Raw genomic sequence first — 288,358 nt, 5'->3', positions numbered from 1 at the left:
GTATGTTTTTCACCTATTTTTTTTCTGTGTTGAAGGTGCTCCATTTTCACCCCACCCAGTAGGTGGTGGCAATACACCTGTTTGGATGTAGAAGAAGCAGCTAGCTAGCAACAATGACAAGAAGCTGCCATGTGGGGAATCATAGGTGGCTCATTTCAGCTTGTTGTTTCTTGTTATTGATACTATGTCTTGTTTTGAGGTGTTTTGACTGATGTCATGTCTATGCTTATTTGGCTAAAATGTGTTAGCAAGCTTACCAACAACTGTAACAATGTATTTGAGGGACAAAAAGTGCTCATTGTGCAAATGTAGGGGAGAATGTGGTACGTTGAGCCAACCCTTCTTTTTAGAAAACCATACACAAAATGTATAATTTGACCATTTCATAGAGTCTGTGAAGGAAGAAACCACGTGGAAAAAGTGGTAAGCAAGTTAGATAAAAAAAAATAAAAAAAATTCATAAAGTCAAATAAATTGATTGTGTTAGAGGTTTCATGATGCTTGTATCTAAACCAAAGTAGATAATTGTAATACTGTTAAGTTGGGGTCTCTATAAGCTTCAATATGAGGTCCTAACCCTTTAATGAAAGTGCAGACTTATAGCTGTGTGGGCTAATATAGTCAAAATGTTTGCCTAATCATCCCCAGCTTCCAATTGTCTCAATCATCCCCCCTCCTCTCCCCTGTAACTATTCCCCAGGTCATTGCTGTAAAGGAGAATGCCTTCTCAGTCAACTTACCTGCTAAAATAATGGTAAAATAACAAAAATAATGTTGAACCAATGGTTGAGCCATTGGCAAGTTGAGCAAATTGAAGTGTGTTCTACCCAGGCGTAATGCAAGGCATTATTGCTGGGATATGAGGTAACAACAGGGCCTGGCATATGTTAAAAGTGTTTTAAAAAAGTGTTTGTTAGGTGTTAAGCCTGTGTTAAAAGATGCTTAAAATTATTAAAAGACAAAAAAGCTAATTTCCTGCAATTCTACACATTTTGCTATCATATACTATCTGGTAAAGAGCAATAAACATGAACAATAAACAGATAGACAGATAAAAGACAACTGACCATATTTATACCCAGACCTTGTGAAAGAAGATCAGGCATATGGTGCTGCTCAGTACAAGCTTTCTCTCAGGCTGTCCATTATCTACAGGAATTGCTTCTCTCAGGAGACTTCTCCTGCCCTCCCTCCCTCTCACCTCCTCTCTTCTTTGTGGACGAAAGGTGTCTCCCATCCTGTGTGCCCTCCCTGGCGATGCTCCAAGGACGGATGGGGATGGAGTGACTAGGGTGGGGGGTGATGGGGGCAATCCGTGTGTGTGTGCTCTGCTCAGTGGCATGGACAGCTGTCACTTTGGCTGGCACTAATGCAGACGGGCTAACGTGTAATGATCAGGGACAGGCCCAGAGCTGGGGGCTCACTGCATCCCAGGACTCACCGCACTCACCGTGTCACTGACTGCCTCTCTCCTGCTTGAGAGGCCTGCGTCTCCCCTGCTGTGCCCTAATTAAAGGCATATGTGTGGGGAGTGGAGAAAATGGACTGGTACATGGTCAGGTACACTCTGGTAGTGAGATGCAGGGACAGTGTGGTCAGGTACACTCTGGTAGTGAGATGCAGGGACAGTGTGGTCAGGTACACTCTGGTAGTGAGATGCAGGGACAGTGTGGTCAGGTACACTCTGGTAGTGAGATGCAGGGACAGTGTGGTCAGGTACACTCTGGTAGTGAGATGCAGGGACAGTGTGAACCGGTACACTCTGGTAGTGAGATGCAGGGACAGTGTGAACCGGTACACTCTGGTAGTGAGGTGCAGGGACAGTGTGAACCGGTACACTCTGGTAGTGAGGTGCAGGGACAGTGTGAACCGGTACACTCTGGTAGTGAGATGCAGGGACAGTGTGAACCGGTACACTCTGGTAGTGAGATGCAGGGACAGTGTGAACCGGTACACTCTGGTAGTGAGGTGCAGGGACAGTGTGAACCGGTACACTCTGGTAGTGAGATGCAGGGACAGTGTGTAGTGTACTGTTTTACCTTTAGTACGCAGGAGTAAAGGAGGAGGAGGAAGGGAAAGCCAGAAAAGTGTGTGTGTGTGTCCCTGCTTGTGTGTGTGTGTCCCTGTGTGCAGGTGTGTGCGTGCGAGTGTGTATCCGTGTGTGTATCCATCCATGTGTGTGCTAGCTCTGAGGTGTGTGTGTGTGTGTGTGTGTGTGTGTGTAGAGCTCTGAGGAGCAGGGGTGGGTAGTGGGTAGGGAGAGATAAGGGAGTGGATATAAGAGGGGTCAGCCAGGTCACAGTGTGGTTAGCACAGACAGCAGGGGGAAGGAAAGTGATCCACCAGCCATCGCTACTAATACCAAGACAGAGCAGGAAAATAAGACCGGGAGGGAGGGAGGGGAATGGAGAATATAGTGACCAGGGGAGGGGAAGAGGAGAGGATAGAAGAGAGGAGGGGTAGAGGGGAGAAAAACATTTGAGTTGTTGTGTAAGAAGAAAAGGGATGGAGGGAGGGAGAAGGAGGGAGTTGTAGTGTTTGGCGGTTGCATCCCTCTAAAATGACTCCTGCTCATTATCATGCCTGCTGTCTGTCTGCTGTCTGTCTCTGTAGCTCCAGGAATATCAGGCGAGTACTCTCTAACAGGGAGACTGTGTATGTTTCCTCGTCTCTCTGCATACGGTACTCGTAGCCACTGTGTGTGTGCTGAATCAGCTTGTTATCTGGTGGAGACAGAATGGGTTTAAATATCAGCATCGCCGCAAGGCCCTCCACCACCCACTTCATCATCTGTTTGTTTTCTCCTCCCTTTCTCTCTCTCTTTCACACACATGCACGCACACACTTCCTTCCAGACCTTTGCCACTATGGATTATAAGACTTTCTCATCCCATGTTTCTTTCCGTCAAAATGAGCACCTAAAAAGTGTTAAATTAATACATCAGGAGAGAGGAAAGGATTGAGGAAGAGTTTTCATTTGGAGATTATCCCCCAACACAAATCTGTTAATTAATATCAACTGGTAGTTCCAGCGTTAATTCAGGCTCAGGGTCTGCTAGTATAATAATCAGGATAATCTGTCTATTACAGCTGGATTACAACAGGTTAGGAAGATAGGACCTGAAACTGGGTTTTGGGATTCACTAAAACTTTCATCCGTTATCATGGTTACCATCATCTAATACTAATTTAATGTTAGAGATGATATTATGGACAGACTTGTGCCATCATTTCATGTTCAGACGCATACTCGTATAGCTAAAGCTAAACATAGGCTCCATGGTCTGGTGTGTGTGTGTGTGTGTGTGTGTGTGTCTGCACCCAGAAGAAATGGTTGTTCAACATGCCCCTTCCACACTCACATTCATACACGTTCACACACATACTCATCACAGGAGGCTGGTGGGAGGAGCTGTAGGAGGGCGGGCTCATTGTTATGGCTGGAATGGAATAATTGGACCGAGTCAAGCATGTGGTTTCCATATGTTTGATACCGTTCCATTTATTCAATTCCAGCCATTACAATGATCCTGTCCTCCTATAGCTCCTCCCACCAACGTCCTCTGATACTCATACACAGTCACACACGCTCTCACACTGACACACCAGGTCTGTTCCACTGTTCTCACACTGACACACCAGGTCTGTTCCACTGCTCTCACACTGACACACCAGGTCTGTTCCACTGCTCTCACACTGACACACCAGGTCTGTTCCACTGTTCTCACACTGACACACCAGGTCTGTTCCACTGCTCTCACACTGACACACCAGGTCTGTTCCACTGTTCTCACACTGACACACCAGGTCTGTTCCACTGCTCTCACACTGACACACCAGGTCTGTTCCACTGCTCTCACACTGACACACCAGGTCTGTTCCACTGCTCTCACACTGACACACCAGGTCTGTTCCACTGTTCTCACACTGACACACCAGGTCTGTTCCACTGCTCTCACACTGACACACCAGGTCTGTTCCACTGTTCTCACACTGACACACCAGGTCTGTTCCACTGTTCTCACACTGACACACCAGGTCTGTACCACTGTGACTGCACTCCTCCCTCTTCACCATCCCCCCTCCTTCCCCCTGCCTTGTCCCTTCCGTTGGCCCACAAGTCCGGTGTTTAAATATTTCAGACAGTGCACCACTAGCTCAGCCACACACACACTCACATACACCCTGTCCCCAACATAGATCAGAGAGAGAGAGAGAGCATGAGCGAGAGAGCATGAGAGAGCGAGCATGAGAGAGAGAGCATGAGAGAAGGAGAGCGAGAGAAGGAGAGAGATAGAGAAGGAGAGTGAGAGAGAAGGAGAGTGAGTGAGAAGGAGGGCGAGAGAGAAGGAGAGCGAGAGAGAAGGAGAGCGAGAGAGAAGGAGAGCGAGAGAAGGAGAGTGAGAGAAGGAGAGTGAGAGAGAAGGAGAAGGAGAGCGAGAGAAGGAGAGTGTGAGAGAAGGAGAGTGTGAGAGAAGGAGAGTGTGAGAGAAGGAGAGCGTGAGAGAAAGAAAGCGAGAGAAGGAGAGCGTGAGAGAAGGAGAGCGAGAGAGAAGGAGAGCGAGAGAGAAGGAGAGCGAGAGAAGGAGAGCGAGAGGAGAGCGAGAGTAGGAGAGTGTGAGAGAAGGAGAGCGAGAGAAGGAGAGCGTGAGAAGGAGAACGTGAGAGAAGGAGAGCGAGAGAAGGGATCAGAAGAGGGAGAAAGACGCGTGGCGACGACAGCTTCATAAATAGTCCATGAGAAATGACCCCGCCTCACCACAACCTTTCAGACCAACAATGATTTATTGATTTCTTTATTCGTCACATAACTCTCTTTCCTTTCGTCTCTCTCTTTCCTTCCGTCTCTCTCTTTCCCTCCGTCTCGCTCTCTCTTTCCCTCCGTCTCGCTCTCTTTCCCTCCGTCTCGCTCTCTCTTTCCCTCCGTCTCGCTCTCTCTTTCCCTCCGTCTCGCTCTCTCTTTCCCTCCGTCTCGCTCTCTTTCCCTCCGTCTTGCTCTCTCTTTCCCTCCGTCTCTCTCTCTCTTTCCCTCTGTCTCGTTTCCTCTCTCTTTTCTTCTCTCTTTTCCCCTCTCTTTTCTTCCTCTCGTTCTCGGCCTCTCCTCTGACAAATAGCAGCAGAGGACAAATCGCCGCTTGACAGGCTGAAAAGAGTGGGTTCCCCCCGTGTGTGTGTGTGTGTGCGCGCAGTTGAGATGCGGCATATACTGTAGATTATATTACAATTTTCTTATTTTTGTCACTGGCATCTTTTTCGGTATTCTGAAAAACGGAAAAATCAAATTTATCTCAACTGACATTAATCTTATACTTGTTGCATTAACTGTACTGTCTGAAACACGTCAAGCCAATAACAAACTATTAACAAAATAACAAACATTCAGTCAATGTCTCAATCATAATTTATTACAGATTCTAATAATGATTACACTGCAGCAGCTAAAAACAATATGACTCTATGAAATGTATAAACTGTCACAGCGTGCAGTCACCCTAGTCTAGTGTAATGACCCTTAGGTCCCCATAGGTAATATATAGTTAGAGAGAGGTATAGGCCTCTGAGTGTTGTGAACAGTTCAGATTGACAGAACAATGAACATTAGAGTTGGTTGTTGTAATCCCAGATGAGTCTCCTCTCGTTCTTTCTCTCTAACCTTCAATCTGTTTCTCCTCCTATCCCCCTCCGCTCTTTTGCGTGTTTTCTTAATGTCATTCTTAGATATCATTTTTTCTCCTCTTTCTTCCTCCTCTGTCTAGCTGTCTCTCTCTCTCTATTTCTCTTCTATCTGTCCCTCTCTCTGTCCCCATCTCTCCCGTCCTGTGCCCCTCTGTCTCTCTCTCAGGGTGTGTTGGCAGACTGTCGATGCAAGCATCAGTGTGGGGCAGGACCGGTCAATGACCCTGACAGTGTGTGTGTGTGTGTGTGTGTGTGTGTGTGTGTGTGTGTGTGTGTGTGTGTGTGTGTGTGTGTGTGTGTGTGTGTGTGTGTGTGTGTGTGTGTGTGTATGTGTATGTGTGCTTGTGCATGCTTGCGTGCGTGCGTGCTGTGCAAGTCGTGTGTGTGCGTGTGTGTGTGGCAGGCCCAGTCGATGACCCTGACAGTGTGCAGTTATCATCCTAATTAAGATGCCACACTTGAGTTAAACCGCAGCATTAGGATTTGATGGGGAATTGATCAGAGTGTCAGAGGCGGGGCAGAGAGAGAGATGGAGGGAAGGAGGGAAGGAAAGGGAGGACATAAGACTGACATAAGAGGACAGGATATGTAAAAAGATGAGAGAAAATATTGTAGGTAAAAGGAAAGCAGCACAAGTTTGAATTTGAAAGGGAGACAGATCAACACGGGTTTCCTCTCTTTGTGTCGATAATGTCTGAGTTAGAAGGTCAAAGGATAAGATAATCCTTGAGTCCAGTTGATCACCTTACGTCTCCTCTCGATGGATTTCATGACTGGGTTACAGGAGCTGTGTGTGTGTGTGTGTGTGTGTGTGTGTGTGTGTGTGTGTGTTTGCCGTGGTTTGTTTAATAAAAACAGTTGTCAATTATATACAGTAAAGGCTACATTTAGTTTGTGATATGTCAAAGCACTTAATTAACCCCCAGCTCACTAATCATACGTACAGCTAATAATGTACACACATACTGTACGCTCATATGCATGTTATACCAGAGACTAAACACGCCAACAAATGCATGGTTCAAATTAGAAACAATTACCACATGGCTTCATGCACCTGAGCCTACACATTCTCTGTTGTAGGGTATTTACTGCAGATATAGGATCTTAATTTGAGCTAGTTTGCTACAGCAGGAATATAATCCTGCAGCAACAGGAAATTTGAGTTATTATGTGTATTGTAATTAATGGACATTTTTGTTGGGGTTGATACATTTTTCGTTAGGGCAAACCAAATCTAAATAAAATTGTGGAAATTACAAACTTTAGGAGCCTTTTTAAAACTCAAATACACTACAAGTTTGCATTTTCTACTGTGCAGGGAAATTCTCAGCAACAAAAAAGTGATCAAATTAAGATCCTACGTCTGTATTGTACAGCACCAGTATGTGCTGCATGTAGGTACATGCATTAGAGTGATGATGCATGTTCACACAGCTCACTGAACATATCTATAACACAACACTTCATACACGTATTATTCTCATGTAGGCCTACATAAACAGCACACACAGGACACAGTGAGCCGGTCCAATATTAGCTATGAATTTGCCATGTGCCATGCTCTTAATGGAGGAGATGAGAGGAGATGGGAGGAGAGGAGTGGAGAGGAGAGGAGAGGAGAGGAGAGGAGAGGAGAGGAGAGGAGAGGAGAGGAGAGGAGAGGAGAGGGAGAGGGAGAGGAGATGGGAGGAGATGGGAGGAGATGGGAGGAGAGGAGAGGAGAGGAGAGGAGAGGAGAGGAGAGGAGAGGGAGAGGAGAGGAGAGGAGAGGAGAGGAGAGGAGAGAGAGGAGAGGAGAGGAGAGGAGAGGGAGAGGAGAGGGAGAGGAGAGGGAGAGGAGAGGAGAGGAGAGGAGAGAAGAGAGAGGAGAGGAGAGGAGAGGAGAGGAGAGGAGATGAGATGAGATGAGATGAGATGAGATGAGATGAGATGAGATGAGATGAGAGGAGAGGAGAGGAGAGGAGAGGAGAGGAGAGGAGAGGAGAGGAGAGGAGAGGAGAGGAGAGGAGAGGAGAGGAGAGGAGAGGAGAGGAGAGGAGATGAGATGAGATGAGATGAGATGAGATGAGATGAGATGAGATGAACTAAGCTTATCCAACAACAACAACACTGCCTTCCACCAATGACAAACCCCTCTCTTCACCTGTGATTCTCCTCTCAATGGTTGACCGCAATTATCTCCAACAATTAATTGTAGACAGGCTTGGCAGGGCTCTTGCAGGGCTCGGACATCCCTGTTTGGACAGCTCTGTTACCTGGTCAATACTTCTGTGAATAGAGCGGCACCACCGCCCATCCACCATCCGCCACGCTATCGACCGACCACGGTCTCTCCTCTCATGCACTCAAACCAAACAGGATGCTTTTTTAACCTACCAGACATGTGTAACTATGTAGATTCTATGTAGATTTCTTAAATCTATAAGGGGTAATGTCGGGGCATTATCAATATTACATTATCAATACATTATCACTGGATTATCAATTATTTACTTACTATCAATATTACAGCTTCCTAATTATTTACTTATTATCGGACATGATGTCGTAGTTATGTAAATGAGAATATACCAAATCTCAGACAGCCACACTATCGTAGCCTACTACATGACTATGTTTGGCAGCTCTGAGAATGAAGTGGCGGCCGTCAACATACATTTCCCCTCCCTATTCTCCTCTGATGTGCTCCTGATGTTTACCATACAGTGCATTCGGAAAGTATTCAGACCCTTTCCTTTTTCCACATTTTGTTACGTTACAGCCTTATTCTAAAATTGATTAAATTATTTGTTTTCCTCATCAATCTACACACAATACCCCATAATAACAAAGTGAAAACAGGTTTTTTGAAATGTTTGCAAATGTAATGTATGTAAACAAACTGAAATACCTTATTTACATAAGTATTCAGACCCTTTGCTATGAGGCTCAACATTTAGCTCAGGTGCATCCTGTTTCCATTGATCATCCTTGAGATGATTCTACAACTTGAGTCCACCTGTGGTAAATTCAATTGATTGGACATGATTTGGAAAGGCACACACCTGTCTATGTAAGGTCCCACAGTTGACAGTGCATGTCAGAGCAAAAACCAAGCCATGAGGTCGAAGGAATTGTCTGTAGAGCTCCGAGACAGGATTGTGTCGAGGCACAGATCTGGGGAAAGGTACCAAAACATTTCTGCAGCACTGAAGGTCCCCAAGAACACAGTGGCCTCCATGATTCTTAAATGGAAAAAGTTTGGAACCACCAAGACTCTTCCTAGAGCTGGCTGCCCGGCCAAACTGAGGAGAAGGGCCTTGGTCAGGGAGGTGACCAAAAACCCAATGGTCACTCTGACAGAGCTCCAGAGCTCCTCTGTGTAGATGGGAGAACCTTTCAGAAGGACAACCATCTCTGCAGTCAGGCCTTTATGGTAGAATGGCCAGGCGGAAGCCACTCCTCAGTAAAAGGCACATGACAGCCCGCTTGGAGTTTGCCAAAAGGCACCTAAGGGCTCTCAGACCATGAGAAACAAGATTCTCTGGTCTGATGAAACCAAGATTTAACTCTTTGGACTGAATGCCAAGCGTCACGTCTGGAGGAAACCTGGCACCATTCCTACGGTGAAAATGGTGATGGCAGCATCATTCTGTGGGGATGTTTTTCAGCGGCAGGGACTGGGAGACTAAAAACCTGCTCCAGAGCGCTCAGGACCTCAGACTGGTCTGAAGGTTCACCTTCCAATAGGGCAGCGACCCTAAGCACACAGCCAAGACAACGCAGGAGTGGCTTCGGGACAAGTCTCTGAATGTCCTTGAGTGGCCCAGCCAGAGCCCGGACTTGAACCCGATCTAACATCTCTGGAGAGACCTGAAAATAGCTGTGCAGCAATGATCCCCATCCAACCTGACAGAGCTTGAGAGGATCTGCAGAGAAGAAGGGGAGAAACTCCCCAAATACAGGTGTGCCAAGCTTGTAGCGTCATACCCAAGAAGACTTGAGGCTGTAATCGCTGCCAAAGGTGCTTCAACAAATTACTGAGTAAAGGGTCTAAATACTTATGTAAATGTGATATTTCAGTTTTTGTTTTGTAATACATTTGCACAAATGTCTATAAAACTGTTTTTCCTTTTTCATTATGGGGTATTGTGTGTAGATTGATGAGGGGAAAAAAACGATTTAATACATTTTAGAATAAGGCTGTCAAGGGGTCTGAATAAGTTCCGAATGCACTGTGTGTCTTTCCTGATGACCCTGATCTCTACTGAGAGAAAAGACACATGGAGGGGCTGTCACAAACCACCTGAGTTGTGATTTCATTGACGTTGGCATGACGGTGTTTCAGTAAAACCACTCAGGGCACTTCGCCATGGCGACATGAATGACACCTGACATGCGGACAGACGGAATCCTGCCTGATGGGAGACAGACATGAGACCTGACACTAACAGGAGAGTAAAGAACACATCAGAACCTGAAGTAAGAATGGGATTCTAGAGGTGACCAACACAAGCTAAACATTAGCCTACTAACAGCCCACTAACATCAGATAAACAGATTCATCGCTCTGGATACGATAAGATTAAATGTAATGTAGATTATTGATAGGTGGTCATTGGAATTACGCAAAGCTGATTCTTTCACAGTAGTGGTATGACCCATGTAACGTCTACTGGAATGATCCTGATCTGAGTGATTCAAAATGAAAATTAATTCAATAACATTTAAATAATTTAGATCCTCATAACAGGGCATCCCAGTCATTGATGGGCACTGATAGCCACCATCATCCGTATAGGGATGTTCAAGGTTAGCGCATGCTGAAACGATTCTATAATACGTAAAACCATCACAGGTAATCTTCACAAAATAATGCATTTCCTTCATAATATCACGGTCCATATGCACCCATCTCCACAGTCCTTCTCCATGCTCTCTCTCTCTCTCTCTCTCTCTCTTTCTTTCTTTCTTTCTTTCTTTCTTTCTTTCTTTCTTTCTTTCTTTCTTTCTTTCTTTCTTTCTTTCTTTCTTTCTTTCTTTCTTTCTTTCTTTCTTTCTTTCTTTCTTTCTTTCTTTCTTTCTTTCTTTCTTTCTTTCTTTCTCTTTCTCTCTCTTTCTCTCTTTCTCTCTTTCTCTCTCCCATCTCTATACCCTCTCCCCCTCTCTCTCTCCCTCGTTCTCTCTCTAACACCCTCTCTCGTTCTCTCTCTTTCTCCATCTCTCCTCTCTCTCGGGGGGGGGGGAGCAGAGCGGTGGTATTGACTAACCATCAAATCTCCTATCTGCGCGGTCGGCCATTTCTCCCTGTCTCAGCAGTCCACACCTCCTCCATTATAGGCCATAATCTCATCTACACATGACCCTCAGAGACAGAGAGCCATAAAGAGAGAAAGGGCGGGGAAATGAGAGAAAGAAGAGAGGGACAGGGAAAGAGAGATATACCTTCTTAGGATTCAAAAGAGGAGTGGAATGAAAACAGGAGGGAATTCTTAAGAACATCAAATAAATATTATTCAACTTCTTCTTGCTTCTCTCCATCCCTCTCATTCTCTCTCCTCAACCTGTCTTTCTATCTCCCTCTGCTCTGCTCTCTCTCAGGGCTTGCTAACCTCCACTGACCCATGACAGTAATGTGTCTACTTCCTGTGTTGTCTCCATGTACCTCCTGTGTTGTCTCTTTCTGTCTCCCACCTGGGATCTCTACTGATCAGCACCTGCCGACAGTTATGGTTGTCGTTGGTTACAGCTAAATCTTATAGAGAGAGATAGATAGAGAGAGAGAGAGAGAGAGAGAGAGAGAGAGAGAGAGAGAGAGAGAGAGAGAGAGAGAGAGAGAGAGAGAGAGAGAGAGAGAAAGGGATAGAGGGAGCCTTAGAGAGAGAGAGAGAGAGAGAGAGAGAGAGAGAGAGAGAGAGAGAGAGAGAGATATACTGTAGATAGAGGGAGAGAGTACCCAGCCCAGAGAGGCTGAGTGCTGTAGGCTGGGGTCCATGTCGGCTTAGGAACTGTCTGTTGGCAGCCATAACTCCTGGCAAACGAGCCTTATGATCCCTCGCTTCCTACGCCCTTTATGGGTGCTTGGGGAGACAATGGGGCGATGCAGACCCCCTCCTCATCCCTCCTCCGCACACATACACGCACACACACACACACACACACAAACACACACACACAGCTGGAGCATAGTGGCATGGGAGTCCCCATAAAGCCAAGGTTAATACTTCTCTCTCTCCATCCATCACCGAGCAACAGAGAGGGAGGGGGATCACTCTCTTCTCTTATTGCAATGATAAACTGCTCTCAACCCTGTGTGTGTGCGTGTGTGTGTGTGTGTAACAGTGTGTGAAAAGGCCAAATGATGCATATTTTCCGATCGTTTCCAAACGAGGGGCGATCTGTCTTTCACTCAACGAGAAGTCATTTGTCAAACAGAGAGGTCAGTAGCCATGGTGACAATGACATGGTCAGAGATATGAATGACAGAGATGACTGACGTGTGTGTGTGTGTGTGTGTGTGTGTGTGTGTGTGTGTGTGTGTGTGTGTGTGAGAACAAATTCGGATCCTGTCAGAATCACATTGCCATCCATATTCAGATTAATTATGTCTCATCAACACAGTCTCATGTATTCGACTATGATTACTACAAGTTTAGATAGCTGGCTAGACTTACTTACCAATCTAAAACATTTTAGCTGACATGGGCTAATTGAGTGACACTCAATGACTGACATAACAAGAGAAAAACTGCTGATGCGCAACCAAATTTCTAAATTGCACCTTGTGTATTCTACTATTCTAACTCCCAACAGTAAGTTGAGACCCCGACTGAATTCCAAAAAATAAATTTAAAAAATCCACAAGCAATTCATTGATCCGCGGGCCTACAAAAAGGGGGCCGCCAGTTGCCTGTCCCTGGTTTAGATACAAGCATCATGAAACCTCTAACACAATCAATTCATTTGACTTTATGAATTTTTTATTTTTTTTTAATCTAACTTGCTTACCACCGTTTTTTGGACATAACTTACTAACCACTTTTTCCATATTTGCCCATTGTAGAAGTGCCTAGAAAGGGACTTTTTGGACCTGAATGCCAAAACATTCAAGAGATAAAGGTGCTCAAAGTTGACCCATTTTGCCTACCCCACCATACCATGAGACATGCATGTCTTCATCACTGAAAAAGATAAATGGCTAAGATTGATATCATTTCAAAGCTTCAAACTATTTTATTATTTATAGAAAAAATAAACTGTTTTAAAAATAAAAATAATGTTTATTTGTTCTAAATAGAATAATGCTCTAAAATAATCTAAAAACGCATGAACTCACATATGTTGTAGCTTAGACCCTATTTTACATCAATATTTGTTTGTTATTAAAAATAAAATAAAAAAACTGCCACTGCTGCCGCTCATTAAAAAAAAAAAATATATATATATATATTTCACCTTTATTTAACCAGGTAAGCCTGTTGAGAACAAGTTTTCATTTACAACTGCGACCTGGCCAAGATAAAGCAAAGCAGTGCGATGAAAACAACAACACAGAGTTACATATGGGGTAAAACAAAGCATAAAGTCAAAAATACCACAGAAAATATATATACAGTGTGTGCAAATGTAGCAAGTTATGGAGGTAAGGCAATAAATAGGCCATAGTGCAAAATAATTACAATTGTATTAACACTGGAATGATAGATGTGCAAGAGATTATGTGCAAATAGAGATACTGGGGTGCAAATGAGCAAAATAAATAACAATATGGGGATGAGGTAGTTGAGTGGGCTAATTTCAGAAGGGCTGTGTACAGGTGCAGTGATCGGTAAGGTGCTCTGACAACTGATGCTTAAAGTTAGTGAGGGAGATAAGAGTCTCCAGCTTCAGAGATTTTTGCAGTTTGTTCCAGTCATTGGCAGCAGAGAACTGGAAGGAATGGCGGCCAAAGGAGGTGTTGGCTTTGGGGATGACCAGTGAGATATACCTGCTGGAGCGCATTCTACTGGTGGGTGTTGCTATGGTGACCAATGAGCTAAGATAAGGCGGAGATTTGCCTAGCAGTTCGTCGCCTTGGCGACGAATATGTAGTGAGGACCAGCCAACAAGAGCGTACAGGTCACAGTGGTGGGTAGTATATGGGTCTTTGGTGACAAAACGGATGGCACTGTGATAGACTCCTTCCAATTTGCTGAGTAGAGTGTTGGAGGCTATTTTGTAAATGACATCGCCGAAGTCAAGGATCGGTAGGATAGTCAGTTTTATGAGGGCATGTTTGGCAGCATGAGTGAAGGAGGCTTTGTTGTGAAATAGGAAGCCGATTCTAGATTTAACTTTGGATTGGAGATGCTTAATGTGAGTCTGGAAGGAGAGTTTACAGTCTAACCAGACACCTAGGTATTTGTAGTTGTCCACATACTCTAGGTCAGACCCGTCGAGAGTAGTGATTCTAGTCGGGTGGGCGGGTGCCAGCAGCGTTCGATTGAAGAGCATGCATTTAGTTTTACTAGTGTTTAAGAGCAGTTGGAGGCTACGGAATGAGTGTTGTATGGCATTGAAGCTTGTTTGGAGGTTTGTTAACACAGTGTTTAATGAAGGGCCAGATGTATACAAAATGGTGTCGTCTGCGTAGAGGTGGATCTGAGAGTCACCAGCAGCAAGAGCGACATCATTGATATACACGGAGAAAAGAGTCGGCCTAAGAATTGAACCCTGTGGCACCCCCATAGAGACTGCCATAGGTCCAGACAACAGGCCCTCCGAATTGACAAATTGAACTCTAACTGAGAAGTAGTTGGTGAACCAGGCGAGTTAGTCATTTGAGAAACCAAGGCTATTTAGTCTGCCAATAAGAATGCGGTGGTTGACAGAGTCGAAAGCCTTGGCCAGCTCGATGAAGACGGCTGCGCAGTACTGTCTATTATCGATGGCGGTTATAATATCGTTTAGGACCTTGAGCGTGGCTGAGGTGCACCCATGACCAGCTCGGAAACCGGATTGCATAGCGGAGAAGGTACGGTGGGATTCGAAATGATCGGTGATCTGTTTGTTAACTTGGCTTTCAAAAACTTTCGAAAGGCAGGGCAGGATGGATACTCCTGAGTGGCGCAGTGGTCTAAGGCACTGCATCGCAGTGCTAACTGTGCCACTAGAGATCCTGGTTCGAATCCAGGCTCTGTCGCAGCCGGCCGCGACCGGGAGACTCATGGGCGGCGCACAATTGGCCCAGGGTAGGGGAGGGAATGGCCGGCAGGGATGTAGCTCAGTTGATAGAGCATGGCGTTTGCAACGCCAGGGTTGTGGGTTCGATTCCCACGGGGGGCCAGTATAAAAAAATATATATATGTATTCACTAACTGTAAGTCGCTCTGGATAAGAGCGTCTGCTAAATGACTAAAATGTAATGTAAATGTAAATATAGGTCTGTAACAGTTTGGATCTAGAGTGTCACCCCCTTTGAAGAGGGGGATGACCGCGGCAGCTTTCCAATCTCTGGGGATCTCAGACGTTACGAAAGAGAGGTTGAACAGGCTAGTAATAGGGGTTGCGACAATTTCGGAGGCTATTTTTAGAAAGAAAGGGTCCAGATTGTCTAGCCCAGATGATTTGTAGGGGTCCAGATTTTGCAGCTCTCTCAGAACATCAGCTGTCTGAATTTGCGTGAAGGAGAAGGGTGGAAAGCATGGCCAGCCGTAGCAAAATGCTTGTTGAAATTCTCGATTATTGTAGATTTATCGGTGGTGATAGTGTTGCCTAGCTTCAGTGCAGTGGGGCAGCTGGGAGGAGGTGCTCTTATTCTCCATGGAGTTTACAGTGTCCCAAAACTTTTTGGAGTTAGTGCTACAGGATGCACATTTCTGTTTGAAAAAGCTAGCTTTTTGAATGGGGCATGCTTATTTAAGATTGAGAGGAAAGCACTTTTATAGAACAACCAGGCATCCTCTACTGACGGAATGAGATCGATATCCATCCAGGATACCTGGGCCAGGTCAATTAGGAAGGCCTGCTCGCTAAAGTGTTTTAGGGAGCGTTTGACAGTGATGAAGGGTGGTCGTTTGACCCGTTACGGACGCAGGCAATAAGGCAGTAATCGTTGAGATCCTGGTTGAAGACAGCGGAGGTGTATTTAGAGGGCAAGTTAGTCAGGATGATATCTATGAGGGTGCCCATGTTTACGGATTTAGGGTTGTACCTGGTAGGTTCCTTGATAATTTGTGTGAGATTGAGGGCATCTAGTTTGGATTGTAGGATGGCCGGGGTGTTAAACATATCCCAGTTTAGGTCACCAAGCAATACGAACTCTGAGGATAGATGGGGGGCAATCAATTCACATATGGTGTCCAGGGCACAGCTGGGGGTTGAGGGGGGTCTGTAGCAAGCGGCAACAATGAGAGACTTATTTCTGGAAAGGTGGATTTTTAGAAGTAGGAGCTCAAACTGTTTGGGCACAGACCTGGATATTATGATCGAGCTCTGCAGGCTATCTCTAGTACATTGCAACTCCACCCCCTTTGGCAGTTCTATCTAGATGGAAAATGTTGTAGTTGGGGATGGACATTTCTGCATTTCTGGTGGCCTTCCTAAGCCAGGATTCAGACACTGCTAGAACATCAGGGTTGGCGGAGTGTGCTAACGCAGTGAATAACTCAAACTTAGGAAGGAGGCTTCTGATGTTAACGTGCAGAAAACCAAGGCTTTTACGGTTACAGAAGTCAACAAATGATAGCTCCTGGGGAGTAGGAGTGATACTGGGGGCTGTAGGGCCTGGGTTAGCCTCTACATCACCAGAGGAACAGAGGAGGACTAGAATAAGGATACGGCTAAAGGCTTTATGAACTGGTCTTCTAGTGCGTTGGGTACAGAGAATAAAGGGGGCAGATTTCCGGCCGTTGTAGAATAGATTCAGGGCATTATGTACAGACACGGATATGGAAGGATATGAGTACAGTGGAGGTAAACCTAAGCATTGGGTAACAATGAAAGAGATAGCATCACTGGAGGCACTGATTGAGCCGGTCTCGGCGTGTATGGGGGGTGGAACAAAGGAGCTATTTGAGGCAGTTTGAGAATGACTTGGGGTTCTATATTGAAATTGTATAATAAGAACTAACTGGAACAGCAATAGGCAAGGCATATTGACATGGGAGAGAGGCATAAAGCAATCACAGGTGTTATTAGAGAGAGCTAAGACAACAACTGGTAATGGCGATGAAAGTTTGGGCTGAGGATAAACAGATAAACAGGACAGGGTACTGTGTAAAGGAACAGTCCAGCAGGCATCAGCTGTGCAGCTGAGTGATCAATAAGGTCCAGTGAACAGCAATATGTGAATCCGAGAGCAGTTCGAATTGGTGCTACAGCACAGCGAGCAGGAAGCACGGCTGTCGTTTGCGTGTGCTAGCGGGCCGGGGCTAGCAGATGGATCTTCGTGGTCGTCGCAACGGGAAGCCTGTTGAAACCACAGACGATTACGTCGGCAGACCAGTCGTGATGGATCGGCGTGGCTCCGTGTCGACTCTAGGAGGTCCCATCCGGTTGACAGAGAGGTAGATAGCCGGGAGATGTGCCTGACTCGAGGCTAGCTCAAGGCTGATTAGCCAACAACAACATCCATTTGGTTGCAGCTAGCTAGTTGCGATGATCCGGTGTTAAAGGTCCAGTGATTTAGTGATTCCGGCAGAAAATCCGATATGTTCTGGGTCGATAACACGCTGTGCAGACAGTGCAGACTGGCTGATAATAGTCCAGGCTAGAGCTGGCTGGTAGGTAGTGCAGGCCACGGACAATGGTGAAAAACCGCTAACGGTGGCTAATAGCAAGTAGCTAGTTAGCAGGTAGATAGCCGGGATATGGGACTGGCTCGAGGCTAGCTCAAGGGTAACTGGTGCTTGCTTCGGGGGCAGTGTTGATTAGCCTACAGCAACATCCATTCGGTTGCGGCTAGCTAGTTGCGATCCGGTGTTAGGGTCCAGTGGTTCAGTTATTCCGGCAGAAAATCCGATGTTCTGGGTGAAAACCGCTAACGGTGGCTAATAGCAAGTAGCTAGTTAGCTGGCTAGCTAGTTTCAACTGGAGATTCTAGATAAAGGTGAGTAAATAATAGAATCCGTTCCACATTGAGTGAGGCGGGTTGCAGGAAAGTATATATAGTAGAAGGATGAAAAGTGTGATAGGGAAATATGTACGAAAAATACAAAAAATTGGCTATTCACACAGACACACAACAAAGAACACGACCGCACTGCTACGCCATCTTGGAATCAATCAATCAATCAACTTGTATTTACATTTGAAGACGGAAGTTTACATACACTTAGGTTGGAGTCATTAAAACTCGTTTTTCAACCACTCCACAAATTTCTTGTTAACAAACTAATTTTTCCAACAATTGTTTACAGAGATTATTTCACTTATAATTCACTGTATCACAATTCCAGTGGGTCAGAAGTTTACATACACTAAGTTGACTGTGCCTTCAAACAGCTTGGAAAATTCCAGAAAATGATGTCATGGCTTAGAAGCTTCTGATAGTCTAATTGACATCATTTGAGTCAATTGGAGGTGTACCTGTGGATGTATTTCAAAGCCTACCTTCAAACTCAGTGCCTCTTTGCTTGACATGGAAAAATCCATAGAAATCAGCCAAGACCTCAGAAAAAAGATTCTAGACCTCCACAAGTCTGGATCATCCTTGGGTGCAATTTCCAAACGCCTGAAGGTACCACGTTCATCTGTACAAACAATAGTATGCAAATATAAACACCATGGGACCACGCAGCCATCATACCGCTCAGGAAGGAGACGCGTTCTGTCTCCTAGAGATGAACGTACTTTGGTGTGAAAAGTGCAAATCAATCCCAGAACAACAGCAAAGGACCTTGTGAAGATGCTGGAGGAAACAGGTACAAAAGTATCTATATCCACAGTAAAACGAGTCCTATATCGACATAACCTGAAAGGCCGCTCAGCAAGGAAGAAGCCACTGCTCCAAAACCGCCATAAAAAAGCCAGACTACAGATGGGGACAAAGATCGTACTTTTTGGAGAAATGTCCTCTGGTCTGAGGAAACAAAAATAGAACTGTTTGGCCATAATGAACATCGTTATGTTTGGAGGAAAAAGGGGGATGCTTGCAAGCCGAAGAACACCATCCCAACCGTGAAGCACTGGGGTGGCAGCATCATGCTGTGGGGGTACTTTGCTGCAGGAGGGACTGGTGCACTTCACAAAATAGATGGCATCATGAAGAAGGAAAATTATGTGGATATATTGAAGCAACATCTCAAGACATCAGTCAGGAAGTTAAAGCTTGGTCGCAAATGGGTCTTCCAAATGGAGAATGACCCCAAGCATACTTCCAAAGTTGTGGCAAAATGGCTTAAAGACAACAAAGTCAAGGTATTGGAGTGGCCATCACAAAGCCCTGACCTCAATCCTATAGAAAATGTGTGGGCAGAACTGAAAAACTGTGTGCGAGCAAGCTGGCCTACAAACCTGATTCAGTTACACCAGCTCTGTCAGGAGGAATGGGCCAAAATTCACCCAACTTATTGTGGGAAGCTAGTGGAAGGCTACCCGAAACGTTTGACCCAAGTTAAACAATTTAAAGGCAATGCTACCAAATACTAATTGAGTGTATGTAAACTTCTGACCCAATGGGAATGTGATGAAATAAATAAAAGCTGAAATAAATCATTCTCTCTACTATTATTCTGACATTTCACTTTCTTAAAATAAAGTGGTGATCCTAACTGACCTAAGACAGGGAATTTTTATTAGAATTAAATGTCAGGAATTGTGAAAAACTGAGTTTAAATGTATTTGGCTAAGGTGTATGTAAACTTCCGACTTCAACTGTATAAAGCCCTTTTTACCCAGCCTAAAACCCCAAACAGCTCATGATGATTTCTGTTTTTTTGTGGCCCCCACCCCCATCAAAGTTGCCCATCCCTGATCTAAGGTTTTTGGGGTTGTACCCTCCATCGGTTGAGACACAACATGCTCTTTAATACAGGCTGGGTGTCATGTTTTGGCTGATAAATGTACTAAGATGGTAATAAAATGAAAATTTCAACTTAGTACATTTCAACTTTCATAAGAGATGTAGACTTGAATGGGAATGTCTGTTTTAAATTATACTGCCAATCCTCCATAGGAAACCTATAGAAATCATAGAAATACAGATAATAAAATAGACACAACCATTTAAGTTGACATTCGACAGTGGTTTTACGTATTTTTATTGATGTTAAAGGTTAAATGACATTAAAAAAAATTTACAAGTAAAAAAAAAAAAAGAAGTAATAAAATAGTTTGACAACACTGTAAGCTTTTAAATTGTATCAGATTAAAACGTTTATCTTTTCCAGTGGTATGGTGGGGTATGCAAAATGGATTAACTTTGAGCACCTTTATTTCCTGAATTGTTTTGGCATTCAGGTCCAAAAAGTCACGTTCTGACCACTTCTTCCATGGGCAAACATAAATGGAAAGTTTTGTTTAAATCACAAGTGATGCTCTCAAAAAGAGATTGAATTCAAATGGATTCACCCATTAATGGCTAGCTGAGTGCATTGCTGTGTGGATGGCTGTATGGATGGATGTATCAATCTCATAAAATAGCTTTTTCTACCTAGTACCATCATGGCCCTGCATGCCATATACAGTGGGGAAAAAAAGTATTTAGTCAGCCACCAATTGTGCAAGTTCTCCCACTTAAAAAGATGAGAGAGGCCTGTAATTTTCATCATAGGTACACGTCAACTATGACAGACAAATTAAGAAAAAAAAATCCAGAAAATCACACTGTAGGATTTTTAATGAATTTATTTGCAAATTATGGTGGAAAATAAGTATTTGGTCACCTACAAACAAGCAAGATTTCTGGCTCTCACAGACCTGTAACTTCTTCTTTAAGAGGCTCCTCTGTCCTCCACTCGTTACCTGTATTAATAGCACCTGTTTGAACTTGTTATCAGTATAAAAGACACCTGTCCACAACCTCAAACAGTCACACTCCAAACTCCACTATGGCCAAGACCAAAGAGCTGTCAAAGGACACCAAAAACTAAATTGTAGACCTGCACCAGGCTGGGAAGACTGAATCTGCAATAGGTGAGCAGCTTGGTTTGAAGAAATCAACTGTGGCAGCAATTATTAGGAAATGGAAGACATACAAGTCCACTGATAATCTCCCTCGATCTGGGGCTCCACGCAAGATCTCACCCCGTGGGGTCAAAATTATCACAAGAACGGTGAGCAAAAATCCCAGAACCACACAGGGGGACCTAGTGAATGACCTGCAGAGAGCTGGGACCAAAGTAACAAAGCCTACCATCAGTAACACACTACGCCGCCAGGGACTCAAATCCAGCAGTTCCAGACGTGTCCCCCTGCTTAAGCCAGTACATGTCCAGGCCCGTCTGAAGTTTGCTAGAGTGCATTTGGATGATCCAGAAGAGGATTGGGAGAATGTCATATGGTCAGATGAAACCAAAATATAACTTTTTGGTAAAAACTCAACTCGTCGTGTTTGGAGGACAAAGAATGCTGAGTTGCATCCAAAGAACACCATACCTACTGTGAAGCATGGGGGTGGAAACATCATGCTTTGGGGCTGTTTTTCTGCAAAGGGACCAGGACGACTGATCCGTGTAAAGGAAAGAATGAATGGGGCCATGTATCGTGAGATTTTGAGTGAAAACCTCCTTCCATCAGCAAGGGCATTGAAGATGAAACGTGGCTGGGTCTTTCAGCATGACAATGATCCCAAACACACTGCCCGGGCAACGAAGGAGTGGCTTCGTGAAGAAGCATTTCAAGGTCCTGGAGTGGCCTAGCCAGTCTCCAGATCTCAACCCCATAGAAAATATTTGAGGGAGTTGAAAGTCCGTGTTGCCCAGCGACAGCCCCAAAACATCACTGCTCTAGAGGAGATCTGCATGGAGGAATGGGCCAAAATAGTGTGTGAAAACCTTGTGAAGACTTACAGAAAACGTTTGACCTGTGTCATTGCCAACAAAGGGTATATAACAAAGTATTGAGAAACTTTTTGTTATTGACCAAATACTTATTTTCCACCATAATTTGCAATAAATTCATAAAAATCCTACAATGTGATTTTCTGGATTTTTTTTCTCATTTTGTCTGTCATAGTTGACGTGTACCTATGATAACAATTAAAGGCCTCTCTCATCTTTTTAAGTGGGAGAACTTGCACAATTGGTGGCTGACTAAATACTTTTTTTCCCCACTGTAAAACCTATATGTTGACGTCACATTTAGACAGGGATCACCCTCTTAACCACTCTCAACCCCTCCCCTCCCCTCCTCTCCTCTCCTCTCCTACTCCATCCCTCTCTAGCCCCCAGCCAATTTCAGCCAGTGATAGGGGAGTGGGGGTGTCCCGGGGACAGGGGGGCAGTGTGTGTGTGTGTGTGTGTGTGCGTGCATGCGTCCGTGTGTGTGTATGTATGTGTGTGTGTGTGTGTGTGTGTATGTGGGGGGTTGAGAGAGGTTAAATAGTCTGTCTCCCTTTAGTGCATGTTAAGGGCCCAGACAGTCTGTTAGAGCTTTAGCACCAGGTCAATCATACATGTCCCTTTCTATTAAAGACTAGAGGTGACAGACAGAGGGAGGGGGATAGGGTAGGAGGGAAAAAGGATGGGAGGAAGAGAGGGAGCGAGAGACAGAAGGGGAGGAGGGGGGAGGAGGGATAGAGTAGCCTCAAATGGTGGGTGAGGAGAGGGGGAGGAGAGGGGGAGAGAGTAAAATAGTAGTCTTCCACGGTCATGGCATGTGTCAGCTGGCTAGTGTTTGTGTGATGATGATGGTGAATCTCTCATGATGGTGAATCTATCCTGAACACCAGCAGTGTCTCTCTCTCTCTCTCTCGCTCACTCGCTCTCTGTCTCTCTCTGTCTCTCTCTGTCTCTCTGTCTCTCTCTCTCTCTCTCTCTCTCTCTCTCTCTTTCTCTTTCTCTCGACAAAAGATGGCTCCATCATGGCTGTGTCATGGCTCCATCATGGCTGTGTCATGTGTCACAGCTAAACCACAGACGCCATGCAGGGTGAGACCATTGTTGATCTCTGTCACCTGTCCCCTCCTCCACTCAGGAGCCATCACTCCCCAGGACTATCGAGCGTGTCTATCTAAATCACCTACACTGTGCGTGTGTGTGTGTGTGTACAACTGCTACTAAGGTAGAATATAGCAGAATATGGCAGGCTGCCAGGAGGTACAGGAGAAAATAGCATTATCGTACTGTATTGTACCTTCAACCATATTCCATTCCTCACAATCCCTGCATGTCAAACTGGAAGACACTTACCTTTAAACAACAGTAATCCAAAGGAATGTTTGAGTGTAACGCTTTGAGAACGTTGGAAGAGCTCCCTGTCTTATGTATTTGTGTGTGTGTGTGGCTTTTAGATGATCAGGTGTGACGGCTGGCCAGCCGTTGTCCCGTCAGCCTTTTACCGTGACGATTGGAGGTGATCCCTGTCCCCTCTTAGTGTCAGGCCGAGTGACAGGCATCTCTTGGCAACCACCAGAGTGGACAGGATGGAGAGGGTGTGTGTGTGTGGGTGTGTGTGTGTGTCTCAAGTGCAGGACCGTAGTAGGGGTCAGCAGGTCACATGGTTGTAGACTGATTCTAAGGGACACACTGCCACCGCCACTCAGCTGGCCCCACAATACACACACACACACGGTGTAGTCTAGCAGGCAAGTGTCTGTCTGTCTGTCAGACAGAAAGGAGAGGATGTGGTGGAGGGAGGAGGAGCCGGACTGCCAGTCCATTTCCTGTGTCTGAGGAAGAGCATTAGACCAACGACAATGTCACGGCCAATCACCTTCACTACTGTCACCTGACAGAGAGAGGAAAGAGAGAGAGAGAGAACGAGAGAGAGACAGAACCCTTACCTTTAGATTATTCTTCCCCTCTTTCTCCATCTGTGAGTCTGACAACTCTCTTTGAAGTATTTACACTGGCCTGTCCTCTGTCCCTCTTTATTTCTCTCCTCCCTCCCTCCCTCCCTCCCTCCCTCCCTCCCTCCCTCCCTCCCTCCCTCCCCTCCTCTCAGCCCCTCTCCTCTTTTCTCCTCTACTCTCCTCCCTCCCTCTCTCCTCTCCTCTCCTCTCCTCTCCTCTCCTCTCCTCTCCTCTCCTCTCCTCTCCTCTCCTCTCCTCTCCTCTCCTCTCAGCCCTTCTCCTCTCCTCTCCTCTCCTCCCTCTGTCCATGCCAGCTCATTGATCTCTGTCAGTATTGGATGTCAGAGACACGTTCAAAGATGCTTTCGCTTCCCATTAATAATTCACACTGGCTGAATCATCAATAATAATTCTCACAGAGCAATCATTCAGCTTTACCACTACTCTGTCCACCTCACCCATCTCTCTCTCTCTCTCTCTCTCTCTCTCTCTCTCTCTCTCTCTCTCTCTCTCTTCTCTCTCTCTCTCTCTTCCCCCCCCCCCCCCCCCCCCCCCCCCCCCCTCTCTCTCTCTCTCTCTCTCTCTCTCTCTCTCTCTCTCTCTCTCTCTCTCTCTCTCTCTCTCTCTCTCTCTCTCTCTCTCTCTCCATCCCTCCCTCAATTCCTCCTACAATTCCTCCTACATTCCTCTTTTTGTCTTCCCTCCTTTTACTTCTTATTTTTTCCTCTCCTGCATTCAAGTTTTGTCAAATCTGAGGCAGAAGTATCAGTATCACCCACTACTGTATGTTATTTTCGGTCATATTAGTAGGGGCCTTGACCAGTTACTGTACTGTGCTATTCTTCCTGTGAGGATTGGAGACAGTAGACTCCATTGACAAACAGAAGGCTCTGACATGTTTTTAAAGGCAATCCAAAAAGCCTCCTTCTTTTTATATGTAATCAATGACGAGCTCTTCTCTCTGAGATCCTAACTCAAGCCTTGTCAATCTCTCTTCAAAAATGAATGAGGTGGGAGCATGTCACCGTTCGGCCCATAGTTCAATTAATCTTTACCCTAATAGACAGGAAGAGAAAGAAGAGAATGATAGTTACTCTTAATGTACATGTAAAACTCTCCAGTGGGTCCATGCCAAGTGTAAGTGGTTGAGTGATATTGGCAAAGGGAGGGAAGAGGGGGCTGATGGGATGGAGAGAGGGAGGGATAGAAAGCGTCAGATTTAGGCATTTTCCTTAATGCTATAAGAGCTTATTGATATTTTGATTTTCGCTCTGGGCCGGCAGTTGCTGAGGCAGCTCCTTTTCCCTCCGTCTTTTACGGGTGAGAGATGTGGTTCTCATCCCATCCCATCCACACTCGGACAATCAGCTGTAAAACCGTCCCATGGGAACGCCATCCGAGGCAGTGTGTGGGCTGGGAGGTGTGAATGTGTGTGTGGGCTGTGAGCAATGAGAGACGGGTCATTTTGAGTCCATCAGTTTAAAGTCTCACACTATCTTATATCTGAGAGTATTTCTCCTCCAAAGGAAGCAGTCCCTCTCCTAGGGAAATATGTCTGTGAAGGTTCAGAATAAGAGATAATCTTATATCAGCAGCTTTAGAGTGATAGTGTGAACTGTGAAAGATGCCTGTGAGTGCTCGGTGAGATGGTCTGGAGTGGACAGCTATGAAGGAGTGGTTCCACCATCATACAAACCCTGGTCTGTCCCACTCACACACTCCTCTCTGTCTATGATAGAGTCTATTCATGGTATACTACCTACCAATCAGAGAGCTCTAACCCTCTTTAAAAAGGATAGACCGCCCAATATAACCTATACAGTCCTCTTACAGTATTCCAACTGTATTCATAATAAATAGACCATATAGCTAGGCTTGTATAGGAGAACAGAAGATAATAATACAGCATTGACTGTAATGTTGTGTCACCTGCCTTCCCTCCTGCTCCATTGTGTCCCTGAGGTAATTGATGGCCAGTTCAGGCAGGCCTCTTCTATATCTATCTATCTATCTATCTATCTATCTATCTATCTATCTATCTATCTATCTATCTATCTATCTATCTATCTATCTATCTATCTATCTATCTATCTATCTATCTATCTATCTATCTATCTCTCTCTCTCTCTCTCTCTCTCTCTCTCTCTCTCTCTCTCTCTCTCTCTCTCTCTCTCTCTCTCTCTCTCTCTCTCTCTCTCTCTCTCTCTCTCTCTCTCTCTCTCTCTCTCTCTCTCTCTCTCTCTCTCTCTCTCTCTCTCTCTCTCTCTCTCTCTCTCTCTCTTCTCTCTCTCTCTCCCCCTCCCCTTTTTTTCTTTTCTCTCTCTCTCTCTCTCTCTCTACTGTAAATAAATATTAGGACTCATATATCTCATTAACCACCGGACGCTAGTAATCAGCGCAGACCCTCTCTCCTCCTCTCCTCCACTCTCCCCTCTCCTCTCCCCTCCCTCTCCTCATCTCCCCCTCTCCACCCCCTCTCCTCCCACCTCTCCTCTCCCCCTCCCCTCCCCTCCCCTCCTCTCCTCTCCTTCCCCCTCTCTCCCATCCCATGATATATTTTATTGAAGCCACTCGTCGACAACCCTCTCAGGGATCAATCCCTGTTTTCCCAACGTCTCCCCAGAGGCGCTACAGAATATCAGGAAGTACATACTGCCGCCTCAGTTTTCCCATTCACATTGATCTATTATGATTTACTATAGGCAGACGTTTTATATAATATCGTCATCAAAGAGCACTTTAAAAAGGCTTAGGGTTCCCTTAAATGCCCCAGTATTGGTGAGGTTACAGAGAGACTAGTGAGGAAATAACCGTCTTCCCCTGACTGGTAAAGGGCTTAAGTAGGTAAAACGGTTTGTTCCTGTGCCAAGTCTCACAGTGTCACAGAGTTAGTTTTGACTTTTTAAGTGTGCCTTGAATGTCAAAGATACACAATTAATTATCATAAAAGAAAACAGAAAATATAAAATTATTTTGATTTGAGATGAGTTAAGGAGAAATGGTGTGTGACGCTGCGGGCTGAGCTAAAGCGGTCTCTTCTTCTCTGTCTGTGGCCACAGAGTGCTCACTGGAATCTCTGGAATGCTGATTTGCACATTTTAAAAAGGGTTATCTGAAACCACCCAAAGCAGGGACAGTGAAAGGGGCTTCTTTGATCCGCTCTGTTTAAGCTGAAATACGATAAATAGACGCAATACATCTATCTGTCTTTTGTTCACTTGTGTGATACAGTTTCTTAATACAGTATAACCCTTAGGGCTATGTGGAGATTGTTGCTTGTAGTACAATAGTAGTGTTCTGCTTCTGGGTGGCTGCTGTGGGCACTCAGCTGTGAAGGTCAAGCAAAGGTTATAGTCAGGTGCTGTCCATGGTGCTGATCCTTGACCACTCTATCCCTCTGGTGTTGTCCATGATAATGGTATCTCTGGCCCTCTGTTCCATGATAATGGTATCTCTGGCCCTCTGGTCCATGATAATGGTATCTCTAGCCCTCTGGTCCATGATAATGGTATCTCTGGCCCTCTGGTCCATGATAATGGTATCTCTAGCCCTCTGGTCCATGATAATGGTATCTCTGGCCCTCTGGTCCATGATAATGGTATCTCTAGCCTTCTGGTCCATGATAAAGGTATTTCTAGCCCTCTGGTCTATGATAATGGTATCTCTGGACATCTGGTCCATGATAATGGTATCTCTAGCCCTCTGGTCCATGATAATGGTATCTCTGGCCCTCTGGTCCATAATAAAGGTATCTCAAGCCCTCTGGTCCATGATAATGGTATCTCTGGCCCTCTGGTCCTTGATAATGGTATCTCTAGCCCTCTGTTCTATGATAATGGTATCTCTAGCTCTCTGGCCCATGATAATGGTATCTCTAGCCCTCTGGTGCTGTCTGTGATAATGGTCTCTCTAGCTCTCTGGTGGTGTAGATGATAATGGTATATCTAGCCCTCTGGTGGTGTCCATGATAATGGTATCTCGATCTCTGGTGCTGTCCGTGATAATGGTATCTCTAGCCCTCTGGTGGTGTCCATGATAATGGTATCTCTAGCCCTCTGGTGGTGTCCATGATAATGGTATCTCGATCTCTGTTGCTGTCCGTGATAATGGTATCTAGTGCTCTGGTGGTGTCCGTGATCATGGTATCTCTAGCCCTCTGGTGGTGTCCATGATAATGGTATCTCTAGTGCTCTGGTGGTGTCTGTGATAATGGTATCTCTAGCCCTGGGGCTGTCCGTGATAATGGTCTCTCTAGCTCTCTGGTGGTGTCCATGATAATGTTCTATGGTGGTGCTGAACGGATAGCGACACTGTCCATTCAATGGTCTGTCCCATTTCCAGGGCCAGCTCCAGGGCCAGTTCCAGGGCCTACACACTGCTACTTCTTCACTACTATGTTGCCAATATTTATCTGTTCGAGATTGATTGATCTAGTTACCATTTGACCTTACTAATTAAGCATATTATGATTAGATGCTAAAGACAAGTGAAATTAAATCTATTCCAAACACAGTCAAATTAAGCTATCGATGGCATAGATCCTCCAGCTCATTGATTAGAGCAGAGGCGTACTACAGTGCCCTTGTTCCACTGTATAGGTACTGAGCCTATAGCTATTCAAATACCTCCAGCTGTTGTACATGTGACAATATACTGTAAGGATTTCTTCTTATCGTGTAACGATTGACTACTATGGCGCTCCTTTTTTAAAAGCAGTCGTTAACCAATCAATATTCTTCATTTCATGTCAAAAGGTTGAGCAACGGTTTTGTGATTGATCACAGTAACTATGGTCGGGTACAAATCCTCTAAAGTAAATGTTCAATTGTAGAGTTATTGTTTAGTTCCCTATGAAGATGCTGCATTCTTAGCTGTCCCTGACTTCACCCCCTCAGTGTTGGTAGTAGGGCCTGCCATATTTCCATGACCCCTGGGGCTATCGATCGCCCCCCTCCACCCCTCGCCCTCCAGACAGTGGCATAGCATAGCCTGCCAGAGACCCACTGAAGCCCACAGGTAAGGGATATTCAACACCTAACCTAAGAGGACACACTCACCTGTGTGTCTATGTGTGTGTGGATGGGCTATGTGTCTTTGTTTGTGTGTATGGATGGGCTATGTGTCTTCATGTGTGTGTGTGTATGGATGGGCTATGTGTCTTTGTGTGTGTGTATGGATGGGCTATGTGTCTTCATGTGTGTGTGTGGATGGGCTATGTGTCTTTGTGTGTGTGTATGGATGGGCTATGTGTCTTTGTGTGTGTGTATGGATGGGCTATGTGTCTTTGTGTGTGTGTATGGATGGGCTATGTGTCTTGTGTGTGTGTGTATGGATGGGCTATGTGTCTTTGTGTGTGTGTATGGATGGGCTATGTGTCTTTGTGTGTGTGTATGGATGGGCTATGTGTCTTTGTGTGTGTGTATGGATGGGCTATGTGTCTTTGTGTGTGTGTATGGATGGGCTATGTGTCTTCTGTGTGTGTGTATGGATGGGCTATGTGTCTATTGTGTGTGTGTATGGATGGGCTATGTGTCTTTGTGTGTGTGTATGGATGGGCTATGTGTCTTTGTGTGTGTGTATGGATGGGCTATGTGTCTTTGTGTGTGTGTATGGATGGGCTATGTGTCTTTGTGTGTGTGTATGGATGGGCTATGTGTCTTTGTGTGTGTGTATGGATGGGCTATGTGTCTTTGTGTGTGTGTATGGATGGGCTATGTGTCTTTGTGTGTGTGTATGGATGGGCTATGTGTCTTTGTGTGTGTGTATGGATGGGCTATGTGTCTTTGTGTGTGTGTATGGATGGGCTATGTGTCTTTGTGTGTGTGTATGGATGGGCTATGTGTCTTTGTGTGTGTGTATGGATGGGCTATGTGTCTTCATGTGTGTGTGTGTATGGATGGGCTATGTGTCTTTGTGTGTGTGTATGGATGGGCTATGTGTCTTTGTGTGTGTGTGGATGGGCTATGTGTCTTTGTGTGTGTGTATGGATGGGCTATGTGTCTTTGTGTGTGTGTATGGATGGGCTATGTGTCTTTGTGTGTGTGTATGGATGGGCTATGTGTCTTCATGTGTGTGTATGGATGGGCTATGTGTCTTTGTGTTTGTGTATGGATGGGCTATGTGTCTTTGTGTGTGTGTATGGATGGGCTATGTGTCTTTGTGTGTGTGTATGGATGGGCTATGTGTCTTTGTGTGTGTGTATGGATGGGCTATGTGTCTTTGTGTGTGTGTATGGATGGGCTATGTGTCTTTGTGTGTGTGTATGGATGGGCTATGCGTCTTCATGTGTGTGTATGGATGGGCTATGTGTCTTTGTGTGTGTGTATGGATGGGCTATGTGTCTTTGTGTGTGTGTATGGATGGGCTATGTGTCTTCATGTGTGTGTATGGATGGGCTATGTGTCTTTGTGTGTGTGTATGGATGGGCTATGTGTCTTTGTGTGTGTGTGTATGGATGGGCTATGCGTCTTCATGTGTGTGTATGGATGGGCTATGTGTCTTCATGTGTGTGTATGGATGGATGGGCTATGTGTCTTTGTGTGTGTGTATGGATGGGCTATGCGTCTTCATGTGTGTGTATGGATGGGCTATGTGTCTTCATGTGTGTGTATGGATGGGCTATGTGTCTTTGTGTGTGTGTATGGATGGGCTATGTGTCTTTGTGTGTGTGTATGGATGGGCTATGCGTCTTCATGTGTGTGTATGGATGGGCTATGTGTCTTCATGTGTGTGTATGGATGGATGGGCTATGTGTCTTTGTGTGTGTGTATGGATGGGCTATGCGTCTTCATGTGTGTATTCATACCTTTGCCTTCTACTTGTAGCATATTAGACACCATGTGAAGGAGGATAAGGCGTAAGTGTGTGTGTGTGTGTGTGAATGGCATGTGTATATATATATATATATATATATATATATATATATATATATATATATATATATATACAGTGGGGTAAAAAAGTATTTAGTCAGCCACCAATTGTGCAAGTTCTCCCACTTAAAAAGATGAGAGAGGCCTGTAATTTTCATCATAGGTACACGTCAACTATGACAGACAAAATGAGAAAGAAAATCCAGAAAATCAAATTGTAGGATTTTTTATGAATTTATTGTAACGCCCTGGCTCCGGGACTCTGAATATTGAGCCAGGGTTGTTCATTCTTTTGGGTGTATTTCTATGTGTTTGGTCAAGTGACTCCCAATCGGAGGTAACGAGTGTCAGCTGTCGGCTCGTTATCTCTGATTGGGAGCCATATTTAATCTGTTTGTTTTCCGTTGGGGGTTGTGGGTTTTTGTTCTATGTTCAGTCGGTGTACTGAGGACGTTACGGATCGTGTTTTGTTTTGTCGTTATTTCAACATTAAAGTCATCATGTTCACTCCCAACGCTGCGCTTTGGTCCTACTTTATTGGCGATCGTGACATTTATTTGCAAATTATGGTGGAAAATAAGTATTTGGTCAATAACAAAAGTTTCTCAATACTTTGTTATATACCCTTTGTTGGCAATGACACAGGTGAAACGTTTTCTGTAAGTCTTCACAAGGTTTTCACACACTGTTGCTGGTATTTTGACCCATTCCTCCATGCAGATCTCCTCTAGAGCAGTGATGTTTTGGGGCTGTCGCTGGGCAACACGGACTTTCAACTCCCTCCAAAGATTTTCTATGGGGTTGAGATCTGGAGACTGGCTAGGCCACTCCAGGACCTTGAAATGCTTCTTACGAAGCCACTCCTTCATTGCCCGGGCGGTGTGTTTGGGATCATTGTCATGCTGAAAGACCCAGCCACGTTTCATCTTCAATGCCCTTGCTGATGGAAGGAGGTTTTCACTCAAAATCTCACGATACATGGCCCCATTCATTCTTTCCTTTACACGGATCAGTCGTCCTGGTCCCTTTGCAGAAAAACAGCCCCAAAGCATGATGTTTCCACCCCCATGCTTCACAGTAGGTATGGTGTTCTTTGGATGCAACTCAGCATTCTTTGTCCTCCAAACACGACGAGTTGAGTTTTTACCAAAAAGTTCTATTTTGGTTTCATCTGATCATATGACATTCTCCCAATCCTCTTCTGGATCATCCAAATGCACTCTAGCAAACTTCAGACGGGCCTGGACATGTACTGGCTTAAGCAGGGGGACACGTCTGGCACTGCAGGATTTGAGTCCCTGGCGGCGTAGTGTGTTACTGATGGTAGGCTTTGTTACTTTGGTCCCAGCTCTCTGCAGGTCATTCACTAGGTCCCCCTGTGTGGTTCTGGGATTTTTGCTCACCGTTCTTGTGATCATTTTGACCCCACAGGGTGAGATCTTGCGTGGAGCCCCAAATCGAGGGAGATTATCAGTGGTCTTGTATGTCTTCCATTTCCTATTAATTGCTCCCACAGTTGATTTCTTCAAACCAAGCTGCTTACCTATTGCAGATTCAGTCTTCCCAGCCTGGTGCAGGTCTACAATTATGTTTCTGGTGTCCTTTGACAGCTCTTTGGTCTTGGCCATAGTGGAGTTTGGAGTGTGACTGTTTGAGGTTGTGGACAGGTGTCTTTTATACTGATAACAAGTTCAAACAGGTGCCATTAATACAGGTAACGAGTGGAGGACAGAGGAGCCTCTTAAAGAAGAAGTTACAGGTCTGTGAGAGCCAGAAATCTTGCTTGTTTGTAGGTGACCAAATACTTATTTTCCACCATAATTTGCAAATCAATTCATTCAAAATCCTACAATGTGATTTTCTTGAATTTTCTTCTCATTTTGTCTGTCATAGTTGACATCTACCTATGATGAAAAGTACAGGCCTCTCTCATCTTTTTAAGTGGGAGAACTTGCACAATTGGTGGCTGACTAAATACTTTTTTTCCCCAGTGTATGTATATATATATATATATATATATATATATATATATATATGTGTGGGTGTGTGTATACAAACTGTATGGGGGGGTGTAATGAATATCCAACACCTAAGAGGACGGGCTCACCTGAGGAGGTTGGGGCTGACTTTCACTTCCTGTCCTTATCATCAGATCGCTGTTTTCTGTTCCAGGAGGAAGTGACCAATCAGAGTGTGCTGCTCGGCTGCTAAACCCAGGGTGAAACCAGAGAGTGTTTTCACTGCCACGCACAGGTTGTGTCGGCACAAAATCAGCCTCCGAATAAATTATTAATGAGGGAGGGAGGGAGGGAGAGAGGGCGAGAGAGAGGTACGACGTGATAGTGTTATCTCCTGTTTTATTGAAACAGCTGGAGAGCTGAAGGGAGAGAAGTGCTGTGGACACACACACTATAATGGTGTAAAAAAAACATGTCCTCACAGCTATGACACTGACACGACTGTAGCCTAATAGATATCTGACACATATATAGTGAGGGCAGGGAACGGGACAGGGACAGCGTGGAAACAGAAGGATGCCTGAGGCTGCTGGGCTCCATACTTCCATAGCAAACCAGGGCCCCATAAGCACGGGCTCCATAACTTAACATAGTAGGCGTTAAAAAAGTTCCCACATCCGGTTTTCAGTGGAAAAGGAAGCTAGGTTGAATGAGCTGTATCCCTAAAAACCGGACGCATACGGTGGTTGGCAACTCCGCTAAGCCTACGGCCTCCCAGAGTTGTTTGATTCGGGTGATTGTGGTTGTATGACAGGCTTCGTACCTCATTGTTATGACCCTGTAATACTGCCTTTCCTCTTCCCACACCAGAAGTAGGCCTATGGGATGGGAGGATATAGGGGTTCTGAGGCAATGAATTAAAGACTAGCGTTTATTTGATCCATAATTGATAGTCTTTATGTGAGCCAGTTTGTGAATCGAGAGGGGAGAAAGCGGGAGTCTGATCTCCCTGTTCTAGATAATAACAAACCCATCTATCTCCCCTGCATGCACACGATGACGGCTGTGTGACCGCAGGTTTGATAGAGGCAAGCGCACCAACTGCCTCGTTTCCTTCTCTTGATGTTTCTCCTCTTTTCCGTTTTAATGAGCGTCAGAAGTTTTTTTTAAAGAGGAAGAGAGAGAGGGAAAAGCAAAACAACAAGAAAGCAAAACCAAAAGAACAAGCATTTCTGATAAAGTGCTTACGGAGCGTTTATGCGGTGTTGTGCAGACGGCGGTTTAGCGCTGATGTAGGGCACCAGCGCACGAGGAGAAGCGCGAGAGGGTACCTCATTGATTAGGAGAGCGGGAAGAGATGGAGAGGGAAAGGCAGGGCGAGAGAACAGAGATGGGGTCGGGTGAGACAAGAACTTCATAGGCTACAAGGATTTTGATCCCCAATGCAGTTGTTATGTATTTTGCCTCAAATTAAATTACATACTTTTTTTTTTTAATAAGTAGGCTGGCAGCAATTAATTAATTAATAGTTAGGCTAACAACCTAACCATCTACACATTGCAATAGTCCATGGACTCTCTTATATGTTTGAAAATCAATGTTTTGTCGAAAGATAATAAGGTAGTATATCATGAAATGTTTTGATTCTCACCTTGCACTAATGGATTCTATGTTCTCCCCATCTTTGCCTGTCACTCTGATGCAGTCCTTATTTTGCTCTGCAGTGGTGTGGCACTTCGCGTTGGAGACTCTCTCTCTCTCCGGGGATAACGGGACATCTCACTGGCCTGTCGCTGTCGTTCAAGGTGCCGCGTGGCCTGTCACAACCGTGCTTGCGTGCAGCGGTTACGAGGCGCGGCGTTGTCTCTTCATTAAACTCCTGTCATTGTGGGAAAATAACTCCTCGAGTCTCCATCTTCAACGGTTACAAAGACGGCTGAAGGGTTTGTTTTTTTCCGTTGGTGAAGAAAGAGAAAAATAACAAAGCAGATAAAAACAAAAGAGTAGAGGCCTATTCTACAAACAGAGTCTTTTGTCTCCTTAAAAGAGATGATTTGGAGGGCTTGTCATGGTGCTCACTTATTTTACGACGGATATCGGTAAGTAGGCAGGCCTAGGCTCTATCTGGAAATATTTAGGCCTTTTAATGACTGGAGTAAACCTGTAAACAAATAAGGCCAGTGAAACTTCTCCTTTTAACAAATATGATATGAGAAACACTCACATCAATTGTCAAGTTGTGTTTGTGAGGGAGGTGAATCGTTTACAAAATGCCAATGAAAAGAATGGTAAAAACTATTAAAATATTTATTTCCATAAACAAAGGGATGTAACTCCATATCTCTTGTCATCCCCCTACCTGTCCCCTCCCATCTCCTCATCTCTTTCCCACCTTTCTTCTCTCTTCCACCTGTCTTTGACATTCAGACACAACCACTGGTGACAGTTGGAGATGGTAGTGTACCATCTGCTCTGACTAGTTCTCTCTGTGTTTGGGGACAGGGGGATGTTGGGCGATTGTGACAAGCGCTGTCCTGCCCCTGCCTCACCCTGTCTCCTTGGTTACAGCATGTCTATGCTGACTGTCCCCCCCATGTGTGTGTGTGTGTGTGTGTGTGTGTGTGTGTGTGTGTGTGTGTGTGTGTGTGTGTGTGTGTGTGTGTGTGTGTGTGTGTGTGGTGTGTGTCTCAGGCAGGACAGACAGGGCTCAGCCAAATGGGGCAGGTCCCAAACACCTGCCTTCTACGTGACAGACATTACTACACACCCTCCTGTCCTCTCACTGGCCATACATGTCACAGAGCAGGTACATGTCACAGTGGCAATATGAGCAGAGCAGGACAAATAGGGACATAGAGATGGTTTAGGATTATTCACGTACCACTACCCCCCCCTCAAGTATTTAGCTAGAGAGGCTCCCAGGAGAATAACTTAGAGGAGAGGAATATCATAAACCAGGGATAGTAAATGAACCACCAACCATCACCACCACAGCCTTATTAAATATAGAAAGAAAACCATCAGTGCCACCACATCCCCACCAGAGCACCATTAAATAAATAACAGAATAAAAACGTTAAGTGCCATAATCACCACGGGTCTATTAAATATGAAATGAAAATGTCAGTGCTATCATCACTAAGAAGGGCTATCTCCTCCCCTAGCTTGTGTGTGTGTGTGTGTGTGTCCTCTATCAGCATGGCCAGGCCAGGGCTGTATAGGACTTGTTTGTCTGCCCCTACTTTATTTTACTGGATGGTTTTTACTATCACAAACTCCTCAATCACAAACTGTATCTTAATGATAAAGGCTAATTAATTAGACTGTAAACCATCTGGGTAATGATATAGCTAAAGCAAAATTATGGAGAGACTGATGGGGAATGATAGAGGAAGACAAATGGATACAAGGAGAAAGAGAGAATGGGGGAGAGAGAGGGGGAGAGAAAAGGAGAAGGAGAGAGAGAGAGAGAGGGTGAGAGAGAGTGATGGGGAATGGTAGAGGAAGAGAAATGGATACAGGGAGGGAGGGAGGGAGGGGAACAGAGTGAGCTGGTGGATTGACCTGTAGGTCATAAACAGCTTGGGGTCAGAATCATAAGCCTCTCGTTTGGTTGGTTAATGCAATTAGTGTGGTTCTCCCCTCCCCTGGACTCATAATGTATAGAAACATACACCCCCCACTCTGTGCTGTTATTACACAGGAGGATGTCACTGTTAAACAAACTGTGTGTGTACAAGGGGGGAGAGGGGAATGATTAGATTTCCATTAATGAGAGAGGTAATGAAGGCTTTGTGTGTGTGTGTGTGTGTGTGTGTGTGTGTGTGTGTCCACCTCCACGTCCTCGACCATGTGTGTGTGTAGTAAGAGGGTGAATTAAAAGCGCATTGACTATGTGGCAGCACACACTATAAATTAGGGACAGGCATAGTCAGGCTGCCAGAGGCCTAAGCCAGAGGACCTATTCATCTTCTACAGAATGCCCCCCATTCCCCCACCCCTCTCCAATAAAACCCACCACCCCACCCCGCCTGCCTCCACCCAACTGACCACAGACCCCCATCCACACACATAATCAAATTAATTAACATTCCTAAGATCCTACTCTCGTTAATCTATCCATAGTGGTCAGCAAAAATGGCAGAGCGAGGATGGAGGGAAGCTTTCTCTCTGCTGGCCTGAATGGAGGAGAGAGGGAGTGGAGGAGATAAGTGGAGGAAGAGAGAGAAGGGTCATATGAAAGCTAGGAAACTAAAAACAAGACACATGTTTTCCGTACAGGCCTGCTTCTATTAATAACTCATAAATACACTATCAAAATGAAACATTATGTCTATAAAAAATAGCCTTAGTCTTTTCCCTGTCAACTTTGAAACAACATAGTAAGTGAAGAGTTTATATCCACACATTTTTCACGTTTTTTTGTTGTTGTTGAAATTATTGCTTATGGGTACCTTCATGTGTGTGTGTAAAATATTACTGTTCTCAGATATTTTATTCAAAATTATAATTTTGTTTTTTTGGCAAAACGCTATACACTGAGTATACCAAACATTAGGAACACCTTCCTAATATTGAGTTGCACCCGCCCCCCTTTGCCCTCAAAACTTGTCAGGGCAATTGCTTGCCCTCCAATTTGTCAGTGCATGGACTCTACAAGGTGTCGAAAGCGTTCCACAGGAATGCTGGCCCATCTAGACTCCAATGCTTCCCACGGTTGTGACAAATTGGCTGGATGTCCTTTGGGTGGTGGATCATTCTTCATACACAAGGGAAACTGTTGAGCGGGGAAAACCCAGCATTGTTGCAGTTCTTGACACAAACCTGTGCGTTTGGCACCTACTACCATACCCCGTTCAAAGGCACTTTCATTTTTTGTCTTTCCCATTCACCCTCTGAATGGCAAACATACACAATCCATGTCTCAATTGTCTTAAAAATCTTTCTTTAACCCGTCTCCTCTCCTTCATCTACACCAGGGATGGGCAACTTCGATGGGGGTGGGGGCCACAAAATGTTTTAACTCATCATGAGGGGCCGCAGTGGCTTGTGAGTCTGCGTACCCTCAAAATGTAGAAAAATTTGTCCGCTGCTGTACAAAAGGGGCTGCCAGTTGCCCATCCCTGATCTACACTGATTGAAGTAGATTTAACAAGTGTCATCAATAAGGGATCATTGATTTCACCTGGATTCACCTGGTCAGTCTATGTCATGGAAAGAGCAGGTGTTCTTAATGTTTTGTATACTCAGTGTACTGTAGTCTGTACATCCGGTAGATGGAATGGAATGTTCGTATCCTGTACATTTGACTGTGTTATGTGGTTGTCTCACCTAGCTGTCTTAAGATGAATGTAAGTCGCTCTGGATAAGAGCATCTGCTAAATGACTAAAATGTAAAATGTAAATGTTTTACATACAGATCTCATATTACTATATTGAATAATAATATTGATGTCACAAATGTATCATTTGTACAGTTCTTTATTAAAAATGTAGTTATTTGTTACATTTGACTGTGTAAAACCTAGCAGTATTACTTATTTCTCTGAGAGTGAGGCGGATATATTGTTTTGCAAAAAAACATGATTATTTGTCCCTCTGAAATGAAACCATCAAGTGATAGATTTTAAACAAATACATGTCTGTCATTGAACAACCCCATTGCCATGATTAAATGCTGAAAAAACACACCAATCTGTGTGTGTGTTTGTGTGTATGTGTGCATGGCTCTGGCTCACCTCCCTCCCTCCCTCCCTCCCTCGCTCTCCCTCCCCTTCCCTCCATCCCTCTTCTCCTTCCCTCCTTCCCTCTCCTTTTCCCTCTCTTCTCCCTTCATCTCTCCTCTCTCCTTCCTCCATCCCTCCTCTCCTCCCTCTCACCGTCCTTAGGGATGTCTTGCTCTGGAACAATAAGGAAACAGATGTATTCATTAGACGAGGACAACTTTTGAGAGCTAATTGCTTTATTAACACATGTTTCTCTCTCTTTCTTACTAACTTTATTTTCTCTCTTTCACTCCCATTCTATTGTTCTCATGTTGAAATGATTCTGCTGGATTGATTGTTAATGTTATTTTGGAATGAAGAAGGGAAGATGAAGAAAGATGGAGAGAGAGAAACAGAGAAAGAGAGAGAGACAGGGAGAGATAGCGAGAGACTTTTAAAGAGTGCGAGACAAAGACAGACAGAGAGAAAGCGAGTGAGACAGAGAGAAAACGACAGAGAGTGAAAGAGAGTGTGTTAGTATGTCTTCGATCTCCAGTAGAGTGGCGGCTCAGGCAAAAAGACACCTTGGCTTCCCAGAGCGGAAAGGTATTGATCCCCCTCTCCTCTAACAAGTGAAGATTTGGGCAGATTCCCCTTACGTTTCTGCAAGAAATATATCCCTTTCATCCCTCTCTCCTCTCCTGTTTATCTCTAAACTCTTCCGAAGAGCACCTCCAATCCCCCCATCCCTCTCCATCCCCCAAAGCCAGGCAGCGGGGGGAACCCTGTTTGTATAGCCTTCCGTAAGCCCCCCGATCCAAAGCGGCCTTGCAGACATAGACATACTAACACACAGACATAAACATGTAGACACACATTTCTACACACTTTACCACTCTTTTTCTCCCTCAATCTATCCTAAAGTGTGTGTAGCAGACAGAATAAAACTTTCTGCAGGTACTGTAGGTGGAAAGATTCTGAAACCCACCAAAACACCAAGAAGGCTTTGCTGCAACCAAATATTAGAACTAACACACCACTCACACACAGTAAATATGGTTTAGCTGGAGCCTGGTAGTATCCTCTTTGTATTTGTCCTTTCCATTAATGTGCTTTGCGGGAAGGAGTGTATGCAATCAATTTAGACCTATTTTCGCTGTGTCCAAGCGCTAGCCTGATGCTACCTGGTCACCACTGGCTCGATCTGGAGTGTGTGTGTGTGTGTGTGTGTGTGTGTGTGTGTGTGTGTGTGTGTGTGTGTGTGTGTGTGTGTGTGTGTGTGTGTACAGGCAGATCGCTCAAGAGTGGAAATGCCTTTAAAAAACCGGCCACTAGGGGCAACAGTGAGCGCTATTACCATCACGTAGGCTTGGGTTTTGCTATGGCATTGTGGAAAGGGGAGGCGGATGGGTATAATCCCGTAATCCCATGACCCTGGATTAGATAGTTGCGTGTTCAATCCCAGTGGTAGACACACATTTTTTTTTTTTTTTTTTAAATCTATTCCAAACCTTAACCATTACCTTCACCATTTGGAATGAGCGCCTAAATGTAATGTTTTAACCGTATCCAAAACTTTAACCCTTAACCTTATAAATTTGATGTTTGGAGAAACGGAACAACGCTGAGCTGGAGTCAACCCAGAGGTTCAAAAACACTTAGAAATTTGACATTTAGAGCATGATCGAAATTTGACGTTTGGATAAACGTGGATAAACATCTAATTCTGCAGTGAGACCGTGAGAGCTTGGTGGGGTGTGTGTGTGTACAGTAGTGCCTATTCATCGTTGTGGATGAGATGGAGCTCCCTACACCAGGGGACAGCTTTGTGTCTCCCCCTTCTCCCCCCCAGAGAGCCAGTGGAGTCATTTGCTGGGTCTTATGATGTCGTCATGGTGTGTTAGCGGAGATTGGTGAGGCCCCATGCCAATCCGGCCCTCCCGCTGGTCTCCCACTGGTCTCCGTCTGCCTCCCCCCCTGCCCCTCAGCCCTCTATTCCCTCTCCTTTCTACTCTCCTCCTGATCCCTCCATCCTCCAGTGGTCAGTGTGAGGGAGAAGAGCTGCTGACGCAGGCCGGCAGAGGTAACAAGCTTACCTGAGGATAATCTCCTAAAAGAAATTTCAAGGGAAGAAATAAGGGAACGAGAGAGAGAGATGGGGGGAAAGACGGTAGGAGAGGGAGGAAGAGGGAGAGGAAGGAAGGATGGATGGAGGGATAGAGAGAAACTTAGCGAAGTTTTTAGTCCCTGACTTGCTGTGCCAAGCAGTTCTTATTCTCCAGGCCAACTTCCCCTCCGTGGTCAAGCACTTACTGCTCCCACAATGCCCTGAGAGAGAAAGAGGGAGAGAGAGAGCAAGAGAGAGAGAGAAGAGCGAGGGAGAGGGAGAGGGAAATTAAGTCTGCATGCTCCCAGACCCAGAGTCACCCTCTCTCCTCCAATCCCAGCTCTAGTCAGGATTCAGATTCCTCTGTGTTGTCATCTCAGAGTGGACATAAACACAAACTGGACAACCAAGACATCTTCCTCTAAATACTTGTATCTAGGTATCTAGAGCTTCAACTGTAGTTGGGGAGAAGAGGATTGGGGCTTGGAGGAGGTGCAGGATGTGATGAAGGTGGAGGTGGGTGGAGGTACAGTAGGGTTAAAGGAGGTGGGGTATGGATGGAGAGGTCTCTCTCTGCCCCCCTGCCTCTCCTCCCCTCTCTCTCTTCTTTAATCAAGCCTAGCTTTAATGAACTGTCTCTGAGCATCACTTTCATTAGCACATTTACTCAATCAATACACTCTGTGTATTCAAGCACTTCCACGAATACTACAATGTGATGCTTGGAGTGGAAAAGGGCGGTGGGGGGTATATGTGTGTGTGTGCGCGTGTGTGTGAATTCGCACACATGAGTGTGTGTGCTAATGTGTGTGTTTATGCAGAGACTTGCTAAACTTTGAAGACCCTCCAAGATGCTGCCACTACAGAAATGAACTTTGTCATTCCCCTCTTCAATACAAATACCCTTCACTCATCTCTATCCACTCCACCTCCTCCTTCCCCCCATACAAAATGCACTGATTAGCCTTCTGACCATTTAATTAATTAGGCACAGCACTTAATTATGACAAACTGCATTACAGCCACAGTGTGTAGCGCTATGCCAGGTCATGTTGGGTAACAATCTGATCTGAGTGAGAAGAGGGGTGGGGATGAAGGAGGGGTCCGGATGGAGGGGGGGGTTATTGAGCGGAAAGAGACATATGATGAGATTAACAATAATCAGAGCAGCGGGAACTGGCCATGAACAGGCCAGAGGGGAGGAGGATGGGGGGGGCGAGGGGGTTGAGATGGATCAAATGAGTTTTTCTCTTCTCATTAGGATCTGAGGAATAAAGTGAAAGTAGAGGGGGGGGGGATACGAAGAAAGGGGGGCAGTGTGCGTAGGAATGTATGTGTGTGTGAGTGCATGCGTGCGTGCCTGCGTGTAGGGGAGAGTGGGGTAAGTTGAGCCAAAGGGGTATTTTGAGCCACCCTTATTTGCTAGGAAACCATACACAAAATGAATAATTTGACCAAATATTTAGGAAGAGGTCATCATTTCATGTGAAGGAAGAATTAATTGAATGTGTTAGCGGTTTCATGATGCTTATATCTAATCCAAAGTAGATACTTTTAAGACTGTTCTTTACACCAGTTGGGGTCTCTATAAGCTTCAATATGAGGTCCTAACCTTAGCATGAAAATGCATCTTTGTAGCTGTGTGGGCTAATATAGTCAAAATGTTTGCCTTGGGGTAAGTTGAGCCAATGGCAAGTTGAGCAAATGTAAGTGTTTTCTTCCCAGGTATAATACAAGGCATTATTGCTGGGATATGAGGTAACAACAGGACCTGTCCTATGTTAAAAAAGTGTTTTAAAAAAGCGTTTGTTAGGTATTAAGCCTGTGTAAAAAAAAAACGCGATTGTGATTGTGTTGAATTGTGTTTGGGAAATAAAGATAGACATGGTTTTAAAAAGGTACAAGTAATATTTCATTCAGTACAGACATTTGTACGCGGCTTAACCTACCCTATCTCGCGGCTTAACTTACCCCACTTACCTAATTTGTACCAATGTAACAGTATTGCTTCCGTCCCTCTCCTCGCCCCAACCTGGGCTTGAACCAGGGACCCTTTGCACACATCGACAACAGTCACCCTCAAAGCATCATTACCTATTGCTCCATAAAAGCCCCGGCCCTTGCAGAGCAAGGGAAACAACTACTTCAATGTCTCAGAGCAAGTGACACCACCGATTGAAACGCTACTAGCACGCACTGTTAACTAGCTAGCCATTTCACACTGGTTACACCGTTTTTTTGGACAAGCTATGTTTTCAAAACTGTAATGTTTACATGAATTCTGATTAATTCCAGGGATACGCAACATCCTGAAATATATGTAGATATCTTTTTTTTTAGAAATAATACTATATTTCCCTTGACGGAGTGATGCTGAATGTAAAAAATTGCTCAATTTACCCTACTCTCCCCTATGTGTGTTGCGTGGTGGTTTGGTGTGGAGACCAGTTGACTGTATAAGAAAGGACAGGATATTTTATTCCACTCAATGCTTTCCCACCCATCAGATAATCACCTAATCTAGTGTTTTGCTCTAGCACTTACAATAAAGGACACATCCTTTGTTCAACGGAGGTTTGAATTTCTACCCAGGTTCATATTCTGAAGTGTTGATAGTCTCAATTTCTTCCATTGTTCTCTTATGGTTAAGTGCCTTGCTCAAGGGCACATTGACAGATTTTTCACCTAGTCGGCTCTGGGATTGGAACCAGTGACTTTTCGGTTGCTGTCCCAACACTCTTAACCGCTAGGTTACCTGCCGCCCTAGGTGATCATCACCATCATCATCAAGGTCTGTTTTCTTTCCATTCACTCTTTATTCCCTTGGTTGAAATTTCTGCCATTGGTTGGTGCAGAGAGGAAGGGTATGATGTGGATTTTGTGTTGCATTAGTAGCTAGTTAAATTGCGGTAGTGTTTGGCAGTCAGAGAGGTGGTCTGGGTTGGGAGGCAATGAATGGTGGATATGAACCATGGGATAGATAGGGGGATAGATTGATTTGGTGGTGATTGGGATGGATAGGGGGATAGATTGATTTGGTGGTGATTGGGATGGATAGGGGGATAGATTGATTTGGTGGTGATTACCATAACGAATCCAGGAGTGTGTTTAATGTCTCTATTCTGTGCCACCTCACACTCCATGTGTTTTAATTACACTAGCTAGCTAGTCTACGGAAAACTCATTATTTTCTGTATTTGTTTGGTTGTTGGATGTATTTTTATCCAGCCTATGACCGCCTGAACATTTTGTTCCCAAAATAATACTGCCTCAACCGACAAGGCCAGTTTTACCCCCAACCACATCACTCACAAAAATATGACGTGAAAAGGTTGTGACAGTGTTGATGTGATGTTGTGTGGACGTTATCACACCCCGGCAGCATCAGGCTAATATTGTCCCAACGTATGTCATGAAGAGAGGATTAGACTGAGGGGTGTCAGAGGGGGGGTCAGGGGTGGCTGGGGGGGTTAATAAACATGTCTGTATCCCTTTCATCCTCCTCCCTCTTCAGTTCCCCCTCCAGACACACACACAACCCTCTCCATCCAATCTTCCTCCTTTTGTCATCTACCCCAGGCCCATGGTGCAAGGAGACTTGGTCCACCAGGAGAGGAGAGAAGGGTACTCTGCTCTGTGACTACTCAACACTCCACACCCCACGGTGCATTATAATGGTGATTCTGCCTCCTTCATGCCTATGCTATGGCCCTATTTATCATAATTCATCGTTTACACGATCCACTCCCCCAACACACACCATACTATTCACATTGGCAAGATCTTATTGGACTGTGGCCACAGGGTACAGTGAGGGGGAGATGTACTGTAAGTGTGTATGGATGAAGGATGATCTCCTTTAGCTATTCTGCCTAAACAGCTTTTAATAGTATTGAAACTAGAATCTCCCTTTGTAAAGGAAATGGAAATGATCTGCATGACTTATAGGGCCGGTTTCTCGGACACAGATTAAGCCTATTCCTGGACAAAGTAGCAATTTCAGCAGAGATTCTCCATTGAGCAACGTTTTTAGTCTAGGACTAGGCTTAATCTTTGTCCAGGAAACTGGCCCATGGAGTATAAAGTGTAGGCAACCGACAATACCACATATCGCTCTATGAAACTGTTGTGTACAACAACAAGTACTCCAACCAAACTGCAGAATGTTGTCAATTCTACACAGAATTTTTCTGAGCCACATAGTGCCAAACGCCTAAGGCCATTCCATGATTTCCTCGCCAACCAATTACTACTAAAATACTGTATTATTATTGTAATGAGACTCCAGGGCGGTAAAATAGGCAATAAATAAGCAGTTATTTCCACACTAGTTAATTTAAACCAATTTCTCAGTTTGAAGAAGCATCATTATAGTTCCGATTTCCTCATAGATAGATCATATATATATATATACTTCCCCGTAGAATGGAATGGAACAGGAACTTTATTGTAAAATATGCTCCTGAGGTTTATGTATTTTAAATAAGCCCCACTTCACCCACTGATAGCTGAAAGAGAATACACCACAGGGTTTTAAATGAGATATTATGTTACTTTATGATGATGCGCCTTCAGAGAGGGAAAGGTGTTCTAATGTAATTAACAGCTATATTTACTGGTATTCTCCAGATCCGTCTCTCTCTCTCTCTCTCTCTCTCTCATAGAATTTTAGTGAGAATCTTTTATCCCCTCACTCTTTTATTTTAATTATTTTATAGAAACATTGTATATCAAAACAAATGTTAATCTAAAGCCTCTCAGGGGTTTACCCTCTTAGTGGGGTCACCCTGCCCCCCTCCCCCTTCACCCCCCTCCTCCCTCCACGGCTGGTCAGGGGGCTGAGTGCTGAGGACAGCAGTTCAGAGTTTGTCCCGTGAGCGCATGGGTAAACCCAGCTCTATATATATGCAAATACCATTCATTCTCTCTCTGTCCTCAGCTCCACAATGTAATGGACAATCTATGAGGGGTATTGATCGACACGGAGATGTCTCTATCTGTGTGTGTGTTTGTGTATGCGTGCAGGGGTTGATGAAGGAATCATGTTAGGACATCTCTTTGTGTGTGCGTGTGTGTGTGTGTGTCTTCGTGTGTGTGTGTGTGTGTGTGTGTGTGTCTGTGTGTGTGTGTGTGCGTGTGTGCGCCAACGTTATGTGCATGTACGGTTCAAGGAGAATCGTCAAGGATAAGATATGGTAAAGATGGTCATCTTTGGATAAGATATGGTAAAGATGGTCATCTGTAGTGAGGATAAGATATGGTAAAGATGGTCATCTGTAGCAAGGATAAGATATGGTAAAGATGGTCATCTGTAGTGAGGATAAGATATGGTAAAGATGGTCATCTGTGGTGAGGATAAGATATGGTGAAGATGGTAATCTGTAGTGAGGATAAGATATGGTAAAGATGGTCATCTGTAGTGAGGATAAGATATGGTGAAGATGGTAATCTGTAGTGAGGATAAGATATGGTACAGATGGTCATCTGTAGTGAGGATAAGATATGGTAAAGATGGTCATCTGTAGTGAGGATAATATATGGTAAAGATGGTCATCTGTAGTGAGGATAAGTGATTGTGTACAGTGTTGGTAATTCTGTACATGGGAGAGGAAAACTTCAACTGATCATCTCATCTCTCCTCTACTCCACTATTTTACTCATCTTCTCTCCCATCTGTGTGTGTGTGTGTGTGTGTGTGTGTGTGTGTGTGTGTGTGTGTGTGTGTGTGTGTGTGTGTGTGTGTGTGTGTGTGTACACAGTGGTTGGTGAAGGAATCATGCTGATGATCAGAAAACCATTATTAGGAAATATCATTGTGTGTGTGTGTGTGTGAGTGTGAGTGTGAGTGTGTGTGTGTGCATTTACTGCTCATGTTGAGGACTTGCTTTCTCAGCAGGAGCCGTTTCCTCATGCAGAACTAGAAAACTAGATATGCAGGCAAACAAAACACTCTAGCGCATGCACTGCACAAACTACACACACACACAATCTGACTTTTCAGTGCTGGTTTGGTATGTGTATGTGTATGCGTGCATGTGTGTGTGCTTCCGTGTGTGTGTGTGTGTGTGTGATGATCTCACGCTGAGAGTCTGGGGATGGGTATTTACTGGAGGCTGACCGGTTACTGGCTGAGCTGAGCTGATGGAATGAGATTGGGATGCTTTCGGCGCGCGTTGAATATATGGCTGCTTTGACGCTGCTTCCCTCGTAAATTACCCCCCCTCCCCTTCTCTCCCCTCAGCAAGGAACAATGGGAAGACCTGGAAGTGGGCTATGGGCTGGGAATACGCTGGGGATGGGCTCTGATTCCCTGATCCCCCCTTGGGGTTAACGCCTCCAAACGAATGCCCCCCCACCCCTCCTCCTGACCATCAGCCTATAATAAGCCTAAAAACTCTCTGTAATGATCTACCAAACTGACTTATACAGCAGTTATGTGTTTTATCAATAAGAAACAAATCTTTGACAGTTAATTTAGATTTTAAAAAATCTGGTGTCTTGTATCACCCTTATTCTTTTGTCATTGCAAATTATCTTTATTTTGTATAATTAGCTAATACATTTATGAAAGAAGAGCAAAGTTATCTCTGTGCGTGGCTTTATCTGTCCATAACCAACAAAATTACACAGGTTAAAGCAAATATATAGAGAAAATAATTTCCATAAGAATTTCCATAATTGTCTCCACCTGCTTTTCAGGATATAATGCTTTTGAGGATATGAAATCCCCCCCCTCCCCTCTTTCTCTCTCTCTCTGAGACATGGTGGTATTTTAACTCCTGGTGCGGCCTGGAGATGGGGCAGGTAGATTGATTTCACACCCATAGAACCACAGAACAGACATGGAGGGAAGATACAGTACATGGACACACAAGACTGTGTAGTTAGGGGCCGAAGTGTGTGTGCGCACGTCTGTGCGCGTGTGTGTATGTGCGTAAACAGAGAAGCAGTACAGAAAATTTGCAGAGAGAAGAAGAAAGATGCAACCTGATTATGTCTGTAATACATGAAACGTGTTCTTCTAAATGATGGTCTCTTATGTAAAGCGTTTGCATATGGAGTGCAGACAAGCAGTAATTCATTGTTCAAAGGTTAAATTGTTATGGCCAATTATATAATTTCATTTACTTAAGTGCTATTAGCATATATATTTAGTTATATATTCAGTGCTTGGGACTCGTGAATAGACTATAATGTGACAAGGAATCAAGATCAATTTATTTACTATAGAGAATAAGAGAAAGAGAGAGTAGACAGCCAGACATAGACAGTAATTATGAGAGATAGAGAGAGGGACATCATTTGAGGGAGAGAAGTAAAGATAGAGAGATAGATGACTAGATAGATAGAGAGACAGAGGTAGAGAGAGAGAGAGAGGTAGACAGGGGTTGAGTGAGGTAGAGGTAGATAGATAGAGGTAGAGGTAGAGAGAGGTAGAGGTCGAGAGGTAGAGGTTGAGCAGTAGAGGTCGAGAGAGAGGTAGAGGTCGAGAGAGGTAGAGGTAGAGCTAGAGAGAGGTGTTGGTAGAGAGAGGTACAGGTAGAGGTAGATAGAGGTATATATAGGTAGATATAGGTAGAGAGAGGTAGAGAATGGTAGAGGAAGAGGAAGTAGAGGTAGAGAGAGGTAAAGGTAGAGAGAGGTAGAGAGAGGTGGAGGTAGAGAGAGGTAGAGAGAGGTAGAGAGAGGTGGAGGTAGAGAGAGGTAGAGAGAGGTAGAGAGAGGTGGAGGTAGAGAGAGGTAGAGAGAGGTAGAGAGAGGTAAAGGTAGAGAGAGGTAGAGGTAGAGAGAGGTAGAGGTAGAGAGAGGTAGAGATAGAGAGAGGTGGAGGTAGAGAGAGGTAGAGAGAGAGAGAGGTGGAGGTAGAGAGAGGTAGAGAGAGGTAGAGAGAGGTGGAGGTAGAGAGAGGTAGAGAGAGGTAAAGGTAGAGAGAGGTAGAGATAGAGAGAGGTAGAGGTAGAGAGAGGTAGAGAGAGAGAGAGGTGGAGGTAGAGAGAGGTAGAGAGAGGTAGAGAGAGGTGGAGGTAGAGAGAGGTAGAGAGAGGTAAAGGTAGAGAGAGGTAGAGATAGAGAGAGGTAGAGGTAGAGAGAGGTAGAGATAGAGAGAGGTGGAGGTAGAGAGAGGTAGAGAGAGAGAGAGGTAAAGGTAGAGAGAGGTAGAGGTAGAGAGAGGTAGAGAGGTATAAGTAAAGAGAGGTAGGGAGGTAGAGGTTGAGAGCGGTAGAGAGAGATAGAGGTAGATAGAAGTAGAGAGAGGTAGAGAGAGAGAGAGGTAGAGAGAGAGAGAGGTATAGAGAGAGGTGGAGGTAGAGAGAGGTAGAGAGAGAGAGAGGTAAAGGTAGAGAGAGGTAGAGGTAGAGAGAGGTAGATGTAGAGAGAGGTTGAGAGCGGTAGAGAGAGATAGAGGTAGATAGAAGTAGAGAGAGGTAGAGAGGTAGATGTAGAGAGAGGTAATAATAAGCCAATTAGCAGACGCTTTTATCCAAAGCGACTTACAGTCATGAGTGCATAATTATAATTTTTTTGTGTATGGGTGGTCCCGGGGATCGAACCCACTACCTTGGCATTACAAGTACCGTGCTCTACCAGCTGAGCTACAGAGGACCACATGATGGTAGAGAGAAGTAGAGGTAGAGAGCGGTAGAGAGCGAGGTAGAAAGGTATACATTCAGAGCAATGGTCCTTTAAAACAAATTTCACGTTTCAAACTTGTGAAACATTGTGAAAATTCTTCCGACACACGTTTACTGTGAACACTGAGGCTGTACCCGTTTTAAGTTACAGTTTTAACAGTGGCCAAGTAGGCTACTGTGGCTATTTGAGTGGCCTACCATCAAAAACCATGGAGAAAAATGCATCCCATAACATTTTAACATGGAAATAGCTGTTCTATCATTCAGCCTACAGTAGCAGCAAATATGTGGTGTTCAATGTAGGCCTACTTTTGATGAGACATTGAAAAGAACATGCAGGGCTTGCAGTCGAATAAAGTACTTAAGTAAAAATACTTTAAAGTACTACTTAAGTAGATTTTTGGGGTAACTCTACTTTACTATTTATATTTTTGACAACTTTTACATAATTACATTCCTAAAGAATATAATGTACTTTTTACTCCATACATTTTCCCAGACACCCAAAAGTACTCGTTACATTTTGAATGCTTAGCAGGATAGAACATTTTTCCAATTCACCCAGGTATCAAGAGAACATCCCTGGTCATCCCTGCTGCCTCTGATCTGATTAAACACACATGCTTCGTTTGTAAATTATGTCTGAGTGTTGGAGTGTGCCCCTGGCTATCCATACATTTTAAAAACAAGATAATGGTGTCGTCTGGTTCGCTTAATATAAGGAATTTGAAATGATTTATACTTTTACTTTTGATACTTAAGTATATCTTAGCAATTACATTTACTTTCGATACTTAAGTATATTTAAAACCAAATACTTTTAGCCTTTTACTGAAGTAGTATTTTACTGGGTGACTTTCACGTTTACTTGAGTCATTTTCTATTAAGGTATCTTTACTTTTACTCAAGTATGACAATTGGGTACTTTTCCACCAGGGAGGGCTTGACATGAACCTGTTTATCCACTTGTCCTTCAGACAAGGAGGTGACTGAAAATGTTGTGTTCTTTGATGTAAGAAACCACTTTACAAAATACAATTCATTATTATTCCATTTACATTTTTTTACATTTACGTCATTTAGCAGACGCTCTTATCCAGAGCGACTTACAGTTAGTGCATACATTATTCTTTTTTTTCATACTGGCCCCCCATGGGAATCGAACCCACAACCCTGGCGTTGCAAACGCCATGCTCTACCAACTGAGCTACCTCCCTGCCGGCCATTCCCTCCCCTACCCTGGACGACGCTGGGCCAATTGTGCGCCGCCCCATTGGTCTCCCGGTTGTGGCTGGCTACAGCAGAGCCTGGATTCGAACCAAGATCTCTAGTGGCACAGCTAGCACTGCGATGCAGTGCCTTAGACCACTGCGCCATACCATTATTACAGAGAATCAGACAAATTATGCTACCCTCTGCCTATTGGCTACTTAGCTTATTCAAGACCTTCTCAAAATATAACACTGCCCCTTTAAGACATAAAAAAAGCTCTTTACCTGGCTAACTTTCAAAGATGGCTAGAAATGCACACATTTTGTGCTCTTGCAGGAAGCAACAACTCCCCCATTGTTGACTAGAAATTAGCTATAACTGGGCAAATAACTCACTAAGTAGCGAAGAATATGAGCAAATGTGCACAATTGGCTACATGCAGTTTTCGCTTTGATCTCAAAACAAGCTTATCTACTCGCAACCGCTAATTCTGTAGATACAGTCCAGTTCAAAGTGAGTGGCACAGATCCATATATGGCAATAGCTATTTGCATATAGGCCTACTGCAGTGCTGATTGGTTATGGTGCACCGGTCTGTGTAGAGTATGGGCCTGAGTCGTGCCTGTCAATGCAATATAATCCTACTCCAATGCACTCTGCTTATAAGAAAATCTCTTGCACAGTTTGTTTTCCATACTAAGTCTTGCATAGTTCGTTTTGTTTCGGTATGTTACATTGAAAGTGGCTAATATTGGCACAATTCCCACAGTAGAGCGAAACGTTGATAGTGTTAACTAAAGGGGAAAACTCTAGAAAGTTCAGTGAAGCTCATTCTCGTGCTTCTCTGTGCAGGCTGATATTTCTTCTGTGCGGCAGTCCGAGGGGAGCTATGCGCAGCTTAGAGGGAACATTGGTTCAGAGGGCAGGGTCAGGTTGTTTAGAATGATCTTGTCACGTCCCGTCTCTCTGGGACAAGCAGGAGCTGGAGTTTTGAGGAGTTGCTGGGGAGACGGGCTGGTGTGTGTGTCTACACTACAGCGGGGCCATAGAAGGGACAGGTCCGTCAGACACATGCCATTACTCACTCCCTGCAACACAATTAGTGCAAATGGGACATTACAGGGAAATTATCATCAGTATGATATTAAGCTCCCTAAACCAATCAGGGAAAAACTGCTTATTCCTCTGTCTCTACAGATAACGAGTAGGACGCTGAAGAGTCGGGTGGGGGGTCGGACATGGAGAAGAAGAAGGGAGGGGTGGGGTGGATAAACAAGGAGGTTGCAGAGGGGTAGGAGAGGGAGAGAGAGAGAGTGTATATAGACATAATATGACATTTGAAATTTATTATTTTGGAACTTGTGTGAGTGTAATATTTACTGTTCACTTTTTATTGTTTATTTCACTTTTGTTTATCCATTTCACTTGCTTTGGTAATGTAAACATATGTTTCCCATGCCAATAAAGCCGTTTGAATTGATTTGAATTGAGAGAGTGAGAGACGGACAGACAAAATTGGACATCTATCTATGTCCTGAGGACGTTGAGACATGCCTTCAAAACCGGCCACTAGGGGCAACAGTGAGCTCTATTACCATCAAGTAGGCTTGGGTTTTGCTAGGGCGTTGTGGACGGGGGTGGTGGATGGGCGTAAATCCAATGACTCTGGATCAGAAGGTTGGGATAGGGTTAAACCCCCCAAAAAAAAAAAAATTATACAACTGGGATTGAACACACAACCTTCTGATCCAGAGTCATGGGATTATGGTTTAAACATTACATTTAGGCACTCAATCCAATGACTCCGGATCAGAAGGTTGTGTGTTCGATCTCAGTCGTGGACATTGGTTTTTCTTTTTGGTTTTAACCCTATCCCAAACCTTAACCCTTACCTAAACCATTCGGAATGAGTGACTAAACTTAACCCTTAAATTTTACATTTGACGTTTGGAGAAATGGAACTATACAGAGCAGCAGTCTCACTTCTGCAGTGAGACTGTGAGACCTTTACTAGTTTTATTTCACCACGTAGTGAAATTAAGCTATAGCTCTATACCGAAGACTAATATATTGACAAACACTGATTGTACAAAACATTAGGAACACCCCTTTGCCTTCAGAACAGCCTCAATTTGTTGGGGCATGGACTCTACAAGGTGTCGAAAGCGTTCCACAGGGATGCTGGCCCATGTTGACTCCAACGCTTCCCACAATTGTGTCAAGTTGGCTGGATGTCCTCTGGGTGGTGGACCGTTCTTGGTACACACAGGAAACTGTAGAGTGTGAAAAACCCAGCAGTGTTGCAGTTCTTGACACACTCAAACCGGTGTGCCTGGCACCTACATATCCCGTTCAAAGGCACTTAAATCTTATGTCTTGCCCATTCACCCTCTGAATGGCACACATACACAATCCATGTATCAATTGTCTCAAGGATTAAAAATCCTTATTTAACCTGTTTCCTCCCTTTCATCTACACTACATCAATAAGGGATCAAAGCTTTCATCTGGATTCACCTGGTCAGTCTATGTAATGGAAAGAGTGTTTTGTACACTCAGTGTATATTTCGAATAGCCTCATGTTAGTTCCATAGGAAAGAATACTAGAATAACTGTGAGACAGACAAAGTGTGGTCCATTTGGTTAATGGGAATAGGGCTATCTCAGCCAATAACACTAGCCGTATATCTCACTTCATTTGGCTAGTGCCGTGTCAGCAACATAACCAGGGGAAATAATAATAATGTGTGGCTATCTACATATTGAAAAGTAATGAACAAGAGAGGGATGGAGGGAGGAAGGGGGAGGGATGGAGGGATTGAGGAAGGGGGGAGGGAGGGATGGAGGGATGGAGGAAGGGGGAGGGAGGGAGGGATTGAGGAAGGGGGAGGGAGGGAGGGATTGAGGAAGGGGGAGGGAGGGATGGAGGGATGGAGGAAGGGGGAGGGAGGGAGGGAGGGATGGAGGAAGGGGGAGGGAGGGAGGGATTGAGGAAGGGGGAGGGAGGGATGGAGGGATGGAGGAAGGGGGAGGGAGGGAGGGAGGGATGGAGGAAGGGGGAGGGAGGGAGGGATGGAGGAAGGGGGAGGGAGTGGGAGGGAGGGAGGGAGGGAGGGAGGGAGGAATGGGGAGAGAGGAAGGGGGAGGGAGGTCGAAGGGGGGTGAAGAGGGAGGGAGGGAGGGAGGGAGGGAGGGTGTAATTGATATCATAATATTGTGGTATGTCTCCCATTCCTTCCTGTTTTTTATTCTTCCTTTTTTTGTAAAAATATTTTTTTCCTTTCTGATTTTATATGCACAGCATATTGAGGCAGTCTATCTGGTCAGTGTTTTTAGTTTTAGTTTGACGTGACTACCAGGCTGTAGTTGCTGTGTATTTCATCATATCAATTAGTGCGATTGCTATTGGACATTAGCTAGCTCTGTGTCACCATGGTGATTGACGGGAGAGATTGTCCTCAGGCTCAGGTTTTTGCTGATGTCTTTACTAATGTTGTTTTTCTGGTGTGAGAGAGTCTCTTTGAGAGAGAGAGAGAGAGAGAGTCTCTTTGAGAGAGCAAAAGAGAGAGAGAGTCTCTTTGATAGAGCGAGAGAGAGAGAGAGAGTCTCTTTGAGAGAGAGTCTCTTTGATAGAGAGAACGAGAGAGAGAGAGAGAGAGAGAGAGAGAGAGAGGTTTTGGAGTTAGACAGTAACACTGAATTGCAGCTCTATTTCATCAGACCTCAGTGAGTAATATGCAGGCCTAGGTGACCTCATCTCATCCAATAGTAGGCCTACTAACAGGAAACGTTCATTCAGAGGAAATGATGCGTTAACTCACAGGAAGTGATGCTTCGAGAAGACACACCTGAATGGCCTCCCAGTACCCCCAGGTTTGGGGGTTCAGTTGTGCCCATGTTGTTTAGGCTGTATTTGATCTATCATAATGATTGTCTTTAAAAGAGACCCCAAACAACAATCAACACATGCGGGTGAGCTGGATTACAATGATCAATGGGAAATGTTGTTAGGATCTGGTGTGTGTGTGTAGGTAGACCACTGTGTGTCTTGAAAGACCAATCGTGCTTGTGTTTAAGAGGCTGTACAGTAAGAGAGAGAATGTGTGTGTAGATCTGTGTGTGTGTGTGATGGTATAGGTGCGGTGGCCGGGCCTGCTGCCTGCCACTACAGCATCCGGCTCATTTCACAGCTGTGTAGGGATTAGACGGTGGGCTAAGCTGCCTCTTTTATCTCATTCAAACATGTTGCTAATTCAGCACTGGGCGGCTGCATGCCGCGGGAGTCTGCCTGGCTGCCTTACACACACACACACACACACACACACACACACACACACACACACACACACTGCTTTAGTAGCGCTAGCCGGCCGCTAAGCGCTGTATCATTCTCCCCGGTGTGAATAAACCACTAGTCCTAATCCCCAATCAGCCACCGTGACACGGATTATCACCCGCGACACGCGCTGCGACCTGGGAGAGAGGAGGGGGAGGGGGGGGGGGGCAGGGGGAGGGGAGGGGGAGGGGGCAGGGGGCGAAAGAGGTGTTTGAGAGAAAGGGGGAGAGGTAGAGAGAGGAGAGGGTGTCAGGGAGAGTAAAAATATGAATTCAGGCTGAACCACTCTGACTCATTGGCAATTAATTCAGGAGAAGTTGCCTCACAAAATAGATATTACAAGACTCTAAAAAAGGACTACACACAAAGTGTTTAATTGTATTAATGTATTCAGTCATTCAGTATTCTGAGTGTGTATTTAAGCGAGTGTGTTCCATATTGAATTCTTCCCCCAGAGGGGAACACACACACAGGGCCTTAGGGGCTCTTAGTCTCAAACATAACCCCAGAGATCAAACAGAACCCCAGAGATCACAAGCCTTTCTTCCTGTGTTAACCCCTCATACCTCTCCTACAGTACATGCCCCCTGGTACAGCCTGCAGCAAGAGGCAACCTCTCTCTCTGTCTCGGTCTCTCTCTCTCTCTCTCTCTCGCTCTCTCTCTCTCTCTCTCTCTCCATGTGTGTGTGTTTACTCCTGAGTTAATTGAGTACTAATTGGTATAACATGGTGTAAAGCTCAGGGAAATACATCTAACAGCCAAGTCCTCCCACAGGGCCTTGTTGGTAAAAATATGTCACAACCACTCAACCTCACCCGTGGCCTAAGCAAACAAACATATGTTATTATTAAACTGAAAAAAAGGAAGATCAGACATTTAATGTACATAGTTTTTTGTAAAACATTGTGGCTGTCTTCATGTGTTTGTGTAAAATCCTTACAAAATAGGATGAGTCCCAGCGTGTATTGTTTTATTAAACATTAATTCAATACCCAATTATATTAATCTCTAAGTCTACCTTTTGGTAGTGAAATAAGGTTGATTGCTAAATACGAATAGAAGACTACTCTGATGATGCTTGTTTTATGATAATAACATCTTCATGTCTCCTTAAAACAAACCAGCAGAAAATCTGATATTGAAATAAGCAGATCTTAAAGGTCCAATGCAGACATTTTTATCTCAATATCAAATCATTTATGGGTAACAATTTCTTCAAAAATAAGAAAAAAAAATGCTTCTTAGCAAAGAGCAATTTCTCAAGCAAGAATTTTGCTAGGACTGTCTGGGAGTGGTCTGAGTGGGGAGGGGGAAACTGACAACTAGCTGTTATTGGCAGAGAGGTTTGGAACTCTCTTTCTTATTGGTCTATGAAAGGAAGACTATACTGGGCCTTTAAGTACTTGGAATCTGCCTCTGAGGCTGATGTTACCACAGATCACCATCTATTGTCAATGGAAAGAACGTGATGAGATATTGATATAGCCATCAAAACCTGCCATTTCATCAGACTAGGATGAGATATTAAATATACTTCTCTATTCGCAATAAGTATACAATTACAGTTGAGAGAGAGAGAGAGAGAGAGAGAGCGAGAGAGCGAGAGAGCGAGAGAGCGAGAGAGAGAGCGAGAGAGAGAGAGAGAGAGAGCGAGCGAGCGAGGAGGGGGAATAAGGGGAGGAGTGGTTGAGAGAGACTGCAGGGAGGAGGTTTATTGACAGACTAAATGTAATCATTGTTATAGGTTCTAATCAATAAATCTGTGAAGAAAATATTTGATCACAATCTGTGGTTTCCCTTCAGACAGCAGGAGAGTGACAGGGACTGTGGTAATATGCAATAGTACACTATTTACTACTATACTTTGCACATACTGTATATGCAAAGTATATACACGAGTCACGACTTTGTAAAAAATATACAGGTAAGGACTATTTTCTAGTAAATCAACAGCATTTCACTGACATTATATTTATTATATTTTACTAGGTTAGTCTCATTGATATTAAAAATCTATTTTACAAGAGAAACCTGGGCAAAATAGCAGAACACTCATTCAAAGAGAGGAGCCCCTGCAATTTAATGTCCTGTTGTAGCTCGTTCCAAGTTGAAGGACCTGAGAACTGGAACTCTTTTTTACCCAGCTCTGTAAGGGCATTAAGATACAGTCATGGACGTTCAGAGGCGAAGTTGACTCAAGTATAGCTAAATTCATTATTATTGGAATGATGACAGCTATGAAGTAAATTATGATTGCGTAATAATGCATTTATAGGAAATATAATAATAATATATAGCTATCGAAAGATGTAACACCTGCTCCATCCATCCCCGCCCCCATTCATTGATCAATAAACCAGCTAATTATCTCTGTCAGAGCAGATAAATCAACCAATCACATGCATGGGTGTGTTTAATCACAACATTAGTCTTATGCACAGCTCCCGCTGTGTGTTAACGCTCTAATTTAGAGTGTTATAGGTCTGAGGAGGGACTGAAGAGGAGAGTATATTAGAGATCCCACTACACACAGCACAGCAGGAGGCTGCAGATGCTCCCCACAGCTCAGACACTACACTCAGACACTGGGACATATCTGTCTGCTAAACACTGTTAGGATTGTTGTACACGTACTGTTAGGATTGTTGTACACACACTGTTAGGATTGTTGTACACACACTGTTAGGATTGTTGTACACACACTGTTAGGATTGTTGTACACACACTGTTAGGATTGTTGTACACACACTGTTAGGATTGTTGTACACACACTGTTAGGATTGTTGTACACACACTGTTAGGATTGTTGTACACACACTGTTAGGATTGTTGTACACACACTGTTAGGATTGTTGTACACACACTGTTAGGATTGTTGTACACACACTGTTAGGATTGTTGTACACACACTGTTAGGATTGTTGTACACACACTGTTAGGATTGTTGTACACACACTGTTAGGATTGTTGTACACACACTGTTAGGATTGTTGTATTCATCATCATCATTTCCTATGCCTCACTCACACACTTGTTTGGAAAGCGAGGTATTGGCAGTGATCCCTTCCCTTTGCCCTTATGTACACACACACATCCCATGTGTCCTCTCTCCGTTTCTGTTCCCTCTTAAAGAACCACTGGGCATGCTTAAACCAGGGGATTCTCCTGAACCATTTCAATGAAATTGAACCCATGTGCTCCTATTTTCAGAATACTCAAAAATCTCTGGATATAAAATTAATGAGGAAAAAAATGAAATAATGGCAATAGGAAAAATAATAACTCATGATCTACAGCAATCCTTTAAGTGGACCACAAAAAATATGAAATACTTAGGATGCTTAATAAGTGACAACAAACAACACATATATGAAGATAACTTGATCCCATTACTCAACAACATAAAAGCAGATCTAATTAAAAAGAACAATCTTCCCATAAATCTTACAGGTAGAATAAACCTCTTCAGAATGGCATGGCTCCTCCCAAAGTTTTTATATTTATTCTTGGTAATACCAAATACCCCACTGAAGACATTCTTTAATAAAGTCTACTCGGCCATAACAGACTTTATATGGACAAATAAAACTCATAGAATAAATAGGAAAGTTTTAAATGTCCCTAAGTCTGAGGGTGGTTTTAACCTTCCAGACTTGGAATTGTATCAACTCGCCAACAAAGGCTTTTATTTGCGACATATTGTTAAATGCACTAAAGAGGAACATTGGGTACATATTGAAGACGCGAATGCTCATCCCCAGAATATTTTCACATGTCTGTTTTCAAAGGATAAAGCTAAGAACATGAACAACTTCATAGTTAAGAACACTATAACAATATGGAAGAAAATGAAACAAATTCTACAAGAACCAATATCACTCCTAAAAAACACATCCCTATCAACCTTTGGATAGCTTTTCAGAATTCACCGATAAACTGGTCCACATGGAAAACTAAAGGCATAGAAACGGTAAATGACTTGGTAATAGGAAATAAAATGATGGCCGTGACAGAATTAAAAATCAATTATGGATTGACCAATGTAGACACTTTCAAATACAGTGAGGGAAAAAAGTATTTGATCCCCTGCTGATTTTGTACGTTTGCCCACTGACAAAGAAATTATCAGTCTGTAATTTTAATGGTAGGTTTATTTGAACAGTGAGAGACAGAATAACAACAACAACAAAAATCCAGAAAAAGGCATGTCAAAAATGTTATAAATTGATTTGCATTTTAATGGGGGAAATAAGTATTTGACCCCCTCTCAATCAGAAAGATTTCTAGCTCCCAGGTGTCTTTTATACAGGTAACGAGCTGAGATTAGGAGCACACTCTTAAAGGGACTGCTCTTAATCTCAGCTTGTTACCTGTATAAAAGACACCTGTCCACAGAAGCAATCAATCAATCAGATTCCAAACTCTCCACTATGGCCAAGACCAAAGAGCTCTCCAAGGATGTCAGGGACAAGATTGTAGACCTACCATTAGCTGGAATGGGCTACAAGACCATCGCCAAGCAGCTTGGTGAGAAGGTGACAACAGTTGGTGCGATTATTCGCAAATGGAAGAAACACAAAATAACTGTCAATCTCCCTCGGCCTGGGGCTCCATGCAAGATCTCACCTCGTGGAGTTGCAATGATCATGAGAACGGTGAGAAATCAGCCCAGAACTACACGGGAGGATCTTGTCAATGATCTCAAGGCAGCTGGGACCATAGTCACCAAGAAAACTATTGGTAACACACTACGCTGTGAAGGACTGAAATCCTGCAGCGCCCGCAAGGTCCCCCTGCTCAAGAAAGCACAAATACAGGCCTGTCTGAAGTTTGCCAATGAACATCTGAATGATTTAGAGGAGAACTGGGTGAAAGTGTTGTGGTCAGATGAGACCAAAATGGAGCTCTTTGGCATCAACTCAACTCGCCGTGTTTGGAGGAGGAGGAATGCTGCCTATGACCCCAAGAACACCATCCCCACCGTCAAACATGGAGGTGGAAACATTGTGCTTTGGGGGTGTTTTTCTGCTAAGGGGACATGACAACTTCACCGCATCAAAGGGACGATGGACGGGGCCATGTACCGTCAAATCTTGGGTGAGAACCTCCTTCCCTCAGCCAGGGCATTGAAAATGGGTCGTGGATGGGTATTCCAGCATGACAATGACCCAAAACACACGGCCAAGGCAACAAATGAGTGGCTCAAGAAGAACCACATTAAGGTCCTGGAGTGGCCTAGCCAGTCTCCAGACCTTAATCCCATTGAAAATCTGTGGAGGGAGCTGAAGGTTTGAGTTGCCAAACGTCAGCCTCGAAACCTTAATGACTTGGAGAAGATCTGCAAAGAGGAGTGGGACAAAATCCCTCCTGAGATGTGTGCAAACCTGGGATTGCCAACAAGGGTTTTGCCACCAAGTACTAAGTCATGTTTTGCAGAGGGGTCAAATACTTATTTCCCTCATTAAAATGCAAATCAATTTATATATTTTTTTACATGCATTTGTTTTTGTTATTCTGTCTCTCACTGTTCAAATAAACCTACCATTAGAATTATAGACTGATCATGTCTTTGTCAGTGGGCAAACGTACAAAATCAGCAGGGGATCAAATACTTTTTTCCCTCACTGTACATTAAACTTAAAGGTTTTGTATCATGAAATTTTGATCTGAAATCTTTTGGACATCAGAGCAATGTTGAGGAATTCTATTTCAGTCAGAAAAGGATGTTCATATAATAGGTAAGATATACAAAACCTTGCAGAAAGTATATCCAACTGACAACCTCTTAGAGAACAAATATAAACTATTGGAACCAAGACTTAAAAATAACTGATATTGGCACAAGATGGAGGGGAAGTTGGAGCATAACTAACTAAAGGACAGTTAATGAAAATGTATGCATACCATGGGTATGACAAAACATTTATTTTTACTGCTCTAATTACGTTGGTAACCAGTTTATAATAGCAATAAGGCACCTCAGTGGTTTGTGGTATATGGCCAATATACCACGACTAAGGGCTGTAACCAGGCACTCCGCGTTGCGTCGTGCATTAGAACAGCCCTTAGCCGTGGTATATTGGCCATATACCACACCCCCTCGGGCCTTATTGCTTAAGTGACTCAATGATTCATGCCTTCTGGGAGTGCTATAAAGTCCGAAAGTTATGGGCGAAGTCCGAAAGTTGTCTGTCAGAAGTTTTACAATGCAGTATACGTTTACTTTTAATCCCTCTATCTGCATATTTCAAGAAGGCATATGAGGGTGCGGTGAGATACCCAATGGGTTGGACCGTACCTTTCTCCTCAATCATTTTTAGAAAACGTTTGCTTAAAAACTGGAAATCAAATGATGCTCCATTGTAAAGACAGTGGATGAATCAAATGTATTATTATCTAAATATTGAAATAAAATTGGGCTAGAGAGACAAACAAAATAGAACAATTTGAAGCCATATGACATAAAATATTACAAGCACTGGAGGAGATATTCAAAGGATGAGGAAAGAGAGAAAACCTTGTGAGATGGGGCAGGATGGGTGTGGATACGGTGGGAACATGTGGGTCTGAGCAGGGAATACTACAGTGCAGGATAGTATTCTCCTTTACTTCACATATTCCATCATTCTGAAAAAGTCTATTCACTTCTGTTTTGTGTGTTACAGTACATCAGAACTAGACAGTTTTTGTATTTTTTATGTATATATATGTTTTACACAATGGGGGTGAAAGGTTACCGTAGTTAAACTAGGAGTTGTTTGTAAACAGGCATGTTGTCACCTGTCTGAGGCAGAAGGGGGTTGAGAGAGACAGAGGTAACCAATGGAGATGAGACACTCAGATAGATAAAAGAGCGTGTGTTACAGTGAAGACGTCCAGGGCAGAGACAACAGCAGAGTCGGAGCACCAAAGCAGTCATGAAAATCTGTAGAAATCCCTCCCGAAATCCTCCCTTCCACAAGCAGATCCCTATGAAATGGAATCATCTTTCCTTTCTCTCCCTCTTTATCTCCCTCCATCCTTCTTATCAAACCCATCCTCATCCCTCTATCCTGCTCTCTCCTCTCCTCTAGCCTCCTTCCATCCTCTACCGAGAGTAACAGTGCCCATTCCTCTTTCTCTTTCATCCGTTTTCCTCCCCTTCCTTCAAATCTTTTCAGCTTTTCTTCATTCTTTCTTCATTCCTCGTTCTGATAATAAAACATGTGGAGGTGTGTGTAGAGAGAGGTAAACTAAGGCAAATAGAGAGCGGGGGTAGCGAGGGAAATGAGGATAGAAAAAGGAGGGAGAGAGAGAGAGAGAGAGAGAGAGAAGGAGAGCTAAATTTAGTGGTCAGCAACACTCCGGGCGTCATAAATCAGATTTCCCAGAATCCCCTGCGGACGGGCCCTCCGCTCGGCCCTGTGCGGACACGCTCAGCGGTGCGCGGAGCATCGATTGGCGTCGCCACGGCAGCCATGCTGAGTACGCTGCCGGGTTCGGAGGGCGAGAGGGCCGAGGGGAGGGGGAGAGAGAAGGGGAGGGGGAGGAGAAGGGGGGTATTCACTCATGAAGAAGTCTGCCTCAGCACCTGCCGAAAACAGCAAGCGAGACCTGAGAAGAGAGAATGTGTGTGTGTGTGTGCGTGTGTGTGCAGATTCAAGGGTAATTTCCTCCTTTCAGCACTCACCCCTAAACTTAGCCATACCTCACCCCCACCCCCCACCCTCTACCAACCGTACCCACCACCAGAAACTTCTGCCCACTCACTCCAGGGCAAACAGAGAACAGAGAAAACAACATCAAACAAGATTATCCCTTTCCCCCCTCTTCTCCTCTCCTCCTGCAGGGTTAGTGTTGAGAGGCCTGGCTACACTTGTCTGAGGAAAGTTGCACAGCTGGACACTCAGCAACTAACACAGAGTTTACACCTCACACAGCCTGAGGAAGGGTGCTCTCTTGGACACTCATCAGCTAACACAGAATTTACACCTCACACAGCCTGAAGAGGGGTGCTCTGCTCGACACTCAGCAACTACCACAGAGTTTACACCTCACACAGCCTGAGGAAGGGTGCTCTCTTGGACACTCAGCATCTAACACAGAGTAGAAGTCACGTCCAAACAGAGAAGAACAACATGTTAGATAGTCTTTGATATGCAACACAGGAAAAGTGTTTGGTGCCCAGCAGGAGAAGATACTAGCTGGCCAGCCATAGAAAATAGTCCTGAAGGGGACAGCAAAAGTTGCTTTGTTGACAGCAAATTGGGTGTACAATGTATGTTTTTCACTGCCATGGTTGCAGTTACACACAAAATCAGCATTGACAATCAACAGAAAAAGCCAATAAAGAAAACTGATGTCAACCATTTTTATGACAAAAAAAATGAAGGAGAAAACTATTGAGTTTGTATAAAACACACTTTTTTATCGCATGATAAATCACGATTCATTAAAAAAGGGTTTTATTCTGGTCAGCCTCTTCCGCTCCTAAGAGTTTTATTCAACTCCTCAGTAAGATGGTGTATTTGGCCAGCATTATTGGCTAGCTTCCTCTACTGCAGGGTTTCCCAAACTCTTTTTTGCCCTAGCACTACACAGCTGATTCAAATAAACAAAGTTTGATGATGAGTTGGTTATTTGAATCCGCTGTGTAGTGCTAGGGCAAAAACCAAAACATGCACCCAGGTGGGGCCCCAGGACAGAGTTTGGGAAACCCTGCTCTACAGTACGTCTCACTCTCTTCTTGGCAGGAAGCTAAGTGAAACACCCGCAGTGCACTCTCTACCACTCTTCACCCCTATCTATCCCTCTCTCCCTCCTACCTACCTCCCTCCCCCAATCTCCCTCTTTCATACATTTCATTAAGAGCAGAATCCCATTAGGTGTCTTTGCAGCCCTGCCTCCCAGGGTTAACCACTTTGCTTAGCCATGTAAATTCACAGTTTAGTCAGGTCCATTCTCCACACAGCCCCGCCAACCACCGTATGCAGAGTGGCTCACTTGCCACATTAAATTATATCTATGGATATGCAGGAGAGAGAGAGAGAGAGAGAGAGAGAGAGAGAGAGAGAGAGAGAGAGAGAGAGAGAGAGAGAGAGAGAGAGAGAGAGAGAGAGAGAGAGAGAGAGAGAGAGAGAGAGAGAGAGAGAGAGAGAGAGAGAGAGAGAGAGAGAGAGAGAGAGAGAGAGAGAGAGAGAGAGAGAGAGAGAGAGAGAGAGAGAGAGAGAGAGAGAGAGAGAGAGAGAGAGAGAGAGAGAGAGAGAGAGAGAGAGAGAGAGAGAGAGGTGGGCTAGGGTGGGTGGTTTGTAAACTCCTTGCGCCAGATTATCTGGAAGTTATGAAGATGTGTGGCCGCGGCATGAATGTGTGTGTATGCATCTACATATATACACACGTGTGAAATCTGTAAAATGTAAGCACCCACCTATTATTATTATTGTATTTACTGTATTTGCATACAGGCATGTATGTTCTCAAAGCATTATGTATCAGGTTAGAGATGTACACGTATCTCCTATGGGCAGGTTAAGGCTTCTTCTTTCCCCCAACTAGCCTTCCCTGGCACCTACCTACCTCACCTCTCTGTCTCAGACATCTTCCATTAAGCTTCTACAGGGCTGTGTATTGGGTCTAACCGTGTTGAGCCCGACCCTGAGCACACAAACCCAGGCAGTGGTCCTCTGTAGCTCAGCTGGTAGAGCACGGCGCTTGTAACGCTAAGGTAGTGGGTTCGATCCCCGGGACCACCCATACACAAAAAAAAATGTATGCACGCATGACTGTAAGTCGCTTTGGATAAAAGCGTCTGCTAAATGGCATATTATTATTACTATGAACTGGGCCTGTCTGTCTCAGGGTCCATGGAGAGGCTTTATTCAAACATCCTAAACAGGGCTTGCTTAGATAATTCTTACTTCTCACAAAATATTTGTCTGTCTCTGTGTATCTAAATATGTATCTAAATGTCTCTCTCCTTCACTTTCTCTTCCTCTCTCCATTTGTCTTTCTTTCTCTCTTTGCTTGCATGTTCATTACCTGCTCAGCACACATTGACAACACTGTCAAAAACAGTCATTTTGGGGTCATGTGTGGGTTCGTTGATCAAGGCAGGTGACCCTGTAGAGTTCAAGGGTCATGACCTGGTCGTCTGATGGGGTGTATCAGGGGTTCCATAGACACAGAGGGCTCATGTGACCCATAAGTCAGTAACACACAAGAAGGTCAAAGGTCAATTGAAACCAACCAATAGACTCCATTATGACTGGTCTTTACAGGTTGACATCAGGTTTGGTTCACAGTAATGTAGCCTCAGTTTGTTCCACTCCACACCGCCTGCCCTGGGGGCATAGAGTGGTGGATCTCCCCTTGGGCAGGCCACTGGAACACACGCACAAACACACCACACATACATATGCAGGCACTCATGGACACGCACACACAGCTCTATTTTTGGATCAGGTTGTTTTTTTTCCTCCAGACCTGCTCAAATTGTTTCCTGATTGATCGTGATCAATTGCTGGCACTCCGTGGAGTCCTGTTCCAATACTGGATCCATAACCCCTGTCCAACCCCCTACCTCTCCTCCTCATTCCTCCCTCCATACCTTCTCTGGGCCAATAAAAACCTGGAGTCGAGGAATATCAATGAAACTAAGCTCCCAGTCTTTGATTATCCCCTACCCCTTCCACTGTCTACACCACAGCCGCTTCAGCCACTTCCTGCCCCAGTCAATGTCCTGTCTACACCACAGCTGCTTCAGCCAGTTCCTGCCCCAGTCAACGTCCTGCCTACACCACAGCCGCTTCAGCCACTTCCTGCCCCAGGCTATGTCATGTCTATACCACAGCCGCTTCAGCCACTTCCTGCCCCAGTCAATGTCCTGTCTACACCACAGCCACTCCGGCGATTTCCTGCCCCAGTCAATGTCCTGTCTACACCACATTCACTTCAGCCACTTCCTGCCCCAGTCAATGTCCTGTCTACACCACAGCCGCTTCAGCTACTTCCTGCCCCAGTCAATGTCCTGTCTACACCACAGCCGCTCCAGCCACTTCCTGCCCCAGTCAATGTCCTGTCTACACCACAGCCACTTCAGACACTTCCTGCCCCAGTCAATGTCCTGTCTACACCACAGCCACTCCGGCCACTTCCTGCCCCAGTCAATGTCCTGTCTACACCACATTCGCTTCAGCCACTTCCTGCCCCAGTCAATGTCCTGTCTACACCACAGCCACTCCGGCCACTTCCTGCCCCAGTCAATGTCCTGTCTACACCACATTCGCTTCAGCCACATCCTGTCCCAGTCAATGTCCTGTCTACACCACAGCCGCTTCAGCCACATCCTGTCCCAGTCAATGTCCTGTCTACACCACAGCCGCTTCAAGCACTTCCTGCCCCAGGGTGAGAGGGGTGAAAGGGGCACTCACCTCGCTGTGAAAGCAGTTTGGACATTCCCAGGATGAGAGGAGGCGGCTGTCAAATCCCTCCTCATAGTATTCCTGTCCTCCTCTTCTCCTTTCTCCATCTCTTGAGGATCAGGCCTGGATGAGAGCCGACTGCACAGGGCCAAAGCCACCGGATTCAGGCCAGCCGTGTCAATAGAAACCTGGGCCAATAGAAACCTGGAGTCGAGGAATATCAATGAAACTAAGCTCCCAGTCTTTGATTATCCCCTACCCCTTCCACTGTCTACACCACAGCCGCTTCAGCCACTTCCTGCCCCAGTCAATGTCCTGTCTACACCACAGCTGCTTCAGCCAGTTCCTGCCCCAGTCAACGTCCTGCCTACACCACAGCCGCTTCAGCCACTTCCTGCCCCAGGCTATGTCATGTCTATACCACAGCCGCTTCAGCCACTTCCTGCCCCAGTCAATGTCCTGTCTACACCACAGCCACTCCAGCGACTTCCTGCCCCAGTCAATGTCCTGTCTACACCACATTCGCTTCAGCCACTTCCTGCCCCAGTCAATGTCCTGTCTACACCACAGCCGCTTCAGCCACTTCCTGCCCCAGTCAATGTCCTGTCTACACCACAGCCGCTCCAGCTACTTCCTGCCCCAGTAAATGTCCTGTCTACACCACAGCCATTTCAGACACTTCCTGCCCCAGTCAATGTCCTGTCTACACCACAGCCACTCCGGCGACTTCCTGCCCCAGTCAATGTCCTGTCTACACCACATTCGCTTCAGCCACTTCCTGCCCCAGTCAATGTCCTGTCTACACCACAGCCGCTTCAGCCACATCCTGTCCCAGTCAATGTCCTGTCTACACCACATTCGCTTCAGCCACTTCCTGCCCCAGTCAATGTCCTGTCTACACCACAGCCGCTTCAGCCACTTCCTGCCCCAGTCAATGTCCTGTCTACACCACAGCCGCTCCAGCCACTTCCTGCCCCAGTCAATGTCCTGTCTACACCACAGCCACTCCGACCAGTTCCTGCCCCAGTCAATGTCCTGTCTACACCACATTCGCTTCAGCCACTTCCTGCCCCAGTCAATGTCCTGTCTACACCACAGCCGCTTCAGCCACATCCTGTCCCAGTCAATGTCCTGTCTACACCACAGCCGCTTCATCCACATCCTGCCCCAGTCAATGTCCTGTCTACACCACAGCCGCTTCATCCACTTCCTGCCCCAGTCAATGTCCTGTCTACACCACAGCCGCTTCAGCCACTTCCTGCCCCAGTCAATGTCCTGTCTACACCACAGCCGCTTCAGCCACTTCCTGCCCCAGTCAATGTCCTGTCTACACCACAGCCGCTCCAGCCACTTCCTGCCCCAGTAAATGTCCTGTCTACACCACAGCCACTTCAGACACTTCCTGCCCCAGTCAATGTCCTGTCTACACCACAGCCACTCCGGCGACTTCCTGCCCCAGTCAATGTCCTGTCTACACCACATTCGCTTCAGCCACTTCCTGCCCCAGTCAATGTCCTGTCTACACCACAGCCGCTTCAGCCACATCCTGTTCCAGTCAATGTCCTGTCTACACCACATTCGCTTCAGCCACTTCCTGCCCCAGTCAATGTCCTGTCTACACCACAGCCGCTTCAGCCACTTCCCGCCCCAGTCAATGTCCTGTCTACACCACAGCCGCTCCAGCCACTTCCTGCCCCAGTCAATGTCCTGTCTACACCACAGCCACTTCAGACACTTCCTGCCCCAGTCAATGTCCTGTCTACACCACAGCCACTCCGGCTACTTCCTGCCCCAGTCAATGTCCTGTCTACACCACATTCGGCTTCAGCCACTTCCTGCCCCAGTCAATGTCCTGTCTACACCACAGCCGCTTCAGCCACATCCTGTCCCAGTCAATGTCCTGTCTACACCACATTCGCTTCAGCCACTTCCTGCCCCAGTCAATGTCCTGTCTACACCACAGCCGCTTCAGCCACTTCCTGCCCCAGTCAATGTCCTGTCTACACCACAGCCGCTCCAGCCACTTCCTGCCCCAGTCAATGTCCTGTCTACACCACAGCCACTTCAGACACTTCCTGCCCCAGTCAATGTCCTGTCTACACCACAGCCACTCCGGCTACTTCCTGCCCCAGTCAATGTCCTGTCTACACCACATTCGCTTCAGCCACTTCCTGCCCCAGTCAATGTCCTGTCTACACCACAGCCGCTTCAGCCACATCCTGTCCCAGTCAATGTCCTGTCTACACCACATTCGCTTCAGCCACTTCCTGCCCCAGTCAATGTCCTGTCTACACCACAGCCGCTTCAGCCACTTCCTGCCCCAGTCAATGTCCTGTCTACACCACAGCCACTCCGACCAGTTCCTGCCCCAGTCAATGTCCTGTCTACACCACATTCGCTTCAGCCACTTCCTGCCCCAGTCAATGTCCTGTCTACACCACAGCCGCTTCAGCCACATCCTGTCCCAGTCAATGTCCTGTCTACACCACAGCCGCTTCATCCACATCCTGCCCCAGTCAATGTCCTGTCTACACCACAGCCGCTTCATCCACTTCCTGCCCCAGTCAATGTCCTGTCTACACCACAGCCGCTTCAGCCACTTCCTGCCCCAGTCAATGTCCTGTCTACACCACAGCCGCTTCAGCCACTTCCTGCCCCAGTCAATGTCCTGTCTACACCACAGCCGCTCCAGCCACTTCCTGCCCCAGTAAATGTCCTGTCTACACCACAGCCACTTCAGACACTTCCTGCCCCAGTCAATGTCCTGTCTACACCACAGCCACTCCGGCGACTTCCTGCCCCAGTCAATGTCCTGTCTACACCACATTCGCTTCAGCCACTTCCTGCCCCAGTCAATGTCCTGTCTACACCACAGCCGCTTCAGCCACATCCTGTTCCAGTCAATGTCCTGTCTACACCACATTCGCTTCAGCCACTTCCTGCCCCAGTCAATGTCCTGTCTACACCACAGCCGCTTCAGCCACTTCCCGCCCCAGTCAATGTCCTGTCTACACCACAGCCGCTCCAGCCACTTCCTTCCCCAGTCAATGTCCTGTCTACACCACAGCCACTTCAGACACTTCCTGCCCCAGTCAATGTCCTGTCTACACCACAGCCACTCCGGCTACTTCCTGCCCCAGTCAATGTCCTGTCTACACCACATTCGCTTCAGCCACTTCCTGCCCCAGTCAATGTCCTGTCTACACCACAGCCGCTTCAGCCACATCCTGTCCCAGTCAATGTCCTGTCTACACCACATTCGCTTCAGCCACTTCCTGCCCCAGTCAATGTCCTGTCTACACCACAGCCGCTTCAGCCACTTCCTGCCCCAGTCAATGTCCTGTCTACACCACAGCCGCTCCAGCCACTTCCTGCCCCAGTCAATGTCCTGTCTACACCACAGCCACTTCAGACACTTCCTGCCCCAGTCAATGTCCTGTCTACACCACAGCCACTCCGGCTACTTCCTGCCCCAGTCAATGTCCTGTCTACACCACATTCGCTTCAGCCACTTCCTGCCCCAGTCAATGTCCTGTCTACACCACAGCCGCTTCAGCCACATCCTGTCCCAGTCAATGTCCTGTCTACACCACATTCGCTTCAGCCACTTCCTGCCCCAGTCAATGTCCTGTCTACACCACAGCCGCTTCAGCCACTTCCTGCCCCAGTCAATGTCCTGTCTACACCACAGCCGCTCCAGCCACTTCCTGCCCCAGTCAATGTCCTGTCTACACCACAGCCACTTCAGACACTTCCTGCCCCAGTCAATGTCCTGTCTACACCACAGCCACTCCGGCTACTTCCTGACCCAGTCAATGTCCTGTCTACACCACATTCGCTTCAGCCACTTCCTGCCCCAGTCAATGTCCTGTCTACACCACAGCCGCTTCAGCCACATCCTGTCCCAGTCAATGTCCTGTCTACACCACAGCCGCTTCATCCACTTCCTGCCCCAGTCAATGTCCTGTCTACACCACAGCCGCTTCAGATACTTCCTGCCCCAGTCAATGTCCTGTCTACACCACAGCCGCTTCAGATACTTCCTGCCCCAGGGTGAGAGGGGTGAAAGGGGCACTCACCTCGCTGTGAAAGCAGTTTGGACATTCCCAGGATGAGAGGAGGCGGCTGTCAAATCCCTCCTCATAGTATTCCTGTCCTCCTCTTCTCCTTTCTCCATCTCTTGAGGATCAGGCCTGGATGAGAGCCGACTGCACAGGGCCAAAGCCACCGGATTCAGGCCAGCCGTTTGGCAACAAAGACCACCTGTCAATCAAACACAGCAAGGGTGTGTGTCTGTGTCTCATTCAGGGACTAGGAACCTTCAAAGAGCTTCCAGAGGATCAAGCAGACCACTTTCACCAGCTTAGAAAGAATGAGAGAGACGAGAGTATGGAGGGAGACAGAGTGGGGATTTGAACTAGCAACCTTTCCATTACTGGCCCAACACTCTAAAGGCCCTTTTCAGACTTAGGAAATGTACACCTTTCCTACTCACTTCTAAGTAGTTGTTATTCAGACTTACCTTATGCAGGTGCATAACAGGCTTTGCAGGCCTGGTTCCCTTGCGCACGCTTACATTTTATTCAACCCCTGAAAACCCTCCCACTTGCTGTCCGGTCAGTGCTATCCGGGATCCTTGGGACATCCCTACCCTAAACCCTATCCTTAACCTTAGCCCTTACCCTAACCTAACCTTAACCCTTACCTTAACCATTTTAATGTCAACTTCAATGGGGTAGGGATGTCCCAAGGATCCCTGATAGCATGGACCCTTTCTGGCCAACAGATTTTCTCATGCAGTTTTCATTCAATAAGGTTTTCAGTACATTTATTTAAAGCCATCCCTTTAAATTTGGTGTACCTTTACATGGAGAGAACAGTTCAGAATATTAGGGATCAATGAAAGAAAGCCATGTTTATACAGGTATATTAGTCTCATTTTCAGCACCAATTGGTACAGTAGATTTAAAAATACTCTGATCTTATATTATTTAGGGTTAGGAAAGTATTTATGAATAATAAAAAATAAAGAAGGTTTGGAGAGCCTTTATGCACTAAATATATTGGTCAATCAAAAATACAGTGGTTTGATTCATTCTGAAAGTTGTCATATTCAGTTGTTCAAATCCATGAAATATTGGAAGGTGAGAAAAGTGTACGATAGGGATTGAACAGTAGTCATATAAATGTACCCTGATAATCCTCACTAATCATGGAACTGTGATGACAACGGTCAAGTCTTCATGAACCGTGTGCCAGGCTCCAGGTTTAAACTGCTACATATGGTCTCCATTCCATAATGATTCAAGTAGGCTACATCACCCACATTTTTGCAGAACTTGTAATACGTTACCCTAACATAATCCACTCTTGGTAGCGATCTTCAGGAACAACCTCACGAAAGTGACAGAGGACAGAAAGGTAAACTAATGATGTAATGGAATGATGCAAAATGTAAGGAAACTAACACTAGTGAAAGTTCTAAATGTAATGTGGCTATAACTTACAGTGTCTGCCGATAGCGGCTAATATTTAACATAATACACATTTTAAAAAATACTGTGAAAAGTCTGGGCATATAATTAAAACATTTTAGAAATCATAAATCAACTCGGTAGGTTTGGCGCTATACTGTCATTTGCGCATGGCTACAGAAGCCTATAGCTTGGGTTTCCAAATTGCATCCCTGCAAGTTATAAGGCCAGCATTTCATCAACTTCACTGTGGAAGAGGTGATATGTTGATATGCTTCAGTTTGCAGCCATATGACTGGTTTCACATTTGTCTCCAGCGATTATAAGGTAAAATAGATCTAAAACAATTTATATTTACAATCCCCTTATCCAAACAGCTTACTCATTTACCTAGCTTTTATCAATAGCTTTTATCAATTTGTAAATTACAGTGCATGGAGAATGGTGCTATTTCTGTTGGGAAAAGAAAGTAGATGTTGTTCCACTTGGAACCGACAGGTTTCTCGAGTTTATTCATCGTTTCATCACGCGTAAAGCTGGTGGATTTATGAGGGAATTAAGTCAAGGTCAGAATAAGGTGCCACACCTTCATTTCTTTTTTTGCTCCACCCCAAACGAATAGCGGGTGAATAGCACGCCATTCTCCTGCTTAAATTCATGGCAGAATGCGCGTAGAGAGAAAAGTGCATAAAAAGGGAATTGTGTTCCTTCCATTTATGTTCGCTTTACTCGGGTCGGAATTCCTCCCTAACTGCTCGGCTGCCTGTTGCCCTAGAAGAGACGGAGAAAGAGAGAGAGAGAGAACCTTCCTAACCTCCTGCCAAATGTATGACCATATTAGAGACACATATTTCCCTCAGATTACAGCGATCCACAAAGAATTCGAAAACATACCCAATTTTGATAAACTCCCTTATCTACTGGGTGAAAAAGCAAAGTGTGCCATCACAGCTGCAAGATATGTGACCTGTTGCCACAAGAAAAGGGCAACCAGTGAAGAACAAACGCCATTGTAAATACAACCCATATTTATGTTTATTTATTTTCCCATTTGTACTTTAATTGTTTGCACATTGTTACAACACTGTATATATACATAATATGACATTTGAAATGTCTTTATTCTTTTGAAACTTCTGAGTGTAATGTTTACTGTTAATATTTATTGTTTATTTCACTTTTGTTTACTATCTACTTCACTTGCTTTGGCAATGTTAACACACGTTTCCCATGCCAATAAAGCCCTTAAATTGAATTGAATTGAATTGAATTGAGAGAGAGAGAGAGAGAGAGAGAGAGAGAGAGAGAGAGAGAGAGAACAAGAAAGATAGGTAGGAGAAATTAGGAATGTTTAAGGTGAAAGAATATAAATCAATAGCCTTTAGAAGGAGATGGATGTGTGTATTGTGCATATTATATTGTGTAGGTGGGGAGTTAGTGTTTGTATGTGCGTGTGTGTGATAGGACAGGGACACACACAGACAGAGAAAGAGGAGGTACTGGTTTTTACATCTGTCTCTATTGGCTGATTGAGCTGGTCTTGATGGCCGTCGCCTCTTCACTTCCTCAAATCTTTAACAAGACTCTCAAGCCCCGTTTATACCTGCAGCTCACATGGGTCCTTCGCCCTGATCTCGCCCTTTTACAGATAGAAGATCTGATCAAAATCAGTTCACACTGCGTCTTTTAATAACCTACACCTGTCTAAAAATGTGGGCACAATCAGAATGTGGACAAGATCAAGACAAAGAACGCATGTTAGAACCAGGTATAAACGGTGCTTCAGACATCACTCCGCAGACACAAATACAGTGACTTCAGAAAGTATTCATGGCCCTTGACTTTTTCCACATTTTGTTGTGTTACAGTCCGAATTTAAAATAACTGTAAGTCGCTCTGGATAAGAGCGTCAGCTAAATGACTAAAATGTAAATATTTTTTGAGATGGGATAATTTTTTGTCACTGGCCTAAACACAATACCCCATAATGTCAAAGTGGAATTATGATTTTGGAAATGTTTACAAATTCATAGAAAATGTTGTGCAAAGCTCTTAGAGATTTACCCAGAAAGACTTACAGCTGTAATCGCTTCCAAAGGTGATCCTAACATGTATTGACTCAGGGGGTTGAATACTTCTCTAATCAACATATATTAGTGTTTTATTTTTCATAAATATTTTACAAACGTTAGAATTTTTCTTCCAATTTGACATTAGAGTATTTTGTGTAGATCGTTGACAAAAAAAAGGACAATTAAATCAATTTTAATCCCACTTTGTAACACAACAACATTTGTAAAAAGTCAAGGGGTGTGAATACTTTCTGAAGGCACTGTTTACACATACAGGAAGTGAGAGAGAAGAGAGAGAGAGAGAGAGAGAGAGAGAGAGAAAGAGACACATATTTCCCTCAGATTACACAGTCCCACAAAGAATTCAAAAAACAAATCAAATTTTAATAAATTCCCATATCTATTAGGTGAAATACGACAGTGTTCCATCACAGCAGCAATATTTGTGACCTGTTGCCACAAGAAAAGGGAAACCACTGAACCACTAACACCATTGTAAATACAAACTATATTCATCTGTCTATTTATTTTCCCCTTTCATACTTCAACTATTTGCTAATTGTTACAACATTGTACATAGCCATAATATACAGTGGGGGAAAAAAGTATTTAGTCAACCACCAATTGTGCAGGTTCTCCCACTTAAAAAGATGAGAGAGGCCTGTAATTTTCATCATAGGTACACGTCAACTATGACAAATTGAGGAAAAAAAATCCAGAAAATCACATTGTAGGATTTTTAATGAATTTATTTGCAAATTATGGTGGAAAATAAGTATTTGGTCACCTACAAACAAGCAAGATTTCTGGCTCTCACAGACCTGTAACTTCTTCTTTAAGAGGCTCCTCTGTCCTCCACTCGTTACCTGTAGTAATGGCACCTGTTTGAACTTGTTATCAGTATAAAAGACACCTGTCCACAACCTCAAACAGTCACACTCCAAACTCCACTATGGCCAAGACCAAAGAGCTGTCAAAGGACACCAGAAACAAAACTGTAGACCTGCACCAGGCTGGGAAGACTGAATCTGCAATAGGTAAGCAGCTTGGTTTGAAGAAATCAACTGTGGGAGCAATTATTAGGAAATGGAAGACATACAAGACCACTGATAATCTCCCTCGATCTGGGGCTCCACGCAAGATCTCACCCCGTGGGGTCAAAATCATCACAAGAACGGTGAGCAAAAATCCCAGAACCACACAGGGGGACCTAGTGAATGACCTGCAGAGAGCTGGGACCAAAGTAACAAAGCCTACCATCAGTAACACACTACGCTGCCAGGGACTCAAATCCTGCAGTGCCAGATGTGTCCCCCTGCTTAAGCCAGTACATGTCCAGGCCTGTCTGAAGTTTGCTAGAGTGCATTTGGATGATCCAGAAGAGGATTGGGAGAATGTCATATGGTCAGATGAAACCAAAATAGAACTTTTTGGTAAAAACTCAACTCGTCGTGTTTGGAGGACAAAGAATGCTGAGTTGCATCCAAAGAACACCATACCTACTGTGAAGCATGGGGGTGGAAACATCATGCTTTGGGGCTGTTTTTCTGCAAAGGGACCAGGACGACTGATCCGGGTAAAGGAAAGAATGAATGGGGCCATGTATCGTGAGATTTTGAGTGAAAACCTCCTTCCATCAGCAAGGGCATTGAAGATGAAACGTGGCTGGGTCTTTCAGCATGACAATGATCCCAAACACACCGCCCGGGCAACGAAGGAGTGGCTTCGTAAGAAGCATTTCAAGGTCCTGGAGTGGCCTAGCCAGTCTCCAGATCTCAACCCCATAGAAAATCTTTGGAGGGAGTTGAAAGTCTGTGTTGCCCAGCGACAGCCCCAAAACACCACTGCTCTAGAGGAGATCTGCATGGTGGAATGGGCCAAAATACCAGCAACAGTGTGTGAAAACCTTGTGAAGACTTACAGAAAACGTTTGGCCTGTGTCATTGACAACAAAGGGTATATAACAAAGTATTGAGAAACTTTTGTTATTGACCAAATACTTATTTTCCACCATAATTTGCAAATAAATTCATTAAAAATCCTACAATGTGATTTTCTGGATTTTTTTCCCTCATTTTGTCTGTCATAGTTGACGTGTACCTATGATGAAAATTACAGGCCTCTCTCATCTTTTTAAGTGGGAGAACTTTCACAATTGGTGGCTGACTAAATACTTTTTCCCCCACTGTAACATTTGAATGTCTCTATTGTTTTGAAACTTTTGTGAGTGTAATGTTTACTGTTAATTTCTGATTGTTTATTTCACTTTTGTTTATTATCTATTCCACTTGCATTGGCAATGTAAACATGTTTTCCATACCAATGAAGCCCTTTGAATTGAACTGAATTGAGAGCGAAAGAAAGAAAGAAAGAAAGAAAGAAAGAAAGAAAGAAAGAAAGAAAGAAAGAAAGAAAGAAAGAAAGAAAGAAAGAAAGAAAGAAAGAAAGAAAGAAAGAAAGAAAGAAAGAAAGAAAGAAAGAAAGAAAGAAAGAAAGAAAGAAAGAGAGAAAGAGAGAAAGAGAGACAGAAAGAGAAAGAGAGACAGAGAGACAGAAAGAGAAAGAGAGTGAGAGAAAGAGAGTGAGAGAAAGAGAAAGATAGCCACATAAAGTCTTACAGTCTTCCAGCAGGCATACAGTTCACATACTGTAGCACAGGTCAGTATCACAGATAGTAAATCACCTTCACACTTCACTCTGCTGCAGTCCCCCACTCCCCAACACTCACCCCCACCCCTGACACTCACACACAGATCAGTACCGCTCAAACTCCTTGTAGTGACAATAGGCTTAAGTGGGCTTGTGTGAGGGAGTAGAGATATGAATAAGTGATGTCAATAAAATCACAGAGCATGGAGAGCATCAAGGTGAGGCAACACACACACACACACACACACACAAAGAGAGCATGAAGAGCAGAGGTATGTGGAAAAATCAGTGTGGCTATGTGTGTGTTTGCGTGTGCTCATGCCTACGTGTTTGTGTGTGAGTGTATTTACTGTAAGGTAAGTAGGTGAAGGATGCATGTCATTTTCTCCTGAGATTTAGTCCCATCCACTGGTGGACTTACCATTAGGCAGAAGAGGCAATTATCTCAGGCCTCACATCATCAAGGGGCCTCGTGAGCTGGGCATAATAATACAAATAATATTAAAATAATTTCTCAGCTCGAGGCACCACCCTGCTCCCCTCGAGGCATAAAGAATAAATACAAAATACCCATAAAAATGTGTCTATTTAAGCTAGTGATATCTGTTTAAGCTGGGCTGCGTCTCAATCCGCCGCATTCGCTGATGTCGGCCTTCCGCATCTGCGGTGGAAGGTGCCAGAGCTAAAGCGCTGTTTTCAGACCAGGAGACATCACGAAAATTGGTCTTCTCACGAAAACGTCTGTAGCATCCGAACAGTTTGGGCTACACATTACTATGACACCCCTCTTTGAAAATATGAGACTCTCACAAACACTTTGCTCTACGAACCCCACAAGTGTCGAGACTTGTCTTAAGGTAACCCGGTACCGGGCCAAAAAATTTATGTGAGTGAAATAGGCATTTCCATGTCAGAGGTATACAGGTAATTCCACGGTAAATTATTATGTATTTTTTTCCTGAGCTTTCTTATATCTCTCAGATATAGGACAGACACTTCGAAACACACTTCCTTTTGATTACATTTTTGACTATCTGTTTTTCCATGTAGGAATCTGTTATTCAATGCGTTTCTATGGGTTAATAGCGGTTAGGCCAAATTCAATGTTTTTATTTTATTTTTTATTTTTATACCTACAGGGGTCCTAAAATTTAAAATCAAATAGCTAAATGATCCTTGTTATTACCATCTTAAAGCAATTTCATATGTTAGCTTAGTAGAAACCCAGCCCCGGGCCCTTAGACTGTACCGGTACCCCCTGTATATAGCCTCGCTACTGTTATTTTACTGCTGCTCTTTAATTTAGGGCGGCAGGTAGCTTAGTGGGTAAGAGCGTTGTGCCAGTAACCGAAAGGTCGCTGGTTCTAATCCCCGAGCCGACTAGGTGAAAAATCTGTCGATGTGCCCTTGAGCAAGGCACTTAACCCTAATTGCTCCTGTAAGTCGCTCTGGATAAGAGCGTCTGCTAAATGACTAAAATGTAAATGTAAATGTAATTATTTGTTATTTATTTTTCTTAAGAACTGTATTGTTGGTTAAGGGCTTGTAAGTAAGCATTTCACTGTACGGTCTACACCTGTTGTATTCGGCGCATGTGACAAATACAATTTGATTTGATTTGTAGCCCATGTAGCTGATGGTGTTTGGCATGTCATACTCTTTTTGGCCTGACAGTATCAGATACATGGGCTACATATAGTAAGACAGAGGGGCGCTGTTTCACTCGCTGGGATGCTTTCTCCAGGGAGATAGTTTCAGCCACTTGTGAATTGAAGGAAAGTTGGCTTGTGCACAGTGCACTGTTTGGATGCTGTAATTATTTTGAGTGAACGTTCAAAAGTAACCACATTTTTGAAGTGATTTGTTTGGCAATCAGATGAAAACATCATGACTGGTTGTCTTCATGGTACCTTAAAAGGTAATACATTTTTACATTTATATTACATGTCTTTACTATAAAACCCATTAAAACATTTGTGTGTACACACATAGGAGGAGTCCGCCCCTGGGTCCCATCCAGTCTCTCTCTCTCTACTGGCTGTCTGTCTGCCAGCTGCCTGTATACATTCACACCCACAGCATTACTGCACTAAAGCTAGGACCATAACAACACCGCTATTTAGAGGGCTTTCACACTTACTTTTCGCAAAAATACCCCTGGCTACACATACACTGGAATGCACAGGAGGTTGGTGGCACCTTAATTGTGGAGAACGGATTTGTAGTAATGGCTGGAGCGGAATTAGTGGAATGGTATCAAATACATCAAACACATGGTTTCCATGTGTTTGATGGCATTCCATTCGCTCCGTTCCAGCCATTATTATGAGCTGTCCTCCCTTCAGCAGCCTCCAGTGCTGGAATGTAAACTTGCTAACTTGTCACGTCTCGACCGCTACCTCCGTCCGACAATTTCCCCCGTCTAAGCAAGGCAGTGTAAACAGAATGGTCTCGTCGAGCCAACACTCTTACAGAAAAAATTGTAGGCTATTAGCATAGCAATGTTTTTGAAACAGCGGAAATGTACAGACATTTTCCTTATTTTTTGTTACTTGAAATTGTAGTAACAGCCTGTTACATTCAGAAAATGTCACCATAGCTTTAAATCTCAAGTGTTTTTTTGTTTTGTTGCTTGACTGCACTGAGCCACCACTGAGGTCCAGACAAGAAGCAACTCCCCAGGGAATAATCAATGTTTTCAGTCACAATTTTCTTTGACCTTCCATGATATTGATCAAATTAAGGCTGCCCACTGGACACACACTGGTTGGATTAACGTTGCTTCTACGTCATTTCAATGAAATGACGTTGAACCAACGTGGAATAGACGTTGAATTGACGTCTGTTCCCAGTGGGTGGTTTGTTCTAAGGTAACTTTAATACGGTAGCTAGTGTAAGCCTAATAGCTCCTATCTAGCTATGGTTCAGCTGAATGTCAGCTACAGTCAGCACATTTAGCTACAGTGGGGAAATAAAGTATTTAGTCAGCCACCAATTGTGCAAGTTCTCCCACTTAAAAAGATGAGAGAAGCCTGTAATTGTCATCATAGGTACACGTCAACTATGACAGACAAAATGAGAAAAAAAATCCAGAAAATCACATTGTAGGATTTTTAATGAATTTATTTGCAAATTATGGTGGAAAATAAGTATTTGGTCAATAACAAAAGTTTCTCAATACTTTGTTATATACCCTTTGTTGGCAATGACACAGGTGAAACGTTTTCTGTAAGTCTTCACAAGGTTTTCACACACTGTTGCTGGTATTTTGGCCCATTCCTCCATGCAGATCTCCTCTAGAGCAGTGATGTTTTGGGGCTGTCGCTGGGCAACACGGACTTTCAACTCCCTCCAAAGATTTTCTATGGGGTTGAGATCTGGAGACTGGCTAGGCCACTCCAGGACCTTGGAATGCTTCTTATGAAGCCACTCCTTCGTTGCCCGGGCAGTGTGTTTGGGATCATTGTCATGCTGAAAGACCCAGCCACGTTTCATCTTCAATGCCCTTGCTGATGGAAGGAGGTTTTCACTCAAAATCTCAAGATACATGGCCCCATTCATTCTTTCCTTTACACGGATCAGTCGTCCTGGTCCCTTTGCAGAAAAACAGCCCCAAAGCATGATGTTTCCACCCCCATGCTTCACAGTAGGTATGGTGTTCTTTGGATGCAACTAAGCATTCTTTGTCCTCCAAACACGACAAGTTGAGTTTTTACCAAAAAGTAATATTTTGGTTTCATCTGACCATATGACATTCTCCCAATCCTCTTCTGGATCATCCAAATGCACTCTAGCAAACTTCAGACGGGCCTGGACATGTACTGGCTTAAGTAGGGGGACACGTCTGAAACTGCAGAATTTGAGTCCCTGGCGGCGTAGTGTGTTACTGATGGTAGGCTTTGTTACTTTGGTCCCAGCTCTCTGCAGGTCATTCACTAGGTCCCCCCGTGTGGTTCTGGGATTTTTGCTCACCGTTCTTGTGATCATTTTGACCCCACGGGGTGAGATCTTGCGTGGAGCCCCAAATCGAGGGAGATTATCAGTGGTCTTGTATGTCTTCCATTTCCTAATAATTGCTCCCACAGTTGATTTCTTCAAACCAAGCTGCTTACCTATTGCAGATTCAGTCTTCCCAGCCTGGTGCAGGTCTACAATTTTGTTTCTGGTGTCCTTTGACAGCTCTTTGGTCTTGGCCATAGTGGAGTCTGGAGTGTGACTGTTTGAGGTTGTGGACAGATGTCTTTTATACTGATAACAAGTTCAAACAGGTGCTATTAATACGGGACAGAGGAGCCTCTTAAAGAAGAAGTTACAGGTCTGTGAGAGCCAGAAATCTTGCTTGTTTGTAGGTGACCAAATACTTATTTTCCACCATAATTTGCAAATAAATTCATTAAAAATCCTACAATGTGATTTTCTGGAATTTTTTTTCTCAATTTGTCTGTCATAGTTGACGTGTACCTATGATGAAAATTACAGGCCTCTCTCATCTTTTTAAGTGGGAAAACTTGCACAATTGGTGGCTGACTAAATACTTTTTCCCCCACTGTATGTGAGGATGCAGAAATGTTTTGGTTTAGCTAGCTAGCTAACGTTACCTAGCTGTGTAGCCTATATTATAATATGAATGAGACTGTATGATAACGTTACTGTACTTTTATATTTGTATGGGAGGGGTAAACGTTATTGATTGATATGCTAACATTACTTGATCATGAATCATGCTGTTAATGTAGCTGGGGGGAGAGAGGAAGAGCGGGAGCGGGGAGAGAGGGAAAGGAGAGAGTGGGAAAGACAGAAGAGGAGCAGAGAGCAAGCAAGAGATGGACATGGACACAGGGGCAGAAGGAGGGATGGAGGGGTGGAGGCATGGAGGGATGGAGGGTGGAGTGGCAGCATGCATGTTATTAGTTATTTGTTGTGACAGGAGCAGAGTCATCAGTTTCACTGATTAAACCAATAAAGTCACCCCTGCACTCTGCCCCCCACATACTGATAATACACTACTAATGAGCGAGAGAGAGAGAGAGAGAGAGGGAGATGGGGGATATACGAGAGAGAGAAGGGAAAGGGTGAAGAGAGAGAGAGAGAGGGAGAGGGCGAGAAAGAGAAAGAGAGGGGGGAGGATGGAGGGAGAGAGAAGGAGCATGACAGGAAAGAAAAAGAACACTGTCTGAGTTCCGTTCCGAAGAAGGATTCATCATATCACCCACTCCCTGCCCACAGGGTTGGAGCAGGAGGGATAGTACCTGAACCCCCAAAAGGCACAGAGAGGAGGGTTACAGCTGGACATCTCAACAACAACTTGACCTCTGACTTCCTTTAGGCACTGAAGCGTTAAAGGTCCCCCTCTGGAGGAACGGCTGAGCAGGGAGGGGGACAGGGAGGGGGAGAGGAGAGGTGAGCAGGGCTGAGTTAAATTTTTCAGCAGGACTGTCAAGGACGCTGGCTGTGTTCAGCTCCGCTCACGTGAAACAAAGTGTTCAGAGACACAGAAAGGAGCAGCCAGGTGTTCTCTCTCATGTGTGTGTGTGTGTCTCTGTGTGTGTGTGTGTGTGTGTTTTGGAAACAGAATGGACAACAAATGTTACATGCCTGAGATGCCACAGCAATGTTAGAAATTACATGAAAATGAGAGATGATTGTGTTGAATAAGATTTGGGGAGTAGTTCTCACACGCACATACGCAGAGACATACGCAGGGATGCAAACATGGGCACACACACGTGTAGCAGATGGGAATCTGAGAAACTCACTCCTCAGCCTGAAGTGTCTCCACTTGTGCTGCTGAATAGCTTTCAGTGGCACGACTGGGTAAGATGCTTCAGGAGGGCGGTCACGTGTTTGCGAGGCAGAGGTCCTGGATTCTAACCTCGGTATAAGCCGAATCAGGAGGAGGCGGTACTCGCTAAGCAAGCAATGTGACATCCTTTACAATAGTGCCGTGACCCGGATATGTAGTTGCGCCCAGCTCAACGCTGGGGTAACTGTGGAGTGAGTTTGGGGGGTGAATGTAGCAGATGGGGCTCTGTGAAACTCACGCCTCAGCATGAAATGTCTTCACTTGTGCTGCTAAATAGCTAGCTTTTCGGAGGAGCGATTGGGTAAGACGCTTCAGTAGGCTGGTCACGTGTTTGCAAGGCAGAGGTCCTGGGTTTGAGCCTTGGTATGAGCCGAATCAGGAGGAAGCGGTACTCTCTAAGCAAGCAGCGTGACATCCCATAAAACATGCACAGATTTTCTAGTATCTCCAATGGACAAGATCAAAATCTGTTCCCCACTTTCCCTCCCTCTGTCCCACCCTACCTCCTCTTCTCTCCCCCAGTGACCAGAGGGGCTACAGGGAAAAGGATCATGGGTCTGCCACTTAGAGCTGCTTTGAAACCATGCTTGTGAGTGTGTTGTTTTGTTTTTTAGTGTGTCTTTCAGTTTAGGTGTGTCTACGTGAATGTTTACATGGGCCCCTTCTTTCAAAAAAAATAAAACATGTCAATTTAATTTTGACTGTTATAATGCCTATAATTTCTGTCATTTTTTTATTATTTTTTATTAAAGGCCCCATTTGTCCTGCTTCCTCAGTCAGAAAAAAAATGTGTGCTCATGACTCGGGAGACAGTCATAGTGATATCTACAGCATACGAACAGTATCTGTGTAATGTCCTGTTATAATGACCAGTACAATGAAATGTGTAGGCCCTCATCCATAATGACAGCTCCCTCAAAGCTTATTACAATTTCCACATTTAGAAATACCAAATTGAAAGGGGACTTGACTAAACAATGCAAGATGTCAGTACTGCTTAAACTTAAGTTACCTTGACCACAGTTGACAGGTAGGGCCTATTTGGTTTGACTGACGTACAATGGGTTGTTGGTGCCATTAGCCCCACACACACAGTGTGTGATGTGGGGAAGTCTTGAAGGAACATTCTGGAACCAGCTGCCACCTGAGAGAGAGGCTGAGAGAGAGAGAGAGAGAGAGAGAGAGAGAGAGAGAGAGAGAGAGAGAGAGAGAGAGAGAGTGATCCCACACAAACTGCTACCTCAGCAACTCTCTCAGTGCTTTTCCACCACTTTTTCCTCCTAATTTCTCTTGGAGAGTGGCAGGAGTTCTCTCTCTACCCCCGAGTTCATAGTGTTCCTGTCTGTGACAGCTTGTTTTTAGCTCATAGCTGACACTGATGTCTAGGAGACAGAAACACACATTGGGTCTTTCCAGGTAAGCAGGTCCAGTTTGGCTGTGTACTCCGCCACCCTCCAGGCTAGTTTAGCTCCCCTACTCCTCGAAGTATACATTTACAATACATTGAAGTCATTTAGCGGACGCTGTTATTCAGAGCGACTCACAGTAGTACATTTTCATATTGGTCCCCTGTGGGAATTGAACCCACAACCCTGCCGTTGCAAGCACCATGCTCTACCAACTGAGCCACACGGGACATACCCTCTCCTCCACCACTCCTCTCCCCCAGTCTCCCCCAACCCCCCTCCCCACTTCTGATAGCAGTGAGGTCCCCAGTTGATTGACAGTTCACTCATCAGCAAGGACGTGTGCAGCCTATTGAAATACTTATCATCAATAATTCAACCACACCTCTCTTTCCCTCCCCTCCTCCACCTCTCTCCTACCCTCCTCCCCCCTCTCTCTTCAATAACATGGCAGGTGGAGGGGTGTTTGCTGTTGTGTCATGAGGAGCTCCTATACACTGGCCATGACTCCCTCCCTCTCTAACCCTCTCGTCCATTCCCTCTCCACCTCCCTCCTCCCCGTCACTCAAATCACTGTCACAGGGAAAGCTGTCTGAACATCTGAAATCCATCAATTGCAGTTATTTGTGATAGACTTAATACAGAGACCACATGGGTAAAATTGAGATGTTTGTATAATGAGGGCTTTTCTTTGGATTCATGCAATGCATTAGGAATATTACATACAACTTTAAGGTGGAAAAAACATCAAAACTGGCACATCAAACTGGAGAATGGTTGGCTATGTTTGTGGAATCAAATTTCACATTACTTTTCTGTCAGATTTGTGGTGAAAGGGAACTCTAGAATGAGTTAGACTCGTCCAACAGAGGATTAGCATAATAGGCTAGCCATCCATTACCCAAACATTTATCACATAACCACGGCCCCATTTAACTGAAGGTTTACGGTCCTTCACCAAACCCCCATCTTCTCCTACTTACAGCCCTCTGTCTAATAAAAGGATTTAAAACTTGTCTAGAATGGAGGACATTTTACTTTTGATGATGATGTGGAATATTTCTTGTTTTCCAAAGTGAAAAACACGATTCCCATCCCATCCACTATCTATCCCTCCTTCTTTCCTTCTTTCTTCATTTTAACTTCTATTAACCCCTCCAAACCTGGTCCCCTGTCCGTTCCCAAATCCTGGAATCGGAAATAGGGCCAGAATGAAGCGTTGGGCCAAGGAGGGTCGGCTGAGACGTATCATGGGACTTATCGTGGAGCACACATGGGAATTGTGGGGGATTTGAGGGGGAGCGTGGCGGACACGGAGTGGATCAGCCTGTGACATCATTAACCATGTGGATCCTCTATCCGCTTGGCTTTCTGGGATCTCTGTAAGCCAGACGGGGATGGAGGGATGGGAGGGAGGGGCGGGATGGGAGAGGGCAATTGGCTGGGGTGGAGAGGGGAGGGAGGAGGAAGAGAGGGGTGTTAGGGGTTTGGGATGTGTTCCCCAATGATGTACAGAGCACCAGACAGACGTGTGATCAGACAAACATCCCAGAGTCATTAGAGGACTGTGCACAAGGTTCTGTATCTACTGACACACACAATGCCTACTATTAGCAAAATGATGTCTCCTCTCACACTGAAGAATTTACCCTTGCCGATCATTTCTCTGTTTCACTCTCCAGTTTATGACAAGAAGTAGGTGTACCTCTTACATTCACACACACACTCACTCAACGGTACGTACACACACTCCCTCACACTCACCCCCAAGGCCCCATACCACCTCATGTTTGGGAGTGTTGTGTAATGTCTCTGTCAGCAGCTCCGTCCGGACCACTTGGTTGATGGTTGGAGTTTGTTGAGGTGTTGTTTTTTCTTCCTTCGTTAGTCTCAGCGTTAATTACTAATCTCACGGTCCAGCGGCGGACGCTAACGGTGCTAACTCGCTCTCGCTAATGAGGGGGAAACCAGACAAACAGACGGTATTTACGACAAGAACACACACAATTGCACACACGCATACGAGCATGGACGGTCGCACACACACAAACATTTGTTTTACTATCCTTGTGAGGACCAAACAATTGATTCCCATTCAAAATCCTATTTTCCCTAACCCATAGCACTAAACCTAACCATAACCTTAACCCCAAACCCCTAACCCAAAACCTAACCCAAACTTCTAACCCTAAACCTAATTCTAACCCTATCTCTAAACCTAACCCCTAAGCCTAAAATAGCCTTTTTCCTTGTGGGGACAAGCGAAATGTCCCCACTTGTCAGAATTTTAATTGTTTTACTATCCTTGTGAGGACTTCTGGTCCCCACAAGAATAGTAAAACCAAAAAAACACACACACAACATGCATACACACACGGACCACTCTGTCCCTTTGAGGCGTAGCGTATAGTATGTACAGCACTGATAACATCAACCCAAACCAGAGCTGCCTCCCTCAGCGCTTCCCACACACACATTCAAAATCAAATCAAATTGTATTTGTCACATGCGCCGAATACAACAGGTGTAGACCTTACAGTGAAATGCTTACTTACAAGCCCTTAACCAACGATGCAGTTTTAAGAAAGAATACCCCCCCAAAAAAAGAATTCACAAAAAATACAATATAAAATAATACAAAATAAAAGTAACAAATAATTCAAGAGCAGCAGTAAAAATAACAATTTCGAGGCTATATGCAGGGGCTACCGGTACCGAGTTCATGTGCGGGGGCACCGGTTAGTTGAGGTAATTGGGGTAATATGTACATGTAGGTAGAGTTATTATGCATAGATAATAAACAGAGAGTATCAGCAGCGTAAAAGAGGGGTGGAGGCAATGCAAATAGTCTGGGTAGCCATTTGATTAGATCTTCAGGAGTCTTATGGATTGGGGGTAGAAGCTGTTTAGAAACCTCTTGGACCTAGACTTGGTGCTCCGGTACCGCTTGCCGTGCGGTAGCAGAGAGAACAGTCTATGACTAGGGTGGATGGAGTCTTTTACAATTTTTAGGGCTTTCCTCTGACACCGCCTGGTATAGAGGTCCTGGATGGCAGGAAGCTTGGCCCCAGTGATGTACTGGGCCGTACGCACTACCCTCTGTAGTGCCTTGCGGTCGGAGGCCGAACAGTTGCCATACCAGGCAGTGACGCAACCAGTCAGGATGCTCTTGATGGTGCAGCTGTAGAACATTTTGAGGATCTGAGGACCCATGCCAAATCTTTTCAGTCTCCTTAGGGATAATAGGTTTTGTCGTGCCCTCTTCACGACTGTCCTGGTGTGCTTGGACCATGTTAGTTTGTTGGACACCAAAGAACTTGAAGCTCTCAACCTGCTCCACTACAGCCCTGTCGATGAGAATGGGGGCGTGCTCGGTCCTGTAGTCCACAATCATCTCCTTTGTCTTGATCACGTTGAGGGAGAGGTTGTTGTCCTGGCACCACATGGCCAGGTCTCTGACCTCCTCCCTATAGGCTGTCTCGTCGATGTCGGTGATCAGGCCTACCACTGTTGTGTCATCAGCAAACTTAATGATGGTGTTGGAGTCGTGCCTGGCCATGCAGTCATGAGTGAACAGGGAGTACAGGAGGGGACTGAGAACGCACCCCTGAGGGGCCCCCGTGTTGAGGATCAGTGTGGCGGATGTGTTGTTACCTACCCTTACCACCTGGGGGCGGCCCGTCAGGAAGTCCAGGATCCAGTTGCAGAGGGAGGTCCTTAGCTTAGTGATGAGCTTTGAGGGCACTATGGCGTTGAACACTGAGCTGTAGTCAATGAATAGCATTCTCATATAGGTGTTCCTTTTGTCCAGATGTGAAAGGGCAGTGTGGAGCGCAATAGAGATTGCATCGTCTGTGGATCTGTTGGGGTGGTATGCAAATTGGAGTGGGTCTAGGGTTTTAGGGATAATGGTGTTGATGTGAGCCATGACCAGCCTTTCAAAGCACTTCATGACTACAGACGTGAGTGCATTAGGTCGGTAGTCATTTAGGCAGGTTACCTTAGTATTCTTGGGCACAGGGACTATGGTGGTCTGCTTGAAACATGTTGGTATTACAGACTCAGACAGGGAGAGGTTGAAGATGTCAGTGAAGACACTTGCCAGTTGGTCAGCGCATGCTCGGAGTTCACGTCCTGGTAATCCGTCTGGCCCTGCGGCCTTGTGAATGTTGACCTGTTTAAAGGTCTTACTCACATCGGCTACAGAGAGCGTGATCACACAGTCATCTGGAACAGCTGATGCTCTCATGCATGTTTCAGTGTTACTTGCCTCTAAGCGAGCATTGAAGTAATTTAGCTCATCTGGTAGGCACGTGTCACTGGGAAGCTCACGGCTGTGCTTCCCTTTGTAGTCTGTAATAGTTTGCAAGCCCTGCCACATCCGACGAGCGTCGGAGCCGGTGTAGTACGATTCGATCTTAGTCCTGTATTGACACTTTGCCTGTTTGAGGGTTCGTCGGAGGGCATAGCGGGATTTCTTATAAGCTTCCAGGTTAGAGTCCCGCTCCTTGAAAGCGGCAGCTCTACCCTTTAGCTCAGTGAGGATGTTACCTGTAATCCATGGCTTCTGGTTGGGGTACGTACAGTCACTGTGGGGACGACGTCATCGATGCACTTATTGATGAAGCCAGTGACTGATGTGGTGTACCTCAATGCCATCGGAAGAATCCCGGAACAAATTCCAGTCTGTGCTAGCAAAACAGTCCTGTAGCTTAGCATCTGCTTCATCTGACCACTTTTATTTTTATTTTTTATTGACCGAGTCACTGGTGCTTCCTGCTTTACACACTCACTAAGGACGGGCCCCCCACTCCTTGCCTCACTAACGCTGATTCGGTTATCAGTGGGGTCATTAATTGTGGACTCCCTCGGGGCGAGGGAGGGAGGGACGGAAGGAGGAAGGAAGGAAGGAAGGAAGGGAGGGAGGGAGGAAGGGGTGATGGAGGAACGGAGTGAGGAAGGAAGGGAAGGAGGGAGGATGGGACAGGGCAGGTGAAGGGGGTGAGTGGAATGCCTGTTCGATTCGGGCGGAGGAGCATCTGGTCTGAGGGGGTAGATTTCGCTGGTCTAGCATTTCAGCATGCTTGTGCTTACGGTGTGTATGCATTGTGTGTGTGTCTGTGTGCTTTTACGTACATCATATCTGGTGTGTGTGTGTGTGTGTGTGTGTGTGTGTGTGTGTGTGTGTGCGTGCATGCGTGTTGGAGTCAGACGCAGCAGTTTGAAACCCCACGCTTCAGCACTATGGGAGCTGCATTGGCCAATAATCAGCGTTTTACCCCCCTCCCCCCCGCTCTGAGGCAAGGGGTAGAGGGGGGTGAGAACGTTACCCATCCCGTCCAGGACCTCCCCTCTCCCCCTGTTAATTTTGGACAGAGGGTGGACAGTACACCGCTCTCCCCCTGTTAGTTTTGGACAGAGGGTGGACAGTACACCGCTCTCCCCCTGTTAGTTTTGGACAGAGGGTGGACAGTACACCCCTCTCATCTGTCCTAGGGGTGCGTTCAGCACCCACACTGATGAAAGAGAAGAGCCATCACTACAGAGAGATAGAACGATGCGATGGAGGGATGGAGGGGTTCCATCATAACTGTAACCCCTGTTTTCTCCATCCATCTCTCTCTTTCTGTAGCCTTTCATTTTGTATTTCTCACTGTCTACCTTGGAGTGGCTCAAACAGATCCTGTGTCTTTTATCAAAGAGACTTCAGAGAGTCCATCCTCTTCAGCGCTTTGTGCCTTTGGTTGTTTGTTGTTTGCTCAGCCTTTCTCAATGTTGTGTGTGTGTGTGTGTGTGTGTGTGTGTGTGTTTTCTGTTAAACCTGGGTGCTGCAGTGCTGACACAAGGTCTGTCTGGTAAAGACACCAACCACTGGAGGCAACATGTTACTGATGTTCGATGCCTCCATTCACTCAAAGCTTACCCTGACATCAATGCAGGATTTAAACTAAAGTTGTAGTTGTACATAGTGAATACCTCAGGACACAGTTCGGCCAGGTGTGTTAGTTCCCTTAGGCCCTAACATGCATCACACAATACATTAGGAGTGTATCACACAGGAACATTCAGACATAAAGTGTGTGGTTTAGCTCCAGGCAAATGTACAGATGAAGGATCTTAATTTGAGCCAGTTTGCTACGGCAGGAAAATAATCCTGCAGCAACAGGACATTTGAATTATTATGTGGATTGTAATTAATTTACATTTTTGTAGGGGTTGATACATTTTTCGTAATTTCAAAGTGGAAATTACAAACTTCAGAAGCCTTTTTAAACCTTAAATACGCTACAAGTTTTGCATTTCCTGCATTGCAGGAAAGTTCTCCTGCCACAGGGTGATCAAATTAACATCCTACATCTGTAACTGTCCCTGTGTACTCTCCATCTCCCTCCATGTCAAAGATCCACACCCATAAGTGAAACAGCTTCTGCGCGACAGACACACATTCAAACACACTGTCAAATGCCTCAGTCTTACACACACACAGAGGGCAAGCTGTTAATATTAATGTGGATCTCCAGGACTGTGATTCACCTGCAAGGCTCTTCTGTCCTGTGGCTGCTTACATATAAACCCTGAAGAAAGACAAACATTAATAGTACATTCATAACAACCTAAGAGAGAGAGAAGAGAGAGAGAGCGAAAGAGAGAGCGACAGACAGACAGAGGAGCCCTGCAGGTAAATCACAGTCCTGGAGATCCACATTAATATTAAAAGATTGCCTGCTGTGTGTGTGGAAGACTGAGGGATTTGCCTCGAGCTTAAAAAAACACACATATTTGACAGTGTGTTTGACTGTGTGTCTGTTGTCGCCCAGAGGCTGTTTCAGATGAAAAAAGAGAGCGAGAAAAATAAAGGTAATCTAAAGAATTTGGTTTTTTTGCGTGTGCTTCAGTGATGTACCTTCTGGAGACCTGCAGGTATTAGTAAGTTAGCCAGGCCTGTTTCGTCATTTAAAGTTGCTCACGTTCTCAGTGTTCCGTGACCTTAGATGTTGCAGTTGATTAGTGTTTATGAGGCCTAATGAATGCTTATGCATTCTCTCAACAGCCTGTGTTAATATTGATGAGCTTGACTGAGTGCTGACATGCACTATTCCATGAAAGGCTTGGTTATGACCCGTGCATGTTAACACAGCGTGGTCTGAGAGGAAATGATATCATAGGATCCTATAACATAGACACTCTGACAACACCTCTGAGCTAAATTCTCGGTCCTATGATGGTTATGAGTCTCGACCGCACTAGCAGCTCTAATCTAATAGCTCTAATTTAGCAGCTCTAATCTAGCAGCTCTAATCTACCAGCTCTGATCGAAATAGCCTTATATGGGCCCTGGTCAAAAGTAGTGCACTATATAGGGAAAGTAGTGCACTACATGGGAAATAGGGTGCCATTACAGACAAGTTCTAAGGAGAGAACACCAGACCGCTCTCTAAGGACCTCTCTGTACACTTCCTGATCAATAGCATCTGTTACCCTGGTGATCAATAACCCTGCAGCCAATCCCAAACCACACGGTCACTTGTCCTTGCATTCTGTTGCAGTATGGTGTTGGTGGTAATCAAAGGTACTGTAAATACTGACTAGATACTGGTGTCTTCGCTCAAACAATGTGGATAAATGTCTGCAAAGACGGAAGGCAGGTGGGAGGTGGTGGGACATTCTGGCCAATGAGGTGCCAGATTTGTATGTGTACAACAGGCACAACTCTGATATAACATTGCTTTTGTCAAAGTTGGCAGAAGTCACGTGTGTCCAATTATATCAGTACATTCATAACAACCTAAGCATTGTGAAACTTCTATTCGATCTAATAGGCCTCACGTAGCAAATATCCAATAAAATGTTATGTTGACCAAATTGGACACCCTCCCATTAACCAGCATACAATAACTCCCCACTTCCACTGCTTCACGCTTTACGACTCCCGAGTGGCGCAGTGGTCTAAGGCACTGCATCGCAGTGCTAGCTGTGCCACTAGAGATCCTGGTTCGAATCCAGGCTCTGTCGTAGCCGGCCGCGACCAGGAGACCCATGGGGCGGCGCACAATTGGCCCAGCGTCGTCCAGGGTAGGGGAGGGAATGGCCGGCAGGGATGTAGCTCAGTAGAGCATGGTGTTTGCAACGCCAGGGTTGTGGGTTCGATTCCCACGGGGGGCCAGTATGAAAAATATAAAATAATGTATGCACTAACTGTAAGTCGCTCTGGATAAGAGCGTCTGCTAAATGACTAAAATGTAAATGTAAATGTACTGTCGAGCTGATAGATTTTGGGGAGGAGTCAGGTCTCTCGCGTCGTCTCTTCTTCTCTGCTGTAATACACTCCTGACCCTGTTACCTTTACACTCCTGAACCCTGGAGCAACCTCCTTTGAATGATCCCCCTCCCCCCCGCCTTCAATAATTTAGGAGATGGAGGAGAGTGAGTGCAGGTCCATTTGGAGCAACTGTCCCTCCCTCACGCTACCTTGCACACCACCCCCCTGTCTCTCAATGATACAGTTGCCCCACCTGTCCCAGAACCAGTCTGCTCTGAACTAACACCTGTGGACAACAGAATGTGTCCTTTACCAACAGATCAAATGTTACCTTACACCGTCTACCCTCCTCCTGCCTAATCGCCTCACACTTCTAAAATCCATCCATCCCTGTGCATAGGGTGAGAACTGAAGGAGAGAGGAAGATTAAAAGAGAGAATAGGAAAGGTGGGATGACAGGAACGGAAAAGGGAAGACTGAATTATTCACTGAGCGGTCTGGCATGATTTCATCTCTTCTTCCTCGCTTCCTTTCCTCTATTGCTCCTTTCCGCCATCTCTCCTTCTCTCTATTTCTTGACACCAATTCTCTATGTTGTTTCTTTTCTCTGTCCTTCATGTTCATTTGGAGAGAGGCAGATAGGGAATGGTGGAAAGAGATAAAGAAAGGGAGAGATAGGTAGAGGGGGAGAGGGGGATAGAGAGAGAGAGGGAGAGATAGGCAGTGGGGGGGGGAGAGAGGGGGAGAGAAGGGATAGAGAGGGAGAGAAGGGGATAGAGAGCGAGAGATAGGCAGAGGGAGAGAGTGAGCGACAGGTAGAGAGGGGGAGAGGGGGAGAGAGGGGGGGATATAGAGAGAGAAGGGTAAAGGAAGACACCTGCTAATGTGTGACATCCGATGACAAGGAGAGATCAGATTTATCCTAATGAAATCTAAAGAGTTTACCCCCCTCCCCCATCACCACCTTCCTCCCCCTCCTCTCCCCAGACTAGATAGCAGACCCCGCTGGCCTGTAACATGTTAATCTGTCTAACAGTGTTCACAAACAGTGTTTTTAGACTGCTCCACACTTTCCTTGATTTAATGGGAACTTTTTCCCAATATCTAAGGACCTTTTAATGGGAATTTGCCCATTTTCCCCCTGCCTTAAAATCTTTAAAATCCCTGACCCTTATCTGTCCCTCAAACCATCTCACCGTCATTCATTTGACATATAATATTATCACCTCTCCTCTACTCTTCTGTCCCTCTCCCACCTCCACCTCTCCTCTACTCTTCTGTCCCTCTCCCACCTCCACCTCTACTCTTCTGTCCCTCTCCCACCTCCACCTCTCCTCTACTCTTCTGTCCCTCTTCCACCTCCACCTCTACTCTTCTGTCCCTCTCCTACCTCCACCTCTCCTCTACTCTTCTGTCCCTCTCCCACCTCCACCTCTACTCTTCTGTCCCTCTCCCACCTCCACCTCTACTCTTCTGTCCCTCTCCCACCTCCACCTCTCCTCTACTCTTCTGTCCCTCTCCCACCTCCACCTCTCCTCTTCTGTCCCTCTCCCACCTCTCCTCTACTCTACTCTTCTGTCCCTCTCCCACCTCTCCTCTACTCTTCTGTCCCTCTCCCACCTCCACCTCTCCTCTACTCTTCTGTCCCTCTCCCACCTCCACCTCTCATCTACTCTTCTGTCCCTCTCCCACCTCCACCTCTCCTCTACTCTTCTGTCCCTCTCCCACCTCTCCTCTACTCTTCTGTCCCTCTCCCACCTCCACCTCTACTCTTCTGTCCCTCTCCCACCTCCACCTCTACTCTTCTGTCCCTCTCCCACCTCCACCTCTCCTCTACTCTTCTGTCCCTCTCCTACCTCCACCTCTACTCTTCTGTCCCTCTCCCACCTCCACCTCTCCTCTACTCTTCTGTCCCTCTCCCACCTCCACCTCTCCTCTTCTGTCCCTCTCCCACCTCCACCTCTCCTCTTCTGTCCCTCTCCCACCTCTCCTCTACTCTTCTGTCCCTCTCCCACCTCCACCTCTCCTCTACTCTTCTGTCCCTCTCCCACCTCCACCTCTCCTCTACTCTTCTGTCCCTCTCCCACCTCCACCTCTCCTCTACTCTTCTGTCCCTCTCCCACCTCCACCTCTCCTCTACTCTTCTGTCCCTCTCCCACCTCTCCTCTACTCTTCTGTCCCTCTCCCACCTCTACTCTTCTGTCCCTCTCCCACCTCCACCTCTCCTCTACTCTTCTGTCCCTCTCCCACCTCCATCTCTCCTCTTCTGTCCCTCTCCCACCTCCACCTCTCCTCTACTGTTCTGTCCCTCTCCCACCTCCACCTCTCCTGTCCCTCTCCCACCTCCACCTCTCCTCTCCTCTTCTGTCCCTCTCCCACCTCTCCTCTACTCTTCTGTCCCTCTCCCACCTCTCCTCTACTCTTCTGTCCCTCTCCCACCTCTCCTCTTCTGTCCCTCTCCCACCTCCACCTCTCCTCTTCTGTCCCTCTCCCACCTCCACCTCTCCTCTTTCTCTCTCACCCCGTCACCTCTTCTTTCCTCTCCTGTGATTAATCCCCGCTGACTGTGTGTGTTTTCTCGCCAGAGCAGATACTCATTGGTGTGTGTGTGTTTGTCAGTGCAAGTGTTCTCCATGGACAGAGCAAACACAATAGGAGCCAAGGGAAATAAACTCTTAATTGGGGAGGATGGAAACCATGGTGTACCACAACCAGATAGAGAGAGGGAGAGTATCGTGCCCATTGAGCCTTCTTCACCCCCCCAATTCCTCCTCTCTCTCACACACACACACACTAACATTCAGCACCATTGATTGTACTGGGATCAACTGGAAGTGAACAGAAGACAGCTGATCACTGATTTCAGCACCACAGCCACTGAACAGGGGGATAAGAGAGCCTGAGATAGGAAGACTGAGAGGGAACCGAGAGGGAGACAGAGGGAACGATAGAGATTAATGACATGCACACAGGGCTCCACAACAGGGCTCCACAGGGGAACATGTTATGGTGTTGTAGTCATTATCTCTGGAGGAGAGGAGAGTGTTTAGTGGCTTGGGGAGCTAATACCTCAGCTAGGGATAATTGAATAGGAACAGAGCATTACGATCCGGTTAGGCTAACGAGCACAGTCTTCCACTCTGACTCTTTTCACACTCTCCATCACAAACCTTCCTCTATCTTTTACTCATTTTAATCCACTTCCTTCTGCTCCTCCATCTACCTTTCTTCCTGGCTCTCTCCTTTCCTACACCTTTTTCCCCAGTGCTCCCTCCTTTCAGCCTTCCGTCTTTTCTTTCGTTACATGCAGGTGTGTGTGTGTGTTGGAGGGGTTTCGATCTTCTCTGTCGGTGTGAGAACCATATTCACGGTAACTAGGCACCTCTCCCCTCTCTCCTGAGATCGACCCCTGTGTTCTAACAGCCCCCCATCACCTACACACACAACGCAACACACACACCCTGTCGCTGCATGATTCATGAATATTTAGTCAAATATAGTCTTATGACATGCAGTATTAGACCAGCGAAGAAACATCCCATCTGAGCCCCACTGCCACTGCTTATTAACCCCACAGCCAGCGCACACACACCTCTGAACTGTGTGTTCGTACGTATAAGTGTATGTGCATGGGTTCATGTGTGTAATAATATAATTATATATGCCAATTAGCAGATGCTTTTATCCAAAGCGACTTAGAGTCATGCGTGCATACATATATTCTGAGCACAGGGATTCTCTGCCAACAGGAAAGGTTTATTTTTGTTTAAGTGCACTTCGATAAAAGTGCAATCAGGCCAAGTGGACGGACGGGTTAGGGTTAACATCTCGGGTTACTATGACAACTGACATAGGTCAACATGACTACCTCTTTACACACTAGGGTTAGGTCTGCCATGTGTATGTGTGTCACACACCTAGAAGTTGTTTGTGGAGGTTTAGCGAGAGTGGAGTCCTGAGCCAGACGGATGAAAAGTGGCTTTTAGTGTTAAGAGATGTATTTACTCATATTATATTCATCATATACTGTATATTAATACAATTTGTTCTGTGTGCTCTGACATGTGTCACTGTGTGTGCTACATCTGTTCTCTCTCAAACACTTCACTGACAATCAATCTTTAATGGCTGTTTTATAGGAAATGTCTCAGTCCAGGAAACTGGTACTTTCAACCATTCCATACCACTCTCTCCAAAATAATTCTCACACATTTTCTATTTGTCCATACCACTTTCTCTCACTCTCTCTTAAATGTTTCTCTTTGTTTTTCACTGTAACTTTCAATCTACTCCTGTCAGTCCTTCTCTTACGGTCTCTTCTTCTCTGTATTTCTCTATCTCTGTATGTCTCTTGTTGATGTCCCCTTCTTATCTGTCGGGCTGCTGAAATATTGACATGGGAAAAAGAATGACACCACACAGCTCAGAGTCTGAGGGTCAAACACACACACACACAATTGCGACACACACACACACACAATTGCGACACACACACACACACACACACACAATTGCGACACACACACACACACAATTGCGACACACACACACAATTGAGACACACACACACACACAATTGAGACACACACACACACACAATTGAGACACACACAAACACACAATTTCAACACAAGCTAGGGTTCCATCCAATTGGAGACAGATTTTCATGCAAATATTCTAAAATTCGCATAAAGAAAAAATGCACATTTTCCCACCATTTTCCCTTAAGTTTTCATGTATTGAATTGGCACATGTGCTCTAGCCAACAGCTTGCAGAGACAGTACAGGTAGGCATAGCCAAGGAAAGTAGGGGTTGCTGAGGGTGCTGCAGCACCCGCTGATAAATCAAAAAATATATTTGATTTGTGCACTAGGCCTTTATTCCTCCTGTATGAGCGGATAAAAATACCTCAGCAGCACCCACCTGTCAAGAGCACCACCACCCCAAAATATCTTCCTGTGGTCATAACTAATTTCATGCAATTATACTCAATTTGCCATGGGGCGGAGAGAAATGTTGGCAGTTTTTTATATGATTTCTGAGTGAGAGTGACAAACAAAATCAATGGGGGCCCTTCGGTTGGTAATTCGACCATGATTACTAAAAGTTTAGATAGGTGGCTAGACTACTGTAACTTACCAATCTAAAAAATGTTAGCTGACATGGACTAATTGAGTGACTGTCAATGACTGACATAACCCCCTTGAGTCGATGTCCATGCCCCCCGAAAATTGAATTAGCATAATAAAAACAATCCCCATATAAATCTGTCTTTTTAAGATAGAGATAGCTCAAGCCTTCCGCATCTGCGGTGGAAAATGACGGTGTTTGTCAGACCATGAGACACCCCGAAAATCGTTCTTCTCACGGAAACGTCTGTAGTGTCCGAACAATTTGGCCTACAAACTAATATGACCACTCTATGGAAAGGGAAGACACTCATAAACACATACAGTGGGGAGAACAAGTATTTGATACACTGCCGATTTTGCAGGTTTTCCTACTTACAAAGCATGTAGAGGTCTGTAAGTTTTATCATAGGTACACTTCAACTGTGAGAGACGGAATCTAATACAAAAATCCAGAAAAACACATTTTATGATTTTTAAGTAATTAATTTGCATTTTATTGCATGACGTAAGTATTTGATCACCTACCAACCAGTAAGAATTCCGGCTCTCACAGACCTGTTAGTTTTTCTTTAAGAAGCCCTCCTGTTCTCCACTCATTACCTGTTTTAACTGCACCTGTTTGAACTCGTTACCTGTATAAAAGACACCCGTCCACACACTCAATCAAACAGACTCCAACCTCTCCACAATCGCCAAGACCAGAGAGCTGTGTAAGGACATCAGGGATAAAATTGTAGACCTGCACAAGGCTGCGATGGGCTACAGGACAATAGGCAAGCAGCTTGGTGAGAAGGCAACAACTGTTGGCGCAATTATTAGAAAATGGAAGAAGTTCAAGATGACGGTCAATCACCCTCGGTCTGGGGCTCCATGCAAGATCTCACCTCGTGGGGCATCAATGATCATGAGGAAGGTGAGGGATCAGCCCAGAACTACACGGCAGGACCTGGTCAATGACCTGAAGAGAGCTGGGACCACAGTCTCAAAGAAAACCATTAGTAACACACTACGCCGTCATGGATTGAAATCCTGCAGCGCACGCAAGGTCCCCCCTGCTCAAGCCAGCGCATGTCCAGGCCCGTCTGAAGTTTGACAATGACCATCTGGATGATCCAGAGGAGGAATGGGAGAAGGTCATGTGGTCTGATGAGACAAAAATAGAGCTTTTTGGTCTAAACTCCACTCGCCATGTTTGGAGGAAGAAGAAGGATGAGTACAACCCCAAGAACACCATCCCAACCGTGAAGCATGGAGGTGGAAACATCATTCTTTGGGGATGCTTTTCTGCAAAGGGGACAGGACGACTGCACCGAGGATGGATGGGGCCATGTATCGCGAGATCTTGGCCAACAACATCCTTCCCTCAGTAAGAGCATTTAAGATGGGTCGTGGCTGGGTCTTCCAGCATGACAACGACCCGAAACACACAGCCAGGGCAACTAAGGAGTGGCTCCGTAAGAAGCATCTCAAGGTCCTGGAGTGGCCTAGCCAGTCTCCAGACCTGAACCCAATAGAAAATCTTTGGAGGGAGCTGAAAGTCCGTATTGCCCAGCGACAGCCCCGAAACCTGAAAGATCTGGAGAAGGTCTGTATGGAGGAGTGGGCCAAAATCCCTGCTGCAGTGTGTGCAAACCTGGTCAAGACCTACAGGAAACGTATGATCTCTGTAATTGCAAACCAAGGTTCTGTACCAAATATTAAGTTCTGCTTTTCTGATGTATCAAATACTTATGTCATGCAATAAAATGCAAATGAATTACTTAAAAATCATACAATATGATTTTCTGGATTTTTACCTTTGATAAAAATTACAGACCTCTACATGCTTTGTAAGTAGGAAAACCTGCAAAATCGGCAGTGTATCAAATACTTGTTCTCGTCTGAAGGTAGCCCGGTACCCGTTTAAAAAAATTATGTTAGTATATATGGAAGGAGCTTAGTGCCCAATATTTTTTGTTAAATATGGGTAAAAGCTGTTTATATAATTTCCTGAACTTTCTTATATCTCTCAGATATTGGACAGACACTTTAAAACAAACTTCCTTTTGATGTATTTTTTGACTATCTGTTATTCCAAGGTTTCCCAAACATGGTCCTGCCCAGAGCTAGCTCAATATATAGACATCGGATAAGAACGAGAGTGACCATTAGACTTGCCACTTTTCAGACTGAATACGTTTTTAGAGGCAACAGTTTTGATTAAATGTATAATTTATCGCTCTCACGTGCTCATTTCTGTCCATTAAGAACCAACGATGTACTACCTTGTTGTAGCATTTCTGACAATGCTAACATCATTTTTAGCCGAAGCTCAGAACTATAACACCAGGTCGGTTGCTCAACAACAAGGCAGTTTCTTGCACCAGGCTGCCAGTCATAAGAAGTGTATGTGAACAAACCTAGGCTACTGTAGATACCTAGCTATATAGTGGCATTCAAGCGGAGGTTAATCAATAAATGCAAACAGATAATTTGATTAGCTAGGTAGCTAGCTAATGTTAGGTTGCTTGTCCAAAGTCCAGCAGCTAGCCTCTGTAGCTATCTGACACCAGTCAGCTGAAAGTTAACTAGCTAACAAAAAGGCATGAGACCGTAACGTTAGCTAACGTGTATGACCAGTTCATGCACCAAAATATATTATACATTCTTCCACAAAACATAGCTAGCTAAATTGTCACACTGCTAGCGAGCTACCTTATAATGCATGCAATGGGCATTGCAAAACTAGCTAGGTAGGCTACTCCATAGACCAAGCTATGGTAAGACAAGGTAGCCAGATTTCAGACAGGAAAAAGACAGCAGTTAGCTACGCTTCAAGCTGAAACTTAACTAGCTAACAAAGAGGCAAAGAAAGGTAGCTAACTAGCCAATGATCATTTTGATTAGCTAGGTAGCTAGATTACTAGCTAGCTAACGTAACGTTATACCAGTCAGATGAGAGCTAACGTTGGCTAGTTTTCTAGCTATATTTTGCCAAGTAAGGTTTTTCATACAAGGCTGAAGTCATCATGTGTAAACTGCTGACCTAGACACTTGTGTGTCGTCAGAGCACAAAGAAAATGCACAAATAAGATGGCGAACGTCCTTGGCTGCTATGATAGCCAGTTAGCCAACATAAGACTAACGTTAGTGTATGCCCAGTTCATGCAACACAATATACACTACATTGCCAAAAGTATGTGGAGACCTTCTCGTCGAACATCTCATTCCAAAATCATGGGCATTAATATGGAGTTGGTCCCCCCTTTGCTGCTATAAATGCCTCCACTCTTCTGGGAAGGCTTTCCTCTAGATGTTGGAACATTGCTGTGGGGACTTGCTTCCATTCAGCCACAAGAGCATTAGTGAGGTCGGGCACTGATGTTGGGCGATTAGGCCTGGCTCGCAGTCAGCGTTCCAATTCATCCCAAAGGTGTTCGATGGGGTTGAGGTCAGGGCTCTGTGCAGGCCTGTCAAGTTCTTCAACACCAATCTTGACAAACCATTTCTGTATGGACCTCGCTTTGTGCACGGGGGCATCGTCATGCTGAAATGGGAAAGGGCCTTCCCCAAACTGTTGCCACAAAGTTGGAAGCATAAAATGTAATTGTTTGCTGTAATGTTAAGATTTTCTTTAACTGGAACTAAGGGGCCAAGCCTGAACCATGAAAAACAGCCCCAGACCATTATTCTTCCTGCACCAAACTTTACAGTTGGCACTATGCATTTGGGCAGGTAGCGTTTTCCTGGCATCCACCAAACCCAGATTTGTCTGTTGGACTGCCAGATGGTGAAGCGTGATTCATCACTTCAGAGAATGTGTTTCCACTGCTCCAGAGTCCAATGGCGGCGAGCTTTACACCACTCCAGCTGACGCTTGGCATTGCGCATGGTGATCTTAGGCTTGTATGCTTAAGATCGGATTCTGTGTTTTCACATGCAAAAGTGGTTGCTTTTGATAAAAACAATATCTGCCTTCCCTCCCCGCTTTCGCCCGATGACGTGACGGGCCATAGCCCGGTGTTCCCTGGGTCAGATTAATCAAACCCCCTCTCTGCTTTCTTAAATTGTGCACCATGCTGTGCGCAGTCAAAATAAAATGACATGCTTGCTAACTTGGTTAGCTACATGATTAAATTAGTCTGTTTTCAACAAATCAACTTTAGACTATTGCATTTTAACCAAGCAAGAGAAATGAACGTTTAATCAGTACTGAGTGAATGAAAAAAATGATTTTGGAATGAACGCTTCCAGACTCTCCATTTAAATGGTCTGTCGAAATCAATGTTTTAAGAACAGGGTTCGTAGTGTAATGGTAATGGCCTGTGGATCTGAAGATTGCGGGTTCACCTCCTAGAGGATACATTTTTACCATTATTTTGTTTATAGTATTGCCCCCTCATGACACACACACATATTTTCCTTTATTAGGTGGCTCTTATAGAGCCTTTGGGTTTGTGGAGAGGCAGGCAAGTGGCAGCGAGTGGTGTGGTGTGTACTACTGTGTGCTTCTTGCTAGAGACCAGGAGAGGCCAGCTCTCAGACTCTAAAGGAAGAGGTCGTTGCCCTCATCCGTGAGATGCACGCCATCCCTACGGTACTGACCAGGGGACACAGTGCTTTATGGCAGAGTGGCAGATTGTGGGCATGCGCCTGTCACAGAGAAATGCAAGCTGGCTCATGTGGAGCTGACAAACGACTTATGCCAATTCAAATGCAAAAGTACACATTGTACTTGGCACACTATCAGTACTTAAAACGTATGTTTTGTTCCAAATCTCAGAGTATTCCCATCTGTTTTCATATTTATACTGCCATTTATAAATGTGGGAATATATGCTATTTTACTGAAGTTGTACAGCTGTGTACAGAATTACTAAGAATATTTGTAGCTAAAGGATTTAGAGCACCTATCCAATGTCAGATTTGTACAGTGGAGGTTCCACAGAGGAGGAAGGGGAGGACCATCCTCCGAAGTGAATTTCATAAAAATGTAAATTATAAAACATTAAAAAAGTTATGCTTTTTAGATAAAACTATACTAAATGTAATATTGTCACCAAGTAACTGATTAAAACACACTATTTGCAGAGAAGGTCTACAGTAGCCTCAACAGCACTCTGTAGAGTAACACCATGGTGTAGCCGGAGGACAGCTAGCTTCCGTCCTCCTCTGGGTACATTGACTTCAATACAAAACCTAGGAGGCTCACGGTTCTCACCCCCTTCCATAGACTTACACAGTAATTATGACAACTTCCGGAGGACGTCCTCCAGCCTATCAGAGCTCTTGCAGCATGAACTGACATGTTGTCCACCCAATCAAAGGATCAGAGAATTAATCTAGTACTGAAAGCATAAGCTACAGCTAGCTAGCACTGCAGTGTATAAAATGTGGTGAGTAGTTGACTCAGGGAGAGAAAGACAATAGTTGAACAAATTAATTTATTCCAAAATGAAGTAGAAGCAAGCGAGAAATAGAGAGAGAGAGAGATTTCGTTTAAAAAAAAATCACTTTCAGTTTCACTTAGCTAGCAAATGCCGCTAGCTAGTTTAGCCTACTGAAACACCCTGCTCAAACAGAGGGATGCTATGTTAGCTAGCTGGCTATGACTTTCCAACACAACACTGGAACTCTTCCAAGTCAAGGTAAGCTTTTGGTATTACTCATTTATTGTCACTGGGGCCCGCCGGTGTAACCGCTTACTGACTGTACACTAACTTTACTGCATGATTGTAGCGGGTTTACTAATGCGTTAGTTCTATTAGCTATGCTGACTATGACGTTACTTTAGCTAATATGGTGACAAAGATGTAGGCTGTGTGTAGTGGTTTGGCTTGGAAAGGTTTTTTCGCTGGTCACATACAGCTGATATGTTGTGCACTGAAGTTCTCAAGTGAAGGGAAGAGAAGGAATATAACGTGGCTGTTATGAGAGTGAACTGTATTTACGCGTGATCAGGGGGGTATTCATTATGCCGATTCTGTTGAAAAACGTTTCTTAAGCGGAAGCAAATGGAACAAAACGGGGATAAACATACCTGAATTTGTCCAAAGGAAACTCTCGTTTGCAACTGTTGTACTAATGATTACACCCTATATCAGATGCAGTCAAGAGTGTGCAAGGTGGTATTGAATGTCACTGTCTGTCACCTCAAATTTGTCTCTCGACCTGTGTGCACCTAAGTTGTAAACTTTCATTCATAGGCTAGGTTGTAGCAACCTCATGATGGGTATAGGGAAAATTTGAGTATCATGTAGTAGCCTAAACCTATCACTGTTACATTGAACTGGGTGAATGGAATATGAATGAGTCATCCAATATGCTGTAATAGAAATAAGGCTGTGCTCATGAAAAACAAATTGGCCTCCCTCATCTTAAACGGCACTGACCGCCACTGGATTTGTAAACATGATTTGTAAACATTTAATTTTACTTAAGTGTGTTTTTTACTTGTCTAATTACTTTGTATTTTACAGGTGTTTCTCAGCAGTGTTTGTCTCCGGTGTTACCAAAATTGCTCTTGACGATCCACAGGGTTATGCATGTATTTTTTTAAAATTCGAGCTCAGTGCTACCACACCTGATTCTATTACTCAGCTGTTCATCGAGACCACGAATAGTAGAATCAGGAGTGGTAGAGCTGGGCTTGAACAAAAAGGCCTGTATAAACCTGTAGCTATGCTGTATTATAATGTGGTCCTCTGTAGCTCAGCTGGTCGAGCACGGCGCTTGTAACGCCAAGGTAGTGGGTTCGATCCCCGGGACCACCCATACACAAAAATGTATGCATGCATGACTGTAAGTCGCTTTGGATAAAAGCGTCTGCTAAATGGCATATATAATGTTGTATTATAATGTTGCATAATCACCTTCCGATGTAAAAACCATGGAAATTAAAAACTAAAAACTATATTTTAAGTGAGAAGTAGGCATTGGTCTGAAGCCAAAAAAGAAAGGAAATTCACATGAGCACCAGAAAGGCTATTCCACCCATGCTCTACGAAAGTTTTCCAGCACACAGGTTTGACCTACTACAGTAGCTATGTTGGTATTGTACTTCAAACAATGTGTAGGAAGGTTGCTTAGGATTCGAACCTTCTCAAACAGCGTTCAAAATAACTGGGAACTGGGAACTCGGAAATCTCCGACTTCTGACTTCAGTGCGTTCAAAACAACTGGGACCTCAGAAAAAAACGAGCTCAGACTGGGAAAAATCTATTTGAAAGGTCATCCAACTCGGAATTCCAACTCGGGAACTCTGGCCTCTTTCTAGAGCTCCAACTTTCCGATCTGAAGATCACTGAAGTCATGATTTGACCTCGTATTGTTCCGAGTTCCCAGTTGTTTTGAATGTGGCAATACTCTTCAGATGGATAATGGAATTTACAGTGAACTGATATTAAAATTATGTATATTCACATAGTCATGCTTCAGATGTAGTCATCCAGAGGATTATAATAATAATAATAATAATAATAATAATAAATAATAAATAATAATAATATGCCATTTAGCAGACGCTTTTATCCAAAGCGACTTACAGTCGTGCGTGCATACATTTTTTTCGTGTATGGGTGGTCCCGGGGATCGAACCCACTACCTTGGCGTTACAAGCGCCGTGCTCTATCAGCTGAGCTACAGAGGACCACATGATTCTAAGCAAGGGACCTATGACATTTCAAGACTGATAGGGAGATGGACTAACTGTGGAAATCCACAGGAGTCAGACATATACAAACACAACCGAGATCACGCAACTGGGTGGCTATGTGTGTGTGTGTAGTGTGTGTAGTGTCTGAGGAGAAGACGCCACTTTCAGGTGAAAGCGCATCTGTAGCTAGATTAGTGGCACCAGATGGAGAGAGACTCCCCCACCCCCTTTGCTCTCTGCTCTCATACCATCAGCCTAGTCCTCTGGTCTTCAGGGCCTCCTCCCTGGTGTCTGCAGACACGCACGTCTCTCTGAGACTCACCTGTGACCTCCGTCAACCAGGCTACCATGCCACCACCTCCTCCACTGTGTGTTTACGAGCTCTTGGCTCTTAAGCAGTAAGGTGATGCAACAAGCCCTCACACCTCCTGTCACCATGTTTCTACCTATTTCCTCTTATCTCTTTACATCTCTCATTTCCCTCTACTGTCTCCTCCTGAACTTACTTTTTCAGAATGAGAGAGGAGTGAGAATGGCGCCGGAGGGGATGGCTGCCATTTTACAGGCTCCTAACCACTTGTGCTATTTTTTTTCGTTGTTTAAGTTATTACATAATGTTTCTGCCACCGTCTCTTATGACCGAAAAGAGCTTCTGGATATCAGAACAGCGATTCCTCACCTCGAACTGGACAAATATTTTTTCTTTAATGAGTTGGACACGAAGGATTTAATGCTGCTCCTGGACCAGGCCCAAATCCCCGTCATTCGCATGAAGAGGAGACGCCGATACAGGGGATAGAGTACCTTATGATAAGCTGTAGACCACACTATTTACCAAGAGAGTTTTCATCTATATTTTTCGTAGCTGTCTATTTACCACCACAACTCGATGCTGGCACTAAGACCGCACTCAACAAGCTGTATAAGGCCATAAGCAAACAAGAAAATGCTCATTCAGAGGCGGCGCATCTAGTGGCCGGGGACTTTAATGCAGGAAAACTTAAATTAATTGTACCTCATTTCTATCAGCATGTCAAATGTGCAACCAGAGGGAAAAAAAACTCCAGACCACCTTTACTCCACACAATACTCGTACAATGCTCTCCCTCGCCCTCCATTTGGCAAATCTGACCATAATTATATCCTCCTGATTCCTGCTTATAAGGAAAAACGAAACCAGGAATTACCAGTGACTCACTCAATACGGAAGTGGTCAGATGATGCAGATGCTAAGCTACAGGACTGTTTTGCTAGCACAGACTAGAATATACCACAGCAGTCACCGGCTTCATCAATAAGTGCATCGTGATGTCAAACCCACAGTAACCGTACGTACATACTCCAACCAGAAGCCATGGATTACAGGTAACATCCACACTGAGCTAAAGGGTAGAGCTTCCGCTTTCAAGGAGCGGGACACTAACCTGGACGCTTTTAAGAAATCCTGCTATGCCCTCCGACAAACCATCAAACAGGCAAAGCGTCAATAAAGGACTAAGATTGAATCCTACTACACCGACTCTGATGCTCAACAGATGTGGCAGGGCTTGAAAACTATTACGGACTACAAAAGGAAGCCCAGCCGCGAGCTGCCCAGTGACACGAGCCTACCAGACGAGCTAAATATAATCTATGTGCGATTCGAGGCAAGCAACACTCAAGCATGCATGAGAGCACCAGCTGTTCCGGATGACTGTGTGATCACGCTCTCCGTAGCCGATGTGAAAAAGACCATTAAACAGGTCAACATTCACAAGGCCGCAGGGCCAGACAGATTACCAGGATGTGTACTCCGAGCATGCGCTGACCAACTGGCAAGTGTCTTCACTGACATTATCAACCTTTTCCCTGACCGAGTCTGTAATACCTACATGTATCAAGCAGACCACCATAGTCCCTGTGCCCACGAACACCAAGGTAACCTGCATAAATGACTACGGTCCCGTAGCACTCAAGTCTGTAGCCACGAAGTGCTTTGAAAGGCTGGTTATGGCTCACATCAACACCATCATCCCAGAAACCCTAGACCCACTCCAATTTGCATACCACCCTAACAGATCCACAGATGATGCAATCTCTATCGCACTCCACACTGCCCTTTCCCACCTGGACAAAAGGAACACCTACGTGAGAAGGCTGTTCATTGACTACAGCTCAGCATTCAACACCATAGTGCCCTCAAAGCTCATCACTAATCTAAGGACCCTGGGAATAAACACCTCCCTTTTCAAGTGGTTCCTGGACTTCCTGACAGGCCGCCCCTTGGTGGTAAGGGTAGGCAACATCTGCCATGCTGATCCTCAACATGGGGGCTCCTCAGGGGTGCGTGCATAGTCCCCTCCTGTACTCCCTGTTCACCCACGACTGCATTGCAAAGCACGATTCAAACACCATCATTACGTTGGCCGACGACACTACGTTGGTAGGCCTGATCACTGACTATGATGAGACAGTCTATAGGGAGGAGGTCAGAGACCTGGCAGTGTGGTGCCAGGACAACAACCTCTCTGTGATCAAGACATTCATATTGACGGGGCTGTAGTGGAGCAGGTCGAGAGCTTCAAGTTCCCTGGTGTCCACATCACCAACAAACTATCATGGTCCAAACACACCAAGACAGTCGTGAAGAGGGCACGACAAAGCCTATTCCCCCTCAGGAGACTGAAAAGATTTAGCATGGGTCTTCAGATCCTCAAAAAGTTATACAACTGCACCATCGAAAGCATCCTGACTGGTTGCATCACTGCGGCATCTGACCGCAAGGCGCTACAGAGTGTAGTGCGTACAGCCCAGTACATCACTGGGGCCAAGCTTCCTGCCATCCAGGACGTCTATACCAGGCGGTGTCCGAGGTAGGCCCTAAAAATGGTCAAAGACTCCAGCTAACCTTCTCATAAACTGTTCTCTCTGCTACCGCACGGCAAGCAGTACCGGAGTGCCAAATCTAGGTCCAAAAGGTTCCTTAATAGCTTCTACCCCCAAGCCATAAGAATGCTGAACAGTTAATCAAATGGCTAACCGGACTATTTGCATTGACCCCCCCCTTTTCTTACACTGCTGCTACTCGCTGTTTATTATTTATGCATAGTCACTTTACCCCTACTTACAGTACATGTACATACAGTGAGGGAAAAAAGTATTTGATCCCCTGCTGATTTTGTACGTTTGCCCACTGACAAAGACATGATCAGTCTATAATTTTAATGGTAGGTTTATTTGAACAGTGAGAGACAGAATAACAACAAAAAAATCCAGAAAAACGCATGTCAAAAATGTTACAAGTTGATTTGCATTTTAATGAGGGAAATAAGTATTTGACCCCCTCTCAATCAGAAAGATTTCTGGCTCCCAGGTGTCTTTTATACAGGTAACGAGCTGAGATTAGGAGCAAACTCTTAAAGGGGGTGCTCCTAATCTCAGCTTGTTACCTGTATAAAAGACACCTGTCCACAGAAGCAATCAATCAATCAGATTCCAAACTCTCCATCATGGCCAAGACCAAAGAGCTCTCCAAGGATGTCAGGGACAAGATTGTAGACCTACACAAGGCTGGAATGGGCTACAAGACCATCGCCAAGCAGCTTGGTGAGAAGGTGACAACAGTTGGTGCGATTATTCGCAAATGGAAGAAACACAAAAGACCTGTCAATCTCCCTCGGCCTGGGGCTCCATGCAAGATCTTACCTCGTGGAGTTGCAATGATCATGAGAATGGTGAGGAATCAGCCCAGAACTACGCGGGAGGAGCTTGTCAATGATCTCAAGGCAGCTGGGACCATAGTCACCAAGAAAACAATTGGTAACACACTACGCCGTGAAGGACTGAAATCCTGCAGCGCCCGCAAGGTCCCCCTGCTCAAGAAAGCACATATACAGGGCGGTCTGAAGTTTGCCAATGAACATCTGAATGATTCAGAGGAGAACTGGGTGAAAGTGTTGTGGTCAGATGAGACCAAAATGGAGCTCTTTGGCATCAACTCAACTCGCCGTGTTTGGAGGAGGAGGAATGCTGCCTATGACCCCAAGAACACCATCCCCACCGTTAAACATGGAGGTGGAAACATTATGCTTTGGGGGTGTTTTTCTGCTAAGGGGACAGGACAACTTCACCGCATCAAAGGGACGATGGACAGGGCCATGTACCATCAAATCTTGGGTGAGAACCTCCTTCCCTCAGCCAGGGCATTGAAAATGGATTGGTATTCCAGCATGACAATGACCCAAAACACACGGCAAAGGCAACAAAGGAGTGGCTCAAGAAGAAGCACATTAAGGTCCTGGAGTGGCCTAGCCAGTCTCCAGACCTTAATCCCATAGAAAATCTGTGGAGGGAGCTGAAGGTTCGAGTTGCCAAACGTCAGCCTCAAAACCTTAATGACTTGGAGAAGATCTGCAAAGCTCCCTCCTGAGATGTGTGCAAGCCTGGTGGCCAACTACAAGAAATGTCTGACCTCTGTGATTGCCAACAAGGGTTTTTCCACCAAGTACTAAGTCATGTTTTGCAGAGGGGTCAAATACTTATTTCCCTCATTAAAATGCAAATCAATTTATAACATTTTTGACATGCGTTTTTCTGGATTTTTTTGTTGTTATTCCGTCTCTCACTGTTCAAATAAACATACCATTAAAATTATAGACTGATCATGTCTTTGTCAGTGGGCAAACGTACAAAATCAGCAGGAGATCAAATACTTTTTTCCCCTCACTGTATTACCTCAATTACCTTGACTAACCTGTACCCCCGCACATTGACTCGGTACTAGTACCCCCTGTATATAGCCTCGTTATTGTTATTTTAATGTGTTACTTTTATGAAAACGTTCGTTTATGTAGTAAAAATGTTTTACTCTTATTTTTCTTTAAACTGCATTGTTGGTTAAGGGCTTGTAAGTAAGCATTTCACGGTAAGGTCTACACCTGTTGTATTCGGAACATGTGACAAATCAAATTTGATTTGATTTGAGCGAGAGTGTGATGAGGTGTGAATGACGGAGTCAGGCGCAGGAGGTAAAACACCGAAATCCAGAGTTTATTCAGTGTACATGAATAAAGCGCAGCAAGCGTCAAAACGAAACTAGCACAAGGGAAAAATCCACCTTGGCTACATACAAGGAAAGAGTAGCTCAACCGAGCTACTCACTCACACAATGAACAATCACTCACAAAGGACAAGGGGGCAGAGGGAACACTTATACACAGACTAATGAGGGAATGAGTACCAGGTGTGTGTGATTGACAAGACAAGACAAATGGAGTGATGATAAATGGAGCGGTAGTGGCTAGTAAGCCGGTGACGACGAACGCCGAAACCTGCCCGAACAAGGAGGGGAGGCAGCTTCGGCTGAATTCGTGACAGAGAGAGCGATAGAATGGAGTGAGAGAGAGGTAGAAGGGTAATTGTATAATTACTATAGGTGCATAATCAGGCACTGAGTCATTATGTAATTACAGTAATTTGCCCTTCTTCAGTACCTACAGCTCACAGACAACTAGAGAGAGAGAATATACATCTTCCTCTAGCACCTAAAGTATCTGTCTGTCCTCCCTCCCTCCCATACTTACAGAAACATAGTGACGTGTATACAGAGTGCCGCTCTATCAACCACTGTCATTCTCCAAGGTGTCTCCAGCCCTGTCCAGAGCCCTGCCCCTGTACCCTGGCCTGCCTCTCATTACAGCATCACTTCTTTATGGGTATTCACATCTGTTTCCCCTAAATATCTCCACTCGGTTTTACTTCAGTTTATTTATTCCAAATGGCATCACTGAAAAACATGGGTATTTACAAAGTGACGTCAAGCAGCGGGGTGGGGCAGCAGGTAGCCTAGCGGTTAAGAGCAATGGGCTAGTAACTGAAAAATCGCTGGTTCGAATCTCCGACCCGGCAAGGTGGAAAAATCTGCCTTTCGGCACTTGAGCAAGGCAGTTAACCCCCAACAACAACTGCTCCCAATTATGGCAGCCCCCTGCACTTCTCTGATTCAGAGGGGTTGGGTTAAATGCGGAAGACACATGTTGGTTGAATGCATTAAGTTGTACAACTGACTAAGTATCCCATTTTCCTTCCCTTTCCCAATATTACAGTGTGGAACTGTCAGTCATTCCCAGAACCCTTACATAACCATGGGATAGCCAGCATTCTGAGAGCCAGCATTCCGAGTGAATACGGAAGATAAATCTGCCTCATCAAGGCCTGGTGTGATCCCAGTGTCCAGTCCTGACGTTCCAGGTCCAGGGGAATTTCCAGCCACGCTCCTGACAGGTTTGATGAATCTCCACATTCCCCTTTCTCTGGACGCAAATCCTGGGTCCTACCCAAATGCCCTGCTCTGCTCAGGGTGCAATGTGGGTCTCTCCTCTAATAAGGGGGGTGACATTTCAACCCCCTCAGCCAGTTCTTATCAGCCAAGAGCACTCTCCCCCCTGTCGGAAGACACTGTTGGTCCTTGTGCTCAGTGGCCAATGTCACCAGGTCCTCCAGCCTGCAAGCCAACGCCCACGCTAAAGTCTTATACTTAAACTTTAAAATGAGATTTAAACTTTCGGATACAACAAAGTCTTTAAACTGTGTAATGTTTAGGCTGCCTGCTGGGTTCCTCAGATACAAACTAAGAGCACTAACAGCTGGCAGGTGGCCAGAATGGGGACAAAACACTCTTTCATTCATATTTTTGGACAACATTTCCCTTTGTATTAAACATCATGCTTTTAGGGTGTGTGTGTGTGTGTGTGTGTGTGTGTGTGTGTGTGTGTGTGTGTGTGTGTGTGGATGTGTTAGTGACTTTAAATTGGCATTGGCTCTTAAATGTTAATAAAGGCCATACATATTTCAGAAAGGTAAACAGGGCCAGGTGAACAGGGTGGAGGGGGAGGCTTGGGGTGAGCACGCTGGGCTGGGGATAACTTATTAATGTAGCTCTATGTAACAGGGGCTGGGCCTGCTTGTCTGCCACTGGACCATGTCCATAACTGTAAAGACAGAGGAAAAGGGACTTAGAAGTGTGTTGTGCATGTAAAGCTTGGACAGCATGTTTATTCTCCACAATGTTGGCATACATGGGAGGCTATGGCTCTGTATCTGTGAATGAAACTCCAGACGGACTCCTCTCCATCTCTAAAAGTCACTCAGAGGAGAAAAGGAGTGAGAGAAAAGGGGGAAATGAGAGGAAGTATTTTCTCTGAAAGAGAATATCATTGTCTCTTTCTTTCGCTTCTCCTCTCTGTCTGTGTTCCTGTAAGACAGGTCTGATATACTCTGTAGGAAGTATTGAGAGCACCGTTGAGAGCATCCTGTCGGGCTGTATCCCTGCCTGGCAGTTGCACCGTCCGCAACTGAAGGGCTCTCCAGAGGGTGGTGCGGTCAGCGCTGTGCATCATTGGGGGCACACTGCCTGCCCTCCACGACATCTACAGCACCCAGTGTCACAGCAAGGTCAAGAAGACTGTCAAGGACCTCAGCTACCCAAGCCTGTTCACCCTGCTACCATCTAGAAGGAGGAGAGTACAGGTGCATCAAAGCTGGGACCGAGAGACTGATAAACAGCTTCTATCTCCAGGCCATCAGACTGTTAAAAAGTCACCACTAGCCAGCCTCCGCCCAGTACCCTGCCCTGAACCTTAGTCAATGTTACTAGCCGGCTACCACCCAGTACTCCACCCTGCACCTTAGAGACTGCTGCCCTATGTACATAGGTCACTTTAATAGTGTTTACATACTATTTCACCCAGTTTATGTACAGTATATAGTGTATTCTAGTCATGGCTCATCCTATATAAAACACTGCTGTACACACCTTTTCTAGTCATATACTGTCCATATTGTCTATACACACCATTATATATACTGAGTGTACAAATCACTTTAACTGGTTAAAGAAGGATTAAAGGAGGATTTTTAAGCTTTGAGACAATTGAGACATGGATTGTGTATGTGTGCCATTCAGAGGGTTAATGGGCAAAACAAAGGATTTAAGTGCATTTGAACGGGTTATGGTAATAGGTGCCAGGGGCACCGGTTTGTGTCAAGAACTGCAACTGTGTAGGGTTTTTACGCTCAACAGTTTCCCGTGTGTATAAACAATGGTTCACCAGCCAACTTGACACAACTGTGGGAAGCATTGGAGTCAACATGGGCCAGCATCCCTGTGGAATGCTTTCGACACCTTGTAGAGACCCAGATGAATTGAGGCTGTTCTGAGGTCAAAGGGGGGGGGGTGCAACTCAATATTAGGAAGGTGTTCTTAATGTTTTGTACACTCAGTGTATGTGTACACAGTTGGGGAGGGCAGACAGTAGGGTAAATGCCTTCCCACCCGGGGGCGTTGGATGAATAGTGAGTATAAGGTTTTCCCGAGGTTCAAAACCATAGTGGACTGAAAATGGCAAAACACCAATAAACAGAACAACATCTGCAGAAGACTACCATATTTTATTTCCTGCCAAAGTGATGTGTATTAGGCACAGGAGAGAGAGAGAGAGAGAGAGAGAGAAAGCGAGATGGAGGTGGGGGAGAAGAGCTGGCCCCAAACTGCCAACAACTCACCACAACAAAACACTAAATGAAAAGGCAATATGTCAGACAGATGCCTCCTTTCTTTCACTCTCCTTCCCTCGCTCCTGGGTGTATCACTCCCTCTTGTTCTTCCTCTCTCTCTCTCTGCCGATGATGGCAAACCCCTCTCTGTCACCAAGAGAGGGTTGCCTTGACAATCTCAGCGCTCTGTCTCTGCTATAGGCCAGAAACACAGCTGAGTCTGCAGTCTTTAACCAACACACTTCCTCGTTCTGTTCGTTTCTTATCATGCTTTTCCATGTTCTGTTTTTCTGTTCCCGGAGAATCAGAATCATCCAGTTCTAGGTGCTAAGCAGGGTAAATGAGGGCATTTTTTTATAAGCTGTAAATCCAGAGTTTACCCCAGTTTTACAAAGATACTATGGAGTTGATGCCAAGTGATGCTCTACCTTCTCGTCTGTCTGTCTCTCTCCCTCTCTCTAATCGGCAATCGCTTCTCTGAGAGAAAGTAGCTCTAAACTCTGCTGTTGTTCTGTCAACCAACACACTCTCACTTCAGTACAAGACAAAGCCAACAACACCCTGTACCCAAACACAGACAAACACGTGTCACTCTGGATAGCAACACAGGGGATTCTAGCTGGCACAAACACACCTCCAGGGCTAGCCATGATATCTAGCGTATCTTGCTTGATATTATCTGCCTTCTCCTCCTCAACACACACAGTGCTTAAGTCAGGTCAGTGTGCGTCTGCCTCTGGCTTGAGTCTCGTCTCAGTGTTTCACTGTGTGTGTTAGGTCCAGTGACGCCTTCTGTGAGTATCTGTCTCTAGTTTGGTCAGTTTGTCACTGTGTGTGTTGGGTCCAGTGACCTCAATCACAAAGGCTCTACAACTTCGCCATCTTTACTGCTCGGCCACCATGACTGCCTGCAGGCGTAGCACTTTACAGAGACACCCTGTGACAAGCTACATGACACAGGGTGGCTGCATCCTATAGAAAATAGCTACTGTGACATGTACTGTCACTTATCATGTAAATCTGTTTGTCAAAAAATTAGGAAATACCCAGTCATGCCTCAGGGCATTGTGGGATTTGGAGTTATAAAGAGAGAGGCAGGAGACACGAGGTCTGTCATAATAGTGTAGCTGTCATTGACACCCACCCTCATCGTGATAGAGAGTTAGAATGAGGGGGAGAGGAGATGGACAGCGCATGGTAGACACAGTACAGTATGTGTGCATATGAGATGAGGGGGGAGGAGCCCAGCAGACATGGGTGTGTGGCATACTGTGACCTGGTGTGTGGCATACTGTGACCTGGTGTGTGGCATACTGTGACCTGGTGTGTGGCATACTGTGACCTGGTGTGTGGCATACTGTGACCTGGTGTGTGGCATACTGTGACCTGGTGTGTGGCATACTGTGACCTGGTGTGTGGCATACTGTGACCTGGTGTGTGGCATACTGTGACCTGGTGTGTGGCATACTGTGACCTGGTGTGTGGCATACTGTGACCTGGTGTGTGGCTTACTGTGACCTGGTGTGTGGCTTACTGTGACCTGGTGTGTGGCTTACTGTGACCTGGTGTGTGGCATACTGTGACCTGGTGTGTGGCATACTGTGACCTGGTGTGTGGCATACTGTGACCTGGTGTGTGGCTTACTGTGACCTGGTGTGTGGCATACTGTGACCTGGTGTGTGGCATACTGTGACCTGGTGTGTGGCTTACTGTGACCTGGTGTGTGGCTTACATTGACCTGGTGGCATACTGTGACCTGGTGTGTGGCTTACATTGACCTGGTGGCATACTGTGACCACCCACCACCCCCCTTTTCCACATTTTGTTGTGTACAAGGTGGGATAAAAATTGATTTAATTGTCTTTTTTTTTCTACAATCTACACAAAATACTCTGTAATGTCAAATGGGTGAAATCCCTGAGCAGTTTCCTTCCTCTCTAGCAACTGAGTTAGGAAGGACACCTGTATCTTTGTAGTGACTGGGTGTATTGATACACCATCCAAAGTGTAATTAATAACTTCACCATGCTCAAAGGGATATTCAATGTCTGCTTTGTTTTATTTTTACCTATCTACCAACAGGTGACCTTCTTTATGAGGCATTGGAAAACTTTCCTGGTCTTTGTGGTTGAATCTGTGTTTGAAATTCACTGCTCGACTGAGGGACCTTACAGATAATTGTATGTGTGGGGTACAGAGATGAGGTAGTCATTCAAAAATCATGTTAAAGAATGATCCATGCAACTTATTATGTGAATAGAGTTGATTGACGGACCGGTTCTTCAATCTAAACAACATAATAAAAAAATCCCCATCAAATTAGGTCAATTTAAGCTAGAGATATCTGTTTTTGCATTGGATGTGTCTCAATCCACCGCATCCGCCTATCTCACACTTCCACATCTGGTGTGGAACTTGGCAGAGCTAGAGCGATGTTTGTCAGAACATGAGACATCCCCGAAAATGCGGATTTCTCACGAAAATGTCAGTAGCGTCTGAACGGTTTGACCTACAAACTATTATGACCACTCTTTGGAAAGTGGAGAACGAACACGATGGTGTTCTCTGTTTTGCTCTACGACCCCCACAAGTGTCACGGGACTCGTCTGAAGGTAACTGGTATCGGTTTTAAAAAATTAATGGAAGTATGAAGGTTGTTTTGTGCCTACCCAAAACAATGGGTTATTTATGAATGTGTTATTCAATGCATTTCTCTGGGCTATAGGAGTAAAGGCCAAATTCAATGTTTTATAAAATTATAAATCAAATAGCTATATGAATGTTCCTCCATATGAGGAACATGACTGCATAGTAAAGGGTTAACCAATCTGTAAAGTGCTGGCTCACTCTCTCTCACACACGTTCACATACACTCACACGCACGCACGAGGGTAGAAGTGAAACCTGGGGAGGAATGAGAAGGTCTTGACCCTCCACAACGAGGTCACTGTCAGTCAAACAGTTCAGATATGAATGACGACAATTATCAGAAAAATGACCAATAAATGGACCAATATCTTCATACAGTAGGGCATTATGAAAGAGTCAGGCACGACCCTCATCATGGATACAGTGAATATGATAACATAAAGACCTACACTCGATGAATGTTATTCAGGCATAGTCCTTAGTCAGCAAAGTTTAAAATCACACAGCAAAACTAGTTCTTGTTCCTCTAGTAGTCAGATGTCCACTCCCTGAGCGTGAGGCGACAAAACAGCAGCATGACATCCTACTGCTGACCCTCAAACTATTTGTTCTTCCTAGTGTGTGTATGTGTGTGTGTGTGTGTGTGTGTGTGTGTGTGTGTGTGTGTGTGTGTGTGTGTGTGTGTGAGAAACATTTCACTAATCATGACAACACTTTTTATGGACACTCAAAGAAACGTGAGAGAAGATTTAGTATCTTCAGATTAAATAATTTACATTTGTGTAAATAAACTCCAATCTATTAACTGTTTTACTGATAAAATGTTTGCTGAAGAGCAGGGAAACTACTGTATTGGTGCATAGATGAGTTTTGTAGAGGATAATTGCATGGTGCAAAGTGATGTGCAGTCTAATTGGTTTAAAAGTCTTTATTTTCCCCAAACACTAAACTAGGCCTAGCTGCATCACAAGGCATTACTCCTTTTCCTATTTAATAACGACTTCGTCTCCATTATGTCTTCTGTGTTTGTTTATTTTCAGAGCAAAAACGCTGTTTGGGCATATTTTTCCCCTTGTGATAGCATGTTTGGGTTTGTCTACTCAGCAGGGCGCATGTCAGAGAGCGTGTGTGACAATGCGAAGCCGGTGGAGGCGTGGCAGGGGTCGGCGATCCTTCTCCCGTGGTAAATTACTTTTTTTCTCTCCGCGGCGGCTCGGGTGGGACTAAGGCGCGAGGCCCAGGCCACGGTGTGTGAAACCGTTCGACGATAATGACTTTGCCCCGTTTGGGAATCGTGCAAGGTGCACTCCCCCGGGTCAGTGACTCAATCACGAGATCAGCGTAATAATTATTAATACCCTGTGAGCGTTAAGAGCACTTCATGGGCGATTTATCAAACTGTCGATTTATTTGCGTGGGGTGACGGCTTGAACTGTTCAAATCTAAAGATACCTCTGGGAATAACAGAAAAAATACCAACCCAAAACAAACACACACAGTACTGCATGCATAGGCCCTACTTGTTAAGGGAAAATGAATGTAGGCCTTGAAAAAAAATATACATTCCTCAAACGTTATTTTCGCCTACTAGGCATACATTGTTTTACTGAGCCTCCATATAAAGAGTTTTTATATCATTGGTGTTAGGCTCTCCAAAATAAGTAACCAGTAGGCCTATAGAGAAGTCAAATGGAAATCATTATGAAAAGGCAGACTAAATATAACCTCATTTTAGATACTACACAGACAGTAGTCTTGTTTCACTGTGCTAACTTTAGCCTTGCTATTTGGCGGCCAAATTTCTCTCTCTCTCAGATGTTGACTATGGGGAATCGCAGGAGCAGAAGTAGTAGCAGTAGCTCAGACACACAGCACCTCCTCTTCCATCCCTAGCTCTCTCTCATCATTCTCTAGCACTCTCCTTAGTTTTCATTACCTCTATTTCTCCCTGTGTATCGCTCCCTTTATCTCTTTTAAGTGCACCTTGGGCCCTAAATAACCTTACACGGTGAAGCAAAAACGTATTCTACACTGTACACAACCATAATAAAACACACATTTATGCACCGATAGAAATAGTGTGTGTATCTAGAAAATGTGTGCATGCATGTTTATACTATATCTTTAGGTATGTTGGAGACTGGAGTGTGTGCGGTTAGGTTAGGTGCAGTAGCAGCAGTGGCAGTAGCAGGGGGAAGTGATGGCTGTCAGACCACCCAGCGAATACACTGAGTCAGCAAAAACCAGAGGAAGAGGGGGATAGAAAGAGAGAGGAGAGGCTAGAGGAAGGGGAGTGGGGAAAGAGAGAAGAGACTGAAATATGGCCTATTGAGAAAATTGATTTGGCAAATTCAATCATTATGTTCATACTCAAAGCAAAACCATTTAACAAATTGTTTAGCTTCAGTTGTTGAACACATATAACTTGATAGATGAAAATGCAAGTATAGAAAAGCAAGTGTGGAATTTGTAAATAATGTGTAAACAATATCCAATTAAATTTCACTTACTCATTTTAAAGCGTGCCAGCTGCTACCCGAGGTCAAAAGCAACAATAACATACAGAATACAAACGAAAGAAAATGATTTAATTTAGATAATTTTCCTAGAAATATAACCAGCATGGAGGGGCCAAGAAAACAACAACATCTACACATAGCATGCATGTAAAAACGCACGCACGTGCACACACACACATCCGGAGTGTGGGGGCTGGCATGCAGATGTTTTAGGGATGATTTAGCAGATCAGGATCTTATTACAGGACAATACAGACAGAGGCCTGTTATTCACTTTTAGTCACACCTACTTATACCAGCATGGTTAAATTATAACCTGAGTTTTTGTACAGCACAGCAGTGGTGGCAACGCCTGAGCCGCTGAGCTCTTCATTCTCTCAGTGTATAACACACTTACTCTGAGTCCCTCTCCCTGATCTCCAGTACTACACAGATTACTCTGAGTCCCTCTCCCTGATCTCCAGTACTACACAGATTACTCTGAGTCCCTCTCCCTGATCTCCAGTACTACACAGATTACTCTGAGTCCCTCTCCCTGATCTCCAGTACTACACAGATTACTCTGAGTCCCTCTCCCTGATCTCCAGTACTACACAGATTACTCTGAGTCCCTCTCCCTGATCTCCAGTACTACACAGATTACTCTGAGTCCCTCTCCTGATCTCCAGTACTACACAGATTACTCTGAGTCCCTCTCCCTGATCTCCAGTACTACACAGATTACTCTGAGTCCCTCTCCCTGATCTCCAGTACTACACAGATTACTCTGAGTCCCTCTCCCTGATCTCCAGTACTACACAGATTACTCTGAGTCCCTCTCCCTGATCTCCAGTACTACACAGATTACTGTGATGCAGCACTGAGACCAGCAAACTAATAGTTAGATGTCATCTGTTGTTTGACTGTTATGCCCTATGCTACACAGCTAGATACACGTGTGCAAACGGTAACACACAGACAAGTACACATATGAAAGCCTTGCAATAATAACCAACATAATATACACACAAGCATACACAATAGACTGGCACAGATCATTGATATTGGTATTAAACCTAATGTCTGGTAAGCACTGTTGTGTGTTAGCGATGTGTTTCTTGCTTGTCCGAAACCTAATAATAGCAAGCAGCATGCATGAGACATACTAATATAGTTCTGGTGCCTGATGTAATTGACCCTGCAGAAATGGTCTGGGTGGATGTTATATCGCCACCTCACCCCTCACTGACTGCTCACCCTGAGAGGAAAAACAAATGCATTTGAAGTGAGTGGCACGTACACACACACCGTGCACTGGCGGGCACGCCCCCACAGACGCATACAGACAAACGGACCCAAAATAGGCTTGGCTCTAAAAACAGCCTCCACTAAACCAGAGCATCACTGAACCATGGCAGAAAACTGACTTGCTTACACATTACAAACAAGCATAGAGCACACAACTAGACTGCGGTTAGAGAGAGGCGTTGGCTCTCCTACCTTTTATACCCGCGTCGTCTCAGAACCTCCTCCTCCGCTGCGTCGAAAGCCTCGCGGGACCACCGGCAGTAAACACGCACCAAGTCCCTGAGAGGCCTGCTGAGTGACGGGCTGTCCCGGCACAGTATACAAGCTCGTGGCAGGGGGAGAAAGGGCTGCACGAAGAGTAGCCAATAGTAGCCTACGCGGCTGTATGGAAAGACAAATTGCTCCAGTGATGTTATTGGATACCGAGCAGAGGGACTAGGACTGCTGCTCGTGCCCATCCTCTGTCGAACCGCGGTTAAATGAGACTAATGTGCGTCATTACAGAAATCTAAACAAACACCTCTCTCTTATCGCCTAAGTTTAATCACAACGGAAAGTTCCCAGAGTTTCTAATGGAAAAAGACCATCATATTCAAGTGATTGCGGTTGATGTGTGATAATAGGCTACACTGTTTCGTTTGAGATAAGAATTAGGAAAGTGGTTAAAGTGTAGCCTAAAATACAGCACAATGTAAACAAGAACGTCAGGATAATGATGAAATTGTAAAAAAATAAAATAATAATAATTAAAGCCGAGGCCTAATAATAATAACAGCTAATACTTTTCTATTTTAAATAAGACAAATGTGAGTATTGTCGTTTCGTTTCTGTGTGCTATAGCCTACATTTTGCAACAGATTGCTTCACTTTTTGTTGGCGCTCAGTAGCCTTATTTAGAAGGACAATCGTTGCAAAACCTAAAAAGTATAATTATCCACAAGCATATCTAAAATATTAGAATTTCGTTCAATTATTTTACTCTGTGGATTATAGGCTAAGTAATGTCAGTACGTTTTGCCTGATTCCTTATTCATTCATATTTTTGGTAATATTACGCTTATGGATGCTTCTTAAATTGCTCGGTTATTACAACATCCGCCCGCGTTTTACTGGATATTCTCAAATTAGAAAATGAATAATATAATTGAACATGAGTTAGTCGTTCTGTAAAGGCAATCCAGGGGTCGTTACTGTTGCAAACAGCTGAGAACTTCAAGCGAGAGGTGAATTATTCATAGGCTACGCCTATTTAAGAAAACCTGCTATTTATTTTCTTATTAGGCTACTGCAGATGTTTAGATCCTTTGTTTGTAGGCCTACTGAATAAACATTATTTTTACGGCGTAACTGTTCAATGCTTGAAGGTGCATTTAAAACGAAAGACATGGGAACAGATGAACAGATTTTGGACATAACTTTTTATTAAACATTATGAAAGCAAGATTCTCAATAACATTCCATCTTGAAACATTTAATTGCTTTGAGTTATTGACACGTTCGGACATTTAAATGTTTCACGAATAAATATATAGAAATCATATAGGCTATACAGGAAGGCTATACATTGACAGCACTGTGCAGAAGATACTTCGCCATCTTGCAGGGATGCGAGAGTGTTAACGTCACATTGGAATTCTAAAAATTCGAACTAATTTCAAGACCATAAATACAGGTTCAATCTCGGTGGCCAACAACATAACTCTCCTCTATATTGACTGATTGAGTTATTAATTAATTGATTGATAGATAATTGATCAATATTGTTTTTTTCACTAAAACATTACTAAATTTGTCAGCCCAGAAAAAGCACCAAAATAAGTTATTTCGTTGAAAGTTAAGATAATTGATTTTGCATCACAAAGAGAATACATTTTATTATATTTTTTATCTGAACAGCATCTTGGGAGATAGAAAATAAAATGTCTCTCTCCCACTCCATTTTGATCCGATTTGCAAACACCTCTCATAATTCTCCTTGTCTTGTCAACCTAGCTGTATTCCTGCACATGTCGCCATCAGCCTTGCACTAACTGGCATTGGCAAGGTGGTTCAGTACTTCTGCACAATATTGCACATCATATATCTAGGCAGCAGGTAACACATGAACCAGGGATTTCTTGTTGACAGAATAATGATTTTTTAGTTAATCTAAGTCGGCATCATACCCTCAGAGAAAAAGATTATCATTGACAATCCAAGCATTCGTTCAGGCATCTCTCTACACATCTGATAAAACAGAATAGACTATATTGAGCTATAAGACACCGGACTGCGGAATTATTGAATTATTATTCACAAGCCATTAGATCACCTTTATTGTTATTATACCTCAAATTGTACACTTTTTTTAAAAGTAGAAAATCCATTTATTAAGAGTTTAGTTAGGTTGGTGCATAGAGTTTTAGCAGCGAATGCAGTCCTTATATTTGTAGCTACATTAAGTAAATCACCTCATCGAATTTTTATATTCACCTTATCATAACAGTAATATGCAACAAAGGTCCTATCAATATATAAAAAAATCCCCAATGTTTCTCATCTTAGTACAGTTAGACTTCTCGTTTACATCATACATGTCTAGTAGAAGTAGGAAGATATCGTAGACTATTTGCATGCTGTAAGATAGTCCTAAAAACATTGCATTAAGACCTTCTGAATCATCATCAAGCAACAAAAGCTTTAAAAGGTAAGTAACACAATAACTGTTCTATACACATATACACGTGGGAATAAATAGTCTAAAATCTGGCTCAGTTGATCATCTCTTTTTGTTTCGTTTTTCTTTTCTTTTAAAACAATAGAAAAATCGACTGAAAATAGCGGTTAAGACGCATCCATTTTGTAAAAGCAGATTACTTGTTCTGGTCGCTCGTTATTCTGCATTCTTTATTACATCTCTCATGAGCATAGGGGGATAAAGTTGTGTTTTTGCATACCCAGGCCTTACTGTAGGAGGAGAGATGAGAGAGGAGAGTAGCAAGAGAAGAGGAAAGAACCATGGGCCATGCTTTCCATAACATATTGGGGTTAGATGACTGGAGGTTTGGGGTGCCATACATGTCCTGCATGCAGGGTTGCTAAAAGGGATGGAAACTAGACTTGCAATATTCAAAGGTTCCCTTTTCCGTTAACGGGGAAGAAAGGCTATATAATGTGCCCCTCCATCATCACAGTCCGATCCGTCAACAGGGCCTGCAGGAGCGGCAAAGGTGTAGGCTATTGCTTTTTCTGTGGTTCGCCCTCTTTAATTTAAATTCAGTCCCAATCGGATAAATACCGGTTTCTCTTCCTTTAGTCCCCCGTCCCCCCCAGCTTTAAGACGCTCGAGTCTCTCTTTTAAGACACCATTTAAGGAATCAAAACAGTTTTCAGTTTTGTTTTTCTGTCCGGTATATGTTGACAAGTTTGATTCATATTTTTCATTAAGACTTCAAATGTTAATCAGGGTTTTTCTGAGATCTATTGCATCATAAAATAATAATCAGTCTATTGATTTGACAGAGTTTGTGATCCAATGTCCAGATCAATAGGTCTTGGTGTATTGAAGTTCATCCAAACAGCATCTTTAAGACTTGAACATCCAACAATTATATCTGCGCACATAGATTACTTATTGTATGTGCGCATCGACCTTGCTTATTTCTTTAAATATTAAGCATTATGTTATGTTGTACATTTAAAATGTACACTGATAGCATTCCCCCCCCAAAAGGAACAACTGTAAACAAAAAGATGTAAACTGAGAAAAATACAAATAATAGTCATTAAAAATATTTAAATAAGTTTGAAGGGGGCAAAAGTCTTATGCCACGATTCAGTCTCTTACATGAAGAATTCCGTGGAGGCCGGTTTCCCGTGGTTTCCGTTAGAGGGGTCTCTGTTATTGTTACCGGGCCCGCCACCATTGTAGCTTCGGCTCGCGAGCTTCTCATACTTCTCCTTGTAGAGATCTCGCTCTTTGGCCAGGCGAGCCACGTCCTGCTTCAGCTGTTCCACCTGGCTCAGGAGCGTGCACTTCTCACTCTCCAGCATGTGCCTCTGCTGCACCCGCTTGTAGCGGCAGGACTGTGCGTAGCCCCGGTTCTTGAGCGTGCGCCTCTTCTGCTTCAGGCGGATCACCTCTTCTTTGCTGAACCCCCTTAGTTGCCGGTTGAGCTCGCGCACCGTCATGCTGACCAGCTGGTCGTCCGAGAAGCGGTCCTCGAGGCGGTGTCCATGGTGGTGGTGGTGATGATGGGCCTGGTGATGGTGGCCGGCCGAGGCCGCGGACAGGTCCTCCCCTACATACTGCTGTCCACGGAAGCCCTCGTAGCCCTGGTGGTGGTGATGGTGGTGGTGGGCGTTGCCGATGAGGGCCTCCACGGCGTCCTCGGGGGTCAGGTTGAGCGCCTCGGGGTTAATGTGGTGCTGGTAGTTGGGGATCCAGTACAGGTCCTCCAGATGAGACTTTCCGCCCGAGCTCTGGGGGTTGCTGCTTCCGCTGTTGTTGCTGCTGTTGATGCCGTTGGCCAGGTGCTGGCCCGACTGGCCACCGGGGCTGGGGGCGCAGAAGCTGGGCGAGGAAGGCACGGAGGAGCAGGGCGTGCTGATCGGGGTGGAGGAGAGGGATCCCGGGGGGAGGCGGTGGCAGTAACGGTCAGCCTCTGGAGGCTCTTTCTTTACTTCGAACTTCATAAGGTCGAAGTCGTTGACATACTCGATGGCCAGGGGGCTATTGGGCAGCTCTGCGCTCATGGCGAGGTCGGTGGCCATGTCAGTCCATGCGACGACTCCCGCCCTCACAGCCAAACCGACACCGGGCAGGACAACGGGCAGCCCTCGCGGATGCAGATTGCTTATTCGATTCGAAGAGGTCTGTGTGGCGTATATATAGGCACGCGCGGGGTTGTGAGATTGGATAGAAGAGGGGAGTAGGCTACTTCGTATTAAGCTGCTAGTCCTTAAAACAACTGCTATTTATAGCGGCGCATATGTATGCGTGTAAATGAACTTGTACAACTGCCAGTTCGCCTCCGCCGCGTCTCCTTGACAACTTATCCCAGGTCAAATGTACGCTTTAATACCACGGGCCAGGGCCGGCTGAAACTCGAGCCCCCGGTGAAATTTGGCGACACCAACCTGTCTCGTCCTCGCGTCACCTCTGGACCTGCTCGCGCCCTCTTATTTAATGTCCTTGAGTGAGCGGATGATAAAGCAAGCAGCACAGGGGACGGATTTAATCTTCTCTACGGTTCTGTCTGCTCTTTTTCTTGTTGTCTGTTTAAAATCAAGTATTTTACTGTATCCTTCTTCTTCGCCTCCACTGGCGCTAGGACAGTGTTTACTACAGTCATAAAAGTCCAGGCTCTCTGCAGGAGGAGAGGGTGAGAAAGCAGCAGGCTCGCGGTTGAAGTTACTGCAGCATGTGTTACACAGGACCAGAATAAAAACTTTCCACACTACACGAGCCCACAGCCCAGAACAACAGAAACGCGCGCGTAAAAGATGCGTAAACATGTGCCAAAGTCACTTTCTGCATCTGCTGGAATCCACAATGGAATGGTTCGGAGAAAAATAGGTTCTCAGAGTTCTTACAATCAAAAAAATAGGTCTGGATATTAAACACAGATATTTCCTTAAGTGGTGTTAAGACACTGGAGTGTGGTCCCGTTTCTGAATGGTCAGTCCAGATTTATCAGCTTGCGCTTTACTTACGAATGCGCCTGTCCCTACGGTCCACGGTCCTTCCCTTCACTCTGGGAGCCTTGCGCCGGTCCTCGCCGTCCTTCCCTTCACTCTGGGAGCCTTGCGTGCTGTGTGTGTGTGAGAGAGATGAGAGTGTGTGTATGTGTGTGCGTGAGGCGATAAATTCCTGTCACAGTTTGTTCTCTCTATCGGTTAGATAGACTGGGTAGATAGTCGTTACTTTGAGCTCTGCGGTGCAGCGCAACCAAGCAGTTTCACTGAGACGCTGGGAAAGGCTATGTGCACTTTTAAAGACACCACGCGCCCGACCCTCCCACCTAGATGTGTGATGGACCAATGGGAGAAGATGACAGCAGAGGATTTGCATTTTCCAATAGCAACCTCTCGAGCTGGGACCAGCCGGCAGCTGAACGCACAACGCAGGCTCGCGGAACAGGTGCATCTCCCCCTCTAGTGACCGAGCTCGTGCTACTGCACGGAGAGGAGAGAGGCAGACACAGGGAAGGTACGCGCACGGAGAGGAGAGAGGCAGGCACATGGAAGGTACGCGCAAGGCGCACTGGAGGGAAAGGCGATAGCTGTGCTGGTTTCTCTGAGAAATAAATGTTTACTTGGAACTGTGTGAACCCTTACTATACTAGAAACCTATACATTATTATGAAATGTGCCTTTGCACGACATGTCTCAGACGAAATAGTGCCTAATAGCTTGTGTAGTTTGGATTGTAGGTGAAAAGTCTTATTTAAACACTCCTGGCCTATACCTTCATCTGCCATTCATCCAAGACATCTGTTCTATTAAGTGCATGCACTATTCAATCAAAACTAAGTTAGGTAACATTTATATCCATGTAAAACATGTAACTTTGTGACAAAACTCTGAATAACAAAGTATCCGAGTAGGCTAATATAATTCTCATTTACATACCAAACTAGCCTAATACTTTCAGCGATGGATAGCTATCAACGAAATTTTTTTTTAACAGAAACGAATTTAGTGCTAATAGATCTACTCCAATCGATAACTGAATTATCAAATATAGTGCACACTCTCACAAAATCATAAAACAAAATAGTTCTCAGGTTTCACTTCAAAACCTAAATAAACACAAAATTCAACGAACGAATAGAAAACAAGCATGCAAAAATATTGCGCTAAAGTGACATGGTAAAAGTGAAGAGCTCTGATTATACGCTTCTTATTTGATGTAAATTATGCAACATCATTATTCGGTTAAAACAAAGACAACAGGCCTTCTATGAAGTTGTGGTCTGACGGGTAAGGAAGACCCTGACATCCCCAGGCCGGGCCTCCCAAATCAATAGCCCACCCTATTCGGTAATGGATTTAGTGCCACACGCCCCTAACCATAAAATCAATCCACATTTCCTTCGGGCGGAGGGGACCGCGCGAAGGGTGCGAGGGGGTTAATTATGATTAGTCTATTCCATGCGATGGCCCTCCCGCAGGGTTTTTATTCATAATTATCCACAAATAGCATCCCGACCCATCTCCGCAGATCAACAAATAATTAAGTATCGTGCAATGTTCGCCATCATCGTGGAGACATAGGCCTACGTCTTCATCTGGTGAGGCACGCGGGTTAAAGAAAATCAAAGCGGAAGGTTTAGCAGAACGTCGATACCGGCGATGTGTCTTGAGGGAGGGCAGGACTTTATACAACATGAACACTGAGATTCTGCTCACTTGTCTTTTCTCAGGTTAGGATGTTAAGAGCGGGACAATGAATGCCATCATCATGGCAGTCTAGTTCATTGTCCTTTAAATTAAAGGAATATATATTTTTAAACCGTTTAAGACATAGGCCCCTAGGCTCTACATATAGACTGATGTGGTCTAGTGATACTGAGATAAAAAACAGGTGGTGGGCACTCCATAAGTTAACATAGTTTGTTATAATATGAGATGATAGGGCAGCCCAGTAGCCACCATGCAACCTGCACCTGATCCTGACAAGGTGCTGAGCTCAACTTCCTGTCCAACACTTCAGCCATGAAATACATACACTCTGTGTGCATCCCAAATGGTACCTTACTCCCTATGTAGTGCACTACTTTTGACCAGGGCCCATACATTGGGAATAAGGTGCCATTTGGGACGCCACCTCTCTTCCTGGCTCAAATCTGCTGGCTAGGATGAAAAGAAAAGTAGCCTACTGTAAGATGAAGAGGGACAGAAATCATATCAAGGTATTTGAAGTTTAAGGTGTGCTAAGTCATTATAAGGGGGGTTGGGCTTTTATCAAATAAGCAGGAGCTGGACCCCAAACGCCAAGCTAAGCAGTCCGCATTGAAATGCCACATTTAAGAAGATCTGCCGTGAGGTCCATTCATTGTGAGAGGGAAGAGGGGAGTGTGTGTGTGGCCGAGGGCTTGAGACATACATTTTGAAGAAGTCAGGGATTTCATTGTGCCTTTTGCATATTGGGAGTTTGCTGCTGGTGCGGTTCTTACCGATTTAAGCAAAACGGACATCAGCATGAGGAAGATCCACAGAGCGAGCAGGAGATTCTTTATTTGAGCCGGGTTGGCACAAGCACAAGCTTTGGGCAAAGTTAACCCTCTTCTATCCAATGTCTTCTCCTGGGCGTGTGGGGGTGCTTTAAGGTTATCAGAGACCCAGAGAGTTTTTGTGGCCCCCTTAAAGTCTTAAATGCTGGTCTAAAGGAATCAGCTTCAATTGTCAGGGAGACACACACGCACACACACTTTATGAAGTCAAGAGAAAGTCAACAGAAAGATGCAACATGTTAAAGAGCAGCGTTGACAGAAAGACCTACATACTTGCCTACTACTACATGCTTACCAAACTTAAGTAGTGAAAAAGACAGAATGCTTCATCCAAAACACTCACACCCTGAATCTATGAGAGATGGAGAGAACTGAGGGTGAGCCGTAAAGACCGAAGGAGAGAAGAGTTGGACGAGTGAGGAGAGAGGAGTGAGGAGAGAGGAGTGAGGAGAGAGGAGAGAGGAGTGAGGAGAGAGGAGAGAGGAGAGAGAGCTAATGAATCATTTCTCACTAAGAAACCGTGATCTTATTGATGTACCAGCCACTCTGCTTATAATACGTTTGTTTTTTACTGTAATCAGCTGGGAAGAAGAAACACACGCACGGTGAGAGGAAAATCACAGTTGACCTTTCTGTTTTTGCTCAGTGAGATTTCTGGACAGATGATTTTTCTTCTATTTTCTCTCTCCACCTCTTCTCGTGCGCTTTTACAAAAAATGGAAATATTGATCTTAATTAGGCTTTGCCGAGCTCAGCAGCCTGCGTTGAGGGTTTGAGACAAGCAGCAGCAGACATCTGTCTAAGGTACTTCCATCTTCAGCGAGAGAGGGAGTGGGGTAGGAGGAGAGAAAGAAGGGAGGATAGATGAGAGAGTGATAGCTCCCCGTCTCCTACCATTTCTGAGAATCATGTCCAGCTGTCCATCCCTCACTCTACGCTGTCAATAAATTAAACAGAGAATCATGTGGATTGGACCCCCCCTCCGGGCACATTGGTGTACACTTTCTGCATCGAGATATATTGACAATGAAAAAGATGGGGAAAGAGAGGGTAGTCTCCATTTCCTTTGATAATCCAATCATGTCCTCATGCGTCCTGTAAGACACATAGTACATATTAACACCCCCCCGACAGGCCTGCCAGCGTGTTAATGAGATACGGACCCCCACACGCAACACGCTGACAGAGACAGAGGATACACAGCACAGTGTGTGGTGTGGTGTGTGGTGTGTTCGTGTGGTGTGTGTGTGTCTACACTGTGTGTGTGTGTGTGTGTGTGTGTGTGTGTGTGTGTGTGTGGTGTGTGTCTACACTGTGTGTGTGTCTACATTGTGTGTGTGGTGTGTGTCTACATTGTGTGTGTGTGTGTGGTGTGTGTCTACACTGTGTGTTTGAGCTCCTTAGCGTGTATTAATGCGCTGCGTTGCTGTGGTGAGCTTCGCAGCATGAACACGCTCCCCAGGGCGACACGACAGTAGTTTGTCACCGTGACGACGCCTCGGCTAAATAGCATATTAATGGTCTAAATATCAGGAGCTGTACACACACACGAGCCACACACACACTTACACAGAGCGTATTAATAGTTTTATTATCAGGGGCCTGCTCTGGGCTCGGCAGGCAGCTAATGGATGGATTACACATCCCAACATCCTCTCTGTGACACTCTTCAGCTCCCTACACACTAATTATATTACACAGAGAGATGGAGAAAGAGAGATGGAGAAAGAGAGATGGAGAGAGAGAGAGATGGAGAGAGAGGGAGGGAGGGAGAGATGGAGAGAGAGGGCGGGAGAGAGAGAGAGAGGATGATAGATAGAGCTGGATCTTGGAGAAGAGAGATCTTAGAAAGGGATGGAAAAATAGTTAATGTAGGAGGGAGAGAGGTTGTGGATATTAGCTTTCTTATCAAGAGGCTGTCCCTTTCTCAGAACACATGGGCCTTAAAGCAGATAGGCACACACTTGGTATGGTGATGTCAATGTACTCATGTGTCTCTTCTCCGTGATTTGGTCTCAGGGGACTGCTGCTCCTGTCATCACCTCGCATGCAAGCGCGCACACACACGCAAGCGCACACACGCAAGCGCACACACACGCAAGCGCACACACACACGCGCACACACACACGCAAGCGCACACACACACGCAAGCGCACACACACACGCGCACACACACACAAACGCACATCCACACGCACACACACACACACACACACACAAAACCTGACCTAAGAGCACAACAAAGCCCAACAAAGGCATGTACAGTAATAATTCATTTTATTCAAATTTATTCAATCTCCAATTTACAAAGAACCAAAACATGTTCACATATCAATAAAATCTGTATTAAAAACATCATTGCTATATGAAATGTATGAGTCCACAGAACAAACGTTTAGCAAGAGCGCTACATTATAGACCCTGAGTACGGTAGAAGTGAGATACAGATATGAGTCTGAGAAACCTCAGAGCTGCCATTAGCATTCAATACATACGTCTCTGTAGTATTTTCAAAGTTAATTTGGTGATGTTCAGGCAGTATCCATTCTAGTTCCTGTAGTTCTGGAGTCGAGGCTTGATCTGCAGTGTTTTCTCTGTGGAGGACGACAGACATACAGACAGGCAAACAGTGATAGACAGACAGGCAAACAGTGACAGACAGACAGGCAAACAGTGACAGACAGACAGGCAAACAGAGACAGACAGACAGGTAAACAGAGACAGAGAGACAGGTAAACAGAGACAGAGAGACAGGCAAACAGAGACAGAGAGACAGGCAAACAGAGACAGAGAGACAGGCAAACAGACAGAGAGAAGACAGAAACAGATTGAGATTAAAGACACCAACAAAACTAAATATGTCAGACAGCAGAGAGATAATTCTACAACCACCATGGGTGTACGAAATGACAGGCTGTGTGTGTGTGTGTGACTGATGGTGTGTCTGAGGATGTGAATGGGTGAAAAACGCAGGGCTCTCTGTCCTACTGAAAGGCTGAGTGATGGCATCTCCGCTGATGAGCAAACTGGGAACTGAATGAATGGGAGAACAGGGAAGTGTGTGTGTGCCCTGGAAGTGATGCATAGCGTCTGGGCAAATTTATGTAAAGTGGAGAGGAGCTCGTTTGGCTGTTCTCCACCCTTAACGAGCCACAGGGGTGTGGAGTGTGTGTGAGTGTGTATTGGGGGGTAAACCAGCGCTCATTAGTAACACTTAACTGCACTGGGCACAGAGAGGATGGGGTGGTGTGTGTGTGTGTGTGTGTGTGTAAGGACAGACCCCTTGCTGTGGCTCAGGAGGGTTTTGTGTCTGTTTGCCTATTTAAGTGTGTGTATATGGTGTACACACACACAACCCTAGTATACACCCCTAGTATACACCCCAGTCAGCATATGCTCCATCCAGCCAAACCAGCCAGGAATACCCAATGATACAGGCAAGGCCCCAAAGACCTCCTAGAGACTAGAGCTGGGATGAAGGGATGGTTGATGAGGAGAAAAGAAGAGGAGAGAGAGAATGAGACAGAGGGGCGGAGTGGTGGGGTGACAGAGAGAGAGAGAGGGGGGGGTGACAGAGAGAGAGAGAGGGGGGGTGACAGAGAGAGAGAGAGGGGGGTAACAGAGAGAGAGAGAGGGGGCGGGGTGACAGAGAGAGAGAAGGGGGGTGGTGACAGAGAGAGAGAGAGGAGGGGGGGTGACAGAGAGAGAGAGAGGAGGGGGGGTGACAAAGAGAGAGAGGAGGGGGGTGACAAAGAGAGAGAGGAGGGGGGTGACAAAGAGAGAGAGGAGGGGGGGGGACAAAGAGAGAGAGGAGGGGGGTGACAAAGAGAGAGAGGAGGGGGTGACAAAGAGAGAGAGGAGGGGGGTGACAGAGAGAGAGAGTAGGGGGGGTGACAAAGAGAGAGAGGAGGGGGGTGACAAAGAGAGAGAGGAGGGGGGTGACAGAGAGAGAGAGAGAGGGGGGGGTGACAGAGAGAGAGAGGAGGGGCGTGACAGTGAGAGAGGGGGCGTGACAGTGAGAGAGAGGGGGGGTGACAGAGAGAGAGAGGAGGGGGGCGTGACAGTGAGAGAGGAGGGGGGCGTGACAGTGAGAGAGAGGGGGGGTGACAGTGAGAAAGAGGGGGGGTGACAGTGAGAAAGAGGGGGGGTGACAGTGAGAAAGAGGGGGGGTGACAGTGAGAAAGAGGGGGGGTGACAGTGAGAGAGGGGGTGGTCCTGGGGCTCTGTTCACAAACACAAACAGACCCCCAAGTACAATAAAAATAACACAATTAGACTCAACCTAATCATGAGAAAACAAAAAGAGAATTACTTGACACATTGGAAAGAATTAACAAAAAAACAGAGCAAACTAGAATGCCATTTGGCTCTAAACAGAGAGTACACAGTGGCAGAATACCTGACCACTGTGACTGACCCAAACTTCAGGAAAGCTTTGACTATGTACAGACTCAGTGAGCATAGCCTTGCTATTGAGAAAGGCCGCCGTAGGCAGACCTGGCTCTCAAGAGAAGACAGGCTATGTGCACACTGCCCACAAAATGAGGTGGAAACTGAGCTGCACTTCCTAACCTCCTGCCAAATGTATGACCATATTAGAGACACATATTTCCCTCAGATTACAGAGATCCACAAAGAATTTGAAAACAAACCCAATTTTGATAAACTCCTTTATCTACTGGGTGAAAAACCACAGTGTGCCATCACAGCAGTACGATTTGTGACCTGTTGCCACAAAAAAAGGGCAACCAGTGAAGAACAAACACCATTGTAAATACAACCCATATTTATGTTTATTTATTTTCCCATTTGTACTTTAACTATTTGCACATTGTTACAACACTGTATATATACATAATGACATTTGAAATGTCTTTATTCTTTTGGAACTTCTGAGTGTAATGTTTACTGTTAATATTTATTGTTTATTTCACTTTTGTTTACTATCTACTTCACTTGCTTTGGCAATGTTAACATATGTTTCCCATTTCAATAAAGCCCTTAAATTGAATTGAGAGGAGGTGGGGTGACAGAGGGAGAGAGAGAGAGGAGGGGGGTGACAGAGAGAGAGAGAGAGAGAGAGAGAGTGAAGAGGAGGAGGGGGGTGACGAGAGAGAGAGAGGAGGGGGTGACAGAGAGAGAGAGAGGAGGAGAGGGATGACAGAGAGAGAGAGGGGGATGACAGAGAGAGAGGAGGGGGGGGGTGACAGAGAGAGAGAGAGAGAGAGAGAGAGAGGAGGAGGGGGGTGACAGAGAGAGAGAGAGGAGGGGGGTGACAGAGAGAGAGAGGAGGGGGTGTGACAGAGAGAGAGAGGAGAGAGGGATGACAGAGAGAGAGGAGGGGGTGACAGAGAGGGGGTGACAGAGAGAGAGGGGGGTGACAGAGAGAGAGAGGAGGGGGGTGACAGAGAGAGAGAGAGAGGAGGGGGGTGACAGTGAGAGAGAGGAGGGGGGTGACAGTGAGAGAGAGGAGGGGGGTGACAGAGAGAGAGAGAGGAGGAGGGGGGTGACAGAGAGAGAGAGAGGAGGGGGGGTGACAGAGAGAGAGAGAGGAGGGTGGGTGACAGTGAGAGAGAGGAGGGGGGTGACAGTGAGAGAGAGGAGGGGGGTGACAGTGAGAGAGAGGAGGGGGGTGACAGAGAGAGAGAGGAGGGGGGTGACAGAGAGAGAGAGGAGGGGGGTGACAGAGAGAGAGAGGAGGGGGTGACAGAAGAGAGAGAGAGGAGGGGGGTGACAGAGAGAGAGGGGGGTGACAGAGAGAGAGGGGGTGACAGAGAGAGAGAGGAGGGGGGGTGACAGAGAGAGAGAGAGAGGAGGGGGTGATAGAGAGAGAGGGGGGGGGGGACAGAGAGAGAGGAGGGGGGTGACAGAGAGAGAGGGGGGGTGACAGAGAGAGAGAGAGAGAGAGAGAGGGGGTGACAGAGAGAGAGAGGAGATAGGGATGACAGAGAGAGAGGAGGGGGGTGACAGAGAGAGAGAGAGGAGGAGGGGGTGACAGAGAGAGAGAGAGCGGAGGGGGTGTGACAGAGAGAGAGAGAGAGGAGGAGGGGGTGACAGAGAGAGAGAGAGGAGGGGGTGACAGAGAGAGAGAGAGGAGGGGGGTGACAGAGAGAGAGAGAGGAGGGGGGTGACAGAGAGAGAGAGAGGAGGAGGGGGTGACAGAGAGAGAGAGAGCGGAGGGGGGAGAGAGAGAGAGGAGGAGGGGTGACAGAGAGAGAGAGGAGGGGTTACAGAGAGAGAGAGGAGGAGGGGTGACAGAGAGAGAGAGGAGGAGGGGGTGACAGAGAGAGAGGAGGGGTGGTGACAGAGAGAGAGAGAGAGAGAGACGGGTGGTGACAGAGAGAGAGAGAGAGAGAGGAGGGGGAGACGAGAGAGAGAGAGAGGGGATGACAGAGTGTGAGAGGAGGAGGGGGTGACAGAGAGAGAGAGAGAGGAGGGGGGGTGACAGAGAGAGAGATAGAGAGAGAGAGGAGGGGGTGACAAAGAGAGAGAGTGGGGGGGTGACAGAGAGAGAGGGGGGTGACAGAGAGAGAGAGGAGGGGGGGGTGACAGAGAGAGGAGGGGGTGACAGAGAGAGAGGAGGGGGGTGAGAGAGAGAGAGAGAGAGGAGGGGGGGTGAGAGAGAGAGAGTAGGGGGGTGACAAAGAGAGAGAGTGGGGGGTGACAGAGAGAGAGGGGTGACAGAGAGAGAGAGGAGGGGGTGACAGAGAGAGGAGGGGTGACAGAGAGAGAGGAGGGGGGTGAGAGAGAGAGAGAGAGAGGAGGGGGGGTGAAAGAGAGGGGAGTGGGGGATGACAGATGTGGGGGGTGACAGAGATGGGGGGTGACAGAGAGACAGATGTGTGTGCCGTGATAGCTAGCGTTAAGGGAGTGCCAGGCAGGCTGTCCAGATGACACAGCGTCAGGTCAAGGGTCATAGTTGTTTCCTGGAGAAGAGCAACTTAATATGAACCTCGCCAGACATGGGGAGAGGGATGATGACAGCGCCAGGGAGCGAGGGATGACAGACGAAGAGAAAGTGGGAAGGTTATGGTCTATTTTATAGTTGCTATTTTCCTGGTATTTACTCAGAAATGTCATGGTAATAACATAGTAATAATTATGTAATAACCTTTTATTTGCACCACAAGATACTACTTCGCATTAGGTAGATACAGATTGTGTTGATTTAATTCAAGCAAAATGCACACATTGTTAAAATAAACCGTTACTGAAAGACAATATGTAGGAGGAAACTAGAATGGGAATTTAAGTGGTAAGTGAGTTTGTGGTGTCTGTCTGTTCACGGATTGATTGTCGGGCTTCATAACAGGACAGTGAGAGTAAATGTGTGTGTGAGTGTGAGATCGGGGATCCTCTCTGTCAGGGAGGGGTAGGTGGACAGAGAATTTCTATGTGTAATTAATTCACAATCTTTCCTCGATTAGCGGTGGGCTACATCTGAACTATGTTTTAAAAACTGTGCTTACAATGATCACCACAATGTTCCAACGTTCTGTTTAATGAGCCCACCCCTCCAGGTCAGGTTGTGTTCCATAGGAGCCAACATGGCGTCCACAGAGACAGTTTCCTGACCTCTGTAGGACACAACCCTGAACTGGAACGTAACCTTCCTAGTCACTGTATGGCCTCTCACCTGTGACCTCTGACCCGTTGGCGGGGGGCGTGTCCGGAGCGTCTGCATCCTCTGGGGAGCTGGAAAGGGAGATGAAGGATGGCAGCTTGTTGTTGTGACGACCCGAGGAAGAGGGTGTCCCTGGATCTGCCTGAGCAGAACCCTCTGCCGCTTGGGCCTGAGGGAGGACCACTGACAGGCTGGCCCTGGAGAGATGAGAGGGGAGAAAACATCCTGTGATTAATCAAATGTGTACATATCTGAATGAAACATGAACTATTCTATTACTGTTGTCTATTAACTTTCTGTGTTATATTTAACACTTTCATTCAATGTATTTCATTCCACTTTCTAACGGCAAAATGTGTTGAAATGACGTTGAAATCAGTTTTGCAAATTGGGTTTATTGCTTGATTATCTTGACCGAGGGCCTGTGTCCTGACCTCTTGGTACGGGCCTTCTTGGCCGGGGCGGCGGAGGGTCCTGTGGTGGCATTGGGGTTAGGAGTGGTGCGTTTGGCCCTCTGACGGTGCTGGAGATTACACTGGGCCCCTCGGGGACAGGAGCCAGTACTGGAGAAGTCTGGACACACAAGGGTGTGTTTCTTCTTACACTGAGGAGGACAGAGGAGAGGACAGACATAAAACACAAAGGACTCTAACAGATCACGGGAAGGGGTCATAGGATGTGTGTTGTGTGTTACTCTGTGTTTCAGAGGGCTGTGACGGTCATGGAATTTGTGTGTGTGTGTGTGTTGAGGTGAGTATGTGTTTGTATATGTGTTTGTGTATGTGTATGTGTTTGCAACTAAGAGTGGATCTGAGTGGGCCAGTGTGCGTGCGTGTGACGGTGAGAGTGTGGGAGACAGTCAGAGTGTGGGTGTGTGACGGTCAGAGTGTGTGTGATGGTCAGAGTGTGTGTGACGGTCAGAGTGTGTGTGACGGTCAGAGTGTGTGTGACGGTCAGAGTGTGTGTGACGGTCAGAGTGTGTGTGACGGTCAGAGTGTGTGTGACGGTCAGAGTGTGTGTGACGGTCAGAGTGTGTGCGACGGTCAGAGTGTGTGCGACGGTCAGAGTGTGTGTGACGGTCAGAGTGTGTGTGACGGTCAGAGTGTGTGCGACGGTCAGAGTGTGTGCGACGGTCAGAGTGTGTGTGACGGTCAGAGTGTGTGTGACGGTCAGAGTGTGTGTACAGGGCTGACACAATCACCATATAACCATTAAACCGACGGTTATAGATTAAGACAGTCATAAAATATCCATCATAACTGTAAAAAAATGTGTGGAGCTAACAACTGACTGAAGACAGGTATTTGTGCGGTTGGCAATTTGACTGGTAAACTCATGGGTACACTCGCAATGGCTGCATGGTATTGTGATGTAATAATTTCCATTCAAATTAGGTTAACTGATGTGGCTCACGCAATGGAATGTATTTTGATGGGTACACTTCCTGCTTTTACTTCCTGCTTTGCTCCTATGGGTACACTCGCAATGGCTGCCAGTCCACCCATTATGCAATCTATGACTTGAATGGGGATGCCCGTTCTATTAATTATATTTCTATGGCAGCACATGCAGTTGGGAGAGGAAGAAAATGTGTGTCTTAAAAAAAGAGTGACTGTGAGTGTATAATGGGGGATTCGATCACTCCCACCTGTCAGAAAAGCCAATTATACTCACTATGGGGTGAGTGTGTGTGTGTGTGTTCGAGGAGGGGTGTGGGAGTGGGGGGCAGCCTGGAGCAGGTTGGTACAGAAATAGAGCGAGGGTGGGGGCTGCAGATCGAGTTTCCGGGAACACTTTGGACTCCAGGTCACCCCATGATCCCTGCAGCCCTGGCACCCCTCTCCTCTCCCTGATGAGGCACCTTACCTTCTGCTACCCCCACCGTCCATACCCCCTGTAACCCTAACTCCCAAACCCAGACCCCCTGCCCCCATCACACCCATGTCCTGCACCCCAGGGACCAGACCAGGTTAGGTCTTAGACTCAGCTCACTTTCAGCTTTTAGGAGGAGGCAAACCAAAACACTCCCAAACGCATGGGAAGTCTTTATTTGGACAAAGTCACGCCTTCATTCTATATGTTTTCATACCCTAAAGTAAACATTGGCGCTATTTGGAAGATGTAGCAAAGCCTGTCTGTCTCTATTATAGTATCGGTCTGTTCCAATTCAACAGTCTGAATGGATGGGCAGATTTTCAACCCTTTACATCCTAACTGATATCCACCCAGGGGTTATAATGGCGGTCTATAGACCAGGGAATTGGACCATACAAAGAGTTCCAACAGTTTAGAGCCTTTCTCCAGTATAAGGAGATGGGCTGGGAAATGGAGCTAAAAGCCAAGTCCACTAAGACTCAACTCCCAGCTGTCACATACATTGTCATTTTCATAAAACTGAAACGAGAGAGAGAGAGAGATAGCGAGAGAGCTGAGAAATGGAAGAGAAAAAAAGTGAAAGTGGACAGAACATCTTTATTCCACACCAAGTTAACAATTTTCCACTTGATTTAGGGAATGCTGGGATGTCTCAGGGGCCTATTAGAAGAGCTCTCTCTCCCCACTGGGCCCCAAACCAGGACGAGTCAGCACATTTACCATTACAGAGAGAGAGGAAGGGAGGGGAGAGAGGGAAAGAGGGAGGATGAGGGAGGTGGGAAAGGAGGGGGTGGGGAGGGAGAGGGGAGAGGGGGAGAGAGGGTGAGGGGAGGGGGAGAGAAAAACTGAGGAGGGTGGAGAGACACAGAGGGGGTGGATTGTGGTTCAAAAGAAAGGAAGGGAAGTTGAAAGAGTTGTGGAGATGGAGAAAGGTGGGAGATCAAGGGGATGAGAGAAGGAGAGAGACCAAGAGAGGGACTGAATTGGAGGAAATGAGAAAGAGAGGAGCAAAAGAACAAAAGAGTTCAAGAAAACAGAAAAGAGTGAGAAGAGAAATAAGGATGGAGAATGAAAGTGAAGGCAGTACTGGTGGGGGGTAGATAGAGAAGAGAGGGATAGAGTGAGGGACGGATAAGAGAGCAGGAGACAAAGCGAGAGATGGTACGAGAGAAGAGGATGGGGATCGAGAGAGAGAGAGAGAAGCGGGGTTAACCCCTGAACTGCTAGAGTGTCTGCCTGCCTGCCCCATACTGCCATCATCAGCACTTTCTCCATCTATAATTACTGCCTGCTATCCATCACGCAGCCGCCAGCTAGCACGCTGCGCTACACACACACACACACACAGGGAAAATCACAGACCTAAGCACTTCAGCTAATAGAATAAATATTAATATCCCTTTTGTTTTATATACTCATTTCTCTGTGCGATATTTAAATGAGGCCTGACAGTGTGAAAAAGCATGTGATACACAGACACTCAGAAACAACAATAGAGAGAGAGAGAGAGGAAAAGAGAGAGAGAGAGAGAGCACAGCCATGCAATCTTCATAGACAAACATTGGCAGTAGAATGGCCCGTACTGAAGAGATCAGTGACTTTCAACGTGGCACCGTCATAGGATGCCACCTTTCCAACAAGTAAGTTATTCAAATGTCTGCCCTGCTAGAGCTGCCCAGTCAACTGTAAGTGCTGTTATTGTGAAGTGGAAATGTCTAGGAGCAACAATGGCTCAGCCACTAAGTGGTAGGCCACCACGGGAGGCTGCTGAGGGGAGGATGGCTCATAATAATGGCCGGAACGGAGCAAATGGAATGGCATCAAACACCTGGAAACCATGTGTTTGAAGTATTTGATACCATTCCACGTATTCTGCTCCAGTCATTACCACGAGCCAGTCCTCCCCAATTAAGGTGCCACCAACCTCCTGTGTAGGCCACACAAGCTCACAGAACAGGACCGCCGAGTGCTGAAGCGCGTAGTGCGTAAAAATCGTCTATCCTCGGTTGCAACACTCACTACCGAGTTCCAAACTGCCTTTGGAAGCAACGTCAGCACAATAACTGTTCGTCGGGAGCTTCATGAAATGTGTTTCCATGGCAGAGGAGCCGCACACAAGCCTAAGATCACCATGCACAATGCCAAGCGTCGGCTGGCGTGGTGTAAAGCTCGCCGCCATTGGACTCTGGAGCAGTGGAAACACATTCTCTGGAGTGATGAATCACGCTTCACCATCTGGCAGTCCGATGGACGAATCTGGGTTTGGCGGATGGCAGGAGAACGCTACCTGCCCCAATGCATAGTGTCAACTGTAAAGTTTGGTGGAGGAGGAATAATGGTCTGGGGCTGTTTTTCATGGTTTGGGCTAGGCCCCTTAGTTCCAGTGAAGGGAAATCTTAACGCTACAGCATACAATGACATTCTAGACGATTCTGTGCTTCCAACTTTGTGGCAACAGTTTGGAGAAGGCCCTTTCCTGTTTCAGCATGACAATGCCCCCGTGCACAAAGCGAGGTCCATACAGAAATGGTTTGTCGAGATCAGTGTGGAAGAACTTGACTGGCCTGCACAGAGCCCTGACCTCAACTCCATCGAACACCTTTAGGATGAACTGGAACGCCGACTGCGAGCCAGGCCTAATCGCCCAACATCAGTGCCCGACCTCACTAATGCTCGTGGCTGAATGGAAGCACGTCCCCGCAGCAATGTTCCAACATCTAGTGGAAAGCCTTCCCAGAAGAGTGGAGGCTGTTATAGCAGCAAAGGGGGGACCAACTCCATATTAATGCCCATGATTTTGGAATGAGATGTTCGATGAGCAGGTGTCCACATACTTTTAGTCATGTAGTGTATGTCTGTGTGTAGAGGATGTACATGAGTGTGACTGTACCTTTTCTGGCATAGGGCAGTAGATCATGATAAAGAGAGAGAGAGCATGTCTGTGAATGTGTGTGTGTGTGACTGACTGACTGTGTACATGTGTGTATGTATGCATTAGTGTGTGTGTATTCTTATGTGTGTGTGTGTGTGTGTGTGTGTGTGTTATACCTTCTCTCCCTGAGGGCAGTACCCCCTGATGAAGTCCTGGCACACAGCAGCTTTGCGGGACACGTAGACATGGCTGTAGGGACAGCTACTGTTGTTACATATACCCCTCAGGAAGTACGAACACACTGGCATCTAGAGAGAGAAGTTGTTGTTACAATATATCCATAGGAATGACATACCAATAAAGCATTTGAAATTGAATTGAACGTTTAATTAAGAGAGAGAGAGAGAGAGAGAGAACGAGAGAGGCAAGACAGAGAGAGAGAGAAAATAGAGAGAAAGAGAGAGTTAATTCATAGTATACTAGAGAACACACATTCAGATGTGGAGTTTAAAGTCAACAAGACAATCCACCATTCAAATAGATCCCTTCTACAATCTGTCACAGTCTCTGCTGTTAAATGGCCTTAATTGCAGTTATAATAATAATAATAATAATAATAATATGCCATTTAGCAGACGCTTTTATCCAATGCGACTTACAGTCATGTGTGCATACATTTTTACGTATGGGTGGTCCCGGGGATCGAACCCACTACCCTGGCGTTACAAGCGCCATGCTCTACCAATTGAGCTACAGAGGACCACCCAGTTGACAGAGAAAGAGTGTGTGTGTGTGTGTGTGTGTGTGTGTGTGTGTGTGTGTGAGACAGCGTGCACGCAGGTGTATGTGAAATGTCCTGTTGTGTGTGAGTGAGCGACACTTTGTGAGAGTAGTGCAGGCCAATCTAAATATACTCCATGCAGAGAGAGAGAGAGAGAATGAGAGAGAGCGAGAGAGAGAGAGAGAGAGAATGAGAGAGAGAGAGAGAGAGAGAGAGAGAGAGAGAGAGAGAGAGAGAGAGAGAGAGAGAGAGAGAGAGAGAGAGAGAGAGAGAGAGAGAGAGAGAGAGAGAGAGAGAGAGAGAGAGAGAGAGAGAGAGAGAGAGAGAGAGAGAGAGAGAGAGAGAGAGAGAGAGAGAGAGAGAGAAAAGGAGTTAGGGAGAGGGAGAGCTATAAGAAGAGGGCCAGGGTGGGGTGGTGCGGGGTGGGGTGGGGTTGGGTGGGGGGAAATGTGAGATCCAGGGCGGCTCGTTGGGATGGGATCAGTTCTACCTAATTAACTGCTACAGAAATATTTATCCAGGCTGCAGCTTGTCCACCTATCATGATGTGTTTATGTGCTGGTGTACGGTCGCCAGGGCACGGGGGGGCTGGGACGGGCGGGTACAGGGGGTCTAGTTTCGGGAGTTATTTGTGGGGTGTACAGGATTGGTGCTCCTCACCTATCCCCAATCCCCACTAGCAACAGGATAAAGTTCAGATGCATAGCCCTCCCCCTCTCTACCCCCCACTCCCCTCCAGTGGTGGAAAAAGAACCCAATTGTCATACTTGAGTAAAAGTAAAGATACCTTAATAGAAAATGACTCAAGTAAAAGTGAAAATCACAAAATAAAATACAACCTGAGTCTAAAAGTATTTGGTTTTAAATATACTTAAGTATCAAAAGTAAATATAATTGCTAAAATATACTTAAGTATCAAAAGTAAAAGTACAAGTATAAATCATTTAAAATTCCTTATATTAAGCGATCCAGACGGCACAATTTTCTTGTTTTTATTTATTAACGTATAGCTAGGGGCACACTCAAACACTCAGACATCATTTACAAACAAAGCCTTTGTGTTTAGTGAGTCTGCCAGATAAGAGGCAGTAGGGACGACCAGGGATGTTCTCTTGATGTGTGTGAATTGGACCATTTTCCTGTTCTGCTAAGCATAAAAAAATGTAACAAGTACTTTTGGGTGTCAGGAAAAATATATGGAGTAAAAAGTACATAATTTTCTATAGGAATGTAGTGAAGTAAAAATAGTCCAAAATATAAATAGTAAAGTACAGATACCCCAAAAAACGACTTAAGCAGTAAGTTAGGCCCTCTGTAGCTCAGTTGGTAGAGCACGGGGGGCCAGTATGAAAATGTATGCACTCACTAACTGTAAGTCGCTCTGGATAAGAGAGTCTGCTAAATGACTAAAATTGAAAATGTAAATGTACTTTAAAGTATTTTTACTTAAGTACCTTACACCACTGCTCCCCTCTCTATCCTCCCATCTCTACTGGTGGTCCTCTGTAGCTCAGCTGGTAGAGCACGGCGCTTGTAACGCCAAGGTAGTGGGTTCGATCCCCGGGACCACCCATACACAAAAATGTATGCACGCATGACTGTAAGTCGCTTTGGATAAAAGCGTCTGCTAAATGGCATGTTATTATTATTTTACTCCCCCTTCCTCTCTCTACTCCCCCCTCCTCTCTACTCATTTTACATTTTAGTCATTTAGCAGACGCTCTTATCCAGAGCAATTAGGGTTAAGTGCCTTGCTCAAGGGCACATCAACAGATTTTTCACCTAGTCGGCTCGGGGGTTTAGAACCAGAAACCTTTCGGTTACTGACACAACGCTCTTAACCACTAAGCTACATGCCGCCCCACCTCTGCTACCCCCCTCCTCTCTACTCCCCCCTCCTATATCTACTCCCCCCCACCTCTCTACTCCCCCTTCCTTTCTTTGCCCCTTTAAGATAAATGGACAGCTGGCCTCTCGGCACTCTGGGACCACAGCATGACGGCCTACACAGGTGCACAGAATTGCGTGTGTGTGTGTGTCTCAGTGTGTGTGTGTGTGTACGTGTACGTGACTGCGGGTGTGCGTACGTGTCTCGGTCTGTGTGTGTGTGTGTGTGCGTTCATGCATGTCTTGGTCTTTGTGTGTGTGTGTGTGTGTGTTGGATGGCGAGCCTGGACTGGACACCTGTCTGTGGGTTGTTTTTCTAGAGGAAAATATATTTCCCTATTTAGTGTCACCACTTTCCTTTCCCCTATACCAGGGTTCCTCAAATGGCGGCCCCGTGGATGATTTTACAAAAGAAAATCGGCTCCAAGTGATTTTTATTCAAGAAATCTATTCCCAAGTATTCCCACGCATAATAGAGAGGCATGTGATCGTCTACAAATGTAAGCAAGGTTTGAAATGTTTTAATCAAACATTATAAATTATTTGTAATTATGTTCCGACCCCCCGACCTTCCGCTCAAGAACAAAATCATCCCGCGGCTGAATCTAGTTGATGATCCCTGCCCTATAAGGACTGGCCTAGTTACACTGACAAAAACCCCACTACATGACCTAATTCTGTGCAGTGGGCCCAGACAAACAAACTAATAAGAAGTTTTAACTACACTTACTAATATCAAACTATTTAAGTATTCATGAAGCAGAATAAGGATGAACCATTATGTTGAGTGTTGGTAGTACTACATGTGATGGGAGGGAGGTGTTTAGACAAGATGCAGCCAATAATCTAGTATTCACTATTCTTAGCATGAAATATAACTAATCTTTTATATTTTCTTGGATTTAATACAAACACTGATGTCAATGTTTTTAACCAAATCAAACCATTTTGAAACGAGCAAGAGTCGTACGTTTAACTGCTGACCTATTTGAGATGGATCCAGTTCATGTGTGTGTGTGTCTCAGACCTTTCAAAAGAGTAATGGGTGTGTGTGACTGACTGTGAACATATGGGTGGTTCACACAGGGATCACCATTTTGGTCATGATACCGCCATCGCCCCGTAACCCTTCTCCTCTCAACATGTACCCCTTACCCCAGAATCAGGTAATGTGTCTGAGTGTCTCTCGGTGTGTATACTGCCAGTGTGTATAGTGTGTGTGTTTGTGTGTGTGTGTGTGTGTGTATGTATCTCAATACTGCCAGTGGGAGCACAGAGACAGGAGCTGTGCCAATATTGTGAACATGACTCTAGCTGTATCTCTATACAGCACCTCTTCTACCAGCCATAACTCTATACAGCACCTCTTCTACCAGCCATAACTCTATACAGCACCTCTTCTACCAGCCATAACTCTATACAGCACCTCTTCTACCTGCCATAACTCTATACAGCACCTCTTCTACCAGCCATAACTCTATACAGCACCTCTTCTACCAGCCATAACTCTATACAGCACCTCTTCTACCAGCCATAACTCTATACAGCACCTCTTCTACTATCCATTACTCTATACAGCACCTATTCTACCAGCCATTACACTATACAGCACCTCTTCTACCTGCCATAACTCTATACAGCACCTCTTCTACCTGCCATAACTCTATACAGCACCTCTTCTACCTGCCATAACTCTATACAGCACCTCTTCTACCAGCCATAACTCTATACAGCACCTCTTCTACCAGCCATAACTCTATACAGCACCTCTTCTACCAGCCATAACTCTATACAGCACCTCTTCTACCAGCCATAACTCTATACAGCACCTCTTCTACCAGCCATAACTCTATACAGCACCTCTACCTGCCATAACTCTATACAGCACTTCTTCTACCAGCCATAACTCTATAAAGCACCTCTTCTACCTGCCATAACTCTATACAGCACCTCTTCTACCAGCCATAACTCTATACAGCACCTCTTCTACCTGCCATAACTCTATACAGCACCTCTTCTACTATCCATTACTCTATACAGCACCTCTTCTACCAGCCATAACTCTATACAGCACCTCTTCTACTATCCATTACTCTATACAGCACCTATTCTACCAGCCATTACACTATACAGCACCTCTTCTACCTGCCATAACTCTATACAGCACCTCTTCTACCAGCCATAACTCTATACAGCACCTCTTCTACCTGCCATAACTCTATACAGCACCTCTTCTACCAGCCATAACTCTATACAGCACCTCTTCCACCAGCCATAACGCAATACAGCACCTCTTCTACCAGCCATAACTCAATACACCACCTCTTCCACCAGCCATAACGCAATACAGCACCTCTTCTACCAGCCATAACTCAATACACCACCTCTTCCACCAGCCATAACGCAATACAGCACCTCTTCTACCAGCCATAACTCAATACACCACCTCTTCCACCAGCCATAACGCAATACAGCACCTCTTCTACCAGCCATAACGCAATACAGCACCTCTTCTACCAGCCATAACTCAATACACCACCTCTTCCACCAGCCATAACGCAATACAGCACCTCTTCTACCAGCCATAACTCTATACAGCACCTCTTCTACCAGCCATAACTCAATACACCACATCTTGTATCAGACATGTCCCCATATCTAACTCTGGGTGCAAAACTAACAGCCGGTCCTAATTCAATTCCCGTTCAGTACTCTTCCTGGTTATGTAACTGACGGGGCCAAATGTTAACTGACTAACTACAGTAGTACACTCCAACCCAGCTGGTGTGAGGGAGACATTGACGTTTCACATATTCTCACCTTCTCAAGGATTGTTGTATGTGTGTGTGTGTGTGTGTGTGGTGTGTCCATAGTTTCACCTTCTCCTTGGCCACCTTATGGGAGAATGGACAGGTCCCGTCCGTCTGCTTACATGTACCCCTCAGGAACCTGCAATGGGAATAGTCTTCAGATCACAGAGCAGCCAATCAGAGAGCCAACACAGCCTGTACGTGTTTTTTTTTAGGGATCTGTGCATGTTAGGTGTATGTGTGTTACCTGGTACAGACGGCCACCTTATCAGGATCATGGATGTAGGGGCAGGTGTTGCCACGGTTACACTTTCCAAAGCGGTTGAAGTACATGCAGTACTGTTTCTGGGTCTTCTTCTGACGAGCTTGTCTGATGATGGCTAGACTCCTCTGAACCGCACGACTGGGGGACAGAACACACACAAAACTTTAGAAAACATATAGTTGTAAAATGATGTACAGGTAGCAGACGGTTCAAGTTCATGTTTCGTTAGACGTATGTACAGGATACACATGGTATACAACAGTGGTCACCAACCGGTCGATCGCCAAACATTTATTTAAAAAACCCAACGATAAAGCCTTGCGTTACTATTTTTATTTTATTCGTCAGGCGCTGTGTGCTGGGTAGGCAAAGTGTTCTGATTTTGAACCATTTCATGTGTCTGAAGGTACAAACTCTGCCTTCCCGGCGGGCCCAGAGAGCAAATCAAGTGCATTATAGACCTACCACTGGCCAATGGGATGTCTCAGATGAATGTGTCTGCAGTAACATAGCAGGCATATAAGAAAGCAAAGTTTGATACTGTGAGATTTAAAAACGTTTCAACCTTAACTACAGAGAGACTGTCAACGAATACAGCAAAGATTCCACACTAAGCCATAAAATGAGCTTTCTTCCTACTTCCACTCGTGCTACAACCAGCACTGCAGCTGTAATGAATGAGCAGGAAAGTGTATTGATAGGCTTGCGTTGTTATTATTAGCGGCTTGGATCTTTTTTAATATCGAGGAATATTTCACTTTCTCTGTTCATAGGAGTAACAACATGAATTTGTGCATGAGGCAGAAATAATATGGTGCGACTCGAGTTTCGCCATCAGTTGGAAGACGGTGTCCCTTTTTGGTCAGTGTCAGCGGTGGGAGAGTGGAGGGACGTTGAGCGGCGGACCCTCAGCCTGCTGCGCGCTCCCTCTGCTGAGACTGACCATCAGATGCAGGCACCATCAGCCCAGTAAAATAAAAATAAAAACTAATAATTTAAAATGTATGCTAACTCAGTAATACCACAACTGATCTATTACCTGTGTGATCATATAGCCTACCTCAAATTTTGAAATATAATTTTTTTTAAATTGTCTGAACAACAATGCATTGGCCGGGCAATTCAAGCAAAGCCAATTTGCAGTGATAATGTATTGGACCAATAGCCAACTGCACAAACCTCATTGCTAGAGCACTGTTTTTAATAGGTTAATGCTGCATAGGCTTACATTTTTTAAGTCATGTTCCAAACAGATCTGAGCCGTCGATCACGGCTTGCATTTTGACTCAGAAAGTGATCTTGACCACTGGTATACATCGTCCAACGAAATGCTTACTTGCAGGTTCCTTCTCCACAATGCAACAACAATAATAAATAATACAAGATAAGAATATGAACATTAAGTAAATGTCTCAGTAGAATATAATAAACATTTTACCATTAGTATAATACAGGAAGGCACAATTTATAGTCCAATATTTACATATATTTTGGGGAAGTGGGGATTGGTGGGCAAGTGTTTAAATTGTGCAGTATTTCCCACCTGGACAAAAGGAACACCTACGTGAGAATGCTATTCATTGACTACAGCTCAGCGTTTAACACCATAGTGCCCTCAAAGCTCATCACTAAGCTAAGGACCCTGGGACTAAACACCTCCCTCTGCAAATGTATCCTGGACTTCCTGACGGGCCGCTCCCAGGTGGTAAGGGTAGGTAACAACACATCTGCCAAGCTGATCCTCAACAGAGCGGCCCCTCAGGGGTGCGTGCTCAGTCCCTTCCTGTACTCCCTGTTCACCCATGACTGCATGGCCAAGCACGACTCCAACACCATCATTAAGTTTGCCGACGACACAACAGTGGTAGGCCTGATCACCGACAACCATGAGACAACCTATAGGGAGGTCAGAGACCTGGCCGTGTGGTGCCAGGATAACAACCTCTCCCTCAAAGTGATCAAGACAAAGGAGATGATTGTGGACTACAGGAAAAGGAGGACCGAGCACGCCCCCATTCTCATCGACAGGGCTGTAGTGGAACAGGTTGAGAGCTTCAAGTTCCTTGGTGTCCACATCACCAACAAACTATCATGGTCCAAACACACCAAGACAGTCGTGAAGATGGCACAACAAAGCCTATTCCCCCTCAGGAGACTGAAAAGATTTGACATGGGTCCTCAAAACCTCAAAGTTATACAGCTGCACCATCGAGAGCATCCTGACTGGTTGCATCACCGCCTGGTATGGCAACTGCTCGGCCTTCGACCGCAAGGCACTACAGAGGGTAGTGCGTACGGCCCAGTACATCACTGGGGCCAAGCTTCCTGCCATCCAGGACCTCTATAAAAGGCGGTGTCAGAGGAAGGCCCTAAAAATTGCCAAAGACTCCAGCCACCCTAGTCATAGACTGTTCTCTTTGCTACTGTATGGCAAGCGGTACCCGAGCGCCAAGTCTAGGTCCATAAGACTCCTGAACAGCTAATCAAACGGCTACCCGGACTATTTGCATTGCCCACCCCCCCTCTTTTTACACTGCTGCTACTCTGTTTATTATCTATGCATAGTCACTTTACCTCTACCCACATGTACATATTCCCTCAATTACCTGGACTAACCTGTGCCCCCAGCATATTGACTCTGTACCGGTACCCACCCTGTATACAGCCTTGCTACTCTTACATTTATCTTTACTTATCTCTTTTTTTCTTAACACTTATTTTTCTTAAAACTGCATTGTTGGTTAAGGGCTTGAAAGTAAGCATTTCACTGTAAGGTCTACACCTGTTGTATTCGGCACATTTGACAAATATAATTTAATTTGATATTTAGCAATCGTAATAAGAGTCTGCTAGCAGCAGTTGTGTGTGTGTGTGTATCCTAAAGTGCCTACCTGGCCACAAAACGAGTGCTGGAGGGCCGGAAGAAAGTGCTCGAGGTGGTGGGGGAAATCTCCTGTGGACTGGACCATCTCACTGTTCGGGAAAATAGAGAAAGAGGAAATGAATGGAATCAGAGAAAAGACCCCCTTTATAAAGAACAAAACATAACCAACTCAAATTGGCGTTATTAATACACCACTGCGACTGATGTGTGTATGTGTGTGCCTGTCCATGTAGTGTGTGTGTGTGTGTGTGTGTGTGTGTGTGTGTGTGTGTGTGTGTGTGTGTGTGTGTAGGCTGCAATGACCTAACAGCTATATCTTGTGTTATTTATTCTGTGGTGAGAAGGGGCCAGCACTAGCCTCAGCCTGGCAGCCAAAGCCAAACGTGACATACAGTACAGCCTGAGAACATCGGACAGAGGGGGTACAGGAGGGGAGTGAATGAGAGAGGGGTGCATTGGAGGAGAGGGGGGAAGCTACGGAGGCCTGGTAGCTATCCAAGCCTCTAGTTTTGGAGGGAGGGAGGGAATTAGATATAGTGGAAGAGAGAGGGGGGGAAGGCAAGAAGGCTTGACACCTATCCAAGTCTCTAACTTTGGAACATTTCAGGTGTAAGATATATCCTCCTCATCAGTGTGTGTTCATGTGATCTTGGCACTATGATGGGTGGCCACTGGCAGAAGACCAGGACAAGGCGCTTGTAACGCCAAGGTAGTGGGTTCGATCCCCGGGACCACCCATACACAAAAATTTATGCACGCATGACTGTAAGTCGCTTTGGATAAAAGCGTCTGCTAAATGGCATATTATTATTATTATTATTATTATTACAAGAAGAGGAGTGTAATCTCAGCTAAATGGACTGGTGAGATCTGAAATCATAACCGCTGTGGTGGTGGACACTGAAGGCGTGTTCAGACCATGCTGGAATGTGTGTTTATCAGGAGGCGAGTCATGAGCTGCGGGAACAGAACGGAACTCCAATTCCAGTTTTGGCAGAGTGAGACAGAGAGACAGCCAGCCAGCAAGTGAGTGAGAGCGAGAGAAAGTGAGAGATAGAGAGAAACGAATGGAATCAGAGACAGCCAGCCAGCAAGCGAGTGAGAGCGAGAGAGAGAGAGAGAGAAAGAGAGCGAGAGAGAGAGAGAAGCTCAGGTCTGGGTTTAATCTAGGTCGTTTCCCCGCCAGAAGCCCCTCCCTCCTGTCCCAGTGACAGATTACAGCTTTATTATTTCAGATGGCTAACACACAACACACCTCATTCACTACATGACCAAAAGTATGTGGACACCTGCTCGTCGAACATCTCATTCCAAAATCATGGGCATTAATATGGAGCTGGTCCCCCCTTTGCTGCTATAACAGCCTCCACTCTTCTGGGAAGGCTTTCCACTAGATATTGGAACATTGCTGCAGCGACTTGCTTCCATGCAGCCACAAGAGCCTTAGTGTGGTCGGGCACTGATGTTGGGCGATTAGGCCAGGCTCGCAGTCGGCATTCCAATTCATCCCAAAAGGTGTTCGATGGGGTTGAGGTCAGGGCTCTGTGCAGGCCAGTCAAGTTCTTCTACACCGATCTCGACAAACCATTTCTGTATGGACCTCACTTTGTGCACGGGGGTATTGTCATGCTGAAACAGGAAAGGGCCTTCCCCAAACTGTTGCCACAAAGTTGGAAGCACAGAATCGGCTAGAATGTCATTGTATGCTGTAGCATTAAGATTTCCCTTCACTGGAACTAAGGGGCCTAACCCGAACCATGAAAAACAGCCCCAGACCATTATTCGTCCTCCACCAAACTTTACAGTTGGCACTATGCATTCGGGCAGGTAGCGTTCTCCTGTTATCCACCAAACCCAGATTCCTCCGTCGGACTGCCAGATGGTTTAGTGTGATTCATCACTCCAGAGAACGTGTTTCCACTGCTCGAGTCCATTGGCGGCAAATTTTACACCACTCCAGCTGACGCTTGGCATTGCGCATGGTGATCTTAGGCTTGTGTGCGGCTGCCCGGCCATGGAAAGTCATTTCATGAAGCTCCTGACAAACAGTTATTGTGCTGACGTTGCTTCCAGAGGCAGTGTGGAACTGGGTAGTGAGTTCTGCAAACGAGGACAGACGTTTTTTAACCACTACACGCTTCAGCACTCGCCGGTCCCATTCTGTGAGCTTGTGTGGCCTACCACTTCGCAGCTAAGCTGTTGTTGCTCCTAGATGTTTTCACTTCACAATAACAGCACTTACAGTTGACCGGGGCAGCTCTAGCAGGGAAGACATTTGACGAACTGACTTGTTGGAAAGGTGGCATTCTATGATTGTGCCACGTTGAATGTCACTGGGCTCTTCAGTACGGGCCATTCTATTGCCAATGTTTGTCTATGGCGATTGCATGGCTGTGTGCTCGATTTTATACACCTGTCAGGAACAGGTGTGGCTTAAATAGCCAAATCCACTCATTTGAAGGGGTGTACCTCCTCCTGTACTGGACTAGGTGCCACCAGGCCTAGCGTAGTGCCACCAGGCCTAGCGTAGTGCCACCAGGCCTAGCGTAGTGCTACCAGGCTTAGCATAATGCTACTAACAGGGCTACACACTATCATACCTTAACATACATTCCCTCAGTGGTCTAGAACAACAATTGCATGCACATGCCTCTCACTCTTTTGATCAGATTCTGTTTAACCCTTGCCTACAATGATTGGCACAGTGTATTTGTAAGTTGTGTGTCGTACTTGTTCTGTTGATTGGCGCACTGGTTGCCATGGTGCGGGACAGCTTATTGGCTGAGACGCTGTAGAGGGTGCCGCCGATCCAGCGCATGCTCCTCCCTCTACCTCTCCAGTGTTGGGCTGGGGGGTGCCTGTCCTGTCCCGGGGGACGCAGACGGCTCTGGAGCACACTCCTGGGGGGGAGAGAGAGATAGAGAGCGAGAAGAACAAGAATAGCGCGAGGGACAGAGGGAGAGGTAGAGATTGGCAAATCGTTAGTAAAGGCCCCAGTAGGAATACACAGGACATCTTGTTTGAGAAGTTTCACAATGCCAGGTTTTTTTCATTAGGAGAACTCCTGGGGAATACAGTACTTGGATCATTAGGAGAACTCCTGGGGAATACAGTACTTGGATCATTAGGAGAACTCCTGGGAAATACAGTACTTGGATCATTAGGAGAACTCCTGGGGAATACAGTACTTGGATCATTAGGAGAACTCCTGGGGAATACAGTACTTGGATCATTAGGAGAACTCCTGGGGAATACAGTACTAGGATCATTAGGAGAACTCCTGGGGAATACAGTACTTGGATCATTAGGATAACTCCTGGGGAATACAGTACTTGGATCATTAGGAGAACTCCTGGGAAATACAGTACTAGGATCATTAGGAGAACTCCTGGGGAATACAGTACTTGGATCATTAGGAGAACTCCTGGGGAATACAGTACTTGGATCATTAGGATAACTCCTGGGAAATACAGTACTGGGATCATTAGGAGAACTCCTGGCCAATACAGTACTTGGATCATTAGGATAACTCCTGGGGAATACAGTACTTGGGTCATTAGGAGAACTCCTGGGGAATACAGTACTTGGATCATTAGGAGAACTCCTGGGGAATACAGTACTTGGATCATTAGGAGAACTCCTGGGGAATACAGTACTTGGATCATTAGGAGAACTCTTGGGGAATACAGTACTTGGATCATTAGGAGAACTCTTGGGGAATACAGTACTTGGATCATTAGGAGAACTCTTGGGGAATACAGTACTTGGGCAAAAAGACCCATTCAGGTTAACCACAAAGTAGTTAGGAGTTGAATGATACTGCGCTGGTAATATGCTCACTGCTCCACCACACCTCCACCCCTTTTCTCTCTGCTTGTCTCTTCCACTATATATCCCCTTCTCTACCTCCATCTCACCTCCCTCCTCTCTCTCTTTATGCCTCCCAGTCTAACCCTCCCTCCTCTCCTCCTCCTTCTCTCCCGTGTCACAGCACTCTGTTAAATTGCTGCCCTAATGGAAAAGACGGCAGTGTGGAAATGGAGAGAATTGAAAAGAGGAGGAAATCAATGAGATAATAGGAAGGGTAGGAGGCCAGAGCAGGGAGGGCTGCCCCCGGTCCCGACGCAAAGTATGGTGCCCAACAGACACACACACACGCGCAGAGTCGCAGTCACACACACCGTTGCACAGATGCGCACCGACGCACACGCACCAGCCTAAAGAATGCACACAAATAAATATTCACACAATGACATCTAAAAGCGAAGGAAGTCACCCTCTGTGCTACGTGTGTGTTTGAAACGGTGTGTGCGTCTGTGTGTGTGTGATGTTGGGGGCAGGGGTTATGGGGATAAATTGCACTGGCCTGTCACTTCTATTTGGGTGGGATTGGGGCTGGTATGCACAGCACAGGAGGTCATTTACTGCTGTAGTTCAGATGGGCTGGAAATGTGTTTGGAGCCAGAGTTCATGCCTCCCATTACAGTGAACAGAGAGGGGACCCACAGACACACACTACACAATGCTACACACTACAACTAGCTCTACACTACACACACACACAGAGCGAACCACACATAGACAAAGACACACACAGAGAGAGACAAGGACACACACAGAGACAAGGGCACACACACACAACCAAAACAATGGTCACAAAATGACAGGTCCATGCAGTGGAGAGTCTGTGTGTAGCAGAGTAAAGAAAGAAGGAACATCACAGATCCCCAGTTAGCTCCCTCTGTCCCTCTACCGCACCAGGCCATAACTCACCAGCGGAGACACTCAGTTTCACAAATACAAGATCAGTATGTGCCCTACACAGGGCAACTGGAGCCCAGGGAGCCATAATGGTGGCTAATGTAGGAGCAGTGACTGGCTCCCAGGGAGGCTTGAGCAGGGCCCCATAGCCAGGAGAGCCATCATAGAGGTTAATGTGGATATGACATGAACACTTAACATAGACCGCAGTTAACCCTGACACATGGTGCAGGAGGAGGGAGAGAGCATTGGGGAAAATGTCAGTGTGTGTGGAAGTGTGTGATTGAGTGTGTATGAGTAAACGTGTGTGTGTGTGTGTGTGCATACAGTATAAGAGTGTGTGTCTATAGCCTATATAAGAGTGTCTGCATGAGTGTGTTTGTTTGCATGTAATTGAGTGTAATGTGAGGTAGGCAGCTGTCTGAATGAGTTCCCCCCTCCAGCACAACAGTCTCTGTAGGACCATATTACCTTCTATACACCACCCCTACTATCACCATGTAATCTCCCTATTAATGAGGGAGAAGGGGAGAGAGGGGATGGAAGGGAGTGAGAGATACGGAGAGGGAGAGAAACAGAGAGTGTGAGAGAGAGAGGGGCTGGGAGGGAGGGAAGCTGGGAGGGAGAGAGACGGAGAGTGAGAGAGAGAGAGAGAGAGAGAGAGAGACTGGAAGGGAGAGAGACGGAAAGTGCGAGAGAGAGAGCGAGAGAGGCTGGGAGGGAGAGAAACAGAGAGTGAGAGAGGCTGGGAGGGAGAGAGGCTGGGAGGGAGAGATGGAGAGGCTGGGAGGAAGGGGAGGCTGGGAGGGAGAGAAACAGAGAGAGAGAGAGGCTGGGAGGGAGAGAGGCTGGGAGGGAGAGACGAGAGAGAGAGAGAGAGAGAGAGAGAGAGAGAGAGAGGCTGGGAGGGAGAGAGAGGAAGAGAGAGGCTGGGAGGGAGAGAGACTGGGAAGGAGAGAGGCTGGGAGGGAGAGAGAGAGAGAGAGGCTGGGAGGGAGAGAGAGGCTGGGAGGGAGAGAGACGGAGAGTGAGAGAGAGAGGCTGGGAGGGAGAGAGACGGAGAGTGAGAGAGAGAGGCTGGGAGGAGAGAGACGGAGAGAGAGAGAGAGAGAGAGAGAGAGAGAGAGAGAGAGAGAGAGAGAGAGAGAGAGAGAGCGAGAGAGGCTGGAGGGAGAGAGACGGAAAGAGAGAGAGAGAGACAGACAGAGAGAGAGAGTGAGACAGAAAGAGAGAGAGACAGAGAGAGAGGCTGGGAGTGAGAGAGGCTGGGAGTGAGAGAGGCTGGGAGTGAGAGAGAGAGGGAGAATGAAAAAAGCCCAAGTAGTGCTGAGAGATTAGTGCTTTTTGAGGTCGGTTCAGTTGAGGTCGGTTCAGAGAGAGAGAGAGTGAGAGAGAGAGAGAGCGAGAGAGAGAGGCTGAGAGAGAGAGAGAGCGAGAGAGAGAGGCTGGGAGGGAGAGAGACGGAGAGTGAGAGAGGCTGGGAGGGAGAGAGACAGAGAGTGAGAGAGAGAGAGGCTGGGAGGGAGAGAGACTGGGAAGGAGAGAGGCTGGGAGGGAGAGAGAGAGAGAGAGGCTGGGAGGGAGAGAGAGGCTGGGAGGGAGAGAGACGGAGAGTGAGAGAGAGAGGCTGGGAGGGAGAGAGACGGAGAGTGAGAGAGAGAGGCTGGGAGGGAGAGAGACGGAGAGAGAGAGAGAGAGAGAGAGAGAGAGAGAGAGAGAGAGAGAGAGAGAGAGAGAGAGAGAGAGAGAGAGAGAGCGAGAGAGGCTGGGAGGGAGAGAGACGGAAAGAGAGAGAGAGAGACAGACAGAGAGAGAGAGTGAGACAGAAAGAGAGAGAGACAGAGAGAGAGGCTGGGAGTGAGAGAGGCTGGGAGTGAGAGAGGCTGGGAGGGAGAGAGAGAGGGAGAATGAAAAAAGCCCAAGTAGTGCTGAGAGATTAGTGCTTTTTGAGGTCGGTTCAGTTGAGGTCGGTTCAGAGAGAGAGAGAGTGAGAGAGAGAGAGAGCGAGAGAGAGAGGCTGGGAGGGAGAGAGACGGAGAGTGAGAGAGGCTGGGAGGGAGAGAGAGAGAGAGTGAGAGAGAGAGAGGCTGGGAGGGAGAGAGACGGAGAGTGGGAGGGAGAGAGACGGAGAGTGAGAGAGAGAGAAAGAGGCTGGGAGGGAGAGAGACGGAGAGTGAGAGAGAAAGGCTGGGAGGGAGAGGGGCTGGGAGGGAGAGAGACGGAGAGTGAGAGAGAGACTGGGAGGGAGAGAGGCTGGGAGGGAGAGAGACGGAGAGTGAGAGAGAGAGAGAGGCTGGGAGGGAGAGAGACTGGGAGGGAGAGATACGGACAGTGCGAGAGAGAGAGCGAGAGAGGCTGGAAGGGAGAGAGACGGAGAGTGAGAGAGAGAGAGGCTGGGAGGGAGAGAGAAAGAGAGTGAGAGAGAGAGAGAGACTAGGAGGGAGAGAGACGGAGAGTGCGAGAGAGCGAGAGAGGCTGGGAGGGAGAGAGACGGAGAGAGACAGAGAGGGAGACAGAGAGAGAGACAGAGAGAGAGACAGAGAGAGAGAGAGAGGCTGGGAGGGAGAGTGAGAGAGAGAGGCTGGGAGGGAGAGGGGCTGGGAGGGAGAGAGACGGAGAGTGAGAGAGACTGTGAGGGAGAGAGACGGAGAGTGAGAAAGAGAGAGGCTGGGAGGGAGAGAGAGTGGCTAGGAGGGAGAGAGACGGAGAGAGGCTGGGAGGGAGAGAGATGGAGAGAGAGAGGCTGGGAGGGAGAGAGAGAGAGAGAGGCTGGGAGGGAGAGAGACTGGGAGGGAGAGAGAGAGTGAGAGAGAGAGGCTGGGAGGGAGAGGGGCTGGGAGGGAGAGAGACGGAGAGTGAGGGAGAGGGGCTGGGAGGGAGAGAGACGGAGAGTGAGAGAGAGAGGCTGGGAGGGAGAGAGACTGGGAGGGAGAGAGACTGGGAGGGAGGGAGAGAGACTGGGAGGGAGAGAAGGAGAGAGAGCGAGAGAGGCTGGGAGGGAGAGAGATGGAGAGTGAGAGAGAGAGGCTGGGAGGGAGAGAGACGGAGAGAGAGAGAGAGAGAGAGGCTGGGAGGGAGAGAGAGAAAGAGAATGAAAAAAGCCCAAGTAGTGCTGAGAGATTAGTGCTTTTTGAGGTCGGTTCAGAGAGAGAGAGTGAGAGAGAGCGAGAGGGGGAGGCTGGGAGGGAGAGAGACGGAGAGTGAGAGAGGCTGGGAGGGAGAGAGACGGAGAGTGAGAGAGGGAGAGGCTGGGAGGGAGAGAGACGGAGAGTGAGAGAGACGGAGAGTGAGAGAGTGAGAGGCTGGGAGGGAGAGAGACGGAGAGTGCGAGAGAGACTGGGAGGGAGAGAGGCTGGGAGGGAGAGAGACGGAGAGTGAGAGAGAGAGAGAGAGAGAGAGAGAGAGAGGCTGGGAGTGAGAGAGGCTGGGAGTGAGAGAGGCTGGGAGTGAGAGAGAGAGAGAGGGGCTGGGAGGGAGAGAGAGGGAGAGTGCGAGAGAGAGAGAGAGCGAGCGAGCGAGAGAGAGAGAGTGAGAGAGAGAGAGAGGGTGGGAGAGAGAGAGGGTGGGAGAGAGAGAGGCTGGGAGAGAGAGAGGCTGGGAGGGAGAGAGACGATAGTGAGAGAGAGAGAGAGAGGCTGGGAGGGAGAGAGAGAGAGAGAGAGAGAGAGAGAGAGAGAGAGAGAGAGAGAGAGAGAGAGAGAGGCTGGGAGTGAGAGAGGCTCTGAGGGAGAGAGAGAGGGATAATGAAAAAAGCCCAAGTAGTGCTGAGAGATTAGTGCTTTTTGAGATCGGTTCAGTTGAGGTCGGTTCAGAGAGAGAGAGAGAGAGAGAAAGAGAGAGAAAGAGAGAGAGAGCGAGAGAGCGAGACGGAGAGAGAGAGAGGCTGGGAGGGAGAGAGACGGAGAGTGAGAGAGAGAGAGGCTGGGAGTGAGAGAGACGGAGAGTGAGAGAGAGAGAGGCTGGGAGGGAGAGAGAAAGAGAGAGAGAGAGAGAGAGGCTGGGAGTGAGAGAGGCTCTGAGGGAGAGAGAGAGGGAGAATGAAAAAAGCCCAAGTAGTGCTGAGAGATTAGTGCTTTTTGAGATCGGTTCAGTTGAGGTCGGTTCAGAGAGAGAGAGAGAGAGAAGAAAGAGAGAGAGAGAGAGTGAGAGAGCGAGATGGAGAGTGAAAGAGAGAGAGAGGCTGGGAGGGAGAGAGACGGAGAGTGAGAGTGAGAGAGAGAGAGTGAGAGAGAGACTGGGAGGGAGAGAGACGGAGAGTGCGAGAGAGAGAGAGAGAGCGAGAGGCTGGGAGGGAGAGAGATGGAGAAAGAGAGAGAGAGAGAGAGAGAGAGCGAGAGAGGCTGGGAGGGAGAGAGACGGAGAGTGAGAGAGGCTGGGAGAGAGAGAGAGAGAGAGAGAGAGAGAGAGAGAGACTGGGAGGGAGAGAGACGGAGAGTGCGAGAGAGACTGGGAGAGAGAGAGGCTGAGAGAGAGAGAGGCTGGGAGGGAGAGAGGCTGGGAGGGAGAGACGGATAGTGAGAGAGAGAAAGAGGCTGGGAGGGAGGGAGAGAGAGAGAGAGAGGCTGGGAGTGAGAGAGGCTGGGAGGGAGAGAGGCTGGGAGGGAGAGAGAGCGGGAGAATGAAAAAAGCCTTAGTAGTGCTGAGAGATTAGTGCTTTTTGAGATCGGTTAAGTTGAGGTCGGTTCAGAGAGAGAGAGAGAGAGAGAGAGAGAGAGAGAGCGAGAGAGCGAGACGGAGAGTGAAAGAGAGCGAGAGGCTGGGAGGGAGAGAGACGGAGAGTGAGAGAGAGGCTGGGAGAGAGAGAGGCTGAGAGAGAGAGAGGCTGGGAGAGAGAGAGGCTGGGAGAGAGAGACGGATAGTGAGAGAGAGAGAGAGAGAGAGGCTGGGAGGGAGAGAGAGAGAGAGAGAGAGAGAGAGAGAGAGAGAGGCTGGGAGGGAGAGAGGCTGGGAGGGAGAGAGGCTGGGAGAATGAAAAAAGCCCAAGTAGTGCTGAGAGATTAGTGCTTTTTGAGATCGGTTAAGTTGAGGTCGGTTCAGAGAGAGAGAGAGAGAGAGAGAGAGAGAGAGAGAGAGAGAGAGAGAGAGAGAGAGAGAGAGAGAGAGAGAGAGAGAGAGAGAGAGAGAGAGAGAGAGAGAGAGAGAGAGAGAGAGAGAGAGAGAGAGAGAGAGAGAGAGAGCGAGAGCGAGAGCGAGAGAGCGAGACGGAGAGTGAAAGAGAGAGAGAGGCTGGGAGAGAGAGAGGCTGGGAGGGAGAGAGGCTGGGAGGGAGAGAGACGGAGCGTGAGAGAGCGAGAGGCTGGGAGGGAGAGAAACGGAGAGTGAGAAAGAGAGAGAGAGAGAGAGAGAGACTGGGAGGGAGAGAGACGGAGAGTGCGAGAGAGAGAGCGAGAGGCTGGGAGGGAGAGAGACGGAGAGTGAGAGAGAGGCTGGGAGAGAGAGAGGCTGAGAGAGAGAGGCTGAGAGAGAGAGAGGCTGGGAGAGATGAGGTCGGTTCAGAGAGAGAGAGAGAGAGAGAGAGCGAGACGGAGAGTGAAAGAGAGAGAGAGGCTGGGAGAGAGAGAGACGGAGAGTGAGAGAGCGAGAGGCTGAGAGGGAGAGAGACGGAGAGTGAGAGAGAGAGAGGCTGGGAGGGAGAGAGACGGAGAGTGAGAGTGAGAGAGAGAGAGAGAGAGACGGAGAGTGCGAGAGAGAGAGAGAGAGCGAGAGACTGGGAGGGAGAGAGACGGAGAGTGCGAGAGAGAGAGAGAGAGAGCGAGAGGCTGGGAGGGAGCGAGAGAAAGAGAATGAAAAAAGCCCAAGTAGTGCTGAGAGATTAGTGCTTTTTGAGGTCGGTTCAGAGAGAGAGAGTGAGCGAGAGAGGGAGGCTGGGAGGGAGAGAGACGGAGAGTGAGAGAGGCTGGGAGGGAGAGAGACGGAGAGTGAGAGAGGGAGAGGCTAGGAGGGAGAGAGACGGAGAGAGAGAGAGAGACTGGGAGGGAGAGAGGCTGGGAGGGAGAGAGGCTGGGAGGGAGAGAGGCTGGGAGGGAGAGAGAGAGAGAAAGAGAGAGAGATGCTGGGAGGGAGAGAGACTGGGAGGGAGAGAGACTGGGAGGGAGAGAGACTGGGAGGGAGAGAGAGAGAGGCTGGGAGGGAGAGAGAGAGAGGCTGGGAGGGAGAGGGGCTGGGAGGGAGAGAGACGGAGAGTGTGAGAGAGAGAGGCTGGGAGGGAGAGGGGCTGGGAGGGAGAGAGACGGAGAGTGAGAGAGAGAGAGGCTGGGAGGGAGAGAGACGGAGAGAGACGGAGAGTGAGAGAGAGAGAGACTGGGAGGGAGAGAGACGGAGAGTGAGAGAGGCTGGGAGGGAGAGAGACGGAGAGTGAGAGGCTAGGAGAGAGAGAGAGAGAGAGAGAGAGAGAGAGAGCGAGAGAGGCTGGGAGGGAGAGAGACGGAGAGTGAGAGAGAGAGAGGCTGGGAGGGAGAGAGAGAGAGGGAGAATGAAAAAAGCCCAAGTAGTGCTGAGAGATTAGTGCTTTTTGAGGTCGGTTCAGTTTCGGTTCGATTATTAAAACATAATCATGGTTTTCGAGTTCGATATTTTTTAAAGATATTAAATGTATTATGTGGGTTGAATGCTGTAACAACACAGAATAAAACAATTAATACAAGTCCCATGATGGTAGTGACTGGCCCATTACTGCTCATCACTTATTAAAGCTGAAATATGTAACTTTTTGGGCGACCTGACAAAATTCACATACAAATGTGAGTTATAGGTCGGTCATTCTCATTGAAAGCAAGTCTAAAAAGCGGTAGATCTGTTCTATGTGCGCTATTTCTATGCTTCCCATTTTTATGTTTCGTTTTTGCGTTATTTTTAAAGTTTGGTTTTGTACACCAGCTTTAAAACAGCTGAAAATACAATATTTTTGGTTATGGAAAATATATTTCACAGCGGTTTAAAATGGTACAATATTCTCTACACTATTCTTGCTTGTTTTGTCCAAACTGAAATTTGGCAAACTATTAGATGTTAGCAACCAGGAAATGGCGGAGTGATTTCTGCATAGTGCATCTTTAACCATAATGTATTATAATAATAATAATATGCCATTTAGCAGACGCTTTTATCCAAAGCGACTTACAGTCGTGCGTGCATACATTTTTGTGTATGGGTGGTCCCGGGGATCGAACCCACTACCTTGGCGTTACAAGCGCCGTGCTCTACCAGCTGAGCTACAGAGGACCACTTTACTTTAATAACATATTTCAGTTGTTGTGTATATTACATTTGTTTCACTTGATGACTATTATTTCATTCTAAGTCATAGAGCTGCTGCCTATGCGGTCTGAGAAAAATCACAGTTTTAGTAGTAAATAAGGCAGAAGCAAATAAGACATACATTTATGACTGCTGAATACTAACTATCAATGACTTAGATCATGTATTTTCAGGTAGAGATACCTCACGGAGCAACTGCTCTTTCCGTTTCTTGAATGCATGTTCTTCGCTCTTCTTTTCGTCTGGAATGGATTATGGTCATCGTAGTTAATTACCAGGTTTTCTGCGCTAAACTACTGTATGCCAATTATTGGCCTTTTGGAAACTACAACTCCCTACTACATCACACAGTTTGGGCTTGATCTGATTTATCTCTAGAGAAAATGCAGAGAGAAAATGCAAATTGAGCTCACAGAAAAAAAAAACTAACAAAATTGAATTCAAATAATTGAACGAATATTGGTCAATTAGCTGTTTAAAAACTGAAAAATAACTGGTTTCGGTTAATCGCTCAGCACTAGCCCCAAGTGATACAACTATCTTAGAAAAGAGAGGGAGAACAGTTAGAGAAAGAAGAGAAGGGAGAGCAGTGTCTCTTCTCTTTAACCCCACTTCTCTCTCCTTGACCTGTTCCCCATGTTGCCCTTGACCCCCCAGCAAGAGATCTGTTATCAGAGCTCCTCCAAGTCTGTCTGCCACACAAATCCTCCCCTGCCGGACAGCACGCTCGTTTGAGGGTGGAGCCCTTTCACAGCCACGCCGATATACCACTATGTCCCCCTAGGCCTGAGGGACACATTCTCACTGCACACACATCATCCCAATCACCATGGTGATTCTTTAATGTGACAAACGATGGGGCAGAACGAGGGGAGGTGTATTAGTGGGGACAGGAGAGATTCAGAGCTGTGTGTGTGTGTGTGTGTGTGTGGGGGGATGGGTAGACATAAAGCAGCTGTTTATTTACAGTCGGGACCATGATCCCACAGGGTTGCAGGGGAGGAAATGGACAGAAAAGAGAGAGAGGAGAAGAGAGGATGTGGAAGAAATGGAGAAAAGAGCAGAGAGCAGAGCAGAGAGGAGTATATTCTGAGTGTTTGCATGCCTGTGAATTTGTGTGTGTGTGTGTGTGTGTGTGTGTGTGTGTGTGTGTGTGTGTGTGTGTGAGTGTGAGTGTGAGTGTGTGCCACTCTCACCATGCGCGACACACAGATGAAGGAAAGAGCGATTCAGCACTACTACTGCTGTTGATGAATGATCTGACTTTTGTTTTGGTGACAGGGAAGAATTTGGGGGTCGCGCAAGTGCTCTGAATAATGCTGCTCTGTTCTGTTCTGTTGGCCTGCAGCGAAAGCATTAGTAAGCTCATATTGGAAAAACAGTTACCCTTGGAACAGACTGAGCAGTGCAAACAGTCATCTAGCCAATTCCTACAGTGAGGAGAGGAGGACTGCTATCGGCCTAAAGCCATGCAGTTACAATGGTCCTAAACATGCATTAAGACAATGAAATCTACACTAACTGTATGAGAGTAAGTGACTACTCTGAGCAAAACATCATCAGATGAAGACAAAGCAATCAGAAAGCTGGAGATGACCCCAGCTGTTGATGACAGTGTATCTGTGTAAGAAAGAGGGAAGACTAGAAGAGAGTGAAGGAGAAGTAAAAACATGAACGTGAGAATAGACAGTAAGAAGGGGTAAGTGAGAATGTGATGAGATGATAGATCTGATAAGTGGTGAGTAGAGGACTACATTGCGGTATGAGAAGGGTGAGAATGAGGGATGAATGGAGGAGTGTGATGGGATAAAGAAGAGAAGAGGAGAGGAGAGGAGAAGAGAGCGTAGCAGCCTTTATTGCCCTGTCTCCCACATCCTCTACTGATCAACACAGGAGCACTAAACGAGATGAGACCAGGGCACAACAGACCAGGCCGTGTGTCCACGTGCATGTGCATGCGTGTCTCAACAGTAGTTTAAAATAAACAATCAAGCATTATTAAATCTCAAAGAGAATTGAGAAATTAGCTAGATGAAAACGGAGAGAGTGAATGAGCGTGGAGAATACGGGATATAGTGATAGGGGGGGAAAAGGAAGTGGATGAAAACAGGGAGAGTGAATGAGCGTGGGGGATACAGTGATAGGGAATCATAGAAAGTGGATGAAAACGGAGAGAGTGAATGAGCGTGGGGGATACAGTGATAGGGAAACATAGGAAGTGGATGAAAACGGAGAGAGTGAATGAGCGTGGGGGATACAGTGATAGGGAAACATAGGAAGTGGATGAAAACGGAGAGAATGAATGAGCGTGGAGAATACGGGATACAGTGATAGGGAATCATAGAAAGTGGAAGAAAACAGAGAGAGTGAATGAGCGTGAGGATACGGGACACAGTGATAGGGAAACATAGGAAGTGGATGAAAACTGAGAGAGTGAATGAGCGTGGGGGATACAGTGATAGGGAAACATAGGAAGTGGATGAAAACAGGGAGAGTGAATGAGCGTGGGGGATACGGTGATAGGGAAACATAGGAAGTGGATGAAAACGGAGAGAATTAATGAGCATGGAGAATACGGGATACGGTGATAGGGAAACATAGGAAGTGGATGAAAACAGAGAGAGTGAATGAGCGTGGAGAATACGGGATACAGTGATAGGGAAACATAGGAAGTGGATGAAAATGGAGAGAGTGAATGAGCATGGAGAATACGGGATACCGTGATAGGGAAACATAGGAAGTGGATGAAAACGGAGAGAGTGAATGAGCGTGGAGAATACGGGATACAGTGAAAGGGAAACATACGAAGTGGATGAAAACGGGGCGGCAGGTAGCTTAGTGGTTAAGAGCGTTGTGCCAGTAAACCGAAAGGTCGCTGGTTCTAATCCCAGAGCCGACTAGGTGAAAAATCTGTCGATGTGCCCTTGAGCAAGGCACTTAACCCTAATTGCTCCTGTAAGTCGCTCTGGATAAGAGCGTCTGCTAAATGACTAAAATGTAAATGTAAAAATGTAAAACGGAGAGAGTGAATGAGCATGGAGAATACGGGATACAGTGATAGGGAAACATAGGAAGTGGATGAAAACGGAGAGAATTAATGAGCGTGGGGAATACGGGATACCGTGATAGGGAAACATAGGAAGTGGATGAAAACAGAGAGAGTGAATGAGCGTGGGGGATACGGTGATAGGGAAACATAGGAAGTGGATGAAAACAGGGAGAGTGAATGAGCGTGGGGGATACGGTGATAGGGAAACATAGGAAGTGGATGAAAACGGAGAGAGTGAATGAGCATGGAGAATACGGGATACAGTGAAAGGGAAACATAGGAAGTGGATGAAAACGGAGAGAATGAATGAGCGTGGAGAATACGGGATACAGTGATAGGGAAACATAGGAAGTGGATGAAAACAGGGAGAGTGAATGAGCGTGGAGAATACGGTAACGGTGTTAGGAAAACATAAGAGGTGGATGAAAATGGAGAGAGTGAATGAGCATGGAGAATACGGGATACGGTGATAGGGAAACATAGGAAGTGGATGAAAACAGAGAGGATGAGAAGGAGAAAAACTAACAAGAGACAAATGGACAGACAAACAAAAAGAAATATGAGCAGCAATAGACAGATTCAGAGGGAAAGAGAAAAAGAACGAGGGAGAGAGAGAAAAAGGGAGAACATAAAGTGTGAGGGAGGTAAGTAAGCGACAGAGGAGGAGAGAAAAGGAGGGAAGGCTGGAGCGAGGAAGGGCAGTAATTTATCCTGGGGTGTGTTGCATGCTTTACGGCTTTCTTAATTCAACTCCTGCTACTATTAATGGACTTAATGTTGAGATGATATCTATTGTCTGGTGGCGGTGGCTGAAACACGACAACCATTCATTCACCCCCCCCAGCACTCAATTACCCACAATGCCCATTAGTGCTGACACTGAGGACAGCATGACATGCTTAGTAGGGGATGGGTCACTTCCCTGGTCCTACGTGGGGACTAAAGGGTGACGGGGAGCTCAGATAGCTAAGAGGGAGGTGCCCACTGACCATGTGTGGCTGGTGCTGGTCACTCTTTGCCAAGGGCATCAAGCCCCACTTTAGAAATTAGAATTAACCATATTTAGTCCCACAGTGACATAATGAGTGTGAGGCTACATCTTGGAAATCGCTAAAGGACAATCAGGACCTTCCCCTGGTGTTCTGGAGCTCTGGGAGAACACACCACCATCTGCTCCTGAAAACACTGGCCTTGGGATACTGACGATGACTGGGTGAGTGTGTACGATGAGAATGAAGCCTTGGGACACTGACGATGACTGGGTGAGTGTGTACGATGAGAATGAAGCCTTGGGACACTGACGATGACTGGGTGAATGTGTACTATGAGAATGAAGCCTTGGGATACTGACGATGACTGGGTGAGTGTGTATGATGAGAATGAAGCCTTGGGATACTGACGATGACTGGGTGAGTGTGTACGATGAGAATGAAGCCTTGGGATACTGACGATGACTGGGTGAGTGTGTACGATGAGAATGAAGCCTTGGGATACTGACGATGACTGGGTGAGTGTGTACGATGAGAATGAAGCCTTGGGATACTGACGATGACTGGGTGAGTGTGTATGATGAGCTAGAGATGGGGTAGTTCTAGTCAGTGGAGGGGTACGATGAGCCAACAGAGCTATAGATGGATTAGAATAGAACTAATAAAACGTTCAGGGGTGTTAGAGAGTCAGACAGATTGAGGTAGTGAGGGGATGTAAGGAGGAGGAGTGGGGTACAGAGGACAGGAGGAGGAGGAGTGGGGTACAGAGGACAAGAGGGGGGTCTGAGGAGAACCTCTTCTCTCCCAGGGGACCTGTCCTGCCCCCCCATCTCCAGACTTGGTGATATTTCACGGGATGTTGCGCGGCTCAAATTGAAAATCCCTTGATTAATCAATATTTACTGCAGCGGCTAAATGAATAGTAATAAGTCACCGGAGGCCCTAACTCTAGTCTAAACCCCATGCAGCCAGGCCCACTGTTTCACCTACCTCAATCTGAATTACACAAATGAGACACCACACACAGACACACTAACAAACACACAAAACCAAACTGGCAAAACGTTAGTAACAGAATCTTCCTAACGCGGAGAATCTACAGCATCTCTCCAAGCTGAAATATAATAGCCATGTGTGTCTGTATCTCCTCTGAGTTAGTGGCTGTTGTCTCACAGGGCTCCAGACACCTGCAAGCACACACACACACACACACCCCAGGTGGCTACGGCTACAAAGACAAAACACACCTGCACTGCACTCCAACTGAACCCTGCATACTATGAATATAACTGTGTGTGTGTGATATGCAACGGCTTGTAATCTCCTCCCACCACAGCCCATTGTGAGGCTTAGGGAAACAGGGTAGCATTAACACACTAAGGCGTTTTAACAGGCCTATCACAATAATATAATAATACATTAACCAACTCCATAACCATATGACCTATTCATAACCAGCGCAATAAAACCAAAAGCCTATGTTAATAATCATAATAAACCATTAACTGTCTAACTGTCCGTCCCACAGTGAGGTCATGAATAACACATTAACTTATTGCCTGTCGCCCAATAATGACCTCACCATAAACATTCATTAACTCTCCCTCTGTCCCCCAGTTATGACCTCATAACATCTGTAGAACCCTTTCCATCATCTCGTTCTATCGCTTCTATCATTCTGTCTCTGGTCTACCGTTCTGTACGTCTCCCTCACAGAGAGCGAAAGAAAGAATGATGGACAGAATGGATGAGAGGATGAGTGGTAGAGATAAGTAGGGATAAAGAGATGAGGGTTAAGTTAGAGCCCTGCAAATCACATATACATCTCACCCATCACAAGTGCTTATTAAGCAAATGACTAGCTTTATCTCAGTGGATTTCTCCACTCTCCGAATGAGAGAGTGATAGGAAACGATAGTGATGAAGAAAAGAGAAAGAGATGTCTAGAAAGGGAAGGAGAAGAGAGAAGAGAGAGATTGGGGGAGGGATTGTAATGACATCAGGAGAAGACCACCCACCCCCTCCACCCTTTCTGATAGGATCTTCTCCAGGTGTAAATTAATGCTCAGAGCATCCAGGGCAGAGCACTGGTATAAATGTTTTATTCGCTGGGTTATTTACTGCGTAAAAATGAGCTTCATCAATTCTGAGGGTCCCTCTACACACGCTAGCAACACAACAGCAGGCCTGCCTGCTACATTAAAGACAGGCTTTCCTTCCTTCCTGGGTTAAGGTGCTGCTGAGTGATATTAAGAATGGAGGGGGCTTGTGTGTGTGTGTATTTCACTACCATGTGTTTACAGTTGGTACTACGCATTGGGGCAGGTAGTGTTCTCCTGGCATCCGCCAAACCCAGATTCATCCATCGGACTGCCAGATGGTGAAGCGTGATTCATCACTCCAGAGAACGCGCTTCCACTGCTCCAGAGTCCAATGGCGGCGAGCTTTACACCACTCCAGCAGACGCTTGGCATTGTGCATGGTGATCTTAGGCTTGTGTGTGGCTGCTCGGCCATGGAAACCCATTTAATGAAGCTCCCGACGAACAGTTCTTGTGTGGACGTTGCTTCCAGAGGCAGTTTGGAACTTGGTAGTGAGTGTTGCAACCGAGGACAGCCGATTTTATGCGCTGCGCGGTTTAGCAATCGGCGGTCCCGTTCTGTGAGTTTGTGTGGCCTACCACTTCGCGGCTGAGACGTTGTTGCTCCTAGACGTTTCCACTTCACAATAACAGTACTTACAGTTGACCGGGGCAGAACTAGCGAGGCAGAAATTTGACGAACTGATTTGTTGGAAAGGTGGCATCCTATGATGGTGCCGCGTTGAAAGTCACTGAGCTCTTCAGTAAGGCCATTCTACTGCCAATGTTTGTCTATGGAGATTGCATGGCTGTGTGCTCGATTTTATACACCTGCCAGCAACGGGTGTGGCTGAAATAGCCAAATCCACTAATTTGAAGGGGTGTCCACATACTTTTGTATATATAGTGTATAATGCGGTACATTGTTTACGTATCTGAGAGTGAGTGTGTGTTACCTGGCCGTCTGGATCCTCTTGGCTCTCCAAGAGAGGGTGTGGCTATAATGGGCTGTGTGTGCGTTGTCTCTGCCCAGGCATGTCTCTATCTTATAGCGGGTCCTGAACACCCTCTGAGACGCCTGGCTACGTAGGGTCGGGGAGGCGGGACCTAGGGAGGAGGAAAGAGGAATTGACAGGTCAAGAAACCAATACAGGGCAGCATATGCACCACTGGGGGATTAGCTGGCAAGCCTGGGTTTAGGGTGAAGTTGGTAGATACAACAGCATCCATAGAGGACAGGTACGAGCGCACTCACACACACACACACTTTTGTCTGTGTGATTTCTGGATAGATGTTTTTTCTCCTCTTCTCTCTCTCTCTCTCTCTCTCCACCTATCCTTCTAGAACTCCTACAACTCAGTAGCAGGCAGGTGTGCTCTTTAACAAGCTTCACATGTAAAGACGGGAGGGAAAAATAAAGGAGGAATATATATGAGCCTAATAAATCATAACTGCCCCTCTCCCTCTCTTTCAGTCTCATTCGTTATATCATTTTGTAGATCCATCATAGGAGAGGAGTAAAAAAATCAAACAAAATAAAAATAAGAATAGGACTGTTTGTTATTTATTTATTTGAGTGTGTATCCATCATATTGCTTTATGACGGCTGAGCTTGGCTGACACGCTGTGCTGGGTAAAGGATGGCATTTGCATCTGCGAGGATCTGAAACCGCTGCTTTACGCCAATTTACCAAACTAGAGGATTTATCAGAGCCAGGAGTTAGGATTTAGCGTTCAGGATCAGGCAGTATACTGTGAAGACTCAGGTAGTGTCTGATGACTGTGGAAGAATGAATAAGACTGATGATTCTAAAGATTGGAGGACTGGGATGAATCCAGCGGAAATAGGATGTCGGGACGGTGGGTTCTAATTTAAGAATAACTTTGGGATGATTCTAGAATGAATAGAACTTTGGGACAATTTTAGAATTTAAATATACATTTATGATGATTTTACAACTGAATCCTACAACTGAACAAAAAAAACATGGTGAAGAAAGTCTTCCAGCAGAATCTCCCATAAATCACCTTATGTTCACTCAGACAAACCCTGAGAACCAGCAGGAGAAAAAGAGTGTGTCGGTGACAGAAAGAAAATCTCTCTCGCTCTCTTCATCCTCTCTCGCGCTCTCTCTCCTGTACCACACATCTCTCACTGTGACAACACTTTGTCTTCTTAATGAGTGAGGAAGGAGAGAGAGAAATAGAAAGAAAGAGAAAAAGAGAGCGAGAGATAGGGAGCGCAAAGGTGGGACAGACAATGTGAGAGAGACACCCAACAATGTGCCTCCTCTACTAAATTTCAATTATCTGTATCAAATTTCTTTAATTGCCAATTGCCATGATTGTTGTCATGGTAATTAGCATTTAATAACAAAGCATGACCAGGAAGCAAACAGTAGCTTGGAGGAATGACAAAACAACAAAATGATTTATCTTCCTGCACCCTCCCCCCGCCCTCTCTTCTTCCATGCCGGGGACGGGGAATGTGTTTCATTTGTCAGGCAGCACACAGCTCAGGATCAGCTGGAGAATTCATCTCAGACAAACATTTACCCATGATCAAATCACTACACTGCATGCTGAGACCTGCCCCAAACACACACACTTACATGTATGCGCACACTCGCATGGGACCTGCCCACACACTAGGGCTGTTCCCGACTAAATTTTAGTCGACCGAGAGTCGCCTGTTCTTTCGACCAAAATACAGTGCATTCAGAAAGTATTCAGACCCCTTGACTTTTTCCACATTGGTACTTTACAGCCTTATTCTAAAATGGATCAAATCACTTTTTTTCTTCATCAATCTACACACAATACCCAATAATGACAAAGCGAAAATGTATTATTTTTTTTTGCAAATGTATTACAAATAAAAAAATAAGGGTCGTGGATGGGTATTCCAGCATGACAATAACCCAAAACACACGGCCAAGGCAACAAAGGAGTGGCTCAAGAAGAAGCACATTAAGGTCCTGGAGTAGCCTAGCAAGTCTCCAGACCTTAATCCCATAGAAAATCTGTGGAGGGAGCTGAAGGTTCGAGTTGCCAAACGTCAGCCTCGAAACCTTAATGACTTGGAGAAGATCTGCAAAGAGGAGTGGGACAAAATCCCTCCTGAGATGTGTGCAAACCTGGTGGCCAATTACAAGAAACGTCTGACCTCTGTGATTGCCAACAAGGGTTTTGCCACCAAGTAGTAAGTCATGTTTTGCAGAGGGGTCAAATACTTATTTCCCTCATTAAAATGCAAATCAATTTATAACATTTTTGACATGCGTTTTTCTGGATTCTTTTGTTGTTATTCTGTCTCTCACTGTTCAAATAAACCTACCATTAAAATTATAGACTGATCATTTCTTTGTCTGTGGGCAAACTTACAAAATCAGCAGGGGATCAAATACTTTTTTCCCTCACTGTAGGTCCCACAGTTGACAGTGCATGTCAGAGCAAAAACCAAGCCATTAGGTCGAAGGAATTGTCCGTAGAGCTCTGAGACAGGATTGTGTCGAGGCACAGATCTGGGGAAGTGTACCAAAAAAATTCTGCAGCATTGAAGGTCCCCAAGAACACAGTGCCCTTCATCATTCTTAAATGGAAGAAATTTGGAACCACCAGAACTCTTCCTAGTACTGGCCGCCCGTCCAAACTGAGCAGACGGTGGAGAAGGACCTTGGTCAGGGAGGTGACCAAGAACCCGATGGTCACTCTGACAGAGCTCTAGAGTTCCTCTGTGGAGATGGGAAACCTTCCAAAAGGACAACCATCTTTGCAGCACTCCACCAATCATGCATTTATTGTAGAGTGACCAGACGGAAGCCACTCCTCAGTAAACGGCACATGACAGCCCACTTGGAGTTTGTCAAAAGGCCCTTAAAGGACTCTCAGACCATGAGAAACAAGATTCTCTGGTCAGATGAAACCAAGATTGAACTCTTTGGCCTGAATGCCAAGCGTCACGTCTGGAGGAAACCTGGCACCATCCCTACGGTGAAGGATGGTGGTGGTAGCATCATGCTGTGGGGATGTTTTTCAGAGGCAGGGACTGGGAGACTAGCCAGGAGAGGGAAAGATGAACGGAGTAAAGTACAGATAGATCCTTGATGAAAACCTGCTCCAGAGCGCTCAGGACCTCAGACTGGGGCGAAGGTTCACCTTCCAACAGGACAACAACCCTAAGTACACAGCCAAGACAACGCAGGAGTGCGCTCTGGACAAGTCTCTGAATGTCCTTGAGTGGCCCAGCCAGAGCCCGGACTTGAACCTGATCGAACATCTCTGGAGAGACCTGAAAATAGATGTTCACCGACACTCCCCATCCAACCTGACAGAGTTTGAGAGGATCTGCAGAGAAGAATGGGAGAAACTCCCCAAATACAGGTGTGCCAAGCTTGTAGCGTCATACCCAAGAAGACTGTAATCGCTGCGAAAGGTGCGTCAACAAAGTAAAGGGTCTGAATACTTATGCAAATGTGATATTTCCTGTTTTTTTTTTATACATTTGCCAACATTTCTAAAAACCTGTTTTTGATTTGTCATTACGGGGTATTATGTGTAGATTGATGAGGGGAAAAAAAACAATTTAATCAATTTTAGAACAAGGCTGTAACATGAATACTTTCCGAATGCACTGTATAGACACACCCTATGTTTGAATATAATCAACTATATGTAGGCTACTTTGATGCTTTAAGCATTGCAATTAAAAATGAAAGACACACAAATTACTAAAGAGGGTGCCAGATATCAATATAGCCTAACCAGAAGAAACCTGAAGCTGCTGGCAATAGGCTACACAAGCGGTCGGCAACCTTTTCCATTTGGAGTGCCAAGTTATCGTACAATTTCTACTGATCTGTGTGCCAGTATGATTTTCAGATGCACATTTTCGTGGAACAGTTTCATTTCATTTATAACAAAGTCTTCATATCTCAAAATAAATGTCATGTGGTTAATCAAAATGTATCAAAACTTCTATTGCCATTGCCAATATGTAAAAATAGCCTACATAAAGCCAACAAATAAAAACATTGCTGCCCACAGGTAGAAAATATCCTGATAAAAATAAATATCCTATAAATCACTTTGGCTATGCATGGCCTGTCTGCAAGGAACTTGAAACATTGTATCAACTATTAACTTGGGTCCTTGCATCCCGCGCCAGTGAGCCCTGGAAAGACAGACAGCTGTAGGCTATTTGCGCAAGGGATAAGAAGTAATCAGGTAGGCCTATTTTATGAGGTTTACACCGGATCAGGGTATGACTTTTATTTTTATGCTGAGTGGTTATCAAAAGGGAGAGAGCTCCGTTGAGGAAATGGATGTAAGACTTCGTTTACTTGCTGTTTGAGGTGAAGAAAAAATTACTTTGAGAATCTCCACAGTGGTGGGGAGTTAAGACAATCAGAAATACTATCAGATCCACAAATGGGCACATTTATAGGCTTCATGTGCGCGCAGGCCAGGTAGCCTAGGCCTACTTCTACAGTATGCGTAATCAGGTGTGTGTCCTTACTCAAGATTGACACGAGCGCTCCAAACAAAAGACAATTAATAAATTGACAACTCGTAAATTGAATGAAATAAACCAAATCTTTATTCTCACAAGTGTAGCCTAGGTTGTGCGCTCTGCAAACAACGTATCCACTCCGACAAGAGAACTGTAAGACTGTAATAATAATAATATATTTAATGCATTAACAGAAATGATCGTAACCAAACAAACATTGTAGATGATAAATGATGGTAATTAAGGGTAAATGTACTACAGGTGATACTGGTGTGCCTCCACAATGGATTAGTCCACTGAGACAGGCGTGAATCAGACAGGTGAATCGTGTGCCATACATTTCGTTTAAATACACTGCTCAAAAAAATAAAGGGAACACTTAAACAACACATCCTAGATCTGAATGAATGAAATAATCTTATTAAATACTTTTTTCTTTACATAGTTGAATGTGCTGACAACAAAATCACACAAAAAGTATCAATGGAAATCAAATTTAATCAACCCATGGAGGTCTGGATTTGGAGTCACCCTCAAAATTAAAGTGGAAAACCACACTACAGGCTGATCCAACTTTGATGTAATGTCCTTAAAACAAGTCAAAATTAGGCTCAGTAGTGTGTGTGGCCTCCACGTGCCTGTATGACCTCCCTACAACGCCTGGGCATGCTCCTGATGAGGTGGCGGATGGTCTCCTGAGGGATCTCCTCCCAGACCTGGACTAAAGCATCCGCCAACTCCTGGACAGTCTGTGGTGCAACGTGGCGTTGGTGGATGGAGCGAGACATGATGTCCCAGATGTGCTCAATTGGATTCAGGTCTGGGGAACGGGCGGGCCAGTCCATAGCATCAATGCCTTCCTCTTGCAGGAACTGCTGACACACTCCAGCCACATGAGGTCTAGCATTGTCTTGCATTAGGAGGAACCCAGGGCCAACCGCACCAGCATATGGTCTCACAAGGGGTCTGAGGATCTCATCTCGGTACCTAATGGCAGTCAGGCTACCTCTGGCGAGCACATGGAGGGCTGTGCGGCCCCCCAAAGAAATGCCACCCCACACCATGACTGACCCACCGCCAAACCGGTCATGCTGGAGGATGTTGCAGGCAGCAGAACGTTCTCCACGGCGTCTCCAGACTCTGTCACATGTGCTCAGTGTGAACCTGCTTTCATCTGTGAAGAGCACAGGGTGCCAGTGGCGAATTTGCCAATCTTGGCGTTCTCTGGAAAATGCCAAACGTCCTGCACGGTGTTGGGCTGTAAGCACAACCCCCACCTGTGGACGTCGGGCCCTCATACCACCCTCATGGAGTCTGTTTCTGACCGTTTGAGCAGACACATGCACATTTGTGGCCTGCTGGAGGTCATTTTGCAGGGCTCTGGCAGTGCTCCTCCTGCTCCTCCTTGCACAAAGGCGGAGGTAGCAGTCCTGCTGCTGGGTTGTTGCCCTCCTACAGCCTCCTCCAAATCTCCTAATGTACTGGCCTGTCTCCTGGTAGCGCCTCCATGCTCTGGACACTACGCTGACAGACACAGCAAACCTTCTTGCCACAGCTCGCATTGATGTGCCATCCTGGATGAGCTGCACTACCTGAGCCACTTGTGTGGGTTGTAGACTCCGTCTCATGCTACCACTAGAGTGAAAGCACCGCCAGCATTCAAAAGTGACCAAAACATCAGCCAGGAAGCATAGGAACTGAGAAGTGGTCTGTGGTCACCACCTGCAAAAGCAGTCCTTTATTGGGGGTGTCTTGCTAATTGCCTATAACTTCCACCTGTTGTCTATTCCATTTGCACAACAGCATGTAAAATGTATTGTCATTCAGTGTTGCTTCCTAAGTGGACAGTTTGATTTCACAGAAGTGTGATTGACTTGGAGTTACATTGTGTTGTTTAAGTGTTCCCTTTATTTTTTTGAGCAGTGTATATTTGCAACTGCAAAAAAACAAAACAACAACAACAGCATATCGACCAAATAATCGGCTAAATGGGGTCAGCCCTACCACACACACACACACACACACACACACACACACACGCACGCACAATTCTGTATGTGTGAATGAGGTAAGGCTGCGTGTGTGTGTGTGTGTGTGTGTGTGTGTGTGTGTGTGTGAGAGAGAGGTGGTTTGGTTGTGCAGGATTAGTTGTCTGGCCTGTAGTCCCTTCTCCTCCCAGCAGTCATCTGTATTACAGTCAGAGCTATTTGGGCCTCCTGGCAGATGACAGATAGGGCTTGTCATAGACTGCTGCCGTGCCGTGGCCCACTCCTCATCCCTCTTACCGCCTCCTCTCCTGTGTGTGTGTGTGGTGTGGTGTGGTGTGTGTCACCCTACATTTAGCCCTCCCTCAGTCCTATTCCAAACAGCCCGAACACACCCCACCTAGTCCCAAACCGCCCAAACAAACACACCCCACCTAGTCCCAAACCGCCCGAACACACCCCACCTAGTCCCAAACCGCCCGAACACACCCCACCTAGTCCCAAACCGCCCGAACACACCCCACCTAGTCCCAAACCGCCCGAACACACCCCACCTAGTCCCAAACCGCCCGAACACACCCCACCTAGTCCCAAACCGCCCGAACACACCCCACCTAGTCCCAAACCGCCCGAACACACCCCACCTAGTCCCAAACGGCCCGAACACACCCCACCTAGTCCCAAACGGCCCGAACACACCCCACCTAGTCCCAAACGGCCCGAACACACCCCACCTAGTCCCAAACGGCCCGAACACACCCCACCTAGTCCCAAACGGCCCGAACACACCCCACCTAGTCCCAAACAGCCAGAACGCACCCCACCTAGTCCCAAACAGTGTAGCTAACAACGGTGTGTTCCGTTTATAGCTACACGTGTGTGTGTGTGTGTGTGTGTGTGTGTGTGTGTGTGTGTGTGTGTGTGTGTGGGTGGTAGAATGGGAGCACTCTCACTCCCCGACCTCGCTGTCAGGTCTATTAGAGGAAGATTGAGACCCCTGTTTGTGTGTGTGTGTGTGTGTGTGTGTGTGTGTGTGTGTGTGTGTGTGTGTGTGTGTGTTCGCGGTGGACTAGTAGAATAAGATCGAGACCCTATTGCTCCCAGACCCACTCAACCAACACAATCTGCTGGGGTTTACAATCAGAGCACACCCTCCATTTATCCCACGCTGACACAACTCACACACACACACACCCATCCATCCCAAGATGACACACCACTCTATGCTGTGAAACCACAGATTATCTACTCTATTCGCTCTGCACCGCACCGCACTCAGCCAGCCCACCTCGCACCTCCTACTCTTGGCTGCTGCTACTTACCTCACACTCTCAACCTTCTACAAACTCAATAAACAGAACTACAGAGTTCGAAATGGATTGAATCTTTCTCTCTTCGGCTGTGATTTAGCAGCAGGCATGAATGAATGATTTCAATGCTTTCCTATCATGTAGTAACATCCCCTGAAACAGAGCAGCTGCTGTTTCTCCTATAACGTACAACATCTGATTGACTGGGACTGGCAAGTGAAGACGATAAGACTGTTAATAAGTATTCTATGACAGGGACAGGGGCTGAAAGTAGAGTAGCTCTAATGCTGCCTGCCATTCCAGACCTCTACCTCCTGCTCTCTCTTTATCCGGTCTTCTTCAGAGTGGCATAACGCTGGCTCACCACAGCATCACTCCACCCCATCCTCTTAGGGATTATCAAAACATGTCATCATGGCACCGCACCACACGGTGTGGAGAGTCTAGAGTCAGGCTGTTATCTATCCCTCCACTCCCCCTGGCTGTACTGTGACCCCCCACCTCTCCCCATCTAGTCCCTTAACACAGCCGCTGAGAGAGTCTGCCAAGCTACAATTCTCCTTACCTGACGGCTAATTTTTTACATTTTAGTCATTTAGCAGACGCTCTTATCCAGAGCGACTTACAGTTAAGTGAGTGCATACATTTGTCTTTTTATTTAATTTTTTATACTGGCCCCCCGTGGGACTCGAACCCACAACCCTGCCGTTGCAAACGCCATGCTCTACCAACTGAGCTACACGGGACTACTATCCAGCTAACAGCACTCCCTGTTCCCCCCAACCAGAAACCCCCGCCCCCCAGTACACCATTAATCTTGTTATTGACAGTCAGTCTGATACTGGAGCTTCTAGTATCCCCCTCCCACACCCCCACCCCATCAGTCTCCAGTCAAATTCCCCGGGGCTCATCCTCTGATTCCCAGTGGGAATCTGATAGACATGCCCAACGCTAGGCTAACATCTGACTGACTTAACATGGCCCATGCTAAGCTAACGCTGCACTTTAATTGCCTATGTGAGGATATCGTATTTAAATGCATTCCAAATGTCATGCGGTTAGCCACCATTTTGATGCTCGCTCAAGTTACTAGGCTATACTTAAACACCCAATGCTAAGCTCAGGCAGGCAGTCACTTTACATATAGATACGTATGTAAAGTAAGTTAGAGCAGATATCTCCAATATTAGTAGTACTCCACTGCCCCACCATGCAAAAACATGGTCTGTTCGATGCAGTATCTCCCACTGACTGGCATGTCTGTGTGCCCATGGGTGTGTATGAGAGAGAGGGTAGTGGTGTCTGCATGTGAGTTGGGGTCGTATGATCACAAATACTCTATTGACATTTTTGTGTATGATTAAATGCGTGTGTGTTTCGGGGAGAGTATGTGTGAGCGTATACAAGTCTCAGGTTAAGGAGAGAAAGCGAAAGAGAGAAGGGTGGTGTGAGAGGGAGAGAGAGCGGGAGATTCGAGAGTGATAATGAGGGGAGAGAGACAAGGAGATAAGGAGACAAGGGAGAGAGAGGAGATAAGGAGAGAAATGGAGAGAGAGAGAGAGAGAGAGAGAGAGAGTGAGAGGAGGGGAGAGAGAGAGAGAAGGAGATAAAAAGACAAGGGAGTGAGAGAGAGAGCGAGAGAGAGGGGAAAATAAAGACAGAGAGAGAAGAGAAGGAGAAAATTGAACTTTGCCCTCTGTGTAGATTGACAGGTGCAGTGGACACATGTTACAGGAAGGAGACCCAGCCTCTCGTCCCAGACCTGCTGTCAGGGGTTAGATGGTGTGTGTCTGTGTGTGTATGTGTGTCTGTGTGTGTGCGCGTATGTGTGACCTTGAATACGTTCCTAAGGAGAAAAACATATCTGCCTTGAGAGACTGTGCGATTCAGAAGTGACGATGGACAGAGTGCTGGTCCACAGCGCTTCCTGTCTGGGCATGCTCCAGTATTACGTGTTAGCCTTCAGTTCAAGTTGAAGCACACAATAAAAGTGCTGTTGTTTCCAGCAGCCTCTGAAACCCACTGTTGTTGTGTTGACTGTATGACTAAGAGATACCTATACTGGTCTGGAAGGTGTGTGTGTGTGTGTGTGTGTGTGTGTGTGTGTATGAGGGGTTGGTCTGAAGCCTGTGTGTGTGTGTATATGAGGGGTTGGTCTGAAGCCTGTGTGTGTGTGTGTGTGTGTGTGTGTGTGTGTGTGTGTGTGTGTGTGTGTGTGTGTGTGTGTGTGTGTGTGTGTGTGGAGGGGTTGGTCTGAAGCCTGTGTGTGTGTGTATATGAGGGGTTGGTCTGAAGCCTGTGTGTGTGTGTGTGTGTGTGTGTGTGTGTGTGTGTGTGTGTGTGTGTGGAGGGGTTGGTCTGAATGGGTATGTATACAGTATGTAGTGATGGGCATTACAGTATGTGGTGATGGGCATTACAGTATGTGGTGATGGGCATTACAGTATGTGGTGATGGGCATTACAGTATGTGGTGATGGGCATTACAGTATGTAGTGATGGGCATTACAGTATCTAGTGATGGGCATTACAGTATGTAGTGATGGGCATTACAGTATGTAGTGATGGGCATTACAGTATGTGTGATGGGCATTACAGTATGTAGTGATGGGCATTACAGTATGTAGTGATGGGCATTACAGTATGTGGTGATGGGCATTACAGTATGTAGTGATGGGCATTACAGTATGTAGTGATGGGCATTACAGTATGTAGTGATGGGCATTACAGTATGTAGTGATGGGCATTACAGTATGTAGTGATGGGCATTACAGTATGTGGTGATGGGCATTACAGTATGTGGTGATGGGCATTACAGTATGTGGTGATGGGCATTACAGTATGTGGTGATGGGCATTACAGTATGTGGTGATGGGCATTACAGTATGTAGTGATGGGCATTACAGTATGTAGTGATGGGCATTACAGTATGTAGTGATGGGCATTACAGTATGTGGTGATGGGCATTACAGTATGTGGTGATGGGCATTACAGTATGTAGTGATGGGCATTACAGTATGTAGTGATGGGCATTACAGTATGTAGTGATGGGCATTACAGTATGTAGTGATGGGCATTACAGTATGTGGTGATGGGCATTACAGTATGTGGTGATGGGCATTACAGTATGTAGTGATGGGCATTACAGTATGTAGTGATGGGCATTACAGTGTGTGGTGATGGGCATTACAGTGTGTGGTGATGGGCATTACAGTATGTGGTGATGGGCATTACAGTATGTGTTGATGGGCATTACAGTATGTGGTGATGGGCATTACAGTATGTGGTGATGGGCATTACAGTATGTGGTGATGGGCATTACAGTATGTGGTGATGGGCATTACAGTATGTGGTGATGGGCATTACAGTATGTGGTGATGGGCATTACAGTATGTGGTGATGGGCATTACAGTATGTGTTGATGGGCATTACAGTACAGTGGGGAAAAAAAGTATTTAGTCAGCCACCAATTGTGCAAGTTCTCCCACTTAAAAAGATGAGAGAGGCCTGTAATTTTCATCATAGGTACACGCCAACTATGACAGACAAAATGAGAAAAAGAAATCCAGAAAATCACATTGTAGGATTTTTAATGAATTTATTTGCAAATTATGGTGGAAAATAAGTATTTGGTCAATAACAAAAGTTTCTCAATACTTTGTTATATACCCTTTGTTGGCAATGACACAGGTCAAACATTTTCTGTAAGTCTTCACAAGGTTTTCACACACTGTTGCTGGTATTTTGGCCCATTCCTCCATGCAGATCTCCTCTAGAGCAGTGATGTTTTGGGGCTGTCGCTGGGCAACACGGACTTTCAACTCCCTCCAAAGATTTTCTATGGGGTTGAGATCTGGAGACTGGCTAGGCCACTCCAGGACCTTGAAATGCTTCTTACGAAGCCACTCCTTCGTTGCCCGGGCGGTGTGTTTGGGATCATTGTCATGCTGAAAGACCCAGCCACGTTTCATCTTTAATGCCCTTGCTGATGGAAGGAGGTTTTCACTCAAAATCTCACGATACATGGCCCCATTCATTCTTTCCTTTACACGGATCAGTCGTCCTGGTCCCTTTGCAGAAAAAACAGCCCCAAAGCATGATGTTTCCACCCCCATGCTTCACAGTAGGTATGGTGTTCTTTGGATGCAACTCAGCATTCTTTGTCCTCCAAACACGACGAGTTGAGTTTTTTACCAAAAAGTTATATTTTGGTTTCATCTGACCATATGACATTCTCCCAATCCTCTTCTGGATCATCCAAATGCGCTCTAGCAAACTTCAGACAGGCCTGGACATGTACTGGCTTAAGCAGGGGACACGTCTGGCACTAAAGGATTTGAGTCCCTGGCGGCGTAGTGTGTTACTGATGGTAGGCTTTGTTACTTTGGTCCCAGCTCTCTGCAGGTCATTCACTAGTTCCCCCGTGTGGTTCTGGGATTTTTTGCTCACCGTTCTTGTGATCATTTTGACCCCACGGGGTGAGATCTTGCGTGGAGCCCCAGATCGAGGGGAGATTATCAGTGGTCTTGTATGTCTTCCATTTCCTAATAATTGCTCCCACAGTTGATTTCTTCAAACCAAGCTGGTTACCTATTGCAGATTCAGTCTTCCCAGCCTGGTGCAGGCCTACAATTTTGTTTCTGGTGTCCTTTGACAGCTCTTTGGTCTTGGCCATAGTGGAGTTTGGAGTGTGACTGTTTGAGGTTGTGGACAGGTGTCTTTTATACTGATAACAAGTTCAAACAGGTGCCATTAATACAGGTAACGAGTGGAGGACAGAGGAGCCTCTTAAAGAAGAAGTTACAGGTCTGTGAGAGCCAGAAATCTTGCTTGTTTGTAGGTGACCAAATACTTATTTTCCACCATAATTTGCAAATAAATTCATTAAAAATCCTACAATGTGATCTTCTGGATTTTTTTTCTCAATTTGTCTGTCATAGTTGACGTGTACCTATGATGAAAATTACAGGCCTCTCTCATCTTTTTAAGTGGGAGAATTTGCACAATTGGTGGGACTAAACACCTCCCTCTGCAACTGGATCCTGGACTTCCTGACGGGCCGCCCCCAGGTGGTAAGGGTAGGTAACAACACATCTGCCACACTGATCCTCAACACGGGGGCCCCTCAGGGGTGCGTGCTCAGTCCCCTCCTGTACTCTCTGTTCACCCATGACTGCATGGCCAGGCACGACTCCAACACCATCATTAAGTTTGCCCGACCACACAACAGTGGTAGGCCTGATCACCGACAACGATGAGACAGCCTATAGGGAGGAGGTCAGAGATCTGGCCGTGTGGTGCCAGGACAACAACCTCTCCCTCAACGTGACCAAGACAAAGGAGATGATTGTGGACTACAGGAAAAAAAAGAGGACTGAGCACGCCCCCCATTCTCATCGACGGGGCTGTAGTGGAACAGGTTGAGAGCTTCAAGTTCCTTGGTGTCCACATCACCAACGAACTATCATGGTCCAAACACACCAAGACAGTCGTGAAGAGGGCACGACAAAGCCTATTCCCCCTCAGGAGACTAAAAAGATTTGGCATGGGTCCTCAGATCCTCAAAAAAATTCTACAGCTGCACCATCGAGAGCATCCTGACTGGTTGCATCACCGCCTGGTATGGCAACTGCTTGGCCTCTGACCGCAAGGCACTACAGAGGGTAGTGCGTACGGCCCAGTACATCACTGGGGCAAAGCTCCCTGCCATCCAGGACCTCTATACCAGGCGGTGTCAGAGGAAGGCCCTCAAAATTGTCAAAGACTCCAGTCACCCTAGTCATAGACTGTTCTCTCTGCTACCGCACGGCAAGCGGTACCGGAGTGCCAAGTCTAGGTCCAAAAGACTTCTCAACAGCTTCTACCCCCAAGCCATAAGACTCCTGAACAGCTAATCATGGCTACCCGGACTATTTGCACTGCCCCCCACCCCATCCCTTTTACGCTGCTGCTACTCTGTTAAGTATTTATGCATAGTCACTTTAACTCTACCCACATGTACATATTACCTCAACTAGCCGGTGCCCCCGCACATTGACTATGCAACGGTACCCCCTGTATATATAGCCTCCCCTACTGTCACTTTATTCTATTGTATATATAGCCTCCCTACTGTCACTTTATTTTTTACTTCTGCTCTTTTTTTCTCAACACTTTTTTGTTGTTGTTTTATTCTTACTTTTTTGTTTAAAATAAATGCACTGTTGGTTAAGGGCTGTAAGTAAGCATTTCACTGTAATGTCTGCACCTGTTGTATTCGGCGCATGTGACCAATAAAATTTGATTTGATTTGATTTGACTAAATACTTTTTTTCCCCACTGTATGTGGTGATGGGGTACGTAATTGAGGAAGGATTAGAAGTGGCATAAGAGGGTATATGAGATGAAGGGATGAGAGGTGTACTGACAGATTAAAGGAGAGAGGGAAGAAAGGAGGAGTTGGTGACAGGGAGACCCTGGAGCATGACATGGACCCCCCAGGGCCCGTTTAGTGATGATGTCACTGGGGTGGGGTGGTCGCTGTGTTTGGGGGGTACAGGGGTGTGGTGGGCGACGCCTCGTCAGTCATCACGGTGAAGCCATCATCTGCGCGTGTGTGAAGACATCGTCTGTAACCCACACCCCCGACTCCTACACCCTGACCCATGGAGGGGGAATTATTTCACTGCCAAACTGACACACTCCGCCCCAAGAGGGTTATGGTAACACCTTGCACCCACTCCCACACTAAGTGACATACCAGGAATAGGTCAGTTATATCCAGTACTAGTTATTACTCAGAACCATGGGACAGACAAGAGGAATAAGAGGTGTTGGATGGGGACACAACTGACTGTCCTGATGGTTACCATGCTTTCAATTCATATCTGGTGTCTCCACACACATACGGACATACACAAAAAAGCACACACGTTAAAGACACATTAAAAGTTAGTTAAGGTAGAAAGAGAGAGAGGTTAGAGAGAGAGAGAGGTTAGAGAGAGAGAGGTTTTAGAGAGAGAGAGAGAGAACGGTTAGAGAGAGAGAGAGAGAGAGAGAGAGAGAGAGAGAGAGAGAGAGAGAGAGAGAGAGAGAGAGAGAGAGAGAGAGAGAGAGAGAGAGAGAGAGAGAGAGAGAGAGAGAGAGAGAGAGAGAGAGAGAGAGAGAGAGAGAGGGGGTTAGAGAGGGAGATGCAGAATTAGGTTGATACCCGCAAATTATCCAAATCCTGGAAAGAGACGTTAAATTCTACAACCACATAAAAGGAAGCGATTCCCAAACCTTCTGTAAAAACTGCCAGCTCATCTCCTTTCCAAGACCCCAACTTTCTTTTGGTTTTCCTATTGAAATAAGGTCACGCCAATCATCATCATTTTACTAGCTAATCAACAGCCTTTTTTCCCGGGACCAGGCAGGGCCTCAGCCAGTCTGTAGTTTCCATTCTGATGACCAACCTGTTTTCTCTCCTGCTTACTCTACCTCCTTAGAATATTTTTTTTCTTCTGATGTTTATTGTGCGTGCAGCTAAATGTAAGTGCTAAAATCCTGATGTCTTGTTGTTTGGCGCTAAATAGTGTCTGTTGTAAATATGTACCATTTGTGTTAAACTTGCTAGCTCGTATACTCCCGCTAGCATTAGCATTGTCATCTGGAATGCATTACTATTTAGCATGCTTATTAGCTATTAGCACATTGCTCTATTGTTCTTTGTGCATCTAGCATGTGTTTGGGTCCACATAGCCTCTTTAATTGTTGACATGCAAATAGGCATATTCTTCCCATTCTGTGCTATATCCTAAGTTCTCCTCTTTTCTTTACAGAACCACAATTAGTATCAGAGAGGGTGGTGTTGTATGTGTGTGTGTGTGGATCTTCATTAAACTCTTGAACTGGAACTACTGCTTCCGCGTGTTCTGAACGGACACCCTGTGGTGGTTGCTACCGGCCTAAAATCCAGCACCTACGTTTTTTTAAATCCTTTTTTATTGGTCCTTCGAATTCATAAACAACCCATATTTTTCACCTTCCATAACAAAGCTATCACCTACAGAGTGATTAACCTAGAGAATAGTCCCCTAAGCAAGCTGGTCCTGGGGCTCTGATCACAAACAGACCCCACGGACAGCAACAGCAACACAATTAGACCCAACCAAATCATGAGAAAACAAAAATATATTTACTTCACACGTTGGAAAGAATTTACCAAAAAACAAAGGAAACTGGAATTCTATTTGGCCCTAAATAGAGTACACAGTGGCAGAATACCTGACCACTGTGACTGACCCAAACTTAAGGAAAGCTTTGACTATGTACAGACTCAGTGAGCATAGCCTTGCTATTGAGAAAGGCTGCCGTAGGCAGACCTCGCTCTCAAGACAAGACTGGCTATGTGCACACTGCCCACAAAATGAGGTGGAAACTGAGCTGCACTTCCTAACCTCCTGCCAAATGTATGACCATATTTCCCTCAGATTACACAGACACACAAAGAATTCGAAAACAAATGCAATTTTGATAAACTCCCATATCTATTAGGTGAAATACCACAGTGTGCCATCACAGCAGCAAGATTTATGACCTGTTGCAACAAGAACAAACACCATTGTAAATACAACCCATATTTATGTTTATTTATTTTCCCTTTTGTACTATAACTATTTGCACATTGTTACAACACTGTACATAGCCAATAATATAACATTTGAAATGTTTATATTCTTTTAAAACTTTTGTGAGTGTAATATTTACTAATGTGTCCCTTGTTATTTTTTGCTTTTGTTTATTGTCTATTCCATTTGTAAACATATGTTTCCCATATGTTTATAATATAATAATAATAATAATAATATGCCATTTAGCAGACGCTTTTATCCAAAGCGACTTACAGTCATGCGTGCATACATTTTTTTTTTGTATATGGGTGGTCCCGGGGTTCGACCCCACTACCTTGGCGTTACAAGCGCCGTGCTCTACCAGCTGAGCTACAGAGGACCACGGGCAAAGAGAGAGAGAGCGAGAGAGGGGGTTAGAGAGACAGGGAAGAGGTGGAGGACAGGACGCTGTTCGTTCTAAAGGTGTATTTAGGCCTCTTTACACCCTCTTTTTTTAAATAAGGGATCCACCTTTCATGGGGTCTCCATTACACAGTAACACACTGGTAAAGTCGAGACACAACACTTTGAGCTACCAGGTGTTGAACTTTTAAGTTTGATACCTGGTAGTTGAGGTTTTTGTGTGTGTGTTCTCTTAATAGGATAGGTATATCTATAATACAGCCCCATGCTGTCACAACAAGGTCAGTAACAGGTGAAATGCCTATTTGAGACAGATTCTTTCCCATCACCTTATCAGACAAGTGCTCACGAACATGTAGGGGACGAGGAAAGAGAGCCATCCAACATGACTGGCTCCTAGGCAGGCAAGGAGGGAAAACACACCAAGTAGCCTATAGGCTATGAGTTGTATTCAAAAACCTCAGCACCTCTCACAAACTGCAGTCTGATATACACTACATGACCAAAAGTATGTGGACACCTGCCTGTCGAATATCTCATTACAAAATCATGGGTATTAATATGGAGTTGGTCCCCCCTTTGCTGCTATAACAGCCTCCACTCTTCTGGAAAGGCTTTCCACACTAGATGTTGGAACATTGCTGCAGGGATTTGCTTCCATTCAGCCACAAGAGCATTAGTGAGGTTGGGCACTGATGTTGGGCGATTAGGCCTGGCTTGCAGTCGGCGTTCCAATTCATCCCAAAGGTGTTCGATGGGGTTGAGGTCAGGGCTCTGTGCAAGCCAGTCAATTTCTGTATGGACCTCGCTTTGTGCACAGGGGCATTGTCATGCTGAAATAGGAAAGGGCCTTCCACAAGCTTTTGCCACAAAGTTGGAAGCACAGAATCGTCTAGAATGTCACTGAATGCTGTAGCGTTAAGATTTCCCTTCACTGGAACTAAGGGGCCTAGCCCGAACCATGAAAAACAGCCCCAGACCATTATTCCTCCTCCACAAAACTTTACAGTTGGCACTATGCATTGGGGCAGGTAGCGTTCTCCTGGCATCCGCCAAACCCAGATTCATTCGTCGGACTGCCAGATGGTGAAGCGTGATTCATCACTCCAGAGAACGCATTTCCACTGCTCCAGAGTCCAATGGCGGCGAGCTTTACGCCACTCCAGCCGACGCTTGGCATTGCACATGGTGATCTTAGGCTTGTGTGCGGCTGCTCGGCTATGGAAACCCATTTCATGAAGCTCCCGATGAACAGTTATTGTGCTGATGTTGCTTCCAAAGGCAGTTTGGAACTCGTTTGTGAGTGTTGCAACCGAGGACAGATTATTTTTACGCGCTTCAGCATTTGCCTATCCCGTTCTGTGAGCTTTGCGGCCGAGCCGTTGTTGCTTCTAGACATTTCCACTTCACAATAACAGCACTTACAGTTGACCGGGGCAGCTCTCTTTGTATATATAGTGTAATGTTTTGCTCCAGGAGAATGACCCCCGGCGCTGGCTGTGACCATGTATATATACAGACATTATTTTTGTATTGTTTCATTCACACCTGCAATGTTGGAGCTCAGAGCTTAAGAATTTCACTGTACACTGCAACTACATCTGTGACCCTGTACATATGACTAAATAAAACATCTTTGACCTAACTTTTTACGACAGATGCCCGGAGGCTACGCTAACAGTAGGCTAATGAGCTACTGCCTGACCACTCACTGAGCACTCACTTTACCTGTTAGCCTAAAGGTTAGCGTAGTAGCAGTACGGACCACAGTTACACAGAGAGGCCTACATTTACAGAGGTCAGGGGTGAGTGGTCAGGGAATTGAGGAAGGGGATGGGAGGCCTAGTGGCAGGGGGACAGTGAGGCCTCTCTAGCCCAGTCAATCAGGGTGCTAATTTGGTGGGGGCAGAGGGGAGAGGGGGCTTCCACTCTCCTTTCCAGCCCTTTTGAAGTCAAGCAGGTGCTCCAAAGACGCAAGCCTCCAAATTAACATCCCCCCCTTCCCTCCACATACTTTACACCTTTTTCTCTTTCTATCAGTCACTCATCTCCAGCTTTCTATTCATCCATCTATTTCTTCACTCCCTCCATCGCCCCGTAGTCTCTTCATCCCATCAACCCGCCCCCTTCTTCCACTACATCTCTCGCTTTTCATTCCACCCCACACAGATGTGTATCTCTCCTTTCTCCAAGTTTGTCTCTAACCTTCTATCCCTCCTCTTCCCTCTCTCCTTCCTTCTCCTCCCCCTTTCCTATCTGCCTCTCTCCCCGGCAGTGTGTGTGTGTGCGCATGGGTGTGTGTGTGCAGCTGCTGTCTTCTAATTGGTCCCTCTGGGCAGGGCTGGACTGGCACCGGACCTTCTAATTTGCTGAGCAGCACCGGGAGGAACGGGCATCTGCTCTGGACGCACGGGCACCACTGCTCAACCGCTGGCACACACGGGCACACATACACACATGATGGAAAAGGTCTTCCAAAGTCACAGAAATGACCGTACGATAGAATACTGTACACCAAGATAAGATCAGGCAATTCAGATCTATAGGGTGAGGCAACACACACACACACACACACACACACACACACACACACACACACACAGCTATGTCTTACTATACTTTGAAGACTTTTTGGGGACCAAGAATTGATTCCCATTCAAAATCCTATTTTCCCTAACCTTAACCATAACGCCTAAACCTAAAATAGCCTTTTTACAAGTGAGGACCGGCAAAATGTCCTCACTTCTCTGAATTGTAGTTGGTTTACTATTCTTGTGAGGCATTCTGGTACTCCCAAGTCTAGTAACACATGTACACACACTGCAATGGTACAGTTCAGATAAGACTAGCCTACTTCTGAAAAGTGACTACATGAGACTGACAGGTTTATAACGGTCCAACTGTAATCAACCTCACCAATGGACAGAGTAGAATGTCAGAATGACGAAAGGAGAAGTGAGAGAGAGAGAGAGAGAGAGAGAGAAGAGACAGCAGGACTGGGCAGAGGGCCCCTGTCGTTATGGTAACTGGAGAGGCAGCACTGCAAGTTGGTCATTAATATGTACAAACTCGTTAAGCCAAGAATGCCCTGAAAGTCTAGCCGGAGGAGGGAGGGAGGGAGGGTAAGGGTAGTAGAGGGGGTACAACCGTCTCTAAAATAGACCAGTCGCATGAACTCATTTTTGAGACAGGAGAGAAAGGAGTACATTAACATGGCAAGGGAATCATATTTTATGTGGTTGAAATACTATCAGATTTTATGATGCTGATAAAGATAGCACCTCTACAGATGGTATCTAACTGCACATTCGCATTCTCTCAAGATGCTGAAATAAATAAATATTTCTCCACTCCTGTTCCCGAGCAGTGGTGGAAAAAGTACCCAATTGTCATACTTGAGTAAAAGTATAGATACCTTAATAGAAATGTACATTTACATTTACATTTTAGTCATTTAGCAGACGCTCTTATCCAGAGCGACTTACAGGAGCAATTAGGGTTAAGTGCCTTGCTCAAGGGCACATTTACGTCATTTAGCAGACGCTCTTATCCAGAGCGACTCACCAATTGGTGCGTTCACCCTATAGCCAGTGGGATAACCACTTTACAATTTTTGGGGGAGATGTACTCAAGTAAAAGTCACCCAGTAAAATACTACTTGAGTAAAAGTCTAAAAGTATTTGATTCTAAATATATTTAATTATCAAAAGTAAATCTAATTACTAAAATATACTTAAGTATCAAAAGTAAAAGTAAAAAAAAAAAATCTTTAGGAATGTAGTGAAGAAAAAGTAAAAGTTGTCAAAAATATAAATAGTAAAGTACAGATACCCAAAAAAACGACTTAAGTAGTACTTTAAAGTATTTGTACTTAGGTACTTGACACCACTGTTCCCGAGTCAAAATATAGCCTACATTTGGTATATAGTTTTACTGCAAGAAATGCTTAATTCTGCAGGAGTAAATATTAAGGCTATGTGAGAGGTTATAGACCTACAGTCAGTGTTCAGATTTCAGTTTCCATTTAACCCATCAGAACAGTAGGCTACAGTTCCATTGATATGCCACAGACCTATTTGAAGTCCCCGCCTTGTGACTGTCGAATTCATAAACAGGTGTTTCTCAGTATGAGGCTGAGGTTATCTTGTAAACAGCTAGTCAGTCAGGGGCCAAACTGGCCATGTAATACAGCTCCCAGAGGCCCATAGCTACTTACATAACCACAGCTAGAATAATACTACTGACACACACTCCGGCCCGCCCTCACAGTGTGTGTATATAGCACCCTTTTACTTGCTAGTACAGTGTCTAGTCCCCATATCGGTTTCGTGCGGAAGCGTCACCTAGAATTTACGGTCATGTTAACTAAAACTAGCACGTAAACATTCCCAGGACTGGTCTACGGGGTACTGTGAACATCTCACACCTATCAAATCCAAACTGGACTTGACTTTAGCCCTTGGCTCCTATAAGGAGCATAGTAACATCAAATCCAAAGCTCATCCATAATAGGTCTCATGGATTGACACCTGACATACTCCTCTCCTCTCTTCTTGCCATAACACTTTTGTTCAGGTCAGCCTCCTAGATCAAAAAGTACAGTGCTTCATCATTCTTTCATAGCTGCCCTGTTCTTCCTATACAATTTCTATAGTATAGAATCTATACATCATGTTAATGAGGCCTACGGTCCAATCAGTCCAGCATTACTGTCATTGGACAGAGGGATCAATGACATCAGTGTCACCACGGAGATAGAGCGAGGCATTTAACAGCCGAGGCTGACCCAGGACAGGAGACAAATGACCACACGCGCGCACACACATAAACGTGTACCTAAACAAACACACACACACACACACACACACACACACACACACACACACACACACACACACAACCGTGTCTAAGCCTCCTGGACAGGAGACAAATTAACCACTTCCCAGAGTGCAATTCACCAGGGAACAAGGGACAGTAAACGACCAATGATCAATACAACCTTCTCTACAACCACACACGCACTCCTCTCCCGTCTGTTCTCCATCTCCCTAGTGACTCCCCAGGTCCCTGTGAGGTTGATGCTCTCATCTATGGAGACAAGTGGCTTTGTCTCACCTCTCTTTGTTTCTCTTTAACTGTGAAGCCACAATGACAGGAGACAAACTAGCTATTTCCCCGAGAGCAACTCACCGGGGACAGCACAAAATGAACTGCCCCAAATCAATACTGTACTCTCTCTCACAGTTGCTCTCTTCCCCTCCTTCTCTTCTCCTCTCCTCACCTGCTCTCTTCTCCTCACCCCCCCACCTTCCCTTCTCTCCTCTTCTCCCCCTCCTCTTCTCTCCTTTTCTCTCCTCTTCTACTCTCCTCCTCTTCTCCTCACCCTCCTCTCCTCCTCTTCTACTCTCCTCACCCCCTCCTCTCCTCCTCATCCCCTCCTCACCTCTCCTCCTTGTTCTCTCCTTCTCTCCTCTCATCTCACTCCTTCTCTCCTCTCCCCATTCTTCTATTCTCCCCTCCCCATTCTTCTATTCTCCCCTCTCCTCCCCTCCTCTCCTCTCCTCTGCCTGTCCTCTCTTCATCCCTCCTGCCCTCTTCTCCCCCCATCCTTCCCTTCACCCCTCCTCACCCCTTCCTTCTCTCCTCACCTTGTCCTCTTCTCCACTCCTCACCCCCTCTCCTCCTCTTCCTCCTCCTCTCCTCTCCCCACCCCTTCCTCCTCTCCTCACCCCTTCCTCCTCTCCTCTCCCCACCCCTTCCTCCTCTCCTCTCCCCACCCCTTCCTCCTCTCCCCTTCCTCCTCTACTCACCCCACCCCTTCCTCCTCTACTCACCCCATTCCTTCCTCCTCTCCTCACCCCTTCCCCTCTCCTCAGTTTTTAAAATAGTATTTCAGATTTTGTTTAAGCATGCAATTGAGTGTGTATGTGCATGGATGCATGAGTGTGTGTGTTCATGTGTGTATGTAGGTACTGTATATACAGTTGAAGTTGGAAGTTTACATACACCTTAGCCAAATACACTGCTCAAAAAAATTAAGGGAACACTTAAACAACACAATGTAACTCCAAGTCAATCACACTTCTGTGAAATCAAACTGTCCACTTAGGAAGCAACACTGATTGACAATAAATTTCACATGCTGTTGTGCAAATGGAATAGACAACAGGTGGGAATTATAGGCAATTAGCAAGACACCCCCAATAAAGGACTGGTTTTGCAGGTGGTGACCACAGACCACTTCTCAGTTCCTATGCTTCCTGGCTGATGTTTTGGTCACTTTTGAATGCTGGTGGTGCTTTCACTCTAGTGGTAGCATGAGGCGGAGTCTACAACCCACACAAGTGGCTCAGGTAGTGCAGCTCATCCAGGATGGCACATCAATGCGAGCTGTGGCAAGAAGGTTTGCTGTGTCTGTCAGCGTAGTGTCCAGAGTATGGAGGCGCTACCAGGAGACAGGCCAGTACATCAGGAGACGTGGAGGAGGCCGTGAGAGGGCAACAACCCAGCAGCAGGACTGCTACCTCCGCCTTTGTGCAAGGAGGAGCAGGAGGAGCACTGCCAGAGCCCTGCAAAATGACCTCCAGCAGGCCACAAATGTGCATGTGTCTGCTCAAACAGTCAGAAACAGACTCCATGAGGGTAGTATGAGGGCCCGACGTCCACAGGTGGGGGTTGTGCTTACAGCCCAACACCGTGCAGGACGTTTGGCATTTGCCAGAGAACACCAAGATTGGCAAATACGCCACTGGCGACCTGTGCTCTTCACAGATGAAAGCAGGTTCACACTGAGCACGTGACAGACGTGACAGAGTCTGGAGACGCCGTGGAGAACGTTCTGTTGCCTGCAACATCCTCCAGCATGACCGGTTTGGCGGTGGGTCAGTCATGGTGTGGGGTGGCATTTCTTTGGGGGGCCGCACAGCCCTCCATGTGCTCGCCAGAGGTAGCCTGACTGCCATTAGGTACCGAGATGAGATCCTCAGACCCCTTGTGAGACCATATGCTGGTGTGGTTGGCCCTGGGTTCCTCCTAATGCAAGACAATGCTAGACCTCATGTGGCTGGAGTGTGTCAGCAGTTCCTGCAAGAGGAAGGCATTGATGCTATGGACTGGCCCGCCCATTCCCCAGACCTGAATCCAATTGAGCACATCTGGGACATAATAATATAATAATATAATATGCCATTTAGCAGACGCTTTTATCCAAAGCGACTTACAGTCATGTGTGCATACATTTTTACCAACGCCACGCTCCATCCACCAACGTCACGTTGCACCACAGACTGTCCAGGAGTTGGCAGATGCTTTAGTCCAGGTCTGGGAGGAGATCCCTCAGGAGACCATCCGCCACCTCATCAGGAGCATGCCCAGGCGTTGTAGGGAGGTCATACAGGCACATGGAGGCCACACACACTACTGAGCCTCATTTTGACTTGTTTTAAGGACATTACATCAAAGTTGGATCAGCCTGTAGTGTGGTTTTCCACTTTAATTTTGAGGGTGACTCCAAATCCAGACCTCCATGGGTTGATAAATTTTATTTCCATTGATAATTTGTGTGATTTTGTTGTCAGCACATTCAACTATGTAAAGAAAAAAGTATTTAATAAGATTATTTCATTCATTCAGATCTAGGATGTGTTAGTGTCTTTGACAATTTTGAGGGCCTTCCTCGCAAACACTTTTTCAGTTCTGCCCACAGATTTTCTATAGGATTGAGGTCAGGGCTTTGTGTTGGCCACTCCAATACTTTGACTTTGCTGTCCTTAAGCCATTTTGCCACAACTTTGGAAGTATGCTTGGGGTCATTGTCCCCATTTGCGACCAAGCTTTAACTTCCTGACTGATGTCTTGAGATGTTGCTTCAATATATCCACATCATTTTCCTTCCTCATGATGCCATCTATTTTGTGAAGTGCACCAGTCCCTCCTGCAGCAAAGCACCCCCACAGCATGATGCTGCCATCCCCGTGCTTCACGGTTGGGATGGTGTTCTTCAGTTTGCAAGCATCCCCCTTTTTCTTTGTCCCCATGTGCAGTTGCAAACCGTAGTCTGGCTTTTTTTATGGCGGTTTTGGAGCAGTGGCTTCTTCCTTGCTGAGCGGCCTTTCAGGTTATGTCGATATACGACTCATTTTACTGTGGATATAGATACTTTTGTACCCGTTTCCTCCAGCATCTTCAAAAGGTCCTTTGCTGTTGTTCTGGGATTGATTTGCAATTTCCGTACCAAAGTACGTTCAGCTCTAGGAGACAGAATGAGTCTCCTTCCTGAGCGGTATGACAGCTGCGTGGTCCCATGGTGTTTATACGTGCGTACTATTGTTTGTACAGATGAACGTGGTACCTTCAGGCATTTGGAAATTGCTCCCAAGGATGAACCAGACTTTTTTTCCCCTGAGGTCTTGGCTGATTTCTTTTGATTTTCCCATGACGTCAAGCAAAGAGGCACCGAGTTTGAAGGTAGGCCTTAAAATACATCCACAGCTACACCTCCAATTGACTCAAATGATGTCAATTAGCCTATCAGAAGCTTCTAAAGCCATGACATAATTTTCTGGAATTTTCCAAGCTGTTTAAAGGCACAGTCAACTTAGTGTATGTAAACTTCTGACCCACTGGAATTGTGATACAGTGAATTATAAGTGAAATAATCTGTCTGTAAACAATTGTTGGAAAAATCACTTGTGTCATGCACAAAGTAGATGTCCTAACTGACTTGCCAAAACTATAGTTTGTTAACAAGACATTTGTGGAGTGGTTGAAAAACAAGTTTTAATGACTCCAACCTAAGTGTATGTAAACTTCCGACTTCAACTGTAAGTATTAAGCAGCAGGAGCCCAGCTGTAAGGGGTGGAGGGGGCACATATGTAGAGGGTCGCCCATCCAGAATGTATACCGTGTGGAGAGACGGGGGTGAGGCAGGGGCTGAGAGGGGTAAGGAGGGAAACCTAGTGACATTTATAATCCCTGTCACACCTTCTTATGCTGCTGTCACCTCCCCTGTTAGAGGACACATTAGGGTTATAGAGTGAGTTATGGGTTGATGGGTAATGGCTGGACGCTGTGATTCTTTGAGGCCTTAAACCTAAAACCCACTCCATATCCTGTTCAGGATTCTCAACTGTCACCTCCCCAGCCCACTGCCCACAGCCAGAGAAGACAATACAGTTACAGTGGGTTATAGGTCTGGTTGGAGGCTGGAGCGTAGTGTACTTGATCATTTGAGGCCTAAATCACATCCATCTCCTGTTCAGGATTGTCCTGTCTGTGATTAACTTACTGACGTACAGTAGAGGGTAGAGGACACCTGCAACATGCATCTCACACATATTCCCACATTCAGGCAGAACTGACAATGTTAAAGGTGAGGTTCATAGATACAGTGGGGGGGGAAAGTATTTAGTCAACCACCAATTGTGCAAGTTCTCCCACTTAAAAAGATGAGAGAGGCCTGTAATTTTCATCATAGGTACACGTCAACTATGACAGACAAATTGAGAAGAGAAAAAATCCAGAAAATCACATTGTAGGATTTTTTATGAATTTATTTGCAAATTATGGTGGAAAATAAGTATTTGGTCACCTACAAACAAGCAAGATTTCTGGCTCTCACAGACCTGTAACAACTTCTTTAAGAGGCTCCTCTGTCCTCTACTCGTTACCTGTATTAATGGCACCTGTTTGAACTTGTTATCAGTATAAAATACACCTGTCCACAACCTCAAATAGTCACACTCCAAACTCCACTATGGCCAAGACCAAAGAGCTGTCAAAGGACACCAGAAACAAAATTGTAGACCTGCACCAGGCTGGGAAGACTGAATCTGCAATAGGTTAGCAGCTTGGTTTGAAGAAATCAACTGTGGGAGCAATTATTAGGAAATGGAAGACATACAAGACCACTGATAATCTCCTTCGATCTGGGGCTCCACGCAAGATCTCACCCTGTGGGGTCAAAATGATCACAAGAACGGTGAGCAAAAATCCCAGAACCACACGGGGGGACCTAGTGAATGACCTGCAGAGAGCTGGGACCAAAGTAACAAAGCCTACCATCAGTAACACACTACGCCGCCAGGGACTCAAATCCTGCAGTGCAAGACGTGTCCCCCTGCTTAAGCCAGTACATGTCCAGGCCCGTCTGAAGTTTGCTAGAGTGCATTTGGATGATCCAGAAGAGGATTGGGAGAATGTCATATGAAACCAAAATAGAACTTTTTGGTAAAAACTCAACTCGTCGTGTTTGGAGGACAAAGAATGCTGAGTTGCATCCAAAGAACACCATACCTACTGTGAAGCATGGGGGTGGAAACATCATGCGTTGGGGCTGTTTTTCTGCAAAGGGACCAGGACGACTGATCCGTGTAAAGGAAAGAATGAATGGGGCCATGTATCGTGAGATTTTGAGTGAAAACCTCCTTCCATCAGCAAGGGCATTGAAGATGAAACGTGGCTGGGTCTTTCAGCATGACAATGATCCCAAACACAACGCCCGGGCAACGAAGGAGTGGCTTCGTAAGAAGCATTTCAAGGTCCTGGAGTGGCCTAGCCAGTCTCCAGATCTCAACCCCATAGAAAATATTTGGAGGGAGTTGAAAGTCTGTGTTGCCCAGCGACAGCCCCAAAACATCACTGCTCTAGAGGAGATCTGCATGGAGGAATGGGCTGAAATACCAGCAACAGTGTGTGAAAACCTTGTGAAGACTTACAGAAAACGTTTCACCTGTGTCATTGCCAACAAAGGGTATATAACAAAGTATTGAGAAACTTTTGTTATTGACCAAATACTTATTTTCCACCATAATTTGCAAATAAATTCATTAAAAATCCTACAATGTGATTTTCTGGATTTTCTTTTCTCATTTTGTCTGTCTTAGTTGACGTGTACCTATGATGAAAATTACAGGCCTCTCTCATCTTTTTAAGTGGGAGAACATGCACAATTGGTGGCTGACTAAATACTTTTTTCCCCCCCACTGTAGACTATCCTCTGTGACCACTCAGGTCACTGGGCCTGGTCCTACCTGCACACATAGTGCACAGCCTCCTCTGCAGGCCATGGACAGAAACACAAGCAGATGATACAAATGTGTGTACAACGTGTGTGTACTCTAATTCTGGCTGTACACCGTGTCTCCGTCTCAGACATGACAGACAGTTGTGTATAATTAGTATTGGACCAGACCCAGCACTGTGTGTGTGTGTTGTGTGTGTGTGTGTTAGTGGTGCGCAGGTCACCTGTTTGTTCACCCGTACCTGTCCACAATTCCTAATAACCCATCTGCAACCGCCCGACTATACGTGACAAAGTAAAAATCTGACGCCTGCACCTGACCCAATAATATAGAAAATGCGCTGTAGGTGGCAAAAATGTTTTGGCACAGGGTGTGGAGGATTTTCCTTGCCTGATTTAGATATGTTTCTGCTTATAATTTCCGACACTTTAGTAGGCTATTTGTTAGTAAACCTGTCTATAATTAGATACATGCAGCTTCTCTTCTGTCATATGTTGGCCTAGAATACTAAATTAATGTCATTAATCGATAGAATGAATGCTTCAATCTAGTTGACATCGTTAAAGTTCTGTCATCGCTGCTTCTTTCGCGGAGCAAAGATGTTTAGGGAGAAAATGCAATAACAAAAAAAACAGGAATGATTTTCTGTGCAAAATGTCCAAATTACATCTGTTTGACCGGTTCTAAGGAAATAGAAGGCTGTGAAAACGACCCAACATGTTTCTGATAAGATTTCAGTTTGGCTAGAGGTGCTAAATAAATACTATTTCTCCACTCCTGTTCCCGAGTCAAAAAGTTGCTTAATTCTGCAGGAGTTAATATTAAGGTATGTGAGAGGTTACAGACCTACAGTCAGTGTCCAGATTTAAGGTATGTGAGAGGTTACAGACCTACAGTCAGTGTCCAGATTTAAGGTATGTGAGAGGTTACAGACCTACAGTCAGTGTCCAGATTTAAGGTATGTGAGAGGTTACAGACCTACAGTCAGTGTCCAGATTTAAGGTATGTGAGAGGTTACAGACCTACAGTCAGTGTCCAGATTTAAGGTATGTGAGAGGTTATAGACCTACAGTCAGTGTCCAGATTTCAGGTATGTGAGAGGTTATAGACCTACAGTCAGTGTCCAGATTTCAGTTTCCATTTAACCCATCTGAGCAGTACGCTACAGTTCCCTTGACGTGCCATAGGCCTATTTGAAGTCCCCATCTTGTGACTGTCGAATTTGTATAGAGCCTCACAATCATTTACATTTACATTTTAGTCATTTAGCAGACGCTCTTATCCAGAGTGACTTACAGGAGCAATTAGGGCACAGACAGATTTCTCACCTAGTCGGCTCGGGGATTAGAACCAGCGACCTTTCGGTTACTGGTACAATGCTCTTAACCACTAAGCTACCTGCATATCATCCCCCTTTACCACTTCACCAAATCTTTCCCAAACATTCCTTTTCTGTCCCTCCCTCCTCTTTATTTTCAACTCTCCATTTCGCAGCTTTTCTCTTATTGAATTGAACTCCGACATTGTCCTTCTTGCCTTCATGGATCGACGCTAACTTTTTCTGCCCGTTCCCAAAAGCAGGGTTTTCTGGATCAAAAAGGGTCTTAGGTGGTGGGCGTGGCAGGGGGCATGACAGGGGGCGTGGCAATGAGCATGGACGGCCATCAGCACGGCTACATTTTAGAGAACATTTTAGAGGCCCCCCCATCTTGCCACTGTAGAGAATTTTTCAAAATGTTAAGCCAATTCCCTGCAATTCTACAAATATGGAGAGTTTAGAATTATTTTTGCAGTTTTAAAGCTTGTTTACTGCAATTCTATGCATTTTGACATGGAAAATGCTGTGTTCTTTTGCTCCAAAAATATTAAATGTTTTTGGAATATTCTCCCTGACTGTCTAGCTTTTACTTTGGTAATCTCAAAGATATATAGGTCTACATGACCAAAAATGTGGACACCTGCTCGTCAAACATCTTATTCCAAAATCATGGGCATTAATATGGAGTTGGTCCCTCCTTTGCTGCTATAACATTTACATTTACATTTTTGTCATTTAGCAGACGCTCTTATCCAGAGCGACTTACAGGAGCAATTAGGGTTAAGTGCCTTGCTCAAGGGCACATCGACAGATTTTTCACCTAGTCGGCTCGGGGATTAGAACCAGCGACCTTTCGGTTACTGGCACTACGCTCTTAACCACTAAGCTACCTGCCGCCCTGTAACAGCCTCTACTCTTCTGGGAAGGCTTTCGACTAGATGTTGTAACATTGCTGCGGGGACTTGCTTCCATTCAGCCACAAGAGCATTAGTGAGGTCATGCACTGATGGTGGGCGATTAGGCCTGGCTCGCAGTCGGTGTTCCAATTCATCCCAAAGGTGTTCGATGGGGTTGAGGTCAGGGTTCTGTGCAGGCCAGTCAAGTTCTTCCACACCGATCTCAACAAACTATTTCTGTATGGACCTCGCTTTGTGCATGGGGGTATTGTCATGCTGAAACAGGAAAGGATCTTCCACCAAACCCAGATTCGCCCGTCGGACTGCCAGATGGTGAAGCGTGATTCATCACTCCAGAGAACGCGTTTCCACTGCTCCAGAGTCCAATGGCGGCGAGCTTTACACCACTCCAGCCGACGCTTGGCATTGTGCATCGTGATCTTAGGCTTGTGTGCGGCTCCTCTGCCATGGAAACCCATTTCAAGCTCCCGACGAACAGTTGTTGTGCTGACGTTGCTTCCAGAGGCAGTTTGGAACTCGGTAGTGAGTGTTTCAACCGAGGACAGACGCGCTTCAGCACTCGGCTGTCCTGTTCTGTGAGCTTGTGTGGCCTACCAGTTCACGGCTGAGCTGTTGCCGCTCCTAGACATTTCCACTTCACAATAACAGCACTTACAGTTGACCGGGGCAGCTCTAGCAGGGCAGAAATTTGACAAACTGACTTGTTGGAAAGGTGGCATCCTATGATGGTGCCATGTTGAAAGTCACTGAGCTCTTCAGTAAGGCCATTCTACTGCCAATGTTTGTCTATGGAGATTGAATGGCTGGGTGCTCGATTTTATACACCTGTCAGCAACGGGTGTGGCTGAAATATCCAAATCCACTAATTTGAAGGGATGTCCACATACTTTTGTATATACACTACCGTTCAAAAGGTTAAAACAACATCAAATTGATTAGAAATACAGTGTAGACATTGGTAATGTTGTAAATGGCTATTGTAGCTGGAAACTGCTGATTTTTAATGGAATATCTACATAGGCGTACAGAGGCCCATTATCAGCAACCATCAGTCCTGTGTTCCAATGGCACATTGTGTTTGCTAATCCAAGTTTATCATTTTAAAAGGCTAATTGATCATTAGAAAACCCTTTTGCTATTATGTTAGCAGAGCTGAAAACTGTTGTGCTGATTAAAGAAGCAATAAAACTGGCCTTCTTGAGACTAGTTGAGTATCTGGAGCATCAGCAATTGTGGGTTCGATTACAGAATCAAAATGGCCAGAAACAAAGAACCTTCTTCTGAAACTCGTCAGACTATTCTTGTTCTGAGAAATGAAGGCTATTCCATGTGAGAAATTGCGAAGAAACTGAAGATGTCGTACAATGCTGTGTACTACTCCCTTCACAGAACAGTACAAACTGGCTCTAACCAGAATAGAAAGAGGAGTGGGAGGCCCCGGTGCACAACTGAGCAAGAGGACAAATACATTAAGAGTGTCTAGTTTGAAAAACAGACGGCTCACAGGTCCTCAACTGGCAGCTTCATTAAATAGTACCCGTAAAACACCAGTCTCAACATCAACATTGAAGAGGCGACTCCCGGATGCTGACCTTCTAGGCAGAGTTGCAAAGAAAAAGCAATATCTCAGACTGGCCAATAAAAACAAAATATTAAGATGGGCAAAAGAACACAGACAATGGACAGAGGAAGATTGGAAAAAATAAGTTTGAGGTGTTCGGATCACAAAGAAGAACATTTGTGAGACGCAGACCAAATGAAAAGATGCTGGAGGAGTGCTTGATGCCATCTGTCAAGCATGGTGGAGGCAATGTGATGGTCTGGGGGTGCTTTGGTGGTGGTAAAGTGGGAGATTTGTACAGGGTAAAAGGGATCTTGAAGAAGGAAGGCTATCACTCCATTTTGCAACGCCATGCGGACGGCGCTTGATTGTAGCCAATTTCCTCCTACAACAGGACAATGACCCAAAGCACAGCTCCAAACTATGCAAGAACTATTTAGGGAAGAAGCAGTCAGCTAGTATTCTGTCTATAATGGAGTGGCCAGCACAGTCACCAGATCTCAACCCTATTGAGCTGTTGTGGGAGCAGCTTGACCGTATGGTACGTAAGAAGTGCCCATCAAGCCAATCCAACTTGTGGGAGGTGCTTCAGGAAGCATGGGGTGAAATCTCTTCAGATTACCTCAACAAATTGACAACTAGAATGCCAAAGGTCTGCAAGGCCGTAATTGCTGCAAATGGAGGATTCTTTGACAAAAGCAAAGTTTGAAGGACACAATTATTATTTCTATTAAAAAAATCAATATTTCTAACCTTGTCAATGACTACATTTCCTATGCATTTTGCTATATTTCCTATTCAAACTCATTTCATGTATGTTTTCATGGAAAACAAGGACATTTCTAAGTGACCCCAAACCCAAACGGTAGTGTATAGCGTACTTTATATCTGAGTTTAGTCATTTAAGTTAACACGTAAAGCGCTTTTCCATCCTAAAATTTGCATTTGGCGTGTAGGCTATTTGGTGTGCGTACAGTTAGACCCTTAATCTTAGGCACTAATGCTAGAAAGCCTAAAATAATCAAAGAAAAACCTCAATGTAGCCTGTAAATATACATTGCACAATAATTATATATTTATGGTTTTTTAAAGTTATTGTTCTCTTTATTACATTTGACATTTTTGTCATTTAGCAGACACCCTTATCAATTTACAGGAGCAATTAGGGTTAAGTGTGTTGCGCAAGGGCACATGGACAGATTTTTCACCTAGTCGGCTCAGGGATTCAAACTAGCAACTTTTCGGTTACTGGCCCAACGCTCTTAACCGCTAGGCTACCTGCATCCCTATTCAACCCGCCCCCTACCCAAGTTCACCAACAACACTAGTTCTGTGCCAAGATCACCAAGATGGCCAATAGGCCTATCCCCAACACCAACTGCCAAAAGAGGGGAGAGAGAGAGAGAGAGAGAGAGGAAAGAGAGTGACAGACACACACCACACACACACACACACACACACTAGGGTTATAGGGACCCCAGCGAGAAGGAGTGTGTGTGTACTGGGGGGAGAGGAGGAGGAGGAGAGGGGCGATGAGAAGGAGGAGAGGGGAGAGAGTGGGAGAGCGAGTACAGGTGAGGAGGGGGAGAAGAGGGAGGAGGGGAGTGGGAGATAAGACAAGGAGGGGTGAGTACGTTCCGCCTGGGCTATAAACCAATCCCCACCACAGCATAGCTAATCAATACAGGCCCAGTGGAATTAGCAGTTATCTTAAAGTCCTTTAACAACAACAGCTTGATTAACACAAACAATCATCCATTATTAAACACACACACAACCAGGGCGTGCTTGGGAGTGATGGATGGGGAGGGAGGGAGGGAGAGAAGGTACTAGAAGGAGTTAAATGAGGGGGGTGAAGTGAGATAGAGGGAGGAAGGAGGAGGAGTGGAGGGAGAGAGGGATAGAGAGAGGGAGTGACAGGATTAATATGTTTCATCCATCATTCAGTTTACATCGGTCTGTCACTTTCCTCTGTTGAAGAATCTGCCCCGTATCTGGAATGCATTGGTTCTGACGGGCACCTGTGGGGATGGGTTAGCAATGGTTTGTGTGTGTTAAGTGTGTGTGTGTGTGTGTGTGTCCAGGCATGGAACGCCGAGGGGGAGGGGGGTGGAGAGGGTCAGGGGGCAGGTGGGGGAGGGTAGAGGTTTAGGAGAGAGGCTGGTGTTGAGCTGGGATGCTTGCATGCCTATCATGACTGGAAGCACACAGCCACATAAGAGAGTGGAGAAAACGTAACTGCCCCCAAGGGATGGACTGGGGCAGGGATGAGAGGGGAGGGAGGGAGGGAGAGATGGGGAGGAGGGGTCGCTGGCTGGATAACTCTAGAGGACCAGAATAGACAGGGGGTTCGGGTGTCCGGTCCTGCAGCCTGAAATGGAAAGTTGGAAAGGCTCAGGGAGTGTGAGAGAGAGATTAGAGGGTTGGGTTTCCCCACGACAGGGGCTGGGGGGGCCTGCTAGGGCCTGCATGGGGCTGGAGCTGCCTGTGTTTGGTGGAGAGGGCCAGGTCGAGAAGCACTGGACAGGACGGGGAAGGGAGTCAGGGGTGTTAATTGGCCCTTCGCCTTGCCCAGCTGACCCAAGGAGAGCAGAACTGGATGGGTTGGGAGGGAGACAGGGGAAGGGTAGACGGAGGAGGCAGGGTGAGAGAGAATGGGTAAGCTAGCTAGGAGGCTAGGAGGTGAGGAACGGGGGAGAAAGGGGTGAGAGTGAGCTGGGCTCTGGCCATGCCCAGGTGACCCAGGGAGAGCATCAGCCAACCAGTTCAACAGGAAAAGATCCCTCCCTCTGGATAGAGGGAGAGGGAAGAATAGGGATAGAGGGAGAGGGAAGAATAGGGATAGAGGGAGAGGGAATAATGGGGATAGAGGGAGAGGGAAGAATGGGGATAGAGGGAGAGGGAAGAATAGGGATAGAGGGAGAGGGAAGAATGGGGATAGAGGGAGAGGGAAGAATGGGGATAGAGGGAGAGGGAAGAATAGGGATAGAGGGAGAGGGAAGAATAGGGATAGAGGGGAGAGGGGAGAATGGGGATAGGGGGAGAGGGGAGAATGGGGATAGGGGGAGAGGGAAGAATAGGGATAGAGGGAGAGGGAAGAATGGGGATAGAGGGAGAGGGAAGAATGGGGATAGAGGGAGAGGGAAGAATAGGGATAGAGGGAGAGGGAAGAATGGGGATAGAGGGAGAGGGAAGAATAGGGATAGAGGGAGAGGGAAGAATAGGGATAGAGGGAGAGGGAAGAATAGGGATAGAGGGAGAGGGAAGAATGGGGATAGAGGGAGAGGGAAGAATAGGGATAGAGGGAGAGGGAATAATAGGGATAGAGGGAGAGGGAAGAATAGGGATAGAGGGAGAGGGAAGAATAGGGATAGAGGGAGAGGGAAGAATAGGGATAGAGGGAGAGGGAAGAATGGGGATAGAGGGAGAGGGAAGAATAGGGATAGAGGGAGAGGGAATAATAGGGATAGAGGGAGAGGGAAGAATAGGGATAGAGGGAGAGGGAAGAATAGGGATAGAGGGAGTGAGCAAGGAGGAGGGGGGAGACAGTAAAAATGGGGAAGAGCTAGAGAGGGGAAAGTGGGAGGGGGGGAGGGAAAAGCTTAGCTGAGAATAGACTCTGAACCTGGAGTCTGTGGTCTATAGTGTTGTCAGTCAGAGTGGCAGGGACAGGCCCGTGCACATGGCCCTACCCATCTCCACTCATCTCTCCACCACACACACACACACACACTTCATTATACCAGCGGGGTGCAGAAGAGGGGCTGCAGGGTTGACTAGAAGGTGCTATTAGCGGAGTGAGTGAGAGATACTGGTGCTACTGATTGACAGACAAAGTGGCTGTGGGTAAATTAGTAACCTATTGAGTGTGAGTATGTCAATAAGTTGTTTGAGAGTGTAAAAGAGAAAAGTGAGTGAGTAAACGAGTACTATATGTGAGTGAGTGAGTGAGTGAGTGAGTATGCCAGTATGGCCAAAAGGTTGTATGGTGGTGAGGTAACCCCATACAGATAGATAGATGTCTTGTTTATCTCTGAGGGTAAACTAGTGTAAAGCCTGTCATCCTCCTCTCCTCTGAGGTTCACCATCCTAAACCCACTGGAGGACTAGAGGGAGGATTGTCTTACAGAGGGGGTTATAGGCTAGAACAGAGCTGGACCTCAACTACCAAGCTCTAAAGCACCTAACCCTCCTACCCCCTCACCCACTACCCCTGCCCTAATGGGAACACAAGTGTCCCTGCATACGGCCGGGAAGGAGGGGGAGAGAGAGACAGCGAGCGAGCGGGAGAGAGGAGGCCCCATAATTAACATGCCAAGCGATCCGAGGACTCTGTGCTCCTCTTCCCACACAAATGCCAAACCCCCATGATTATTATGGTAACACTTCACTCTGTGAAGACACATGTAGGAGAGGGAGGGTGTTGGGGTGAGGGATAGGTGGAGTGAGGAGGTGGATGACAGTGTCCTGCTCTGTGATTGAGTGACTGAGGGACTGGTCAAGATGTTTTTAGGAGTAGTTTCTTGGAGCGTTGCGTTATACAACAGAACACATTCTAGGTACTGTACCAAAACTGAACACTGTAAAAGCACTACTCTGAGCAGGTGGATGGGGGAAATATTTTGTGTACTTTTTTTCTCAATAGCAAGCTGGTTCCACCAAGCTAAACCAGTGGAGCAACAGTCTTCCATTTTCAAACAAACAAACTTAAGCAGAAACCGATACCTGCATAAATAGCCAGGCCTACTGTATGTAATGGCCAAAGGAGGTTTGTATGAATCCATGTAAACGCAGTAAAACTGACAGCAACACTGTACATGACTGGTGATAGATCTTCTTTTAAATCATTTGGTTTAGCCTAACAGAATCTCAGTGACTGACACATGACCATGGCCCATATGGCCTTGTGGTTTAACATGGGAACATTCCCACCCAGTTACATTCCCTATTACCACTAACACACACACCCCTGTTGGCAAGTCTTTGGAAATAATTTGTAGCATGTGTGTGTGCCCGTGTTATCCTGTTAAGGTTTCTGATTTATCAAGCCAGCAGGGCACATAGAACACCTTTCTGACTGGGGACCAAGAAAACATTTACCCCATTAAAGGGATACTTTGGGATTTTGGCAATTAGGCTCTTTATCTACTTCCCCAGAATCAGATGAACTCGTGGATACCTCTAACTTCTTTCATACTGTACACAGAGACATAAACATGGTATCCTGACTCTGGGGAAGTATATATATTGCCCAAATCCAAAGTATCCCTTTAACTGGGAAGAGTTAAAGCTAATGTTACGATTTCTGCCTACACCCTCTCAAACCATATGGATTACACATTTCAACACGTCCCTCAACCACCGGGTCAACCCTCTCACTTACACTCATAAAAACATATACATGCACACAGGCACACTAACACAAGCATGCAACCATGCACACACACACACGCATTGACCGCATCTCAAAGGTTGCAGAACTCCACACGCTGTGGCGTACCATGGTCTCAGGCCTCCTAACTGGTTGATCACATAAAAATATTGGTTCTAGTAACAATGTGGCCAGAAGAACAGTCATTTACATTTTACATTTTAGTCATTTAGCAGACGCTCTTATCCAGAGCGACTTACAGGAGCAATTAGGGTTAAGTGCCCTGCTTAAGGGCACATCGACAGATTTTTCACCTAGTCGGCTCGGGGATTAGAACCAGCGACCTTTCGGTTACTGGCACAACGCTCTTAACCACTAAGCTACCTATCAAATCATCCAGTACAGGCGTAAAATGAACCGTAACAACTGCAACAGAATAAAAGGCCTAGATTTACCCCAGACAGGTCAATCATGAACAATGGGCACTTACTCCCTCACCCAACCACACCCACTGGATTCCCCCATCAATATGACCATAATGTAGTCAATAAAGACTCCAGGGATGTGGCTGGTCCTTCAAAACAAGGCAATGCAAAGCAGCATGTGTGTGATTCTGTGGATGCCTGAGGGTGCATGTGTTTGTGATTGCCTCATGCAGCCATATGTGAGTGAGTGAGTGAGTGAGTGAGTGAGTGAGAGAGAGAGAGAGAGACACACACACACAGTGGGTCCACCTGTTTGACACAGAGGGCCTGAGAAAGTGAAGAGGAATGAACAGAATGTCTGTCTGTGAGCACTGGGGTTGGGCCCAGATATGTTGTGTGTGTGTGTGTGTGTGTGTGTGTTGCCTGATTAACACAGCTATGGGAGAGTGGTGGGGAATGGCATTTAAGAATGGGATATTTTACCAAGCAGCTGAGGAGAGAAATACACACGAGAGACTCACTCTCCTCACTCTATAGCCTAACTATTAAAATAGTGAGACGATTATTGGCATGCAGAAAGATTATTTTACACAAATGGGTACATGCATGGACACAGCAACACAGCAACTGTGTAGTCTGAAACCAAAACAAACACAGGAGTGATGTAAAGGCCATAAACCATGCCATATAAAAGCTGTGTGTGTGTGTGTGTGTGTGTGTGTGAGTGTAACAGAGAAAGAGAGAATTTTCAAGAAAGAGAGAGGGGTGGGAGAGGAGTGAGAGAAGGAGGGGAGGAGAGATCCTGGTGAGAAGCAAAAGTGTGAGAAACTAGAGAGAGTGTGAACCAGCGAATGATGCAAATAAACAAACTAAAAGAAAGAAAGACACATTAAGCCAAACCACGGCCAAATAAGGACAGGCGTTTGAGTGTGACGCATCAAATGACATCAGTGTGTGTTGTGTTGTTGCCATATTTGAAGTATGTGTGATACTAGCACTGAGATGGAATGTTTCAATCAATTCAATATGCAGAGAGATCTGTATCCTAAACTACTGTGCTGTATAACATATGAATAAAAAAAGATTAGGGTATAAATCTGCCGCCCTGATTTTAATAATATATACCATTTAGCTGACGCTTTTATCCAACACGACTTCCAGTCACGCATGCGTACAGAGGGGGTGTGGTGGCGTTGGAGGGGGTGTGGCTTGATCTGATTAACGAGGAGCCATCAGAGACAGACGAAATATGAGGTGGCCAGGGAACGCAGACCTCTTTATCAACATGTAGTCATGTCGGACAAAACAACCATCTATAGTTGCAAGTGCGCACGCAACATTTGGTTCTGGGTGCCGAGATGAATCATCACTGCATTAACAGATCCACACATATGCACACCCACATGTTAAGTCTCATATCCTAAAGCTGAAGAACATAGGCCCATCCAGGTACTTTCTGCAGGTGCTGGAGTTGTGGGCAAATTCATGACACATAAAAAGTAAAAAGCCGCACACTGCTGCTCATGCTCCCAGGTGATTTTATTATGATGTTTCCACCCTTAGGTCTTCATCAGGCATGCCTGTGTGTGTGTGGTGTGTGTGTGTGTGTGTGTGTGTGTGTGTGTGTGTGTGTGTGTGTGTGTGTGTTTAATAATGGATGACTGTTTGTGTTAGTCAGTCAAGCTCTTGTTGTTAAAGGACTTTAAGATTATTATAACGTTTTGACAACTTTATAATAAAATCAGGTGGGAAAAAGTACCCAATTGTCATACTTGAGTAAAAGTAAAGATACTTGAATAGAAAATGACTCAAATAAAAGTGAGTCACCCGGTAAAATACTACTTGAGTAAAAGTCTAAAAGTATTTGGTTTAAAATATACTTAAAATATCAAAAGTAAATGTAATTGCAAAAATATCCTTAAGTATCAAAAATAAAAGTATAAATCATTTCAAATTGCTTATATTAAGCAAACCAGACAGCCATTTTCTCTTTTTAAATCTACAGATAGCCAGGGGCACACTCCAACACTCAGATATCATTTACAGATAGCCAGGGGCACACTCCAACACTCAGACATCATTTACAGATAGCCAGGGGCACACTCCAACACTCAGACATCATTTACAGATAGCCAGGGGCACACTCCAACACTCAGATATCATTTACAGATAGCCAGGGGCACACTCCAACACTCAGACATCATTTACAGATAGCCAGGGGCACACTCCAACACTCAGATATCATTTACAGATAGCCAGGGGCACACTCCAACACTCAGACATCATTTACAAATGAAGCATTTGTGTTTAGTGAGTCTGCCAGATCAGAGGCAGTAGGGATGATAAGGGTGTGAATTAGACCATTTTCCTGTCCTGCTAAGCATTCAAAATGTAACGAGTACTTTTGGGTGTCAGGGAAAATGTATGGAGTAAAAACTACATTATTTTCTTTAGGAATGTAGTGAAGTAAAAGTAAAAGTTGTCAAAAATAGAAATAGTAAAGTACAGATACCCCAAAAAACTACGTAAAGAAAACTACTTAAGTACTTTACACCCCTGAATAAAATCACCTGGGAACATGAGCAGCAATGTGCTGTGTTTTCCTTTTCCTGCACGCATGACTAAGTTGCTTTGGATAAAACCGTCAGCAAAATGGCATATATTAATAATATATTATAAATAATTGAATCACTATCTTGATAAAAGTCATATGAATACCTAATAGCAGAGTCCAGGGGTAAGTCCCCTGTAGCTCAGTTGGTAGAGCATGGCGCTTGCAACGCCAGGGTTGTGCGTTCGTTTCCCACGGGGGGCCAGTATGAAAATGTATGCACTCACTAACTGCAAGTCGCTCTGGATAAGAGTGTCTGCTAAATTACTAAAATGTAAAATGTACTAGTAACTTGATGCTGAGAGATGGGGGGGGACATAGCTGCCATATCAGAGCCAGTATACGAACCTGAACCACTCCACCTCTAACGCACAAACAGGTCAACATTCTAACCCCGCCCGAGTGGAGAGAGGAGACTGTGTGTGAGTGTGTGCGTGTGTGTGTGACAGCCCAGCCTGGCAGTGAAAGGAATCTGTCCAGCCAGGGTGATTTACACAAACAGAGCTGGAGACCAACTGACAACAGAAACTGCAATAAAACACTAACCCAGCTCCTGATTGAGGGGATAAGACTGTGTGTGTTGATACCAAATAAAGTCATGCCAACTCTCAATCAGTTAACCATATGTTGAGTGAGGGACAGAAACAGTACACTCACACCCCTTCCTACAGACATATTTATCAAATCTATCTATCTATATATATATATATATTCCTCCATATAAATACTCCTTTAAACACCATAAATATTTCTGCCCAATGCCACTGGATAATCTTGCATCTTGTTTAGTAAACAAAGCAATAGCCGGTTGCCCTCTCAACTTTGCCCCTTGACCTTTGCAACACCAAGTCCGACCACACTACAAATACACACAACTGACATCCACCTCCACCCTCCAAGACACCCTCTCAAAAATGATATTTCCATGGGATTGGCCTTCCTACACGTGTAGAATCTTAATTTTACCAGTTTCTCACATCTGGAAAATAACCCAGCAGCAACAGGAAATGTGAATTATTGTGTGGATTATAATTAAATGGAAATTTGTTTAGGGGTTTATAAATGGTTTGTTAGTAATAATCAAGTCAGACATTCTAAAGTGGAAATTAGGGCTGACGCCATGTAGTCGACTGGTTGATTGTTTGGTCGATAGGCTGTTGGTCCACCGAGATGTTTTTAGTCTAGCATTCCTGTTAATTCCCATCATTTCTAATCTACAATGTTTGTTTGGTTACTGTGATTTATGTTAATGCATCAATATATTATTACAGTCTTTTACAGTTCTCATTGTCGGCATGGACACGTTGTTTGCGGACTGCACAACCTAGGCTACACTTGTGAGGATCAAGTTTTTGTTTATTTAATTCCATTTACGAATTGTCAATTTATTCATTGTCTTCTGTTTGTAGCGCTCTTGTTAATGTTGAGTAAGGATGCACCTGATTATGCATTATGCAGGCCTAGGCTACCTGGCCTGCGTGCAAATGTAGGCCTATAAAATGTGCCCATTTGCGGATCTGATAGTATTTCTGATTGTCTTAACTCCCCACCACTGTGGAACTTCTCAAAGTAATTTTTCCTCACCTCAAAACAGCAAGTAAATAAAGTTTGTTTTTATATCCATTGAGAATGACAATAGTTCTCAACTTAGCCTATTTGAAAAATCTTTACAGTTCTCTTCCAAAGAAATGTCTTGCTCTAATCCGGTGTAAACGTCATAAAATAGGCCTACCTGATTACTTCTTATCCCTTGCGCAAATAGCCTACAGCTACAGTGGGGGGAAAAATAATTTAGTCAGCCACCAATTGTGCAAGTTCTCCCACTTAAAAAGATGAGAGAGGCCTGTAATTTTCATCATAGGTACACGTCAACTATGACAGACAAAATGAGCAAAACAAATCCAGAAAATCACATTGTAGGAATTTTAATGAATTTATTTGCAAATTATGGTGGAAAATAAGTATTTGGTCAATAACAAAAGTTTCTCAATACTTTGTTATATACCTTTTGTTGGCAATGACACAGGTCAAACGTTTTCTGTAAGTCTTCACACACTGTTGCTGGAATTTTGGCCCATTCCTCCATGCAGATCTCCTCTAGAGCAGTGATGTTTTGGTGCTGTCGCTGGGCAACACGGACTTTCAACTCCCTCCAAAGATTTTCTATGGGGTTGAGATCTGGAGACTGGCTAGGCCACTCCAGGACCTTGAAATGCTTCTTACGAAGCCACTCCTTCGTTGCCCGGGCGGTGTGTTTGGGATCATTGTCATGCTGAAAGACCCAGCCACGTTCCATCTTCAATGCCCTTGCTGATGGAAGGAGGTTTTCACTCAAAATATCACGATACATGGCCCCATTCATTCTTTCCTTTACACGGATCAGTCGTCCTGGTCCCTTTGCAGAAAAACAGCCCCAAAGCATGATGTTTCCACCCCCATGCTTCACAGTAGGTATGGTGTTCTTTGGATGCAACTCAGCATTCTTCGTCCTCCAAACACGACGAGTTGAGTTTTTACCAAAAAGTTCTATTTTGGTTTCATCTGACCATATGACATTCTCCCAATCCTCTTCTGGATCATCCAAATGCACTCTAGCAAACTTCAGACAGGCCTGGACATGTACTGGTTTAAGCAGGGGCGTAGTGTGTTACTGATGGTAGGCTTTGTTACTTTGGTCCCAGCTCTCTGCAGGTCATTCACTAGGTCCCCCCCGTGTGGTTCTGGGATTTTTGCTCACCGTTCTTGTGATCATTTTGACCCCACGGGGTGAGATCTTGCGTGGAGCCCCAGATCGAGGGAGATTATCAGTGGTCTTGTATGTCTTCCATTTCCTAATAATTGCTCCCACAGTTGATTTCTTCAAACCAAGCTGCTTACCTATTGCAGATTCAGTCTTCCCAGCCTGGTGCAGGCCTACAATTTTGTTTCTGGTGTCCTTTGACAGCTCTTTGGTCTTGGCCATAGTGGAGTTTGGAGTGTGACGGTTTGAGGTTGTGGACAGGTGTCTTTTATACTGATAACAAGTTCAAACAGGTGCCATTAATACAGGTAACGAGTGGTGGACAGAGGAGCCTCTTAAAGAAGAAGTTACAGGTCTGTGAGAGCCAGAAATCTTGCTTGTTTTTAGGTGACCAAATACTTATTTTCCACCATAATTTGTAAATAAATTCATTAAAAATCCTACAATGTGATTTTCTGGAAAAAAAATTCTCAATTTGTCTGTCATAGTTGACGTGTACCTATGATGAAAATTACAGGCCTCTCTCATCTTTTTAAGTGGGAGAACTTGCACAATTGGTGGCTGACTAAATACTTTTTTTCCCCACTGTATGTCTGTCAGGAGCTCACTGGCGCGGGAAACTATGAGGGCCCAGAATAGTTTATACAATGTTGCAATTTTGCTAGCGCCAGCTTCAGGCCAGACCCAAGTTAATAGTTGATACAATGTTTTATGGTCCTTGCAGACAGGCCATGCGTAGCCAATGTGATTTATAGGATATGTATTTAGAAGTTACTTTTAGAATTTTGATTAACCACATGATAATGATTTTGAGATACGAAGACTTTATTCTAAATGAAATTAAACTGTTCCACGAAAATGTGCATATGGTAATAGGCAAGCAGATGGGTAGAAATGGTAAGATAAATTGGCACTCCAAATGGAAAAGGTTGCCAACACCTGGTGTAGCCTATTACCTGCCGGCAACTTCAGGAGCTTCATGGCAGAATCTGCGAAGGCCAGCAGCAGCTGGAGGAGGAGGGTTGGGAACAGGTTTTTCTTCTTCTGGTTAGGCTATCTTGATCTCTGACCCCCTCAAGTTATTTGTGTGTCTTAATTATTTAATCACTGTGTGCTTAAAGCATCAGACAAGCTCAGTAGCCTACATATACAGTGGGGAAAAAAAGTATTTAGTCAGCCACCAATTGTGCAAGTTCTCCCACTTAATAAAGATGAGGCCTGTAATTTTCATCATAGGTACACATCAACTATGACAGACAAAAGGAGAATCCAGAAAATCACATTGTAGAATTTTTTATGAATTTATTTGCAAATTATGGTGGAAAATAAGTATTTGGTCAATAACAAAAGTTTCTCAATACTTTGTTATATACACTTTGTTGGCAATGACACAGGTCAAATGTTTTCTGTAAGTCTTCACAAGATACAGGGCCCCATTCATTCTTTCCTTTACACGGATCAGTCGTTCTGGTCCCTTTGCAGAAAAACAGCCCCAAAGCATGATGTTTCCACCCCCATGCTTCACAGTAGGTATGGTGTTCTTTGGATGCAACTCAGCATTCTTCGTCCTCCAAACACGACGAGTTGAGTTTTTACCAAAAAGTTCTATTTTGGTTTCATCTGACCATATGACATTCTCCCAATCCTCTTCTGGATCATCCAAATGCACTCTAGCAAACTTCAGACAGGCCTGGACATGTACTGGTTTAAGCAGGGGCGTAGTGTGTTACTGATGGTAGGCTTTGTTACTTTGGTCCCAGCTCTCTGCAGGTCATTCACTAGGTCCCCCCCGTGTGGTTCTGGGATTTTTGCTCACCGTTCTTGTGATCATTTTGACCCCACGGGGTGAGATCTTGCGTGGAGCCCCAGATCGAGGGAGATTATCAGTGGTCTTGTATGTCTTCCATTTCCTAATAATTGCTCCCACAGTTGATTTCTTCAAACCAAGCTGCTTACCTATTGCAGATTCAGTCTTCCCAGCCTGGTGCAGGCCTACAATTTTGTTTCTGGTGTCCTTTGACAGCTCTTTGGTCTTGGCCATAGTGGAGTTTGGAGTGTGACGGTTTGAGGTTGTGGACAGGTGTCTTTTATACTGATAACAAGTTCAAACAGGTGCCATTAATACAGGTAACGAGTGGTGGACAGAGGAGCCTCTTAAAGAAGAAGTTACAGGTCTGTGAGAGCCAGAAATCTTGCTTGTTTGTAGGTGACCAAATACTTATTTTCCACCATAATTTGCAAATAAATTCATAAAAAATCCTACAATGTGATTTTCTGGATTTTTCTCTCTCAATTTGTCTGTCATAGTTGACGTGTACCTATGATGAAAATTACAGGCCTCTCTCATCTTTTTAAGTGGGAGAACTTGCACAATTGGTGGCTGACTAAATACTTTTTTCCCCCACTGTAGTTGATTTTATTAAAAACCCATAGGGTGTGTCTATATAGGGAAAAATACAAGTTTTAACATTTTGACCAATCGATTGAGAGAAAGAACAGACGGCGCTAGGTCGACCCAGATTTTTTTTTTTTGTCGGGGACAGCGGAAATTAAACTTTAGAAGCCTTTTTAAACCTCGAATACACTGCAAGTTTACATTTCCTGCTGTACAGGACATTTCCTGCAACAACAGGGTGATCAAATTAAGATCCTACACTTGTATGTTAAAGGAGAAATCCACCACTTTTCAACCTCATATTCATCATCTCCAGCACCATACCAGTGTATTTTAGAAATTACATGCATCTACATTCTGTAGTTTCCCTTTAAGATTCAGAGAAACAGAGAAAACAATGTGATTATAATAGGCTACACCTACACTATATTACACAGAGACAAAGATAAACAGACACAAAGAGACCAACAGAGACAGATGGAGAGAGGCTGAAATAGAGATGAGGGAGGGAGAGAGAGGACGAGGAGAGAGATCCTCTGCTTTCAGAGAGCCGTCACATAGGGCCTGAACCCGCACGGCTCAGCACTCCTCCGCTCTACTCCTCTCTGTGTTCTGTCCGTTCCTGTCGTTTATCTGCTTTATTATGTTATCTGGGCTCACACACACCCCCCTCAGGATTCATTACAGCCTTAACTGCTCACTTAGGTTTATGCCCTCTTTAAATTAAACTGCAGATAACCGGGCAGCCAAATAAACACCTGCACTACCGCCGAGAAAGAGCGAGAACTCATTGAAGAGGAAATTAAGGAAAAATAACAGTGTGTGTGTGGTCATCAGTACTGTAAGAATGGTCCCCATCATTAGTAATTCAATTTGCTCTTTATTAGCGGCTCTTATCTGCAGCACAGACGGCTACTTTCCATCTCTCTCCCTCGTTCCATCTTCTATCTCAACATCCTTTCTTTCCTCAATTTCTCCTTCCCTCCCCCTCTCACTCCATCACTCAGAAACAAACAACATAAGTCCTGCTTCAAGCCAGCTACATCTCTACACTTACAGAGGATGATAAAGCACAGAACTAGGAGAAAGAATGACTGGATGGAGGGAGAGAGAGAGACGGGGGGGTCAGAGACAGAACGAGACAAGAGAAGAATTAGACAGCAGGAAACCAATTGAGGACAGATAATTTGTGTGAGAGGGGGAGAGGGAGAGGAGGGTGAACGAAGAGAGAGAAAGGAGAGAGAAACGGAGAGTGAGAGCTATGGAGAGAGTGCCAGACAGCCAGCCATCAGGATGAATAAAGCCTAATGTTAATAGTGATGGCTTTTTTAATGTCTGCTCAACTCCATTGACTGGTGGCGATTACACTGAGATGGGCATGAGAGGGATGCTGAGAATGGAGGGATGGAAGGAAGAGAGGAGGGGCAGAGGGTTGTAAAAACACGGATTGCGTTCCATCAGGTTAGGCCTATATTCTCTAGTTCGTTAAAACAATCCAATTTGCAAAAGGATAATTACGCATTAGCTGCTTTTTATCTAGTGGGCTGGCTGGGGGGAGAGGAGAGTGGTGGTGGTGCCAGGACTTGATAGCAGCAGCCTCTTCCCCACCTACACCCACTGCAAATTACCCACTATCACAGCTCAATTGGGCAATCAATTACTCCCCCCTCCCTACCCCCTACACACACACAATCACAGCAGCGCTCCATAGGCCTCTCATAGAGAGGAATGCTGCCCCCTATTGGAGAGAGGGGACAGTGTGGAATAACATCAGCACATCGGCCCATTCAAAGCACTGGCAAAGGGCAAATGTCCAACAGTGTCCTAAAATGAGTCACTAAACCATAGAGCTATTTGATAGATTCAATCCACAGTACTCCTGTCCATGTGATGTAATTCTCCACAGAGGGATATACAGTGCCCTCCACAATTATTGGCACCCCTGTTTAAGATGTGGTCGAGGACTTCAAAAAATTCTCATTTTTTTTTAAACAACATAGAACCCAAATGCAAAAAAAGAGAAAAATCCAACCTTTTATTTAAGTACATTACTTTGGTGTAAAAAAAAATAATCACACATTTAAAAAAAAACTTGAAATCATGTGTCCCACAATTATTGGCACCCCTGATGTTAATACTTTGTACAACCCCCTTTTGCCAACAAGACAGCACTTAATCTCCTCCTATAACATTTCACAAGATTGGAGAACACAGAGAGAGGGATCTTTGACCATTCTTCTTTGCACAATCTTTCTAGATCATCCAGTGTCCTGGGTCCTCTCTTATGCACTCTCCTCTTTAGCTCGCCCCACAGGTTTTCGATTGGGTTGAGGTCTGGGGACTGAGATGGCAATGGGAGGACCTTGAGTTTGTGACTGCTGAACCATTTTTGTGTAGATTTTGCCACATGTTTTGGATCATTATCCTGCTGAAAGACCCAATGACGACCCATCTTCAGCTTTCTGGCAGAGGCCATCAGGTTTTTATTTAAAATGTCCTGGTAGTTCAAAGCGTTCATAATGCCATGCACCCTAACAAGGTTCCCAGGGCCTTTGGAAGAGAAACAGGCCCACAGCATCACAGATCCTCTACCATACTTCACGGTGGGCATGAGGTGCTTTTCGGCATACTCATCTTTTGTTTTACGCCAGACCCACTTAGAGTGTTTGTTGCCAAAAAGCTCAATCTTAGTCTCATCTGACCAAAGCACACGATCCCAGTTGAAGTCCCAGTAACCGCTTAGCAAACTCCAGACGTTTACGTTTGTGAGTGTTAGTGAGAAAAGGCTTTTTCCTTGCATGCCTCCCAAACAGCTTGTTGGCATGTAGAGAGCGTCTGATGGTTGTTTTGGAGACTTTGTGACCCCAAGATGCCACTCTTTGATGCAATTCTGTGACAGTGAGCGTAGGACTTTTTTTTACTTCTCTTACCATCCTCCTCACTGTGCGTTGTGGCAAGATAAACTTGGGACCTCTTCCAGCCTTGTTTGTCACTGTTCCAGTTGTTTTAAACTTCTTAATGATTCCTCTGACTGTAGATACGGGCAAGTTAAGGCGAGTGGCTATTTTTTTGTAGCCATTGCCTGACTTATGAAGGTCGACACAAATCTGCCTTACTTGAATGGTGTGTTCTCTTGTCTTTGCCATGTTGACAAATGGGTAAGAGAATTAGGCCTCTGTGTCACGTCATATTTATACCCCAGGGAAACAGGAAGTCATGAATTACTAATTAAAGTTCCTAGATACCCTGACCAACTTTAGCAACTACAGAAAAATATATTTTTAAAAAAATCAATTAAAATTTTCAGCGGAATTGTTAGGGGTGCCAATAATTGTGGGACACATGATTTCAAGTAATTTTTTTTCTAAATGTGTGATTTTTTTTTAACCACCAAAGTAATTTACTTAAATAAAAGGTTGGATTTTTCTCTTTTTTTGCATTTGGGTTCTATGTTGTTTAAAAAAAAATGAGAATTTTTGGAAGTCCTCGACCACATCTTAAACAGGGGTGCCAATAATAGTGGAGGGCACTGTATTCATTAAGTTAATTCATCACAGCTAACAGAGACAACACCACTCACAACTAGCTGAATTAATTAGCTAGACCTCCTGAGTCCTGAGCAGAAGGAAAATAATAATAAACAATCTATTTATCTAACAGGACCTCTATATGATTTACTATCACTGTCAGTAATAGTGGAAATCTGACAGTGTCTTAAGTTTAAAATAGATAGAAACTCCATTAATTCCTCCATTTATTTTAGAGGTACAGTTGATGTAACAAGGGTCAGAGTTGTTTTTCTGGTCAGTTCACTTCATGGCCTAATATGATGGATTATGTTCACCCCTATATTCCCTAGTGTTTACCAGGACGTCATTGTAATTAGTAAGATCTTATTTATCTTGCCTGTTTAAATAAATGTTAAATAAAGTGCCTACCTGTCCTGGAGGGGCTGGGGGAGAGACGTCGTAGCTTGTGTCTGCCGAACGAGACCAGTTCACGGGACAGGGTCCTCTTCACACCCCCCGGGCTCCAGACCAGGGTGTGTGTCCTCACTGGGGTGTGTGATCGGACCGGGTTGTGTGTCCGGACCGGTGTGTGTGTTCTAACGGGAGTGTGTGTCCGCCGGCGGAGAGAGTAGCGGCTGTTCAGGGTAATGTCTGCTGGGCTGGACCTCCGTTCTGATCCAGACTCACTGTAACACACAGGACAGAGTGTGTGTGTGTGTGTGTGTGTGTGTGTGTGTGTGAGAGAGAGCGAGGAGTGTGTCTAAACATTCAGAAACAAAATATAGATTTGCTTCCACCCTCTGGCCAAAGGCAATATTACATGTTCACAGATACAAAATCAGGATAAAGAGAGACATTCCAGCATGCATTACTAGACGTAAGAGAATAGGTATGAGACAAGTAAAGACATCTCTGGCTTCCCTTAATCCTCTTTCTCACCTGCTAGCCGACCTCCTGATAATCTTCATCCTGCTCCTGAGTTTGAACCCTCCAGGGGAGGAGGCGGGCACTATAGTGCGTTGAGTTTCAGATAGAGGGACACTGGACACCCCCTTGGCCCCGTTCTCTTTCTCCGAGGTCCAGCGAAACACAGACCCACGTCGGACCCCTATCCCTCCCCCTGTCCCAGTCTGCCCCCCTCCTCCAGACCCTGCCTTCCAGCGGTAGCGACTACTGAGGGTGGTGGAGGAGGAGGCCCCTGCTGCCTTACGCTGCTTGGCTAAAAGATTTGGGGATTTGGGTTTCTTGGCTACCCCCTCTCCCTTCTCTTGATCTCTCTGGGGCAGAGCCAGGGCTTTGGGTGAGAGGGCCTTCCGGGACAGCCTGGCCTGGCCCCCTGCAGAAGATGACACCCAGGTGTACTTGGAGGTCTTAGGGACTGCGGTGGATAAACTGAGCCTACGGGGAAACTTCTTGATGGGGGCAGAGGCTCTTCTACTGGGGATGGGTGAGGGTGAGGCACCACTGGGGACCGCGGGATGGGAGACTGGGATGGGGGAAGGGGTAATGAATTTGTCTGAGGGCTGGGCCTCTGTTCTGGCCTGGCTGGGCCCAGCTCCTCCTGGCTGATGGCTGTTCACCCAGGTGAACTTGGAGTGTCTCTGGGGAGAAGAGGTTGTCTGGGGCTGGGCTGGTGTGGGCTTGGACCTGGGGCTTAGTGGGGGTCTTGGTAGGGCACTAGGGGGGGCAGAGAGAGGGGGTGGAAGAAGTAGAGGAGGTGGGTTCGCATCTCTAGGAATGACAGTGTGTGTACCTCCTGTGTTGGTTTTCTCAGAGAGATGAGGTCTGATATGCTGCTGAGCAGTGCTCTGGACCCTGGTGGCAGTAGGTTTGTCTGAGACAGGGACACTTGTCAATTCTGTATTATTTTCTCCAGGGGAAGTGGCTATCACAGGCCCCATGCCCTTCCCTTCAGTGGTGGGCTGAACCTCATGTTTAGTCTCTCTCTGCTGGTCGTCTGGAGGTGCAGGCCCTGTTAGCCCAGAGAGTCCCAGCCCAGCCTCACCCCCAGGTCCTGTCCTCGCTCTGTCTGACTCAGTCTCTAACTTTATAGCTGTGGATCCACTGCCTGTCCCAGTCACAGTTCTTCTCACTCCCCCTGTGAGTGCATATTGCTGGCCCCTTGGACCTGGTCCTGTTAGATCCCTAGATGTAGCACATTTTGTTCCATGCTTCTCTCCTCTAGCCGGGTCCTTACTGCTGTGGCTGGGCTGTGAGGTGACTGTAGCATTAAGGGACAGCAAGCCAGTAGAGGAGTTGGGTTCTGCAGAAACTAAGGGCTCCTCTAAAGAGGGCTTGGCAGTCTGTATAGTAGGTCTACTCTGCTGGGCTGAGTTGGTCTTGTTATTAAGGGAGTAGGTCTTCCTCCAGTGTCCCGAGGACTGAGGGGGGTAAGGCCCACCCTGGGAGGGGAATGTGGAGGTGAAAGCTGAGCTGTGACCCCTGCCTCGTGGCGGTGGCCTCGCTGAGTGCCACTGCTGGCCAGAAGTAGAAGGGGCATCCCCATGGACACTCTTATGGTTGTTGATGAGACCTGTTAGATGACAGAAAGATGTTAAGATGTAGCTGGCAAAAGTGGTACATTAAAGTTGAAAGGCGTACATCTAGCTAGCCTCTACGTTCTATCGTCCATTTGTAGAGACTAGACTATAGCTAGCAACCTGCGCCTGCTAGCGATAGCCAGCTAGCTAGGCATAAACAGAGAACGTGTTGGTTCGCAAAGCCAACACAGCAATCGTAACAACTCTCAAATGTAATAGTTCACTATTAGATAGTTATTAAATATAATACATCAGTAATGTTAACTGTACTGTAAACCACCAACTTACTTTGCAACAGATCAATTTGCCTTTTCAGCGCGTCTCTCTCCATGTTTACGTCCGAAGCTCACATCGTCATCATACAGCGCCGCGGTAAATGTGTATTTCGGCGTTCATATCAACTGGGAACTCGGAACTGGTGCCTAGTTCAAACAACTGGGAACTCGGAAAAAACGTTCTCCGACTGGGAAAATTCGATTTGAACGGTCATCCAACTTGGAATTCAAACTCGGAACTCGGGCCTCTTTCTAGAGCTTTGACTTTCGGACCTGAATATCACTGACGTGATGATTCCCAGTTATTTTGAACGGGGCAAATGACGACATACCAGTGAAACGAAAGGGGAAGTGAAGTGACTCGCTAGCTAGATACCGATCAAATCTTACCTACTGTCGTAAGAACATTTACATTACAACTTATAAGGTAAACAATACAGACTAACATTTTATATATAGTTACAGCATATGACTGGGGTTTTATGAACATACAGCTAGTAGTAAATGGGCTGATAGCTATTGCTCAATGCAATGGGGGAAAAAATAGCTGCAATCGAAGTTGGTTTGCACTTTGCTTGGTAGTAGCAGTTGCCAGCTGGCTTTCACTTTCTACGTGTGGTCTAATGCTGGTGTTATAAGGGACTTTTGGGGTTTTGAGTAAGTTTACGTATGTGTATACATGTACAGTTCATTCGGAAAGTATTCAGACCCCTTGACTTTTTCCACATTTTGTTACGTTACAGCCTTATTCTAAAATGGATTAAATAGTGTCCCCCCTCATCAATCTGCACACAATACCCCATAATAACGGAAGCAAAAACATGTTTTTAGAAATGTTTGCAAATTTATAAAATACAAAAACGGAAATATCACATTTACATAAGTGTTCAGACCCTTTACTCAGTACTTTGTTATTTTTTTTAATTTAACCTTTATTTAACTAGGCAAGTCAGTTAAGAACACATTCTTATTTACAATGAAGCACCTTTGGCAGCGATTACAGCCTTGAGTCTTCTTGGGTATGACGCTACAAGCTTGGCACACCTGTATTTGGGGAGTTTCTCTCATTCTTCTCTGCAGATCCTCTCAAGCTCTGTCAGATTGGATGGGTAGCGTCGCTGCACAGCTATTTTCAAGTCTATCCAGAGATGTTCGATCAGGTTCAAATCCTGGCTCTGGCTGGGCCACTCAAGGACATTCAGAGACTCGTCCCGAAGCCACTCCTGCGTTGTCTTGGCTGTGTGCTTAGAGTCGTTGTCCTGTTGGAAGGTGAACAGTCGCCCCAGTCTGAGGTCCTGAGCGCTCTGGAGCAGATTTTCATCAAGGATCTCTCTGTACTTTGCTCTATTCATCTTTCCCTCGATCCGGACTAGTCTCCCAGTCCCTGCCACTGAAAAACATCCCCACAGCATGATGGTGCCACCACCATGCTTCACAGTAGGGATGGTGCCAGGTTTCCTCCAGATGTGAAGATTGGCATTCAGGCCAAAGAGTTCAATCTTGGTTTCATCAGACCAGAGAATCTTGTTTCTCATGGTCTGAGAGTCCTTTAAGGGCCTTTTGGCAAACTCCAAGCAGGCTGTCATGTACCTTTTACTGAGTGGCTTCCGTCTGGTCACTCTACCATAAAGGCCTGATTGGTGGAGTGCTGCAGAGATGGTTGACCTTCTGGAAGCTTCTCCCACAGAGATGGGAGCACTGTCAGAGTGACCATCGGGTTCCTGACCAAGGCTCTTCTCCCCTGATTTGCTCAGTTTGGCTGGGCGGACAGCTCTAGGAAGAGTCTTAGTGGTTCCAAACTTATTCCATTTAAGAATGATGGAGGCCACTGTGTTGTTGGGGACCTTCAATGCTGCAGGCATTTTTTGGTACCCTTCCCCAGATCTGTACCTCAACACAATCCTGTCTCGGAGCTCTACGGACAATTCCTTCGACCTCATGGCTTTGTTTTTGCTCTGACATGCACTGTGGGACCTTATATAAACAGGTGTGTGCCTTTCCAAATCATGTCCAATCAATTGAATTTACCACAGGTGGACTCCAATCAAGTTGTAGAAACATCTCAAGGATGATCAATGGAAACAGGATGCACCTGAGCTACATTTTGAGTCTCATAGCAAAGGGTCTGAATTCTTATGTAAATAAGGAATTTCTGTTTTTTATTTTTCATACATTTGCAAAAATGTCTAAAAACCTGTTTTCACTTCGTCATTATGGGGTATTGTGTGTGGATTGATGAGGGGAAAAAATAATTTGATCCATTATAGAATAAAGCTGTAATGTAACAAAATGTGGAAAAAGTCAAGGGGTCTGAATACTTTCCGAATGCACTGTAGATGTATAGATCTCAACATTGCATCTGTGCCATTATGTCTGTGACATTTTACATGAATATTTTAGTCATTTAGCAGACACTCCTATCCAGAGCAAATTACAGTTAGTGCATTCATCTTAAGATAGCTAGGTGGGACAACCATATATTACAGTCATAGTAAGTAAATTGTTCCTCAATAAAGTAGCTATCAGCAAAGTCAGAGCTAGTAAGGGGGAAAAAAGTCAAGTGTGAGTGTTAGTTCACGAAAGGCATTTATCAAATGTTTTTCTTGGGGTGGGGGGAGGGGGTACAAGGGGGGGGTGCTTTGGGATTATTTAAGATACTCTTTGAAGAGGTAGGGTTTCAGATGTGTTTGGAAGATGGGCAGGGACTCTGCTGTCCTAGGTTCAGGGGGATGCTGGTTCCACCATTGGGGTGCCAGGACAAAGAAGAGTTTGGACTGGGCTGTGGGAGCTGGCCTCCCACAGCTACCCTTTGTCATTATGGGGTATTGTGTGTAGATTGATGAGGAAAACATTTTATTTAATCAATTTTAGAATAAGGCTGTAATGTAACAAAATGTGGAAAAAGGGAAAGGGTCTGAATACTTTCCGAATGCACTGTATGTGTGTATATACAGTTGAAGTCGGAAGTTTACATACACTTAGGTTGGAGTCATTAAAACTCGTTTTTCAACCACTCCACAAATTTCATGTTAACAAACTATAGTTTTGGCAAATCGGTTAGGACATCTACTTTGTGCATGACACAAGTGCATCCAACAATTGTTTACAGACAGATTATTTCACTTATAATTCACTGTATCACAATTCCAGTGGGTCAGAAGTTTACATACACTAAGTTGACTGTGCTTTTAAACAGCTTGGAAAATTCCAGAAAATGATGTCATGGCTTTAGAAGCTTCTGATAGGCTAATTTACATCATTTCAGTCAATTGGAGGTGTACATGTGGATGTATTTCAAGGCCTACCTTCAAACTCACTGCCTCTTTGCTTGACATAATGGGAAAATCAAAAGAAATCAGCCAAGACCTCAGAAAAAAAATGGTAGTCCCCCACAAGTCTGGTTCATCCTTGGGAGCAATTTCCAAACCCCTGAAGGTACCACGTTCATCTGTACAAACAATAGTACGCAAGTATAAACACCATGGGACCACGCAGCTGTCATACCGCTCAGGAAGGAGACGCGTTCTGTCTCCTAGAGATTAACGTACTTTGGTGCGAAAAGTGCAAATCAATCCCAGAACAACAGCAAAGGACCTTGTGAAGATGCTGGAGGAAACCAGTACAAAAGTATCTATATCCACAGTAAAACGTGTCCTATATCGACATAACCTGAAAGGCCGCTCTGCAAGGAAGAAGCCACTGCTCCAAAACCGCCATAAAAAAGCCAGACTACGGTTTGCAACTGCACATGGGGACAAAGATCAGACTTTTTGGAGAAATGTCCTCTGGTCTGATGAAACAAAAATAGAACTGTTTGGCCATAATGACATCATTATGTTTGGAGGAAAAATGGGGAGGCTTGCAAGCCGAAGAACACCATCCCAACCGTGAAGCACGGGGGTGGCAGCATCATGCTGTGGGGATGCTTTGCTGCAGGAGGGACTGGTGCACTTCACAAAATAGATGTCATCATGAGGAAGGAAAATTATGTGGATATATTGAAGCAACATCTCAAGACATCAGTCAGGAAGTTAAAGCTTGGTCGCAAATGGGTCTTCCAAATGGACAATGACCCCAAGCATACTTCCAAAGTTCTAGAAAAATGGCTTAAGAACAACAAAGTCAAGGTATTGGAGTGGCCATCACAAAGCCCTGACCTCAATCCTATACAAAATTTGTGGGCAGAACTGAAAAAGCGTGTGCGAGCAAAGAGGCCTACAAACCTGACTCAGTTACACCAGCTCTGTCAGGAGGAATGGGCCAAAATTCACCCAACTTATTGTGGGAAGCTTGTGGAAGGCTACCCGAAACGTTTGACCCAACTTAAACAATTTAAAGGCAATGCTACCAAATACTATTTGAGTGCATGTAAACTTCTGACCCACTGGGAATGTGATAAAATAAATAAAAGCTGAAATATATCATTTTCTCTACTATTATTCTGACATTTCACATTCTTAAAATAAAGTGGTCAACCTAACTGACCTAAGACAGGGAATTTTTACTAGGATTAAATGTCAGGAATTGTGAAAAACTTAGTTTAAATGTATTTGGCTAAGGTGTATGTAAACTTCCGACTTCAACTGTATGTACAGTACCAGTCAAAAGTTTGGACAAGCCTACTCATTCAAGGGTTTTTCTTTATTTTCACTATTTTCTACGTTGTAGAATAATAGTGAAGACATCAACACTATGAAATAACACATATGGCCCACTATGTCCACGCTCGTCGGATGTGGCAGGGCTTGAAAACTATTACAGACTACAAAGGGAAGCACAGCCGCGAGCTGCCCAGTGACACAAGACTTCCAGACGAGCTAAACCACTTCTTTGCTCGCTTCGAGGCAAGCAACACTGAAGCATGCATGAGAGCACCAGCTGTTCCGGATGACTATGTGATCACGCTCTCCGAAGCCGATGTGAGTAAGACTTTTAAGCAGGTCAACATTCACAAGGCCGCAGGGCCAGACGGATTACCAGGACGTGTACTCCGAGCATGTGCTGACCAACTGGCAAGTGTCTTCACTGACATTTTCAACATGTCCCTGACTGAGTCTGTAATGCCAACATGTTTCAAGCAGACCACCATAGTCCCCGTGCCCAAGGACTCTAAGATAACCTGCCTAAATGACTACCGACCCGTAGCACTGACGTCTGTAGCCATGAAGTGCTTTGAAAGGCTGGTCATGGCTCACATCAACACCATTATCCCAGAAACCCTAGACCCACTCCAATTTGCATACTGCCCCAACAGATCCACAGATGATGCAATCTCTATTGCACTCCACACTGCCCTTTCCCACCTGGACAAGAGGAACACCTACGTGAGAATGCTATTCATTGACTACAGCTCAGCATTCAACACCATAGTGCCCTCAAAGCTCATCACTAAGCTAAGGATCCTGGGACTAAACACCTCCCTCTGCAACTGGATCCTGGACTTCCTGATGCCCCCCCACGCCATCTTTTTACGCTGCTGCTACTCTGTTAATTATTTATGCATAGTCACTTTAACTCTACCCACATGTACATATTACTTCAACTACCTCAACTAGCCGGTGCCCCCGCACATTGACTCTGCACCGGTACTCTGAACTAGCCTCCCTACTGTTATTTTATTTTACTTCTGCTCTTTTTTTCTCAACACTTTTTTGTTGTTGTTTTATTTTACATTTTTATTAAAAAATAAATGCACTGTTGGTTAAGGGCTGTAAGTAAGCATTTCACTGTAATGTCTGCACCTGTTGTATTCGGCGCATGTGGCCAATACAATTTGATTTGATTAAAGTAATGATGGACTGTCGTTTCTCTTTGCTTATTTGAGCTGTTCTTGCCGTAATATGGACTTGGTCTTTTACCAGATAGGGCTATCTTCTGTATACCCCCCTACCTTGTCACAACCCAACTGATTGGCTGAAACGCATTAAGAAGGAAAGAAATTCCACAAATTAACTTTTAAGAAGGCACACCTGTTAATTAAAATCCATTCCAGGTGACCTCATGAAGCTGGTTGAGAGAATGCCAAGAGTGCAAAGCTGTCAAGGCAAAGGGTGGCTATTTGAAGAATCTCAAATCTCAAATATATTTTGATTTGTTTAACACTTTTTTGGTTCCTACTTGATTCCATATGTGTTATTACATAGTTTTGATCTCTTCACTATTATTCTACAATGTAAAAATAAAGAAAAACCCTTGAATGAGTAGGTGTGTCCAAACTTTTGACTGATAGTGTGTGTGTGTGTGTGTGCTGTATCTATGTATGTAACAGCATGCGTAACATGCTATGCCTTGTATATTTTGTTTCTAATGACTGTAGTAAACATGTTATGACAATGACCATCTCTATTCAAACCCTATTTCTTCCCTGCATCAGCCATGGACGCATGCGATGAGAAGATGTACTTCATCATCATTGAGAAACCTGCGTTTTCCATCAAGCACACCAATGATGGCCACATCTGCTACATCCAGGAGAGCAGGTACATGTCAAGGTTCAGCAGATCTGAAACTCTGGAGGAATTGCCTGTCATCTTAATGGGCTCCAGTTTTGACAAGGACCTGAATGTAAACCACCTAAAATCAGTGACCGCTAAGGAGGCAGAGCTGCTGGAAGCCCTAGGACAGGACTCAGAGAGACTGAAGTGGTATTTAGAGAGGGATGCTTTGGATACAGCCCTGGGTTTAACTAAGGATACACCTGTCACTGTGGAGATGGAAGGGAAGTGGCTGCGTGGAATTGTACGCTACGTCGGAAGGATGACAGAGCCAAAATACCCAGACCCCATCGTAGGAACCTTCTTTGGCATCGAACTACAGGTAGCCTTTGTCAATTTTGTATGTTCATAAGTGTATTATGCTTTTGGAAATGTGTTATCCATGTGATATGGATATGTAGAATATCTACCGGGTTATGCACATGCCCTCTGAATTCCTCACAGGGAGAAGACAGAGGAAAGGGACTGAGCGATGGGACATATCTGTCCAAAACCCTATTCTCCTGCAAGAGAGACTGTGGGGTTTTTGCTCCATTTTCCAGAGTGAAACCCGTGGTTTCCAAACCCAAAGTGGTGTCCAAGTGTCTGACCTTTCCAGCAGACCAGCCGTCCCCGCAACCGTTCCCCCAACAGGCCCACCATCAGCCCCTCTCCACCGGAGACAGAGTCACCTTCTTCATGGACGAGGACATCCGCCATGGCATGGTGATGGATCTGGAGAAGAAGGAGGACAGGACCTTAGTCATCATCTCTACTGTGAGTGCAGAATGATTGGACGATAGAGCTGTGAGATGTGGCCTATAGCATGGGAAGTATTTGGCTTTTGGGGTGTGACAGGTGTGTTTCCTGTGATTGCAGGACCGGGATGAGAAGATCACCATACCGCTGGAGAGCGTCATCAAGGGGGAACTGCTTCAATATGGTGTGTGTGTGTCTGTGTCTATCTGTGTCTGTCTGTGTCTGTCTGTGCATAATTGTAATAGACTGCATGCAAATGTATTTTTTGATGCCATTGTTTGAGTCTTTGTGTTGACCACAGAGCCTGAGCCTATGGAAACGGATAAGGTCATTATGCCTATGGCGGAGGTTCACCCCTTGGGGCTCGGTGTAGACTCTCTGGTGGAGGTGACTCTGGCTATAGGACCTGGCTATGGAACCATCCGCTGGATAGGCACTCTGCCTGGGCAGAAAGGAACCTACGCTGGACTGGAGCTGGTAAACTGTCTCAACACTGGCCTCTAATGTTCACATTATGTACTGCATGGAACCTATCTTGGGCTGGAGATCAATTAATTGTTCTGTTTTATCTCTAAGGTCAACTACTCTCCACTTCTCTCTCTCTCTCTAGGAGGATGGGTACACTGGGGTTAGTGATGGTACATTTAAAGACCATCGGTTCTTCAGCTGTCTTCCTAGACAAGGTCTCTTCGTCAAGCTTCTATCCTGCCGGCCTGACTCCCGCTTCCAGGGGGCAGCAGCCAATCAGAATGAGAGGGCATCCGCCAATGTGCTTAAAGGTCAAAGAAACTGCCTCTTGTAGCATACCAAAGACCATTACAGCCGATCACATAACAAGTCATTTTTTGTTTGAGCTTGCCTGACTTAATGAATAAATTCCTACAACTGCAAAAACTGCCCATTAGGCACTCCAGGCAGACTCAAGCAAACGCTCAAAGTATTTGAAAGATTTCAGATAGTATTTGAACCCAGGTCTGGTCTGTGTGTGAGACTGCAACTCTTTGACATGGTGTGTGTTTTGTACTCCCTCAGAGAGACAGCTGGTCCGCAGCCCTGGGGCACTCCCCTCCTCCCCCATCGCCTCTGAGCAGGTCGAGAGGATGCTGATTGGTCGAATGAAGGGGATCCAGGGCCATATAAACTCCTGCTACATGGACTCTGCCCTCTTCAGGTGAGTATGATGAAGATGATGATGGTGATGACAATGTCTATTGTTTATAAAGAGGAAATTAAAAGATAGACACACTGACAGCTCCTCCCTGCACCCATAAAACACACTCACTCACTCTCTCATCTCTCTCTCCCTCCCTCTCTCTCTCTCTCTCTCTCTCTCTCTCTCTCTCTCTCTCTCTCTCTCTCTCTCTCTCTCTCTCTCTCTCTCTCTCTCTCTCTCTCTCTCTCTCTCTCTCTCTCTCTCTCTCTCTCTCTCTCTCTCTCTCTCTCTCCCCCTCTCTCTCTAACTCTCTCCAGTCTGTTCTCCTGTTCCTCAGTGTTGGACTCCCTGCTGTTTAAGTCAACAGAGCCGAGGGATGCCCCCATCCAGAGTACCCTGCTACATGACATCGTCAACCCCCTCCGCAGGTCAGACATTGTGTGTGTGTAGGCTTAGGAGATTGTAGGCTTGGGGGTGTTAATACATGTGTGTATTGTTGTCTATGTGCAGTAAAGGCTTTGTGGAAGGGAGACACATTATGAAGCTTCGTCAGCAGCTGCAGGAGCTTGGCTACTGCCACACATTCACCACAGAGGAGAAAGGTAAACAAACATCTGCCTTACTGCTATAGCCTCTCTAACAGGACAGTCATAACTGTAACTGTAAATAAGGACTGAGTGTGACTGTGTGTGGTTGTGTTCTTGTTCAGATCCAGAGGAGTTTCTTACCCTCATCATGCACCATATTTTCTGTCTGGATCCTCTCCTCAAACTGTAAGAATACCTTACTCTATTCTATATTCTATTTTAATTGGAATGTAGCTTTTCACTACACCTATGTAATACATACTTGATTACCAGACTTTACCTGGTAATAAACAAATATAAAATACTTTACCTTTTGTCTCCAGGTCAGCTGGGGGTAAGGTCCAGGAGAGTTACTGTTATCAAATTTTCCTTGATAACAACCACAGCCTGCTTCTACCTACTGTCCAACAACTACTGGAACACTCCTTCCACAACGCAGCACTCAAAATGGCAGAGGTAGGGGTGTAAGTGTGTGCTCACTGTGCTCACTGTGCTCACTGTGTTCACTGTGCTCAATGTGCTCACTGTGTTCACTGTGCTCAATGTGCTCACTGTGTTCACTGTGCTCTATGTGCTCACTGTGTTCACTGTGCTCACTGTCATTTATCTGAAATTCCTGTAGATGGCACTGTTTGGTAATTCTTCTGCTACAACTGAACAAATGTGTTTTTATGACTATACTAGATTCTATACAACTGTCTCCAGATTGGTAATCTACTGTAGTCAGTGGTTCTGTAGTCACTGTATGTCCCTTCCTCTCCTCTCTAGGTGCCATCTTGTCTGATCCTCCAGATGCCTCGCTTTGGGAAGAAGTTCAAGATGTTTCAGAAGATCATCCCTTCACTGGAGCTGGACATCACTGACCTCCTCTCTGAAGGTAGGTTACACACACACACAGACATTGCCACTCAAGGATACACCATATATTTGTGCAGTTTGGCGAGATGTAATGTGACATGGTGTGTGTGTTCAGGTCCCCAGCAGTGTGTGTTGTGTGGCCAGCTGGCGAATGAGGAGTGTGTGGAATGCTTCAGAGACCCAGTCTTCAGCAGGACAGGATTTAAAGTGTTCTGCAGGACCTGCTCCTCTCAGGTAGGGTGTAAGGACACACTGACACACTCCACTCTGTGTGTGTGTGTACCTGTCATAGTGTTGTGTGTTACCTGTGTGTCATTATATGCGAATGAGATCGTACTACATAGCAGTCGGAGTGCACAGAATCATCATGTACAAATCACTTTGCATCCCAATGAATTGCTCTTTATTTGATTAAGATTAGTGATTACTCCTCTGTTTCCTTCTCCAGGTGCACTCTCACCCCGAGCGGCTGTCCCACGGCCCCTCCCCCCTGCAGCTCCCTGAGGGTTACCCTGTCCCCACTGCCCTTCGAGCCCCACCCCCTGCCCCACCCAGAGAGAGACTGGAGCTGTTTGCAGTGCTGTGCATAGAGACCAGTCACTATGTCTCATTCATCAAACACGGACCAAACAGCACAGACTGGATCTTCTTTGACAGCATGGCTGACAGACAGGGTGAGGTTGTGTGGAATATGCAGTGGCTGAAAACCGTCCTTCTTTCCTCCATTCCTCTCAAAGCTCATTGGAGGTCAGAAGGAAGCACCTTGGATCCTTTCCTCCAATACACATTGAGAGGAATGGAGGAAACAAGGATGGCGAAAGCAAGGATTTGACAGCTAGTAATGTTTTCAGACACAAACAGTGGGTTGGGGTTTTCTCTGTCTCTCTCTCATTCTCTGTCGCATTCTCTCTCTCATTATCTCTCTCTCTCTCTCTCTCTCTCTCTCTCTCTCTGTCTCTCTCTCTCTCTTTCTCAATTCAATTTTCAATTTAAGGGCTTTATTGAAATGTGAAACGTATGTTAACATTGCCAAAGCAAGTGAAGTAGATAGTAAACAAAACTGAAATAAACAAATATTAACATTAAACATTACACTCAGAAGTTCCTAAAGACTAAAGACATTTCAAATGTCATATTATGTATATATACAGTGTTGTAACAATGTGCAAATAGTTAAAGTACAAATGGGAAAATAAATAAACAGAAATATGGGTTTTATTTGCAATGTTGTTTGTTCTTCACTGGTTGCCCTTTTCTTGTGGCAACAGGTCACAAATCTTGCTGCTGTGATGGCACACTGTGTTTTTTCACCCAGTAGATATGGACGTTTATCAAAATTGGGTTTGTTTTCTAATTCTTTGTGGATCTCTGTAATCTGAGGGAAATATGTGTCTCTAATATGGTCATACATTTGGCAGGAGGTTAGGAAGTGCAGCTCAGTTTCCACCTCATTTTGTGGGCAGTGTGCTCATAGCCTGTCTTCTCTTTTGAGAGCCAGGTCTGCCTACGGCGGCCCTTCTCAATAGCAAGGCTATGCTCACTGAGTCTGTACATAGTCAAAGCTTTCCTTAAGTTTGGGTCAGTCACAGTGGTCAGGTATTCTGCCACTGTGTACTCTCTGTTTAGGGCCAAATAGCATTCGAGTTTGCTCTGTTTTTTTGTTCATTATTTCCAATGTGTCAAGTAATTATCTTGTTGTTGTTGTTGTCCTGGGGCTCTGTGGGGTCTGTTTGTGTTTGTGAACAGAGCCCCAGGACCAGCTTACTTAGGGGACTCTTCTCCAAGTTCATCTCTCTGTAGGTGATTGCTTTGTTATGGAAGGTTTGGGAATCGCTTCCTTTTAAGTGGTTATAGAATTTAACGGCTCTTTTCTGGATCTCTCTATCTCTCTCTCTCTCTCTCTGTCTCTCTCTCTGTCTCTCTCTCTCTCTGTCTCTCTCTCTCTCTGTCTCGCTCTCGCTCTCCCTCTCATTCTCTCGCTCTCATTCTCATTCTCTCTCTAATTCTCTGTCTCTCTCATTCTCTGTCTCATTATCTCTCCCTCTCATTATCTCTCTCTTTCTCTGTCTCTCTCTCTCTGTCTCTGTGTGTCTCTCTCTCTGTCTCTTTCTGTGTCTCTCTCTGTCTCTCTGTCTCTCTCTGTGTGTCTCTCTGTCTCTCTCTGTGTGTCTCTCTGTCTCTCTCTCTGTCTCTGTCTCTGTCTCTGTCTCTGTCTCTCTGTGTGTGTTTGTGTTTCAGGAGAGAGGGATGGCTTCAACATTCCCCAGGTGGAGGCATGTCCAGAGGTTGGCATGTACCTGGACATGTCACCTGCTGAGATGGCCAATCAGGTGCCTCGGGACATGAAGGGCGTGGCTAAGCGTCTGTTCTGTGATGCCTACATGTACCTGTACCAGAGTACCAGCATGAGCCTCTACCGCTGACAGGAGGGGAGGGACCATCTGGGTAATTCCACACCTCAAAATTGAGAGTTTTACAACTATTGTACTACTTGCCTGTAAGTTAAAAGGGATGGGATCTCTATTCACTGCTTATACTGTCCAAATTGCCTTATGATATACTATATGTATATTCGCTACCGGTCAACAGTTTTAAAACACCTACTCATTCAAGGGTTTTTCTTTATTTTTTTACTATTTTCAACATTGTAGAATAATAGTGAAGACATCACAACTGTGAAATAACACATGGAATCATGTAGTAACCAAAAAAGTGTTAAACAAATCAAAATATATTTTATATTTGAGATTCTTCAAATAGCCACCCTTTGCCTTGATGAGAGCTTTGCGCACTCTTGGCATTCTCTCAACCAGCTTCACCTGGAATGCTTTTCCAACAGTCTTGAAGGAGTTCCCACATATGCTGAGCACTTGTTGGCTGCTTTTCCTTCACTCTGCCGTCCGACTCATCCCAAACCATCTCAATTGGGTTGAGGTTCGGGGGGATTGTGGAGGCCAGGTCATCTGATGCAGCACTCCATCACTCTCCTTCTTGGTAAAATAGCCCTTACACAGCCTGAAGGTGTGTTGGGTCATTGTCCTGTTGAAAAACAAATGATAGTCCCACTAAGCCCAAACCAGATGGGATGGCTTATCGCTGCAGAATGCTGTGGTAGCCATGCTGGTTAAGTGTGCCTTGAATTCTAAATAAATCACAGTGAGTGTCACCAGCAAAGCAACCCCACACCATAACACCTCCTCCTCCATGCTTTACGATGGGAAGTACACATGCAGAGATCATCCGTTCACCCACACCGCGTCTCACAAAGACACAGCGGTTGGAACCAAAAATCTCAAATTTGGACTCCAGACCAACGGACAAATTTCCACCGGTCTAATGTCCATTGCTCGTGTTTCTTGGCCCAAGCAAGTCTCTTCTTATTATTGGTGGCCTTTAGTAGTGGTTTCTTTGCAGCAATTTGACCATGAAGGCCTGATTCACACAGTCTCCTCTGAACAGTTGATGTTGAGATGTGTCTGTTACTTGAACTCCGTGAAGCATTTATTTGGCCTGCAATTTCTGAGGCTGGTAACTCTAATGAACTTATCTTCTGCAGCAGAGGTAACTCTGGTTTTGCATTCCTGTGGCGGTCCTCATGAGAGCCAGTTTCATCATGGTGCTTGATGGATTTTGTGACTGCACTTGAAGAAACGTTCAACGTTCTTGAAATATTCCGTATTGACTGACCTTCATGTCTTAAAGTAATGATGGACTGTCATTTATCTTTGCTTATTTGAGCTGTTCTTGCCATAATATGGACTTGGTCTTTTACCAAATAGGGCTATCTTCTGTATACCTCCCCTACCTTGTCACAACAAAACTGGTTGGCTCAAACGCATTAAGAAGGAAAGAGATTCCACAAATTAACTTTTAAGAAGGCACACCTGTTAATTTAAATGCATTCCAGGTGACTTCATGAAGCTGGTTGAGAGAATGCCAAGAGTGCAAAGCTGTCATCAAGGCAAATGGAGGTTATTTGAAGAATCTCAAATATAAAATAGATTTGTTGAACACTTTTTGGGTTACTACATGATTCCATATGTGTTATTTCATAGTTTTAATGTTTTCACTACAATGTAGAAAATAGTAAAAAATTAAGAAAAACCCTTGAATGAGTAGGTGTTCTAAAACATTTGACCAGTAGTGTGTGTGTGTATAAAATGTAAACGTATGACTTCCAGAGGCCTTCTAAAAGCCAAAGATATGTTGACTTTATGTAAAAAGTATTGGGGTGAATTAGTGCCTTTTCTCCTCTTGTAAATGCACCCAAATAATCAGAAAATATATAATGATTTGTACTTTTTGATAAAGCGCCTTATCAAAGTCAAAAATTCAGACTTTAAAAAAATAAATGTGTACTTCACCCTTCTTGCCATAATATGGACTTGGTCTTTTATATACTGTGCAATATCATGGGAATCCATGGTGAATGGAAAGGACTACTGATCAGATAGGGGAAGGGGGGTTGCAGCTGGCCAGTTAGATGACTTTTGACCTCTCTCTGTGTTTGTTTTTATTTGTCCTGGGTGACTTGTTTTGGATGTAGAACATTTGACTTTATTATTTTTTGACGTTACTATTTTTCCAGGGGAGGTTATGCTGTTTATACAATCATTTGTATAATTGTAAATGTAATGCTTGGAAGTTGGAATGTATAGGAATCTATCTTCATATTTACCTCTGAATGTCTTTAAGATAGATTGTAGAACTTGACAATGTGATTATTTGTACTTCACTGACTTTTTGTTGTTGTTGTTTAACTATAATTTTTAGAGCCATGCCTTCGTATTGGTAGCTATGCCTATCTTTGAATTTTGTCCCTGCGGTTTTCTGTTTTTTGGAATATTTACAAGAAATATAAAAATCCAACTGCTAAATTAAGGCTAAAGAAATGAAAATGAATTTGAATATTTGCATGTGTATGCTATGAAATGCTACAGTATATGCAAGTGTGTTAGTGCAAGTATGTCCTTACATCTGTATGTTTGTAGGTCACTATCCCTTTCACTATCTGAATGGACACAATCATTCTCTCATCCTGTTTCTCTTCTCCATCTTTCACTTAGCATGGGGCAGAAAAGGGCTCGCCTCAAAGCTGAATAAATCAACAGTGATAACATCTTCTCACCACTTCATATTCCTAATGTGATCAGAGGGAGAAGAGAGAGGGTCAGAGAGAGAGTGAGAGATATAATCACATAGAGAGAGAGGTAGGGTCAGAGGGAGAGAGGCTGGGGGGGGCATTGCTTTTGGAAGGCTGTTGGAACACATTTCTTTAGGAAGTGGGTTAACTAAGGAGAGGATTTGGGCTCATAAACATTAACACATTAGCAGCATACAGTGGGGGAAAAAAGTATTTAGTCAGCCACCAATTGTGCAAGTTCTCCCACTTAAAAAGATGAGAGAGGCCTGTAATTTTCATCATAGGTACACGTCAACTATGACAGACAAAATGAGAAAAAAAATCCAGAAAATCACATTGTAGGATTTTTTAATGAATTTATTTGCAAATTATGGTGGAAAATAAGTATTTGGTCAATAACAAAAGTTTCTCAATACTTTGTTATATACCCTTTGTTGGCAATGACACAGGTCAAACGTTTTCTGTAAGTCTTCACAAGGTTTTCACACACTGTTGCTGGTATTTTGGCCCATTCCTCCATGCAGATCTCCTCTAGAGCAGTGATGTTTTGGGGCTGTCGCTGGGCAACACGGACTTTCAACTCCCTCCAAAGATTTTCTATGGGGTTGAGATCTGGAGACTGGCTAGGCCACTCCAGGACCTTGAAATGCTTCTTACGAAGCCACTCCTTCGTTGCCTGGGCGGTGTGTTTGGGATCATTGTCATGCTGAAAGACCCAGCCACGTTTCATCTTCAATGCCCTTGCTGATGGAAGGAGGTTTTCACTCAAAATCTCACGATACATGGCCCCATTCATTCTTTCCTTTACACGGATCAGTCGTCCTGGTCCCTTTGCAGAAAAACAGCCCCAAAGCATGATGTTTCCACCCCCATGCTTCACAGTAGGTATGGTGTTCTTTGGATGCAACTCAGCATTCTTTGTCCTCCAAACACGACGAGTTGAGTTTTTACCAAAAAGTTCTATTTTGGTTTCATCTGACCATATGACATTCTCCCAATCCTCTTCTGGATCATCCAAATGCACTCTAGCAAACTTCAGACGGGCCTGGACATGTACTGGCTTAAGCAGGGGGACACGTCTGGCACTGCAGGATTTGAGTCCCTGGCGGCGTAGTGTGTTACTGATGGTAGGCTTTGTTACTTTGGTCCCAGCTCTCTGCAGGTCATTCACTAGGTCCCGCCGTGTGGTTCTGGGATTTTTGCTCACCGTTCTTGTGATCATTTTGACCCCACGGGGTGAGATCTTGCGTGGAGCCCCAGATCGAGGGAGATTATCAGTGGTCTTGTATGTCTTCCATTTCCTAATAATTGCTCCCACAGTTGATTTCTTCAAACCAAGCTGCTTACCTATTGCAGATTCAGTCTTCCCAGCCTGGTGCAGGTCTACAATGTTGTTTCTGGTGTCCTTTGACAGCTCTTTGGTCTTGGCCATAGTGGAGTTTGGAGTGTGACTGTTTGAGGTTGTGGACAGGTGTATTTTATACTGATAACAAGTTCAAACAGGTGCCATTAATACAGGTAACAAGTGGAGGACAGAGGAGCCTCTTAAAGAAGAAGTTACAGGTCTGTGAGAGCCAGAAATCTTGCTTGTTTGTAGGTGACCAAATACTTATTTTCCACCATAATTTGCAAATAAATTCATAAAAAATCCTACAATGTGATTTTCTGGATTTTTTTCTTCTCAATTTGTCTGCCATAGTTGACGTGTACCTATGATGAAAATTACAGGCCTCTCTCATCTTTTTAAGTGGGAGAACTTGCACAATTGGTGGCTGACTAAATACTTTTTTCCCCCACTGTACTATTTAGCCTCAATCTATATGAAATAATAAACATGTTTGTTACATCTCTGTGCTCAAAAGGTTATTCTGAGGTGAGCCTCTGGCGTACATCTGGGCTACATCCCAAATAGCACCCTGTTTCGTATATAGTGCACTACTTTTGACCAGAGCACTACATACTGTAGGGAATAGGGTGTGATTTGGGACACACATCTGGGTTTACACAAGGCAGGTATTGATGTACAGAAAATCACATCTCTGTGACATTTATAGAGCCAATTATATATGAAATTGGCCATTTTCTAACTTCCCCCTTTTATACTCTGTCTGTGAGGTTGTTATGGTGCAAAATGAAACAAATTAAACCTTTTTTTTTTTTTTTACTCTTCTGACTGCACTGGTTTCCTCTACTTACATTCCTATTTCCTTGCACTCTCTCTCTCTCTTTTCCTATCTCGGTCAACTTTGATAGGCTCTTAGGCTCTGCCAACTATCTTCGTAGGGCACATGCCAACTCCCCCCACCTTCAGAACAAACCTTGGACTGCACTCAAGTCCTCAATTCCTGACCTGAAAACAGTTTTCTGCACCCAGTTCAGAAATATCACATGATGGGTCCTGACCCTGAGTATTGGTGATAAGTACATAAGTAAAAATACTTTAAAGTACTACTTAAGTCGTTTTCTTTGGGTATCTGTACTTTAATTGACTATTTCTATTTTTGACAACTTGTACTTTTACTCCACTACATTCCTAAAGAAAATAATGTACTTTCTACTCCATACATTTTCCCTGACACTCAAAAGTACTTGTTACATTTTGAACGGGACAGGAAAATTGTCTAATTCACACACTTAAAGAGAAAATCCCTGGTCATCCCTACTGCATCTGATCTGCCGGACTCACTAAACACAAATGCATTGTTTATAAATTATGTCTGAGTGTTGGAGTGTGCCCCTGGCTATCCGTAAATTAAAAAAACAAGAAAATCATGCCGTCTGGTTTGCTTAATATAAGGAATTTGAAAGGATTTATATTTTTACTTTTAATACTTAAGTATATTTTAGCAATTACATTTACTTTTGATACTTAAGTATATTTAAATACTTTTTGACTTTTAGTCAAGTAGAATTTTACTGGGTGACTTTCACTTTTACTTGAGTCATTTTCTATTGAGGTATATTTACTTTTACTCAAGTATGACAATTGGGTACTTTTTCCACCACTGACCCTGAGCAAGTAGTTAGTACAGTAGGTCTCCATGTCTCATATGAACCCTCTCTGATGCTTTTGAGTTCTTTCAGGTAAGCCTTTTCAGCTTCAATAGAGTTTCTCAAGCCTGGTCCCAGATTTGTGGTATTGCCAACTTCTTTTCACTCAATGTCACGTCAAACATAACAATTCCATAATGAGTTGGCATGAGAGCAGAAAAAGACTGGCACCCTATCTACTCTGGGACATTTGTTGTCATCATGTGGTTATTTGCAGATGAAGGTAACATCCCAAATGACACCCTATTCCCTACATAGTGCACTACTTTTGTAGTGCACGACCAAGGCCCAGTCAACAGAAGTGCACTAGGTAGGGAATAGGGTGCCATTTGGCACAAAACCCTGTTCGCTCTCCTGCTTCTCCGAGTATACAGACTCTGCTCTTCAAGGGCCTGAAGAACTGATACACAGACACAAAACGAGAGAGAGATGGAGTGATGAAAGGAGGGTGTGAGTCGTGAGGGACGAGGAGAAGAAAAGAGGACATTAGTGAAGGGTATGATAACTGGAGTATTTTGTTTTTTACTCACCCATCCACACACAATACCTCATAATGACAAAGTGAAAACATGTTTTTAGACATTTTTGCTAATTTATTGAAAATGAAATACAGAATTATCTCATTTACATACAGTGAGGGAAAAAAGTATTTGATCCCCTGCTGATTTTGTACGTTTGCCCACTGACAAAGACATGATCAGTCTATAATTGTAATGGTAGGTTTATTTGAACAGTGAGAGACAGAATAACAACAAAAAAATCCAGAAAAACGCATGTCAAAAATGTTATAAATTGATTTGCATTTTAATGAGGGAAATAAGTATTTGACCCCTCTGCAAAACATGACTTAGTACTTGGTGGAAAAACCCTTGTTGGCAATCACAGAGGTCAGACATTTCTTGTAGTTGGCCACCAGGTTTGCACACATCTCAGGAGGGATTTTGTTCCACTCCTCTTTGCAGATCTTCTTCAAGTCATTAAGGTTTCGAGGCTGACGTTTGGCAACTCGAACCTTCAGCTCCCTCCACAGATTTTCTATGGGATTAAGGTCTGGAGACTGGCTAGGCCACTCCAGGACCTTAATGTGCTTCTTCTTGAGCCACTCCTTTGTTGCCTTGGCCGTGTGTTTTGGGTCATTGTCATGCTGGAATAACCATCCACGACCCATTTTCAATGCCCTGGCTGAGGGAAGGAGGTTCTCACCCAAGATTTGACGGTACATGGCCCCATCCATCGTCCCTTTGATGCGGTGAAGTTGTCCTGTCCCCTTAGCAGAAAAACACCCCCAAAGCATAATGTTTCCACCTCCATGTTTGATTGTGGGGATGGTGTTCTTGGAGTCATAGGCAGCATTCCTCCTCCTCCAAACACGGCGAGTTGAGTTGATGCCAAAGAGCTCGATTTTGGTCTCATCTGACCGCAACACTTTCACCCAATTCTCCTCTGAATCATTCAGATGTTCATTGGCAAACTTCAGACGGCCCTGTATATGTGCTTTCTTGAGCAGGGGGACCTTGCGGGCGCTGCAGGATTTCAGTCCTTCACAGCGTAGTGTGTTACCAATTATTTTCTTGGTGACTATGGTCCCAGCTGCCTTGAGATCATTGACAAGATCCTCCTGTGTAGTTCTGGGCTGATTCCTCACCGTTCTCATGATCATTGCAACTCCACGAGGTGAGATCTTGCATGGAGCCCCAGGCCGAGGGAGATTGATAGTTATTTTCTGTTTCTTCCATTTGCGAATAATCGCACCAACTGTTGTCACCTTCTCACCAAGCTGCTTGGCGATGGTCTTGTAGCCCATTCCAGCCTTGTGTAGGTCTACAATCTTGTCCCTGACATCCTTGGAGAGCTCTTTGGTCTTGGCCATGGTGGAGAGTTTGGAATCTGATTGATTGATTGCTTCTGTGGACAGGTGTCTTTTATACAGGTAACAAACTGAGATTAGGAGCACTCCCTTTAAGAGTGTGCTCCTAATCTCAGCTCGTTACCTGTATAAAAGACACCTGGGAGCCAGAAATCTTTGTGATTGAGAGGGGGTCAAATACTTATTTCCCTCATTAAAATGCAAATCAATTTATAACATTTTTGACATGCGTTTTTCTGGATTTTGTTGTTGTTATTCTGTCTCTCACTGTTCAAATAAACCTACCATTAAAATTATAGACTGAAAATGTCTTTGTCAGTGGGCAAACGTACAAAATCAGCAGGGGATCAAATACTTTTTTCCCTTACTGTAAGTATTTACACCCCTGAGTCAATACATGTTAGAATCACCTTTGGCAGTGACTACAGCTGTGAGTCTTACTGGGTAAATCTCTAAGAGCTTTGCACACCTGGATTCTACAATATTTGCACATTATTCATCAAGCTCTGTCAAGTTAGTTGTTGATCATTGCTAGACAGCCATTTTCAAGTCTTGCTATAGATTTTCAAGCCAATTTATTTCAAACTGTAACTAGGCCATTCAGGATCATTCAATGCTGTCTCGGTAAGCAACTCCAGTGTGTATTTGGCCTTGTGTTTTAGCTTATTGTCCTGCTGAAAGGTGAATATGTCTCCCAGTATCTGTTGGAAAGCAGACTGAACCAGGTTTTCCGCTAGGATTTTGCCTGTGCTTAGCTCTATTCCTTTTCTTTTTATATAAAAAAAAACTCCATAGTCCTTGCCGATTACAAGCATACCCATAACATGGTGCAGCCACCACCATGCTTGAAAATATGAAGAGCGGTACTCAGTGATATATTGTGTTGGATTTGCCCTAAACGTAACGCTTTGTATTCAGAACATAAAGTTAATTTCTTTCAGTTTCACTTTAGTGCCTTATTGCAAACAGGATGCATGTTTTAGAATATTTTTATTCTGTACAGGCTTCATTCTTTTCACAATGTTGTTTATCCATCCTCCGTTTTCTCCTATCACAGCAATTAAACTCTGTAACTGTTTAAAAGTCACCATTGTCCTCATGTTGAAATCTCTGAGCGGTTTCCTTCCTCTCCGGCAACTGAGTTAGGAAGGACACCTGTATCTTTGTAGTGGCTGGGTATATTAATACACCATCCAAAGTGTAATTAATAACTTCACCATGCTCAAAGGTATATTCAATGTCTGCTTTTAAATTTTTACCCATCTACCAATAGGTGCCCTTCTTTGCGAGGCATTGGAAAACCTCCCTGGTCTTTGTGCTTGAATCTGGGTTTGAAATTCACTGCTCGACTGAGGGACTTTACAGATAATTGTATGTGTGTTAGGTAAAGAGATGAGGAAGTCATAAAAAATCATGTTAAACGCTATTATTGCACACAGAGTCCATGCAACTAATCATGTGACTTGTTAAGCTCATTTTTACCCCTGAACTTATTTAGGCGGTTGAATACTTATTGACTCAAGACATTTCAGCTTTTCATTTTTAATTAATTTGTAAATATGTCTGTGTAGGCCAGTAACACTAAATTTCAATTTCATCCATTTTAAATTCAGGCTGTAACATAACAGAATGTGGAAAAAGTAAAGGGGTGTGAAAATGATCAAGGTTGGATTGCAGTGTGTGGGGGCGTGTGTGCATGCATGTGTGTGGAAATCACTCAGGAACCCAGAATGCTCTTTGACCTTCGTCATTATTTACATTGTGGAGATGAAGGTCGTGCCATTCACGTTCTAGCTATGCTTCTGCCGATCAACTGTAAAGGAGAAAAGAGACAAATTGGTTTCAAATGTGGTAACAAACTCATGAACTGATGAGGAGATTATAGAATGTTTTACTAAATGGGGAGGTTTCCCGGACACAGATTAAACCTAATCCTGGAGTCCGGGACTAGGCTTAATCTGTGTCCTGGAAACCGCCCCTATGTGTCTGTGAAGTGGCGCTCAATGAGGTGGCACTGGCAGACAAGTTACTAGCAGTGCAATGTCCAGGATGAGGACTTTTATTTACAGTGAGAGTGAAAATAAGCAGCGGAAGGTGTGTACAAAGTATATGCAAAACAATAAACAGGACGATGAATGGACAGGAACATAAACTGGGCAGAAAAATCAAAAGCCATTTCACACAGTAGCTGCTAGCTAGCAAACAAACTGGCAATATGGGTGCATCAATCTGGAAAAACCCGAATTTCCTCTTCTGATTATGTGATCCAGTTGTCCATCAGTCGACCAGAAAATCCTGAAAATAATATACATATTGTTTTTTATTGAACCTTTATTTTGACAGGGAGTCATGCTGAGACCAAGATCTCTTTTGCATAAAGTGATCAAGTGGTCACTGTCTTTACTATTAGATTGGTTTAGTCAACCTTTGAAAGCCGAAGTAAATTAAGGTCAGAGATGATATAGAAACCAAGCAAGTCACCCGTGATACAAGTGAGTATTCCACATCCATCCATGTCTGAGGACATCAGGAGATGATGTGGAAACCAGCCACTAGGGGCAACAGTGAGCGCTCTTACCTTGAAGTAGGTTTCAAATTTGCTAGGGCTTTATGGACAAAGATGGTGAATGGGTGCAAGCATCTGCCTCTGATTCCAAAGGTTGCATCTTTGAATCCAGCGATATAATATTTTTGTTTTAAGCCGATCCCAAACCTTAACCCTTACCTCTGCTAGCATGACTAACCTTAAACATTTGGAGTTAATGCCTAAACGTAACCTTAAACACTTCTAAATTTGACGTTTGGAACAACTTTTGAAATTTGACGTTTGAGAAACATAGATGAATGTCTAATTTTGACGTGAGACTGTTAGAGCTGGTAGGTAGAAACCCACCATCTTTGGTAACGTTAAATGTCGCATTCAAAACAACTGAGAACTGGGAATTATGATTTTTTTTTGTTGCTCCAACTTGGAAAAATAGTTTGAACTGTCATCTAACTCGGAGTTCCAAGTTCCGACTTTCCAACCGGAAGATCACCAGTCATGATTTTGACCTGGGTTGTTTCAGAATTCCCAGTTGTCTTGAAAGCACCAAAAGGCCCCCCTCAGAAGAAGTTGCCGCAACATATTTCGAGTAATTCCTGTCCTAGAGTGAAATTCTCGTTTAGGTTCCAACTCAAAGAAAAATGCAGGCTGCTAATACATATTCAGGAATTGGGGGTGTGAACGTTGATTTCCATGTGTAGCAGAGAAATTACAACAAATAGGACAGTGACTGACAGCTGTCAGTGTAGCTAGTTAGCATGCTAACCTTAGCCAGCTAATGATAGTTATGTGAGCACCAGTGGCGATCGGTGGTCAAGGGGTGCGTTTGTAAATTCACTCTAGCTATCTACTCCGATTTCAGAGCACTCTCATCTGTGTGCCAGAGCGCAGAATAACTGATGAATTTATGAACGCGCAACACCTGATGAATATGACTGGTGTCATTAAACATCGGCAAAAAAAACAACTAAATTGTTGCCAGCAGCACAGTTACAGTCACCAACGCTCTAGATAACATGAAAACAGCCTAACCAGCTCTGCTAGGGTGAGTAAGGTGTTCTCTCATTTGTGTCTGGAAGCAGCTAGCAATCTAGCCAACTTTAGCCGGTTAGCTTGGGTGCTTGACTGCCGTTGTGATGTCAGAACGCTCGGATCAACCTTACTCCTTGGCCAGAGCGACCACTGTGGGCTCTGAACGCTCCGAGAGCAAGGCGCTCTGAATTTACAAACGGACAATCTGACAACGCTCCGAATTTACAAACACACCCAATGTGACAGACAGTGACACATTCAATACCGCCTTGCATACTCTTGCCTGCATCTAGCTGATCTAGGGTGTAATCATTAGTCCAACAGTTGCAAACAAGAGTTTATATTGGACAAATTCAGGCATGTTTATCCCCGTTTCGTTTGTTTGCTTCCGTTTAAGAAACATTTTTCAACAGAAAAGGCAGAATGAATTCACCCCTGATCACACGCAAACAGTTCACTTTCACACAGTTCACTTTCATAGCAGTCACATACAAACAGCTCATTGTATACAGTATATAATTCCTTCTTGCATCTATCTACGCACTCTCCTCCTCTCACCTTGTTCCTTCGCTTGTGGACTTCAGTGCACAACACATCAGTTGTCTTTGACCAGGCGAAAAAACCTTTCCAAGTCAAACCTTCATATCATGACCGCTAACCACTACACACAGACGTTGTCACATCATAGTCAACATAGCTACTAGAACTAATGCGTTAGTAAACCCACTACAATCATGCAGTACAGTGTACAGTCAGCAGCAAGCAGTTTAGCAGTTACACCGGCAGGCCCCGGAGGCAATAAATCAATAAAACTAAAAGATTACCTTGACTTGGAAGAGTTCCAGTGTTAGATAGCCATAGCCAGCTAGCTAACATAGCATCCCTCTCTGTTTGAGTCAGATGTTTGAGTAGGCTAAACTAGCTAGCTGCATTCGATGCTAGCTAAGTAAGTAAAAGTGAAAGTAAAGAATATATATACTACGAAATATAGCTAGCTCTCTCTCTCTCTCTCTTCCTTCTTAATTTTGAAAGAAATTAATTTGTTAAACTGTTCAACTATTGTCTTTCTCTCTCTTTGAGTCAACTACTCACCACATTTTATGCACTGCAGTGCTAGCTAGCTTTCAGTACTAGATTCATTATCTGATCCTTTGATTGGTTGGACAACATGTCAGTTCATGCTACAAAAGCTCTGATAGGTTGGACATCCTCTGGAAGTTGTCATAATTACTGTCTAAGTCTATGGAAGGGGGTAAGAACCATGAGTCTCCTAGGTTTTTTATTGAAGTCAATGTACCCAGAGGAGGACAGAAAATAGCTGTCCTCCAGCTACACCATGATTATACTCTACAGAGTGCTGCTGAGGCTACTGTATACCTTCATTGCAAAACAGTGTGTTTTAATCAATTATTTGGTGACATGTAAATATATTTACTATAGTTTTATCTAAAAAGGATAACTTTTTTAATCTTTCACAAAAAAAATGACATTCACTGAGGAGAATGGTCCTCCCCTTCCTCGGAGGAGGAGCCTCCACTGGTGAGCACCATTTCAGTTAAGACAGGCATACTGTAATTTAGATAATAATAATTATTTCAGAAAAAGACTACCAGCATACCTGTCAAGAGATGAGTCTCAGCTAAACCGTGCCTATACGAGTTTACGTTCGTCTCGCCATTTGATAATTCCAGTGAAACCGTGTCAGATTCCAGACTTCATTAATATTTGGACATGCACACAGACATGATCGTCTTTTTTTTCTGGTGTGGGCATTTAACAACCTCGTAAAAAATTTTTGTTGGCGGACGATGACTGGAAGTAGCGTGAAAAAGGCCATATGCTCAGTGAATGTCACATAGCAGCATTGATAGCTGATGCACTAACTGTCAGTAAGCAGTTCTTGACTTGGACTGAAATATGTGCCAGCAGTCATTTTGGGTGCCGGTACTGTTTATATTTAGGTGCAGGAACTCCACAATACTTTTGAGCTAATATTCTAAGAGTTGCGGAAACTCGAGCAGTAGAAAATTTGAGGTGTCGGTACTCAGTTCTGGTGAGCTCCTGCCCAAGTCAAGCACTGGCAGTAGGGTTGCTTAGTATCTGAAAATAGATATGAACAGATACTTCACTCTGGCCTTATTCTCATTTAGTATACAACGCTGCATTCTTGTATCAGGCACACTCCACTTACCAGTTCATGGCCATATGTGGAATTAAAAGATGTTAGGGATTTAAAACTGTTTCAATAAGGCTTGTCAATGCCAGTGGAAAGCCTCACCTCACCATGCAATGTCCAATGGCACTCCAGACTGCTGTGACACAGAGCAGACACAGCGAGAGCAGTGCACTTGGCACACTAGGAAGCTTAGTTTAGCTTTCTCCCCAATAAAACCTCACTGTCACACTGTTATACAGTCTGCCCAAACAAAGCAGGCGAGAGGAACAAATGATTAGAAAAAACAGACATCTATGACCACGGGAACAATTGAAGCCTTCACTGAAGTGATGGAGACACAAAACAGCACAGAAGGTGTTTCAGTTCAGACCCTGTTCTTTTTTAAATATCATGAATACAATAGTGGCTTATGAATAAAAGATCAATGGTGGCGTGGGATTTGCTGGTCGGAGAAAATGTCATGTTGGTTTAATGGTGAAGGGAGAAAGGTCTGACTGGCTGCACAGGGCCACGGAAGACCTGTGTGTGCGTGTGGGTGTGCGTGTGTGCTTTGATTTTCGTGAGGAGCTTAACAGCTAGCTCCATTTCCTCATCTGAAATGTTACACTTTACCCTAATATAGGCTGTTATGAGAAGTTGCCATTTTAACTTTCTTTCTGAGGCAACTGTGGAAAATCAAAAAATGTAATCGGACCAGATAACAAGCACATTCCACATGAAAAAATATTACAGTTTACTATAGAATTCTGTAGTAAACTGTAGTATCCTGTAGAATATCATACTACACACTGTAGTATCCCTCGATCATGTGTATTACTTACTTACTTAGAATGTTGTAGTATACCGTAGAATACTATAGTAAATACTACAGTATTAGAATCCTGACTAGAACCAAGAAATTTGATCATATTACTCCAGTGCTAGCTTCCCTACACTGGCTTCCTGTTAAGGCAAGGGCTGATTTCAAGGTTTTACTGTTAACCTATAAAGCGTTACATGGGCTTGCTCCTACCTATCTTTCCGAGTTGGTCCTGCCGTACATACCAATACGTACGCTACGGTCACAAGACGCAGGCCTCCTAATTGTCCCTAGAATTTCTAAGCAAACAGCGGGAGGCAGGGCTTTCTCCTATAGATCTCCATTTTTATGGAACAGTCTGCCTACCCATGTGAGAGACGCAGACTCGGTCTCAACCTTTAAGTCTTTACTGAAGACTTATCTCTTCAGTAGGTCATATGATTGAGTGTAGTCTGGCCCAGGAGTGTGAAGGTGAACGGAAAGGCTGGAGCAACGAACAGCCCTTGCGGTCTCTGCCGGGCCGGGTTCCCCTCTCCACTGGGGTTCTCTGCCTCTAACCCTGTTGCAGGGGCTGAGTCACTGGCTTGCTGGTGCTCTTTCATGCCGTCCCTGGGAGGGGTGCGTCACTTGAGTGGGTTGAGTTACTGACGTGATCTTCCTGTCTGGGTTGGCGCCCCCCTTGGTTTGTGCTGTGGTGGAGACCTCTGTGGGCTATACTCGGCCTTGTCTCAGGATTGTAAGTTGGTGGTTGGGGATATCCCTCTAGTGGTGCGGGGGCTGTGCTTTGGCGGAGTGGGTGGGGTTATATCCTTCCTGTTTGGCCCTGTCCGGGGGTTTCTTCGGATGGGGCCACAGTGTCTCGGACCGCTCCTGTCTCAGCCTCCAGTATTTATGCTGCAGTAGTTTATGTGTCGGGGGGCTGGGGTTAGTTGGTTATACCTGGAGTACTTCTCCTGTCTTATCCAGTGTCCTGTGTGAATTTAAGTATGCTCTCTCTAATTCTCTCGTTCTCTCTTTCTCTCTGAGAACCTGAGCCCTAGGACCATACGTCAGGACTACCGGGCATGATGACACCTTGCTGTCCCCAGTCCGCCTGGCCTTGCTGCTATTCCAGTTTCAACTGTTCTGCCTGCGGCTACGAAACCCCCTACCTGTCCCAGACCTGCTGTTTTCAACTCTAAATGATCGGCTATGAAAAGCCAACTGAGAGACCTGAGCCCTAGGACCATACGTCGGGACTACCGGCCGTGGTGACTCCTTGCTGTCCCCAGTCCGCCTGGCCTTGCTGCTATTCCAGTTTAAACTGTTCTGCCTGCGGTTATGGAACCCCTACCTGTCCCAGACCTGCTGTTTTAAACTCTAATGATCGGCTATGAAAAGCCAACTGAGATTTATTCCTGATTATTATTTGACCATGCTTGTCACTTATGAACATTTTTGAACATCTTGGCATGGTTCTGTTATAATCTCCACCCGGCACAGCCAGAAGAGGACTGGCCACCCCTCATAGCCTGGTTCCTCTCTAGGTTTCTTCCTAGGTTTTGCCTTTCTAGGGAGTTTTTCCTAGCCACCGTGCTTCTACACCTGCATTACTAGCTGTTTGGGGTTTTAGGCTGGGTTTCTGTACAGCACTTCGAGATATTAGCTGATGTAAGAAGGGCTATATAAAATAAAATTGATTGATTGATCAGAAAAAAATAACATTGTAATGAATACTACAGTACATAGCCGCGGGAAGATGTTTGGGGGTGGGGGTGCTTTTATAAAAAAAACACTAAAAAAAACACTACAGTCCGCAAAAACATGACACATTTTTTACTATACTAAATACTACAGTATTTAATTTGCATATGCAGTGCCTTCAGAAAGTATTCACACCCCTTGACTTTTTCCAAATTTTGCTTCGATACAGCCTGAATTTAAACTGTATTACATGTTGATGTTTTTGTCACTCCTACACACAATACCCCATAATGTCAAATTAGAATTATGTTTTTTGAAACTTTTACAAATTGATTAAAAGCTGAAATGTCTTGACTCAATAAGTTTTCAATGCCTTTGTTAAGCCAAGCCTAAATAAGTTCAGAAGAAAAAATTGCTTAATAAGTCACATAAGTTGCATGGACTCTGTGTGCTATAATAGTGTTTAACATGATTTTTGAATGACTACCTCATCTCTGTACCCCACACATACGATTATCTATAAGTTCCCTCAGTTGCGCAGGGAATTTCAAACACAGATTCAACCACAAAGACCAGGCCTCGCGAAGTAGGGCACCTATTGGTAGATGGGTAATAAAAAAATAAAAAGCTGTAATTGAATATCCCTTTGACATGATGAAGTTATTAATTACACTTTAGATGGTGTATCAATGCACCCAGTCACTACAAAGAGACAGCTGTAAAAAAACGTGGCAAAGCAATTCACTTTTTGTCCTGAATACAAAGTGTTATGTTTGGGGAAAATCTTATACAACATATTACTGAGTACCACTCTCCATAATTTCAAGCATAGTGGTGGCTGCATCAAGTTATGGTTATGCTTGTAATCGTTAACGACTGGGGAGTTTTTCAGGATAAAAAAGAAACGGAATGGAGCTAAGCACAGGCAAAGTCCTAGAGTAAACCTGGTTCAATCTGCTTTCCACCAGACACTGGGAGAGGAAATCATCTTTAAGCAGGAATATAACCTAAAACACAAGGCCAAATCTACACTGGAGTGAGTGGCCGAGTTACAATTTTGACTTAAATCTACTTGAAAATGAAGAATTTTGAAAAGATAATGGGCAAATGTTGCACAGTCCAGGTCTGGAAAGCTCTTAGAGACTTATTCAGAAAGACACAGCTGTAATTGCTGCCAAAAGTCCTTCTACAAAGTATTGACTCTGGCTCAACAAAGGAGTCAGAAGGTACAGTGAGTGTTGGGAGGGGGGACTGTGTGTGTGTGTACACGATTGGTGTGTCTGTGTCCTAAAGTTTGAACACACACACACTACTAGCTCTTCCATACCCAACGAGCAGCCAATGACACCTTTCTCTCTCTGACTAAACCAGTGGTTCCCAAACTAGGGGTCGCGACCCCGTGTGGTATCACCTGATATGAAAAAATGGGGTCGCGGGAGAATCTACAAAATCCTAAAGAAAAATATAATTCTACCATATATATATATGTATTATATCGTATTTGAATCGCAAAATCATTGTAATGTGGTTAACCTTAAAAATCAAAATGAAAATTAATCAAATCTAAAAGATCAAATTCAACCAGTGAGCACCATTAGATCATGGGAAAAGGCTGCACTTGAATCATTCCCACGGTGAATGGCTAGGCCCGCTACGCTATGACACACTATTGAAGAGACTTATATGGCGAATTATATGGCGAAAACAATGTGTGGGGAGGCAGAGGCTAAATACTACAGTATTTAGACCATAGTATAATATCGTTTTCTTTTTATATGGGATATAATTTGTGTACAGTCATAAAATAGGAATGAAGATGTTTCAAGGCATCCAAACCTCCATCTCCATACATACCTCTAATGATGGTATTAGCCTACAATCCATCAGATTCCTCATGATATAGACCAGACCATTATAAAAACAAGAACTATTCAGAACCACGTTGTAAAAATGTTCTTCGGAGTAGACTATGTTATACGGTAAATCAGGAGGAGAGAGTTTGGAAGCCAATGGAAAGGTATTTTATTACTTATTTTCTTCTTCCCTTTTTAGAGAGAGAGAGAGAGAGAAAGAGATATCCTCCGCGTACAACCAAAACACCAAATAATGCATGCAGAGCTAAATTAGGCCAATACCCGCTAATTATCAAAATCCAGAAAAGAGCCGTTAAATTCTACAACCACTTAAAAGGAAGCGATTCCCAAACCTTCCTTAACAAAGCCATCACCTACAGAGAGATGAACTTGGAGAAGAGTCCTCTAAGTAAGCTGGTCCTGGGGCTCTGTTCACAAACACAAACAGACCCCACAGAGCCACAGGACAACAAAAACAACACAATTAGACCCAACCAAATCATGAGAAAACTAAAAGAGAATTACTTGACACATTGGAAAGAATTAACAAAAAAACAGAACAAACTAGAATGCTATTTGGCTCTAAACAGAGAGTACACAGTGGCAAAATACCTGACCACTGTGACTGACCCAAACTTAAGGAAAGCTTTGACTATGTACAGACTCAATGAGCATAGCCTTGCTATTGAGAAAGGCCGCCGTAGGCAGACCTGGCTCTCAAGGGAAGACAGGCTATGTGCACACTGCCCACAAAATGAGGTGGAAACTGAGCTGCACTTCCTAACCTCCTGCCAAATGAATGACCATATTAGAGACACATATTTCCCTCAGATTACAGAGATCCACAAAGAATTCGAAAACAAACCCAATTTTGATAAACTCCCTTATCTACTGGGTGAAAAACCACAGTGTGCCATCACAGCAGCAATATTTGTGACCTGTTGCCACAAGAAAGGGCAACCAGTGAAGAACAAACACCATTGTAAATACAACCCATATTTATGTTGATTTATTTTCCCATTTGTACTTTAACTATTTGCACATTGTTACAACACTGTATATAGACATAATATGACATTTGAAATGTCTTTATTCTTACTGTTAATATTTATTGTTTATTTCACTTTTGTTTACTATCTACTTCACTTGCTTTGGCAATGTTAACATACGTTTCCCATGCCAATAAAGCCCTTAAATTGAAATTGAAATTGATATGAGCGAGAGAGAGAAAGAAAGAAACAAAGAGAGAGATAGAGAGAGAGAGAGAGAGAGAGAGAGAGAGAAACAGAGAGAAAGAGAGAGAGAGAGACGCTAGCTGCTTTGGGTCTGATACACGATCCACCCCTACACTAAACTCTGTGATAGGTCAACATTCTGAATGACGTCATCATGGGCCATCAATTACACAGTGATATCATGGGAACAGAACATATGGTGAGTCAGACAATCCAAAGACTAGTATCAACACGGCCTAATTAGAATATGTCAAAAGTGACGTTTAACCATTGTACTTGTCACCTATGCTGACATATTAGTTATGCGACATAATAATTACAATGGTTAAATGTCAACATTCTAGCTACTGTATATGGTAGAGGCTACTCCCAAGGAAAAAACTCAGGTCCCTGAGTTGACCAAAGATACAGATACAAACAGACAAAAGATACAGGCCATTCAAGTAGTAGTCTGAGATTCATAAAAGTGACGTGCAGTTCTGAAGGTTCTATGCCCTTGACCTATTTATTTCATACTCTGTTTTAAAATGCACGTTTGATCAGAGCAAAACGTGAGCCTGGTACTGGGCTCTGAGGTAAGACACCAGCTCACGTCAACCATAACTTTGTCAACCTGGTATCGTCACACTCTCTCTTTCATCTTTTTTTATAGCAGGGATTTCTAGGAGATTTGTATTCTTTCAATCATAGGGTTATTTTGATACTGCTGTCTGTTCTGTCGTGTCCCCCTCTCTCCTCTCCTCTCCTCACCCTTTCTGTGATCAGCTCTACCACTGACCTCTAAACTGGGGCAGCGTCCCAAATAGCACCCTATTCCCTATGTAGTGCACTATACTTTTGACCAGGGCCCATAGTGCTCTGGTCAAACGTAGTGTACTTTGTAGGGAATAGGATGCCATTTTGGACGTAACCTGGTGGTTGTGTTCTGGATGGGGATGTTTCCTCTCTCTGATGAGTGTGTACTAACTCATGGTTCTTTCATGTCCCTTAGGTTAGGTCTTACAGCCGTGAGTCTTTTTTAGTACACAGAACAGCACAGTGCTGATGCTCAACAAAGGAGTCAGAAGGTACAGTGAGTGTTGGGAGGGGGGACTGTGTGTGTGTGTGTGTACACAATTGGTGTGTCTGTGTCCTAAAGTTTGAACACACACACACACACTACTAGCTCTTCCATACCCAATGAGCAGCCAATGACACCTTTCTCTCTCTGACTAAACCAGTGGTTCCCAAACGAGGGGTCGTGACCCCATGTGGGGTCACCTGATATGAAAAAATGGGGTCACGGGAGAATCTCCAAAATCTTAAAGAAAAAAATAATTATACCATATATATATTATAATATCGTCTTTGTATCTCAAAATCATTGTAATGTGGTTAACCTTAAAAATCAAAATCAAAATTATTCAAATCTAAAAGATCAAATTCAACCAGTGAGGCCTTTAGATCATGGGAAAAGGCAACACTTAACCGTTGCACTTGAATCATTCCCACGGTGAATGGCTAGGCCCGCTACGCTATGAAACCACACACTATTGAAGAGACTTTGATATTACTGGCTGCAAATTATATGGTGAAAACAATGTGAGTGGAAGGCAGAGGCAGAGGCACAGAAACTCACATCAATACCTTTGTCAGATAACACTGTTAAACAAAGGATTTATGCTATTACTAGCAATCAAGAGGAAACTAACTGAACGACTCAAAAACTCCCCAGCTTATGCTCTCCAAAGGGATGTTAGCTGTGAGGGCCGAGACGCTCATGCATTGACTTTTGTTCGCTATACATGTTGGGGGATGCTATTCACAAGGACATATTGTTCTGTCTCATGATTCCTGAGCATGAAGCGGCACAGGGGATGTTCAGTGTGGTGCGTGGGTATATTGACGAAAAACAGATTCCATGGGATTGATTGGTGGGCTTTTCCACAGATGGAGCTCCATCTACAGTGCATTCGGAAAATATTCAGACCTCTTGACGCTTTCCATATTTTGTTACGTTACAGCCGTACGTAAATGAATTAAATAAAAAAAATGTCCTCATCAATCTACACACAATACCCCCTAATGACAAAGCAAAAACAGGTTTTTAGAAATTCTTCCACATTTATTACCAATTAAAAACAGAAATACCTTATTGAGACTCGAAATTGAGCTCATGTGCATCCTGTTTCCATTGATCGTCCTTGAGATGTTTCTACAACTTGATTGGAGTCCACCTTTGGTAAATTCAATTGATTGGACATGATTTGGAAAGGCACACACCTGTCTATATAACGTCCCACAGTTGACAGTGTATGTCCAAGCCATGAGGTCGAAGGAGCACGGAGACAGGACGTTGTGTAGAGGCACATATCTGGGGAAGGGTACCAAAACATTTCTGCAGCGTTGAAGGTTCCCAATAACACAGTGGCCTCCATCATTCTTAAATAGAAGAAGTTTGGAACCACCAAGACACTTCCTAAAGCTGGCCGCCCGGCCAAACTGAGCAATCGGGGGAGAATGGCCATGGTCAGGGAGGTGACCAAGAACCCAATGGTCACTCTGACAGACCTCCAGAGTTCCTCTGTGGAGATGGGAGAACCTTCCAGAAGGACAACCATATCTGCAGCATTCCACCAATCAGGCCTTTATGGTAGAGTGGCCAGACGGAAGCCATTCCTCAGTAAAATGCACATGACAGCCCGCTTGGAGTTTGCCAAAAGGCACCTAAAGGACTCTCAGACCATGAGAAACAAGATTCTCTGGTCTGATGAAACCAAGATTGAACTCTTTGGCCTGAATGCCAAGCGTCACATCTGGAGGATGCCTGGCACCATCCCTACGGTGAAGCATGGGGGTGGCAGCATCATGCTGTGAGGATGTTTTTCAGTGGCAGGAACTGGGCGACTAGTCAGGATCGAGGGAAAGATTAGCAAAGTACAGAGAGATCCGTAATGAAAACTTGCTCCAGAGCGCTCAGGACCTCAGACTGGGGTGAAAGTTCACCTTCCAACAGGACAACGACCCTAAGCACACAGCCAAGACAACGCAGGAGTGGCTTCGGGACAAGTCTCTAAATGTCCATGAGTGGCCCAGCCAGAGCCCGGACTTGAACCTGATCTAACATCTCTGGAGAGACCTGAAAATGACTGTGTAGCGACACTTCCCATCCAACCAGACAGAGCTTGACAGGATCTGCAGAGATTAATGGGAGAAACTCCCCAAATACAAGTGTGCCAAGCTTGTAGCGTCATACCCAACAAGACTCGAGGCTATAATCGCTGCCAAAGGTGCTTCAACAAAGTACTGAGCAAAGGGTCTGAATACTAATGTAAATGTGATATTTCAGTTGTTGTTGTTTTTTGCAAGAAATTCTAAAATCTATTTTTGGTTTGTCATTGTGTGTAGATTGATGAGGGGAAAAAACAATTTAATCAATTTTAGATTAAGGCTCTAACGTAACAAAATTTGTAAAAATCAAGGGGTCTGAATACTTTCCGAATGCACTGTATATATATATTTGATTTTTAAAATGTCAGTCAATTTGATCAGCTTTATTATTTGCCTTTCATATAAAAGCTGTGAGAACTGCAGGAGGGTGACCCAACCAAATGCTCAGACCAGCCACATAGCAGACATCTGTCCGACAATAACCCAACAAACCTGGCATGCTGTAGCTTAGGAAAATCCTCTGCCCTATTCAGTCCCAAACACATTACAGTTTGATGAAATAATCCCACAACAGCTCGCATTAAAACTCTTGATCTTTTCGCTCATTGTTTTTTTATTCACTTCATGAAAATGGAGGGATTACGTCCCGTTGTGGATTGAAAGGAGAGATAAAGAGCAAATCTCAGGGTGATTTTGTTTGGGAGATTTCTCAATAATCTCATCCCCTATTTCCCATAGGAGTGTTTTAACATTAGATTTGCTTCGTCTCTACTCATGACATTGCAATAGCCTTTGATTCTAAGAAATGTAACTAGGACAGTATTATGGTGATTTCTATCTGTTTTTACACAGATCCGGTTGTATGTGTGTGTGTGTGTGTGTGTGTGTGTGTGTGTGTGTTTGTGTCGGTCTATGTTCTTTCTGTGCCTGTCTGTGTCTGTGCACACTGTCCTTTTCAGCACTGTTATGTTTTACACTGCTCAGAGACAGTCAAATCAAATCAAATTCTATTTGTCACATGCGCCGAATAATAATAATAATATGCCATTTAGCAGACGCTTTTATCCAAAGCGACTTACAGTCATGCGTGCATACATTTTTGTGTATGGGTGGTCCCGGGGATCGAACCCACTACCTTGGCGTTGCAAGCGCCGCGCTCTACCAGCTGAGCTACAGAGGACCACATGTAGACCTTACAGTGAAATGCTTACTTATAAGCCCTTAACCAACAACGCAGTATTAAGAAAAATAAGTGTTAGGTAAGAAATAGATAAGTAAAAAATAGACAGTCCATCATTACTTTAAGACATGAAGGTCAGTCAATAGGGAACATTTCAAGAACTTTGAAAGTTTCTTCAAGTGCAGTCGCAATAAACATCAAGCGTTATGATGAAACTGGCTCTCATGAGGACCGCCACAGGAATAGAAGACCCAGAGTTACCTCTGCTGCAGAGGATAAGTTCATTAGAGTTACCAGCCTCAGAAATTGCAGCCCAAATAAATGCTTCACAGAGTTCAAGTAACAGACACATGTCAACATCAACTGTTCAGAGGGGACTGTGTGAATCAGGCCTTCATGGTCGAATTGCTGCAAAGAAACCACTACTAAAGGCCACCAATAAGAAGAAGAGACTTGCTTGGGCCAAGAAACATGAGCAATGGACATTAGACCGGTGGAAATCTGTCCTTTGGTCTGGAGTTCAAATTGGAGATTTTTGGTTCCAACCGCCGTTTCTTTGTGAGACGCAGTGTGGGTGAACGGATAATCTCCACATGTGTATTTCCCACCGTAAAGCACGGAGGAGGAGTTGTTATGGTGTGGGGGTGCCAGCATGGCTACCACAGCATTCTGCAGCGATACGCCATCCCATCTGGTTTGGGCTTAGTGGGACTATCATTTGTTTTTCAACAGGACAATGACCCAACACACCTCCAGGCTGTGTAAGGGCTATTTTACCAAGAAGGAGAGTGATGGAGTGCTGCATCAGATGACCTGGCCTCCACAATCCCCCGATCTCAACCCAATTGAGATGGTTTGGGATGAGGCGGACCGCAGAGTGAAGGAAAAACAGCCAACAAGTGCTCAGCATATGTGGGAACTCCTTCAAGACTGTTGGAAAAGCATTCTAGGTGAAGCTGGTTCAGAGAATGCTAAGAGTGTGCAAAGCTGTCATTAAGGCAAACGGTGACAATTTGAAGAATCTCAAATATAAAATATATTTTGATTTGTTTAACACTTTTTTGCTTACTACATGATTCCATATGTGTTATTTCATAGTTTTGATGTCTTCACTATTATTCTACAATGTAGAAAATTGTGAAAATAAAGAAAAACCCTGGAATTAGTTGGTGTGTCCAAACTTTTGACTGGTAATGTACATGTAGGTAGAGTTAAAGTGCCTATTCATAGATAATAAACAGAGAGTAGCAGCAGTGTAAAAGAAGGGGTGGGGGGAACAATGCAAATAGCCATTTGATTAGCTGTGTAGGACTCTTATGGCTTGGGGGTAGAAGCTGTTAAGAATGTTATACTGGGCTATACGCACCACCCTCTGTAGTGCCTTGCGGTCGGAGGCCAAGCAGTTGCCATACCAGGCAGTGATGCAACCAGTCAGGATGCTCTCGATGGTGCAGCTGTAGAACTTTGAGGATCTGAGGACCCATGCAAATCTTTTCAGTGTCCTGACCCTCTGTCTTTTATGTGACCTTTTGTCTTTCATGTGACCCTCTGTCTTTCATGTGACCCTCTGTCTTTCATGTGACCCTCTGTCTTTCATGTGACCATCTGTCTTTTAATAACTTATCATTATTAGCATCCATAAATACATCATTAAAGCACAAGCACTGTCCAGCTGATACAGAGTATTATCGGTGTGTGTGTGCGTGCATGTGTTTATGTGCGTGTGCGTGTGTGTGCTTGTCTGTTGTAACTGCCATTGATAATGCAGTAATGGTCTGACATTGTTTTGTGTATACTGTATGTGCAGTGTGTGTGTGTGTGTGTGTGTGTGTGTGTGTGTGTGTGTGTGTGTGTGACCACTACGCCTCCGTCTCACGAGTAATACATTAATTAATTACCATGACTTTTCTGTGAACACCCTTTGATATTGCTGTGAATGCTTAGACTGATCCCTATCATGCAACACCTATGGGAGAACAGAACACATCTGTCTGTCAAACTTGAGTCTATTTTAATACACAGAACAGAACAGCAGAGCGCTGCTGCAGCTCAACAACGGAGCTACGCTTAATTCTATCATGCTTCGCACTGCAATCTGTAAAATATATGCATACTTATGCAAGAAAGTACAGTGTGTGTGTGTGCCACGTTGGAAGGACATATTAACCTCCGTCAGCTACAACAAACACAGGGAGAGTATTCCTGCTTGGCCTTGATGACACAGCTGCATAATTTAACAGCATTAGGTCAAACAAACTCCTTGATGTGAGCTCCCTTGAAATTACCTTCCAATTCAGTGTCCTTATGTGGTACTGCAGTGACATACTCACACTGTTTTCAGCTGGCAGACTGACATGATGACATCTCATTTACATGGTTTGTCTTACCTGTTGTTCAGTGAAGCCCCAAGACTGTATAAAAAAATATAAAATATAATCTTATTTTTCTTCTTCTTCTTCTTCTAATTCTTCGTCTGCCAAAAACATCTAGCTTTTAAGTTTAAAGTCTGTTTGATAGGAGCTATCTGAGGAGACTACCAGTGATTTCTCCATCTCAACAAACAGACAACTCTGTAGTCCCTTCAGGGGACTGTATGACTCTTAACCCATCCCCCTTACAAATTTATCTAATCACCACATCTCCCATTCTCTCATAGATCGATATGAGCTGTACAAGACCTACCAAAACTATACAAGAGTGATTACCCACTGGGAACAGACGTCAATTCAACATCTATTCCACGTTAGTTCAAAGTAATTTCATTGAAATGACATGGAAACAATGTTTACTCAACCAGTGTGTGCCCAGTGGGTAGGGATTCAGGGAGTATTTTAATATTCATCAGTCTTTTGTTGATAAATGTTAACACTGTCATGTAAAATGACAGCACTAAAACAAAAAACTTCACTCCATCAAACAACAACAACTTGTTTTGGATCAAATCAAGTAAAAAGGAAAGGAACAACAAACATAATAATGATCCAGATAAAATACTCTCAGATGTGAATTAACAGTAGTAGACTGGATGGAACAAACACTACCACACCGTCAGTAGCCCTCCATACATACCGTAGCAGCATTTTCCACATTAACATAATAAAGACATGCACTTGAATCTGAAATCTCACCTGCGGCCTCTGATTAAAAATGAAAAGGCATCCTAATAGACTCCCATCCACCTTGCATGTCAAACAGCTTGTTTGTGGATTTGTTCTGGTATATTCCAGGAAAAATGATAGCTCATTAACGCAGGGCTTGGATCGACCAATTAGAAACAGTCATTAGAGAAGCTTGAAATGCAGACTGCTTGGCTCTCTGCTCATCAGAATAAAATGAGATCTCTCTGTATACACATATACACACGGATGCACACACGCACACGCACAAGTACACACACACACACACACACACACACACACACACACACACACACACACACACACACACACACACACACACACACACACACACACACACACACACACACACACACACACACACACACACACACACACACACACACACACTGGACACCAAACTACATTATTACAGTATAATTAGGTGTCTGAATGACCTCCCTGGTTTCAAATATGCTCATTAGAGATAATACGGCACAGGGCAGACAATATGTCACCTTGAAAGGATAAAGACAAGAGCAGGGACGCTTAGCTTGGATCAATACCTCAGCAATCAGCATCCAATAGGAATGTATTGACATTTGACACATTCTGTGTTGTTCTATACCACCTTCCTGTCCAGCACGATGCTGTCCCATACATAACCACAACACAGACTACAGACCAATTTGTCTACAGTAACTCCTTAACAATGTGTAGGTTTGACATCCAAAAACTGTTGTTGCAGTTTGACATCGTACAACAAAAGGCTAACAAACAATCTATAGGTTAATTGCTTCTTGTCCATTCTGTGCATTCTAGTTCTATACATTTGCCATGGTTGTTCCTAGTTAGTATGCCCTCCACATCTTCACCTCTGACCCCTGCATAGCATAACATAACAACACTCCTGACCTGTACAGGTTATCACCATACCTAATTGTATGAGCCCGGACGGACCTCATTATTATTCTGACAGGTTTACATACATAACTGCTTTAGCTCTATTGACTACAGACCACTCACAGAAACACTAATGAGAGAGGGAGAGAGAGAGAAACGGAGGGAGAGAGAAAAGGGGGAGGGAGAGAGAGAGAGAGAGAGAGAGAGAGAGAGAGAGAGAGAGAGAGAGAGAGAGAGAGAGATTGGGAAAAAGAGCAAAAGAGAGAAATTAGGAGAAAGGGAGAGCGAGAGACATAATGAGAGACAGAACAAGAGAATGAGAGACAGACACTTAATATTCTGACAGGATCCCCACCTGCTCCTGGGGACAGACAGAGGTCTGTTGTGTCTCTCTGATTGGTCCTTGTAAAGCCGTCTAATCATACCTCTGTTAAATAATGTTGTTGAAGAAGTAATCCCATCATGGTCATAGGAGAGTTGTTACATTACAGCAGCTCTCACTGCAGAACAATGCAAGTATGAAAATAAATGGAGAAAGATTTATGGTTACATTAATCGTATCATAGAACCAGATTGAAATGTCCATGAATTTGGTATGCTGATCTTCTGTTAATGAATTCCAATGAATATTTATGTACTGAATTGAATCCTAGTTCAAAACCCACTCCTGCCCAGCCCCAACCCTATCTCTAGTACACTCAGCATGTAAGGGGTTAGCACAGGGATATGGGGAGCATAGAGACATGATTAGAAATACATGTTCGCTCCATTTCCCCTCCCTGTTGTAAGGGTTGGTGTGAGGTGTGACCCAGGTGCGGTGCAGGATATACAGTAGGCAGTAGGCAGAGATGGTGAAAAAAGAATCTTTACTGGTGGTCCCGAAGCCAGAATACAAAATAACAAACTTATCACGATAAAAGAAAGGCGGAGCAAATAAGTCTCCAAAGCCATCTGACAGCCAAAATACGAAATACTACCTACGACTGAAACAAATAACAAAACAGGAAGAACACTTCTCAAGTACCTGTACATAGGTCTCTGATCAGACACTGAGTAGTACTGCTGGACATAGAGAAACTAACAGAGAAAACTGAGCAAGGGAACACAGGGAAGTGAGGGCATAAATACACAGGCGAACAGGTAGACACAGGTGACACCAATAGGATACTGATTAGTCCAGACTGTGAGTGAGGAGTTGCCTAAGGTTGTTGGAGGATGACACCTAGTGGGTCGCTCCGGAACTGCGACCCCCTCCTGTAACACCCTGTGTCCATGTCTGGGTGTCAGGGGGTAGGCTACCTTCCTAGGAGGTCGAAGGTCAAACTCCTTCCTACGCCTCACTGAGACGATATAATGATTGTTGTTGAACAGAAACTACTCTGTGTCTATCCACTCGAAAACTAGAGAACCATAGACATCATCGTTTGATATACTCTGAGTGCCGAGACGCATCACACCAAGGAGAGAATATGTACTGTATGCAAATATATGCACATTCAAGGAGTCGTCCCCCTCCCCCAACAAAAAACCCTGAACATCTTCCAGCAAGCGTCAGAATTAAATTCGACCTTCGACCAGCGGTGTCAGCTCTATTTATATAAATTAGAAGCGTATTACGTATACGCTAAATAGCATTGTCTATGCAGAGGCACGCAGAGGTTTAATGGCTATTAGAGAGGAGACTATTTAAATGTACAGTGCCTTCAGAAAGTATTCATACCCTTTGACTTATTGCACATTTTGTTGTGTTACAGCCTGAATTCAAAATGGATTAAACACCCATCTACACACAACACCCCATAATGACAAAGTGAAAACATGTTTTTAGAAACATTTTCACATTTCTTGAAAATTAAATACTGAAATATACATAAGTATTCACACCCTGAGTCTAAACTTTGTTGAAGCACCTTTGGCAGCAATTACAGCTGTGAGTCTTTCTGGGTAAGTCTCTAAGAGCTTTCCACACCTGGATTGTGCAATATTTGCCCATTATTATTTTGAAAATTATTCAGGCTCTGTCAAATTGGACCATTTTCAGGTCATGCCATAGATTTGCAAATAGATTTAAGTCCAAACTGTAACTCGGCCACTCAGGAACATTCACTGAAAAACTCCCCAGTTCTTAACGATTACAAGCATACCCATAACATGATGCAGCCACCACTATGCTTGAAAATATGGAGAATGGTACTCAGTAATGTGTTGTATTGGATTTTCCCAAAACATAACACTTTGTATTCAGGACAAAAAGGTAATTGCTTTGCCACATTTTTTGCTGTATTACTTTAGTGCCTTGTTGCAAACAGGGATGCATGTTTTTGAATATTTATATTCTGTACAGGCTTCCCTCTTTTAACTCTGTCAATTAGGTTAGTATTGTGGAGTAACTACTAACCATTGACCTCATGGTGAAATCCCTGAGCGCTTTCCCTCCTCTCAGGCAACTGAGTTAGGAAGGGCACCTGTATCTTTGTAGTGACTGGGTGTATAGATACACCAAGTGTAATTCATAACTTCACCATGCTCAAAGGGATATTCATTGTCACATTCTTTACATTTTTACCTATCTACCAATAGTTGGCCTTCTTTGCGAGGCATTGGAAAACCTCACTGGTCTTTGTGGTTGAATCTGTGTTTGAAATTCACTGCTCGACTGAGGGACCTTACAGATAATTGTATGTGTGGGGTACAGCGATGACATAGTCATTCAAAAATCATGTTAAAACTATTATTGCCATTAGTCCATGCAACTTATTATATGACTTGTTAAGCAAATGTTTACTCCTGAACTTTATTTAGGCTTGCCATAACAAAGGGGTTGAATACTTATTGACTCAAGACATTTCAGCTTTTCATTTTTTTTATGAATTTGTAAAGATTTCCTAAAACATAATTCCACTTTGACATTATGGGGTATTGTGTGTAGGCTAGTGACAAAAAAATCTCAATTTAATCAATTTTATATTCAGGCTGTAACAAAGCAAAATGTGGAAAAAGTCAAGGGGTGTGAATACTTTCTGAAGGCAAAAAGACTGACTTCTTCCATTTCCTCTTTAGCCCCTCAGACCCTCTCCTGCATTCTAGAGGACCATTTGCTAATTTTAGGGCAAATCCTCTGAAAGATTTGCAGAGGACATGACACAGAGAACGAGCCAGCAGCATAACACCAGCAAACCATTTACCTGACAGTAAATCTCAGTAACACAAAAATAATGGTGTTCCAAAAAAGGTCCAGTTGCCAGGACCACAAATACAAATTCCATCTAGACACCGTTGCACTAGAGCACACAAAAAACTATACCTACCTCGGCCTAAACATCAGCGCCACAGGTAACTTCCACAAAGCTGTGAACAATCTGCGAGACAAGGCAAGAAGGGCCTTCCACGCCATCAAAAGGAACATAACATTTGACATCCCAATTAGGATCTGGCAAAAAATACTTGAATCAGTTATAGAACCCATCGCCCTTTATAGTTGTGAGGTATGGGGTCTGCTCACCAACCAAGAATTCACAAAATGGGGCAAAAAACAAACTGAGACTCTGCATGCAGAATTCTGCAAAAACATCCTCTGTGTACAATGTAAAACACCAAATAATGCATTCAGAGCAGCATTAGGCGATACCCGCTAATGATCAAAATCCAGAAAAGAGCCGTTAAATTCTACAACCACCTAAAAGGAAGCGATTCCCAAATCTTCCATAACAAAGCCATCACCTACAGAGAGATTAATCTAGAGGAGTCCCCTAAGCAAGCTGGTCCTGGGGCTCTGTTCACAAACAGACCCCACAGAGCCCCAGGACAGCAACAGCAACACAATTAGACACAACCAAATCATGAGAAAACAAAAAGAGAATTATTTGACACATTGGAAATAATTTACCAAGAAACAGAGCAAACTGGAATTCTATTTGGCCCTAAATAGAGAGTACACAGTGGCAGAATACCTGACCACTGTGGCTGACTCAAAATTAAGGAAAGCTTTGACTATGTACAGACTCAATGAGCATGGCCATGTCTATTGGGTGAAATACCACAGTGTGCCATCACAGCAGCAAGATTTGTGACCTGTTGCCACAAGAAAGGGGCAACCAGTGAACAACAAACACCATTGTTAATACAACCCATATGTATGTTTATTTACTTTCCTTTTTGTACTTTAACTATTTGCACATCATTATAACACTGTACATAGCCATAATATGACATTTGAAATGTGTCTATTCCTTTGAAACTTGTGAGTGAAATGTTTACTGTTAATTTGGATTGATTATTTCACTTTTGTTTATTATCTATTTCACTTGTTTTTTGCAATGTATACATGTTTCCCATGTCAATAAAGAATTTGAATTGAATTGAATTGAATTGAATTGAATTGAATTGAGAGAGAGAACAAGAATGAGAAGGAGAGGGAGAGATATGAGATAAAGAAAAATAGCACTGGATTTATCTTCCTTTGTCTCTCTCTCTCTCTATCTCTCTTTTTCTTTCACTGCAGTAAAACGTGTTTTGCTGAAATCAATAGAATTTGCCATGTATCTCTAGTAAAAAGCTTGAACACCGAACAAAACAAGGACACAACAGAAACTGCCTCTAAAGATTTTTGGAGGAGTGATTTCAATCTTCAGATTCTTTGGATTTTCCAAAAACAACAAAAAGCCTAAGGTGGACAAAGAAGTGAATCAAACTCATGAACTCGTAAACTCGTGTTACTTCTCTTCAAAAAAGTTTATTAAAGTAGATTTTCTTGAACCATTAATATCTATGTGTATGTGATGATTCAGTGGCTGAGGGTGACACAGGACATGGCCCGAGCCACGCCAGCATTGTGGGTTCAATTCCTAACGTGATCACCTACACTCACTATACTGTAAGTTACTTTGCATAAAAGGAACAAACATACCTGCAGTAGTGTGTGTGCTTTGATGAGGGGAGGGACCAGGGAGGGATGGGATGAGTCTAGTTAAGGGCATGACAATGACACATCTAGAACTCTATTTCTACAGTGGGGAAAAAAAGTATTTAGTCAGCCACCAATTGTGCAAGTTCTCCCACTTAAAAAGATGAGAGAGGCCTGTAATTTTCATCATAGGTACACGTCAACTATGACAGACAAATTGAGAATTATTTTTCCAGAAAATCACATTGTAGGATTTTTTATGAATTTATTTGAAAATTATGGTGGAAAATAAGTATTTGGTCACCTACAAACAAGCAAGATTTCTGGCTCTCACAGACCTGTAACTTCTTCTTTAAGAGGCTCCTCTGTCCTCCACTCGTTACCTGTATTAATGGCACCTGTTTGAACTTGTTATCAGTATAAAAGACACCTGTCCACAACCTCAAACAGTCACACTCCAAACTCCACTATGGCCAAGACCAAAGAGCTGTCAAAGGACACCAGAAACAAAATTGTAGGCCTGCACCAGGCTGGGAAGACTGAATCTGCAATAGGTAAGCAGCTTGGTTTGAAGAAATCAACTGTGGGAGCAATTATTAGGAAATGGAAGACATACAAGACCACTGATAATCTCCCTCGATCTGGGGCTCCACGCAAGATCTCACCCCGTGGGGTCAAAATGATCACAAGAACGGTGAGCAAAAATCCCAGAACCACACGGGGGGGACCTAGTGAAGGACCTGCAGAGAGCTGGGACCAAAGTAACAAAGCCTACCATCAGTAACACACTACGCCGCCAGGGACTCAAATCCTGCAGTGCCAGACGTGTCCCCCTGCTTAAGCCAGTACATGTCCAGGCCCGTCTGAAGTTTGCTAGAGTGCATTTGGATGATCCAGAAGAGGATTGGGAGAATGTCATATGGTCAGATGAAACCAAAATATAACTTTTTGGTAAAAACTCAACTCGTCGTGTTTGGAGGACAAAGAATGCTGAGTTGCATCCAAAGAACACCATACCTACTGTGAAGCATGGGGGTGGAAACATCATGCTTTGGGGCTGTTTTTCTGCAAAGGGACCAGAACGACTGATCTGTGTAAAGGAAAGAATGAATGGGGCCATGTATCTTGTGAAGACTTACAGAAAACATTTGACCTGTGTCATTGCCAACAAAGGGTATATAACAAAGTATTGAGAAACTTTTGTTATTGACCAAATACTTATTTTCCACCATAATTTGCAAATACATTCATAAAAAATCCTACAATGTGATTTTCTGGATTTTTTGTTCTCATTTTGTCTGTCATAGTTGACGTGTACCTATGATGAAAATTACAGGCCTCTCTCATCTTTTTAAGTGGGAGAACTTGCACAATTGGTGGCTGACTAAATACTTTTTTTCCCCACTGTATATTTGGCTTGCTCTGTCCCTTCAGGTTCTGACTTGCTCTGTCCCTTCAACTTCTGGCTTGCCCTGTCGCTTCAACTTCTGGCTTGCTCTGTCCCTTCAATGTCTTCTCTGACTTCTTCATCCCTCTGTATCCATCTCTCTGTGAACACAGCTGTTAGCCCCAGCTGGGACAACATCTCCTGTGGACGGACACACAGGGGATGACCAGTGGACAGCCAGTCACTCAGGGGACATTCAGTCAATCACATAATGTTTGAAGGTCCACGCAGCATGCCTCACAGAGGGATATAGAGTTGGGAAAACAGATGAAGAGGTCCTAGCGGTCTCATACCACATTTGATGTGGCTGCACTGCAGGGGTCCTGTTCACATCACATGATGGGGTCCTTCCCTGACCTGAGTGTATCCTCACCAATGCCTGTCTGATAGTGTACTCCTCCTGGTTCTCACTTTAGGTCTCTTTATCAGTTAATCTTTCCTTGATTCCACGCATACTCTTTCGTCGCCTCCTCAGACTGCATTGGAGAAGAAGGTCTGAGGGGACGAACTTGGACCTTCTCCTCCAATAAGGTTTGAGAAGGGGGCAAGGAGATGGGATGCAAGGAATTGTGGAAAGGTAAATTGAGGTAGAGACTAGGACACTTGTCTACTATGTAAACTGACACTGTCTGGTGTTATTGTAGAGATGATGGTTGTGTTGAGGTTGTTATGTCACCCTGCTGAGACAGTTGTTTATTAAAAGCACAGTCGGGTTTGAAAACCCTGTGATGGTTATTGATGTTTTCAAGTTTAGGGAAGTTCGTAGGAAAACAACCAGACAAGAACGGAATCTAAAAACAGCACGATACAAGACAACAGCGGTATTTTATTAAAAAATTTTTATTTCACCTTTATTTAACCAGGTAAGCCAGTTGAGAACAAGTTCTCATTTACAACTGCGACCTGGCCAAGATAAAGCAAAGCAGTGCGATAAAAACAACACAGAGTTACATATAGGGTAAAAAACATAAAGTCAAAAATACAACAGAAAATATATATACAGTGTGTGCAAATGTAGCAAGTTATGGAGGTAAGGCAATAAATAGGCTATAGTGCAAAATAATTACAATAGTATTAACACTGGAATGCTAGATGTGCAAGAGATTATGTGCAAATAGAGATACTGGGGTGCAAAAGAGCAAAAATAAATAACAATATAGGGATGAGGTAGTTGGGTGGGCTAATTTCAGATAGGCTGTGTACAGGTGCAGTGATCGGTAAGGTGCTCTGACAACTGATGCTTAAAGTTAGTGAGGGAGATAAGAGTCTCCCTCACTAGGTATCTTCCTGCACCAGTTAATGCAATAGGCTATGTTGAACAGAAGTCACATACAGTGGGGAAAAAAAGTATTTAGTCAGCCACCAATTGTGCAAGTTCTCCCACTTAAAAAGATGAGAGAGGCCTGTAATTTTCATCATAGGTACACGTCAACTATGACAGACAAAATGAGAAAAGAAATTCCAGAAAATCACATTGTAGGATTTTTAATGAATTTATTTGCAAATTATGGTGGAAAATAAGTATTTGGTCAATAACAAAAAAGTTTCTCAATACTTTGTTATATACCCTTTGTTGGCAATGACACAGGTCAAACGTTTTCTGTAAGTCTTCACAAGGTTTTCACACACTGTTGCTGGTATTTTGGCCCATTCCTCCATGCAGATCTCCTCTAGAGCAGTGAGGTTTTGGGGCTGTCGCTGGGCAACACGGATTTTCAACTCCCTCCAAAGATTTTCTATGGTGTTGAGATCTGGAGACTGGCTAGGGCACTCCAGGACCTTGAAATGCTTCTTACGAAGCCACTCCTTCGTTGCCCGGGCGGTGTGTTTGGGATCATTGTCATGCTGAAAGACCCAGCCACGTTTCATCTTCAATGCCCTTGCTGATGGAAGGAGGTTTTCACTCAAAATCTCACGATACATGGCCCCATTCATTCTTTCCTTTACACGGATCAGTCGTCCTGGTCCCTTTGCAGAAAAACAGCCCCAAAGCATGATGTTTCCATCCCCATGCTTCACAGTAGGTATGGTGTTCTTTGGATGCAACTCAGCATTCTTTGTACTCCAAACACGACGAGTTGAGTTTTTACCAAAAAGTTATATTTTGGTTTCATCTGACCATATGACATTCTCCCAATCCTCTTCTGGATCATCCAAATGCACTCTAGCAAACTTCAGACGGGCCTGGACATGTACTGGCTTAAGCAGGGGACACAGCAGGATTTGAGTCCCTGGCGGCGTAGTGTGTTACTGATGGTAGGCTTTGTTACTTTGGTCCCAGCTCTCTGCAGGTCATTCACTAGGTCCCCCCCGTGTGGTTCTGGGATTTTTGCTCACCGTTCTTGTGATCATTTTGACCCCACGGGGTGAGATCTTGCGTGGAGCCCCAGATCGAGGGAGATTATCAGTGGTGTTGTATGTCTTCCATTTCCTAATAATTGCTCCCACAGTTGATTTCTTCAAACCAAGCTGCTTACCTATTGCAGATTCAGTCTTCCCATCCTGGTGCAGGTCTACAATTTTGTTTCTGGTGTCCTTTGACAGCTCTTTGGTCTTGGCCATAGTGGAGTTTGGAGTGTGACTGTTTGAGGTTGTGGACAGGTGTATTTTATACTGATAACAAGTTCAAACAGGTGCCATTAATACAGGAAACGAGGGGAGGACAGAGGAGCCTCTTAAAGAAGAAGTTACAGGTCTGTGAGAGCCAGAAATCTTGCTTGTTTGTAGGTGACCAAATACTTATTTTCCACCATAATTTGCAAATAAATTCATTAAAAATCCTACAATGTGATTTTCTGGATTTTTTTTTCTCAATTTGTCTGTCATAGTTGACGTGTACCTATGATGAAAATTACAGGCATCTCTCATCTTTTTAAATGGGAGAACTTGCACAATTGGTGGCTGACTAAATACTTTTTTTCCCCACTGTACATTAAGTAAAAGGGTTCAAATATGAGTTAAACATGGTAGATGATGAAAGAATCTTGTGAGGCTGTGAGGCTGTGATGATATGATGTGGAATAATTGAAATAATATTCGGTCATATTCCCGAGAGGTCGAGGATTTTTAGGAAATTGTCCCGTCCCCAGAGGCAAATTCAAGCACCTCTTCTTGCGGATATATTTCCCTCTGCTCAATATTGCTTTACACACTCCTGGCTGCAGATATCACACACACACACACACACACACACACACACACACACAATTACACAGTTCCCTATATACTCCCCATGCTAATATTGTGCCATACAGATCCTTTCCAGTAATCCTGTGCATTAGGAATTCAAGCAACAAATTTGGGTGAAACCGTATTGTATTTGCTGGCGTTCATTATTCCGGTTCTTCCGTCAATTTGGTGTACAAATGCAAATTCCCTTGAGATTATAAGGCCTAGTAGGATGCAACCTTGCATGATTGTCACGATCGTCTGAAGAAGCGGACCAATACGCAGCGCGTGGAGTGAACATGATGACTTTATTTAATAAAGCACCCACAAAAAACAACAAATGACGATAGTGAAGTCCTCTGTAACACTGACAGAAACATGGAACAAAAACCCACAAACACACAGTGAAACCCCAACAGTTTAAATATGGCTCCCAATCAGAGATAACGAGCCGACAGCTGTCACTCGTTACCTCCGATTGGGAGTCACATGAATAATAACCACCACAACATAGAAATGAACACCTAGAAACCAACATAGAAATACACCCAAAAGAAAATGAACAACCCTGGCTCAATAATCAAAGTCCATGGAGCCAGAGTGTCACAGTACCCCCCCCTAAAGGTGCGAACTCCGGGCGCACCAGCCTACAGTCTAGGGGAGGGTCTGGGTGGGCGTCTGTCCATGGTGGCGGCTCTGGCACTGGTCGTGGTCCCCACCCCACCATAGTCACTACCCGCTTACGTAGCCTCCTCCAAATGACCACCCCCCAACTAAACCCCACAGGATTAAGGGGCAGCACTGGACTAAGAGGCATCACCGGACTCAGGGGCAGCACCGGACTAAGGGGCAGCACCGGGCTAAGGGGCAGCACCGGGCTAAGGGGCAGCACCGGACTAAGGGGCAGCACCGGACTGAATGGCGGATCCTGGCTGGCTGGCTCTGGCGGATCCTGGCTGGACGGCTCTGGCGGATCCTTGCTGGACGGCTCTGGCGGATCCTGGCTGGACGGCTCTGGCGGATCCTGGCTGGACGGCTCATGGCTGGCTGACGGATCTGGCTGCTCATGGCTGGCTGACGGATCTGGCTGCTCATGGCTGGCTGACGGACCTGGCTGCTCATGGCTGGCTGACGGATCTGGCTGCTCATGGCTGGCTGACGGATCTGGCTGATCCTGTCTGGCGGAAGGCTCTGGCTGATCCTGTCTGGCGGAAGGCTCTGGCTGATCCTGTCTGGCGGAAGGCTCTGGCTGATCCTGTCTGGCGGAAGGCTCTGGCTGATCCTGTCTGGCGGAAGGCTCTGGCTGATCCTGTCTGGCGGAAGGCTCTGGCTGATCCTGTCTGGCGGACGGCTCTAGCGGCTCCTGTCTGGCGGAAGGCTCTAGCGGCTCCGGTCTGGCGGACGGCTCTGAAGGCTCATGGCAGACGGGCGGCTTTGCAGGTTCAGTACAGACGGGCGGCTTTAGCGCCGTTGGGCAGACGGGCAGTTCAAGCGCCGTTGGGCAGACGGGCAGTTCAGGCGCCGTTGGGCAGACGGGGCAGTCCAGGCGCCGTTGGGCAGACGGGCAGTTCAGGCGCCGTTGGGCAGACGGGCAGTTCAGGCGCCGTTGGGCAGACGGGCAGTTCAGGCGCCCGTTGGGCAGACGGGCAGTTCAGGCGCCGTTGGGCAGACGGGCAGTTCAGGCGCCGTTGGGCAGACGGCAGACTCTGGCCGTCTGAGGCGCACCTTAGGCCTGGCGCGTAGTGCCGGAACTGGAGGTACCGGGCTGAGGACACGCATCTCAGGGCTAGTGCGGGGGAGAAGGAACAGGCCGGACCGGGCTGGCGACGCGCACCGTAGACTTGGTGCGGGTGGCAGGAACAGGCCGGACCGGGCTGGCGACCGCGCACCGTCAGTTTGGTGCGAGTGGCAGGAACAGGCCAGGTCGGGCTGGCGACGCGCACCGTAGACTTGGTGCGGGTGGCAGGAACAGGCCGGGTCGGGCTGGCGACGCGCACCGTAGACTTGGTGCGGGGTGGCAGGAACAGGCCGGACCGGGCTGGCGACGCGCACCGTATCCCTGGTGCGAGTGGCCGGAACAGGCCGGGTCGGGCTGGCGACGCGCACCGTATCCCTGGTGCGAGTGGCCGGAACAGGCCGGGCCGGGCTGTCGACGCACACCGTATCCTTGGTGCGTGGAGCAGGAACAGGCCGGGCAGGGCTGTCGACGCACACCGTATCCTTGGTGCGTGGAGCAGGAACAGGCCGGGCAGGGCTGTCGACGCACACCGTATCCTCTGTGCGTGGAGCAGGAACAGGCCGGGCTGGGCTGGCGACGCACACCGTAGGTTCTGTGCGTGGAGCAGGAACAGGCCGGGCTGGGCTGGCGACGCACACCGTAGGTTCTGTGCGTGGAGCAGGAACAGGCCGGGCTGGGCTGGCGACGCACACCGTGGGCTTGGTGCGTGGAGCAGGAACAGGCCGGGCAGGGCTGTCGACGCACACCGTATCCTTGGTGCGTGGAGCAGGAACAGGCCGGGCAGGGCTGTCGACGCACACCGTATCCTTGGTGCGTGGAGCAGGAACAGGCCGGGCTGGGCTGGCGACGCACACCGTAGGTTCTGTGCGTGGAGCAGGAACAGGCCGGGCTGGGCTGGCGACGCACACCGTGGGCTTGATGCGTGGAGTAGGAACAGGCCGGTCCGTACTGGGAACACACACCACTGGCTTTAACTGGGGATCAGGAACGGGCCGGACCGGACTGGTAACACACATCAGTCTCTCACGCCGTGCCGCAACAACTTCCCTTCCTCTACTCGCCAATGGCTCCCGTAATCCGATAGCCTTCTCTCCACGTCTCCCTGTGGCAGCCTCCTGCTGCCCAGCCGCCCAAGCCATGTGCCCCCAAAAACTTTTTGGGGTTGCCTCTCGTCCTTCCAACGATGATGGCCCTGCTGACGCCGTTGCTCCTCTCTCGCCAGGGCCTTGATCTTCCCCCAAGGTCCCTTGCCCCCGAGCATGTCCTCCCAGGACCACGATTTGCCCACCTGGGCCATCGCCAGCCTCTCGATCTCCTTACCAGGCGCTTCCTCCCATGTCCAGCTGTCTTGCTCCTGGACACGCTGCTTGGTCCTTCTATGGTGGGTTTTTCTGTCACGATCGTCTGAAGAAGCGGACCAATACGCAGCGCGTGGAGTGAACATGATGACTTTATTTAATAAAGCACCCACAAAAAACAACAAATGACGATAGTGAAGTCCTCTGTAACACTGACAGAAACATGGAACAAAAACCCACAAACACACAGTGAAACCCCAACAGTTTAAATATGGCTCCCAATCAGAGATAACGAGCCGACAGCTGTCACTCGTTACCTCCGATTGGGAGTCACATGAATAATAACCACCACAACATAGAAATGAACACCTAGAAACCAACATAGAAATACACCCAAAAGAAAATGAACAACCCTGGCTCAATAATCAAAGTCCATGGAGCCAGAGTGTCACAATGATGGTACAAGGCCAAAGGCCACTCCCTCTAATACAATGCCCTGCCAATTGCCCCCATGGTGGCGTTATCACACCTCTCACGAGAAACAAATTTGCCTCAAGGACCCTTAAGGTCCGCCATGATGGATTTTCAGCCATTTTGAATTTGGTGAAAAACACTTAAAATGCTACTTCTCTGGCACCAAATGACCAATTGTCATGAAACTTAATATTTATTATCTATGAACCAAGGTTTCTCAATGCAATATTTTCCGGGCTAGTATCTCAGACAACATGTCCATTATAGACCAATAAACATTCAAGAGGGTGTGATCTTAGACAAATGCATGTAAATCAGACATGGTCATTCCTATCATAACAAAACTTGATGTACAAATGATGTTCAAAACAATGTCAAGACTTAAAATATGCAATCACAGTCAGATGGACCAAATGGTGACGCTATAATGGGCACACATATACATCCAGTACCAGTCAAAAGATTGGACACACCTACTCATTTAAGGGTTTTTATTCATTTTTTACTATTTTCTACATTGTAGAATAATAGTGAAGACATCAAAACTATGAAATAACACATATGGAATCATGTAGTAACCAAAAAAGTGTTAAACAAATCAAAATCTATTTTAGATTTTAGATTCTTTCAAAGTAGCCACCCTTTGCCTTGATGACAGCTTTGCACACTCTTGGCCTTCTCTCAACCAGCTTCATCTGGAATGCTTTTCCAACAGTCTTGAAGGAGTTCCCACATATGCTGAGCACTTGTTGGCTCTGCGGTCCAACTCTTCCCAAACCATCTCAATTGGGTTGAGGTCGGGTGATTGTGGAGGCCAGGTCATCTGATACAGCACTCCATCACTCTCCTTCTTGGTCAAATAGACCTTACACAGCCTGGAGGTGTGTTGGGTCATTGTCCTGTTGAAAAACAAATGATAGTCCCACTAAGCGCAAACCAGATGGGATGGCGTATCGCTGCAGAATGCTGTGGTAGCCATGCTGGTTAAGTGTGCCTTGAATTCTAAATAAATCACAGACAGTGTCACCAGCAAAGCACCCCCACACCATCACACCTCCTCCTCCTCCATGCTTCATGGTGGGAACCACACATGCGGAGATCATCCGTTCACCTACTCTGCGTCTCACAAAGACACGGCGATTGGGACCAAAAATCTCAAATTTGGCCTCATCAGAGCTAAGGACAGATTTTCACCGGTCTAATGTCCATTGCTCGTGTTTCTTGGCCCAAGCAAGTCTCTTCTTCTTATTGGTGTCCTTTAGTAGTGGTTTCTTTGCAGCAATTCGACCATGAAGGCCTGATTCACATAGTCTCCTCTGAACAGTTGATGTTGAGATGTGTCTGTTACTTGAACTCTGGGAAGCATTTATTTGGGCTGCAATTTCTGAGGCTTGTAACTCTAATGAACTTATCCTCTGCAGCAGAGGTAACTCTGGGTCTTCCATTTCGGTGGCGGTAGAAAATAGTAAAAATAAAGAAAAACCCTTGAATGAGTAGGTGTGTCCAAACTTTTTACTGGTACTGTATATAATTATTATATATATATATATATATATATATATATATATATATATATATATATATATATATATATATATGTTTGACCCAGGCACACATGCTCAGGAATGTAAGACTAGCTAACCTGTAGCTGTTGGACAAGAAAACCATTAATGCAAGCTCATTGGAAACTTAGTCAATATCATCAAAATTGTCCAATACACCACTGAGCAAAAATATCAACACAATATGCAAAAATGTCAACGATTGAATTGAATGTATTAGGCCCTAATCTATGGATTTCACATGACTGGGAATACAGTTATGCATCTGTTGGTCACAGATACCTTTATAAAAAGGTAGGGGGGTAGATCGCACAACCAGTCAGTATCTGGTGTGACCACCATTTGCCTCATGCAGCACGACACATCTCCTACGCATAGAGTTGATCAGGCTATTGATTGTGGCCTGTGGAATGTTGGACCACTCCTCTTCAATGACTGTGTGAAGTTGCTGGATATTGGCGGGAACTGGAACACGCTGTCGCACACGTCGGTCCAGAGTATCCCAAACATGCTCAATGGGTGACATGTCTGGTGACTATGCAGGCCATGGAAGAACTGGGACATTTTCAGCTTCCAGGAATTGTGTACAGCTCCTTGCGACATGGGGCTGTGCATTATCATGCTGAAACATGAGGTGATTGCGGCTGATGAATGGCACGACAATGGGGCTCAGGATCTCATCACGGTATCTCTGTGCATTCAAATTGCCATAAATAAAATGCAAATGCATTCGTTGTCCGTAGCTTATGCCCGCCATACCATAACCCCACCGCCACCGCCACCATGGGGCATTCTGCTCACAACATTGACATCGTCCACACGACGCCATACTGTCTGTCCTCTGCCCAGTACAGTTGAAACCGGGATTCATCCGTGAAGAGGACACTACTCCAGCGTGCCAGTGGCCATCGAAGGTCAGCATTTGCCCACTGAAGTCAGTTACAACGCTGAACTGCAGTCAGGTCAAGACCCTGGTGAGGACGACGAGCACGCAGATGAAATGGTTTCTGACAGTTTGTGCAGAAATCCTTAGGTTGTGCAAACCCACAGTTTCATAAGCTGTCCGGGTGGCTGGTCTCAGATGATCCCGCAGGTGAAGAAGCCAGATGTGGAGGTCCTGGGCTGGCGTGGTTACACATGGTCTGTGGTTGTGAGGCCGGTTGGACGTACTGCCAAATTCTCTAAAAAGACGTTGGAGGCAGCTTATGGTAGAGAAATGAACATTCACTTCTATGCCAACAGCTCTGGTGGACATTTTTGCAGTCATCATGCCAATTGCACGCTCCCTCAAAGCATGAGACGTCTGTGGCATTGTATTGTGTGACAAAACTGCACATTTTAGAGTGGCCTTTTATTGTCCCCAGCACAGGCTTCTTGATATGCCACACCTGTCAGGTGGATGTATTATCTTGGCAAAGGAGAAATGCTCACTAATAGGGATGTAAACTAATTTGTACACAGCATTTGAGAGAAATAAGCTTTTTGTGCGTATGGAACATTTGTTGGATATTTTATTTCAGCTCATGAAACCAACACTTTACATGTTGAGTTTATATTTTTATCAGTGTAGATAAAGGGCCTCATTGCCAAAATCCCGAAGTATCCCTTTAACTGTGGATATAGTAAATATTTATAATATAAGAAGCCAGTGGACAAACTACGGTCGCTCGTTATCTCGAAGGAGGACAAGCCAAGGGCAAAATTGTGCTGTAGATATTGGGGGGTACGAACCCCGGAAATATTTTTGACATTTTAAAGCTGCAATATGTAACTTTTTGGGTGACCCAACCAAATTCACACAGAAAAGTGTGTTATAGATATGTCATTCTCATTGAAAACAAGTCTAAGAAGTGGTAGATCTAGTCTATGTGTGCTATTTCTACGCTTCCCGTTCTCAAGTTTAGTTTTTGTGTCTTTTACTTTTGGTTTTGTACACCAGCTTCAAACAGCTTAAAATACAATATTTTTGCTTATGGAAGATATATTTCACAGCGGTGTAGATGGTACAATGATTCTCTACACTATACTTGCTTGTTTTGTCACACGAACTGAAATTAGGCTAACTATTAGAATTTTAGCAACCAGGAAATGGCGGAGCTGTCCAGTGAAAATCTGTCCAGTGAAAATCTCACTTTTCTATTTTATTAACTCATACCCAAATAATGCTGTTGATTCATCCTATACTCTTGCATCTTTTTTCTGCAATTCTACATAGTTTGACATTACTTATTATGCCTCTCTTGAGGGATATATGGAGGGGTATTTTGAAAACACAGTATAAGTTGAAGGATAAGTGGATGGCCCCCTAACCCCCCAAAAAATAAAAATGTATTTTTTGGGAAACAGCTATCTTCCTGCATTTCAACACATTTTGCCATGGGGCAGAGAGTAACATGCAGTTTTATAATGCTATTCTACACATTTTGCCTTGAGTCTGAGAGAAAACCTTACAGTTTTAAAGGACATTTCCAACAATTCTACACATTTTGCCATGGGGCAGAGACAAAGTTTTGCAGTTTCAAAGCTAATTTCCTGCAATTCTACACATATTGCCATGGGGCAGAGAGAAAAATGTGCTGTTGTATGCTATTCTTCACATTTTTCCATGAGAATGAGAGATTATTTAGCAGTTTTAATGCTAATTTCCTGCTAATCTACACATTTTGCAATGAGGCTGAGAGAAAATGTTGCAGTTTTAAAGTAACTGTCCAGTGAAAATCTTACTTTTAAATGTTAACTCATACACCAAATAATGTTGTTGATTCATCCTATACTCGTATTTTTGGCATAAGCATAAACTGGAGAAAATATACTTTAAAAACCCCACCTCAAACTTTGTCTCAAACAGACCATTTCAAAAATGCTTGCTGTTTCCTCATAGAGGATGATGTCATCCTCCTGAGGAGGATGAGCTGGCCAATCAGCAGTCTACTTGCATGAATATTTTAATGACTGGGATAAGACCCCACACCATTCTGTTGTTGGGGTACGCCCACACCATTCCAACACAGAAAAGCTGCTTTTTAACATACATAATTACCATTCTTTGGAAGGAAAACTATTTCACTCATATTGTAATTAATTATAGGTCATATTTAATAGAAATCTGGAAATATTGGCTTTAAACTGTATAACTGATCAATGCACCATCACACTAGGTGATTTTTTGCTTAGTTTTTTGGCTACAGAAGTGCCATTTCTTACCGATCTCTACAGCTTCTATTCAAAACAAGTCCTATGAAATGACATCAACACATACTGGACGAGTTACTGGCTAGCCACAGTGGCTAGCTTAGCTAATGAAATAGCTACGTCGGTCACGGCGCACATGACCAGAATGACACATCATGAACCATCAAAGGCACCCCATTGCTGTTAGAAAATTGAGAAAGAGGAGGTGTTAGACCGTTTTTCGTAAACAAAGTTGATCGTTAATGCTAATTTCCTGCAATTCTAAACATTTTGCATATGCTATCTGGACGGCCCCTGACCTCCAGGGGGCCCCGAACAAACATGTTGTTTTTTGTGTGTTTAAAAAAAAAAGAAGAAATGATTGGGGGTAGGGACGAATCAACCTGTTCTGAATATCCCCCATGGCAATTTCGCCTATGGGACAAGCACATCTGCTAAACTGAGAGTGCGTGTCTGCGCTGCGCAGTGCGCTCTAGCTGGCTTTTGAGGAAGAGGCGCGCACCTTATTTGCTCAGTCGAGTCCTGTCTTTTGTACATGCATGGTGAAGTCTTGCCAAGGCATACCTGCGCTGCAGAAAACACGCCCAACTTCTGAATAACGGCGACAAGAAAGGATGACCCCCAGTCGTCCAGGCAAATGCAAAATCTGTGGATAATAGCCTAATGTGGAAGAGCATCAGACAATACTAGTTATTTTCGTTCATGAGGTAGAGAAACAACTAACAGTGTTTCATTGAATAATTAGGATACTTATTTAGGGTTATGTCAATGCAATTTACTATTATTTGAACCATTTGTTCTAGTAAGAAAAGGGGCAATTCTAAAGGACAATGTTACTCACTAAAACTTCATCGTTGAAATGGATACGCGCGTTATTTGCAATATGGCTGCATCTAACTGTATGGGAAACGGTAAGTGGATGCTTTCATAACATTTAAAGACATTATTTTGACCTGTCTTTTACTACCCCAATCTATCTAATCATCAGTTAACATAACATAATGCCTTATGGAATGCTATAGCCTATGCATTATCCAAACTAAACATTATTTTTTCCAGGCTTAAGACATTACATAAAAAGTTTGGGACTGGATTTCCTTAGAGGCTGCTACACTGACATTTTTCCTATCCAGTCTAGATTTCATCATTTTCTCCGAGTTGTCATCATCATAGCCCCATGCTTCGGATGACTACTCTTAGGTTAATTTCCTTTGAGAAAGGATCACGCTGCGTTCCGCGCGCGCCCGTGCCAACCCCAGAGACTGGGGCACAGCAGCGGTGGCCAATTTCGCACCGGCAGTAAAAAAGTGTGAAAACCTTGGGAATTGTCTATAATGAATATACTACCCAGCGCGGTCCCGGTAGGCCTACAGTATCGTTTTTCTGAAGTCATCACCAATGAGCAGCCAGAGTACGGTTCTCCGGTGCTGGCACTCTATGTGAGAGAGACTTGAGTCTCCCCCTTGTCTCTATTAGGACACGTCCCTGGCATCGATCATCTCCCTGGAGCCAAGGGCTCAAAATCGAGCAAAGAAAAAGCATGAACATGTTTACACTATATTTCAATAGGGTAACGACCCACAACTATTGTTGCAAACAGAAAATATAATGAAAAAGTAAATATGTTTACTTTATTTGATCTTATCTTATTTTATTTCTAGGATCTGATAAAGTGAATAAGTTCCCCCCTGACTGTTTGTCCTTGCTGATGTAGGCTGAAGTAGATGCACTGCCTGGAGGACAGCTTGTTGCAGTAGCATCCTAGACATACTGTACCCTTTTAGCTCAGTTTCTGTTATGAGAAAACAGGCTCCAGTCTTTCCCAGGCTCCTCTCCTCTCCTCTCCTCCTTCTCTCCCCCATTTCTCTCTGTCCATTTTAGATACAGTACACTCTCTGAAAAAAGGGTACTGTTAGGGTACAGTATTGTTCCCTAGGGTACAAAAAATATAAAAATGCACATAATGTACCTTCAGAGGTACACATATGATCTCACATGGTACTGTTCAGTACATTTTAGGGTACATGTGCAGATAATCTAGTATAATAGTATATTTTTGTACCCAATATTATTAATATAAAGGTACAATCATTGTAGGTGTGTGGCTTTCAGTTAGTTATTTTTGGCCACCTGTGAGTCTATGGTTATGTGAATTAAGTTTGAGCATGTCCACTGCCAGTTCTTAAATCTTTCTAAAGGCTTACATAAGAGCATGTGACAATAAAGAGCTGGAATTCATATTTTAGCGACTGTAACCCAAGGCTGAGCAACCTAGTCAAGAGGTACAGACCACTTGACAGTTGCTGGACAGGTTTGAGTCCTGGTAGGGGCTACACCCTGAATTCGCTACATTGGTGTTAGAAGTGGGATGACAGAGAGGTGTGTACATGTGAGAGACTTGGTATAGAGAATAGGTCAATTTTTGCCACTTAAAGGGAGCAAATGGCTTTGTCACTGTGGTGGTACCATAAAAAGGCACATTTAAAATGTTTTAAAGGTGCAATATGCAGAAATTGCTCTGCCATTTCCAGGTTGCTAAAATTCTAATAGTTAGCCTAATTTCAGTTTATTTGACAAAACAAGCAGTCATTGTGTAGAGAATCATTGTACCATCTAAACTGCTGTGAAATATATTTTCCAATACCCCAAAATATTATATTTTCAGCTGTTTGAAGCTGGTGTACAAAACCAAAAGTAGAAGACTCAAAAACAAAACTTAAGAACAGAAAGCATAGAAATAACGCACATACTGTAGAACAGATTTACCGCTTCTTAGACATGATTTCAATGAGAATGACAGAATCTATAACTCACATTTCTATGTGCATTTGGTCAGGTCACCCAAAAATGTACATATTGCAGCTTTAAAGTATGAACTGCAAGGGTACAATTATGTACCTATAACTAATGGATGAGATGTAATATCTTAATTTGACCAGTTTCTCACAGCAGGAAAATAATACTGCAGCAACAGGACACGTGAATTATTATGTGGATTATAATTCATGGTCATTTCTGTAGGGGTTGATACATTTTTTGTTAAGATAAATCAAGTCTTCAATTTTAAAGTGGAAATTACAAACTTTAAAATCCTTTTAAAACCTTGAATTCACTACAATTAGCATTTCCTGCTGTGCAGGAAAATTCTCTGCGACAACAGTGTGATCAAATTAAGATATCACATCTCTACAATGGACGTACTGTACCTTACACTTACAGGGTACCACTACAGTGACAAGCGTTTGTACCAGTACCTTTTTTTCTGAGAGTGTAGTTGTCATTCTATAGGTGTGGCTGAAGTTTTATCTTGAGGAAAATTGGAATTTCCGTTTATTTCCTGAATTAAATGGAGTAAAAGCCAACACTGACGTCCACAAAGCTAATGTGCACAATATCCCATTAGTGGGATAAACAGTTAGATTGTTATCTGTATTCATGTATGTGAGGTGAGAGAGGAGAATGTTTTAAAAGAATGGTGAAGGTCTTTGGCCCAGAGCTAATGCTGCCCTATGTTAATAGAATGGTTAATAACACTACTATTGACTTAATGGCATGGTTTAAACTACTATTGAATTAAAATAGAACCACTGTGGCATAAACAGGTACCATTATGATCATTATTAGGGAGGGAGAGGGGTGTTTAAGAGAAAAGGTTGCTTCTGGTCACATGCTCGCCCATTCGTAAACACACGCACACACACACTGGTGTGCTGTCTGTCTGTCTGCCATTGTGCCATGTGGTAGTGCATTAATGGATTAAACAAATGTGTTTTTCATGGACACACACACACACACACAAACATACACAATAAAACACACACACGCACGGACACACACACACACACACACACACACACACACACACACACACACACACACACACACACACACACACACACACACACACACACACACACACTGAAGCCAAACACTCGCTGGCATGATGTGGCATCAGGAGTGCCCATGATGATACTTGACTGAGTCCGTATCGTTTCGTATCGTTGCAGACAGGAGAATACAGAGTGACTACTCCACACCCTGCTGTTACGGCCTTCCAACACATTGGCTATCTGTTTCATAGTTGGAGCAAAGGCACTCCACGAATACAATTGATTGGCCACTTGCATTTTGGTGTTTTTTTTGTTTTTACATATATCCTACAGTAACATAAACTGATGAAAATGATTTTGTTATAAAAAAAAGAAGGTATTCTAATGTTACCTAAGATGTTCATAAACACAACCAAATTATTATTTTTGCGAAAGCATATAGGAAACCTATTAATTACACTGTTAGAATGTTCCAGTCAGAATTACTGCTCATTAGTTTGAAGGGGTGTCCCTCGAGGCCCAGCGGTTCTATTAATTGTTTTATTGTGCAGCGAGTGCACACATAGGAGGTCTCATGAAATAAACATACCCTCTATGGAAATCAAATGCCCTTTCAACTGATTCGTTCTGGCGTCAGCCCTGCACCATAGACATACTGTACATACATCATTGGTGCCAACACTACAGCATTGGCAGACCATCTCAAATGGAGGAGCCAAGTTGCTCCTCCATTTATACTAATGTAACTAGACTTCCCCTGCGTTATTACATGGATGGAGGCAAGAAGAGAGGTTGAGGTTTTATCATGCTTTATTTGTTACTGTATCATTTCCTATATAAAACGTAGTAAAGTAGTTGAATGCTAGTTGAATGCTGTCATTTTGTCTTTCATATTGTCATTTTGTCTGTAGCTGTTGGCTACTCGGACGTGATGAGAGTAGGAGATTGACCAGGAAGAAAAGAAAGAGGCTCAGAGGATTTGAAAAGTGTCTGGTCCATGGGGTGTTATATTGTGTTCTATTATGACTGGTTTATGGCCTGCTGCTGTTGTAACGCCCAGAGGCCTGCAGTCACATCTGGTGGTGGATGTAAAATATGATGTAATGAAATATGAGGGAAGGAAACATGCTTTATGACGTTGTATGTCATGGTTGTATCGGCATTTTCATGACATAGCTTTTTTCTGTTTGGTGATTTAGAATGTAAACTAGATACATTTTAGTATTTTCATGACAGCGATTTTTTTTCTGGTGATTCGTAATTTAAACTAGACACATTTAGTCATTTCATGACAAATACTTTTCTTTGTGGTGAGTTAAAATGTAAAATAGATGTTTAGTACTTAAACTATGGAGAAGGATGCTTCACACAGTGGCGGTGGGCTTAAAAACCTGAAATAGAAGAAAAGGCCATTTCACCATTCCTCTCACTCTCACCAGCAACATTTACTCTGAGCAGAGCGTGACCCTTTCCTTGGGATAATGTCAGATGCACACACACAGCAATAGAAGGTTGTTTTCAGTAACGGCCGGCAGCTTTTTGAGGTTTTATTCTCACAGTAGAGAGAAACAAGCACACACAGAGGAGTAGAGGGTGGAGGTTTAACCTTTACTCTTGTTTGTCTGCAGTTATTTGAGAGTTGGGTTTTTTAATGTCAGATTTTGTCAGTTTAGCTCAACTCACATAGGAGAATCTCAACTGTGTTTCTTCTCCTCTTCTCATAGCAGAGCTCTCCCACACGACTGAATGCCTAAAGCAGAAAAATGTCCTTACACACGTAACATGCACGCATACACACACATACACACACACATGCACAGTCATACCTCTGTTTCTGTTTTTAGAGGTGCTTGATGCTTCTATTGTTATGTTAGTGTCCTCAAACTGTCCACAACCCTGTACTCCTTAGTGGCGCAGTGGTCTAAGGCACTGCATCGCAGTGCTAACTGTGTCACTAGAGATCCTGGTTCGAATCCAGGCTCTGTCGCAGCCGGCCGCGACCGGGAGACTCATGGGCGGCGCACAATTGGCCCAGCGTCGTCCAGGGTAGGGGAGGGAATGGCCGGCCGGGATGTAGCTCAGTTGATAGAGCATGGCGTTTGCAACGCCAGGGTTGTGGGTTCGATTCCCACGGGGGGCCAGTATAAAAAAAATATGTATTCACTAACTGTAAGTCGCTCTGGATAAGAGCGTCTGCTAAATGACTAAAATGTAAATGTTCTATTGCTGTGCTAGTGTCCTCAAACTGTCCACAACCCTGTGTTCTATTGCTGTGTTAGTGTCCTCAAATTGTCCACAACCCTGTGTTCTATTGCTGTGTTAGTGTCCTCAAACTGTCCACAACCCTGTGTTATATTGCTGTGTTAGTGTCCTCAAACTGTCCACAACCCTGTGTTCTATTGCTGTGTTAGTGTCCTCAAACTGTCCACAACCCTGTGTTCTATTGCTGTGTTAGTGTCCTCAAACTGTCCACAACCCTGTGTTCTATTGCTGTGTTAGTGTCCTCAAACTGTCCACAACCCTGTGTTCTATTGCTGTGTTAGTGTCCTCAAACTGTCCACAACCCTGTGTTCTATTGCTGTGTTAGTGTCCTCAAACTGTCCACAACCCTGTGTTCTATTGCTGTGTTAGTGTCCTCAAACTGTCCACAACCCTGTGTTCTATTGCTGTGTTAGTGTCCTCAAACTGTCCACAACCCTGTGTTCTCGAGCCTCAAGCTGCCTCTCAGACAGGAGCTGAGTTGGAGTTTTTCGAGAAACCTTTCTTGGCTTTCAACCCTGGACCCCACAGTGGTCCTCTGTAGCTCAGCTGGTAGAGCACGGCGCTTGTAACGCTAAGGTAGTGGGTTCGATCCCCGGGACCACCCATACACAAAAATGTATGCACGCATGACTGTAAGTCGCTTTGGATAAAAGCGTCTGATAAATAGCATATTATTATATTATATTATTCCCTTCTCCCAAAGTGATATGAAAGTGAAAAGGAGGCATGCTGGGGGAGGGGGGAGGGAGGGGTGGGGTGGGGGGGATAATTGAGGTTTACCTACAGATGGCTATACACTACACAATGCTGCTGCCTGCTTAGTGAGGGGGTTGTAAGGGGGAATAGTCTGAACATAGAAGTAGATGATGTAGAACATGCAGAGAGAGCACATCAGGATGGTGATTGTGAAGCTAGTGAAGCAGGTTATTTTCTTCAATTCATTCTTTCTACATGCAGTAGCCATGCAGCTGAAGAAGGGATATGTGATATGATGAGGATGTAGAGTTAGAGTATTTCTCTGCATGTGCTAATTGGCATGTAGGTACTTCTGTTGTCAGGTGCAACTCAAACTTCTCATTACATTTCCATAATAACTCATGATCGCTGTGTTATCCTCCTCGCATACCCATACCCAACTGTCAGTGCTATCCTGTCTGTGCTAAGTGAAAGGAAAGACGGCTGCCAGGTATATAGTTGTAGAAAAAGCTACAGTAGCTAGATAGCGAGAAGCGCCCATTTTAAAGCCTTACTGAGGGGGTTACTTATAGATACTGTCAGTCTCTGGAGAACTGGCACCTTCTCCTAATGCTGTTAGGTGCAGCGGCAAAGACCCAGCCGAGGTGTGTGTGGAGTAAACAAAGCCCGAACACAAACAGCATCAGCAGCAGACTGCCTCTATAATGTGGGTAAACAAGAGGGTGTTTCAAAGGAAAACGCTGTTTTGCTGTGAGTAGTTTTAGTGGCCTACAAATAGGACAGGAGGGGAGCGAGAGTGATAATGAGTGTGTTATTCTCTGTGTTGAATAATGTAATGGTACAGTGTGCGGAAAGGGACAATGTTATATGGTGGCACATGTAGTCTCAGTAAAGAACAAAATAATACACTTCAAATGTGAAACGTGACAACTTATTCCTGCATTTGCAGTTCTGTGCTTTTTTTTATAGCTAAATAAAGTCATCTTTCACGCCCTTTCCCTCTCCTTCATCCTTCTTCCCCACCAGACGGAGGCCATCCATCCAGACTGTGCCCTGGTCTCTCATCACATGAAGGCCCAGGAGAGCTGTATCCACACACGCAGACAGGAGGCCCGGAACCGCTCTGCCAGGACAGGTATGTGGGTGTGGTGTGGTATGGTGTGTTTCTAGGGTTGCAAAAGGAGGGTATACTGCCAGAACTTTGGTATCTTTCAGGGATTTATGTAAACTATCACAAGACATCTAGTGGCCTTTTTGGGTTCTTCAGATGATCACAGGCGTCTGTAATGATCTCTGCCCCCTTAATTATTATTATTATTATTTTTAAAAATATATATATATTCGCACCAAAGAAAACAAGTGCTAAACAACAATAAAGATGTATTATTATTATTATTATTATTATTTTTAAACGGTGTGCAGGTGTGGTTGGAAGCCCAAGGGCTTATTTGAAAAGAACACCACAAAAAAACAAATCTTTGTGTGGCCTTAAATAAATACAATAATTAAATCGAATGATTTTAAAATAAAAAATTGAATGACAAAGCTGTAAAACATTATCCTAAATATAAACCATCAACTTAGTGAATACCATAGGTGTTTAACATGAGGGTTTCAGCATGACATATCCTTTATATATTTTTCCACACACATTTATTTATTTTCCTATGTCAGTATGTATTTGTTGTCAATTTGATGTTTTGACGTCAAACTGGTGGCAGTTGTTAAAAATGTAAATAGTTGGAAGAATTGCAGAGTTAATTTAAAATAATGATTAGATGCTTTTTTCATTAACTAGGCTATTTTCTCTTGAACCATATGGTCTATATCCTAGAAACTCATGGACAATATGGACACACATAAAACATATATACTATATAAGAATAAAATAAAATAAAAAATTCAAGTATACATTACCAAAGTTACAATAGATTGCCATAGATTTTATGTTAATTACCAAAATTACAGAAGATTCTGGTAGCTTTGGTAAACTACCGGTAGCTTTGCAACCCTAGGTGTGTGTGTGTGTGTTTGTGTGTGTGTGTGTGTGTGGACATCATACGTCTGGAGGGTACGCAATGTATTGCAAATATAAACAGACTACCGTATAAAAGCTCACAGGATAATCACTCATGAAACATTTCTGCTACCTTAGCAAGAGTCGACTGACTCCATCCTCAATCAAGCTTCTGGATGTGTCTTCTTGTGCCATTCATTGTGAAAAGAAAATAGGGAAAAAGAGGAAAACACATTTCCAAACACATTGTCCTTCATCAATGTAGGCCAAAGCAGCCGATAGCCAATCAGGGGAGGTAATCAGGTGTGGAGGTTCCTCAGATTAAAGGCTATTAGTTAGTTAGTCCTCTCTAACTGAAGTGACCCCCCCCCCCCCCTTCTCTCTCTCTCTCTCTCTCTCTCTCTCTCTCTCTCTCTCTCTCTCTCTCTCTCTCTCTCTCTCTCTCTCTCTCTCTCTCTCTCTCTCTCTCTCTCTCTCTCTCTCTCTCTCTCTCTCTCTCTCTCTCTCTCTCTCTCTCTCTCTCTCTCTCTCTCTCTCTCTCTCTCTCTCTCTCTCTCTCTCTCTCTCTCTCTCTCTCTCTCTCTCTCTCTCTCTCTCTCTCTCTCTCTCATTTGCTCTCTCTCTCTCTCTCTCTCTCTCTCTCTCTCTCTCTCTCATTTGCTCTCTCTCTCTCTCTCTCTCTCTCTCTCTCTCTCTCTCTCTCTCTCTCTCTCTCTCTCTCTCTCTCTCTCTCTCTCTCTCTCTCTCTCTCTCTCTCTCTCTCTCTCTCTCTCTCTCTCTCTCTCTCTCTCTCTCTCTCTCTCTCTCTCTCAATTAAATTCAATTCAAAGGGCTTTATTGAAATGGGAAATGTACGTTAACATTGCCAAAGCAAGTGAAGTAGATAGTAAACAAAACTGAAATAAACAATAAATATTAAGAGTAAACATTACACTCAGAAGTTCCAAAAGAATAAAGACATTTCAAATGTCATATTATGTATATATACAGTGTTGTAACAATGTGCAAATAGTTAAAGTACAAATAAATAAGAGGGAAAATAAATAAGAGGGAAAATAAATAAACATAAATATGGGTTGTATTTACAATGGTGTTTGTTCTTCACTGGTTGCCCTTTTCTTGTAGCAACAGGTTACATATCTTGCTGCTGTGATTGCACACTGTGGTTTTTCACCCAGTAGATAAGGGAGTTATCAAAATTGGGTTTGATTTCAAATTCTTTGTGGATCTCTGTAATCTGAGGGAAATATGTGTCTCTAATATGGTCATACATTTGGCAGGAGGTTAGGAAGTGCAGCTCAGTTTCCACCTCATTTTGTGGGCAGTGTGCACATAGCCTGTCTTCTCTTGAGAGCCAGGTCTGCCTACGGCGGCCTTTCTCAATAGCAAGGCTATGCTCACTGAGTCTGTACATAGTCAAAGCTTTCCTTAAGTTTGGGTCAGTCACAGTGGTCAGGTATTCTGCCACTGTGTACTCTCTGTTTAGGGCCAAATAGCATTCTAGTTTGCTCTGTTTTTTTGTTAATTCTTTCCAATGTCAAATCAAATTGAATTTGTCACATACATGTGTTTAGCAGATGTTATTGCGGGTGTAGCGAAATGCACCAAATAATTCTCTTTTAGTTTTTTCATGATTTGGTTGGGTCTAATTGTGTTGTTGTTGTTGTTGTCCTGGGGCTCTGTGGGGTCTGTTTGTGTTTGTGAACAGAGCCCCAGGACCAGCTTACTTAGGGGAGTCTTCTCCAAGTTCATCTCTGTGTAGGTGATGGCTTTGTTATGGAAGGTTTGGGAATCGTTTCCTTTTAAGTGGTTATAGAATTTAACGGCTCTTTTCTGGATTTTGATCATTAACGGGTATCGGCCTAATTCTGCTCTGCATGCATTATTTGGTGTTTTTCATTGTACACTGAGGATATTTTTGCAGAATTCTGCATGCAGAGTCTCAATTTGGTGTTTGTCCCATTTTGTGAATTCTTGGTTGGTTAGCAGACCCCAGACCTCACAACCATAAAGGGCAATGGGTTCTATAACTGATATAAGTATTTTTAGCCAGATCCTAATTGGTATGTCGAATTTTATGTTCCTTTTGATGGCATAGAAGGCCCTTCTTGCCTTGTCTCTCAGATCGTATACAGCTTTGTGGAAGTTACCTGTGGCGCTGATGTTTAGGCCGAGGTATGTATAGCTTTTTGTGTGCTCTAGGGCAACGGTGTCTAGATGGAATTTATATTTGTGGTCCTGGCAACTGGACCTTTTTTGGAACACCATTATTTTTGTCTTACTGAGATTTACTGTCAGGGCCCAGGTCTGACAGAATCTGTGCAGAATATCTAGGTGCTGCTGTAGGCCCTCCTTGGTTGGTGACAGAAGCACCAGATCATCAGCAAACAGTAGACATTTGACTTCAGATTCTAGTTTTTTAATTTGTTTTATTTCACCTTTATTTAACCAGGTAAGCAAGTTGAGAATAAATTCTCTCTCTCACTCTCTCTCTCTCTCTCTCTCTCTCTCTCTCTCTCTCTCTCTCTCTCTCTCTCTCTCTCTCTCTCTCTCTCTCTCTCTCTCTCTCTCTCGCTCTCTCTCTTCTTCTCTTTCTCTCTCCTCCTCCCCCTCTCTCTTTCTCTCTCAGCCCTCTCTCTCCAACTGGAGCGACTCCCATCTCATCTCTGCTGCTGATGAAAAAGGTGAAGCGAGAGAATCAATGGGAACTCATTCATTATGGTTTCCTCTCTCTTTTCTCTCTCTAAATAAATCACGCACCACAAACAGCTTGTCCTCTCCACAAACTGGGCCAAGCGTCTTCTCCCATCTGGGATGGATGTCTAAAAACAGCATGCAGTGTTCCATAGTAATCTGCCTTTGTTTGAATGAGCTTTGTGAGACTGAGACATGCGGTTGGGTCATCCCAGTGGCGTAGGCTCCTTTGTTAGCCATCTTCGAAAAGGTGAACATGAACATTAGATTCTTCATAAGGCAGCCATCTGCTTCTCTATGGGGACCCACTGGTGTTCCAAAATAATCCCTCTTTGTTTTTATAGAGCTTTGTGAAACTTTATGAAAAGGTTTAAAGGTCATCACTCTCCTCTAGTTTCCTTTGACAGCCATCTTGGAAAAGGTGAGAATTAAAGGAAGCTTCTCTGTGA

The 288,358-nt window shown here is 45.0% G+C and overlaps 4 protein-coding genes across 4 annotated transcripts in view; 2 read left to right on the top strand and 2 right to left on the bottom strand.

The window, feature by feature from the left end:
• Nucleotides 1-120,629: 120,629 nt before the first annotated feature.
• Nucleotides 120,630-125,173, bottom strand: mafaa (v-maf avian musculoaponeurotic fibrosarcoma oncogene homolog Aa). The gene has a single exon (XM_041840170.2). The coding sequence runs from the start codon at nt 123,980-123,982 to the stop codon at nt 123,053-123,055; it is 930 nt and encodes a 309-aa protein (XP_041696104.1). The 5' UTR covers nt 123,983-125,173; the 3' UTR covers nt 120,630-123,052.
• A 4,545-nt stretch (nt 125,174-129,718) lies between these two features.
• Nucleotides 129,719-219,201, bottom strand: zc3h3 (zinc finger CCCH-type containing 3). The gene is made up of 12 exons (XM_041840169.2): nt 219,079-219,201; nt 217,190-218,783; nt 216,680-216,936; nt 167,538-167,688; nt 151,176-151,345; nt 148,453-148,534; nt 145,544-145,699; nt 145,366-145,435; nt 139,995-140,126; nt 135,506-135,675; nt 135,084-135,268; nt 129,719-130,041 (listed from the first exon to the last, which is right to left on the bottom strand). Exons 1-12 carry the CDS (start codon nt 219,119-219,121, stop codon nt 129,995-129,997), a joined length of 3,057 nt encoding a protein of 1,018 aa, XP_041696103.2. The 5' UTR covers nt 219,122-219,201; the 3' UTR covers nt 129,719-129,994.
• An 86-nt stretch (nt 219,202-219,287) lies between these two features.
• cyldl (cylindromatosis (turban tumor syndrome), like) lies at nt 219,288-231,540 on the top strand. Its single transcript, XM_041838593.2, has 15 exons — nt 219,288-219,492; nt 225,439-225,881; nt 226,004-226,315; nt 226,418-226,481; nt 226,599-226,774; nt 226,908-227,076; nt 227,330-227,468; nt 227,768-227,878; nt 227,961-228,052; nt 228,160-228,223; nt 228,361-228,493; nt 228,806-228,914; nt 229,011-229,129; nt 229,344-229,569; nt 231,134-231,540. The coding sequence occupies exons 2-15, from the start codon at nt 225,441-225,443 to the stop codon at nt 231,316-231,318; spliced, it is 2,340 nt and encodes a 779-aa protein (XP_041694527.2). The 5' UTR covers nt 219,288-219,492; nt 225,439-225,440; the 3' UTR covers nt 231,319-231,540.
• Nucleotides 231,541-276,848: 45,308 nt separating this feature from the next.
• Nucleotides 276,849-288,358, top strand: part of LOC121533860 (pituitary adenylate cyclase-activating polypeptide type I receptor) — a 56,021-nt gene continuing 44,511 nt past the window's right edge. Inside the window, exons 1-2 of the mRNA XM_041840168.2 lie at nt 276,849-277,321; nt 284,225-284,333. Of these exons, the coding sequence (XP_041696102.1) occupies nt 277,241-277,321; nt 284,225-284,333 (190 nt within the window). The 5' untranslated portion in view covers nt 276,849-277,240. The remainder of the gene's footprint in view (nt 277,322-284,224; nt 284,334-288,358) is intronic.

Source organism: Coregonus clupeaformis, chromosome 20 (genome assembly GCF_020615455.1).
Source record: "Coregonus clupeaformis isolate EN_2021a chromosome 20, ASM2061545v1, whole genome shotgun sequence".
Classification (NCBI taxonomy): Eukaryota; Metazoa; Chordata; class Actinopteri; order Salmoniformes; family Salmonidae; genus Coregonus; species Coregonus clupeaformis.
The sequence above is the reverse complement of the archived record's forward strand: the minus strand, read 5'-3'. Positions and strand labels throughout refer to the sequence as shown.

What these genes read in the sequence shown, in the direction of transcription:
- mafaa (XM_041840170.2), bottom strand. Translation starts at nt 123,982, where the DNA reads ATGGCCACCGACCTCGCCATGAGCGCAGAGCTGCCCAATAGCCCCCTG.
- zc3h3 (XM_041840169.2), bottom strand. Translation starts at nt 219,121, where the DNA reads ATGGAGAGAGACGCGCTGAAAAGGCAAATTGATCTGTTGCAAA. An exon ending in AAGGTGGCCGTCTGTACCAG is followed by an intron (nt 145,436 to 145,543) that starts GTAACACACATA and finishes TTCCCATTGCAG; the next exon opens with GTTCCTGAGGGGTACATGTA. An exon ending in ACTGCCCTCAGGGAGAGAAG is followed by an intron (nt 135,676 to 139,994) that starts GTATAACACACA and finishes TGTCCTCCTCAG; the next exon opens with TGTAAGAAGAAACACACCCT.
- cyldl (XM_041838593.2), top strand. Translation starts at nt 225,441, where the DNA reads ATGGACGCATGCGATGAGAAGATGTACTTCATCATCATTGAGAAACCT. An exon ending in GGGGGAACTGCTTCAATATG is followed by an intron (nt 226,482 to 226,598) that starts GTGTGTGTGTGT and finishes TGTTGACCACAG; the next exon opens with AGCCTGAGCCTATGGAAACG. An exon ending in GCAGGACCTGCTCCTCTCAG is followed by an intron (nt 229,130 to 229,343) that starts GTAGGGTGTAAG and finishes TTCCTTCTCCAG; the next exon opens with GTGCACTCTCACCCCGAGCG.